The 243,950-nt window shown below is 44.1% G+C and overlaps 35 protein-coding genes, 2 long non-coding RNA genes, 1 other non-coding gene and 2 pseudogenes across 56 annotated transcripts; 17 read left to right on the forward strand and 23 right to left on the reverse strand.

Annotated features, from left to right (window-relative positions):
• Positions 8,959-9,453, forward strand: LOC8064007 (ethylene-responsive transcription factor ERF015). Its single transcript, XM_002444708.1, has one exon. It carries the CDS (start codon positions 8,959-8,961, stop codon positions 9,451-9,453), a length of 495 nt encoding a protein of 164 aa, XP_002444753.1.
• TRNAE-CUC lies at positions 11,018-11,090 on the forward strand. Its single transcript has one exon. It is a non-coding gene; the product is annotated as a tRNA-Glu (tRNA).
• LOC8064008 lies at positions 11,175-12,993 on the reverse strand. Its single transcript, XM_002445830.2, has 5 exons — positions 12,388-12,993; positions 12,219-12,264; positions 11,961-12,046; positions 11,793-11,851; positions 11,175-11,545 (listed from the first exon to the last, which is right to left on the reverse strand). The coding sequence occupies exons 1-5, from the start codon at positions 12,880-12,882 to the stop codon at positions 11,437-11,439; spliced, it is 795 nt and encodes a 264-aa protein (XP_002445875.1). The 5' UTR covers positions 12,883-12,993; the 3' UTR covers positions 11,175-11,436.
• Positions 13,443-16,855, reverse strand: LOC8081349 (putative L-ascorbate peroxidase 6). Its single transcript, XM_002445831.2, has 11 exons — positions 16,298-16,855; positions 16,096-16,208; positions 15,808-15,898; positions 15,423-15,550; positions 15,018-15,088; positions 14,834-14,876; positions 14,639-14,735; positions 14,428-14,511; positions 14,095-14,216; positions 13,869-13,935; positions 13,443-13,714 (listed from the first exon to the last, which is right to left on the reverse strand). Exons 1-11 carry the CDS (start codon positions 16,378-16,380, stop codon positions 13,612-13,614), a joined length of 1,002 nt encoding a protein of 333 aa, XP_002445876.1. The 5' UTR covers positions 16,381-16,855; the 3' UTR covers positions 13,443-13,611.
• On the reverse strand, positions 16,974-19,189 carry LOC8081350 (chitinase-like protein 1). Its single transcript, XM_002445832.2, has 3 exons — positions 18,645-19,189; positions 17,589-17,745; positions 16,974-17,499 (listed from the first exon to the last, which is right to left on the reverse strand). The coding sequence occupies exons 1-3, from the start codon at positions 18,988-18,990 to the stop codon at positions 17,094-17,096; spliced, it is 909 nt and encodes a 302-aa protein (XP_002445877.1). The 5' UTR covers positions 18,991-19,189; the 3' UTR covers positions 16,974-17,093.
• LOC110436985 (chaperone protein dnaJ 10-like) lies at positions 22,698-28,683 on the forward strand. Its single transcript, XM_021464893.1, has 10 exons — positions 22,698-23,005; positions 23,092-23,151; positions 24,481-24,563; positions 24,961-25,120; positions 25,291-25,420; positions 27,240-27,398; positions 27,556-27,734; positions 27,831-27,911; positions 27,989-28,129; positions 28,242-28,683. Exons 1-10 carry the CDS (start codon positions 22,919-22,921, stop codon positions 28,335-28,337), a joined length of 1,176 nt encoding a protein of 391 aa, XP_021320568.1. The 5' UTR covers positions 22,698-22,918; the 3' UTR covers positions 28,338-28,683.
• On the forward strand, positions 29,209-33,022 carry LOC8081351 (A-kinase anchor protein 9). The gene is made up of 3 exons (XM_002444709.2): positions 29,209-30,592; positions 31,220-31,906; positions 32,021-33,022. Exons 1-3 carry the CDS (start codon positions 29,513-29,515, stop codon positions 32,606-32,608), a joined length of 2,355 nt encoding a protein of 784 aa, XP_002444754.1. The 5' UTR covers positions 29,209-29,512; the 3' UTR covers positions 32,609-33,022.
• On the forward strand, positions 33,170-35,234 carry LOC8064009 (tetraketide alpha-pyrone reductase 1). Its single transcript, XM_002444710.2, has 5 exons — positions 33,170-33,530; positions 33,663-33,829; positions 33,950-34,144; positions 34,253-34,415; positions 34,716-35,234. The coding sequence occupies exons 1-5, from the start codon at positions 33,410-33,412 to the stop codon at positions 35,075-35,077; spliced, it is 1,008 nt and encodes a 335-aa protein (XP_002444755.1). The 5' UTR covers positions 33,170-33,409; the 3' UTR covers positions 35,078-35,234.
• LOC8064010 (transcription termination factor MTERF6, chloroplastic/mitochondrial) lies at positions 37,330-38,810 on the forward strand. Its single transcript, XM_002444711.2, has 2 exons — positions 37,330-37,486; positions 37,651-38,810. Exon 2 carries the CDS (start codon positions 37,669-37,671, stop codon positions 38,671-38,673), a length of 1,005 nt encoding a protein of 334 aa, XP_002444756.1. The 5' UTR covers positions 37,330-37,486; positions 37,651-37,668; the 3' UTR covers positions 38,674-38,810.
• On the reverse strand, positions 38,841-43,256 carry LOC8064011. Of its 9 annotated transcripts, none has more exons than XM_021464887.1 (13): positions 43,238-43,256; positions 42,713-42,786; positions 42,408-42,585; positions 41,774-41,834; positions 41,528-41,641; positions 40,993-41,124; positions 40,783-40,902; positions 40,226-40,629; positions 40,050-40,149; positions 39,886-39,945; positions 39,708-39,794; positions 39,483-39,605; positions 38,841-39,400 (listed from the first exon to the last, which is right to left on the reverse strand). In XM_021464887.1, exons 3-13 carry the CDS (start codon positions 42,530-42,532, stop codon positions 39,101-39,103), a joined length of 1,626 nt encoding a protein of 541 aa, XP_021320562.1. In that variant the 5' UTR covers positions 42,533-42,585; positions 42,713-42,786; positions 43,238-43,256; the 3' UTR covers positions 38,841-39,100. The 9 variants fall into 9 exon arrangements, with proteins under 9 accessions (XP_021320562.1, XP_021320565.1, XP_021320564.1 ...); XM_021464890.1 differs by lacking the exon at positions 43,238-43,256 and adding an exon at positions 42,885-43,082 and having other exon boundaries at positions 42,408-42,546; XM_021464889.1 differs by lacking the exon at positions 43,238-43,256 and adding an exon at positions 42,885-43,082 and having other exon boundaries at positions 42,408-42,588.
• Positions 46,425-49,620, reverse strand: LOC8081352 (30S ribosomal protein S17). Of its 2 annotated transcripts, XM_021464304.1 has the most exons (3): positions 49,207-49,620; positions 47,016-47,218; positions 46,425-46,807 (listed from the first exon to the last, which is right to left on the reverse strand). In XM_021464304.1, exons 1-2 carry the CDS (start codon positions 49,366-49,368, stop codon positions 47,057-47,059), a joined length of 324 nt encoding a protein of 107 aa, XP_021319979.1. In that variant the 5' UTR covers positions 49,369-49,620; the 3' UTR covers positions 46,425-46,807; positions 47,016-47,056. The 2 variants fall into 2 exon arrangements, with proteins under 2 accessions (XP_021319979.1, XP_002445879.1); XM_002445834.2 differs by lacking the exon at positions 46,425-46,807 and having other exon boundaries at positions 46,809-47,218.
• On the forward strand, positions 53,772-55,327 carry LOC8081353 (cytosolic sulfotransferase 5). The gene has a single exon (XM_002444712.2). The coding sequence runs from the start codon at positions 53,906-53,908 to the stop codon at positions 54,959-54,961; it is 1,056 nt and encodes a 351-aa protein (XP_002444757.1). The 5' UTR covers positions 53,772-53,905; the 3' UTR covers positions 54,962-55,327.
• On the reverse strand, positions 57,325-59,207 carry LOC110436784. Its single transcript, XR_002454628.1, has 2 exons — positions 58,935-59,207; positions 57,325-58,733 (listed from the first exon to the last, which is right to left on the reverse strand). It is a non-coding gene; the product is annotated as an uncharacterized LOC110436784 (long non-coding RNA).
• On the reverse strand, positions 61,093-64,424 carry LOC8055820 (probable L-type lectin-domain containing receptor kinase S.5). Its single transcript, XM_002445836.2, has 2 exons — positions 62,700-64,424; positions 61,093-62,401 (listed from the first exon to the last, which is right to left on the reverse strand). The coding sequence occupies exons 1-2, from the start codon at positions 64,054-64,056 to the stop codon at positions 61,542-61,544; spliced, it is 2,217 nt and encodes a 738-aa protein (XP_002445881.1). The 5' UTR covers positions 64,057-64,424; the 3' UTR covers positions 61,093-61,541.
• Positions 69,681-72,778, reverse strand: LOC8057898 (probable L-type lectin-domain containing receptor kinase S.5). The gene is made up of 2 exons (XM_002445837.2): positions 71,300-72,778; positions 69,681-70,847 (listed from the first exon to the last, which is right to left on the reverse strand). Exons 1-2 carry the CDS (start codon positions 72,663-72,665, stop codon positions 69,952-69,954), a joined length of 2,262 nt encoding a protein of 753 aa, XP_002445882.1. The 5' UTR covers positions 72,666-72,778; the 3' UTR covers positions 69,681-69,951.
• LOC8057899 (squamosa promoter-binding-like protein 15) lies at positions 81,753-87,267 on the reverse strand. The gene is made up of 11 exons (XM_021464491.1): positions 86,990-87,267; positions 86,156-86,889; positions 85,740-85,933; positions 84,789-85,648; positions 84,611-84,685; positions 84,404-84,511; positions 84,199-84,316; positions 83,910-84,045; positions 83,683-83,827; positions 82,974-83,594; positions 81,753-82,891 (listed from the first exon to the last, which is right to left on the reverse strand). The coding sequence occupies exons 2-11, from the start codon at positions 86,824-86,826 to the stop codon at positions 82,460-82,462; spliced, it is 3,360 nt and encodes a 1,119-aa protein (XP_021320166.1). The 5' UTR covers positions 86,827-86,889; positions 86,990-87,267; the 3' UTR covers positions 81,753-82,459.
• LOC110437323 (serine/arginine repetitive matrix protein 1-like) lies at positions 87,042-90,839 on the reverse strand. Its single transcript, XM_021465738.1, has 2 exons — positions 90,372-90,839; positions 87,042-87,881 (listed from the first exon to the last, which is right to left on the reverse strand). Exons 1-2 carry the CDS (start codon positions 90,837-90,839, stop codon positions 87,042-87,044), a joined length of 1,308 nt encoding a protein of 435 aa, XP_021321413.1.
• LOC8064013 (phenylalanine--tRNA ligase beta subunit, cytoplasmic) lies at positions 101,165-108,422 on the reverse strand. Its single transcript, XM_021464299.1, has 19 exons — positions 108,250-108,422; positions 108,099-108,154; positions 107,896-107,999; positions 107,655-107,784; positions 107,006-107,121; positions 106,829-106,895; positions 106,363-106,404; positions 106,181-106,222; positions 105,933-106,009; positions 105,474-105,600; positions 105,204-105,371; positions 105,003-105,128; positions 104,800-104,910; positions 104,545-104,679; positions 103,169-103,243; positions 102,401-102,508; positions 102,225-102,311; positions 102,066-102,152; positions 101,165-101,717 (listed from the first exon to the last, which is right to left on the reverse strand). The coding sequence occupies exons 1-19, from the start codon at positions 108,305-108,307 to the stop codon at positions 101,649-101,651; spliced, it is 1,785 nt and encodes a 594-aa protein (XP_021319974.1). The 5' UTR covers positions 108,308-108,422; the 3' UTR covers positions 101,165-101,648.
• Positions 109,055-109,909, reverse strand: LOC8057901 (calvin cycle protein CP12-3, chloroplastic). The gene has a single exon (XM_021464302.1). The coding sequence runs from the start codon at positions 109,707-109,709 to the stop codon at positions 109,296-109,298; it is 414 nt and encodes a 137-aa protein (XP_021319977.1). The 5' UTR covers positions 109,710-109,909; the 3' UTR covers positions 109,055-109,295.
• LOC110436798 (serine/threonine-protein phosphatase 7) lies at positions 110,079-115,016 on the reverse strand. 3 transcript variants are annotated; one of them, XM_021464301.1, is made up of 6 exons: positions 114,393-115,010; positions 113,329-113,832; positions 110,915-111,061; positions 110,618-110,725; positions 110,350-110,453; positions 110,079-110,258 (listed from the first exon to the last, which is right to left on the reverse strand). In XM_021464301.1, the coding sequence occupies exons 1-5, from the start codon at positions 114,852-114,854 to the stop codon at positions 110,361-110,363; spliced, it is 1,314 nt and encodes a 437-aa protein (XP_021319976.1). In that variant the 5' UTR covers positions 114,855-115,010; the 3' UTR covers positions 110,079-110,258; positions 110,350-110,360. The 3 variants fall into 3 exon arrangements, 2 of the variants coding, with proteins under 2 accessions (XP_021319976.1, XP_021319975.1); XM_021464300.1 differs by having other exon boundaries at positions 110,127-110,453; positions 114,393-115,009; XR_002454653.1 differs by lacking the exon at positions 110,079-110,258 and having other exon boundaries at positions 110,434-110,453; positions 110,915-111,050; positions 114,393-115,016.
• LOC8057902 lies at positions 116,745-119,610 on the reverse strand. Of its 2 annotated transcripts, none has more exons than XM_021465876.1 (3): positions 119,302-119,610; positions 118,229-118,303; positions 116,745-117,110 (listed from the first exon to the last, which is right to left on the reverse strand). In XM_021465876.1, the coding sequence occupies exons 1-3, from the start codon at positions 119,470-119,472 to the stop codon at positions 117,099-117,101; spliced, it is 258 nt and encodes an 85-aa protein (XP_021321551.1). In that variant the 5' UTR covers positions 119,473-119,610; the 3' UTR covers positions 116,745-117,098. The 2 variants fall into 2 exon arrangements, with proteins under 2 accessions (XP_021321551.1, XP_002445886.1); XM_002445841.2 differs by lacking the exon at positions 116,745-117,110 and adding an exon at positions 117,474-118,134 and having other exon boundaries at positions 119,302-119,606.
• Positions 121,600-126,411, reverse strand: LOC8057903 (3-hydroxy-3-methylglutaryl-coenzyme A reductase 3). Its single transcript, XM_002445842.2, has 4 exons — positions 125,200-126,411; positions 124,721-124,902; positions 123,255-123,601; positions 121,600-122,546 (listed from the first exon to the last, which is right to left on the reverse strand). The coding sequence occupies exons 1-4, from the start codon at positions 126,156-126,158 to the stop codon at positions 122,304-122,306; spliced, it is 1,731 nt and encodes a 576-aa protein (XP_002445887.1). The 5' UTR covers positions 126,159-126,411; the 3' UTR covers positions 121,600-122,303.
• Positions 133,502-135,490, reverse strand: LOC8055162 (cyclin-dependent kinase B2-1). Its single transcript, XM_002445843.2, has 6 exons — positions 134,913-135,490; positions 134,631-134,804; positions 134,445-134,538; positions 134,278-134,347; positions 134,020-134,158; positions 133,502-133,828 (listed from the first exon to the last, which is right to left on the reverse strand). Exons 1-6 carry the CDS (start codon positions 135,318-135,320, stop codon positions 133,736-133,738), a joined length of 978 nt encoding a protein of 325 aa, XP_002445888.1. The 5' UTR covers positions 135,321-135,490; the 3' UTR covers positions 133,502-133,735.
• LOC8055163 (psbP domain-containing protein 3, chloroplastic) lies at positions 137,038-139,283 on the reverse strand. Of its 4 annotated transcripts, none has more exons than XR_002455278.1 (9): positions 139,021-139,166; positions 138,746-138,855; positions 138,557-138,640; positions 138,334-138,417; positions 138,123-138,205; positions 137,946-138,021; positions 137,712-137,830; positions 137,544-137,594; positions 137,038-137,420 (listed from the first exon to the last, which is right to left on the reverse strand). XR_002455278.1 is itself a non-coding variant. In XM_002445844.2 (9 exons), the coding sequence occupies exons 1-9, from the start codon at positions 139,164-139,166 to the stop codon at positions 137,394-137,396; spliced, it is 762 nt and encodes a 253-aa protein (XP_002445889.1). In that variant the 5' UTR covers positions 139,167-139,282; the 3' UTR covers positions 137,038-137,393. The 4 variants fall into 4 exon arrangements, 3 of the variants coding, with proteins under 3 accessions (XP_002445889.1, XP_021321129.1, XP_021321130.1); XM_002445844.2 differs by having other exon boundaries at positions 138,557-138,622; positions 139,021-139,282; XM_021465454.1 differs by having other exon boundaries at positions 137,544-137,830; positions 138,557-138,622; positions 139,021-139,283.
• Positions 147,281-151,047, forward strand: LOC110436950 (AT-hook motif nuclear-localized protein 10). 2 transcript variants are annotated; one of them, XM_021464757.1, is made up of 6 exons: positions 147,281-147,516; positions 147,967-148,604; positions 149,068-149,120; positions 149,790-149,921; positions 150,121-150,282; positions 150,467-151,047. In XM_021464757.1, the coding sequence occupies exons 2-6, from the start codon at positions 148,073-148,075 to the stop codon at positions 150,707-150,709; spliced, it is 1,122 nt and encodes a 373-aa protein (XP_021320432.1). In that variant the 5' UTR covers positions 147,281-147,516; positions 147,967-148,072; the 3' UTR covers positions 150,710-151,047. The 2 variants fall into 2 exon arrangements, with proteins under 2 accessions (XP_021320432.1, XP_021320433.1); XM_021464758.1 differs by having other exon boundaries at positions 147,506-147,609.
• Positions 151,371-153,868, reverse strand: LOC8055164 (geranylgeranyl transferase type-2 subunit beta 1). 2 transcript variants are annotated; one of them, XM_002445845.2, is made up of 9 exons: positions 153,709-153,867; positions 153,457-153,610; positions 153,237-153,353; positions 153,007-153,073; positions 152,750-152,898; positions 152,230-152,363; positions 152,041-152,139; positions 151,860-151,935; positions 151,371-151,744 (listed from the first exon to the last, which is right to left on the reverse strand). In XM_002445845.2, the coding sequence occupies exons 1-9, from the start codon at positions 153,844-153,846 to the stop codon at positions 151,650-151,652; spliced, it is 1,029 nt and encodes a 342-aa protein (XP_002445890.1). In that variant the 5' UTR covers positions 153,847-153,867; the 3' UTR covers positions 151,371-151,649. The 2 variants fall into 2 exon arrangements, with proteins under 2 accessions (XP_002445890.1, XP_021320434.1); XM_021464759.1 differs by having other exon boundaries at positions 152,041-152,363; positions 153,709-153,868.
• Positions 154,916-157,683, forward strand: LOC110436904. The gene is made up of 3 exons (XR_002454811.1): positions 154,916-155,508; positions 155,712-155,819; positions 156,535-157,683. It is a non-coding gene; the product is annotated as an uncharacterized LOC110436904 (long non-coding RNA).
• Positions 157,814-160,848, reverse strand: LOC8055165 (heavy metal-associated isoprenylated plant protein 44). The gene is made up of 3 exons (XM_002445846.2): positions 160,015-160,848; positions 159,246-159,318; positions 157,814-158,905 (listed from the first exon to the last, which is right to left on the reverse strand). Exons 1-3 carry the CDS (start codon positions 160,018-160,020, stop codon positions 158,715-158,717), a joined length of 270 nt encoding a protein of 89 aa, XP_002445891.2. The 5' UTR covers positions 160,021-160,848; the 3' UTR covers positions 157,814-158,714.
• Positions 161,341-164,201, reverse strand: LOC8055166. Its single transcript, XM_002445847.2, has 2 exons — positions 163,417-164,201; positions 161,341-162,000 (listed from the first exon to the last, which is right to left on the reverse strand). The coding sequence occupies exons 1-2, from the start codon at positions 163,818-163,820 to the stop codon at positions 161,685-161,687; spliced, it is 720 nt and encodes a 239-aa protein (XP_002445892.1). The 5' UTR covers positions 163,821-164,201; the 3' UTR covers positions 161,341-161,684.
• On the forward strand, positions 167,009-171,208 carry LOC8055167 (aminoacylase-1). The gene is made up of 5 exons (XM_002444714.2): positions 167,009-167,504; positions 168,134-168,586; positions 169,354-169,491; positions 170,488-170,727; positions 170,839-171,208. The coding sequence occupies exons 1-5, from the start codon at positions 167,076-167,078 to the stop codon at positions 170,950-170,952; spliced, it is 1,374 nt and encodes a 457-aa protein (XP_002444759.1). The 5' UTR covers positions 167,009-167,075; the 3' UTR covers positions 170,953-171,208.
• LOC8064014 (pentatricopeptide repeat-containing protein At2g03880, mitochondrial) lies at positions 171,230-173,846 on the forward strand. The gene has a single exon (XM_002444715.2). It carries the CDS (start codon positions 171,454-171,456, stop codon positions 173,551-173,553), a length of 2,100 nt encoding a protein of 699 aa, XP_002444760.2. The 5' UTR covers positions 171,230-171,453; the 3' UTR covers positions 173,554-173,846.
• LOC8064015 lies at positions 173,573-177,441 on the forward strand. Its single transcript, XM_002444716.2, has 2 exons — positions 173,573-174,256; positions 176,895-177,441. Exons 1-2 carry the CDS (start codon positions 174,077-174,079, stop codon positions 177,066-177,068), a joined length of 354 nt encoding a protein of 117 aa, XP_002444761.1. The 5' UTR covers positions 173,573-174,076; the 3' UTR covers positions 177,069-177,441.
• LOC8064016 (plant intracellular Ras-group-related LRR protein 4) lies at positions 179,929-183,699 on the forward strand. Its single transcript, XM_002444717.2, has 3 exons — positions 179,929-181,487; positions 181,758-182,671; positions 182,775-183,699. Exons 1-3 carry the CDS (start codon positions 180,803-180,805, stop codon positions 182,910-182,912), a joined length of 1,737 nt encoding a protein of 578 aa, XP_002444762.1. The 5' UTR covers positions 179,929-180,802; the 3' UTR covers positions 182,913-183,699.
• LOC8055169 lies at positions 187,853-193,437 on the reverse strand (annotated as a pseudogene).
• LOC8055171 (wall-associated receptor kinase 2) lies at positions 195,518-200,951 on the reverse strand. Its single transcript, XM_021465739.1, has 4 exons — positions 200,484-200,951; positions 199,965-200,403; positions 197,045-197,188; positions 195,518-196,701 (listed from the first exon to the last, which is right to left on the reverse strand). The coding sequence occupies exons 1-4, from the start codon at positions 200,949-200,951 to the stop codon at positions 195,518-195,520; spliced, it is 2,235 nt and encodes a 744-aa protein (XP_021321414.1).
• Positions 206,588-210,125, forward strand: LOC8055172 (annotated as a pseudogene).
• On the forward strand, positions 213,172-213,954 carry LOC8064018. The gene has a single exon (XM_002444719.2). The coding sequence runs from the start codon at positions 213,295-213,297 to the stop codon at positions 213,778-213,780; it is 486 nt and encodes a 161-aa protein (XP_002444764.1). The 5' UTR covers positions 213,172-213,294; the 3' UTR covers positions 213,781-213,954.
• On the forward strand, positions 217,272-218,862 carry LOC8064019. Its single transcript, XM_021464521.1, has one exon. The coding sequence runs from the start codon at positions 217,870-217,872 to the stop codon at positions 218,395-218,397; it is 528 nt and encodes a 175-aa protein (XP_021320196.1). The 5' UTR covers positions 217,272-217,869; the 3' UTR covers positions 218,398-218,862.
• On the forward strand, positions 227,400-229,922 carry LOC8064020 (protein CUP-SHAPED COTYLEDON 3). The gene is made up of 2 exons (XM_002444721.2): positions 227,400-228,102; positions 229,270-229,922. The coding sequence occupies exons 1-2, from the start codon at positions 227,587-227,589 to the stop codon at positions 229,777-229,779; spliced, it is 1,026 nt and encodes a 341-aa protein (XP_002444766.1). The 5' UTR covers positions 227,400-227,586; the 3' UTR covers positions 229,780-229,922.
• On the reverse strand, positions 238,656-241,768 carry LOC8064021 (non-structural maintenance of chromosomes element 4 homolog B). Of its 2 annotated transcripts, none has more exons than XM_002445853.2 (7): positions 241,461-241,768; positions 241,282-241,362; positions 240,618-240,861; positions 240,411-240,501; positions 239,520-239,748; positions 239,353-239,444; positions 238,656-239,214 (listed from the first exon to the last, which is right to left on the reverse strand). In XM_002445853.2, exons 1-7 carry the CDS (start codon positions 241,615-241,617, stop codon positions 238,927-238,929), a joined length of 1,182 nt encoding a protein of 393 aa, XP_002445898.1. In that variant the 5' UTR covers positions 241,618-241,768; the 3' UTR covers positions 238,656-238,926. The 2 variants fall into 2 exon arrangements, with proteins under 2 accessions (XP_002445898.1, XP_021321209.1); XM_021465534.1 differs by having other exon boundaries at positions 239,078-239,214; positions 239,375-239,444.

Below are 243,950 nucleotides of genomic sequence, written 5' to 3' on the forward strand. Positions count from 1 at the left end.
ATGGTTTTGTGAACCTAATGGTGCTAAAGTTTTCTATCACCTTACCACTATTACAAATAAACATTCTGTTAGGAAACTCACTTGCAAACTTCATTTCTCTGTTGATCTATCCTTGATGGGATATACCTGTCAGATTTCTAACATAATTAATTTGCCTAATGTTTTCCTTATTTCCTTGACGGTTCCTGGCACATAGAAATACAGTTTCCAATAGTGATATAGTCAAGATATGGAACAATTTATCTGAAACACTTGAAAAATAAAAAGTGATAGTACTCCAAATAATAGACAAGATATGAAACATTTGTCACACATACTCCCTCTGTCTTAGAATAAATGAAGTGCATTATGACTTCTGAAATTTGTATGAAAATATAAGACATTCTATGTGGTGCCCATGTTCAGAGTTGGAAGAGTTTGTTGAAAGGGAAACCATAATTTGAATAGAAACTCCTTATTTGGTGTTCAATCCATGGGTATATGCCTCATTTGAGTACTCCCTTAAGTTGTCTTATCATTTTTACAATGCACAATATTACAGAACGGACGGAGTGACCATCTTCTTCACATGCCAATTTCACTATGTGCATATAAGATATAATCTGATATGAAAATATTTCATGGCCAGATAAAACGGCTACAAAATGTAGTATCAACTAGCTATTATTACTATAATGTATGTCTCATCAGTTTTTTTCAGCAGGTAAACTTAACACTCAATGCTCACAATGGGGAAATTCCTCATCTTTTCAAATACAATTCAGATGGATGCAGTGATTTGTATAGGAATAATGTTGTTACAATGCAAGTACTATTGATGAAATCATATTCTTTTCAAACACCGAAGAGACCATTGTTGTAAAGGCCCTTGTGCCTAACGACGAGAGTGCTAACAGATCGGAAGCTATGCGAACTGCGAATGATACATGGCTATTGCATACATATATAATTAATCAAATGTTCTATAGAGCTTATTTGCATACATATATAGTTAACTCATACGTGCATACACAAATGTGGTAGCTGGTCCTTCTGCCAGTGCAGGTGCATCTGTGCACGCTAGTAGCCTGAGGCTGAGGGTCATGGTCTCATGGATGACAACAACCTCGAGACAAGTGCTATTGATGATGACTCCTTTGACACCAAAAACTCTCTCTCTCTCTCACACACACACACTAACATATGGCATGGAAATATTTCACGGCTGGATAAAACAACTACAAAATGTAGTATGGACTAGTTGATACATACTACAATGTTATGTCACCATTATTTTTTCTCAGGCAAACTTGACATTTACATGCTCATTGTGGGGTCAATTCTCATCATTTTTACATGCTCATTGTAGGGTCAATTCTCATCTTTCTTTCATATAAATTCAGGTGGCGGGGAGACAATTTGACAAGATCTTGTTACAAGTGTTGTTGATGAAAGCCTATTCGTTTCTAAACATCTAAGGAGTCGCTATTGTGGTGGCCCTTGTGCCCGACGCGAGTACTAATAGATCAGTGGCAAGCTGTGTGAGCTGTGAATAATACACACATTTTGCATACGTATATAAATGACCTATGACCTAGATTTTTTTGCATGCATATATAATTAACTCATATGCACACACAAATGCGATGACTATACTCAGTACTAACCGCGCGTTGGTCCTACAAGATATATTAAGTGATATATACAGGGATCTGTGCATCTATATATATGGATCTCAATAAAATCTAGATTATTTGGTTAATTATATATGCATGCAATAAATCTAGACAAGTTGCGTCGGTGTGTAAGATATGTTATGTGTACAAAACCCACACTTCCATGTTTGTACATGTAATTCTAGAGCATCCACAATTGTTATTAGTACAAGCCATCTGAGAGCTAGTTACATCTCCCTATCTTTGGATGTAGAGATATAAGGGCAGTCCCATCCCATAGTTTCCATGGATACTTTATAGAGGAGAGAGAGAGAGAGAGAGAGAGAGAGAGAGCAACAAATAACCAGTGAAAACTATCACCTGTTTCAATCGTAGTTTCCGTGTGAAGAAGAATTTAATGACACCACACTTGACAGTCTGATTAACTGGTAAGCAACTAAGTATGCAACTTGATTATATATCTTTTCACCTCATGCAAATATGATCTCACACATATATGTTGATAGTGAACCCTGTATCAATCATGGTAGTCCATAAAAATAATAGGTAGCATAGTTGATAACATAATAAGCCAATTTCATAATCATTACAATAAAATATTAAATTAAGTAAAAATGCTATGAGAATCCATAGTAAAATAATAAGCCCATCAGTCGACAATTTCCTGGACAGCAACTGAGCTCTCAGCACCATATATCTCCATACGTGCTATATATGTCATGGTGACAACATTCAATTAATGTATCCAAAAATTAATAGGTTTCAGTAAAAGCTAACATATATATGATCAATGAAATTAACTGATACAGGTTAACCCATTTAGCTTCACTACAAGCTAACCCATTTAGCTAACATATGTAATCAGTACACTAGCATATATGATCAGTACACTAGCTAACATATAGTTCTATATCCTTTTTATGGATCATAAAATATTAAGTTGTGATCTAGAAAATATAAATTTTTACAGTCTAACCCCTCATAATATGAATAGAAGACAAAAGTTTAAATTTACAAGGTCCATCTTATGCGTACTTTAGAAATTGAGGCTTTGAGGCTCTATGAATTCAAATTTCTCAGTACAACTACAAATACTGAGGTATTTCTAAAATTAAAGAACCTAATAGTTTCTACACTGGAGATGGCAACATCATGCATGAGTGACATAATATTCAAGCTAATAAACACTTAGGCCAAATTGATCACAAGAATTTCCCCTACCTAAGCAATGGCAAGTAGACATAAACATTTAACAAGTGCCCTAGAACTTTACCGTTCATAGCTTCGAAACACTACAGGGAATCAGAATCGGGCGTGTGCGCGGTTGTGCATCAGAGTGGGAAAGGGAATGATGAGGAGCAGGCACGCACGTGAGCAATGAAACAGAGCAGAGAAAGGGCATGCGTAGGAGAAACTATACTTATAGTTAACTCTATAGAGTGTGTACACATGTACCCACAAACTCGCCATCATCAATGTTGTACACGGTATAGGTGAACACCACCCCACAAACCCAATTAACACCAGCTTGTCCACCAAGTTGTGAATGCATGGGCACTACAACATATGTATGGTGGGGCATGTCTATTGAGGTGGTAGGAGCAACCTCTTCCTCGGCCCATTATGCAATGGGCACAAGGTTCACTAGACCATGTGCCTATTCTCTCCAACAACATTGGTGGTACTTCGCACTAGTTTGTAAAATGGCCCCCTCCCATTTAGGGAAAGTGGTGTGCATGGATGAAAAGTTTCATGCTTATAACACCCCAACTCGTTAGTAGCCTATAGTGGTTGTGAAGTTGGCCCATGTGGCACATGAGGAGTTGTTAGTGGTAGGTTTAGGGCATGTTTGGTCGATGCCTCTACACACCATGCCACACCGCATGCGATCACGCCAAATGTTCAGCGGTTGATTTGTCCCCACGTGTTAGGCAGATTATGACATCAAAAATCAACTGAGTAGTTGTGGTGAGGGGTATGGAATACCATAAGTTCATCCATGCACCAAACACTCATAAAACTTTAGCATGAAAACTATGGAGTATGGAGCTATGTGGAAAACTGAGGAATGATCCAAACATGCCCTTAGTACTACCTTGGAAGTTTAGGAGGGTGAGATCAAGCTTATAATCCTTTTGTCATTCCAAAATAGCACCTTCAAGTTAACCCTTTTATATGAAGCAAGGAGGAAAGTGTAAGCGAGGTGCTATGCATATATGTAGTCTTGTACCACATGTGGAGCTAGACCATATAAGTAGATTTTGGACACGTGGTGTTACAGATGGTATTCACAGCATCAATCCTTGCTACATGTGCTTGTGGAGGGGTGTGCCAAGGGGTGTTTATAGTCATCTGTTGCATATGTGGTGAGCTATCAAGGTCGTTAGGTCTTAAGGGGTGAATGTAACACCCCAGCCCATTAGTAGCCTATAGTGGTTGTGAAGTTGACCCATGCAGCACATGAGGAGTTATTGTTAGTGGGTTTAGTACCATCTTTGGAAGTTTAGGAGGGTGAGGGCTACCTTATAATCATTGTCATTCTAAATGTAGCACCATTAGGTTTACCCTTTTACATGAAGCAAGGACAGAAATATAAGCGAGGTGCTATGCATATGCAAGCTTGGTGTATTTCTAATTGTATTTTTTGTTTTATTTTTCTATAGGAAAACTACAATGTGACATGTGTATGTAGAGGAGCTTTGCTTGAGCTGCTCGCTTGGACTTTGTCCAGACATTCACCTGTCAGCACCTCCATCCACCTCCAAACTAACTCCTTAGCTCTCGCTTCCATCAATGCCTATGAACTAAAGAGCCCAACACACCATCAAGTCTTTGTGATGGTTGTTTGGTTTTTTCTAAGTACATGCCTTAAATAAAATTGTGGCAACGCATGGGCACTATACTAGTATAAGAAGATTTTGAATGTGGGGTGTTATAATGTTCTAGGCATCAACCTACAACAATCATTAATCGGCTAGAGTGAGAACCTTGCACCAAAAATGTGCCTTGAGCACGAGACTCTAAAAAGAGCATTTTAGGCCTCTAAGTGTGTTTTGGTGACCTGGTGTATTGATGACCATGCAATTAAGTGTCTAATGATTTATATAAGATGATGATAAGTTATAAGTGATTTTGGGTGCATGACAACACAAAGAGAACCCCCCACAAAAAGATCAATTTGTTTACGGAAAAAAGGGAAATGAAGGTTTAATGACATTCTATTTGAAATTGTATGTAGGAAAAGACATACTATCAATAGGGAAATAAATTTTGTAGCTTAAGGTGATCAAGTGCTCCATCTTCCATCTGGAGGACCATATATCCACTTAAGCTAACCAAAAGCCACAACAATACTATTTCCCATTTCTCTGGCCTTCTATAGAATTTTCGTTGTTGAGCGTGGAACCTTTGGATAGTGGAACTTCTGCAATTAGACAATTGACTATTGGCCAAGAGGGTTTAAATGTTCTATATCTTTCTTCCCAACTATCATCTTCCACATTTACTCCTTCCATAAGCCCATGTGTAGCACTTGGTTTTAAGGACAAAACCAAATACACAACATATGTGAGCCTAGGAAGTCAAATGACACATATGGCTACAAATGGGGGTAAAATCAAAACACAATGCTTTATTACATAGTGTAGTATTACAAAGAATACAACCTTAGACAATAAATAGTAGATCAACAACTCTGATCTTCAGGCGCAAAGGCACATTAGAATGGTTACTATAAGAAGGAGCTACTCAAGGAAGTGAAGAAGATTTAAATGCAGAGTGTCCACATCTCTTTCATCACCATCTTCCAAATCTCGAGGACAAGATTCATCTTACGGGGGTAGAATTGTAACACCTAAAAATTTCTCCTTTTCAAAATATATATAAATTGATTTAATTTTGTATTTATATGCTTGTGAAAATATAGGGAATTAATATTTTTCTCACTAAGTCAAAATTCATCATAAGGTACCAACATGTTTGAGCATACATGCATGCCACTACATTGTATTTGATGTAATATGTGGTTTTGGCTCAAACGCAAACTGATTTGAAAAGCCCTTCAAAAATGGGTTGAAAATAGTTTGTAGAAAAAGAAAAGGAATTTTTCTCCCTCCCTCACTCTTTTTGGACTACTGGCCTGCTCTCCCAATCGGCCCAGCACGCCCTTCCCGAGTCATAGGTTGCGCGATGGATGACTTGGATTGTGTTTTCTAGGAAGCCCATTTTGGCTCATATTCATGTGATGGGCCCTGCAGGTTGTCTTCTAGTATATATGCATATGGCCTTTTGTTGCACATTTTAAACACAAATTATGTTATTATTGTTCTCAAATTTGTACTTTGTTGATGGTAAATTTTAGAATTTTCAGACCATCAACACAACTCCAACAAAGAGACAAAGAAACTTTACACAAGGAGAAAGGAAAAGAAGGTCACTATACAAAGGAGGAAAGTAATGGCATGAAAAATGGAGATGATGATGATGACACCTACTATGGTGGAAGGATCCCCAAGGGAAGACTCAATCCAAAGGGAAAAAAGTCATATGGGAGCCTATCCTTTGACTATAGCTCTATATCTAATGTTGCTCCTAACACCTTAATCTCGGTGCCCACAGGCAAGTTACACATGTTTGATGGAACTAACTTTTTCAAGTGGAAGCACTTGATGAACGTTCACCTTGTTGGTCTCCATCCGGAGCTTTGGGATCCTATGAGTGTAGGTATTGTGGACCCCAAAGATCCAATAAGGATCACACCACATGAAGTCTAGCAAATCCACCTCAATACTCAAGCCATCAGAGTGTTACTTAGAGCCTTGAGTTCGAAGGAGTACAACAAGGTTATTGGACTCAGGATGGCAAAAGAGATTTATGACACTCTTCACAAAGCACATGAAGGGGTGGACAAAGTAAGAAAGTCCAAGATTGGTCTCTTGGTGGTCCAAATAATTCAATTTGTGATCAAGAAATTAAGGTGAGGGCTCTCCAGAGACGTTTGATACGATGATGGTGCTTGTTGGAAAGATCCATAGTCTAGGTGGTGATGACATGGATGACCACACAGTGGTGAAGATCATATTGGAAGCATTTGCACCTAGAAACCGCACACCTTGTACTCTCATTCGTGAGGAGAAGAGGTTTTAAGAATTCACACCAGGTGATGTGATTGGTAAGATTCTTACACATGAGCTCATTGGTCTTGAAGCGGATCAATGTGAAGGTTAGGAGAGTTAAAGGAAAAGTTTGAGGGCATGGAAGTGAAGGATGTTGCTCTCAAGGCCAACAAATCAAGAAAAACTGTCTCAACATTATTCAAGCTGACTAAGAAAAGTCAAGAAAGAAGGTGGTTGAACAATCCACAAGTGAAGAAGGAGAAGAATGATGATGATGAGTTTGATTTGTTCATGACGAAGTTCAAGGCACACTTGAAAATAGAAGTTCTTCATATCAATAGTAGCAAGTTCAACAAAAGAAAGCCAATAAGAGCTTGTTGCCATTATGGAAAGTATGATCACTTCATTTCCAACTGCCCATATGAGATGAGAAGTGACAAGGATAAGGACAGACACAAGGACTAGACATACAAGAAGAAGCCTCTCAAGAAAGAGAGGTCCCAATATAAGAAGTATCCAAGTCGTGCTCATATTACACAAGAGTGGGACTCAAATCAAGAGAGCTCAAGAAGGTGGTGTTGGAGGCATAGCAATTGTCATATCTCCATCCGAGGTCATTTCAAAAACTTAAAAAAATTGAATCCCAAATTATGAAAACTTAAAATAGAATTTTTTTTGTGCCTTAAATGATTTCAAATGAAAATGCTACCAGCTACGAAGTTATAGATTTTCTTCGAGTAATACAGATTTTATATGCTTTATACTCGCTTAACTTAATTTGGAAAAGTCATGTCATGATTTTTACTATGTCACACCTATTTTTATAGGCGAACCAAATTGCCAACTATCTTGTCTACATAAATCTATTTGTAGCGACAGATAACATTTCTAATTGCCTCTAAAAATTCCTCCATTATTTCTAGAGATGGCTAGAAAGCCTATCCTCATCTAGAAATGTTATTCTTAAAGCGGATTAGTTTTTCAACCATCTCCAAAAATAGATGTCATTTCTAGAGTCGACTAGGCTTTCTAGCCACCTCTAAAAAGGGTTGGTTCATAAATCATTTGTAGAGTCCATTTTTGATAAAGTTGCCTTTATATTACACTATAACACTATACCGAAAATTTAATGAAGGCGGTTGTTTTTGTTAATGGAGGTGGGCCTATCCAACCGCCTCCTATAAAAAGCCTCAGATAATTGATGGATAACCAAAGCGGTTACACAGTACCTATCTCCATTAGTCGTATTAATGGAGGCAGACACTATATAGCGATTGCCTCCATTAATACGATTAATGGAGGCACAGCATTATAATTGTCTGCCTCCGATAATGTTTTAATGGAGGAGGTCACTTTATGACGCCTACCTCAGTTAATCTATTAGAAAAAAAAGAAAACAGCCCAACGAGCCCGGCCCACCGAGCCCATCCAGGCACTGATGGTCGGATCTACAACTTTATCAAAAGTGGCTTTTTATATCCATCTCCATTAATATTTAATCGAGATGGGCTATATAAGGGTTAGTTGTGGCTCCCTTGGGTGAGAACAATAGAGGCAGACAAAAAGTGTGTCCGCCTCCAATAAAAAAACCCCAACGCCACGCAAAAGAAATCATATACTAGTGTAAGGAAGTTGCCTCTAAAAAGTTGTTTATTAGTGAGATTGCTTTGGACTACATTCTATGCCCACGTAATCTCATTTCTATTGATGGTGGATGCATGCATGCAGCAACGTAAATGCAATAATATCTAGTTATAAAAAAACATCTTTGGTGACAAAGCCACATCCTCCATGCCGACCTACACGCGACGCATCAATATAGACACTGTAGAGTCTTTCTTAAAGATTTTTTAAACAAGAAAATAGAGTTCGAGCCTCTACTACCCAACGTTTCTTAAAGATATATATTAAAAATATAAAGAATCCATCAGCGGCGGTTGATTTATTACGACTGTTTTTATTCGGTGGCAAAAGTCGGCGTCAATGATACACTTGATCGGACTTTATTCACCCTCACGACTCACGTATATATTCTGGGTTTGTACGTGAGTCGTGAGGGTGAAGAGAGCCATACCCTAGTCGTCGTGAGCCGCGTGTCATTCTCATGGCGCCTATAAAAAGCCCGTCCTCACAAGTCACATACCGACCGTGCTCTTGGCTTGTGTGTTTAACTGCAGAGGTGACGTGCTATGACGACAAGCAGCAGCCGGGCGGCGCGGAGTGGGGCGGTGAGGAAAGTGCCGGCGCTGGCGCCGGCTGGGAGGCCGCAGAAGCCGTCGGTGTACACTGGCGTGAGGTTACGGCAGTGGGGCCGGTGGGCGGCGGAGATCCGTGTGCCGGGAACCCGCCAGAAGCTGTGGATCGGCACCTTCGAGACCGACAGGCAGGCGGCGCTCGCCTACGACGCCGCCGTCTTCTGCTTCTACGGCGTGCACCTGCCCAGGGGGCGCAACTTCAACTTCCCCGGCGCGCCGCGCCCCGACATCCCGGCGTGGGTGCGCGTCCAGCTCAACGTCACCAGCATCAAGGCCATCGCCGAGAGGCACGCCCGCGGCGTCGACGCCCGCCTTCCACCTCTGGTTGTGGCACCGGCAACAACGGCGACGGCGATGGCGGCTGGTCCTTCTGCCGGTGAAGGTGCATCTGCACTACCTGATGACGTACGCTCCACGCTCCACGGGTAGTTGGCAAGCTTTGTGAACTGCGAAGTGGGTCGTCGTCGGAGTAGATAGAGCAAATGTCTGTGTGTGTAGCGTGCAAGATGCAACATGCAAGTTCTATAAATGGCAACTGTCCTAGTATTTTACAGACTCACTATTTTAATTTATGTGTCTAACCGATGCATGCGACAGTAATATATATGGCAAGTAATTTTGGATGTTTGGATGCAATTTTGTTGGGATAATGTGAAAGGAAGGAATGAAGAGCAAATAATAAAATGAGTGAAAAACAAACATTGCCACAAAGTTTATGTGAAAAAACTTTTTTTAAAAAAAAAAAAGGGAAAAAAACGTGGCCCTGTTTTTTAGAGGCCCAAGCTGCAAGTCTGGCTGGGCCATCTGCGAGTTTGAGCCTTGTTGGATGCACCGTATGAACGTATCAGATGAACAGGTTGGCTTCACTTCTCCTAACAAAATCAACATATGCTGACTTGTCGTGATTAGAGATACTTGGCCACGTTCGGGTCCTTGTGTTGAGGTATCTTGGCATCTTGCTCCCTGCATGTATTAGGCAGTTGGGATGGATCAGGAGTCAAAATATATAGCTGGGACGCCAATGGTTTAATTATTTGTAGGTTGGATGAAATTGAAATCCTGTCAAGGTCCATATTCCGGTAATGGTTCAGGTGGGTTGATGTGTGAGATTGTAGAAAATTTAGCCCACGTAGCGATGACATTTGGTCTGGTTTAAATTTAAATTTGATCTTTGTTAAGCGTCCTATATGAGACTACGTGGGTTGATGTGTGAGATGTGAAAATACGACTATTCGTTGTGCAAGACTGCCGTCGCCCGTTGACTTATCTTATAAGCCGTATTTTTTCTATCACACGATAAATCAACGAATAGTATTTTCAGTCATGGCTTTTTAGACCAGCGAATTGGTTGGCTGGACTTGAAAAGTTAAGCACTTGAACTCTTCGGATAATCTATGTTCGTCAAATTTCACTAATTCATATCCTACCCTTTTTAGATAAAAGGCATTGACCGGCTTTACTGAAAGCTTAACGAGCCAAAGTTGCGATGCTGGGGATACCAGCTTACAGGATAAGGACAGGAAGTAGCAAAAAGAACTCACTTCACAGAAATAACCAACACCTCTAGCTGAGCAGTTCAAAGAAACACCCGTTTAACAGAAACAAGGAGAGCTGGCAAAGACTTAATGAGACGTAGCAACCAGCTGGATAAAAGAAAGGACTACACAGACTCAGCCCCAGCTGACATAGCAAGGATCATTTCTTCCGCAATAGGCTTCACTTTGGGCTTCAGAAGCGGGCTCCAGGCTTTAATCAGCATGATCATCTTGTGGATCAGACTCTCTGGCGTTGGCAGCACCTTCTTGTTGAAATTCATATCCTACCCTGCACGTACAACTGCACAAGAATATTAGAAAAACTATGTGTCTAGAAATTCAGATTTAGATCGGAGAATTATTTATGTTAGTTTTGCCGTTATTACTTGGTGGTACATGCTTTCTAGAATATTCTGTATATGAGACTACAGATTTTCTGTTTTGTACCTTCCAACATCTCCGTTGTAGTCTAGCTGGTTAGGATACTCGGCTCTCACCCGAGAGACCCGGGTTCGAGTCCCGGCAACGGAAATATTTTTATTGTGCTTTATTGTTTTTGTGCTGCTGACTCAGTTTGTTATTATTACTGTGCCTCTGTACTTTTTCACTTACGGATGAAGTAACGCTAGCAGAATTTTTATTTACTGGATGAAGTATAGGATACATTGGTGAAGCAAAAACAGCAGAATTTTTATTTACTGATGGCCAGTTGGTGCACCAAAATCAAGCATTTTGATTCACGAATTCTTTTATATCTGAATTTGCTAAATCATTCGACAGTTGTACTGTATACATGAGCAACCAATTTTGCAATGAACCATCCCTAACATGGATCCCCAGATCTCTGAAGGATGGCCGGTCGTCTGCCTCAATCTCATCAAGACGCTTCATGTTGCTGCTGCTGAAGCTGAACCCAGGAATGGTAGTCCCTCAGCAACTGCTCTCCCAGCATGGGAACAAGCCTGTCCAGCAGGCCTTGCATCAAACTGCAGCAGAATTCAGTGCAAATGCCAAATCGAAGTGTCATTATTACCAATTCTGAAAAACTGATCACACTACAATATGAGTCGGCATAATTTCATATGTTCTCAACTAGTCGGTTAAGTGTCTGTATGGGGGTCTTTCAGAGCTACTATTTTTTAAAAACAAGATTCAGGTGGTCACTGGTGTTCTCTTTCAGAGTTATCTCTGAAATAACTTATCGAAGTGTGAAGAATGTACAGGAATACATACAGGTTGCCCGGTTTCTCCACTGCTGACAGTGGAAGCATGCTGAATGGCTTAGTGTAGACCTGTATATTGTAATCAACGCACGATTAACTTCATATATTCTCTTATACTAACTTGGAAGAAAAAAGAATATAAGAAACCTTGCAGCCGAGTGGTGAATGCAAAGCATACCTCCAGAGTGACCTCCAAGGTGACATCGATGTCTAGGCAGGGCTCCTCGGCATCCTCGCTCCACGTTATATGGTTACTCATAAATGCTGCCAAAATTCAGTAGATTCAGAAAACTATCATAGATTTTGCAGATTAGCTAATTGATCGCATTGATTGTGGAAGAACACATGCTTTTGCAGAACACATTGGGTGGCATTGTTGCATTAGATACACATACACCTGAGTGAGAAGAACCGTTGAACAGGCGCCTAAACTTACCTGAAAAGAGTTCATTCTGCTGCTCAAGTGCTTCTGAACCCTCAAACTGAAAACAGCAGGTCAGAAGAAAAACAGAAGAACTCGAATCAGTGAAGGTGGAGCTTTGCATCTCAAGACCAAACCGCGCATCAGATCAGATTGAAATGAGAAGGCAGCCACGCGCACGTACCCTGCACGACAGCATCTCGATGGTGCAGTCGGTGCTGGTCGGGGCGACGCGCAGGTCGAGCACCGGGGCGACCTCGAATCCGAGGAGCCCGATGCGGCGAAGCCCGCAGGTGAACGTGCCGGGCCCGGTGCCCGCGGGCGCGAAGCTCTCGAGCGCGCCGGTGTTGAGGAGGGACTCCACGGCGTCCGGGTGGCGCAGGAACTCGCCGACACTGACGCCGGAGACGCCGTCGGGCAGCGGGACGCGCTCCCGCCGCCTCGCCGACAGCCGGGCCCGCCGCCCCGCTCGCGCCGTCGGTGCCTGGCCCGCGCCAGCGCTCGCCTCGGCACCGTCAGCCTCGGCGTCGGCGTCGCCGCTTGCCACTGCGACCCTCCATGCCAGCCGGTCGCTACGGCTCTTCTTGGCCACCGTGCAGCTGCAGCTGCATGTGGGGATGGGGATCGGCTGGCGCTCGGCGAGGGTGATGGCTGCAGGCTTGGCTGCGGTGAGCCTCATTCCATCGCCTGCCTGCTTCTCGGCTGCTACAGCTTGCCTTCAGCCGCGCATGAAACCAATTAACCAACCACTGGCTGTAGGAGCTTATCGTGTTCGAGACTTCGAGCGCAGTTGTACACATGGACAAAGATGTGTGGTTCCTCCTGGCATGTCCTGCTGTCCGAGCGAACTTTTTTTTTTCCTGAGCACTCCCTTCACCCCAAATTAAATAAATTTATATTGTTGTAATAAGTTAAACTATTTTAAGTTTGATCAAATTGTAGAAAAAGCACATCAGTATTTATGACCCTAAATTTGTATCACTAGATACATCATGAAATATTTTTTTATAAGATATTATATTATTACCATTTTCTATAAATTTTGTTAAACTTAAAATATTTTGACTTATGGTGATTCTAGAAGTTAATTTATTTTGAGACTAAGACAATAACAGTTTACAGCTCACTGGTAATCTTCATTTTCCGCTCTCAGTGGGTTCACCTGGTGTTGTTAACTCCTTTCTCACGAGTTTTGTGCAAGAAATTGTGGATTCATTGCTGGGGAGAATACAGGTTGGATGAATCTAAAATAGAGCCTTTTTTTCCAATTAACCTTCTGCAAACAAAATGCTTTGTGTTTTGATAAAATCTCAGTGCAACTCGTATGGTCCAAACGAGACACTGATACATAGGGCATAGGGGAAATTCATTATACATTGTACAGAAATAGTCAAATAGATAGTTCTAATTAAGCTGTTCTCCACGAGGCTCCACTGTCTACGAGCTTGATGTATGCATCCCTGAAGTCATCGAAAAATCTAGCTTGGTCCTCTGCATAGACCCTGATCCATCTGCAGATTTCAATTATGCAACATTTAGCATTTTGTTGGCCCATCTAATTCCGTGTAGCAACGTGCTAAGTACATTTTCTTACAGAACATAAGTACTCGAGGAAAAGAGATGTTATTGAGGAAAGCCGATGTAGTTCACATTTCATAAAACTACCTTAAGCACTCGTCATCTTCGGTGAGTGCCCAGTCCGTGCGCAGCCCAACCATTGCCGCCATGCCAGCTTCACAAAGGGACACGATAAGCTCATAAGCCCACACAGTAAGTTTTGTGTTTTGATAAGCACATAAACATCGAATGGGCTATGATGGACAAGTCGTCTTGAAAATCCAAGGGAGACAGAAAAACAGAATCGAAACAATTGGTAAGGACATGCACTTACTCGAAGATGTTTGCGGCTTCTCAAGGAGCACCTTGAAATAGGTGTTATCGAAAACAATTGGACTCCCGAATCCTTTACCTCCAATTGTGTGCGCTCCAGATAAAACAACCATCTCCTGCGCCCTGTTAAGTACCAAACATAACTTTAGACATAGGTCTAATTAACACAGCCTGCTTTATGGAGCAATGGCTAGAAGCCACAGGGATTAAACATAAAATCTGCTCAAATATTGCCAGGTCAGAGGAGGTGAGGTCCGCAAAATAGGAGTAGACCAAAATTAAGAACTGGAATTCACAAAATATATATAATAATTTCATAAAAAAGACAACTCACGAAAAGCCCTTCTTGTTGAATAATGTTTTTAAGGAAGTTGCATCCAATGTTTCTTCAGGAAGTTTACCAGTTGGATCAGCAGTGCTGCATAAAAGAATTGTGTTCTTCAGAAAACTACTGGTAGAAAGACAAAACACAATCTGGAATATATATATTTCTTAAAAAAATTTAGGTTAAAGTAGTAAAATAAAAACTCACTGTGATGTCTCACCTAGAATCTAATCTTCCTAGCCTTACTGGAATCTCAGGCCCACCACAGAGCGCAACAGCCTCAGCACCAGCCACGGCAATCAAATCCGCCCATGACACTGTCAGCACAAACAGCAGGAAATTAGACTTATGTGAATACACCCAAACTGGAGTTCATAAAGAAAGTGCAAGGCAGCAAACGGCATAATCTGCATACCTTTCTGAACGTTGTCAATTCCTTCTTTTGCTTTTGTTAGTATCTGTTCAATTATGAGGCAATTAAATAGACATCAACTGAAGGGAAGATATTATCAAGAAGGATATATGATATTATTCAGAAAAATAAGTAGATATAAAGCAATTTATTGCCCCAAATGCACTCAAGAGGGGAGGGGTGGAACCTTTATGGATCTATTTAGCCCAGTATTTTCAGGTCTGTCAACTTCATAAATTATAGAGCCATTCATGCCACCTGAAAGTTATCAATATTAGTAGTCTGAGGAAAGGCAAATATGTCTCTTTGCTGAACTAATATAGCAGTGAGGTAGCAATCAGTGTATGCACCACAAATGTTGTTATTTCTTTCCTTTTACAAAAAAAAAATTATATCTCCTTAACAATACCATTTTGCATCATTTACATAGACAAATGCTTTTGCTCTTGAACACACAGGAGAGCTGTGTATCATTATATTAAGAATTTTCCTTATACAAATGCTACTAAAAAACCTATCAGTTTTCTTAGTCCAAAGAATTTGATAGTGTACTACAGCAACCTGAAATCGACCATGGTATTAAGAGACTAACCTGATTTGCCACCAATTTCGAAAGTCCCTGCATCATGGAAAACCAATCGAAGCACACCAGCAGCCTTGGCCTTGGTTAAAATATTCCTAACACCACTTCGAATAATTGATGCATCATATATCTCAGCCCTGTGAAATCAACCAGATAACTTCTTTATAAATAACACTATTGTTTTAGGAGCAAGAAACAGCTTTAAGGATCTTTCCTTTACTAGATCATTGTTCCAAGTTTACTAGATTCAACTATGGCTCATTACATGCTTCTCCTTCTAAATCCATGTTCAAGCAGTATTTTCCATTTGAAACATCAAGAAGATGCTCTTTTGAATGTCGATTCATAATGTTAGGAGATGAACGGCTAAATTCAGTGATAATAATGCACTTACGCGATGGAGATGTTAACACGAGGAAGCAGAAAAGGGAGTAAAATGGCAGAAGCCAAGTCTCTCCTTCTTATATGCCAGGAAGATCTAGCAACTGCAGCCACCACAGAAGAGAAACTTTGAGTTGACCATACTAATTTCCATGGCCTGGCTCTGGCATCAGCCCAAGCAACAAAAGTTTCCCATTGTAATTCAAATAGTTACAGCTTCAGCGAAAATGATTTGGAACCAAGTGATATGAGGTTCTAAGTTTCTAACTGAAACACAAAGCATAAGAACTGCAATGTCTACCTGAAAGGGGATCTTCAGTTTCCTGCTCAAAAAGTTGTGAACATACTGAATCAGCAGCATGCTTACTACCAGCTATAGAAGCTTTTATTACCAGCTTCCCATCTCTTCTAACTCTGCAAGTAATGATTTCTCAGGTTATTTGTTTCCATTCAGACAAAGACTGCATCATTTGCATACGGGAATGAGAGTTCTCTAACATCACCTGCAGCCACAGCGACTGTAGCTGTAGTAGAAGCAGCTGGACGAGGAAGATGACGCAATATAGGGGATGTTGGTGAGCTCCATCCCCTTTCCCGGACTGCCTTCTCTGAGTTTTCAGTAACAGCTACCAACCTACCATTCTACACAGCTTTGAAATGAAAAAGAAAAAGAAAAGGACACAACCCACTAGTCAGGCTATCCATGCCTGGCTATCCATGTGTGGTTCCCAACTTCCGGTCCCCACGAAGTCACTTGGATAAGCTGTGTTCAAAGATATTTATCCCTCCTTTTTTTTTGTCCTGCAGCTATGCCTCCAAAGACCCTTGCTTATCTCTGTAATTCACAATGAAATTTCACTGTCTTTTTTCGCTGTGGCACAAACATGCCTTGTCTTTTTGTTTACGATTTTACAAGAATAAAGAGTTCTCCAAAATTGTGCCTCTCAAAATAGCCTTGCAAGTACAAAATGACCAAAAAAAAAACAAAAGCACGCACCGCCAATTGACTGAATTCATAAAACAAAGCAACCCACAACCCTAATTTGAAGCTCAACTAGAAGTGACGGATTAAACTATACTAGCTCAAAACAAAAGGGGTCAACCTACAAGGAAAAAGGTTATTGCTGAAACAATATACATGGCATCGGAAAAGAATAAGCAACGACGGAGACAACATAATTTACAGGCATTTGACACATAACTGGATTTTAATTTTCTGCTTCAATAGTATAGCCTGGGGAAGCCAGTTACTGGGCCCAGATATACAGGGTAGCATTCAAGGATTTTTGAAACATATTCTTAGAAGTCAGAACTCTCTGATGATGGATTGAAAGCCACCTGGTCACTACAATCCAAGTTATCTTCAGAGCGCTCACGGCCAACTCCCATCAAGCCAAGATAATGTTGGTAATGGGATATAATGAAGTTCATCTTATCGGTGGATCCTTTACCACAGATGGCATCACCATACAGGATGTTCATGGTAGCACCAAAGCCAGGATACCTCTTGGATAATGTGTCCTTCTTGGTGGGTTTCCAGTTACCAACAAACACATCATGAGCAGATGGCTGCTTCCTCTTCATTGGAGTCATCCACCTCCAAATGGCTGCTTCAAATGCAAGTGTGGCATTCTGTTCCAGTAGCTCTGGGTGGTTCAACAAATCCTGCTTGATACCCTTCCCGACGATACCATAGTTGTAGTTCCTGGGAAACATCAACAGCATAGCCAACTGTCAATCACTTAACTTCAACTCATGACCAACAGAAGTGAAGACAGGGCATATCAGCCTCACCAGTAAACAGGAAGAGCACCTCGACCATAGTACTCAACTCCTTCAACACAAGGGTATAATTCATTGCTATCGTCACAATAGCTCTGGCTTGGGCTCAATTCATGGTTGTAGCAAAGCCCCCAAGCTGTTTCACCATCAGGCGCTTCGTTGTATCCACCTGATGCAACACACCATTCCAGTATTTAGTGTATTATAATAACAATATCAGACGAAATTCAGATTAATCTACACAAAGATTTCCAATCAATCAAACGAACTACAGTGTAAACCCAACCTTGCTAACCTCATAAGTCACACCTACAAAGAGCAAACCAAAGTCCATTGTAGTGTCATTTTCCTGGATTAAAAACCAGATGGCAAATCTAAAATCCAGATACCAAAAGAACTATCAAGGCTTCAAGGGTATGTCATAGCATGCGACAGTTAGATATAACTGAAATGCTGCAAACTTAGTTTCTGTTTTTATCTTGCCACTTATGATGTAATAAGTTTGCACTGGTAGTTGATACTGTTGGACCGTGGGTGGCGTTGATCTCTGTTAGTGCACAGGCAGTGTGGGAAGTGGAAATGCTGGTGGTAGCCTTAGTATGCTATCTCTTAGATGTCTGGTTCTTCCTTCTGGTAGTGTCTAATCACTCTGTATGAATCTTTTGTATTTCCGTTCTAGTTAATGGAAATGGGCTAACCCCCAGTTCGAGACAGTTAGATATAACTGAAGTGGAACAAACAACATGTGTTTCCATTGTCTGTGCTTGTGATCCTAGTGCTGAAGGCATTCTGTGAAAGTCTTTGAAGAAGTCCAGATAATTGAGATCCTCAATTCAATATCAGGCAAATCATCATTTCCTGGAATCCTACACTCTACATAAATCTAGCTACAGATCTCAGCATACAAGAACATGAATAAATGCCTAGAGCGTGAATTCTACTACTGTGCATGCTTGCATCAAGCGATCAGTTCAAATACCAATCATCTGAATCTATCAGTCGATCCCAGGGCATCGGATTGCAAAATTATAGAGTAGTTAGCAAAGAGAAGAAGAGAGCGTAGCGTACAGGATGTCTTGGCGCCGACGTGGCCAAGGAAGGCGGCGACCTCCATCATGCCCATCTCCTTGCCTCCAGTGGTGCCGAACCCGCGGGGCTCAAAGAGCGCGGCGGCGGTGATGAAGGCCTTGTAATCCCAGAAGCCGGCGGCGTGGGCGAGATCGGAGTTGCGCTTGGGGAAGAGCTCCTCGAACTGGTACGCCTTGAAGAAGTCGCCGATGGTCTCGTTGCAGCAGAACCGGCTGCCGCTGCACTCCCACCCCTTGTCGCAGACCTTCTCGCCGCCCGCCATCACCGCCGCCGCCAAAGTGGCTAGCAGAAGCAGCAGCAATGCCGCCCCTCGCGTCCCCGACATCGTGGTCTTGGGTGGTCTCTCTCCTTACAGACGAAACAACTCAACACTGTGGCGCGGCGAGCTGAGTCGCTGGAATCGGGGAGCGAGAAAAAAGACGGTGGGGAGGAGGGAAATGGTAGCGACCGTCGACGCGGAGGGAGACGGTGAGCTGTCACTCCGTCACCGCACTGAGCGTCTGAGCCACTGACTCGCTGGCGCTGCTCAAGTCAGGTGTATTCTTGTCATTTTGTACCTTATGTTTTTCAAAACTTTGAAGAGCTCCACAATTATCGTTTAGTCAAAGTATTATGTGTTGCAATGAAATGCAATACGTTTTCAAATTAGATTTTATACTATTGTTAAATATGATTTGTTGTAACTCATGAGAACGGTCGTGATTTGGGATCTTCACGGAATGAAGAGCATTTTGATTAAAAAAGGTTCATGAAAAAAATCAATACTCCTTTAATTCTAAATTATAATTTACTTTGATTTTGTTAGTATATCTATTTTGCTATGTATCCCAAAGCATTGTGTATTCTTCTAGTTGCTCATGAAAGATAGATTAAGCAATAGAGGTCTACTCGGAAGAAGAAATATGGAGATGGAAGATTATAAGTGTCTTATGCAACGAACAGACAGAAGAGACAGTAGAACACCTCTTTATTAATTGTACCTTTTGCACAGGACTGTTGGAGGCTAATAAACTTGAGTGTGGACCCAACAGCTAATCCTTTTCTAAATTTAGAACGCCTCAAGAATCAGCTCAACCAATCTTTCTTCGTAGAAGTTATCATTCCGCTAAGCTGGGCTATCTGGATGACTAGAAACAATAAGATTTTCAAGCAAGTCAATGTCTCGACATAGGGCTGCAAGAATTTGTTTCTCTTGGAAATGGATGCTCTTTTGCTGCGTGCCAAGAAAGCCTATTCACCAAGATTAGAAGATTGGATAAGTGTTATTCCTTAATATTTTAGATCATTGGTGGTGTACAACTGGTTCAGAATTTGCGGCTTGCTAGCTCTGAACTCCTCTGTTCTTTCTTCTGACCTTATCTTTTTTTATCTGTAATTGTAATTGCTTTCTGCTTTTGCTTAATAAATTTCAGTAGGGGCCAATGCCCCTCCTATATTCTCAAAAAAATAATAGATTTAGATATATAACAAAATAAATGAACAAAAAAATTATAATAACTTGTAATTTAGAACAGATTAGCAAACATGCACGTGGACTACGATGAAGTCTAAGGCCAGTCTCAATGCATGTTTCATGAGAGTGTCATGCACATTAAATAGGGTGCCACATAAATAAAATTGCTAACTTGGCAGGGTCATTAAATGAAGGAGTTTCATCAGATGAGAGAGGAGTTTTATCTCCATGAAACTCTTGTGGCTCAGTTACCTAGTTTATAGTCTTGGTAACTATGTCATAAAACTATGCATTAAGACTGGCCTAATATGCCTTGAAGTTGGATATCGTGCCATTGTTGGACATGAACTGTTAGGTTGTGGGCCATATACGCGAGATGGAAAGTTTGAGAATAAGAAAAGGGTTAGGGCACTCACAATGCAGACTCTATCATAGAGTCCAAAGTTATTTATTACCTCGAACAATGTGGACTTGGAGTCTAAATAAGACTTGGAGTCTTATTTTTTCTACCTCTTTCTTCAATAAATATGCTGCCACATCAGTAAAATACCATAAATAATATGTAATTAATTGTCTTGGACTCTGTGATAGAGTCTTGCATTGTGAGTGCCCTAGGGCACTCACAATACAGACTCTATCATAGAGTCTAAAGTTATTTATTACCTCGAACAATGTGGACTTAGAGTCTAAATAAGACTTGGAGTCTTATTTTTCTACCTCTTTCTTCAATAAATATGCTGCCACATAAGCAAAATACTATAAATAATATGTAGTTAATTGTCTTGGACTCTGTAATAGGGTCTTGCATTGTGAGTGCCCTTAGAAGAGACCATTTGCTCTTTAGTGCTCTCTAAATTTCACGTCGACCATGCATTTATATTATACCCCTCTGTTCGAAACTTTTTTTTATTTTTATGGCACCTATTTTGTTATGCATCTAAATATAACATGTTTAGATACATAATAAATTTTATGTATCAGAAAAGTGAAAACAACTTAAAATTTATAATGAAGAAAGTATTATATTATTTATGGTTATAAAATTATGATTTTGGATTGTACATTTTACTATATATATAATATTATCAAGTTTGTATACAATAGTTAAGAGCTGTTAGCTAAATTTGTGAGCAAAGATTATAAAGTTTGATTCTTGACCCATATAAATATATAATACAATGTCGTGTACGAACTATAGTGGAGGGAGTATTAGGTAGAGATAGAGATTGAGATATAGATATAAATATAGATAGATATATATAGAGAGATAAAGATAAAAATAAAGACAAAATTGCAATATATGTTCAAGACTTGAATAAGGATGTTCGTACTGGTGGCGACGTTGTCGGCCCTTGTCCACGTGGACCACGGAAGAAGGAGAGTAGCAGTTCACTACTAATGAAGAAATTGTCAAACAACACGCATCTTGAGATCTTGAGAATTTGAAAGAAAAATATACGAGACCAGAGGATAAAAAAGAAGAGTTTTTTTATTTCTCTCATCCAGCTCGCCTAGTGTCGCCAAGGTCTTTTGAAGTGGCCTAAATCTATAACCTTGTAATAGCGCCTGCAGTGTGGAGGTATCAGATCGTTCCACTCGTGGGACTAAATTTGGACATGAGTCGAACTAGACTTGCTTGATTGCTAGACCCACACATGTACAAAACCCACCCCACAATGTTACGTACCCCGATTCTATAGCTACATCTAATGCAAATACCTAGGAGACGCACACTGTGGATACTCTAAGTCAATTGTTTTCCAACTAAAATAGACACCATTAACTTATTTGTTTAGCTAAAATAACTTTTTCTTAGTAGAATTTAACTAAAGTAACAATTAGATACGGATGTAAATTGGGTTGCTGTGATTTTTTTCTTTGGTGCTCCTCTTAGTTGGTTAAAGCCTATTGTAACTTTTATAAGTTACTAAAACTAGTGATAAGACACCGTATCAATTTGCTGAATTTTTTTGTAATATTAATTGAATCTTACTAGGTCTATCTATCCCAACTCTTAGCTCTTAAGTAATCAGCACAGGCAACAATCAACACTAAACTAATGTGTACATGTACTAATAAAAGATGAGACGTGTCAATCCCTATAAGTAGAGTTTTCAATAAATTTACCTTAGCCATGAATCAGGATCGAAATGGCGGGTTTAAAACCATTTTAGGTTTATTTTGAATATTTGTGAGATTTCTGTTAATCTAGAGTCTGAAGTCCTATCTCACCTGCGAAATGCTAGTTTTAGCTGCGAGAAGTCACTCGATCATGCTTTGTTACTGTAGTATATTAAGCACTAATTCCTATGTTAATGTTGACATGTTGTGTCCTAATAATATGATAAAGTACCTAACCTCGAATTGTTCCTTTTGAGCTGTAGGCTTGAATTATAGTTTCTTTTTGAGCTGTAATTTGGGATTATTTTGAATTTTTTTTAGCAAATGCAAATGGGGGAAGATATGGATTTCGTCGATGGACTACAGTCCACGGGCGGGGCCCGGTCCAACTTGGCAACTTGGGCAACGGCTTGTGCGTGTGGTAATTCACAAAATTCTCCCTGAAAACTTTAGAAAAAGTCTAGTCGACGCGCTGTGTGCGTGGCCGGACCACAAAAGCCGGCTTCTCCCCCGACCCCGGCGCCCCCACCACGGCCGCCGCCGCCGCCACCGGCTCCCACCGCCCAGCGCAACCCGTCAGCTCTCCACCAACCAGATACCCTCACGGATCCACTCCCACCTGGAGCCTGATCCGGGGGGAGTCGGAGGGGAGATCGAAGCTTGAGCAGAGGGAGCCAAAATGGTGAAGGATACGCGCTACTACGACGTGCTGGGCGTGGACCCGTCCGCCACCGAGTCCGAGATCAAGAAGGCGTACTACGTCAAGGTAAGCGGCCGGCTCCTTGGTCCCGCTTGTTCTGCCGCGGGCGTTTGATCTGATTCCTGTCGCTGCGGCTGGTTGTGGCTGTGCAGGCGAGGCTGGTCCACCCCGATAAGAACCCGAATGATCCTCAGGCAGCGGAGAAGTTCCAGGTATATGTGTTTTCGCCATTTCTCAGCTTGTGATACCTATGCTTTGCTCAGCTAACTGATGGCTCTGCGAGCTACTCTGCCTATAGCGTACAATCCTCGATTCAATTGCTCAGCTAACAGATACTGCTGTGAGCTGCAATGCCTGTAGTGTAGAATTCTCGATTCAAACAGATTAGGGACTTATTGCTCGACACCAATGCCCAAAAAAGTTTAGGCAGTGCTAACTGTCCGGTTTACTGGTTTAAATGGGTTTTGTTAGGTGGCTAGACGTGTACTTCGCTGTTGAACAACTGTTCACTTCAATGATACCTTAATATTGCTAACAGGATAGTCAAAACAACCTATTACAGGAAGTATGACTAATAGGATTCTAGTTCTTAAACAACAATTTGGACGAGTGAACAAAATCTAAATCAGACATATATGACGCATTCTGTTACTGAGTTGCTCCATATCATTTTGTAATGAATATTGAGGCCTTGTTTAGTTTGTAAAATTTTTTGGTTCAAGGCACTGTAGCATTTTCGTTTGTTTGTGGCAAATATTGTTCAATTATAGACTAACTAGGCTCAAAAGATTCATCTCGCGATTTACAGACAAACTGTATAATTAGTTTTTGTTTTTTATTATATTTAATGCTTCATGCATGTGCCGCAAGATTCGATATGACGGAGAATCTTGAAAAGTTTTTGGTTTTTTGGGTGAACTAAACAAGGCCTTAGATAGTCATTCTTCTTTGTAGCCTACAAAATATCTGGCTGCTGCTTTAAGAATGGAGACATTATGCATGTATCATAATGTCATTTTAAAAAGAAAGGTCACGTTGAGACTTGTCATTTGTGTCGTTTTTAGAAATAGGATTGCTCATACTTGAGACGTGAATTTCTCAATTCTGCAACAAACTCCTTTATCCAAAGATAACATCCTCAATGTAGGTTCAATGCTCTTTACTTGTTGCATTGAGCTAGGGCTATTTCACTAGTATGGTGTCTGTGACTGTGTGCAGGGACAATTATGATGACATTTTACTTGTGATTCTGGTGATATTATATACTGACATACTGTGATATGTGACTCTGTCTCCCTCTATCTGAATATGTGACATAGATGCATGCTTACAGTGAAAACACTTCTACATCACTAATGAACATGTTGCGCATTGCTACTGAATGTCTATATATACCTTATATGATTCTTCATGACCAGTCTTAAAATAAGATTTGATACCATTACGTGGCATTACTTTATGAGGAAAGATATGATGCTCTTTCCACAGTTTTGTTTGCAACTTTGCATACTATTTTGTTCTCAATAGAATTTTCATAACAGGAACTAGGAGAAGCATACCAAGTTCTCAGTGACCCCACACAACGCCAAGCCTATGACTCACATGGGAAAGACGGCATCTCAACGTATGTTCAATTACAGATAAATTACATGCTGCCGATTGTCAAAGGAACTAGGGCTTGTTGGAACGTGGGGAAATTTTCTTATTCCTATGTAAATCAAACTATTTCATGTTGTTCCAAACCAGTCCAAGGCCTTTTTTTGGCACTGCTTTGAAGTGCTACCAAATGGCATGATGCTGCATCTTTTGAGTAGGAAGCAGAGGCTGTACCAAAAGGGGAGGGTGTTAAGCTCATAGAGTCAGGATTCATGATTAACCATCATGGATATCGTTTTTTGGACTTTTTTTAGAGCAAATAATGTTCTCCCACCGAAGATGGGATTTTGTTGGGTTAACTGGTGATTTCAAATAATCTTATAAGAGAGCAAAATCCCTACTCACATGGTTTCGACATTTGACAGGGAAGGAATTATTGATCCAGCAGCGATTTTTGCAATGCTATTTGGTAGTGAGCTTTTTGAGGATTACATTGGTCAACTGGCAATGGCATCAATGGCTTCACTTGATAATTTTGGTGAAGATGAGCAGATTGATGCAAAAAAGCTGCAAGAGAGAATGCAGGTATGTTCCTTTAGCAGGATTGTTATATAAACTTCCAGATAGTTGGTTAATAACTTAATGTCATCATGATTGTTGGTTGGTCAATATCTCATCCATGTTTTTCTTTTTTCTTTTGCATTTCATACTCTTTCTGCAATAATATCATGCTGAATGGAAAACTAAAACTGCAGGCTGTTCAAAAGGAACGGGAAGAGAAACTTGCAGAGTCACTGAAAAACCGGCTACACATTTATGTTCAAGGAAATAGGGATGAATTCATCCAGCATGCTGAAGCAGAGGTGTCCAAACTTAGCAATGCAGGTTTTAGCCGTTACGAATCGTCCCTTCTGTCCCTCAATGCTAAATATGGTTTTCCTTTTAATCCCATGCCGTCTATGTTCTTAGTTGGCGTATGGTATTGAATAAGTTTTTCTTGCCCCTGTTATTTATCATATGGTTCAATAGATAGTTAAGTATCTTGACAAGTATTACTGCATTTGACATCACTCTTAAAACTGTTAACTTTAGTTGAACGTTGAAACATAACTGGATATCTTATTTCTTTTACAACCACTTATTGAGTTTATTCGCCTAAATGCTGCAGAAAATAGAAGCACAAGTAGGACATTCGTATTTCTTAATGCCCCCTAAACTATTATTCCCTCCATAATGGTAAAGAAAGTCGTTTAGGACAGCATTTAGCATACCAAGGAGTGATTAATTAGGATGTATTTTTCCCTATTTGCCCTTATTAAATATGGTTGCAGGTATCTCCCATACAACAAGCATTCATAGCTGGAGTGGTGAGCGCGCTGCGGCCAGGCAAGAGGTGTGTGGTTGAAACCACGCCTGAGAGGAATCAAACCGTGCACCTCCTTCCTCGGGCCGCAGCGCGCTCACCACACCAGCTACAAATGTTTGCTGTATGGGAGATACCCGCAACCACATTTAATAAGGGCAACAGGGGAAAATACACCCTAATTAATCACTCCTTGGTATGCTAAATGTTGTCCTAAAACGACTTCCTTTCCCAGTATGGAGCTATGCAGCACGGATACGATACGAGTATCAGTATCGGAAGGGTACGGATACGGCAATTTCGCATAAAACCTGATACATTTTACTATTTTTTAATAAAATAAATAGTAATGCAAACTAAAATTGTGATAGTGTAAAATTTGAGTAATCATTAATTATTAGTTTAGTACAACAATTGCAGAAGTAGACTACATCAAGAATGAAAAAGGAGTGTACTCGTGGGACATCGGCAGAAGCTAGCTTTGCTGCTGTGCTGAGTGCTGAATCGTCCTCTTCCCTGCATCGCAGGAGCAAGCCGCGTCCATAGTGGACTGGTGGGTGCTCCCTGGCGCAACGAGACAGGAGGATGAGAGGTCGATTGATGGCACAGAGGGGGTGGAGGCTCGTCGCCGGAGGCCGGCGAGCGGTGGCGCATCTCCTGCGCAGGAGGCGGCTCGAGGGGGCGGGGGTAACGACTAGAGAGCTCTGGCGAATCTCCTGCACGGAGGCAGCACAAGGGGGCTGGGGCTTGTCGCCGGCAGCGAGCGAGCGGTGGGGCATCTCTTGCGTGGGAGGCAGCGCGTGTGCAGCCATGCGAGGCATTGCTGCGTCGGGACATTGAGGCAGGGGAGCATTGGCTTCTTGTTGGGCTGGGCCGTATCCCACACGTCTGATACATATCAGGTCACATATTGAATATTTCCAAAAGTAAATAAAAATCGGATACTCGATGGGTACGTATCGAAGCCGTATCAGCGGCGGTATCCGTATCAGATATGTATCCGATACGCGATATGGCACCTCCTTCATGTATCCTTGCTACAGAGGTATGGAGGGAGTAACTGAAAATAAGGTTTGAAACCGACCTCTTATCTGAAGTAAAAGGTGTACATAAGCTCACAGCTAGCAGATATGCTATTCTTCCTTGTCCCTGAAGTTTATGATACTTGCATAATCCTATGGGAAGTATTTTTTTGGCCAAACCTGTTGTTTAGTGTTACCGTATGCACTCAATCTCTGTTCACTTCAGGCTATTCTTTTCATTTGTTCTTTCCAGGTAAGAAGTTGTGCTCTGTTAACTGAAGTTTTTCCCTCTTTTGGTTCTGTTTTGCTTATATGGCAGCATATGGAATTGTTATGTTGAACACTATTGGCTATGTATATTCAAGGCAAGCTGCAAAAGAACTTGGAAAGAAAGCAATGTTTTTGGGGGTTCCATTTATTGCTGAATGGTTTAGAGACAAAGGGCATTTTATCAAATCCCAAGTAACAGCTGCCACAGGTAACGTACAACTAATCATTGTTTAACTGCAGTTTTGTCTGAAAATTTTGGAAGCATATCATGCAGCTTTTTGCATCATCTACGTTGATGTGCTATTTTTTTTCATGAATTTTGTTTCCTTATTTTTTTGACACATTGTTGTCTCCTTATCTGGCAGGTGCAATAGCGCTTATGCAGTTGCAAGAGGACTTGAGGAAGTATATGAGTGCCGAGGGCCAGTACACAGAGGAGGAACTTGAAATGTACATGGAAAACCACAAGAAAATCATGGTTGATTCCTTGTGGAAGCTTAACGTTGCGGACATAGAAGCCACATTATCCCATGTCTGTCAAATGGTCTGTCCCAACAACTGCGCCTTTCCCTTTGCAGCCATTTAGTACTTTATTGACACGGCTAGTGTAGCTGTAGATTTCTAACACTACCAATTCCAGGTACTTCAAGACAGTAGTGCCAGGAAGGAGGAATTGCGCCTTCGTGCTAAAGGCTTAAAAACTTTAGGAAGAATTTTCCAGGTAACTCAGTTTCCGTTTATATAGCTTTAAAGCCGTTGACGTTTCCAGTGTCTGAGTTGTATTCTTGCTCCATTTAGCGGGTGGTTAAGCTCAACCCTAGCGAGGGAGAAACATCACAAGTGAAGAATATAGACAACATGGACGACAATGATGGCAGCTCCCCTGACTCATCCCCAAAGAGGGAGGCACAGTTCACTCCTAATCAGCCTCCTGTCCCGGTAACAGCTCCTCTTCTTTGCCATTGTAACAACATCAAGTTATTCATATCTTGGAAAAGCTTCCTGACTCTTTCTCATGCAAGCCACTGACTTGCTTTCTTCTGTTTTCTAGAGCCCATATGTGGAGGCACCTCATGTTAACGGAGTCTATTGTCCGTTCCCAATGCCAGCAGCTCCACCTGGTGCGCAGAGGGATCGAATCCCATGAGTCCAGATGAAATATGCTTGTTCTATTGGCTCTGTTTAACATTGCCTGTAATACTAGATCATTTGCATGATTCGCCGTTTGAACCTGAAGTAGAGGAAACACAGGAGTCTGTGAGGTGTCCTCTGCGGTCCCGTTATTTTGGTCGTGTATGCATGGACTGTTGATAGCAGCCGTGTCTTGTGTACAGGTGTGTTTTGCTATTTGTTGACCGATGCAGCTGTAGGTGTACATGTTATGATGTCCATTATTATTGTTCTGTTGTCGGCCTGTTCTATTTTAGCATAAACAGTGGTCACATTTGCATCCATGTGAAATGAAATGAAGTTCTAGTCATTGTTCTCCATCATTCAGGAGTCGGTGTTATTGGGGCTAGGGTTTTCATGAAACAAGTTTGTTCAGACTTTCGCACAAATGCGTGGAAATTATACAGCGGATTATTGCTATTCTTGTAAGATCCTTGGCTATATTGTAGCCAGGGCCTTGAAAATGAGGATTGCTTTCGGCATCTCACTGATTGAAGTTCCACTTGAAATACAAGCAAGTTTTTGTTTCTGCTAGAATTTGGAACTTCTTTAAAATTATTGTGAAACTCCTGTCATGTAAAGAGGCCTCTCTGTTTATGTGAAACACCATCGAGTTCTAATAACGTATGCTTGTGATACCTGATGATCCTACACACGAAGGAAAGAATGAAATTCCTGGCATGGACTTCCAAGCAAACAAGGACGATTCCCCCTGTTTGTACCTAAATTACAGCACAAAAACTAGTACTGTCTTTTTGTAACGCCGAAATTTCATATATAAATTTTTTAGAGGAATCAGTTTATTTTTACAGAAAAAAAAACACGGAAAACAGAGAAAAAAAAGTGAAGCAGTCGACGTAAGCCTTGCAACGCAAGCAGGCAAGTTCATCATCGTCCTCCTCATCCGAAGCAGTTCCGTGGTAGGAGTACGCGACAAAGGTAACACCGTGACAGGGTCGGAGGCCAGATCACGGCGATTACCACACGGGATTACTCCTCCTCCATGATCTAATCTAGCGACGCACGCAGCGGCGGCGGTGTCGCCCACGGCACATCCATTGCCTTGCTCAGTCCACTCCACCGTCCACCTTTGTAGTCGTCTTACTCCTCCCGATCCGTCAGCCACCGATTGGTCAGAAGGCGACGGCGGCGATGGCGTCCCAGGACGACGGGTGGGGTGGCGGCGAAGATGGCGGCTCGCTCTTTGAGGGCATGGTCCTCTTCGCGCCAGAACCCACCGCCGCCGAGGACTCGGTCCCCGCCCCCGCCCCCGCCCCTGTCCCTGAGCTGCCACCCGCCGCTCTCCCCGACGCCGACGCGGCTTCCTCCGCGCCGCCGCCGCTCGACGAGGACCTCTTCTCCGATCTCACCCTCCTCGCCCCGCAGGAGCCGCTCTCGCTGGAGCAGCAGCCGCCCCCGCCCCTACCCCCGCAAGGCGAGGATCGGAGCCACACGGCGGTTGTCCCCGCGGCGCCAGCCGCTGCTACGGCGCTTTCCCGGCAGCCGTCCTCCTCGTCGCTCCGCAAGAAGAAGCGGGCCGTGCGCATCGGGTACGGCCGCTCGCCGCAGCCAGCGCCGCCTTCCCCTCCTGCCACGGTTCGCGCCTCCGCAGCTGCTGCTGCGATCTCCGCTAGCAGTATTGCCTTCCTGGACGCTTCGCCGCATCCGGCCGCTACTCGTTCCCTCGATCAGGTCCCTGATCGGCAAGTCGATGGCTATGCCAACGGCTACGAGGCGCACGCGGAGGCGGTGGATGTGGATACCAATTCACCGCGTGTAGAGGAGGCGGCAAAGGATGAGGACGATGATGGTGAAGAGGATGGAGATACTGGAGTTGCAGCCTTGGGGATCGTGGAGAGGCTGGCTCTCCTCAGATCCCAAATCTCCGGCAAGCTCGACACCATCCAGCAGAGGGCTGCTGCCGTGGCTGCCAAGAGGAGGCTTCTGGCTGGCCGGCGGAGGAAGGTGGCGGAGGAGGCGGCCTCGGTGGCATCCAGTCACAAGGATATGGAGAGGGAGCTGGAGGAGGCCTGTGAGGCTGAGGACTTTGAGAAGGCAGAGAGGATCAGTGACTCCCTCGCTGCGCTCGAGAAGGAGAAGGATCGGCTGTTGACGGTCCTGCGTGATGCTGAGCTTGACTATGATTCAGTGGATTCGGAGCTGCAGGAGGTGCTTGAGTCTCGCATTGCTGCGGAGGAGGAAGCTGCTTCCCTTCTGGAGCAATTTGCAAAGGTAAATTAGCTTTGTCAGTGTTGTTTTAACTTCACATAGAATTGTAGCTCCAAACAACCATTGCTCAAACATGAAAGTAGGAAAACACATCTCAAGCTAATTATATGTCATGTTCACAATTTTTACCTTGTAATAGAATTTTGGCGTTATCTTTTCTTTGTTTGAAGAACATTTATAGGCATGATCTAGTGAAGGGCTAATTTTCAACACAAGATAGAACATATAAATTCTGGAATGTCCTATGGTATTATGTGTGTAGTACTGCATGCAATTTTTGTTGATGCTCCGAGGAATAGTCCATTGTGTTTACTATTTTATTATTGGCAAAAAGTTTCAAACAAGATAATATTTCCAACCTTTTGACTACAGGCAACAAAAGAGCTATCCTATATGATTGAAAAAGGATACATAGTACTATTTCACATGGGACTGGTTGTTGCTCAAGTTTCTGAATTAGGTCCTTGTGCTGCATCACATAGCTTTGTCCAATATATCTTTTCTTCCTGTTATGTAACTTGCTGCAACCATCTAGTGCCCAAAACCACAGTTTCGATGCAGCATACACTGATCTACAGTACAAACTAGAATTCTCTTTTATCTTAATTCGTGAAACTCTACCTTTCTTAGGATGCCACTGAACATGCTAATTCAGAGAGCAAGCAAGCAGAAGAACTATCCACAAAAGAAATAGAAGGGTGGCAAACATCAATGGAGTTACTAGAAACAAAGAAGTTAGAAATGGAGGTTGAAACACAGTTGGTTTTAGAAGCACGTTCTGGGTTGGAAGGATCGATAGAGCATTTGGTTGAAGAAGACAAACTAGAGAAAGATATTCTTAGTAAAAAAGGAGAAATCCTAACCAAAGAGTTAGCTGAGCTTTTAGAGTTTGTGAGGTTGAAAGAAGCAGAGATAGCTGAAAACAACGCCCGGATCCATCAAGTTCAAGAAAGAATCAGTGCAGTGGTCTCCAAATTTCATGGCTCTCAGTCAGATATTGACTTGAAACTCAATTCCTTGAAGGAAGCTCAAAGTAAAGTGGATCTAGAGACTGAAGCACTTGTGTTGAAAAAGAACGAAATTGATAAGTTCATTTCTTTATCAGAACAAAAAGATTCAGAGTTGAGGGAAATTATTGGTGCTTGTTCCTCTGAAGCAAAAACTTGCCAACAGTCAGTTGAAATAAGAAGAAAACTTGCATCATCGATTTTGAAGTCAAGAGAGGATAGAATTGGGTTGCTAAAAATGGAGGAGGAAATTTTGCAAGAGATTCAAATGCTTAGGCAAAAAATTACAGATGCAAGAACTACTCTTCAGGTACATCCTTCTTTTATTTTTTTAAATTCTTATATTATATAAATATTGAGATTCATGTTTTGTTTTGGATGTAAGCTATTCTAAATATTTTATACTGGATTTTATGTCTTGCAGGAGGTATCTTCAAGGAGAACAAGCATACAACAAGAAATGGATTCATTTAAGCAGAAGTTGAGCTTCATTGACAAAAGGGGCCCTGAACTAGAGGCTGAAAAGAAAGTTGCAGCTGCTGCAAGAAACTTTAAGGAAGCAGGAAGGATAGCTGCAGAGGCAAAAGCTCTTAATTCCGAAAAGGACGAACTGCATTGTAAGTTGGAGAAAGCTTCTACTGATTTGGAGATAATAGAAAAGGATATTGTAGCAACTACAGACAAGATACAGGAATGCGAAGGGCTTATTGTACTCAAAGAAAAAGACTCAGCATTGACAAGTTACAAAAGACTCCGGTTAGATTGTGCTGCTGCTAGAGCAGAATTGACTGCTGCAACTGAAACAGATGATAATGAAGAAGTTGAGATCCTACGTAAAGAAGCTGAAGCTGCAGAGTCTAAAGCAATTGAACTCAAAACATGCTATGATCTCCAGGTGGAGGATGATGAGTTCATGTTTCAGCCTGTAGTCCCTATAGCATTCATAACAAATTCAACAGGGCAGCACTTGTCAGAAATTGCTTCTTCATTCGGCCTATCTCCTCAGAAGTGAAATTGGACAGTGGATTTGCACACTACGAGGTCTGCCTGTTGCACTGTGATCCAAGTCCTACCTGTTCCTGCACATATTGAAGGGAAGATCTGTGCTAGTGTGAAACTCTCTCCTTCCAGGATACCCTCCTCAACGGCCCTTCTTTAACTCCAGCATTTGGAATCTACTCCGAACTAGAGTAGGGATCCTAGGGAAGATCAACTGTACAACATACATTTTGCATGCTCCGTAGGAATTTAGTTTCCCTATGCATTTTTTGTGTACATTAAGACTGTAATTCTTTTGATACGCCAGTTTTGATTGAATTGCAATGACATGCCATCATCAACCAGTATGTAATCAGATTTTTGTTTCAAGAAAAAAAGATGTAATCAGAACAAAATGTCCAGGAATGAAACTTCTTGTGCATTGCCTCGTTCTGTTAGTGACAGTTGCCATTGGAATAAACTAATCAGTAACTTGAACTGATGAAATTACACATGTTTAAGAAAGTTTTGATAAAGCAGCGTCTCAGTAGGAAGGAAGAAGGTTCCTGCAACGCAAGTAGGTTGGTAATTCATGCCTTTCTAAGCTGTGAACTTTTGTAGGATGGGAGTGGTTTAATCCAGTGGAGTGCAGAAGCTGTGAGCCTCCTAAGCTGTGGTGAATCTGCACATGACCAAGCCAACTCTCCACCTGCCCAGCTGAGTCACCAAAAAGGGGTGACACACTAGTCATACTGGGTACTTCAATGTGCATAATATAAATATAAACTACCTTGATCAAATCACAGGAGCACCTCTGCACCTGGAGTCTGAGAGAATGGCTAGCACTGGTAAGGGTAAAGTCTGTGTCACTGGGGCATCTGGTTTCATCGCCTCCTGGCTCATCAAGCGGCTTCTTGAGTCTGGGTACCATGTCCTCGGAACAGTCAGAGACCCAGGTCGGTTTCATCTTATCGTGATGGGGTGAATTAATCTGTTAGTAATACCTGGTAAAACGGGTTATGTCCATTTTTATTACTTGTCAAATGAATCGCTACTGAAAGCAAGTAACTCGTTTGATGTCTTGATAGGGAATCACAAGAAAGTAGGACACCTCTGGGTTTTGGAAGGCGCAAAGGAGAGGCTGCAGCTTGTGAGAGCTGACCTCTTGGAGGAAGGGAGCTTTGACGACGCTGTGATGGCTTGTGAGGGCGTCTTCCACACTGCATCTCCTGTCATCACTAAATCTGATTCCAAGGCATGCGAAACACCAATTCTGACCACTCCATTTTTGTTAGAAACTGAAGGTTTCTCATGTTTTCAGCTTCAGAAAATCTTGAACAAATAGCAACTAAAATATGACGATGCCACTTTGCAGGAGGAAATGCTTAATTCAGCAATAAACGGCACTCTGAACGTTCTACGTTCATGCAAGAAGAATCCATCCCTCAGGAGGGTTGTCCTGACGTCTTCGTCGGCGACCGTGAGGATCAAGGACGAAGCCGACCTGCCCCCTAACGTGTTGCTGGATGAAACATCATGGAGCTCCATTGAGTACTGCGAAAGTCTCCAGGTGAGCGTAAGGTTATCAAATCCAAACTCAAGCTATGATCTTGTACGGCGATTTTCTCATAAGAGTAATTTGGTATCGTGACAATGTGCTGCTCGCCTGCTCCCTTAGATATGGTATGCCGTTGCAAAGATCCTAGCCGAGAAGGCGGCCTGGGAGTTTGCCAAAGAGCACAGGATCGACCTTGTGACTGTTCTTCCGACCTTTGTTATCGGACCTAACCTGTCTCCTGAGCTCAGCCCCACTGCTTCTGATGTCCTCGGCTTATTCCAAGGTATGAAATTTTTCTGTCAGGACAGAACCCTCATCAGTCCTTTTTAGAGAAAAAAACTCTCATCAGTCTCATATATCCTTATCAGAATACCAATGAAACACTGTTTTCTTTAAGGGACACACTGGATAAATATAAATAGTATTTATAAATAGTTAAAGAAAGAGCATGAACAGGAACTGAAACACTGTTCTTTAAGAACAAGCGGCACGGGATTGCCGGGACTGAACTTTTGTAAGCAATATGCATGCAAGGTTTATGAAAGGGTGGCCAATGAGACGCACGCTGCTTCTGTGGTTGCAGGAGAGACGGTTAAGTTCACGGTGTACGGGAGGATGGGGTACGTCCACATCGACGACGTGGCGAGGTGCCACATCCTGGCGTACGAGTCCGCCGGCGCCCACGGGAGGTACATCTGCAACGCGGCGGTGCTGTGCTGCGGTGACCTCGTCGCCCTGCTCGCGCGGCGGTTCCCGGCGTATCCGATCCCGAGGAGCCTGCCCAGCGTGTACGGCGAGCAGACGTACGGCTTCGACACGTCCAAGGCCCGCGCATTGGGGCTGGTGGACCTCAAGGGCGTCGAGGAGATGTTCGACGACGCCGTCGACTCGCTCAGAGGCCATGGCCATCTCCCCGCCGCCGAGGACGTCGGCAAGCATGGATAGCCTCTTGATCTGAAAAGTTTCACCCCATCGCTGGTGGAAAGCTTTTGATTCCAAATAGCCTGCTCTGAAAAGTCTGTCTTGGACTGTCTGACTGCAAAAGGTCATTTAACCACTAGAAAATTTTAAATAAGAAAAGGGAGAGGTTCAATTCAGCTCACGTTTATTTATGTGATTACTACTTACTCTTGACGAATAAGGTTATCCTATATATTGTACGCTGTGCTTGTCGGTAGGATTAAGGTAGAAATAGTTTGAGATTATATAATGCTGGCCAACGACTTCGCTGCCGAAGCTAAACACTGCCCGGACTACACCAGGCACTTACGCCTGAACACGGAGATGCTCTATCCCTTTTATATAATTGTCAGTATTAATGTTCCCTTTTGTATGATTGACCGTATCAATGTTGTTGGAATGTCATTTCATAGATATAATTAACTTAAGCCGTATCACTGACCTTCATATACTGCTTTGTTGGATGGAATAACTCACATGTAATACATTTTTTGTATTTTATGTTTGTGCAAGTTTATAATAGCATTAAGATTTCACTCCTATGCATTTAAAACAAAATAATTCAAAACACTCCTGCAACAATGCGTGAGGAAATCAATTAGTTTAAAGATTGCAATGGTGTGGTGCTTTGTCAAACATACAGCTCAAGACATTATGATATGGATACAGTTTGTTTGTTTGCCCCCATCACATATTAGGTAGTATATGTTTGTTTCTGTGATTGATGAGTGTATATAGTTGTTACACTGTGCTGGATGGATAAGACTCGGCAAATTATCATATCAAGCTGCTAGATTCAAGTAGATTGAAACATTAAATGGTTAAAGCTTTTTAGTTGTCCAGGGCAATTAATCTCACTATTTCCCTTCTTGTTTTGAGAGTACGTACATTTCATATTTTTGGGAAGGAAAGCAACAAATCGTGAGGAGATGTTGGGTGGTCATAGACGCCATTCAGATTATCAGTTGCTATATCTTTGTTGGATGTCATACCAAACTTAACCAACTAAGCTATACTCACCATTAGACCCACATTATGACTTTGTTTAGATGCAAAAAGATTTTGGATTTCGCTACTGTAGCACTTTCGTTTGTTTGTGGCGGATATTGTCCAATCATGAACTAACTAGGATCAAAAGATTTGTCTTGCGATTTACAGATAAACTGTGCAATTAGTTTTTATTTTCGTCTATATTTAATGCTTCATGCATATGTCGAAACATTCGATGTGATGAGAAATCTTGAAAACTTTTTGGTTTTGGGGTGAACTAACACAGTTTTTGGAGTGACAGCAAACATCACTGTAGCACTGTAGCGCGTACTGTGCCACTTTGTGCGTGCTGCAACTCGCACATGGTCTGAACTCTCAAACATCCATGTGCAAACTTTCTCTATCTTATCTTGTTGGATCATACAGGCCTTGTTATGCAGACCTTGTTTAGTTTCTTCCTAAAGCAAAAACTTTTCAAGATTTTCTGTCACATCGAATCTTGCGATACATACATAAAACATTAAATATATATAAAAAATAATTAATTACACAGTTTATCTGTAATTTGCGATACAAATCTTTTAAACCTAGTTAGTCCATAATTGGACAATAATTACCACATACAAACAAAAGTGCTAGAGTAGTCCGAAAAGTTTTCACAACTTAACTAAGTTATATATATAATCTAATGAGTATAACATTTTTACTATAGTTGAAGCATACAGTAATTAGCCTACTATAAAAATTATATCACGATTGGATCATAGAAACTGCAACTATGAATTAATTAATTATATAAAATCATATATAAAGTTATACCAAAACATTTGTATTAAAGCGTACTATATTATATGTTCACTGTGTAGATCTATTCATGTGGAGTCCCACAAAATTAGATTTTTCCACTTTATGTTTTTCTATGATTTACTATGATTTTTTAAATATTCAGCCGAAATAAATAAAAAATACAAAGACAAAAGCGTCTTTAAAAACTTCTTATAACTGTTAGAGATGTGAAACAAACGGTTTTATAAAACTTTAGAGAGATGATTTACCCAGTTCGAGAAGGAAAAAAAGATTTTTGTAAAAGTTGAAAGAGGTAATATTTTTTTTCTTTTCCTAGTGTCTGCTTGACAAGTCTGTGTCCATGGGCTTGTGAGCCTGCGAAGCGATTCGGCACTTGGGCCTGCAGGTGTACGCGGGCCGCGCTTGCTTGCTCGGCCCTCTACTGCTCCCGTGATCCCGTCCTTGGCACCGGCATGCACGGCTCGCTCGCTTATCCCTCCCTCATCGTCTTCTCTTATCCTCACTCACTCACCCACCTCCTCCTCGTCTGCGCATCCGGCCGTCCGCATCCCTCCTCTCCTCTTCCGCGGCGCGGCCTGGTGCAAGACCAAGATCAAGGTGAATGATTACTGTTGTCACCTCGTCAAATTCCTGCTTCTAGGGTGTTGTTCGTTACCATTCCAATTCGCGCCCGTGTGGTGCTCGACGATTTGCCGCGCGCGTTCCGTGGCGGCGTTGTGTGGCGTCTGAATCTCAGGCAGCGTGTTTCGGTCTTTCGATAGGGGGAGGAGAAGGCCGCGATGGCGAGCGGCGTCAACGATGGCAGCGGGAAGAGCCTGACGCATTGGCTGCGGGAGAACGGGTTCGACGACGACGCCGTGGCGCGCATGTCCAGGCGGTGCAGGAACCTGCACAGCCTCGACGCCGGCGAGGCCTCGGGCGTCTGGGACTACCTCCTGACGGGCGTCAAGATGGAGCGGCGGAAGCTGCGGCACGTGGTGGCCAAGTGCCCCAAGGTGCTCACCCTGTCCGTGGACGGCAAGCTCGTGCCCACGGTGCAGTGCCTCGCCACGCTGCAGGCCAGGCCCGGCGAGGTGGCGCAGGCCATCGCCAAGTTCCCACAGATACTGTTCCACAGCGTCGAGGAGAAGCTCTGCCCGCTGCTCGCCTTCTTCCAGACGCTCGGCGTCTCCGAGAAGCAGCTCGCCAAGCTGCTCATGGTCAACCCGCGCCTCATCAGCTACAGCATCGAGGCCAAGTTCTCGCAGACCGTCGACTTCCTTGTCGGCCTTGGCATCGACAAGGAAGGCATGATCGGCAAGATCCTCACCAAGGAGCCGTACATCATGGGATACAGCGTCGACAAGCGGCTGCGTCCCACTGCCGAGTTCCTCAAGTCGGCAGTCGGGTTACAGGGGCAGGATCTCAAAAGGGTGATCATGAGCTTCCCGGACATACTGTCGCGAGATGTGGATAAGATTCTGCGGCCCAATTTAGCGTTCCTGCAGAGCTGTGGATTCAGCAGGAATCAGGTTACGGCTTTGGTAGCTGGATACCCTCCTGTTCTCATCAAGAGCATCAAACATTGCCTGGAGCCAAGGATGAAGTTCCTGGTCGAAGAAATGGGACGGGACATGGGCGAGGTGGTAGATTACCCCCAGTTCTTTCGCCATGGACTCAAGAGGAGCCTGGAGTACCGTCACAAGGTGCTCAAGCAGATGAACTCGAGTTGCAGTCTCAGCGAGATGCTAGACTGTAACCAGAAGAAGTTTGCCATGAAATTTGGTTTGGTTGCAGCAGTTTAGGTACTCATCTTTTCTCTAGTTCCAATGTAGTATGTTTTATTCTCAGGTGAATCTTTTGTTTGTACCATCAGGTTGTATTGTTCTTGAATATTTGGGCAATGATAATTGATAATGCAAGGTTCGCTTTCAAGTTTCAACTGGTATCCTTGAGACCTTGACCTTGAGTATATATAATCTCTAATTTTGTTTCAGAGCAAGCAAAATGCAAAGCATCTGGGTTTCTTTCTGTCTGTACACTCAACTGAAACCCACAAATTTGTAATAGTGTGGTAAAACACAAACATGATTTAAGATAAGCTATAATTTTCCTCTCTAAGAAAGAACTATCACATTACCTATTTACAGTTTTACACAAGCACCAACAGATTGTTCTTAGAATCTTGGCTCCTCACTTACATACAAGCACATATATAGAGGAAAAGAGTGCCTACTCAGCCAAACTCCCATGCACAGTGTATCTGAAAGAAGATTTGTAGGGCAACCACTCAATGCACTTGTCAATCCTCCTCCTAAGATATTGTCTTATCTCTTTTCGCTGTAGTTCAGGCATGCTCTCGCATACTATGTCAATTAGGTCAGCCAACTCTAGAGAAGCATCCTTTGCATAGAAGTGGAGAACTTTGGGTAGGAAGATGGTCTGCTTCCGGACCATCACATTTGCTTGAATGAACTCGGTTCTGGCTTGCTCCAGTTGATGGTATAATTTCTTGGCTGTGTACAGCCTTACCTGCATAGATCATTAACAGCAATTATAACTCAAGAAGATATGGTTGGAATGTTGGAAAATTAGCAAGAGCTGTGGTACTTACAGGTGGATCTGAAAATGCTCCGGTCGAAAGAGCAAAGTGAGCAATTGGCTCTGAATAACGAAGCGCATATGGATGTACGGAGCTCCCTGTTTTTTTCATTGGCGTAAATAGTGTGCGAACCCACTGTAATTTCATGCCCATTAATATGTTAGTGATTAGATGCGAAACTTTTTTTTCGTTTGTTTAAATGTTGATTGCTGGTTCCTATATAGACAAATGCTATACCAGTGAAGGGCGGTGGGATTGACATCCTAGAATTGAGTTCTGAATAATTTGGGAATTTACTGAATGTCCACCCACATTATATGCAGCCTGGAACAAATTGATCAACACTGTCAGAAATTCATACATGATTCCAGTGTGATTATTCAATGACTATTTGTTAAAAGTATGGTAACTATACCTTCAAAATCAAATCAGTGCTTTTCATTCGTTTTTCCTGTAATCCGTAGGCCATGAAAGCCTGCAAAATTTCAGAAGGAATGTTAGTTTACTTAGTTATGCATGATGCTGGGTCTAAAGTTGAATATTCTTTAAGTTGTCAGTTGTTAAAAATATTGAACTTACATGCATAACCAAAGCATTGTGTATGTTAATCCAAAAACAGAGTTGCTCTTCATGTGCCATCTTTGTAGGATCAATCTTCTCCAGCCGTTTTATCAGCGATCTGGGATACAAGATACCACCTATAAACAAGCATTTCCCCCTTCCTATGTTCTAATCTTTTTTGCATGGTTGCTTACCTGATAGTATCCAGCATTTTAGAGGCATAATCAAATTTGTCTTCATCTATATGTATCTTTGGGAAAATTATCATCCCACTGTACTGCCCATTATTCCCATCAGATGAAGCATATGTATCTGAGGTTGTATCGACATTGTAATAGCATCGAGGGCTCCAACCATCAACGGGATACTTGAGAGAAAACGAACTCGATGCCGATGAGAAAGAAGGTGTGGACGCTGTCTCAGAATTCACCTCTTGTAATGGCCTGCTTGCAAGTTTGCAGTAGACAGCAGAAATGCACCTTAGTATGTCCTCTGAAAGCTTGCACGAGATCTTGGGCACATATTCAGCAATTGAAGCGCTCAAGAAGTTGGCAAGGCTCGACCGTCCTGAAGACGATCTTGATAGCTCCTGCGTATGCTTCAGCAACATCAGAGTTGTGTCAGATGCTTTCTGTTGTGAAGAACCAGCTACTGAAAACAGAGCTAAATATCGGGTCTTGTTTGTGGGATATTTCTAAGCTGCTGGTAAATATTGGAAGGATGGGTCAAAGAGAAGAGTTGCTGTTCATACACGTTTAGAATCTGAGAGTGTTGGCAGGTTGTAGGATGCAGACTCTTTGATGTTTCTCAGGCGAAGGGTGCCTTCGTCAGTAGTCCTTTTGCTGTGTTGACGGTGAGATCCCTGCTCCACCTGATTTGATCATAACATAACTGTTTCGCTGGCATGCAGCATGACATCTGAACATTGATGTGTTCCATTTTCAGGTGACAAGTTTTGTACCTGAGCGGACGCACGAGGAGAAACGCCGAGATATTGATCAAATGCTGCTCTGTACAAGGACAGCAGGTGCAGTTCCTTACGAACAACTTGCTCCTCAAGGACAGCTATCTCCCAGGCCAAATCTGCAACAGACTGCATTCAAAACAAAATCAGGAATCAACAAATAAAAGGTGTAATAAATTCGTACTTGGATCTGTACTCTCTCTCTCTCTCTCTCTCTCTCTCTCTCTCTCTCTCTCTCAAATCCTGTTCAAAATTTGGAATTGAGACAGTAATCCTGACTGTAGCACGTACTAGTAGTACATCATTAAGAAAAAAAGAAGCATAATGATAACTCATGACTTTAGTCACTTCTCCCTAGATGTGACAAAGCATCATTCTGTTGGCATCAGGGATAATACTAAACTATTAAGAACAGGAACGTGATTTATAAAGTATGGACGGAAGACCTGCATTCTACCAGCTTTTATTCAGCTTTTGGAAACCACTAGGCCCTCGAGATCATGAACTAATTTGTCAAGTGTCCAGAACTAACCTTTGAAATACTTCTTTCAGCTCTGTCCGCAGTTGTGATGATGCGACGCTCGGGCAATTGTTCAGGGAGGTTAAGTGAATATCTTCTGTCGATCATCTTGCTGCGATTGACTGCCTGCACAATCATGAAATGGTGTGGAAAAGGCAAACTTCAGCAAGAATGTAGCAGCTGGAGAAATCTTTACATGTACTGTTTGACGAACAGGAGAAGTATGAGCAAGAACCAAAGACAAATTAGATTACCCACAGGTATGTGATCGGAGAGTCGTGGTGACAAGTCAGGAACATTTACAGACGTGATCATAGCACTGAAAATACAACGATTGACAGAGGTTAGAAAGATACTGAATCAGAGAATTGCAGTGTAATTGAAAGCTTGGGCAACCAGGCTCTACCCTCTACTGAAACTGAACAATTCTGCAGTCAAAGATGGATCCTTTCTTTTTCAGTCAAAAGAGTCAAGAAAATGATTTTTGGAAGTACAACTACCGTCTATATTGCTATTTTGTATTCTTATTCACTGACAGAAAAGGGAAGAGCATAGCCTAGAACAGAAACTTTGAACATTACTCGCAGTACATATCACCTGAAGTGAAGTGACCTGCTGAAGAAAATGACAGAGCACAGTAACACAAGGAAACACTTGAACTGGGTCCCAAAAAAAAACGTTTATTTTTAGAGTGGAAATAAAAAACCTCATGCTGCTCAGTTTTGTTCGAATCAAATAAGGATAAAACCGTAACACCAAGGGGGTGAAAAAAGGTTAATGGAAAGCACTAGAACTGCATTTTGTAGAAGGAATATATGATCACTTTTACTAAGAGGAGGGGGGGAAAACAGAATATATGCTGACGCTGCTTGAAGGAGTGCTTCATGCTAACCTTCTTGAGTGTCGGTGTTGCAGATAGGATGATGAGTGATCCTCATTCCCATTTGGTGTTTCTTCGTCGCCGCGGAAGCCTCTTTGCTTGAGCGCCTGTAGCCGTCCGGCGTTCGCCATCTCCATGGCTGATGGATGCTCTGTGCTTTCAGTTACCAAGTGTCAAGGCCAAGCATGCACTGCTGGAAGCAAGGTAAGTAAGCAACAGTAACTGTGCATGACCATCTTCAGATAAGGATAAAGTAAAGATCATGTATGTAATCGGTAATCCCTAAAGCTAATTAAGAGCTAATTCACTGGACTCACATATATATCATGAGCTCTTGCTGCGTGCCATGAGCTGTCAGAAGAAGAAGAATATTGTTGTTTGGATTGGATGTCTGCGAACGGTGAAATTTCAGTCAGCTAAGCAGAGCATGTATCGCTTGCCATGCAGATTGCAGAGGAGGAAGGCAAGGCGAGGTGCGTGCAAACGGACAAGAGGCCGCAGGTGGAGGGAGCTCAACGAGAACGATGAACAGGAGCTGTGCTAATGATGGTAGCTAGCTAGCGCTGGGCCGCCTAGCGTGGGTTGGATTGGAGGAGGATTAAGCTAGGGGGTGACTGATATTTGTGGAGGATTAGCTGGCTCGCCCGCTAGACGCTAGGCAGTGACTGCTGAGGTGGCCCACGCACGAGGCCAAATGCAAAAGAGAGGGGGGGGGGGGGGGGGTGAAATGAAACCTGCAGGAAGATACGCCCAACGCTCATCAGGGAAAAAGATTAAGCAAAAGGAGGAAGGCAATAAAGAAAGAAAATAAAGAGAAACGCAGGCAGGCACCCAGCCCGCACCTCCTCCGCCATCACGATGTCGTCGGCCGTCGGGTCCCTCTGCCGTGCCGTCGTCCTTGCCCCCTGCTAATTCCCTCCATCATTATATTGATAATTTAATTAATTAATTAATTAATTTCAAAAAAGGACAGGGAGAGGCGAACGGCCGGCTGAGTTGAGTCCGAACAGTGGCCGGACAGAAATGGCGAGGCGATGATGACGGCGAGGAGGAGGGGGAAATTAAAGAGGGCCGGGCTAGCCGTTAGCGATGGAATAGCGTGACCTGCAGGAGGGCGAGGGCTGGACGACGGCGACCCGTAGCGGATCTCAGTAATGTAATGACGCGCGTTTTTGCATTGCTCCCTGAAAGAAAACGACGAGGGGTTAGCGAGGAGTCGTCAGGGCTGGGATGAGGTCGTTTGGCATAAAAATCATGGTTGAAAATATTTAATAATTTATTGTGAGAAAAAAAAATACTATTAAATAGCTGATAAATTTGATGAATAATTAAACTTAAGCGAGTAGACTAGAAAGTAAAGGGCTCTATCTGCATGGTGGGTGTCATTAGGTGGCTGGCGATGGCGATTAGGTTGCGAGTTGCTACCAGTACCTGCAGCACCGGATCGGACCGGCGGCCAGCTAGGGGGCCACGCCCGCGGCCAGGCACCCACCATGCATGCATGCATGCCATCTCGGTCGGTCGTAAATTAAACAGCCTGTTGCGATTGCAATGTAACCACCACAACCACTGTGCCGTCGACGCTGCTCCGGATTGATACGATATATAGTCCACGCGCTGCTGCCTACGTGATAAGTGAATCCGTTGCGATTTGCAGGAGCGGTTTGGTGTTGGTATACCGAAAGTGCGTGGCGTGGTGCGGTTGAGTTGACACGCGACGAGTAGCTAAGCTAGTAAGCTACCGTACCGGCCGGCCGGGTTGATTTTTAGACGAAACTGGGATATAATATTATGATGACGATGAACACAAGAGGGACGGTGAGGAATGATTGGACAATGCAAGGAAGCGGGCCAGAGGTCGGTCTGTCGGGATGACACTGACGACGACAGGGATGGGACGATGGATGGACGCGGGCGGGCCAGGGCGAGCCGACGCCGACGCCGACGATGCCGTACCGGCCGGCTTCCCGGAGATCAGGGGCGAAAGCTGAGCTAGGCACCGGGTAGGGTGAAAGCCGAAAGCCAAAAGCTGTCGTGGCATGTGTCCGTGGCATCAGGAAAGCAGGGCCGCGGCGGGAGCGAGCAGAGAAAGAAAGCAGGCGCATGTGTCCTCGCCGCCGGCGCAAAATAAATCCCGCCCATCATCCCATTCCCGCCACGCCCGCGGAGAGCGTGTGTGCGTGGGGTCGGAGGTCGGAGCGGCGCGGCGAACGAAATGGGCCTGCCGCACGCGTGCAAGTGCAACAGGCAGGCCGCACGCAGGCAGCCACCTGCCGACGCGACGCGGCCGCGCACACGCTGGCAGGGCCAGTGCGGTGCCACACCACCCGCCGCGCTCGATCTGGACCTGCCGACGCGGGGGCGGCGGCGGCAGGCCGTTGTCTGGCGCGCGTGTGAGACGCTGGATGGGAGCTGGCCCGGCCGCATGCATGCAGCAACGACCACTGTTACTTACGTTGGACCAGCCAGCAGCGTCCGGGTGGTGGTGTGGCGGGATGAAAACGGTACGGACCACCAACCAAACCACGTACCGTACCGCTGCTGCATCATGCTTCCGCCCTCTGCCCGTGCCCGTGAGCAAGCCACAGTAGCCATGCATGGTACTCCCCCTACTATAGTAGTGCCTCATGCATGTGTGCAGTTGCACTGAGATACGCGTACGTACGATGCTCGATGCGACGGTCCGGCGCTGAACGAAAGACCGGAAGTGTACGTCGCCGTCGTGGAGTCACGGGAGCACTAAACGCCGAGACGGCCACACAGCAACCGACCCCCCTGACCCAGGACGGATCCTCAAAACGTCGATCGTCTGCCTCTGACCTGCCCTGGTTGTTGTCCATTCCACATCTCTCTCTCTCTCTCTCCTCTCTCTCTCTCAAAAAAGTTTACGCATAGGGGGGTTGGGCCTTGTTTAAAATCCAAAATTTTTCAAGATTCTCCATCACATCGAATCTTTAGACGCATGCATGTAGTATTAAATATAGACGAAAATAAAAACTAATTGCACAGTTTGGTCGGAATTGACGAGATGAATCTTGTAAGCCTAATTAGTATATAGTTAGACAATAATTATCACAAACAAACGAAAGTGCTACAGTGTCGCGAAATTTTTTCCTTTCGAAACTAAACAAGGCCTTAGTATATATTATATAATCAGCCACCCTCCCTATAGTAGAAATAGATCATGAGAGATTTAACTCGCTAATCATACTACCTAGCCAATATATCACCTAGTAATCCTAAATCCCACTACAATTTATCTCTATATGCAAGTTATTTACATTAACATCCTATCAGTGCATCTAATTATCATTCATGCAAGTTATCCATATCAACAAATTACGTCATTCACTAACATATATTTATTTATCTACGTCAACATAATACACATACACCAAAATTCATCCCTGCAGCAACGCATGCACGGGGTATATATGCTTCTAGTATTATGTCGACATCGTCGACTAACTACTGCTAATATCGTTCGCGGACGATATGGATCAACGGCCATGAATGCATGCATATGCACGTGAGGGCCCCAAAAGAAAGATGCTTCAACCACGCATGCATATCATATGAACAACAATCATTCAAGTAGTTCGTCTCAGAAAAAAAAAATCATCCAAGTGGTTGTGTGAGTGACGACCAATGCATTCTTGAATATATTCTTGGAGTCCTTTAACTAGGTCAAACCTGAACCGACGATATAACTTATGTCTCGATGGAGACGGTACGTACGCATCGACATATATATAAAGAACAAAAAAAAAAATGGTTGATACGTGTGCTAGCGGCGTGACGGCGAAACGGCATCATTTGCGAGTGATGGTGAAATGGCATCATTTTTAGAGAGTTTTCTTTATTGAAACGGCATCATTATTAGTGTGTGCATGTATGTGGTATGTGGTAGATACGTTTACGCATCAGTTTCGTCCCAAAAAAAGAACAAACTCGACGTTAATTTGTGTACGTTGGGCACTCGCCCGCGCGCGCGAGATTAATTATGGCCGTGTCATCATGCCGACGGAGTTCAAGTTAAAGGCTAGTAATAATAAGGTACAGTATCATCATCATCATCGACCACCATCATCAAAAACTAAAAGGTATATATAAGCATTGCATGCAAAAGGCTAACACGCCACAGCTAGCTAGCTAATCAGTGTGCACGTGTGGCTCATCATTAGCCATGCATCATGCCGATGCCATTGCCATATATATATACCGACGATTACGGACACGGAAGACGGCCGAGCAAGCACAGAGCAGGCTGCACGCGCGGTCTGTCGGTGGCCGGCCCGCTTCCGTTGGCCCCCTGCAGGCCCAACTGCCGAAGTGCTTCGCAGTTTGCCGGGCTGTGGCCTCGTGGACACAGCAGAGAGTAGCTATGCGGCAGAGCTCAACAGCACATGGGCCTAAGCAAGAAAAAATGCAACTGATTTTGGATACATAAATCAAAAGTGATTGAAACTCGAGTATTGGCCCTAAGAGAGAGCAAAGTTAATTCCTCTCTAAAGATTTCTTTAGCTACTTGAATAGACCTAAATCAGCAAAGCTGACTGGTGCGGTGTTATTTCTTCCATGGATTGAAATTGCATCCACAAGGGGGGCAAAAAAACATACAGCGAGTAAATGAGCAAATGCGCCTTTGCCTCTGACGAACTTCAGGTGGATGTTTTGGTACCAACGCCAGCCTGCTGACTCTTGATACCATGTTCACCGGAAGCTGTGACAGATGGTGGAACATACACCTTGGCTCTGCGCAGAACTTCAGCAACAACCCAGTGTTTATGTCTGCTCAAGGGTCTAGAAGGATCCAATCTAACCTGAATTGAAACAATCCAGCCATTGCTTAGCAAAAGACCTTCGAAGGAAATAAATGGACTTTATGTCATATTTTAATCACTAGCTAGAACAAAGGATCATTAAGTTTCATAAAAGGAGATAAAAAGCAGGGAACAAACATGATTACTTTTGGAAAATACTGTCAAAAGAAACTAGGCCCATAAAGTAGCACCCAAAGTTTTTTCTCATCCAACACTACCCAATGATTTAAATATTTCGGAATCTAGCATTCTGTCACGTTCTGTAAGAAACAATGTCGCTTTCATTTCTTTTGGGCTTAGAATCTTATGTGAAATCATGTATTGCCCCATGCTGGCAGTAGTTTGTTTCAGTATCATAGCCACGGTGGAGTTCCATGCTTGACACCAGTAGCGAGTTCAAGCTCCCGTGGATGGCCTTAGCCCTTAGGGTCAACAGACCTCGACCATCACAATTCCTCCCTGCACGGAATCAGGCTCCACGCTGCTTAGTCAAGCTCTTTAGCACCTGGATCAAGATTTCACTGCTACCGAGATGAATTCATGGTATGGCCACTGCCTCTCCGCTCCCACGATCATTTTCCCATGCCTCTTCACTTTTCAGGTGTACTCCACAGCATGAGTTAGCCACTGCATGCGCTCCTTGCCGATGGCTTTCTTCCCACAACATCTCTTCCTCACAGCTAGTCCTGTGTTTGAGGGAGAAAGCGGGCTTCGTCCCCTCACTTGCTAGATATGGCATGTTCCACATGCTATTAGCATAGGAGGAGAGGAAGAGGATCAGCCTGCCACCGAGGAGAGGAAAGGCAAGGCCCTAGAGGTTTGCGACTCCTCCAGCTAGATGCTGCAAGCCTGCAACTGAAGCAATTCATCCAGTTCAAATTTGTTATCTGGCTCTTCCCCAGATGGATGACACAGCACATGCTGGACGCGCATGAGCCTCTGCTTGCTGAAAAAGAGAGACGTGAAGCAGAGCAGAGTGTGTGGAAGCACGAGATGAAGAAGCGGAGCACTGCGGGAGCCAGAGGTGGAAGATGCAGGAGAAACGATAAGGCATTGGCGGTGTATTTTAGCAGCTCTTCAGAGCGATGAAGGGCATTTATATAGTCTAATTTACCTGTAGTGATCGCTCATTTATAACATAGTGCTAAATACCAAAACGAAGTGATCTTTGAGTTCTAATATAAAGGCCTAGGTTCTTTTGATGCTATTTTCCAAAAATCATCATCTTTTAGATGCTACAAAATACATTTTCTATAAAAAGAATGTCAAAAAGGAGCCAAGAAATTTTGTGCCACTGAGTTACTTTCTTCCCACAATTCTCAAACAGCATATTGTAAAGGAAAACAATTTTTTCAAGGATTTCAAAACAGTCAGACAAAGTTTCTTGAGATATACGTGGTGTTGTGGATAGTACATAAAGCAAAATGCACAAGCGTAAAGAACTAAAAAAAAGCCATGGATGAACCAGGTGTTAAAACACTTTGATCATCTAATTATCTATCAGACACTCAAACCACTCATCAATACTAAAAGATTTGAAGACCAATACCCATAATTCTAGAAAGTTCAGAGGAAAAAAGTATGCCATTATTCAAATATCCACCATCACAGTACAGAGTACACGTTCCCCTGTGGCTAAATTGTATAAATTTTATCAATGATAATTTGGTATTTTGTCTATCTAGATTCTAATAAAGTAATAAGCGCCTGCTCCGTTACTGAACCACCACAAACTAAAAGTGACGAACCTAAAAATAGCTCCATTATTGAATCACTACTAAACTAGACAGCAGAAATGACACAGTTGTCTGAAACTTACAACAGTAGAGTATATACATACACAGGAACGTTAACACCCATTCGGATTTATGCCTTTTTTGAGGTACGAACCATGGATTCGGTAAATCCAAGTACATGGATGCTGTACCGGGTCGTAACAACTGACAAGAGTGAGGGATCCGATCAAATGGGGGCGAGAGATCACTGACCCGGTCGCCGACGTTGCAGTCGTCGGCCTCGTCGTGTGCCATGAACTTGGAGGTGCGCTTGACGTAGCGGTTGTACACCTTGTGGTGGAAGAGGCGGTCTACCGCCACCACTACCGACTTCTGCATCTTGTTCGACACCACGATTCCCACCACCGGCTTCATCTCCGCCGGCGGAACTCGGGGTGGAAGTGGAACGCAACTGGAGGGTGGAGGCTGCAGCGGGCGGCGCACGAATTGGCGTCAAAACCCGACTCGAGAGAAGGCGGTGGCCACCGGGTCCCTCCCACGCAGCGTCGGCGGCGGAGTAAGGGAAGGCGACGGTGAGGGGAACGGCGGTCGGCGGCGGGTCGTGGACGGTGAGGGGAACTAGCATCGACTTGGGCAGGGCCCGTCCACTTGTTTCGGGCTGACGGGTCGTGGCCTTTTTATTTTTCGTTCGGAGCAAATTGCGGCCCACTAAAAAAACAAGGAGGCTTCTATCAGTGTATACCATTAAGAAAAATGATTACTTTCTTCGTACCACTAAAAAATTAGAGCAAATTTTTATGTCATGACATTTTTATTTTTTGCCTCTCAAATCATTTCGTCCATATTCACTGCTAATGGAGCTGCGAAATGACTTCAGTGCCCTCAGGCTAGAGAAGAGATAAAGTTTTGTGTTTCCCCTATGCCACTCTTTTGATGACTTGCTGAGTGTTTTGGCATAAAATTAATTGAGAGAATTACTTATGAGCCAACTAAAAAAGATGACCATTTTCTGTGAGCTATTGAAAAACTTCGGTGGACTTCAGCACCATTGCTATGATTTTTCTTACCCTCCATGCCATTATCATCAGATTAGGCTCTAACAGTATCAAACTGCAAGTGTGAAAAGTCGAAAAATACTCTTAGATCCAACTATGCCATTATTTTTAAGTATCTTAATGATTTCAAGTGGAAAAATGAAAGTTGTAGACCTCGTCGAGATCTAGAATTTTCATATAAAAATTATCTTCATTTACCAAAAAAAAGATACGATTTTTCTAAGATATATTAATCATATAAAATTAATTATATCTTTTTTAGGAATTAAATGAAGATAATTTTTATATAAAAATTATAGATCTCGATGAGATCTACAACTTTTTAATTTTAAGTTTTTCTTTTGAAGTCGTTAAGATGTTCAAAAAATTAAAGATGAATTTAGACCTAAGAATATTTTTGACTTTTCACACATACAGTTTGACATCGTTACAGTCTAATCTAACAGCAGTGGTGTGGAGGATAAAAAAATTTGGATCAGTGGCACTAAAGTCTGCTAAACTACTTTAGGCCTTGTTTGGATGTTGTCGGATTCACTTTAATCCATGTGTATGGGTGTGGATTGGGGTGGAATTTAGTTCAAGTTCCACACCAATCCACCTCAACAGTCAACACACGTGGATTGATGTGAATCCGACTACATCCAAACAAAGCCTTAGTGGTTTAAAAAAAATTATAATTTTTTATAATGGCTCACAAAGAGCAGTGGCACTGCATATTTTTGTTCACCATTCAGGCATCCATCAGGTTCGGCCCGGTTAAAAAGAGAGAGTAGCTAGCTCGCCCTGCTCCTCCTTGCATGCATGGTTCTTCCTCATTCCTCGATGCATGCATGCACCTAGCCGGGGGCACGAGTCCGACCGGCGGGACCGTAAACTTCTGATCATTTTTTCCCGCGCCATATCCTCCTTTCTCGCCCACCCGCAGCCAGCATGTGTATACCGCCCACCCACAATTAGCATGTGCATATGTCTGAAGTTTAGTTTGCCCGTGCATAAAGCCAACACAGGTGGAACAAATTAATTTTTTATTCTATCAAGTTGCATGTGGGAAGTTTTCTACAAACTAAAAAAAGTTATAACTACTAAACCGATTATCTAAATTAAATTCTGTTTCCACCATTATGTTTCTTATAATAAATCCTTCAAAACAAGATCTCACATAAATATATTTAGATAATTTTTTATTAATGAATATTTATTCTATAGAGACAGTTTTTTAACATGAGCATCGCTAAATACATCATAGAACACCATTAAATACAATATAGAACACCATTAAATACATTATAGAACATCGCATATATATTACGTGAATATCACTATAAAGTGAGCATCACTAAATGAACCATCGAACATCACCAAATGCAATATAGAACATCGCCAAATACAATATAGAATATTGCATTATCAGATATATATTACACGAACATCACAAAAAAATCGTAGAACATCAAAAAAATACCACGCGAACATCAAAAAAAAATCATAGAACATTACAAGTATAACACATGGACATCATAAAAAATCATAGGACATTACATATACTATATAAACATCATAAAAAACATCAAAGAACATGGCATTGTATACCACATGAACATTGCAAAAAAACATCATTTTTACATCACATCTCATGAAATATAGAAAAGAAAAAAGTAAATAAAAAAAATAATTAAGTAAGATAAAGTAGAAAAATAAAAAAATCTATAAAAACATAAAGAAAAAAAAGAAATAAAAATAAAAAAATAAAACTAATTAATGATAGTAAATAAAAAATAAAATTAAAAATAATATGAAAAATTGAATGAAACAGAACCAAAAAATAATATCACTCGCTTCCTATGATATTAGTCCACTAAAAAAATTAAACAGCCACCATTGGATCATATTGTAGCGTTTCAATCACATGCATGCATGTATGCCACAAAAAATAATCTAATTAACACCTTTGTAACCAGCACTAAATTAATGTGTTGCCAAATAAACAAAAAAAAGATGAATGAAATAAAAAATGAAAAAAGGGAAAAAATGAAGCACAAAAAGGAATAATAAAATAAAGAGGAAGATAAAAATATAAAATAACATAAAAGAAAAATAAAAATAAATTGAATCTATAAACATAAATTAGGGAAAAAGAAAAATAAAAAAAACGAAAATAAAAACAAAATAAAGAAAAGAAAAAATACCAAGAAAAAGGAAATAGGAAACAAAAAAGAAAACTAAACAACAACGGCAGGAGGGAAAATGAAAAGATAAATAAAAATAAAATAAAATAATAAAAAAGAAAAGGAAAGAAAATAAAAAAGGAAAGGAAATAAATAAAAAGATAAAGAAAAGAAAAAAACAACTTACGTACTTACCTGGGCATGGAAACAACCGTCGCGCATGCAAATGCGCCGCTGCTGCTTGCGTTCGAAAAGCATCATGCGGGGAGCAGAAGCAGCGGGAATCATCGGCCAGTTGCTTCCGTCCGAACGTCCGAACGTTCGGACGGGAAGAATCCCTCGTGGCCGGGGCCCGAGCGCGGTGACAGAGAGAGCCGAGAGGTGCCTGCGTGCTAGTAGATGACAAGATCTGCTCTATCTAGGCGTCGCATGCATGCACCTGGCGGGGCCCGGGGGCGGTGACACAGAGAGCCGAAAGGTGCCTGCGTGCTAGGCCTTGTTTAGTTCACCCTAAAAAGCAAAAAGTTTTCAAGATTCTCCGTCACATCGAATTTTGCGGCATATGCATGAAGCATTAAATATAGACGAAAGCAAAAACTAATTACACGGTTTAGCTGGAAATTGATTCTAGTTAGTCCATAATTGGATAATATTTGTCACAAACAAACGAAAGTGCTACAGTACTAAAATCCGAAATCTTTTCGGAACTAAACAAGGCCCTAGTAGCTGGTGGAGCGTCCGTAGCTGGCCCGATGACTAGGGGCGTGTTTAGATGTAAAAATTTTTTGGATTTTGATAGTGTAGTATTTTTGTTTTTATTTGACAAACATTATTCATTTATAGTATAACTAGGCTTAAAAGATTTGTCTCGCGATTTACAGACAAACTATGCAATTAGTTTTTGTTTTCATCCATATTTAATGTTTTATACATGTGTCACAAGATTTAATGTGACGCAGAATCTTAAAAAAGGTTTGGATTTTTAGGTGAACTAAAACAAGGCCCAGATCTGCTGGTGGTGTAGCTGTAGCTGGTGGAGCGTTCTGTAGCTGTAGCTGGTGGAGCGTCAACATCATCATCACGTGATACACCTGATCGAGAATATAAACAACAATTGTTTAGATCTAAAAAGCTTTTAGATTTTAACACCGTAATATTTTGTTTTTATTTGACAAATATTATCTAATTATAAAGTAATTAGACTTAAAAAATTCGTCTCATGATTTATAGACAAACTATGTAATTATTTTATATTTTTTATATTTAATGCTCTATATATGTGCCGCAAAATTCGATATGACGAAAAATTTTGAAAAGGTTTTTGTTTTTGGGTGAACCGTCGACTGAGCCTAGTTTGTATATATATATATATATATATATATATATATATATATATATATATATATATATATATATATATATATATAAAATGCTCCATAAAGCATTAAATATAAATAAAAAAATCTAATTGCATAGTTTGCCTGTAATTATAAGACAAATTTTTTGAACTTAGTTAGTATATAATTAGATAAAATTTGTCAAATACAAATAAAATGCTATAATAGCTAAAACCAAAATTTTTTAGTGGCCAAACAAGGCCATAATAATGTAATAATGACCCCTTCAACCTCAGCAGCTGCCGCCCTTCGTCAGAAAACATAACTGCTCCGCCCAGAGAGACCACATCATCCTCCACCAATCCTCCGGCCACCTCGCCCATTCTTCGCCGCCATGGCTAATCCAACACCTCAACTGTTCCAGACCCAACGAAGCGGCGGCGGCGGCGGCTCCGAGGAAGGAGACCACAACAGCAGCTCCACATCCACCCTTCCTATGAGGGAAGGGTGGTGGGCGGCGGCACCGCTCTTCCGTCTGCACGGCTGCTGGCTCACGGCGCGACTCGCTAGGAGCGTCGAACTCGTGCAAGCCGAGTTCAAGCCGCGCCCCGACGACGTCCTCCTCGCGACGTTCCCCAAGTCCGGCACCACCTGGCTCAAGGCTCTCGCCTTCGCGCTCATCAACCGCTCCCGCCATCCGGTCATCGTCACCGGCGACGTCGACGACGACCACCACCACCCGCTGCTCAGCAGCAACCCGCACGACCTCGTGCCGTTCCTCGAGCTGCCTGACCGGACCCTCCGCCCCGTGGCGGAGCTCGAGGCGCTGCCGTCTCCAAGGCTCCTGTGCACGCATCTCCCACCCGCGCTGCTGCCGCCGGGCATGTTGATGACGAGCTCCCGCGCCGTCTACCTGTGCCGATATCCCAAGGACGTGTTCGTGTCCTATTGGCACCACGTCGTCCAGACCCTGCGCCATGACTCCGGCCTCGTGGATTTCGACAAGGCCTTCGAGCTCTTCTGCGAGGGGGTCTCGGTCTGCGGGCCTGTCTGGGAGCACTACCTGGAGTACTGGAAGCTGAGCATGGGAAACCCTAGCAGTAGCAGGGTTCTCTTCCTCAAGTACGAGGAGATGATGGCGCAGCCTGCCAAGCATGTCAGGAAGCTCGCCGAGTTCCTGGGCGTTCCGTTCACCGAGGAAGAGGAGAGCGGCGGAGTCGTGGAGGAAGTGGTGAGGCTGTGCAGCTTCCAGAACCTGAAGGATCTAGCTGTGAACACGCATGGGGTGTCTGCTCAGATCGGTGCCGCCATGGCTAATCCCGTCAAGAACTCGTTGTGGTTTCGGAGTGGCAAGGTAGGAGACTGGAAGAACCACCTGACGCAGGAGATGGCACGCAGATTGGATTGCATCGTTGAGGAGAAACTCAAGGGGTCCGGCCTCACCTTTTGACAAGAAAATTTCCTGCGTTCCAAAGGAGACCTAAACTTTGTTAAAAAAAAATGTCATTGTCAAAAGTTGTCAATTTTATGTATCAACATATGTCACTACATCCTCTTTGGGTCTTGCAGGAGTGCCGAGTGTGCCCAGCTTCTTCGTGTGCTAGGCACCGGTAGATGTGAAGAAAAATGCAAATGGCATGTATTGGTGGTGGTTTGTCTTTTTTTTCCCCCTCTGCATATGTTGTGCGCCAAGCATCATTCTTTTTTTAAAAGCCATCGACAGGAGCATGTTGAGAGCATGTATTGATAGAGAAGGAGTACAATCAACACAAAAAGAAAAGAAAACCAAACAACAAAAGCAACCTTAATTAAGACATCTTGAAATTTTTTTGGTTTTTGGAATAAATTAAAGAAGACCTAAACCACCACCAGCAAAAGATCACCGAGGCATTGATGAGGTCACATGTATGCGTGACCTATCGCTGCCATTGGTAATACCATACTGATGCGCAAATATTTGGTAGAAAGAATGAAAGAGCAGGGGATAAATGTTCGAACATACAAGAGCTGGTATCATTATATAAGAAGAAGGGGGGAAAGGGCAAGAGTCCCTACAAACACCCATGCCATACACACCCTCACAAAATGATTACAATCAAGAACTCTAATTAATGTTCAGAATTTGACACAGTATATATGTTTTCTTCCTAAAGTCAGGTAAACCTGGCAGTTTTATAAACTATATCCTGTCAACTGACATACTTTTTCCTTTTGAACAGGGTCAGTCAACTTCCTTTGATTAGCATATATTAAGTTCTAGTGTAATTGTGAACTTGATTAACAAGAACTCTAATGTTCAGAATTTGGCACAGTACTGTTTTCTTCCTGAAGTTAGGTAAACCTGGCAGCTTTATAAACTAGCCTATCAACTAACACTTTTTTTCTTTTGAACAGGGTCATCAGTCAACTTCCTTGGATTAGCATACATATTAGGTTCTAGTGTAATTGTGAAAATGAAAATGAGGATAAGTCTAAAACTGCAGAATATCAAAACCATAAGCTCCCTGATAAATGTTCTCTCAATTAATCTTGCAGATTATGAATTTCACAAGAAGAATTAAATTTGTTCATATATGCATCCTTGCAAGAGATGTAAGAATTTTTTCAGAGACCAATTTTGAAGAAACATTTACTCTTTTAAAATATGGTTGTCAGTTGTCACGCAACTTGCAGACCTCTGATATATCGTAAGTGAAATCTTTTGAGGTTACAGTTTTCTGGTGGTTAAAGAGAAGTAGAGATGAACGATTTGGAGATTGGAATTTCGAACACAACTATTAGTCGAAAACCTTGTTTTCCACGACCATTAGCTTGACCGTATTAGTTGGTTGATATGCATATGTTTTATGGTCTCATACTAGGAGCTATGTTAGATATGAAAGACGAAACGACAAACTAAGGCTCAAATCCATGGACCATGTATATGATGCTAAATGGTAACATTTGGTGTTGTGAACAAGCATTCCGGTATTCGTAGCTGTAAGGCCTTGTTTATTTCCCAAAATTTGCAAAAATTTTAGATTCTCCATCACATCGAATCTTGCGGCGTATACATGAAGTATTGAATATAGATAAAAATAATAACTAATTGCACAGTTTGTCTGTATTTTGCGATACGAATATTTTGAGCCTAGTTAGTCCATGATTGAACAATATTTGTTAAATACAAATGAAAGTGCTATAGTGTCCATTTTGCAAAAAAAAAAAAGAAAAATGGAACCAAACAAGGCCTAACTGCCTAAGCAAACCATATTTCGTTCTGAATCATTTCTCTTTGAGAAAAACATGTTGATACTTCATTCTGATAGCATTGCCTTTTCAATTTAGATCAGGGCAGAGAATCAAGAGGCAGGGGAAGATCCTTTCTAGAACCAGATCGAGACCTTGATGGCTCAGGCACCGGTTGGTTTTCTTATCAATCTTTGTTCGGCAGTTTTGTTCTCCATTTTAGTAGAAATGGGGCCTGCCTTTTCACTTTGAACGTTGAATGATTTTTTTTTTAAAAAAAGGTAAATAAAATCCATGTCATCAACTTTTTTAACTCCCAGGGCAATGAATGTGCATAGACCTATATACAACAGAACAAGCATCTTACCAAACAAGTGGTGTATAATTTCAGTTATATGAAACCAGCAAGAGACGTATAGTATAGAATGGAGCATTGACTTGAACACGCCACAAACTAAGTCACCACAGTTTGCAGTTACCAAACGGAAGTCTGCAATGGTGCATAGTCGTGATGCAAAAGCCAAATACTTCGGTTCCAACAGGCTTGAAAAGACCAGACATTTACTCATTAGTTAAGACCAGACATTGCAGCAAAGTAAAACTGAACATCTCAAAAGCTTCAAGCATGACCAAATTCAGGACAGGACAGGACCCAAGACAATACAGAAACAAAAATAAAACTAGGCTACTAAGCGAACATAATCTCCTTAGCTTCACACCGGATTTGAACCATAGCTCCATAACTTTGAACCTGATCCGAGCGACAACATCCACCTCGCCACTATAGCCTTGGAGAGCTGAACCTGATAGTAAGTGACAATATCCTCCACATTGCCTCACATGGCAGCAAGTTCAATACTGAAAGAAGAAGATTTCAATGCCCCATTATGCTCGAAAATCTATAGAAACACTAGACCAAAATATCCAAACACCATATTCGGCTATCCTTGACCACTCCAATTATGTACACGGAGCCTTCTCACACAGTCATAACCCAATCCTCTGTCGTAGCTCATCAATAATTGAAGGGAACTCCTGACCCAACTGCACAAAACCCTTGGTCAACACAGCCTTCTTAAAATTCTTCTCTGATGCAAAGAAGTCAATGCACTTGTTCTTCAACTCTAGGCAGCTATACATTTCAGCACAAGCTAAGATTCCAGTAACCGTATCGACAGAAACCCCTTCTCATAATTTCTGCGCACACATAAGCTTAAGCCGGTCCAATGCAAACCGGTCAGCCGTAGCTAACAGATGCTGCACCATCTCAGAAGGAGAGTCCCCAAGCTTGTCAGCTCCTGGGAAGGCATCTGTGTAAACAAACCAAAGCATGGCTCTGAATGTTGTTGGGGCAATGTCGTGTAGGGTGATGGACGACATTGTGGACTCAACCATAGGACCAAGGAGACCAAGGAGCTCGGCTTTGAAAACCAGAGAACGGGCAGCAAGCACCGCTCGGTGTGCATGGAATGTCTCAGTTCCAATGACGGACGAGACATCTGTCCCATCCGAGCTATCCAATAGTGAGCCAAACTGTTTTCCAATGTCTGAAGCTGGCACAGGAATAGATTTATCACAAACAATCATGATGACACATATAAAGGTGAAATGTCCATTTGTCACGTACTCTCTCTCTCCAGATCACTCCGTAAAATGTTGTGCTTCCAGGGGATCCATTCAGGACAGTCACTTTTGAACAGACGAAGGCCAGTTAATGGACGAATGGAACATGTTCCTGAATTCACATGACGTGGCTGGCCATTCCTGTGCAGTAAGAATGTCTCAAACATGGCATAGACGTTTCCGGATTCACTCAGCCTTGCCAGACTCGTCTTCCCCACACTGAGAGAAGATGACCTGCCACATGTGGCCACCAGCGGAGATGACATCGGCGTTGAAGGAGTTGAAGATTGGCTCATAGTGTACTCTGAATTCGTGGACAGTGGAATCAATGGTCTGCCTCTACAGCCCAGCCAACCGACGTCACTTGCTCACTGCATAAACGGGAACTAAACTAAATCTAAACCAAAAGCAATGGCACTCAAATCTAGCAATCGAACATCACAAAATGTGAGGCTTTTAATCCTCCCACTTGCAGAGTTGCAGTCACACATCAGGTCAACGTAGCACCAAATAAGTCTGAAACGAAATCCGCAACCTGCAGAAACTGAAGCGCGCACGAGAAGGATACTCACTTATATGCTGCCGGAGGTGGCGGTGGCGATGGCTGGTGACAGCACCTGCACCTGCCTGCTGGTGGCAGCGACCCGAGAGATGAGTCACCGTGGCAGCTCCTCCGTCTTCCGCACTCTAGACTTAGGTCCTCCGGCTGACCGTGAACGTGGCCCCGTCACCACCACCGTCACCTACCCGGCTCCCGCATCGAACCTCCGCGGGACCTCGCCGTCTGTCGCCTCGCCCGCCGCTAGGGGGTTCGTCTCGCTTCTGCGGACTGTGGTTGCAGGCGCAAAAGCGGCCGAGTTGGGAATTGGGAATGGCCGAGTGTCGAGCGTCCGGGTGCGGGCCTAGGCCTGGGCCTGCATTGGATGGGCCAACGGCGCTGCCCAGCTTTTCCACGGCGAAGTCTGAAGCCCAGGAAGGAATGGCTTTGCAGCTCCAGGGCCAATAAAAGAAAAAGGTCTACTTTTTCTCCCTAACTTTTACGAAAGTTTGTTTTTCCTCTCTCAATACCAAAATCGGATAAATTATGTTCCTTAACTTTTCAAACCATGCATTTTACCTTCTTAGAGCGGTTTCAAAGATGGTTTTGCCACATTGAATAGTGGTTTTGCTACAATGACAGTGGTTTTGTCTTTTTTTTTAATTATTTTGGCTGCATCTTTGAAAAATCATAGTAAATCATAAAAAAATTATAAAATAGAAAATCTAATTTCGTTAGACTCCACATAAGCAGATCTACACAATTAACATATAATATGGTATGCTTTAGTACAAAGTTTTTGCTACAAAGGTTTTGTCTTTTTCTTTTTTATTTGTTTCGGCTAAATATTTGAAAAATTATAGTAAATTACACAAAATCTTAAAATATAAAACTTAATTTTGTTAGACTCCATGTGAGCATATCTACACAGTAAATATTTATTATGGTATGCTTTAGTATAATTTTTTGTTGTAGCTTTAGATATATGCTTTTGTGTAATTAATTGAAATAATTCATAGCTGTAGCTTCTATAGTTATTTTGTCAGACTAAAACATACAAATATTATATGTTCATTATGTATATATATTCATGTGGAGTCTAAGAAAATTAGATTTTATATTTTACTACTTCTCTATGATTTACTATGATCTTTTCAAAGATTCAACCAAATAAATAAAAAAATAAAAGGACAAAACCTTCATAGCAAAAAATTTGTACTAAAGCATACCATATTATATGTTTACTATGTAGATCTAGTTATGTAGAGTCCAAAAAATTGAATTTTCTATTTTATGATTTTTCTGTGATTTACTAGTATTTTTTAAAGATTCAGCCGAAATAATTAAAAATGAAAAAAAAAGACAAAACCACCGAAACCGTCTTCGAAACCGCTCCAGGGAGGTAAAATGCACGGTTTGAAAAGTTGATGGATGTGGTTTGTCTGGTTTTGGAGTTGACGGAGGGAAAGTGAACTTTCACGAAAATTGGGGGAGGAAAAGTCGACTTTTTCCCCGATAAAAACCTTAATGAATTGGGTTTGGTGACTAGGTCAATTACACTCAGTTCAGTTTGTTTCCACTAAAAAAACTCAGTTCAGGTTTTTTTAAGGAAAAATTATCTGATCTGGATGAAGGTCAGTTTAGAACTTTAGAATCAGTTTAAAGTTGGATATCCAACAGCACAAAAAACTATATATACAAATTAAATCAATTTTGAAAAATCTGAAAAAAAAATAGCTTGATATCTACTTCTAATAGGAAGTAGATACAAGAACATCTCCAATAGTTTGTTAAATAAACTTATAATTTTTTTTGCAGGATGAAAAAATTATTCCTCCAGCAACTTATATCATATTAAATTAACTTTGTGTCTGTGCACATTTAGAAAAAAGAGGCTTCTACACGTAAACATACGTGAATGATTGACATTTAGAAAGATTTTTTTTTTTGCGACAAAACATATAGAAAGATAGGCTTCAATATGCAGACATACATGGATAACCACTGCTCTCTATATCACTTCTTCGTATCGAATGGATGATCCTTTATTTATTTGTCTTAAACTTTAGTTATGAATCTATAATAATGTTTTTTAAAAAAACTAACCTATAATAAATTCTAATTATGGGTGTGCCGAAACCAAAAAAATTTCTATTTATCTAAAAAATATCATTGTGCACCCTCGATCTTTCTCAACATCACTTCCATAAGATCAAAAGTTATCTTTACCTAACGAAAGATTGGACAAATATGTTCCTATTGTAGTTTACAAGATACATGTGCTTTCCTACTTATTGCGTAAAAAAAGAGAAGTGGACGGCCAATTCTGGACCTTCATCGCCGAGTGACGACATAAAAAAATCTAAAAAAACATAATTACAATGGTATAAAATTTGAACAAAGGGAAAGAATGTAAAAGAAATCAAACAAAACACAAAAAAGGCATTTATGTTCAAACAAATCACTAGCTCATCATCTTCTTCGGTCTACAGTCTTTGATCGTCTTGCGATCGGGACGACGTGGAGGTCACTCTGGTTTGAACAATTAACCTCCACAGTGACCATGACGATGATTCCATCGTGTCGAACATGTTGAAGTTTTACGAGAACAAACGTTAAGAATGATAGTAGCTCAGTTATGTTACGCCAAGGAATCGGTGTTGCCTTCTTGCTCGAACGCATGCTTCAAGCTGCCTTTCACGAAGCTGCCGCTCCACGTGGACGCCGACGTCAAGCTGAGCTGGCTCGTCGTGGTGCCCGCCGTGGTCGACATGGTGTCGAGCCCCCCGTCGGTCGCCGGCCACACGAAGGACGGCTTGAACGGCGGCACCTCCGGCGGCGGCATGGACCCGAGCAGGATCTGCAGGATGGCCGGCGTCTTGGGCCGCTCGGCGGGGGTCGGGTGGCTGCACGCGAGCCCCAGCAGGATCAGCCGCTCCGCCTGGCCCACGTCGAACGCGCCGTCGAGCCTCGCGTCGACGGCCTCCAGCGCGCGGCCGTCGCGGTGAAGGCGCCACACCCAGTCGACGAGGAAGTGGAAGCCCTCGATGTCGCAGCGCGGGCGGCGGCCGCAGACCACCTCGAGGACGACGGCGCCGAACGCGTAGACGTCGGACTCCCTCGTCGCCTTCTCGGTGTGGAAGCACTCCGGCGCAATGTACCCGACGGTGCCGTGCACGCCGCCGCCGGCCTCCTCCATGTACGACGTCTTGTCGGTCTCGATGGCGCGCGCCAGGCCGAAGTCGCCGAGCCGCGCGCTGAAGGCGGCGTCCAGCATGATGTTGGAGGCCTTGAGGTCCCGGTGCACCACGCGCTGGTCGTACTCGTCGTGCAGGTAGTGCAGCGCCGACGCCACGCCCCTGACGATGTTGTACCGGAGCTCCCACCCCAGCAGCTGCCGGCCTGCCGCCGCCGCCGCCGGGCTGAACAGGTGCTGGTCCAGGCTCCCGTTCGGCATGAACTCGTACACCAGCAGCAACTCGCCATTGTCGTGGCTCCACCCTGCCCGTCAAAAGAGAGATAGCCATAAACATGTCGGCGGCAAAAGCTTAATTAGTTTGAACGCAAAGTGGAGAGTCAACAGAAAAAAATGTTGTGCGCACATGGATCGCCTAGAAAGACGAGCGAGGGCATTGCGTTCAAAGAGGCATTGTTAGTGGGGCATTCCATGTGCGAGATGGGATGAGAACCGAAGCGCGGTTGGATGAATAAAGAATGGAGAAATGGGCGGCGGCGCGCCGGCGGTCGGCGGCCGGCGGCCGGAGGCCAGCGAGAATGTGGGGCTAGCTAGCTTGCTTACCGACGAGGCGGACGAGGTGCTTGTGGCGGAGGCGGTTGATGATGCTGAGCTCGGAGAGGAAGTCGTTCTGTCCCTGCGTGCTGGCGCGGGAGAACTTCTTGACGGCCACCTCGACGGCGCTCCCGGCGCCGCCGGGGCTGGTATGGTCACCGACCACCACGCCCCGGTACACGACCCCGTACCCGCCCTGCCCCAGCTTCATCTTCTCGTCGAAGTTGTTTGTGGCCTTGCGGATCTCGCGGTACTCGAACTCGCGCGGCCCGCCGGCGAGGCTCCGGATCATGGTGCCGGTGATGGCGCTGCTGCTATTGCCGCCGTCGTCGCCGTGCACCTTCCGCCGCTTCACCACGCACACGTACGCCAGCACGGCGGCGCCGACCACCGCGACGACGCCCACGGGCACTCCGACGGCGAGCCCGAGCGTCCGCCTCCTGCCACTGCCATCGCCGCCGTCGTCGTCGCACGGGAGTTTCTCCAGCGTCATGTTCCACGCGAGGACGCAGTTGAGCTGGTACTTGCTCCCCGTGGACGCCGCGAACCCGAAGTAGGACCACTCGGCCACGGTCGCGCCGAGGTCCAGCGGCGCGGCGAGCACCGCGCGCCGTGGCTTCGGTTTGCCCGCCACCGCCATGCGCACCGCAATGCGGCGCGCGGCGCCGTCGTAGTCGACCCAGACGTTGTACTTGACAGGGTCGACGGGCGAGATCTCGATGCCGAGCGGGCGCAGCGAGGCGGTGGCGACGGAGACGACGCTGTTGACGTCGAGCCCGACGTGGTTGTCGTCCGGGTCGTACGCCTGCTTCTCGGTGTCGAGCTCCACGGCGACGATCCGGTTGGTGGCGTTGCCGTCGGTGGCCGCGTTGGTGAGGCCCAGGTACCCGCCGGAGCTCCCCACGGGCGGCTCGTCCGTGGACGGCGCGATGAGGAACGCGAACCCCTCCGCGGGCTCCGTGCCGTTGGGCCGGAACACGTTGACGGTGAAGACGGTGCTGAAGGACGCGACCGTCTTCTTGCCAGAGCTTGTCGCGTTGGCCTTGTCGCGGTGCCAGAGCTTGAACGGGGTGGCGTAGAGCACGCGGCCGGACTTGTGGGTGAGGTAGGTGGCGGCGTCGTTGAGCGAGTCCGGCGTGATCTGGAGCGCGCCCTGGTTGATGTTGGCGTCGCCCAGCACCGTCACGTTGACGACGCGGTTCGCGGAGACGAACCGGGAGAAGCTGAACCCGGTGACGTTCCCGCCGCTGACGCCGGGGGCCGCCGCGGTGGCATTGGTGGAGAGCGAGGTAGAAGCGGCGGCGACGGCGCTGGTGCTCGCGGCGGCCAAGAGGAGCAGGTGTACGAGGAAACGGGCGGCGGCCATCAACCGCGAGCAAGAGGGCGAGACGACCACTGTCTGCCGCCCGTGTGCAGTGCCAGCCAGTGCGGCCCGGCCCGGGCGCCCTCCTTATTTCCACCCGGTTTCTTGAGGCTGACAGATTAGATTCGCTTCGCTCGCACACCGGTAAAGATGACCACCCTATAAAATTTTGAAGCTTTTTTTCTTTCAGTAGCACAAAGCTGCGTCCACACCAGTGTGTGTCCGTGTCTGCTCTCCTGCCCTGTCCTCTTGCGTGAAGACGACGGAGAGAAGGAGAGATGAAGGTGCCGTGCAGTCTTTGTTACTGTATCATTTGGGTCCTGTCAACCTGGCACGGCTGGTGTATGCCCTTTTCGGATCAAAGACATTCCAAAAATGTAACCAGAAAATACAGTAGCATCCCGGTTCTGTTCTTGCTGAAACATTACACGATTCTCCAATCCTTTTGAAAGATACATGATCATGCATGAGCATGAAGCTGCTGGTGTGGATGTGGATGAGCCAATTGGGCAGATGATGAGAAGCAGCATGTGGTGTGGAGTGTGGTGATGATAGTGTGAGTAAGTGAGTGAATAAAATGACTGAACATGATGCCCTCATGCCCATGCTGCTATCATGCTTCGTCAGTTGAAGAAATGTGAAGGTATATGCTCCAGTTGGTACGGGAAGGTACGGTCTGCAATTGGAATGTAAGGCCTTGTTTATTTCCACCCAAAAGCGTCACATCAAATCTTTAGACGCATCACGCATGCATGGAGTATTAAATATAAACGAAAATAAAAACTAATTGTACAGTTTGGTCAAAATTTACGAGACAAATCTTTTTAGCCTAGTTAGTTCATGGTTGGACAATAATTACCACAAACAAACGAAAGTGATACATTATCGCGAAATTTTTCCCTTCACGAACTAAACATGGTCTAAGATTCAGTTCATTTCCCTGGATGAAACTTGAGCTTGCTCTTTGTCCTTTTGTTCGCAATCGTAGTGGTACTACTTCTGTATTTGCATACTGTAGACCGTAGTTCATTCGCCGTTTCTTGTTCAGTGATGACATCTTCACCTTCAAATGTTCAGCAAGACAGCTGTTGGCAATTAAATTGGACCCAAGCCAATTTAAATAGACCCATGATATTTTTGTCTAGTCTAAGAAAAACTTCATAAAGCACCATAATAATAGTACCACATTGGTTTTCCTATGGGATAAGACCACATCTACCCCTTATAAAATAAGGGGTACATAGCCAATTGAGTTCCCATCAATCCAATCGACAAAACACAAAATACATTTATTCTTTGTCCTAATTTCTTTATTTATCAACCTCTCTTGTTTGGCACGTCCTCGGTGAGATTTCCTAGGCGGTCTTGCTGGTTCTAGGAGATCCTCCACATGCTTCTCCCCGATGAGTCTTCCCGGGAGAAGTTCGGGAGGTTTTTTTCAGCCAGGAACGGGCTCTACATTGGCCTTATCGGTCTCTTGATTGGTTTGGTCAATTACGCTACGTTCTGCTGCGTTGCAGGTTGATCTACAACCTCTTTGGGCGAAGGCCCTCGTTGGTATGTTGGCTTGGAGCAATCTTCAGCGTCAACAACAACAACATTAGGATAAAGGAGAACTGCACAAGCACCGGAGAATCCGAGCTGCAGCGGCATTTCCTGACGATCTCCGTCCTCAGCTCAGACTCCACGCCGGGGCTCCGGCGACGTGCAGCAACTGCAGGCTGCAGCTAGTCGGCTAACAGTTTCCTGCAGCGAAGAAGGATGACCAACCTGCAGCTGCGAGCGACTCTGACGAAGTGACGAGAGATCGTCCCGTCCGTCCGTCCAGGTCAATCTCTGCTCTTCAACTGCTGCACTGCATGCATCATTCATCAGTTTTCACACCAAGAACTGTACGTGGCCCGCACATGGCGCAGCCGCCAGCTCCGTGCAGGCAGGCTCGAGCTGTTTTGTTCTGCCAATGGCACTTTCTCATCTTTCTTTCCCGGGAAAAAGCGATCAGATCGTCTCGCTTTGGGCTTTGGCTTTGGGCTTTGCCGTGTGAAACTGACGCGGCGAAGAGACTGAATCATCAGGTGGAAAAGAAGATGAGATGCAGTGCGAGCTGGTGCCGGCGACACCACTTTTGTTCAACAATCATAGGCCTGGCATGCAGCTAGCACCTATTATACCAAAGTACCAAACTCTATTTTTTTTTTCGCAAATGCTGCAGCGAATTGTGGCGAAGTTTACTGCGTCAAGGTAAAAGACTAAAATGGAGAGGAGGAGAATTACAGTGAGTTCAGAATGGGAGGGAGGAAATGGTACCAAAGAGTGTCTTCTTGCTGGCATCGTCGTCACACACAGCTCGCAATTGGTCCAGATTCGGAGTCATCACCATGACACCATCGTTGGTGGTGATGGAATGTACAATGTACCCAAGATCCCAAGTAGTACCCGCTGAATTGTCGCTTTTGTTTGCCCTCTTTCTAAGATCGGTCCAGTCGTCCAGACAGTTCTGCGATTCATAATCAGTTACCTATAATGGCAGGTGACGTGCCCACATGCTAATGCTATGCTACGCACACTCAGTGCATCAACAGAAAAGGAGTGGAAGTAACATTCGAGCATCACGAACGTTGGATCAGGATCCAACCATTCGACCCGTGCTAGGTACCAACGCTAGGGAGCGCTAGGGGCAAAAACACGTATAGGCGTCATGAGTCTGCCGTGGATTCACGGAGGGTTTTAATCAGGTTCAAGTCCTTGACTTGATATGGGTATTTGTATTTTTTATAAATTTATTTTAGAATTTAAGAGCGCTATACGTTGAGTAGTAGGCGACGTCCTCGTTAGCAGCGAGGCGTCTGTGGTGATTCGTGAATCTCGTAATCTGTCATCTCAGTCCTTCAGAGGTGCTTATAGGGTAAAGATTTGTGTATGTATATTCATAGGTGTAAGCGTACATGCGTTGTAAGTGATTACATTGTACGGTGTAATTTTTTTTTAAAAGAAAAAGCCTACGATGAACAGAGATAAAAGATTTAATATTAACTAGTGAGTACGTACCGTATTATTAGTTGATGTGAAGCTAAAATATTCTTCTCACTATATATCTTGCCAACCGTTGCATCTCCTCATTGTCAAGCCGGTCCCGTAGGGACTCGGTATACTTAAAAATATCGTTGTACTTTTTGTTTACTACCCCCAACAGTGACCTCTTGCGCTTTTCTTCTTGCACTTCAGCAAATGGAGGCACCTTCTCCTTCTTTTCTACCGGAGTAGAGGTTTTCGGTGGAATCCAAACTTGTCTTTTTTTTTTTGAATGAATCCTAACTTGTCTTGGTTCAGCTTATACCCTTAATAGTCACTCTTGGCTTCAATTGACACTAGGTGGCATAAGCAGTATCAATCAAGGTCTCCCTCTTCCTAGGAGGAAGGATAACTAGGGGCTTTTCACCCCTCTTGTTCCATAAAAAAAAAAGAATGTCAAGATCCTTGCTCACGATAATTGGCTAGGATTCAGCTGATCATCGAACCAGGGACGGATCCAGGATTTTGGATCAATGGTGTCACTATGAATTTGTGAACCGACAATCACAGCTTATAGTAAACAAATAATACACTAGAAAGTTGATATGGTTTAATAGATCAAAGTAACAGATCAATGTATACATATGCATAACATATGTTTACCTCTTATAAAAGCATTTTGCGGTTGCGATTTTCCATCTTTTGAAAGCGATCTATTATAACTTTGTCTGGGATTGTTGCTAGAAAGGCAGGCTCAACAAAACAAATGATGCAGTCATTCATAAACTTGTTGCCAATACAGTTGCGTGATAAAGTCTTCACTGTTTTCATTGCTGAGAAGCACCTCTCTACAGATGCTGTGGCTACAGGTAAAACAAGTACTAGCTTTAGAAGCCGATAGACCAAAGGAAAAGCCAGATGTTTCTTTGTATCCACTATAAGCTTGGCAAGTTCAGTAATGGTGCTCAGTCCAAAAAACCTTTCATCAGCTTTAGTATTGTCCATGTAAATAGGAAGATCATGAGCAAGATCCTTCAACTCATCAGAATTGAAATCATCAGGATACAGCTTAGCTAATTCTATCAAGCTCTCCAATTTGAAATCAACAAAAGAATCTTTGGGACTAAAAGCAGCCATGTAAGTAAGCAAATTAGAATTTGGGTAAAACCTTACCTGATGTTGATGTGTGCTCCCGCCGCCAGCCGCCGGCTGCTGTATGTCTTGCGAGTCTTCGTTCTGAAGGAAAGGAAGATGGAGGGACTCCTCGTCTCCTGCGTAGGATATTTTCTTTTAGCTGGACCTGTAGCTCGTGATTGGGCTTTGTAAATTTATATGATAAATGGGCCGGTGGACCAAACAAAAGCCTGCTCAATTGCTCTTGCCTCTAGAGTCTGGACTCCATACGAATACTGAGGTCACGTGGTGAGCTAAGCTGCTATCATCAATATAAAATGAGAAAGGTATACATGGCCCTAATGACAGGCACTGCTGTCCGGTGATAGCAATGACTCTATACTGGGTCCGTCACTGCATCGAACATACGCTTCTCTCCTCCAATCTTTTCATTGGAACGTGAGAAATTGGAGGCATAGACAATGGGCGAGAAGTGGTGGCTGCACCAGGAAAGGTGGCCTGCCCATAAAAGGTTTGGCTGACCCATTCCAACCATTAAGAGGTACTCCCTCCATTCTAAATTATAAGCCATTCTAAAAATTTTGGAGAGTCAAAACATCTTAAGTTTAACCAAAATTATAGAAAAAACTATAAAAATTTATGACATCAAATAGATATACTATGAAAATATAATTAATAAAGAACCTAATGATACTATAAGTCAATATCATAAATATTATTATTTTATCATATAAATTTGGTCAAACTTAAAATACTTTGACTTTTTAAAATTCTTGGAATTGACTTATAATTTGGGATGGAGGGAGTCTTGGAGGCAAAACATTGACCGCTAAGGCTTCATCTCGTCACTCAAAATTTCTTAGATCAGTCCCATATGGAACGATCTGCTTCCCCTTATTTCCAGCCATTTGCGGATGGAAGAGGAAGACTTAGATGAGGCTTTTGAGAAGAGATGGAAAGGCTTAGAATGCTAGTGTCAACTAGCAACGAAGGAGGATGAAGTGTCTCATATCGCAAAGGGCTTTAAGGTGGGCCCATCTAAGGACGAAATTGCTACCGTTTCAAGACACCATGTTAATGGAACAACCTACGGATTTGAGAGCAAAACATATAAGTGAGGATGATGTGTGGCCATATTGCCAGGGACAGGACCTCATGGAGGCCATATTCTCCTTGATCCAAATGCAAATTTTAATATTAGCACCTATTCATCAAATCTCTCCAAGCTGTTTATCCCATCAGTCTTCTCTGTAGAAATCGGATAACTCTCTACATCGCACACAACTTTATCCTTGTAGTGTTGCACGTTGGACTGTATGCTCAAGTTTTACTAAAGCTGCCTCCCTCCCCCTTTGATTCTACCTCACGCTCCAGCACTGCACATTTGCAGTTGGACTGCTAGCTGATTTGGCATTCAAGTGAGTTTATTTCAAACAAAAGTCCATTTCTTCCTAGAAATAGAAAAAAAAAATACTCCTTTGTTTCAATTGAATCAATCTGAAGATTTTCGTTAAAAAAAAATCAATTTTAAGATCTGGCTGTACAAAACTAAAAATTCTGACTAGCCAAAACACACCCTGTCCTGCTTCACTGAAACAACAGATGCAGGTCTCCTAATTAAAACTTCAAGTGCAGGTGCGGCTGTATTATGCCCTAATGCACGAACTAAACTTCTTAACGAATTCGATATCTACATGAATATATATTTACATTTCACATGTAAAAGTTCTTCGAAGCTACTGTAATCATGCATCAACGGCCGGAGGAGAGGGCGGGGAAGTAACCGTCGCTGCTGTTCGGCGCGGTTTGCGGCTGGAAGCTGTCATAAGAGGTGCTCATGCTCTGCGTGGCCCGTGTCAACACGCCATCGCCGCCAGTGCTGGTGCCGCCGGTGCCGCTCGTGGTCACCTCGATGTCGCTCAGCTGGAATTGCGCTCCTCCCTCCGGTGGCCAAACGAACTGCGGTTTGAACGGCGGCACCTCAGGCGGCGGCGCGGCCTTGGAGAGCACCTGCAGCACCTGCGGCATGGTGGGCCGGTCGCCCGGGTTGGGACTGCTGCACGCCAGCGCGAGCAGCAGCAGGCGTCCGGCCTCGTCGTGGTCGAACTCGTCGGCGTCGAGGCTCTGGTCCACGGCGCCGAGCAGCGCGCCGCGGCCGTGCATCTGCCACACCCAGTCCGACAGCAGCGGGCACCGGGTGTCGCCGGCGCGCAGCGCGAGCTGCCCCGTGACCACCTCCAGCACGAGCGCGCCGAACGCGAACACGTCCGTCTCCCGCGACGCCTTGTGGCCGACGGAGTACTCGGGCGCGATGAACCCGCGCGTGCCGGCGACGTGGAGGTCGGTGAAGGCCTCGCGGTCGTCGTCGAGCACGCGCGCCAGGCCGAAGTCGCCCAGCCGCGCGCGGAAGGACGCGTCCAGCAGCACGTTGCTGGCCTTGACGTCGCGGTGGAGCACCATGCGGGTGTACTCGTGGTGCACGTAGTGGAGCCCCGCCGCGACGTCGCCCACGATGGCGTACCGCCTCGCCCAGCTCAGCACGGGCCACCGCTGCTCGTGGACGCCGCGCCGGAACAGGTGCTGGTCCAGGCTGCCGTTGGGCATGAACTCGTACACCAGCAGCAGCTGCCCTTTCTTGTAGCACCAACCTGACAAAAATGCAATGCAAGTGACGCTGTCCTTGTCAGATCAGAATGGAAAAAAAGAACAAGACGCGTCTCATCGTCCAGTGGACATCACTGCACGTTCGCTCTAACAACTATAACCTACTCTGTAGGATTTGTTCAATGGAGATGCCGTGAACAACAGAATACTGAGTTTTTTTTCTTGGTATACGATTTCATCAACGCGTCAGAAATTTGGTACAAAATGTTGCCGTTTCTACTTGCCAATCACTAATAACTCGTCAACGCTACAAAATGAAGTTGCTGGTTGTTTAGCCTAAAGCTACTAACCACCTAAAGCCTTTATTAACTGATTCAAAAATGGTTAGGAAGTCTAAACTATTACTGCATCTAGTCAAGTTTCGGCTCATGATGAACAAAAACGATGATGATCATCAGCTACCCCTGATCATACATTGCAAAAATAAATCACATACCAATGAGCGGGACGATGTTCTTGTGGCGCAGCCGGTTGATGATGTCGACCTCCTGGAGGAAGTCGGTGACGTCCTTGCCGTCGTCCCGGATGAACCGCTTCACCGCCACGTCCATCGCCTCCGGCCGGGCCTCGTCGGCGGGGAGCACGCCTTTGTACACCATGCCGTACCCGCCTTTCCCCAGCCGGAGCCGCTCGTCGAAGTTCCTGGTGGCCTTCTTGAGCTTGTCGTACGCGAAGCCCCTGGGCATCCCGGGGAGGTTGCTGAGCTGCTGCTCCAGCCGCTCCTGCCGCCTCTCCATGGACCGCCTGGCCCGGAGCTTCCTGGCGAGGAAGAAGGCGGCGACGCCGACCGCGACGACGGTGACCGGCACTACGACGGCGACGATGACGACCCACGTCGTGCTCTTCTTCTCCGGGATGACCTCGATCGACAGCGTCCAGTCGAGGATGCAGTTGAGCTCGAAGTCGGTGCCGGTGGACGCCGTGAAGCCGACGTAGGCCTGCTCCGGGACGTGCTCGCTGAGGTCCAGCGGCGAGTCCAGCACCGGGGACGCCGGCTTCGGCTCGCCCCTGACGCCGATGTAGACCGACACGTGCCGCGCCTCGCCGTCGTACTCGACCCAGGCCGTGTAGTTCTTGGGGCTGCTGCTGTTGGTGGCGATGCGGAAGGCCGTCAGGTTCGCCGTCTTGACGGACACGACGGAGCCGACGTTGAGGCCGACGTGGTTGTCGCTGGGGTCGTAGTCCTGCTTGGTGGTGTCGAACTCGACGGCCACGAAGCGGTTCCTCGCCCTCGCCGCCGGGCTGGATTCCAGCGTGGCGTTGGTGAGGCCGAGGTAGCCGCCGTAGCTGCCCGGGGGAGGCTCGTCGCGAGACGGCGCGACGACGAAGGTGAGCCCCTCGCCGGGCCGCGGCGACGAGTCCGGGAGGTGGAACACGTTGATGGAGAAGGTGCTGTTGAACGACACGACCTGGACGCGCGAGGTAGCACTGCCATTGCCGCCGCCGCCGCCGTCGACGTCGACGTGGGACCACATGGTGAAGCGGCGCTGGAGGAGCACGGAGCCGGACTTGTTGACCATGATGTCCTGGTAGCTGCCGACGTTGGCAGTGTCCGGGGAGACCTGGATCGCGCCCTTGTAGATGCGAGCCTCCCTGCTGAACGCTAGCTCCCGTTGCTCCTTGGAGTTGCCCTCCTGGAACGACGTGTAGTTGTAGGTCGCCACCTCCAGCGGCTGCAGCTGCCCCGGCTCCTGCGCGCGGCATACCATGGCGCGGAGGCAGAGCAGCGAGACGACGACGAGGAGGCAGCCCAGCAGAGGAGAGCGACCACGTCCGCCGCCGCATGATGCAGAAGGCGCCATGGGCACGGGCAGAAAAAGTGCAGCGCAGTGCAGGAGAAAAAGGGCTGAAAAAGGCGAGTGCGAGAGCGATAGGAGGGGGAAATCCACCGTGGTGGTGCCGAGCGCTATTTGTATTGCCATGGCATGGCGGCGTTGAATGGTGCCTGGAGGCACCCAACGGGTCAACACCCAAGAGGGGGAGGGTGCCTGGGTTGGTGGCGGTGCGCGCGCACGACGCGAACTTGCCGGGCACTTGCGGCGGCCGTCTCGACGGCGAGGCACGAAACGTGAAGGGACCACGACGGCGTACGGACGGACGCTTGGACAGCGACGTGCTGCTGCTACTAGAAGAAGAACACACGTAGGGACGGGACCGGAGCGGAGCCAGACGGCCGGCAGAGAAACGATCCGGCCCGGGCCCGGCCGGCGAGCACATTGCATGCACCTTCCGTGCCATTTCTGCTGGAGCCGGCCGGCCGGAGCGGTCAATGCGAGCGTAGTTTCCTGCGCCCGCTGGACCGGAGGCCCGGCCGGGGAGCAATTCTCCCCGGCCGCCGGCGCGGGTCGCCGTCGTTGCCTGCGTGTTACGGCAGGCAGCAGGCACGTTGCGACGGTAGCCATCCAATCCAACACAAGCGACGTCGCGCTCGATCTCGATCGGACGCAGGGGCGCACCAGGCACCAGCTGTGCCTGTGGCTTTTGTTTTGGGGGCATCCTGATCCTACTCCTAGCTGACTTGAACAACCGCGCGGGAAGTCGCCGTTTTAAAATACTGCACCGCAGGTCAGCCGGACGCGTATAGATGACTTATTAGGCCTTGTTTAGTTCACCTCAAAACAAAAACTTTTCAAAATTCTCCATCGCATCGAATCTTGCGGCACATGCATAGAGCATTAAATATAGTTAAAAATAAAAACTAATTACATAGTTTGCTTGTAAATCGTGAGATAAATCTTTTGAATCTAGTTAGTCTATATTTAGACAATATTTACCACAAACAAACGAAAGTGTTACAGTGGTCGAAAACTTTTTATTTCGACAACTAAACAAGGCCTTAGATATAGGAGTATGTCGGTGCAAAACTAACGCCGCGAATTTTTTTAGCGCGGCTACTGTAGCACTTTCATTTATATTTGATAATTATCTAATTATAAACTAACTAGGCTTAAAAATTTATGTCGCAAATTATAAACAAATTATGCAATTAGTTTTTATTTTTATTTATATTTAATACTCTATATATAAGGATTTTGAAAATTTTTGGAAACTAAACAAACCGTAACTTGCTTGAAATGGCAAGAGATACGTAAATGCTAGCAGAGATATAGGTTTATCCTATGTGCTATTTTTAGTGCTATAGCTGCTGCTCATCTTCCAAGTTCTCAAAATAAGCTAAGGTTTATCCATGGTGAAGTTGCAAGTTTTTCTTTGTCACTAACTAACCTAAAAGGAAAAGTGAGGATAGAATCTTAATTAGAGTCCATTCAATTTTAGTTCATAGCAAATTTGGAAATATATATATATATATATATATATATATATATATATATATATATATATATATATATATATATATATATATGTGTGTGTGTGTGTGTGTGTGTGTGTGTGTGTGTGTGGACGTTGTATATTATACTCCATCCATACTTGAAATAGTTGACGTTCTAGGCAACCACCCAAACTTTGCAAAGCAGGGGAGGGAAATTTGACGCTACTGCCCCCCTGCTGTTGTGCCTGCATTCATTGCCTCTGCAGGCGTGCATGCCAGCGCCGCGCCATGGAGCCAACCACGCTCACTGCCCGCATTCATTTCCCGCATGCAAAAACGCGCTGGATGAAAAAAGTGTGCATGTGTGAGGCTTCGAACTGACGACCTCAAGCTCCACACCCCCACGAGCTCACCATATGAACTGGAAAGAGTGCACTCGTATCCTATTTAATAAGGGCAAAACAGGAAAATTACCCTCTAATTAATCACTCCTTGGTTACCACAATCATGTCCTAAACGTCAAGAATTTCGGGTATGGAGGGAGTAGTTATCAATGAGACATGCTATACCTCGCTTAAATGACTAAAAACAATGTGATTATTAGGCGGTTAAGCTTAGTCTGATGCCCCTCCATTGACTAACTGTCTTTTCTTCTCTATCTCCATTGTTCTTCTATGTGATAGTACATCTTGGCCTCTTTCCCCCATATACCGCCGCCGAGCCTTCGTTCTCAACGGTCTCCTAGCTGTCGCATCCATCCCTGCCAAGCTAACTCAAGCTATCCTCATGACTCCTCCAACCATGGCTGGCAATAGCCCAACCGCCCGACACACACCTATCTATCTAGTCAATCTGCCTCCATCCCTAGAGCCTCTAAGAGCAATTCTAGAATTTCTTTATATCCTTCTTTATTGATAGGAATAGACATTTCAGTAAAAAAATCCTCTAAAAACTTCTTTAATTTGATATTTGAATATTGTCATCATCTATTCTGACTTTTTCGCTAGCCAAAGATAAAAAACAAAGTTAGCTCTTTAGAGTGCATACTGTTAGAGGTTGAAAAATATAGAAAGTGAATTTTATTTAAATGATTTAGAGAGTAAGTTTAAGAAAAGCTCTTGGAGACAGCCACGGAGCGCAATAACAATAACTTCAACATGTTCAACATCATTGAAGTGTGCCAAGATTTCCAGGTGACTGAGATTGTGTATCGATATTCAAAGAATAAAGAACAGTTATCCTATTTTATACATCAATGTTCTTTTATTTTTATATATTGTGTTGACCGTGAGAGATAGAGAGAAAGATGTCCTAACTGTTTCTGAAGTGTGTTTTATAAAACATAAAAAACAATTAACTCTATTAGCATATCGGATTATATCTTCCATAAGCCAAAAACTAATTTTCAACACGCAAAAACCTTGACTATTTCCAGAAACGGACAGAACAGTATCCTGTGTTATCGTCGACTTTTTCTCTTTTGCTGCTTTGATGATTGATGTTTTCGTTCATGCTTCGCGACAAGCATGCATGACGTGGAAATTTCCAATCAGGATAACGGATAACTACTTCGTGTGAAGGTGGCAAGAGCATGCTGTTATTATATATATCATTACTAATAATGCCTAGCAATGTTTTCACTTCCTCACATGGGTTGGAAATGGACTATCCAACTCATGGGCCATGTATGGGTTCATAAACGATCAGCGCTTCTTGACAGGATCTAACTCATGTTTACAAATTTACTACAGCAAAGGGTTAGCAAGTAATCAGGCGTGTGAATATTTTCATGCAACAGATTGCCATTTTTACCACGACGCAGCTGACATCTTCAAAACACTACAGATAGAGAATTTCCGGTTTCAGTCCATGTATAGGCGCGTCGTCCGTAGCTCCAATTGTACAATCCTAGCATCAGCTTCTGCGTTCATATCTAAGAATAGTACTTCGGTTCAAGTCTTTTTTGAAGCCTACTTCCAGCCTTGTTCAGTTCAACTAAAAACCCAAATTTTTCAAGATTCTCCGTCACATCGAATCTTACGGCACATATATGAAGCATTAAATATAGATGAAAATAAAAATTAATTATACAGTTTGTCTGTAAACCACGAGATGAATCTTTTGAGTCTAGTTACTCCATGATTAGACAATGTTTGTCAAATAAAAATGAAAGTGCTACAGTATCTGAACCAAAAGTTTTTGCGAACTAAACAAGGCCGAATAGTGTGTAAACGCAGCTGTACCTGCTTATATACAGTTATCTATACTCCTGCACCTGCCCGGGACTTTCAGCAGCCCTGATTTCTTCTGAGATTGTCAACTTCCTTCATGGCAATCCTTTTTTTTACTCCTCCATGGCTAATTCAAGAGATCCCTTGTATACTTGTGGCCCCACATCTTAAAATAAAAACAAATCTGTTATGCAATCTGAATGAAGGTTCCACTGAAATACGAAGGAATGGATGTCGTGCTGTTTAAGTTGAACTACACAGTTTCTTGATTTCTTCTGAAGGGTGTCATTGACTCACTTGCTCGATCGGATGCAATGCATCCATCCATAGCAATAGTCAAACTGAAACCGGATGCATGCAGATTAAAATTTTCTCTTTAAAAAACAACACACATGTCCATTCTGGACGGCAAAGCATCTGTGGACAGTCAAGAAAGGCCAAGTGGCCGATCTGCGCAAACCCTGGCCTTGGAATAATCGCGCCAAGGCCCAAAAACAACATCTAGGGCTCATCTACGCCTTGTTTTGTTCTTTTTTTTTTGGTTAGAGTACTGTAGCATTTTCGTTTTTATTTGACAATTATTGTCCAATCATAGACTAACTAGATTTAAAAGATTCATCTCGCGATTTACAGATAAATTGTATATTAGTTTTTATTTTTGATTATATTTAATTCTCTATATATGTGCCGCAAAATTCGATGCGATGAAAAATCTTAAATTTTTTGTTTTTAAAGTCAACTGAACAAGGCCTTAATCGTCAGCAGATCACAGAGCACATGGTGGTCAATGGCCTAGCATCTCCGTCTCAAGGTGGAAAAAAGAAATGTCAACATCTCCGTACATTGTTTGGTAGAATTGCTAGTAACCATGTTATAATTTTTTGAAAAGAAATTGCTAGTAACCACATTGTTTGGTAGAATTGCTAGTAACTATAAAAGCATCTCTAAGAGTTAGCTAGCGAGGAAATTTCGTCAGAGATGAAATCAGAAGAGACAAATCGATGTCCTGATACGATACAGATATCGGAATGATATTGACAAATCTGACCTCTCATTAGCTTATATAGGGCCTGTTTGGTACAGCTCACAACAGCTTCATGAGCTGTTGTGAGCTATTTTTTTTTGCCAAACACTTATTTCCAAAACAGCTTCATGGTGAAGCTGTTTTTCATCTCCTCTCACAAAGATATAAGTTGGATAAAGCTGGAAAAAAGTAGTTTATTGCAGCTTCTCCCTCATTTCTCTCTCTCAACTATGCATGAAGTAGTTGGTGAAGCTATTTTGCCAAACACTTTTTCCAAAACAGCTCAGCTTCATCTAGAAAGTCACTCATGAAGCTATTTTCTAAAAAAACAGCTTTACTAGTGAAGTTGAGCTGTGCCAAACAAGCCCATAATTGTGCCAGCTGCTTTTAGCTACGGTCAACGGATCCCTTTCCATCGCCTTGTAAATTTAAGGCTTTGTTTTGTTCGTGGGTAAAAAGTTTTTGAGTGTATCGTATGTTTTATGGGATATTAGAGGGATATTCAGGTACTAATTAAAAACAAATTATATAACTCGTCTAGAACCACGATACAAATTTATTAGATTTAATTAATTTATCATTAGCACATATATGCTACTATAGCAATTATGATTAATCATGGTCTAATTAAACTTAAAAGATTCGTCTCTTGGTTTCTATACAAACTGTACAATTATTTAATATTTCATGGATGCGTCCAAATATTTGATAGAATAGAGCTTAAACTCTTTAGTGGATAAACAGGGCTTTAATGGGAGATTTCTGAATCATCGTCAGCTTAGCCTGCATCATAGACATGCGAGCGTCACAACTCACAAGGCTGAAACTTTCAGCAATCATCACTGACGCTGTCAGAGAGCGCGGCCGAGTGGGCTGACGGGAGCACGGCAGGCCGCGGCTGTGGCCGGACTGGATGTATGCCGATCCATTCGGGCTGGGTTTGGGCCTTAGGAAGGTTACGTGTCGAATCTATTTATCATTCAATAATATTTTTTTCTTATAAAAATTCAATGGATAATGTTTTATTATAGCTTTTCAGCTAAATGAGGCCATGTTTAGTTTTCAAAAAAATTTGTTTTAGGACACTGTAGTATTTTTCATTTTTATTTGATAAACATTATCCAATTATGGACTAACTATGCTCAAAAGATTCATCTCGCGATTTACAGACAAACCGTGCAATTAGTTTTTGTTTTCATCTATATTTAATGCTCCATGCATATGCTGCAAGATTTGATGTGACGAGAAATCTTAAAAAATTTTGGCTACTTTTTGGGAACTAAACAAGGACTGAATAGAAATTTCTGGGGTTTAATAAGACAACGTGTTTTCACAATATATAAGGCACAAACAAATCGAAATCCAAAACAAAACTATTTTAAACAAAAGATGCCAAAGAGCGCCACAGTTTGGAGCATCCCAGTCCTGTGCATTGGCAGCATTAAAGGCATGCTTTTGCCTCGGCTTTTGATGTGTCTTAGGCCTTGTTTAGTTTTCAAAAAATTTCAAGATTTTTTGTTACATAGAATTTTTAGACGCATTTATGGATCATTAAAAAAATAGATTAAAAATAGCTAATTGTACAGTTTAACTATAATTTGCGAGACGAATTTTTAAGCCTAGTTAGTCCGTAATTGAATAATAATTATAAAATACAAATGAAAGTGCTACAGTAAATACTCTTAGATTGTTGTTGTATTATTATTTAGACTATTTGGATATTTGACTCATTATAAATTATAAGATAAGAAACAAACAATTTTATAGGCCTATATATTCTTCTACTTGTACCCCTCAAATTAATAATTAGCATGTGTGCACACGATTAGATGAGGAGGCCGCGCGAGCTGGGCCTTGGGAGATGTTGGGCTGAGGCCGCGCTAGCTGGGCCTTGGGAGGCCTGTTTAGGTTGACCCATGAACCGTATCTGCTACCTTGATGGCCCTTTCCTTTTGGATGTGCGCCTGTGGGTTGCGTCGTTGCCGTGCAGGCCGTCCGGCAGTCATGTTCGGTTTGGAGTTTGGGCCACCGCAAAAACAAGCAGTCATGTCCGGCACACGCTTCTTCTTCTTCTTCTTCTTCTTCTCTCTCTCTCACGGCAACAACAGACAGATGCATGCATGGCCCCTTGACAATACTCCTAGTACGTACTGTACCAACAAACAGGTGTCCAGAGTCGAGTCCAGACTACTCACGCACAAGAATCTCCTCGCGCCGCGCCGAATCGTATCTTACCACATGGCAACAGCATGCATGCCGCACTGAAGAATCTCGCAGAACGGGCGTACCAGCTGCCGACTGCCGTGCTGGCAGGCTCACCTGCGCGCACCGGGCCCGGAGAGAGAGAGAGAGAGAGAGAGAGAGAGGCAGGCAGGGCACGCACCTCTCATGATTCCCATCTGCCGACCACGGCACCACCGCGCCCCCGCACGAGACGCCTCCTCCCATCCCATGAAACGCCCCCGGGGGCCGGACGGACCGGCTGTTCCATCGGCTGGGCTCCCTCCCCCGTCCCCGTACGTCCCGCGTCGTCTCCACGCATCGTGCACCGGCAGCCGGACGGCGCCAGGCCGAGGCACGGCGCCTCTGCCGATCGTGACAAGGAGTCCTCCTGGACCATCGCTGGTGCCTGCCTGTGCCTGTGCCTACCGGTGGTTGTCTGGTGGATGGTGACGTGCACTGACCCGACTGCGTCTCGCCTATCTTGTCTGCTTGCCTGTCTCACCACTGCACGAGTACAGTACGTAGTAGCGACGTTCTCGCCAGGACGCACTGTACTGTGTGTGCTGCGTCCGTACGTGTCCCGGGGCCGTCGTCCATCGTGATCGTGCCCATATTCATCCATCGTGTCGTGCCCATTCAAGTCAGGCTACCTGCCGGAGGGTTGGATTAGTGGCTAATCAACCCCGACCGTAGTACTAGTAGAGGTGTAATACGTGTCGAACAACGCGACGATGTGCCCTATCTAGATAGACCACCACCACGAAGCTGTCCGTGTCCTTTGACCCCGTGCAGTTGCTTCGCGCCATGCCCATCTTATCCGGCGCTGTACGTACGCTCGTCGCTCACGCCCCACGGACACGGGACTGGGCTGCCGCTGCACGTCTGCTCTGCAACTGCCTGCGACAGGGAGATGCGGTCGCTTGTGCTCATCCATCTATCGCCTCGCCTCGCCTCGCCTCACCTCGAGGTGGCCGCCGGGTCACGCTCGCGCCGCGCCGACGCACGCCGTTGCGTTTGCCTTGCCCTGCCTGCCGTGACGGGCGGTGGGCGTGTGGCCGGGGTCCGGGGGGAGACGGCCGCCCAAAAGCAGCACGTTAACCTCCTCGTGATGTCCTCGCCGTGCCCGTCTGCTGCCCGCGCACGCAACGTTGCCGTGGTCCATGTGACCATGCCCGTCCGTCCCGATCCCTCGCGAGGCGTGCCGTGACGGATCAGCATCAGCCGTGGCCGTGGGCACCAAGGACGCGCGCGCGCGGTGGCGCCGTGCGGTCCACCTGTCGCCGTCGGTCCGGTACACGGGAACGGCGAGGACGATGGTAGAGACGAGACGAGAAGAGACGGCGGGCTGCTAGCTGCTTTGCCCGTGCTACGCAAAGCAAGCCAAGGCGCACGGGGCCGTGCCATGGCGACCCCTTCCCGTCACTGTAGCGACGGGGGTTGGCACCGCACCGGCATCGGCATCATTCATGAACGTGGCCAGCGCGCGTCCAATCCGACAGCCATGTGGGGACGAGAAAGCAATCGGCCGTGCGATTCAGGCCGTGCGCGCGTGCATGCACCTCGCGAGTGCTCTCTTCTCTGCCTGCTGTGTGTGCCTGCCGCCCGGCCGGCTTGTGCAAGTGGCTGCCTCCGAGCTGTGCGTATCACGCATGGATGGATAGGTGCCTGGGCGCTGTGGTGGTGAGTGCGGGAGATGGAGCCCCCGCCGGCCTGCCACTCGCCAGAATCTCGCCGCCGTGTCCCCGGGGAGATCCACCCAAGGAAGGCATCGCATTCGCGTCACGCCGCCCCCGACCGGCCGGCCGGCCACCACCTCCACCTTCAACAGGGACAGCGCACGATGCCGCCAACGCTGTGTCCCGTCGGTTTTTTTTACGTGACACGAGGAACCACCGAATGCCACCAGGAAGTTCGTTGCCACACTGTTTTCACATAACAATAGCTACTTGAACAAAAAAAAAAAGAAAGAAAGAAACTCACAGATAGTATAGCGGCCCTGATACAAAGATCTTTGAAGAAAATGAATTTCAGACTCTACTTGAGAATTTTGATGAGTGACAATCCAGGCACAAACTTGATTCAGTGTGTGAATGAAGAAGATAATGATAGCAAACCGGCAGGTACCAAGAAAACAATATAGTAGAAAGGTGTAACTAAGCTTCTTCGGAATGGGAACTTATGGTCGATGTCCAATCAAACAAAAAGATCCAAGTACACTTCAGATCTGCCTCATTTCTATGTAGCTACAAGTCAAAATGATCGATACAGACATATGCAAGCCTCTTTTCATTTACCCCCGCTACTATCTAAAGTCGATATAGGATACATTCATGCTAGAGTACTGTATTTAATACACAAAAAATAAAAAATGTGAAACAGTGAGCAAGATAAATTAAACACCATCTTGTGATACATGAACCAAAAGACTCGCGCTTACACCAGCAAAAAAGGAAATCAAGATTACTTACTCATTATCCCCGAACTGCGATTGCATCCATATTTTGGATTACATCTCATCTTGTGGGTGCGCAGTTGTTACGTCCCTTTCCATGAGATGTGCCAACTGCTCAAGCTCCACCTTTGGCACCAGGTTTTGCCATTTTTTTCCCTTTAACTTGCCTGTAGTGCATCCAACATCTCCAGCACCTCACCTATTAACACTTCTATTTCACAGGAAGTAAAGGAAGTCTCCAACAATATTACATTCTGGCACTCAAACCATGGATAGAAGAGTTTCAAGGAAGCTTAAAACAATCTCCATACCCTCCAAGGCTCCAAAATAGCTTCAAACCCCAACTGCTTGTTAACTTAATAATACCACAAGGCTCAGGTGTCCCCATCATTATATTATATTGTACCAAAATCCAGCCTTTCCCACTTGAAGGATTTACCAGAATTAATCCGCAGCAAAGCTCGCATGAATACACAGACGCAGACGCAGACTGCTGCTATAGCAAGCATGGAATGGATATAAGGCCGAGCAAGCAATCCCCTTGATCGCACCGGCTGCCTTAGCACACCAGACTCCAAAATGGCACACTGGGAGCAAGATCTTATTTGCAACGCCTGAACCCCAGATTGTTTATGGTCACCAACATTCCCTAACTGATCCATACAAATTTCATCGCCATTAACTGTTATAGTAACCTGGTTGTTCTTCACGTCCACCAGCTTTTGTGCTACAAGCTCATTATAAGAATTATGATTCCTCAACTTGGCATATGTTTCAGGAGATTGGCCATCTTCGTCTAGAACTGACTGCCAACAGGTCAAACCAATCTGCAGCGATTTATGCAAAAATTAGGAGTATTGATGTGAAATAACTCAAAGCTAAACAGAAATTGAATTTCACCGAGCATACCTGTTGAGGATCATCTGTCAAGGCATCCACAATATCCTCTGCATTCTCAATGGATGCAGCAAGATGCAACGGAGTTAAACCACCAGGGCCAGGCAAATTTGGAAGGAAGGGGTAAACCTTGGAATTATCAGGGCAAATTACAACAAACTGTACAAGCAAATGCACCATGCTCCTACTCTTTCTTTTTACTGCTCTGTTCAGAAGATGAATCTCAGCCAGCATCTCCATTGTTTCCTTTGATAGTTCCTTGCTGACCAAGCTTCTCTTAGCAAGAATATCCAGAAGTGTTTTAGTAAGAGAGCACCAGTCACGCTCACTAGAGAACAGTAAAAGATATTTGAACCGTGCAGTTGAAAACTTAATCAAATCCAAATCAGACATATCAGATCTGGTGGACAATGTACAGGCAGAAGCCCTCTGAAAAAGCCAGCCAAGTTCATTAAGGAAGTGCAGAACTTGAACCCTTGTCTTTGACTGCCGAGAGTCATGAATCTGACCATCAGAAGGAACATCAAGAACCTGTGAATCCTCAAGCTCAACTTCTAGGTTTCTCAACTCCTGGCAAACACTTGAACTTGCAACAATCACAGGGAAGCTGTTACCCCTGAACCTGTTTTCCACCTGTAAATATCAAAAGTGACAGTGTTGATCATCTTCCAACACAAACAGCTAGTTTTCATAAAAGCATAGCATTTTAAATTTTACAAACCTCAATAAAGCAGCGTCCAAGAATAAGATCTGGTTGTCCTGGCAAGTCAAAGGTCTCAACACCTGAATCATCATATATGGTACCTGGATATGCTGAGCACAGAACTTCTTTGGATATGTACTTCCCTATACTTGTACAATGGATCCTGCATTGTCCAAAGTTCACAAGAAATCGTTAAGATGATGAAATCATTGTCATTCCAACAATAGTTACAACTCAAAACTTACTGTGTGCCAGGAATAGATAGATTGCGGCCTTTAAGAATGAGGGAAGTCTTCCGGCCACCAACAACAGCAATTGGTGACACAAAGGTCAATTCAGGGGTATTCCATGTTCTCCACGATTTCGATAAACGGGTCATTCCTGAATAAGACATAGCAAACATCAAAGAAAGCTCTCCAATGAGCTGGGGCACAAAATATATATATATATATATATATATATATATATATATATATATATATATATATATATATATATATATATATGGTGCCCAATTGACTAATTTGCACATACCCGCTTTATAAGATACCAACTGGGAGTCAGTTCGAACTAAAAACCTTCCTTTCCTCCAGAAATCCATATCAGAACTTTGAACTAATGAGTTTACTCTCTGGAGGAGATTTTCTTCAAGCTGCATTTACATCACAGAAAATTCAAAATGAGATATAGCAATTATAGTTGAGTTAATTATCTCATAATGTCCGGGTATCAGACTTACCTCATCCCATGCAATAGCCGCCATTGATAGGTACATGGATAGTACAATGCAACCAGGTCGAATGTATCCCTCCATTTCAGTAGGGCTGTGTTTGAGCCAATTTACTATCTGCTCAAGATAAGAAAGGGGTACATTTAAATCACAGTCATAGGAAACAGGGTAGAACATGTTGCAATGTATCTTGCTAAAATAAGCAAATGATCATACATCGTCACGAAGGTTCCCAGGTATTGTGCTAGGTTCCTTGCCAAACAGCTTGAAAATAATCCTACCAGTCCGATCCTGTAAAATGGCAAATCAAGATAATTTAGGTGCAAGGTTAATATGGTAACAGGTTTGGAAAGGTTGTGAAAAAATGGATTTGCAAGCTTCACATAAAGACTACCTGTCCATCTGAGTTCGAGGTTGAAGGTGAATGGTCTGAACAAGATGTTGAAGCATAGCAGGACTGGTAACCAGGATTTGGCGGCGATCCATTCTCGACGGGGCGTTCTGAATCCTTGAAGAGATCAAGTGGTGGTGCACACCATGCCTGGCTTGTGCTAACTTCACCCATTGTAGCATCTTCCCCATAATCTGTAATATGAGGGTGTCGAACCTCTTCATCAACCGAATGTATGGGGAAAAACTTGCGGGTTATTGGCGGAGAGGATGAAGGAGATCTCTCATCCAGAGGATTACTACTCTCAGAAGATAAGTACTTATTCACCGAGTCCATCTTAGGTGGGATATCCGCCTCAGTGCTGCCAAACAGCTGCAGTGACAAGTATGGTCTGGTTTCTTGTTCTATCTGCTTGTATATATGAGGTCGGCTCTCGTGAGTGCTGTTGCTTCTCATGAAACCAGCAGCAGGAAAATCTCGGGTTGGTTTATCATGTGAATTCACAACAGTTGCTGGCTCGGTTGAATGGCTCTTGCTCTTGTTATTACCACTGCTGTCACTGCTCCCTTGGGACTGAGATGTATTTGTCTCAGGTGTCGAAGTTGCAAGGCCAGTTGAAAAAACTCCTAGCAAGTCCATGGTTGATGGCACAGTTTGCTTGTCAATTCCGTTGGTCGTCTTCTCCACAGAATCCTGCCGTTGCTCTTGTTGCTCTTGCGAAGCATTCAAATCAACGACTTCTGATGGAGGAGACTTCGCCGCAGAGGTCGTGTTGTTCAATGAATTTATTTTGCTTATAATTTCAACCAGATTTTGTTTATCTGGTATGGGAGGGATGCTAGGCACTTTACCAACATTAGAACCTGTAATTGTAGAAAACAAATTCCACTATGCTGGTTAGAATAAAAAAGTCCTGAAACAATATATTGAGTATGGAGTGTTAGTAGTTAGTACCTTGCAAACGCGCAATCACTGTAATTAGATTGACAATATCTTGTGTCCTATTTGCTGCATTTTCTTGGTTCCCAGGTAGCAGCAACTGAGAAGCAACATCTGTTGGCTGGGTTTTTCTTCTTCGCCGGTTGTGGCCAGCAAGCCTACGCCGGCAGCTCCTCTTACCCTCATCAAACTCCGCGAGTGGGTGAAATCTAAACGATTGACCAGAAGAACCAACTTATTAGTAACTAAAACTCCCACAGCCTACACCAACACCGGCCGTGACCGCACCATGAATCCATGATAGGGAAACATCTCTCTGGCCCAGCAAGCACACACACGCCATATCAACCGATCAAATCACAAAAAAAATAGACTGCTAGCAGTAGCATCACAACAACAAATCTCAGTTTCCTGCAGTTACTATCATTTACCTACTACACTGCTGGCAGAAGCGCTGCGCCTGGTTGGCGACGACCGCCTTGGTGGTCTTGCTGTGGGTCTCGCAGACCTTGTGCCTCCGGTGATAATCCTTGGCGCTGGTCAGATCCGCTCGGCAGTCATCCACCTGGCACATCGGGTAGCCCGCGCCTCCGTTGGCAGCCCCACCGCCGCCCGATCCTCCCCCAGCGCTGCCCGGCGATCCGGACCGCACGCGCTTGCTCGGCCTAACCACCGGCTCCTGCCCCGCCGAAGCCGAAGCAGGAGGCGGGGACGGCGACGACGACGCCGCGGGAGCCGTCGGGCTGGCGTCCATCGGCGTCGCGGCGTCTTCTCGCAGACCGAGCTGCAGGTTCAGCGCGCCGTTTCCCCCGGCGGTCCCCTGGCGCTGCGCCTCAGCCGCCTTGGCTGATGGCTGGGGCTGCTGGCCACCGGCGAGGCGGAGCGCATCGGAGGACGGCCTGGCGGTGAGGGCGCGGCTGTCCCAGTCCCACAGCCTGGGGTTCCAGTTCCCGGCGGCGGCCTCCGCGGGCGCCACGGCGGCGCCGGCGGCGGCAGGCCACGGGTGGCCGCGCTTCTTCGCGGCGGCGGCGTGGGGAGGCATCGGCTGGATCTGGTGGAGGAAGAGCGGAGGGGCCACTTGCGGCCCCACCTCCCTCTGCATCGCTCCTCAAGGTCTCCGGGTCTCCCAACTCAGCCGCAACCACCGATCCACCTCTAGACGGATCTGCAGATGAGGTCAAACCGATGAGCGGCGCACCAGCAGGAGACACGAGAGGCGCCGGACGAGCAGCTGAGCAGCTGCGGAGAAAGATTCCAGTTACTACCTCCCGACGCGCAAGTCTTCGGTGCAAGTCGTCACGTCACCTCGCCGCCTCTTTACTCCTCCAAAAATAGGTCGAGAGCAGAAAATATCCCTTCCCTGCCCGCCCAGCTTGAGTAGTTCTGGAATCGAGCCCGGAGGTTAGGGGTGAAGTGGAGGAGGAAGAGGAATGGGCTGCCCGCGCCGCCTGATGGCGTGGTGCGGCGCTGGAAGGAAGGAAGGAAGGAAGTCGTGCGTGTGAGGGTGAGGGGAGGGGGAAGAAGCCGCGGGGAATCGAGCGGAGAGACGGCCAGCGCAAAGCGGGGCGAGGAAGAGGACCTCCCGCGTGGGTAGCGTCCTGGCGCGGCAAGAGGGGGGCGGCCGGGCGGGTGGCGTGCGCCGCGCGCGTGGACGGGCGAACGGACGGATGGCAGGTGCGCGTAATTAGCCACCGGGCGCGAGGGTGGGACGGGGAGGAGGAGCAAATCGGAGGGCGCGGTGGGTGGTGGTGCCGCCGGCCCCACCCCACGGCGGGGGACGACGGACGGGGAGGCCGGCCGTACGGGGGGGCGGGTGGTGGGGGCGGCCGGAGCGAGACGACTGCGAGCGAGAGCGATCGGCACCGGGCACGCGTACCCGTGGTACGAGCCCACCACCACCACTCGTGCTCGTACCGCTGCCCCCCGCGGCGTGCACCGTGCAGTGCAGCTCCCCTGGCTCTGGCACTCTGGCTGGCCTGACACCCACCCCCAGCGGTGCCGTGGCGATGCGTGCGCGCCTGCCTTGCTGCTTTGCCCTGCTTTTTTTTTAACCGTACGGCCTGGCCTGACCTGGCCTGGGCGTGTGGGGCGCTGCCGCGTCAAAATGGACTCGGGATCCTCTGTCGTCGTCGTACGACGGTGCCCCCCTCTGCGTGCCTGCCACATGCATTATTGTATAGGAGTACGTGTGCTGTAACCATATTTACCACATGCTCTCTCTTTTTCACTCCTATTATTATACCACCTCCGCAACGCTTTGGATCATCAGGAGAGTCGTCGAAATATGCACATAATAGCGTTGCAAAGAAGTCACATCCATTTCAGCCCAAACTTCCTCCGTCTTAAAAAAGAACATATAATTTTAGCGTTCAAATCTTATCTCAAAAAAACATTTAACTTTAGAGTTAAAGTTCACCTTTTTCAATGGGACCAACCAATTAAAAATATCCCTATATAACTAAAAACTACTACCATACATGAGAAGAACATTCTAAAAGATAACCAATTCTTGAATGATAGAGATGGGATAAATGTATAATTTTACACTATGCTAATCTAACCTTGAAAGGAGAGATTTACATGCTTTATGGAACGAAGGGAGCACAATTATTATTGCACATCAAGAACAGATATGTACTGTACGCAGCAACGAAAAAGTATGTACTCCTATTGTTTTTATTTGTAACATGAGATGTTTGAACAAAAGCAGATATTACACCTATAAATAAAGTCTGCCTCAAACATTTGTTAGAGCACAACTTTTTTAGGATTTCATACCTACTCATAAACTAAAGTTGATTCTTTTATAACAATATTATGATTGTATTTTTTCCCATGATGTAGAGAGAGTACTCGGTACATATGCCGGATGCCACTAAGAATTGAATTGACGAATCCATGAGTGTGGGGTTGGCTTCACTAATCACTACCACTACTACTAAGGATGTGGGGGAAGACATGTGTTCCCAAACTTCTAGTGTGAAGGAGTTTTAATGTACCACACTTGGTGAATCTATTTGTGGAGCCTCACAATGCCTTAAGTTTTGCGAGTTTACAAACAACCTTAAAAAATATAGCCTTTACGAGTTTGTGGACAAACTCGTATGACATCCTTGATAAGTGACTTAAAAGGGAGGGATACCACCCTTTTCGACAAAACTGAAGGATGGAGGAGTTGAGCTTCGGTATGTTAACCCTAGTTTGTTTAGAAGATTTTTGCATCAAAACTTCAGTGTGTATAGTTTTCTATTTCTTAGATATTATCCGTTGTTCTATTCTTTGCAATATTTTTTGTAATCACCTTTTTGGAAAGCATTTTCTAACTCCGTATACTAATCAAGGGTTTTTTTGGCATGCACGATGAAGTAAAATTTTGCATGTTGTGCTAATTTGTAAAATTATACGTTCAATAAGTATGTGTCTAATAACTACCAAGACGACTAAACCATAATATATATAATACCTTTCTCTTGTTACCAAAGACATATTGGAACAAAACAATAAGTTTTAAACGCAAGTTAAAAGAGGGAAAGGAAACTAAAAAGATTACATAATTGGTTCTACCTTCATGTAGATGGTGAAAGGACCTAATACCTTCTTCTTCTTATACACGTCTGCACTATTAGAAGATCTCTAACAGTTTGTTAAATCTACTCTTGATCTTTTTGCTCGACAATTGGCATGATGGAAAGAAATTCCACTCCAACCGTTAATTATTCTAACTTTCAATCAGTGAGTTATTTCGTTCGGTGTCAACTACTTTAGCAAATAATAAAAACGAACCATTGGTGTAATGTATTTTTTAGTACCTAATAACCTTTTGGAAAGGTTTACAAACCAGATTTTTAGATACTACTCTATCGTTTTCTAAATTATAATTTGTTTTGGATTTTTTAATATACATATATTGTTGCTTATGTACATATAACAAATAACTAGATGCATAGTACTTACATATTTTAAAAAAAACTAAAATAATTTATAATTAAAAATGGAGATGATATTAAAGATGCTCGTATATGGTCGTGGAGCATGTGCCCTCTCTCACTCTCCCACTTGTGTTGCCCTGTTGGGTGATCATCAACCTCACCACGGTTGTCCCATCCCTAACCTACATGTTTACCTCTTTGACCTAATCAGTCCACTCTTCGTGGAAGAGATTTCTTCCAGCAAAAATCCTTCAGCTACATATAATATATGCTTTATTATCGAGCATATGTTGTTGGTCTACACGACTAGACATGATATCGACATGGCAATACACGATGCTCGTTGCGTCACTACACCCCGACCCCGTAGCAAATAGCATCCTCCCAAGCTGCAACGGTGCCGTCGGAATAAATGGATGGAGCGGTACTGTTCACGAACATTAGTTGAATTTTTCACCTGGGAAAGCTGAGGCCTTGTTCAGTTCCGAAAAATTTTTAGATTTCGATACTGTAGCATTTTCGTTTTTATTTGACAAATATTATCCAATTATGGATTAACTAGGCTTACAAGATTCATCTCGTGATTTCCAGTTAAACTGTGTGATTAGTTTTTGTTTTTGTCTATATTTAATGTTTTATCAAGATTCGATGACATGGAATCTTGAAAACTTTTTAGATTTCGGGGTGTACTAAACAAGGCCTGAAATTTTTTTTTCACCTGGGGAAAAAAAATTTCGCTCAGGCAGAGCAGCTGACTGAGAAGGTCGTGGTGCTGGGCAGGGGCAGAACGGGTATACAGAAATGGAGGCCGTGGGTAGGAGGAGGAGCGACGGGGACGGTGGCGGGCCCCGCGTGAGGCCTCAATTATTTGTCCTCTCGGAGGAATCCTTTTCCCCGCGGCGGGCTCGCCGATGTCGCCACGGTGCGGCGTCCTCATCCCGTGCAGGAGCAGGTGCAGATGCAGGCGTCCGTCCACGACGACTGCCCCGCGGCGCCGGCCTCTCGTCCTCGTCCTCGTCCTCGCTTCGCTTTTCTCCGGTCCGCGTCCCGGCGCCCACGGGATCCCGGACGATCCAGCCCCCAGGGGTGGGCGTCCGGAGTCCGGACCCTGCCGCGTGTCACGGACGGAGTGGCCGTGGGGGCTCGCGTAGTGTGGAGGGAACTGGGAAGGATGGAGCGAGGACATGGTAGAGCAAGTGTAATAAATGACTAAAAGTTGCGCCTAATCTAGCCAATATTTGGTCAATGTGGTTGGTTTTACAATTCGGCCTTGTTTAGTCGTAATTTTTTTTTTGCAAAATAGATAGTGTAATACTTTCATTTATATTTGATAAATATTATTCAACTATAGACTAGCTAGGCTCAAAAGATTCGTCTCGCAAATTACGAGCAAACGGTATAGTTAGTTATTTTTTAATCTATATTTAATATTTTATGCATCTACCGCAAGATTTGATGGGATGAGAAATATTACAAAATTTCTCAAGAACTAAACAAGACAACTCTCTCTTTTGGATTTTTTTTATCAGTCTTGGTTATCTTAGCCTTACTACGCCCGTTAATAATACTAATACACGGGTTCACTAAAACATCTTAATCCAAGTCAGAGGATTTTGATTTAAATCACCAAAACTGCTTACAATTAGGAACCGATGGAGTATTATTATTATATTATATATATAATTAAAACCCTGGGGAAGTAGGCGATGTCTGGTTGGCCAAACAAAATGCATGGTATGCACATTTCTATTCCTGAAAATTTAAATTTAGTCTCTATCAGCGGTGGGACAATTATTGGCAAATTGTGCCATGTGCTAAGATGTCATGGTTAGCCTTGAAAGCTAACCCCGAGATCATCCCAAAGAGAGGAATGCGTAACGGAGCCAACACTCCCCAGCTAATACGTGTAGTTTGCCTATACGCCAAAAGGAACACTTTTGGCCACATACAGTATCGCCCATGCCCATCAATCCATCATTACGCCAGAACCAGCGCTCGTGTCTGAAAGTTTGGCATCAATATCAGGATTCGGCTTCCCCGTCTTGCCAGGATAGTAAATATTTTTCGATGATATTCATGTTTGACAGAGATTGTTAGGCCTTGTTTAGTTCAACTCGAAATTAAAAAACTTTTCAAGATTCCCCGTTACATCAAATCTTGTAGCACATGCATGAAACACTAAATATAGATGAAAATAAAAACTAATTGCACAGTTTGTCTGTAATTTATGAGACGAATCTTTTAAACCTAATTAGTCTATAGTTAGACAATAATTATCAAATACAAATGAAAATGTTACAATGTCAAAACCCAAAATCTTTTAACAACTAAACCAGGACTATACTTATTTTCCTACTGGCTAGCAGTAGCTCAGAACATGGTTTCCCATTTGTTTGTCACATGACACGTCCTAGACTCGTAGGAAGTAAAAGTTTGGATCCCGAAAATAGTATTTTATTACAGGGTTAAAGACAGCTTGAAAAATAGTTACGCATAATATATGGTACTTAATAAAAAAGAAAAAAAAGTACGTAGGTAGTTCTTCACAAATAACTATTATTCTTTTTTTTTTGCGCAGGATACTTTCCTATTATTCATACATTTATATTTAGGGGGTGTTTAGTTCCCATTTTTTCACAAAAAAATTTAGGTTTTGGTCCATCATTTTGCAAAATGGAACTAAACACCATGCAAAAATTTTGGCAAAAAGATAGTTATTCTTCATTTTGGATTTTGGCCTAAAGAGGCCAAAAAAACCCAAAATGAGCCTCAAGAGGCTTCATGACAACAATAAATTCTGTATTTTGGATGGAACTAAACATGATCCTGAAAATTTTGGCATTTTACATTTCATCACTCCAAAAATTTTGACAAAAAGGCAGTTATTCTTCATTTTGGATTTTGGCCTCAAAAGGCAAAAAAAAAAACCAAAAGAGCCTCAAGAGGCACTCATGAGTCATGAGGGGAATAAATTCTGCATTTTAGATGGAACTAAACATGACTCTGAAAATTTTGGCATTTTGCATTTCATCATTCCAAAGTAGTTAACATTTTGTATTTTGCATTCTATGGAAACTAAACACCCCCTTACACTTTTTATGTAAGCAGTTAAGCTGTTTTATTTTTTAATTTTGTATAAGCTAGCAAGTCAGACTAAGTACACTATTATGTCCTAATTGAATACTATCAATGATAATGTAAATAAAGATATAACAATGTTTCAATCAAGAAATAATTAAAGACACCCGTACGTGCGCGGACGCAGACGTATACCCTTAAAATTCACCAACTCAGGATGTGAGCAGTGAGCCCAAGCACGGAAAAGAACGAAGAAAACCGACCCGGCATACAGGTACGTTTTCGTCATTTTGCACCGATTCTTTTCTTCTCTCCCGGGCAGGGCAGGGCAGGACAGCCCCTGGCTTTTGTAAATTGAGAGAAATTGTGTAGGTGGATCGCATCTTGCAATTGGAGAGGCCGGCGGTGGATCGGAATGTGCTCCGCTGCCGAAGCCGGACGTGACAGATGCGATCGCGACGGGATTTTAATAACAAACCACCATTAGCGCCGGTTATTTACCACCAGTTTACCGCTGCCCTAGTGCCCTGTCAGTCTCAGCTGCCCCGAAGAAGAAGGTGAAAAATCGGATTTTTCCCAGTGACTCTGGAAGAGCTGTCCGGCATCACCTCATTCGCGCCTGGTGCTGTACAGATGGGGGAAGATGGCAACAGTAACCTGACAACAGCTCCTTACCGAAACTGATCGAGCACAGTTCAAGCAACAGCACACAAAAAAGTGGAAACAAAAAATTCTCCTGTTTTTCAGACAACTGAATTGACAATTCCTAGCAAAGCGCATGGTGTAACAATAGCTTTTAAAAAGTTGCAATAAAACTCTAATCTAACCAAAAAAAAATCATTTGGAGTAGTATCTACCTGCTATCGTGTTGTAAGCATAATAAAGCAGGGGCAAGTATATTGGTCTTGTCTCATAGGGTAATCTTATGTAATGCCACATAATTCTAAAACGATTTAATATACAACATATACAAGATTGTTTTTTTAAGTTCTCTCGCAATAACTCATAATTTCATAATTTATGCACAAAATAAAATAAAGGTGTGATCACACAATTGTAAATTTTAGCTCATAGGATGATTGTTTCGCAAAACAACAACTGCTTTTTCTCTCCTCTCTCTCCTCCATATTAAGTCCTACGTGACGCTGTATGAGACGATGCAAGAGACAACTGATGTGTAGCAAAACGTACCTGCCCATAGCTAGGGAGCTGGCTTGGCTTTTGCAGCGTTTAGTTAACGGCGTTTGGGACAACGACACCATCAGGCTGTCGCTCTGAGGTGTGCAGTGCCGTCGTGCGCGTAGCTATACTAGACAATAAAGAAAAAACATAGTACTGTGCTAAGGCTACATGGTTATCATCATCATCATTGATTCATTGTGAATGATATAATAAAGCAATGATAGAAGTCTTTGCAGACCAGCAGGGAATAGAAAAGTACACGGCCGATAGTGGTCCGTACGTATATTTTCTTTCACGTCTGTTTCTGTGGGTACACATCCATAGGCTCTATCCGGGTGAGGTGTTTACGGTTTACCGACTCACATGCGCATTAAAGAATAAAGAAAACCTTTAATATTAGTACTAATACTAAGTACTCCCTCTGCCTCTCCATACCTATGAAGTGGTTTAGAGTAACAACAGAGTCTTCAAAATCTAACTTTAACTTATTTATTTTTATTAAAAATATTTATTTAAAAGTGGTATATGTATATTTTTATGAAAATATTTTTGAAGACAAATCTATTTATATGATTTTTCACATTTCTAAGGCCTTGTTTAGTTGCTGGGGTGAAATTTTTTGGGTATTGTAGCACTTTCGTTTGTATTTGGCAATTATTGTTCAATTATGGAATAACTAGACTCAAAAATTTTGTCTCGCAAATTACAAACAAAACTGTACAATTAGTTTTTGTTTTAATCTATATTTAATGCTCCATGCATGTGACGCAAGATTCGATGTGATGGGGAACTAAACAAAACCTTAACCCAACAACTTAAAAGTTATTTATAATTTATATTCTTAATGTCTAATTCAAACTTTATCCAAAACGACTTTCTTTACAAGTAAAGAAAGAGTAGAGTAGAAAGTTATATAGACCGCTCATATGCTATACTCGGGTAAAAGTCTGTTGTAGCTAAGAGGCTAGTCAACTACAAGCAACTCGCTATTGATGAACATATCAAATACTTATCTAGGTGGATGATTAACCGTCTATGCAATGCTAAGTTCGCTATCACACGAAGCTAATAGATTTTTTTTGATAAATCATAGCCAACCGAGAGAAGATGAGAGAGAGGGTGGGGCCGTGGGGGTGCTACGCAGTGGCGGATCTAGCACCATGTCTGTCGGAACTCAATTGTACTCATCGAAATCTAGAAAATAAGGATAATACCCTAGTAATGTTTTTTGATCCGCTCGTTTAATATGGTCGTGTTGTTTGTTCCCCTTTTCACAATGGATAATATTATTATTAGGAAGTTTGGAGTCTAGTGGGTAGTATTTTTTCCTTAGGCATGGTTTAGTTCCTCGCTCAACGGATCAAAGGTACGCCGGGGATAACAAGCTGATGACTCCCAAGAGCTCTTATCGACGGAGTCATTTGGCACCTCGATGTCGACTCATCACATCCTGGGGTTGAAGAAGGTCCCAAGGGTTCGGTTGTTCGTCGATGAAAGTGGTACGTGAGTTGGGTCTTCCTTAACCGATTAGCTAGACTAATTGATTGAGGCTACCGATTCATCCAATTTCTCGGTAATATGGATTGGTCTTGTTGTGGGCACTTGCTTTACGGTCACACACAATTTTTTCATCACAGAATATTTCTAGGTCCCAATATACCCAATGCCAGATAGCTGCCAAGAAACACAAGCTATAAAACACAATATGCGCACCTGCCACACCTTCATAACTCCAAATACCCAGATTCGTTACAGTTTCTCCTGAAATACTCCAACCACCCTACGAATTCGTTATTCCTAAACGAGTCATGAAGGGGATGACGAACATACCTTGTCTCCACATTGGATCTAGAACAGGATCAGAGGGATCAAAAACCGCTAATTCGTATAAAGCCATCGAGCCAGCCCAACCAGATACTAGAGCTGTGTGCATTATATGCACCGAAAGCAATCGAGAAATCGATACAATCCACATCATAATCCATATTGGATTCCCCAATTTATTAAAGAAAAAGGGAGCAATCGAAGAATTAGAGAAAGATTTCCAAAAGGGAGTTAATTCTGTAAACCAAAGACTTAATATTGCTATTGAAAAGGTTAAAGAACCTTATAGACAACCTAATATTCTTGCGGAATATATAGCTTTCCAATTAAAAAATAGAGTTTCATTCCAAAAAGCAATGAAAAAAGCTATTGAATTAACTAAAAAAGCAGATATAAAGGGAATAAAAATCCAAATTGCGGGTTGTCTAGCATGAAAAGAAATTGCACGTGCCGAATGCATCAAAAAGGGTAGACTACCCCTCCAAACAATTCATGCTAAAATTGATTATTGCTGCTATCCAATTCGAACTATCTATGGAGTATTAGGTGTCAAAATTTGGATATTCGTAGAAGAAGAATAAATAACAATGTCTTCCCATTCCGCCCAGTGATAGAATAAAAAAGACAAGAACCTTGTTTTTCAAAAAATCCCTAAAAAAAGAAGAAAGTATCCCTCTTTCTATAAGATTTAATGAATGTAATTTTTTGAGCCTAGTTAGCCATGGTTAGACAATAACACAAGGCTTTACTTGTATTTTTCTTACCAGGGTACATACTAGGCGCTCTTTAGAAACGGGTAAGAACAATTTTGGACGTACATATAGCACTATCGAATACACGTACGTCATTTCCTGATTGTGTCACTGATGATGGATTAACGGTGCACATATATAAATAAATAAATGGTCGTTCAAGATCTGTACAAATTAAAGAAATAAACAAACCAAGGCGGTACCTAGAGTTTAATAGGTACAGCTTGCCATGTCTACGTAGATGCCATCAAGCTGCTGGTGTTTACTATATAAATAACATACTTTTACTCAAATACACTAGTACACGGTGGCACCGGAACCTATATATAACTAATAAAACCCAGCTAGTCCACTCCAAGGACGAAGCACGTACAATAGCAACCCTATTTGCAAGATTAATTATAAATTAACGATATATACACCTGGTCTCGTGCTACCTTCTTCGGAATACTTATGGATCGTGGGACATTTATATATGCCTTTCTGAGTTCTGAGCTTGTTTTCGCTGCAACTCGTAAGACTTCTCGTGGCTTGTTCGTTTCGCTGAAAAATTAGATTAAAAGATACTGTTCTTTAATTTATTAAAAAAAAATTATACCATAGCTGATAAATTCAAGTGAATATCCTATAAAAAAACATGCCATCATATCAAATATACTACTAGTGCCCACAGATACAAGAAGCTGGAAACCTTTTTAGTTCATCCTAAAATCTAAATTTTTTTAAGATTTCCTATTATATCGAATTCTTTGGCACATGTATGGAGCATTTAAAAAAACTAATTACAAAGTTTGTCTATAATTTGCGAGCTGAATCTTTTGAGCTTAGTTAATGTATAGTTGGACAATAACTATCAAATACAAACGAAAGTGCTACATTATCAAAATTTAAAAAAAAAATTCGAATCTAAACAAGACCTTTCTAGAACCACCGGTGGTCACGATGAGCTTATCACAAGATACTCCTGATACGGAGTACAGTGCAGCGCTCCAGATGCCCTTCCCTTCTTCTTTTTCTTTCTTTTACTATATTATTATTATTTAAAAAATACAACAAAAATGAATTCGTCGTCGTGTAGAGGGACCTGTACGTGTCCAATTGATCGGACCGATCCTCGAGTCCGCGACCACACACGTTCCGCCGCGTCGACGCGATCCCATCCCACGCACTGCCGACGGACGAGGTATCCCGTATCCATCCTGTTTCCTGCGCTGCGCAGCCGCGCCCGCGCGGCGTCGTCGTCCGTGCATCGGTGATCGGTGCGCGCCGCCTGCCGGCGGTCGCTGTCGTGGTCCGCCTCACCCTAGTACGGCGCCACCGCGCCCCCCCTTTTTCTTTCGCCACTGGCACACGTGAACGTCAACACCGCTGTAGGCAAATGAATAACGTAGGTATGTAAGGGTCGCCACGTGTACGGTGTACGGAGTCGCTGTCCGTCCGTCTAGCTCGGGCAGCGTATTTGTATATAGGATTGCTATGTATCTTTTGCTATCTTAAATGGAAAGAGAGAAAAAAAAAGAGGGTGGAATATCGTGGGCGTGAGAGGGTTTTCTGTGTGTGCGGCATGGCAATGGCATCGCGCGTTCCGCAGCCTCCACGTCCACGCCAACGCCGGCGGGCCGGACCGACCTGCCCCAACTGCCGAGCAAGCCGGGCGCGGCACGTGGGCTCGATCGGCGCCCCCCGTCCCCCCGTTCTGCTTGCTTCTGCCGTGCCGTGGTGAGAGAGAGCGAGCGAGCGATCGAGCACGAGCAGGAGCAGGCCGGCCAGCCGACCGAGGGAGCGCGACGCGGACGCCGTCTGGGCAGGGCAGGGTACTAGCGCAGATCATTTCGGCCGGCGCCGCGCCGTACGCTACGCGGCACTGTGCGTGCGCATCCGTTTCCGTTGTGCCCGTCCCGGTCCCGATGACCGGGCGGATATTTTTCTTTGGGGGTTTGCGTTGGTGCTGCGGGGCGTTGACGAGACGAGTACAGGCAGTAGCACCTCCGCCGCTACTGCAGCAGCAGCAGCGTGCGGATAAGGAAGGAGTCGGTCGTCGTTACAAGTTGACTTGAGCCCTTGTTTACTTCCAAAAAATTTTGCAAAATAGGAATAGTAGCACTTTCGTTTGTATTTGACAAATATTGTCCAATTATAGTCTAACTAGGTTTAAAAGATTCGTCTCGTCAATTCCGACCAAACTCTGCAATTAGTTTTTATTTTCATCTATATTTAATACTCCATGCATACGTCTAAAGATTCGATGTGACGAGGAATCTAAAACATTTTGCAAAATTTCTGGAGAACTAAACAAGGCCATGGGATTTCTTTTGCTTTTGTTTTCGGTTTCATTTTCACCTCCGTCCAGGGATGAAAACGGATCAGATACGAACGGATATCGCTGATATCACATTTGTTTTCATATTTTTGGTCAGATTTGGATTCGATACGAATAATGTCAACAATATCGGATAAGATACGATTGAATGTCGACATCATAAATATACGATTAAAGTATTCGAATACGGATACGGCATCGGATATTAAACATTCGGATTCGGTTACGGACAGATCTCAACCTCTCTAAACGAATTCGGTCTGAGTACGGTAGTCCGTCGACCCGTTCCGCTCAGCACCCCAACCACTCACGCACCTGCGAGACTGTTTTACCGAAAAAAAACAGTGCTCAATACCTCGTAGATTCGGTAACAGGATGGTTTTCCAAAAAAATTTTGTAATAAAATATAAATTTCTCATCATATCGAATCTTATGGTGCATGACTGTAGCATTAAATATAGATAAAAATATTAATTAATTATACAATTTATCTATAATTTATGAGACGAATCTTTTAAATTTAGTTAGTTATGATTAGATAATATTTATAAAATGCAAACGAAAGTGGTGTAATGTTTATGAACTAAACAAGGGTGCCTGCACGAAATTGAATAATGCGGCGTACTAGTACGTCTGGATATGGAGGCGATTCGGTCGTACTCGTACCCCCCCGGACCCGGGACCGGGACCCTCACGTCGGCGCTCACTCAGGGCCTAACAAACTGAACGTACTTGCGGGTCGGGTGTTACGTGTTACAGGCCTGATGATCTGGCTGGGATCCATCCACATCCCATGGAATACATACGACATGCATGCAGAGGCCGAGGACGAGCAGCAAAGCGTGGAGTATACTGCTACTGCTACCAATACAATACTCCTCCTCCTCCTCCTCCTCCTCCTATACCAAATCAGTGGCGGCGGTGATGTGCATACATATTGGCCATGGCTATGCTGCATGCTACGCCCACCGCGACTCTAGCCTGGTCAAGCTAGTACGCCCCCTCACATGCGCCTGGAATCTAGCTTAGCTAGAATCGGGTACTACAACTACACCTCGGCATGGTTCACGTACTACTCGATCGTTTTGTTCGGTGCCTTTGTGACGGACCGGCCTTAGCTAGAATCGGGTACTACTACGACTACTACTCGATCGTGTAGTTGATCCCGAAATAAAAAAAAAATTTCAATCTCTGTTACATCGAAACTTACGGCACATAAGTATTAAATATATATAAAAATAAAAACTAATCACACAGTTTCACTGTAAACCGCGAGACGAATATTTTGACCTTAATTAGTCTATGATTGAGAGGACTAGCTACGGAGTACTCCCTCAGTCTCACGATATAAGGCATGCACGTATTTCAAAATTCAAACTTTGTTATATTTGACCAATAATTAGTCTACTAATATAAAAAAATTATAGTATAATCATGGTAACATTAAATTTTCCTTTACAAATACTTTCTAATGATACTTTTGTTGTTTTCATAAATTATATATAATAGTATAAATTAACAGTTAAAGTATGATCTTGAAGACCGCACCAAGTCAAATCGCGCCTTATATCTTGAGACGGAGGGAGTACTAGGAGAGTACGTCAGGATTCCGGGAGCCACGCCGTGAGTCTCCTTGACCAATGCCATCGGCTGCAAGCACAAGCACACGAATCGATCGGGTGTGACCTGAGCTCTTGTGCTGTGACGACGGCCGGCCTGACAGGTGTATAGTCTAGCATGCATGGGCTTCTTCACCAAACAGCGACGGACGGGGAACATGCCACCATGCACACACACACACACAGTCTCAAGTCTCAACAGGCCACCGCGCGCCAAATGGAGCACTGGGCGAGTTGCCTATCGTGGTCGTGGTCTCAGCGATCACTGCACATTTCCTCCGATCTCTGTGCTGTGTGCCTGTGACGAGCTGACTGATTCAAAAGCGCGCGTAGCATTCGAGCTATCAATGCACATGGACAATATATGTCCTAATTATGGGGAGGGTACATAATGATGGCTTTAATTTGGGAAATGTGAGTGAGTGCTTCAAGCTGAAAACGATACCCAACAATCCCTATTGTTTCTGCAACTGCTTGCTGGTTTCTCTGAGTTGCTCTGCAGTCACAGTTTAGGATTCACGCGGTTCAGGGTCAGTGCCACAAGCAGAAATGCTCGTCACATTCTGACAGGCTTTGGTTCCAGAGTAAAGGGCAGTTAGATTTGCAGTTTCTGGTCGTTCAATACTTCTCGACTTTGGTACATTATTCTAGGAAACTGTCGTTCAATAGTTCTATGATAAATACCTGACAGACGTGTTCCATTTCTCACTCGACCGACTCAGGGGGCGACAATAAATGTAGCAAACACACATCAAATTTTAATTAATGTCAATCACGATCACAAGAGATGGTTTTCACGGGAACCTTGTCCAATGTGTTTCAACAAAGAGACATTACAAGTCTAATATTCTGAGGCTGCTTTACATCATGTTGATCTCATGTAGAGTAGAGGTGCAAAGAGTTGCAGAAATAACTTTTGGACACCCGATGGTTTACAAAAAGGATATAATGTATACCTTTCATAGAAAGTTGGATAGGAATGAGCTCTTACAATGGAAACATAGTGAAAATAGCCCTTAACTAATTTTTGGCAGGGTATGTGCCGTATCGTTGTAACTTACTTTCCCATGGCAAAATCACATGCAATTGAGAAGCACAATGAGACATTCCACAGCTTGGGTAATATGCACTTCATGCTGGTACCCCATGCATTTTCACTGAACAAAACCGATGTGGCAGGTATCAGCTTCAAGCATTCTTTTGTTTCAGGTTGACGGGCATTACAACAGTGCTTCAAGGTCCATCTCAACGAAAGTGCAGGGATCCGGAATGCCAAATTTCCTTAGCACCTGCAAGCAGAGTATGACTAGCACTCAAGGAATAGGTGCTATAAATTTGGCAAAATAAATCACGTGTATCCATGTTATGATTTTCTTACTCTCAGATAATTTCATTTGTGTTCCTAAGTAATTTCTGCCAGTACATCTCTTACTCTTAGTATAGATCAACTATGAAATTGGAGCAGCTCATAATTCAAGCGTATAAGAGTGTGCTACCTAACAAAAAGGAATATATAATATGGTGATAACTTTATTCATTTCATCCTCAGAAATCTTCATTCATATGGCAGCTAAACTACTGGTACTTAAGCAGCACACAGGTTATAACAGCATTCAAAAGCAAGGCAGAGTAAGTACCTCAGCATGGACAATTCCTAAGTAGCCAACTTGCTTGCCATCACTTGTAACAATTTTACATTGTCTTTTTGGGAAGAACTCAGGTTCCTAAAGAAATGAAATCAGTATATAAATGTTAACAACAGCAAAAGACAAGAAAATTTATTAAGTTACTCTTACATCTGTAGGTACATAATAATTCTTGCCAAAGTTGACATGCGGAGCTCTGACAACTTTGACAATACTATCCACCAATCCCATAATTTCCTGGACAATTTAATCAAGTTAGCATAGGCCTACATAGAAGCTATGTAAATACATGCCTATAAAGATATGTTTTTCCTTAAAGCTTATACCTCAAATCCAGAAACCCTATTGCAGTACAAAGCTGCAAGCCTGCGATTATTAGAGGCACCAACATCACGTGACGAGTCCAGCATCACGACATCACCAACTTCGAAAATCTACAATGGTAAATATTTGAAAGATCAAAATCATGGGAACATTTCCATTTAGAAGGAAGACCGTAACCATGGCAGCAGTATTGTAAAAAAAAAAAAAAAAAAAAAACCATGGCAGCAGTAACTGTTTGGTCATATCCAACACTAGAAGCTGTATTAAAGCTCTTCTTATGTATTGATAAATTAAAGTCAACATTGGTAAAAATGAAGGAGTAGATAGTTACTTTCTCTAATCCAAAAATCCATTAGAACATTGACACATGGTCTCCAATGACACTTTGACAGGTAATACTGTAAATAACATGTTACAAATAGAAAATATATTATAAAAAGTATTTTTTAACTAATCTAGCAACATAAAACTTATGTTACCAATCTACTTGACTTTTAGATATTCATTGTCAATGTTTAAGGTTTGATCAAGAAATCCTAAATGGGCTTATACTATGGTTCAAATGTAGTATTTGAAGGAGAGGATTATCATGCAATCACAATTAAGTTGGAAGGGAAAGGAAAACAACAGGAAAAATGACACTGCTAACAGCAAGAGAAATGTGAAGTTTCTTTTTCTGGCTTAATCTTTATTTAGTTGGCATTTTATGTGACACAATATTCCATACACTTATATAGCAAATATAAATATTGCTTCTTTTCAAAAAGTACCTTTATAGGTCTTGGATGATCTATATTATGTTTCAGTGTTTTCAATAAACACGACATCAGACTAGTTCTAACAACCTGCAAGGTAACAAGGAAAAAATGATTATAACAAACCAACAATATAACAAGTAAAAGAATGATTATAGCAAATGAATGACATTATAGAACAATGTGTATTTCCTTGGCAATCAAATATGGAGAGAAAACATGAGTTGTCAGTAGGTGGACATTCGGTCAGACCGAATCAATGGGTTCGGTTCATCGGTTTTCCTCAAATTTCAGGTATCAAAAACTGGGTACTGATTGGTTCCTAAAAATTATCAAGATGAAGCAAATTTGGTCTCAGCTAGTTTGGTTTGGTCTCGGCCATGCACTGAACTAACCAAGCTAGCAATACACATATCGAAAAATAAATCACAAAATCACCTATGTAATATAATGGTAGATTTTGTAAGTGAACACAAATCAACAAAGGATGAAGCATGACTCATCCTGCTGACAGCAGGGAGGAGCCATTGCCGTCAGCTAGGTTTGGCATCAGGTGGCTGCCATGATCGCTGGCTTGGTCCTCGGGGACTGGGGAGGATGTTGCCAACCGTCACTGCAGCTCAGAGGGCAACCTAATCTCCCTGGTCAGCCGCCTATCAACAGCTCTACATATGTGAGAGAAGGTGCAGGCCACAGGCAGGAGAAGGCAGACCTGCTGAGGCACTACCGATTGGTCGAGTCAGGAGGAGGAGGGGGGCGTAGCCGCAGGCACCTCTGACTCATCACTATGCCACGATACTAGAGAAGACAGGTGGGGTGTTGTGGGTGACCAGGAGGAAGTGGATGGATTGGGGGCAGGTGGTGAGGAATCAGAGTGAGATATCTCATATAGAGAGGGCTAGGCCAAATGTATTACTCAGCTTCTATGTGCAGTGCTGTTTTTTTCAGGTTCTTCAGTTAGCGGGTTAAGACCGAATAAACCAGGACTTAATTCATTTAGTTAGTTCTTGAGGCCCTAGTTGCCCTGTGTAGAACATGCAGAATTAAAACGAAAGATAAGGCTGAGAAGTCAGATAAGGAGAAACAGTCAAAAGTTAAATGATAGGATTACAAGAATGTACGGCTAATTACACCTAGAAGTCGTAGAATAACAGAAAACGCAGAATCATGACACACCAGCAAGATGCATCAGTAAATAAACACAGCAAAGATGATTATCCTGTAATTAGTTTATGAATTAACTTTTTTTTGTTTTGCAAGAAAGGCATCAATCAATTAAAAATTTACACTATTCTTTGCACTATATTCAATTGAGAGCACATAGGAGAGCTGATGACTGATGGCTACACCCAGCACTGGGGTGGGTGACGATAAAATCAGGGAAAATTTACCTCGAATTCAGAAGTGCGAGGGTTTGCGATAATGACTGCTTTACTTTTGTCGTCTGCTCTGTTTAACATGTCAAAGTTTTCTTCGTGTGAAGACAAGATAAATGTGAGCACCTCCATATAACCAGCTCTTGCAACCTGGCCACAACGGATTTTTCAGTAAAGGTCAACTAATGAACTAAAAACATAAGAAAAAGAAACACAAAGACATCAAATATCAGCAAGATGCCACAAAGACATATCGAATACCTAAAGTACCTCGGCACGAATTTTATCTGAGAACCTGTTTAATGGTTGCCTTCCTCCTATTGTCATACACTTCGGCTTTGATTTTGGCACATTGTTGAATCCATAAGCTATAGCAACATCCTTTGTAGAAGCCAAACAGAAATTATGCCAAACAATGACAGCAAACAAATACCTCAAAAACAGTTGAAACAGCTAGATAATAGCAGATATACCTCCGACAAATCACGGGCATGCAGAATATCACTTCTTGTTGGAGGAACAGACACTGAAATGCAAGGCTCCCCCTTCAATGAGCGACTTTCAGCTTGCAGTTGCATTTTATTCAAAAGACAGACAACCTACAGTTTCAGATGCACAGTTATTAATGCAGATTGGAAACATCCTTGCTAAATCTTTCAGGAACTTGCAGGCACCTGTTTCTCGTCCTGGGAGATACCAATAGGCCCAAGAATGTCAGATAGTGAAACATCCATTTTGTAACATGAAAGATCAGGGTAAACTGTTTTCCTGCCATCATGATGTACCACTTCAACAGGTTCCGCTTCAAATTTAGTCTCACAATACTCAGAGAACATGGTAACCTAGAAATGTAAGTAACAAGCGCATCAATACAATAAGTTTCAACTTCTTAAACTAGACTAGAAGACATGTTCCCATCTAAAATACAGCATAACATCACCCACCATTGTATTCAGCACTATATTTGCTTTGGTAAGGTCAGTAGCTGTACATTCAATAAAGACATTCCTTGTTGCAAGGGTGATAGCTGAATGTGCACCATTGATGATAGGAGGTAATGATAATACAGTCCTGCAAAGTATTGCAATGTCAGCTGTGCAGCGACACCAGTATTAACAGTTTTCTATATCATAAACGTTAAAGAAAGCATGGCACTCATGACAGAACATGGGCCACTTTATCAGCAAAATGAATATATTTAAGAGAACAGCTTTTCCTTGAAAAATGAACAATGTTTTTTGAAGCTTAACTAGATAGACAAAATTCCAGAGCTGTGCCAACAGAATCTTTCGATTTAATTATTGTTGTCCTCTCTAGTAATTATTAGTCTTTTTCGAAAAGATCACAGGCCTTGAAAGAAAGAGATCAACAAATGCAACAATAAGAGCATGTCATTATTTTACCTGTTGCTATCATAGATAACTGGGTACACTGGAGAATTTTCAATTATATGCAAGAACTTCTTCAGTTTCATGTCTGACTGCCACAAAGCAAGAGATGTCAGTAATAAAAGTAAACAAGGCACAGAACACCTAAAATAATAGTATTAAGATCTAACCTATGATATTAAGCATAAAACTTGAAAAATTAACAGTTTCCATCCTGATACATGGCCCAATTTAGTGCACAACACTCTGATGTAGCTACTTACTTTATAGAATTCCATCAGCTTATCAGCTCTGAAGCTTTTCTCCTGAATCATACAAAAGTTAGAACAGTGAGTCAAAAAATGTTGCCTTCTCAGCAACTTACTAAAAATTGTAATGGTAATCAGAAAAGAACGAGTAATATAACATAAAAATCATTTGATTGAACTAAATCGGTTACTTTTACCTGCTTTAATGGGACAAAGTTGATTTCATGTGGTGGTAGAGCCTAGGGAGAGGGAAAAAAAATCAAATGTCAGATATAAAGGATGAGAGAAACAACCATTGGTATTTATATAGCCACATGTCAGAAATGGTTATATCTTTGGTTATACACCTCAATGGAGAAAGAATAAAATCAACCAAACAAGCACCAACATGTCCTTGCATTTATCTTTCCATACGATGGTATAAAAGTAATCGCAGATAGTTCCCTTGATAGTGCAAGGCCGCAAGCACATATCATGAGACATAATCATTTGCCCCATCAAAAGGGAGAAAACTGGATGCACAAGAAAAACGTGGAACACATAATAAACATAGGAACAGTGTGCAAGTCCATGACAAGAGATTGCCATGAACGCAGGGCGAATAAGATAATACCCAAGATTGAGCTACAAAATTAGCTTATTGCAGCACTGTGATAATTTTACCTCATATGAGAAGGGTCCTTGCAGAGTGTCCAGATCATGGGTGCCAATAGCAACGAGAGTTCTCTTCCTGTTATCCATCATGGAGTAGTCTGAGTGAATTAATCATTGATTCATTGTATTGAGTACAATCCTGATATCAATACAATGAAAAGCAAAAAGCAATAAGATAAGCTATACCGGCAGATATTTTGGTGGAGTTTGTCTTGAAGATCAATGAAGCTGTTGTATCTTGCTTCATCAAAAGTTACCCCTCTTAGCACAGCACAAACTACGTATGGTCTAATTTTTGAAGTCTGAAAAAAGAACAGAAAATCAAGGCTTAGATTGGAAGAAAATGAGAACATAAATAATACCATTCTGGAGAATACGATCAGCATCAACATTAGCAAATACAACACTAATCCGTTATTACATAGCTTCTAGAATTAGTAATAACAGGCAAATATCAAAATCATGAATATGTTAATGTCTTAACATTTAGTGCCAGCTTCAAGCTATAATCATTTTCACAACAATAATAAAACATGACAAAGAGCATGCACCAAAAAAATATACATATTTAGTGGCATGGAAAATGTCAGTAGGGTATTGCTTCTTTTTTCCTTCAAAAAAGAGTTTCACACAACATTTCTCGATTACTCCGGAAACATAAAATTCCATCTCCAATCCAAAACCCCCAAAAGAATCAACTGGTTCAAGAGCATTGCCAGGTTATAACATACACCAATTTTCTCTACAACCTAGAGATGGAAAACTGAAGAAATGTAGCCTTTTCTTCTAGGAAATTATTCGAAATGCACTGCAAGTCCAAAGAACATGAAATTACCTCTGGTTTAACATGCATCTGAAGAATTGAACCACGAGGGATGGATGAAACTTGGAATACAGGACTCGCTTCAGTCCCCGTGAAAACACGGAGTGCTCTTGCTAATCCCTCAAGACATAGCAAATCATACCTGCACACATTGTTCCAAGTTTTCACCGGGTTTCCAAAATCCTGTACACCTACCCTACCTAGTATTATTCTAGTAACATCGATTCCATTGACGAAAACAAAATCCGCTGACCTGTTGGCGGCAACCTCTATCTTGTAGATGACCTCGTCATCGTCGTCCACCTCGCCGTCGTCCTCGAGGTGCTTCTCCTTCCTGATAATAGCCTTCTCCGTCGTCTGCACACGCACCCCCAAAACACTCAAAACTCAGACAACGCCACCCTCAGCACAGTGAGTGAATGGGAGGGGATACGGCCGGCGAAGAGAGATGCTCACCACGTCGTCGAGCTCGATGCCGAACTCGAAGCAGAGCGCCTCGAATTCCTCCTGTGCTGTTACCAAGAGGATGATGGGTTACGAGCTGTCGCGGAGGGGAGAGCTGGGGTTTTGGGGAGGGGAGGAACTGAGCAAAGGAAAACAAACTTACTGTAGGTCCGACCGAGGGCGGCGAAGAGACGGTCCCGGCCGACGCTCACCGTCGGCATCGCGGCTGCGGCGGAGGAGACGGCGGTCTGGGAGGCCTTCGATGGGAACGAAATCGTCACTTCGCCCGGGGTGACGTCAGCCTGCAGTCAGTCAGGGCATCCCACCGTCCGCTGCCATCCAACGGCGAGCACCTCCTAAAACTCAGTTAGTAGGCCGCATGATAGGCAGCCCATCTAAGCCCAACGACCCATCTAAAACTCAGAACTGTAATTTGTGCAGCAGCTTAGCAACTCTGCAGGAAATTACAGTAGATAAGAAAGGACAAGTGGTAGCCAAATCAAAGCCAATTGTATGTATTTCATTTCAATTGGTTCTGGAATCTAATGGTATTCCTAGAATAAAGAGAAGGCATTGCAATTTTGAAAGTTCAGACGTTGCAGAGCCAATATCAAGTGCATATGACATTTGAGGCTGCGCAAAATTGAAAACTGACTGAATTTCATTATTCAATCACCATACCAAAAGCTATGCTCCAAAACAAGCTCTTTTACGAGAAATCAGCATGAAGATCACCTGTCTCTGCTCTCTGCATAATAAAAGAACTCTGTACACATCATGACCAGAAAGATCGTCAGTCTGAAATTTTTACCATCGATAATTGAGAGTAAGAATTGAGGGCCATGTATGGTTCAGCCGGTCACCCACCACTATCGTTCAGGATTCAAGAACCACTGAACCAGGCCACACGTACATACAAACAAATGCTCGTCACGTTCAGGTTCAGATGCAGAGTAAATACAGCGCTGTTGAAACGAAAATGACAGATATTAACTCTTGCTTGCGCTCTCTAATGAACAGAAGAGACGCTAACGATGACTAATCGTGTCACTTTATTGCGTTCCAACGTGTCCGTGATAATTGAATTGAATGCAAAGCTGAAATCCTGTTCCATCTCGAATCTCTCTGATCGATCGATCGATCTGCAAGCAGTGAACAGACCCCTACTAGATCGTACAAGTACAGCCGCGACCTGCGGTTGGCGTGCAGTCACTCGTAGACGACGGCGCAGTCGTCGGCGGTGGGGTTGTGCGCGCAGAAGTGCTCGAGCGGGTCGCCGGGGGCCTCGGCGATGCGGCGCCGGAGGTCGGCCCTGGCCTGGCTCACCTCCTCCACCTCGTCCCACGCCACGCGGCACCCCTCGTCGTCGCGGTCCTGCCCGCGCTCCCCGCACGCCTCCATCGCCTCCGCCACTTTCCGCTCCACCAGCTCCGCCAGCGCCGCCTCCCTCCTCACCGTCCCCCTGTACCGCCGCCTCGCTGCCGCCATCACCACTCGCCTCGACCGATGCTGCTGGTGGCGGTGGCACAACAGGTGGACGCAGGACGGCGGTCGGCGCGCGCCGGCTCCCGCGGAGAGAGCAGTCGGGGCGGAGGAGGGGCAGCCGATGGATGGCGACGCCATTGCTGTTGATTACTGATTGTCTGATTGGCAGCAGTACGATTTGTCTCAAGAGCCACTTCTGAGCTCACAAAGCGCATTTTGACTTCTTTTAGAGTCATGCTTATCCTTTCGGACTGTAGTATTTTCTTTCACGTTTCGAGAAAAAAATCTGGAAATATTTTTCTTGGAAAACAATGGGAATGATTAAAAACGGAAAGCAATTCTTCTATCAGTGCATTAGGTTTTGGCCAAACGTGCGTATTTTATTTACAAGTATGTCACATGTATATGATGGAGAGGCAGATATACGCTTCTTCAGATAACAAGAGATGCATGGGCAAATCTTCCGAGATGCATGGGCAAATCTTCCTCTTATCGAATGCATCAGTATTTTCAGAAACAAGAAGATTTATAGATTAAGATTCTTGCGACAGCTGGTTTCCCACATTCAATCTTGATTCTTGATGATGCCATGTTTCAGGGTCACTTAAGTCTAGTTTTTCGATACAGATCAACTAAACTGAACTAACAAATCAGATTGACGTGAATGTCAGGAGGCCATACAGAAACCTGCAATGTTAGTAAGTTGGCATTAGCTACAACAAAAACCTTGATGTCACGTTTCCTTGGCAACAATCGGAGAGATAAATACAAAAGGTACATGAGAAGTCATCATGACAAGCCCGACGTGCCACTGTCCATGGCGTCCAAATTCAACTCTTCATCTGAGTCGATCACTTCTTCAAAATCATAGAATGGATGCGCCTGCATATATAGAAAACAAAACCAAAAAAAAAGATACGCCAAGTCAGTTGGTTTGTTTCCCCATCCCAGAGTGATTATTTCCACACTAAGAAATAATAATCCTAAGTCTCAAATCACAGAATCTAAGTACTCCTGAGTTTATTATCGAGGATTGAGTCACATACCGCAGGTCGAGGCTTTACAGCTTCAAAGCTGTGGAAAACAGGGGTCGCAAAATCAGGTGGATTAAGGACAATATATGCTCCACGATTGTTATGTCGCTCCTCTGAAGCCTATACCAGGTCCAGAAACAAAGAGTTAACACCTATATTATCACCATATATAATATGCAAAGGGTACAAAAAAGGCAGAACTTATATATTAGTCACAAAGTTTGAGAAGCTGAATAAATCTCTTACAGAACCTGCAACAAAAGGCCAATAAGAAATTCGATATCAAAGACAAACAACAAAAATTATCACCTGAAATTGTGGGTAGTCCGGTGCACTGAAGAGAGTGATTAGTTTTCCACATTCTACTTCATGATCAATTGTATATCCATTATCCATTTCTAAGAGATCATGTCGCTTGTCTCTTGCGTCAGGACCTTCATGTGACCTGATGATTAGCTTTGTTGAATGAAAAGATGAAGTAAGCATATGAACTTGAAACAAATATAGTTCTACCATGATGCTAACAATTGACCAAGTTCAAAGATGACCACTGATACTAAGTAAGCCATATCATTGAACACTAACACAGAAGAAATTAGAATCAGGTAACTCAATTCAAGTATGTTAATAAGTCATATCTCACATTCACTACATCCACATATTAGGCGACATCTATACCAATACAACAATTTTCAAAAAAATAAAAAATAAACACTGAGATGTTACTGCATGCATCACCTGAAGCTACTAAGGAGTTCTATATATTCTCAACTAACCAACCACAAAGTTCAATCAATTGGATATACTAAAAATAAGCAAGTATCACTTGCAGACTAGGCCACAAATCAGCCTATAACACCGTCGTTGGCAAACATCAGTTATGCCAAAGTTTACTAACTATAGCTCTGCAATCCAAACAAGCAAAACACTTTCTTAAAATAAAATTTAGAATAATTTTAAAATTCACACAGTAATATAAAGTGCAAGCATTTAGGTTCAACAGTAATATAAAGTGCAGCTCGCCGGCCTGGAATGGGGAAAGAGTGGCGACGAATGCATCTGAAGAACTAAAAGATGAGGCAGTGGAGAAGAATATTTTATATTGAATTTTCTATTTCTGCCATTCAGACACTTGCAAATTGCAATGGTGCTTCTGTCAGTCAAAATCACAATATCTACTAAAGCTGGTTGCATATCTCTTCTGCTATTGGTTTAAGTCAAAGGTGTAGTCAAATAAACTGTTATAACAAAAACTACATTGGCCTTCAGTGACTTCACCATACCTTCGTCAGAATAAAATGCTATTGGCTAGCACAGGGCTCAGGTTGATTTAACGCGACAAGGGAGTTGTCTGACTACCATTGCAAAAAATTGAACTGGAGCCTGGACGAGATCAAGGATTGGTGCTAGGATGGACCATATCAGAGCCGACATTGGGGTGCAACATTCTTAATTTTAAAAGATGGAAAATAATAATAATTACACTTCCAAGACAAGTATCCAAGACAAATACATCACATAATATCAGAGCCTGGACGAGATTTGTGCTATCATGATAAAAGGTGATTAATTTCTTGGTAGTTTGTAAGAATGCTTCTCCCTCAATCTTATTACTCAACATTGTACTATTGCAGGTTAGCGGCAGGAAACATCAAGCTCTTGCAAGGCTGCAGTAGTGCAAAGTGACACACGAGAAGTGATCATTGATAGACAATATGTTTGAGTTTAACACCATCGATGAATCTATTACAAACTTGTGATGATATGGATGGCAGTCACCTTTTTTTCAGTTTGTTGTTATGAGCTTGTGATGACACTGCAAGGTTGCAAATGCCTTTTATTTATGTTTTCCTTGCCTTATTATACCACTCTCTGAAATATTTGGAACTATACTTCAGTCAGCAACAGTATGTAATTAAGCAGTAAGCAACAGTTTGCCTTATATTGCCTTAGAATTATTTAGGGATTTCCCTTTTAGATCAAGACTTAGCACTGAATTATATTGCAATTAGCAGCAACTCAATTTTTCTTTTTCTTTTCTTTTGATTTCTTGTTCACAACTTGTAATTTAATGTAGTATGCTCTTGTTCAGCAGCAGCAGCAGCCAGCTCTGACTTTCAGAGCTTACGGCGAGGTAGTAACGGCAGCAATCAGCTTATGATTTTCCTCTACTGATAGATGCTAACTATGTTTTTATGATAGCTCATAAATGGTGAAAAATTGTAAAAAAATCAATCATATATCTCTAATAATACATAGTATTTTATGTTATTTACGTATATTTTTTAACTAATAAATGAATCACTAAAAAAATTATAGAGTAGTAACTAACAAAATGAACACATACGTATACAACCTATCACTATTCTTGTTTGCATGCAAGGCAGCGGGATTGCGGCCGCCGTGACAAAAGCAGTTTGCATGCAAGGCAGCTACAGCTGCGGGATTGCATCCCACGGTGACAAACGCTGTTTGCATGCAAGGCAGCTGCAGGATTGCGGGCGCCGTCACAAACGCCGCATGCACAGGCGACTGAAAACGGGCCGCCGCAGAAGCCCGTGAACGACGATGCGGCCTTTGCGGACGCGGGACGGGCTGTCCGCCGCCGCGCCGTTTGCATTTTTATTCATTATGACTAGGCATTAGTTGGCAAGAATGAAATAACTCCACTAATCAAAAAATTTCAATATAACAGGAAGAGTAATAAATAAAACAAAACTAACCTTCAAATGATTTGTCTGCAGAAACTGTTGAGTGATATCAGGACCCCAAAGCAAACCAATGCCTCGTTCTTTATTTGGAGAAAGACCCATCTGCAAGGAAGGGTCAGACCAGAGCACATCTCCAGGGATCAGATTTGTGCCTTCCCAGGGAGGGTCTAGAACAGTTCTCCTTGCTTTCAGTAACTCATCCAAGGATCCAAGTTTTATGGAATTCAGATCAACAGTAAAATCTGCCTTATATTTGCGGCCCTTCTTTCCCTTTTTTGATTTTTTTGATGGCACTACAATTGTTCCACGGAAGACACCTCCATGTGCAGTGTACACACATCCTGCTATTATTGTCGCTAGAGGAAGGTCCTCGAAACATCTTAAAAACTTCCTATAAACTTGAGGGCCCTGATCTTTGTATTTAGCCATTACCTCCTTCTCGAAACCATATACTGATGTGCAGTACTTGGATTCGTGGTTTCCCCGGAGAAGAAACACACAATTCGGGAGTAGCACCTGGAAGAAAACAAGAACAACTAATTAGCAACCATTTATGTTGTTACACTGTTTGGTTGTTGAGAAAGTTTTTATGCTTGTGCGAGTTAACAGCCAACTGTCTAAATATATAACATCATTGATATTTCAGTCGTTGAATGCTGAGAAAACAAGAACATGTACCCAAAAATAAATAATGTGTGGATCATGACCCATAATTCTATGTGGATTTCATTTAGTTGCATATTGTACAAAATGAGCAAACTTATAACTGTTATTAAGCCCAATCCAAACAAAGGGGAGATATCATTATTCTTTTGAGTTAGCAATAACATGAAAACAACTCAGCCAGATTACTTAATACCTATGGACAATCTATTAACTATCTTGCATCTATTGTTATATAAGTCCAATCCAAACAAAGGGGAGACATCATCATTAGTTAATTGAGTCAGTTTACAATACCATCGGAAAATCTATTAACTGTCTTGTTATTTATATATCAAAATCTACGCCCATAAATCTTGCAGATCCGACAAAATAAAATGTTATCGAGTTGGAAAATCCGCAGCAAAATTCACCTTCCAGGCGAGGAGGAGCAAGAAGGTTTCGACGCCCCAGGCGCCGCGGTCGACATAGTCGCCGTTGAAGACGAAGATGCGTTCCTCGGACGGGAACCCGGCGTCGCGGAGTAGGAAGATGACGTCGTGGAGCTGGCCGTGGACGTCCCCGACGACGACAACGGACTGGCCGGGGCGCGGGTCGACGCGGATGAGGTTGGGCTCGCGGTGCAGGATGGCGGCGGCGGCCAAGACCAGGCGCTGGACCAGCGCGGCCGGCAGCACCGACGGGAGCCGATCCGCGGGGAGGTGCCGCGAGCACCAGTCCAGCGTGGATTCCAGCCCCGCCACCCAGTCCGGCGTCAGCGCGCCGCCCTCGGGCCACTCGACCACCGGCGGTGCCGGGGCCGGGGCCGGGGAGGGATCCGTCGCCGCGGCGATGGCGATGGCGATGGCATCGGCGTCGGCGTCGGGCCCCGACATGGCATGCGCCAGGGTGGATGCGGTGGGGTACTGTGATTTTGGGTTTCCTTGGGGGGAAACGAGACGAAGGGTGAGTTGGACACGGTTCGCCGTCGTCCCAGTCGGCGGCGGCTTTTGCGCCCTCGAGGGCTCCCTATCCCTACCCGTGAGGCCGTGACGATGGCAACGGGTACACATTAGGCAGGTGCCCGCGGGTAAAAACCCGATAGGACGAGCATATGGCTATAGATTTTGATTTTCATACTTTAGTTCCAAAAAATTTGCAAAACAGGTACTGTTTCACTTTCGTTTGTATTTGACAAATATTGTCCAATCATAGACTAACTAGGCTCAAAAGATTCGTCTCGTCAATTCCGACCAAACTATGCAATTAGTTTTTATTTTCGTCTATATTTAATACTTCATGCATGCGTCTAAAGATTCGATGTGATGGGGAATCTGAAAAATTTTGCAAATTTTTTTTGAAACTAAACAAGGCGTTAAACTTCTTTCTATAATCTATGTATATATAATTTTTTTTTATTATTATGCAGGTTTATGGGTGTGCCTATGAGTATTTTGTGTGGTCTAGATGTTTATCTGTGACGGATTACGAGTGTGGATATGGGTTTTGGATTCAACCCGCGAGTGCGAGTACGGGTATGTCTCCCACCCACAGGTAATGTGCAGGGCTGCTGGTTCCAGTTGGCTTGCGGTGTTGCGGGTCTCCACGGCGTGGAGCTGACACGGCTGCGAAAGGGAAAAGCCAGCTTACAACAAAAAGAGGTCGGCCTGTGGCCACGGGGAACGTACGTGACCTTTAACGATCATAAGGATGGGATAGGATAGATAGGAGAGAAGAATCGATGGCGACAAAGTTATTTGTGATGAGCTGAGCCTCAACGGCAATGTTTTGAATTGAAGCAAAACCTTGTCGCGCTTAAGTTTAATTGATTGAATTTGACAGAGCCGTTTGGTTGCCACAAACTATGGCAGGGGTTCTTTTTCTACCAGCTCAGTCCCACGTATCCATGACAACAGAAGTATGGCAAGATTCTCCGAGACTAGCTAAAGTGTGGCAGCTAGTTTTACGAACTAACGTCGGTCGAATTTGAAAATAAATTATGACAAATGTTTGCTTTCTTATTATTTTACCAACCGATCAGGCCTTTAGTCCTGTGCTCCGTGTAAACCTGATTAGGCCAGTCTCAATGCATGTTTCATGAGAATGTCATGCACATTAAATATGATACCACATAAGTAAAATTACTGACTTGGCAGGGTCATTAAATGAAGGAGTTTCATCAGATGAGGGAGGAGTTTCATCCCCATGAAACTCCTGTGGCTCCGTTACCTAGTTTATAGTCTTGTTAACTGTGCCATGAAACTATACATTGAGACTGACCTTATTAGTACACCAACCAAACAGGACTTTAGCTCTGTCCTAACATAGAATAATGGTTCGATAGAACAACATGCTTATCTGTACAAGTAAGAATTGCCTGATTTGACAAAAGTTTTAACCGCTCGTTCTAGTGCAGTGACTCTCCCTATCTCAACTTGCAATCCTACTTGCAAAAATCAATCCAATCTCGTAGAAATATGCATTCGTGTATTGATCAACCAATCTGGAGGTGGATGGATGTGGCAAAGAATAAGAAGTAAGACATAGTTTTCAATAAAAATGTAAAAAAACAAAGAAAAAAAATAAAAGATCATTTGGAATGGGAGTATATATTTTAAGAGAGGGATTTTGAAAACTGTTGGAGGAACCCAAGAAATATGCTAGCTTTTTAGCCACTTGGAAAATTCATAGATTTATCAACCTTTTTTTTGGAACAATTGGAGATGCTCTTAGGATTAATAGGATGTAATATAGCATTTGGGAGACTTATTAAACAATAACACAAATTGTCGCAAAGGAAAAATAATAACACAAATTATATTCTCCATACGCATAGGTGGCTACACAAAGATTGATAAATATCAGCATAAAGTCAAAAACTAGCAGTGTCTCAAAAATCGATTCAAAAAGATGCAAACAAACTCAAACAAAACAAAAGTTTGACAAAGTTTTAAGCTCTTATATCAATTCTGGATTCTTAGTCGTGCCATTAGCAGCTATAGACCTGGAGCAGCTTGATCGATATGAGCTACCACGTGATATGCTTTGACTTTTCATGTTTCTTCTGCGCGCGTTTCAGATCGAATTCACAACTGATACCAACTAGACAAGAGATGCAAACAAAACTATATAGCCACGAGTCAGCATCCATTCTGCATAATAGAGGAAACACAAATGGTGAAACATATATATAAAATAAAAAGGTAAAAACAGTGGCTTTCATTTATTTTGAATTGCAAAACCAATAACATTAAATTATAGACTATCTACCAATGTAGTCAAAACCGATATCAAATGAATATTAAATTTTTCATGTTACATACAAGTCCGAATTGTATATAAGATGCATGCACATCATTCGACAAAGTAGTCCGGCTTAGGTTGGGAGACCTTTTTTTTTTTTGGTTCCTACACAAGGTTCAGACTTGGAAGCCCGTGCTCGTGAGGGAGTCGGCAGAGAGTGGAACCACCGAGTTACTCTCATACAAAGCTACAATTACTCAGCAGTAACAGTATGCAGAAGCAATGGTGTGTGTTGATAGAGGGTCTGTTTACATCCCAAATCTTTACATCCCAAAACTTTTGGCTGTAAACTTTACATTCAAATAGGTGCTTAGATGCTTCCCAAATTTTTTGGTCAGCAAGACACATGACATGGGTCCCTAAGCAAGTTTACACAGTTTTGGGGCTCCAAGGTCCCAAATTCCAAATCTTTACAGCCAAATTTTACAAGCCCCTGTTTAGATCCATTCTTTCAAAAAGTGCTCATTTCTCCAAAAGTTTTGGCTGTTTGGCTGCATCTAAACAGGCCCAGAGTTTTAGATAAACACGTCAACATGCTTAACTTGCTAGCAAAAAGGTACAGAAATTATTCTCTCTCTTTTCTATTCTGAAAGCATCTACTACATCTCTCATAGAGTCATAGGTGCTAGTGAACACTTCCTCCCTGGGCTCAATTACCCAGACTGCAAACACTCCATTTACAGCTGCTATTTGATCGCATAAAGCAACAACAGTTTAATGAAACGTTTATCATGTAGCCAGCAGATATGCAGAAACCATTCCTTGTATTGTTGCACATAAATGGGTGGCACGCTTTGGTACAAAGATGTGCCCCGGGAGCTAATCTTCAGATTTCGTTGGCTCCCTTTTCTTCCCATAAGTAAGGCCAGTGTCCTAACCATCACATGCATAATTAGCACACAGAAATAGCTCATACACCTATTTGTCAAACTTGTTATCTGGCATCTAACACAGTGGATGTAGCTACCTGAGGATCAGGAATTGGTTTCCGCTTCTCAACATAACGATAAGGATCTGATGCAGCAGCCAAAGCGGCTCTCTCCTGGGGAAGAAGGAATATAATTTGTAGTGAATGAACAGACAATGCGATAATAGTGCAGCTCTCTTAAGTAATTTTTGCCATATATGTGCAGTTATATGTTTTATGAGGACGTGTAACCAACAGCATGGCACTACTATATGATAAATAACTTATGAATACATGATCTCAACACTAAGATAAAGAAAAAGAACACTAACTGACAAACTATCAAGTGCAATGAGAGACTGCGAATAAGGGCCCATTTCGTTTATCACAAACTTTAACATAGCTAAAGCTGCCAACCATTCAGCAGTGTTTTTCTCTCACAATAAATCAGCGAGCATTACTTTCAGCCATGGCTTTTCAGGCAAGCGTGCTGAAGTGCAAAAACTATTCAAGCAAATTTGAGAACAAATGTTTAGAGTTTGAAGAATTCATATTGTCATCATCGACTGCAGTTTTACTGTCTTTTTAAGTGTTGTGGATACAAGAGCTGCATGAAATTGCTAGGTTTAAGCTGTGTTGTGTGCACTTGAGCAATGCCACTACTTGCCCCAAATGAGGTATCGCTCTAATTCTCCTGATAACATAAGCAACAGGCAAAGATATAGCCCGATTATGAGCATTAGTACATAGCTCCCTACAGCCGCAGGTACTCGAACAATATCATCGGTATAGAGCTCAAGAATCCGTGCTTCCTCATGACTAGATATGGCTGAGAGATAGGCGAACAATTCGCACAAAAACCCAACCAAACCAGGGGCAACAATTTTGCATCAATCCAATGCGTAATTAACAGTGCACCAAAACCTCTAAGCGCCTAGAGCTAACGCGCCAGCTAACAACCTGCTGACTAACAATTCCACGGGCCTAAAACTCTGCACGCACAAATAGATCGATCCCAGACGAGACGACAACAGCTACCCTCGCTCGTGATCTGAGGGCAACAATCCGATAACGACCCAATTAAAACCTCAAATAGTGCTGGAATAAGAGCGGGGGAGGGTGGTAGCCGTCACCTCCTGCTCCTTCTGGAGCTGGCGCGCGGGCTTGACCCAGAGGTAGTAGGCGAGGGTTCCGGCGACGGTCCAGGAGGCGAGGTTGCTCCACCCGCGGAGGCCGCCCAGCGCGTTGCCCACGAACGACCGCGTGTTCCCCACCGCCCGGCCCCACCCGCTCGCCGGCGCCATCTCTCTCCCTCTCTCTCCTCTCCGGTAGCCTCTTCTCCGCTCCCACAAACGCCGCGACCGAGCAGAGCTGCCGCCGACGCCTTCCCGACTCCGACCGCCCTTCGCCTCCGTGTCTCGTATTGGTCCGCAACAAAGAAAAGGCAGAGCGCGATGCAGGTGGGCCGGCGCGTGTGAATGTATTGCATGGGCCTGTATTTGGGCTAAAATTTGAGTGCCCAGATGAGCTGAGTGCTAGAGGCCCATTATTAGTCCCCATTTGGAACATGTCGTTGCAAAAGAAAAAAAAGGATATAAAAAGCATATGCAAAACAGGATTGAAAAACATAGTATTTATAGTGATTGTAATTCTTGTTCTGCTATGAATTTCACTTACTTCGCTGTTTTGAATTATAAATGGTTTGCTTTCCTAAGTACTCAAAACTATTGTTATCAAAAGATTCATCAACCCTTTGTCAACCCTTCAAGCAAACTTAAAAATAGAGAGGATAGCTTATAGCTCAGTCTATGCGGGTGGAGAGAGAGAGAGAGAGAGAGAGAGAGAGAGAGAGAGCGCGCCATGCACGTTGGATGGCCGAGCACAACGACATATCAGAGGTCGCAAATCGTCGACAAGGATATGGCAGCCATAGCTTTTGTAGGTCATTTTTGCACCCAAGTTAAGCGGTGATTTCTAACGCCTCGCCTTCGGCGACCCCGCAGCAGAGACGTGCCTATGGCCGAGAGCCAAACGGCCTGTTGATATGTGTATACCCAAAGTAAGGAAACCACGCGACAGGACAATGGTAGGGGCAAATTGTAAGTAGTTGTAGACATGGCAAAGGGAGAGGATTATAACTGCCTACCTGGGGGCTACACAAACAAGTACTTCATGCATGTGCCACAAGATTCGATGTGACGAGGAATGTAAAAAATTTTGTAAAATATTTTTGGAAACTCAAGAAGACCTTAAGCGGTTCGATGTCGGGTCCCGTCCTAATAAGGTCTTGTTTAGTTCCTTCCCGAAATTTTTTTCGCGACACTGTAGCACTTTTCGTTTGTTTGTGGTAATTATTGTCCAATTATGGACTAACTGGCTCAAAAGATTCGTCTCGTAAATTTCGACCAAACTGTGCAATTAGTTTTTATTTTCGTTTATATTTAATACTCCATGCATGAGTCCAAAGATTCGATGTGACAGAAAATCTTGAAAAGTTTTTGGATTTTGGATGAAAGTAAACAAGGCCTAACTATGGCCACAGTACTTCACGCACTCGGTGGTCGGTTCTCATACCGTAGCGTCACTGCGCGGGGGCAGGCGTCACATGAGAGGCCGAGAATCTTTCCGAGTGCGGTGCTAGCATGCCGTCTGCAGAATCCGCTTGTGATTCCTGCTGCTTTGGCACTTGGCGGACAAGTGGACTGCATGCGAGGTCGCGGCACAGAACTGGGGCTGACTGGCAATGGCAATTGGCAACCCCAGAGGCCAGAGGCCAGCTCCACTGCTCCAGGTCATGTGGCATGCCGGATCCAATCTGCCTGCCCAACATGCAGCTCACATGTCCAGGTCCACTTCGATCGCCCAACCCATCACCCTCATGACCGCCGCCCCCACGGACAAAGAATCTCGATTACTTTACACGGACGAGCGATGATAGTGCCGACGACGACGAACGATGCTGCCTGCGTCTGGCTCTGCTAGATTAATCGCTCGAGCCCAGAGGGATCAAAACGGTACGGACCGTATTCGAGATCGAATTCGTTTAGAGAGGTTCAGATTTGTCCGTATCGGAGTCTCAATATTCAACATCCGATACCGTATCCGTATCCGAATACTTAAATTGTATATTTATGATGTCGACATCTAATCGTATTTATCCGACATGATTGACATTATCCATATTCGAATCCGAATTCGACCAGAAATATGAAAACAAATATGATATCGATAATATCCGATCCGTTTTCATCCCCAAGGTGGCAAAATAAGAGGTTGCAGAGACGCCTGCCTCTCCGGGACTCCGAATGAGATATCTCCAGCTTGTTCATCCCCATCTGGCCATCTGCATACATCTCCATAACTCCATCCAACCAAACAGCCAGTTGGTGCACTACTGGTACTGCTGCAAACGGAGGCCAGGAACACAAAAATTATACGCATCGCTTTACAGCGTCACAACACCACAAGTATAGACAGACACTCAACACACATTTACAGAGTTTGTTTGGTTTAACGAGGAGAAGATGATCGAGCAAACAAAGCTGAGAAAAGAAATAATTACAGTGCTGCAACACAGAGACCAGGTTCGCAAGCTGCTTCCTGAAGCAAAGCTTCAGAGGGGGAGAGACCTACCAGGCATTACCAAGCAAAAAAAAAAGAAAATGAAGGAAAAAAAAACGAGATATCTATCTACCACGACCTACAACAACACTTTATGCACCAAGGCGACTGCAAAGCTCTTATCAACATGAAAAGGAAAAAAAATACAACGGTTAGCTCGCTTCTCCAGCGTCAGTGCGCAGAGGACGACAGGTTTGATGACGACACCTGGACCGGCCAGCAACGAGAATCCAACAGGTCAAGCTCCTGAACAAGGAAGGACTCTCCCTGTTTCCACCACAAACTGTTGACGCCTTCTCTCCATGTTGAAGGATTCTTTGCCTCTCGAGAGAGTGATGACCAGGACTGATGAACCTTTGCCCTGCTGCCCATACCTAGTGCCTCACCGGCCGGCCACCTCTGCGCTTCCACTTCCACACTTCCACGGGGCACAAGAATTATTCCACGGCGTTGTTTTTCACTGTCTGGACCTGTCCATTTCCGCTGCGACGATCGATCCAAGTCACGGCTCGGATCAAGGTAGCGCCTTGGACATGTCCTTGCTCGACCTGTTGTATTTCATATGGCTCTTCACGAGCTGCCCGGCGGCCAGTGCAGACAGGAGGGAGAGCTCCCCGGCGAGGACACCGCCGGCCACCACGGTGGCCAGCAGCCTCGCGTTCGATCCCGGCGAGTCCTGGTTCGCGCCTTTCACGCCCAGGAGGTCGAGGCAGGCAGACTGGGAAGCCAGCTGAGTCCCGCCGCCAACTGTACCCACCTGCATTTTCAGAAGTAATCGTCAGGGCTTGGTCTGGAATCATCGTTTTGTAAATTATTGCAGGGTGTTGATGATTTCATGGAACAATTGGTTATGAGACCCATTCAATCAAAAGGTATTAAACAAATAATCTTAGGGAGCTCCGTAGTGGTATATGCCATCATGGTTAACAAAGACAAATCAATAGAATTATTATGTGCCTCATCAATCATAATAGAGGCCAAAAGCCTACTCATCAAGCCAGCAAATAGACGAGTTGAATAGGGAAACAACAAGAAGAAAAGATTCCTTTCTGTTGGGGATGGAAGAAAATATTCCATTGGAATCAACAGCTGCTGCGGTAACAAAGAAATGCAGCCCAATTCAATGGGCTCATCATGTCATATTTGCAGAATAGACGAGTGAGTCTACGGAACCAAAATACAAAGGCTCTAGTTTTGCGGAAGACCAGCATTCATTATGTCAACTTTTCTTTATTAATAAAGGAAGTTAGTAGTGGAATGATCAAAAGGATTGAAAGGTCAATCGTTCATGGAAAAGGACGTGAAAGTTAAGTCCTAGCCCATTTGGGACCATGAGATACGCCCAGAGCATTTGCTGCAAAACAAAATCAAAGTGGGGCCAACCGCATTGTAGGCAAAACATATCACCAGCACCAAAACATGGATTCGTTGGCGCTTGAATACAAAAATGGGCATTGTTGCGTACCTCAATAGAAGGCATCGTGACAGATATGTGAAGATCTTTTCCGTCATTTATGGGTTCCAGCATTGTGATGCAGTGGGAGCTTTCGACGTTCTGTGCAGGATCCTGGCCAGTGGCGATGAAGATGGCCGTTACAATATTGCTCGCATGAGCATTGAAACCCCCAAGAGCTCCAGCGATAGCCGAGCCAGCAAGATTCTTGATTGTGTTCAGCTCGACCAGTGACTGCACATTTGTTTTTAGAACCTTTTTCACCACGTCCTCCTTGATTACAGCCTCACAAACCACAGACTTTCCGCGCCCTTCAATCCAATTCACAGCAGCTGGCTTCTTGTCAGAACAGAAGTTACCTGATTTAAAGAGTGAAAGATATTGGTTAGCCTGGGAACATTACAGGAGTATACAAACTATGTTGTAGGATCTTGCATCTACAATTATACAATCATTTGACGCACAAAATTATGCTGATGGAATCAATTATGACGAGGTTCAGAAGAATCATATATGACTGAAGAAATTAATGGTACACGAAAGCTACTAACTTGAGTAAACAAATTAGTAGGCTAGTGGCAGCAATTCGCCATCTTGAAATGTTGTTTCTTGTGATCTAACAAGAATATGCTGATGGAATCAATTATGACCAGGTTCAGAAGAATCAGATATGACTGAAGATATTAATGGTACACGAAAGCTACTAACTTGAGTAAACAAAGTAGTGGGCTAGTGGCAGCAATTCTCCATCAGCCACTACTTTTTAGCCACGGAAAAGTGTTTTTCTCTCAGAACAAATCAGCATTAGCATCAATCAGCCAAACAGAGCCCGATGCTGATGTTTCTGCTTGAAATTTTCTTTCTTATATACGTAACTTTTTGTAGTTTGTGTGCCTTCTCCTGATCATTTTAGTAGTATGGATGATGTCCAAGAAAACTTACTTGTAACTACTCACAGTAAGTATTAGTCGAAGTCATTACTGTTTATGTGCAGTATCTTTGTATTATAAATACTATATGTGGTATCTTGTCCGGAAAAAAAATAGCCATTTCCAAAGCCATGTTTTTCGCATCCCGAAATCCTAATGCATAGCAAAATGGTTCACTGACCAACTAAATTTAGAGGTGCAATTAGATTTAACGATCCTATGTTCAGCACCTTTTTGTCCTCAAGCTTCCCTCAACGATTCAATAGAACAAATAGTACTAGGTATTTATACTGCCAGGTCTTTCATATTTATTGTTCAAATTGAAGACTCCTTAGTATGGTCAGGATTAAAATAAGATAACACTTAACCGATGAATTATTTTAGGGGGGCGGCTATGTACCCTTTACCTTAAATGTGGAAAGGAATTTAAGTTGTTTTTTTTTTACGATAGAAGAATGCGCTGAAAGTTCAGTACACTAAGCAGCCACTTTGTGACTCAGTAAGGTGAGGAGATTCAACTTATCCCAAAAGCGAGAGAGAAAGGCAAACCTGATATGCTAATGACATCCATGTCAGGGAAGTCGTCCTGAAGGAAATCCAGCACATTCTGCACGCCCTTTGAGACCATGTTCATGCCCATGGCGTCCCCTGTGCTGCAGCTGAATCTCATGTACAGGTTCCTCCCGGCCATAGCGCACTGCACACCCTGCAGTCTCGCAAACCTGCTCGACCTGCTCACATTTGATGGTGTTCCCAAACAAGTCAGCAACCGTGTCATGCTTAATCATCCCACACAACGATTTCAAAACCACGCAGGAGAAGTAATGGACCAAGGGGGGAAATGGGTTTGATTGCTTAATGATTTGATCAAGACAGGCGTCTTGTACTACTATGGAAACGTATCGTGGAATTTGTGCCGCATGGTGCCATTTGTCTTGTCTCACTCTAGAGTCTAGACGTGCACGAGTCAGATTGAACAAAAAGCAGCTACGGAATGCTATCAAGATTCTTGACGCAATTCAATTCACCTGTTGAAGACCAAGGAGAGCGTGTCAAAATTAGCAGGGTCCTCAAGGAATGCCTTGAGCTCGGCTGCGCGGCGCGCGGTGGGGAGCCGAGCGACGGGGGCGCGCGTCATCCCGTCCCGCAGCACGACGCTGGTGGCGCCGCCTGACTCGGCGATGGCCTTGCAGCCTCGGTTGGTGCTGGCGACGAGGCAGCCCTCGGTGGTGGCCATGGGCACGTAGAACCTCTGGCCGTCGAGCAGGAGCGGGCCCGCGATGCCCACGGGCACCTGCACGTACCCGACCGGCAGCTCGCAGCACTGACCGAGGATAGAGGCGTAGTCGAAGCCGTCGAGCGGGAGGCCGTCGATCTCCCTCCCAGTGATCCGCCGAACGGCCTCGCGCCGGATGCCGGCGGCGCGGCGGCAGTCGCCGAGCCTGGTCTCGAGCACGTAGGACGGGATCTTCCCGGCGACGACCGCGGCGACGATCTCCTCGTCCTCCTCCGGCATTTTCTCGTGCGCCGCGGCGGCGGCGGGGCTCCCGAGCAGCGCGCACGGGGCCGGCGCCTGCTGCTGCCGGGAGCGGGAGGGCGCCGCGGCGGTCGCGGGAGCTCCGGAGGACCCGACGAGGAAGTCCTCGTCGTCGTCGCTGGACGAGACGATGGACTGGACGAAGGCGATGCCGAAGAAGCTGAGGAGGTAGATGAGCGAGGCGATGAGGCCGAATATGGCGAGCATCTCGGCGAGCCCGACGACGTGGAGCGGCGTGGAGGAGCGGATCTTCTCGCGCCACCGGCGCATGAGGTACGCCAGCGACGCGGCGAAGAGCGCCGAGAAGATGAGGTTGGTGTGCCGTATCGGCAGCGGCAGCGCGTCCCCGGCCTGCACCCTCGGCGCCGCCGCAGGCGGAGGGTGCCGGTGCCGGTGCTGGGCCGCCGCCGAACCCTGCCCCTGTACCACTCCACGGCCGCGCACTTCCATGGCCGGCTCCGGCTCCGGCTCCGGCGCACGGTCACTCCGCGGTCAACGAGTCAAAGACAGACGGCGTGACGGGCAGTGAGTGGTCGCGGAGCTCTGTCGCCCCACCCCACCAAAGGTAGAGTAGTGCCTATGGCCGGCCGCGCCGCGAGCCGCGAGGAGGTGGGGAGGAGACCGGCGGTGGAGCGGCTGTCTCGGGGATGACCCTCCTCCACTCCTCGGGACGCGGGCGGCCACGGGGAGGCCGGCAGCGGCCGGCGCGGGCCTTTAATAGCGGCGGAGCGGAGCGGAGCGGACTGGCAGGCAAGGCAGCCCAGCACGTCCCGGGGCGCTTACCGCACGCACACGGGCCCACGAGGCCGGGAGCGCACGAGCTGGAGGGCCCACGGTGCGGAGAAGTCTCGAGCGAGCCGGCGTGGCCGCGTGGGCCGCTTCGGCCTTTTGCTGCGTTCTCTTTTTCCCTTGTCGGGGGCTCTGGAATCGTGTGGAGGCCCTGCGAGATCGCATCGTCGTGTAAGGCCCTGTTACATTGGAGATGAAAAATTTTTAGATGTCATATCGAATGTGTCGGAATGATGTCGGAAGGGGTTTTTAGAAACTAATAAAAAAATAAATTACATATCTCATCAGAAAACCGCAAGACAAATCTATTAAGTATAATTAATTTGTCATTAGCACATATGAGTTACTGTAGCACTTAAGGCTAATCATGGAGTAACTAGGCTTAAAAGATTCGTCTCGCGATTTTCAACCAAACTGTGTAATTAGTTTATTTTTTTTATGTACATTTAATGTTACATATATGTGTCCAAAAATTCGATGGGATGGATGAAAAAATTTTGGGTAAGAAACTAAACAGGGCCTAAACGCATTCGTTTGTTTATTTATTTGGAAAAACATCAGCTTATGCCACGACATGATTACAGATCAGAGTGCTTTACTACCATTTTTTTACTGTACTGTACAGCACCGCTGTTCGGAGAAGTCGCCTCCTTGCTCTCAGGCATTTTTTTTACTGTACTGTACAGCACCGCTGTTGGGAGAAGTCGTCTCCTTGCTCTCACGTCTTGTTTAGTTCACCCAAATAAAAATCAAAAACTTTTAAAAATTTTACATCACATCAATCAAATTTTAGAGTACATATACTATATCACAGAGCGAAACGACAACAAGCAAAACGACGGGAGGAAAAAAAAAAAAAAAGCTGTGCGCACATGGAAACCAAACAGCGGACAAAGTCGTTGAGCTAGCTTTTGGTGTGGCGAGAGTTGCGCCAAACACTATTGACTATTCGACATTACAGTCGCAAATGGTTTTTGCTTTTGCATCTCATATGTGTGATGTGTCGCTCATAAGGATGGTGGTTGGCAAGTTAAAAACACAATATGCACAAATACGCTTATCTTGATAACACAAGTGGTGCAAACAATACACTGCAGGTAGCTAGTGAGAACAACTTATTTCTCTGTTAGCTAGCTATAGGAACGGCATATAGGGTGGAACCACGGTGGACGACAGCATGGGCCGCGCTGATGCACAGTTGCAACGTGATCTTGCGAAACTGCCTTGTTCTTCGTCTGAAAAATCTTCCTGCTATTTATTTCTGGTTTGCTCTCTGATCTTAAATGTTTGACTCGATTTTATTGCATTTGTGATTGAAGAAAATACAAAGCCTTTTTGGCACTTTTCTTCCAAGAATCCTATTTTAGTTGATCCGCTCTGATCTTCTTGATCTATTCCCCTGCTGCGTTATTATATCGGATCTTTAGGATGTTTTATATATACTCTGCCGTCGGCTCAGCACACGTGCGTGTGGTAGCACGTCTCTTTTTCCTTTTTTTTTAAAAAAACTTCGCAGCAAGATCGAGTGCAGCATAAGAATTCATGGTGGATCACGTTACTCACGGGATTAGTTATGGGAATTAGCTAGGTTTTATATTGATTTATTACATGACAAAAAGAGGTCGTCGAAGCCCAACTAAATATGTCTAAATCCATCGTTAGCAGTTGAGCTATTATTCGTGTGTGTGTGTACGTACACCATTATGACGTGGTGGAATCACTGGAAGTACTGTGCGTGGACGCTTCAAAATCGCACCATTATTACACTGTACATTTCGTGGTCAAGGATGTCGATCGCATCGCATGCATGGCGTCATGGCGTGCTTGTGTGGGTGTTGGCACTGCTAGGAACACGTGGCGTATGTCTGGTACGTGCGTGTCCATTTCCGTCACATGCACGCATGTTTTCTGCATGCTCCATTGACATCCATCCGATCAGTACTGTATATATTTATGCGCTTAATTAGCCTCTTTATTTCTAGTGAGATGGTTTGAAGAATTCATGCTAAAATGTACGTACGGTTTGAATAATTCATGCTAAAATGTACGTACGGTTTGAAGAATATTCATGCTAAAATGTGCCATGTGCGTACGGTTTGAAGAATTCATGCTAAAGTGTACTTACGTGGATTTTGTTTTGCTGTTCATACTTGAATAATATTTCGTCGGCAAGCGCACCAAATAGCTCCTTTTGAGCCTTAGTTGGTAGTTTGTGACTCGGATGAATCACGCCTTTGCATACTAAAAAAACAATTTTAGAATACGAATGGTTTTATTTTTAAAGAGAATACGAATGATTTTATTTTTAGAGTTGATACTTTTATCTAACTCATATGTAAATGATTTTGAGAGATAAAAGATTACAGGAGTCACTCGAATGATATATCGGCCTCATAAAATGAATTTTTAGATTCGCGCCTCTCAATAAATCCACTTTAAGAGAAGGATCGTCTTAAAGTCTATAGAAAAACTAGCCACCACATGTAACTGCAAGGCTTAAACTGTCACACTATATCTCTGTCACTCATTTAGCAGGCATCTCTCTTATGTGTCTACCATCTATAGCCACTCGTCCCTCCCTCTCTCGCTGACTCTCTCCCTAAACCCCTCCTTCCCTCTACGGCCGCCCCTCCCTCCCACTTTAGCTTGGGCAACCCTTCATACAACGTTGCCCCTAGGGTTCAGGCCAAAAATCCCCAACTCAAGATGCAATAGTGGTGGAGCACCAACAAGTGGTGGAGTGTCGAAAATAGAGGTGTTATATATATGGTAGAGCTATCATGATGGAGAGGAGATAGGAGGTTCGATGAGCATGACTAGATCTAACGGGGACTCGAGGAGAGGTAAGCACGACTGAATCTAACAATGCGTGAAGCTGTCAACCTCCCGCATCTCCTCTACTGCAGATCCAATGAGAGGGATGGGAGACTAGGTGGTGAAAAATTTGTGGAAGGGTTGAGCACCGTTTGGGTTCTCGCAGTAGGAGATGTGGAGACCGGGGAAGCACATGCTGGTCTTGGAACATGATCAGCTAGATTACATCCACCCTGATTTGACTGGACACTCACAAACAACGATCAATTTGGTTCGATACGCGTTCAGTTTCAACGCTTCCAAAGCACATGTCATCAGCACACCGCTTTATGTTGCAAGCCCCTTCTACTACGCCCACACGCTCTGAGCGTGCCACATGACATAATGCCTTTTCAACGACCTTTGTCAAGGTATATATGCTTATACATCTCCCATGTTTAGTGTATCTCGCGTGCATGCAGTGGGAGTAGATGGACCTATCGAGCTTATTGGATAAAGGAGGCATGAAGAAGATACGTTTTTGCACCTCCATGAAAATGCAAGGTGATCAACGATGCATTTTTTTTTTTGAGGCAGGTTGATATTTTATTTTTCTCATAACAAGGACCATTTTTCAGAGTCAGGGAGCCCTCTGTCAGTATCGAATAACCGTCTGGATATGGTCCTAGAGTTACATAATTTGTAAAAGCTTATATAGGGTACCGATTTTCAGTATCGATTGACCGTGTACCGTATGGTGCTGGATCGTGACGGGACCGTCAGGTCCCTCTCCCAGAGTTAATTTGATTTGTAGTAAAAGCTTACATATGAGGTCATTAGGTGGTTCCACTGCAAGTGACAGCCGCGGGCTGAAACGAATCCAAGACGCATCACCTCGATCGCGACGATGGAGGATGGATGATCCGTCCGTCCGGCCGGCCGTCCGCGTCATCGTTTTTCGCGTGGCCGTGGCCGTGTGGCGGGCTAGCTGGCGGCCATACATATGCATCCACTGACGACGTCCCTACATATATACGCGCTGCTTGCCAGAGAGCAACAGTCATTCTGTTTTAATTTGTGCATCTCATATATATATATATATATATATATATATATATATATATATATATATATATATATATATATATATATATATATATATATATATATATATATATATATTATGTTGATGTGCATGAAAAAACTAAGGCCTTGTTTAGTTCTAAAAATTTTTGCAAAATAGAAATAGTAGCACTTTCGTTTGTATTTGACAAATATTGTCCAATCATAAACTAATTAGGCTCAAAAGATTCGTCTCGTCAATTCCGACCAAACTGTGCAATTAGTTTTTATTTTATGTATATTTAATACCCAATGCATACGTCTAAAGATTTGATGTGACGAGGAATCTAAAAAATTTTGTAAATTTTTTTTTGAACTAAACAAGGCCTAACTGCCGGCCCAAGGGACGAATTCAAGTGCGTGTGTACGATTCAAATCGATCGGGCTGACACGCGCGCGATTGTACATATACTTGGCACCGTACCGAATCAGCCAGACACAGAGCGACACAGCACTGGGACCGCGTACATACATGAGATGTGTACCGTCCACCGTATCGAATTACTAGTAGATTTGTGCACGACTATTGCATGCAGGAGTAACAAGTTTACTGATGATTATTCGTTTGATGCAGGTATATACGCACCCGAAAGCGTTTCTCTCAAGTTCCTTCCTCCCTTGTAGGTTCTCGTAGTGCATGCGTGTAACGCTGTGCTGTGCAAGTGTGTCTCAACTTAATTTTGGCATCAGAATGAGCACGTCTCGCCTGATCCCACTTTCGGTACTGATGACTGATGCCACGAGATGATCTCGAATCAGCCTGACTCACGCCACGCACAACGTTATACGACGTCGATCAGGTTGTCCTTACTCTCGATCGATGGGTCTTGGTCCATCATCCCTGGCACGTGTTTGGCGCGGCTCCTTGCATCTTTACACGGAGCTGCCAACAATTAAGGCGGCCTAGGTAGTAGGTAGCCCGTCTCTCAGTCTCATTTTCAATCCCTTTTCCGGCTCTTTTCAATCACCTTCTTTCCATATAATTCCATCCAGGGGTAGTAGTACATATCCAAAACGTAGCAGTCATAAGGCTAGTTTCAATGCATAATTAATTTTATAGTATAGTTACTAAAACTGTAAACTAAGTAACCGAGCCACATGAGTTTTATAGGATGAAACTCCTCTCTCATCTGATAAAACTCTTTCATTTAATGACCCTGTCAAGTCCGTAATTTTGCTTATATGGCACCCTATTTAATGTGCATAACACTCCCATGAAACATGCATTGAGGCTGGCCTAATACACCACACCTCCTCGGCCTAGATCCCCTCGCCGTATTTTTTCTATCAGTCAACAATATTTTTCTCTCACAATAAATCAACGAATAATATTTTCAACCATAACTTTTCATATCAACAAATAGGCTCAACCTCTAGGGCCTTGTTTACTTTCAACCTAAAACCCAAATTTTTTCAAGATTCCCCGTCATATCGAATCTTTAGACACATGCATGGAGTATTAAATATAGACGAAAATAAAAACTAATTGCACAATTTGGTCAAAATTTACGAGACAAAACTTTTAAACCTAATTAGTTCATAGTTGGACAATAATTATCATAAGAAAACGAAAAGTGCTACGGTTGCGTAAAATTTTTTTCTTCACCGGCTAAACACGGCCTAGGCAGAGGCAACAAACTACACACGGCCGGCCATGAGATCGAGAAGATGACCAACCAGACTGCTTGAGACTTTCCAGCCTAAACATCATTTCACTCGCCCCCAGCAAGACTTGACTGACTGACTCATGTTCGACATCTCATCATCACCAGAGTTTTTATCCATCCATCCTAGACTTATCTTATTATTATACAACTATCACAGTGTAACAAGTTATACAAGACATTCAGTAGACTCATCTTCTTATGTCCACACTACTACACTACACATACTATGCTGCTTGCGAGAACATATATAGTAACAGTTATTTGCTCGTTTTGTGCATTCAATACGGGCCGCCATTGATTCACTGAGGTCGATCCATCCAAGCTCGTGGATGAGATGAAAAAGCTAGCTAGCGGTACCAATGGATCCCGAGCTGTCATGACACGATGCACGCGGTTGGTACAGCGCAGACGACCCAAAGAGCTAGCCCCAATGCTTGGTTGCTGGGCCGTGACCCACCGGATCACGTCGCCTTCCTACCTACGGTTGTTTCTACAGACGTGGTGGGGGACTGGATTGAGGGTGGCGGCGTGGTGCGCGCGGTGGCCGTGCAGTCCACCGGGTCCGGCTCACAGTACCAAAAGTAAGGTCTCTTTTTAGTTCGTAAAGATTTTCAAGATTTTTTATCACATCGAATATTTGTTCACATGTATGAGTATTAAATATAGATAAAAATAAAAACTAATTGCACAGTTTTTTACCTGTAATTTGTGAGATGAATTTTTTAAGCCTAGTTACTCTGTGGTTAGATAATGTTTATTAAATAAAAACGAAAGTGCTACGGCAGCCAAAAATCAAAATCTTTGAAACTAAACAAGGCCTAAGTTTATGTACGAGGAACACGATACATGAGACATATAATATGCTTATTGAGAAATAATTTTTCACTAACGTGACAAAACGTGACACCGTACCACGTTCCCGGTGACTATCGTCTGGCCTGGCACGAGGCCTATTGGCTTGGTTCTCTCCGGTCGGTAGGTCTGACCTCGAGTGTTTGGCTCCTCTCCTGGTTAGCGTCGTAATCGTCTCAGTGCGTGTTTCGTCATTTCTCCCGCTCTCTTTCCATCTACCTTTAAATTTGATTGATATCAGGATGACCTTCTTTTAAATTTGATTGATATCACGCCCTCCTTGGAGCCCGAACCTCGTTTTCGTTCCTTTACCCGGGTCCCTTTTAAATTTCAGTGCCCCTTCTTTCCATGGAAGATGACTCACATCGCCTCACATCGTTATTATGTATAACCAAAACGATGACGATGTGAGGCAGGGATGAATAACCAAAACTTGACACATCGCCTACCCGCTACTGTACTGGACAGCTGCCGATGGCCACCAAGCTACAACGAATGATCACCCTGCATAATCCGGCCACGAGAAGATGACTCGAGAGCCAGGCTTTCCTCGATCAGCCACAGGATGCATGCAAAGAAACATCATTTCACTCGCAAACACGATTTTGCTGGCTTATGTTCAACTTACTTTATCCCTAGTGTTTTAATCCATCACAACCAAAGCGAACGGTTCACAGCACACAGGAAAAATCATCTAGTCTAGTAGAAAACAGAAATTAATTAAAGTAGGCCCTGGTAGCAAAAGAACTGCTTCAGGGCAATCATGCTCAACACACCCCTCGGTGGATTATTGAATCGCTTCAGTCAGTGCATCTCTTTCCTCACGTCGTTGAAGTAGGGGTGCTCCAGGGCCTTCTTCGCAGGGATCCGCTTCCCCGGCTCGAACACCAGCATTTTCTGCAGCACACCAACACAAGTATAAGAAAAATGAAATCTGTAATCCTCACACAGATACAACACCAGTTTTTTTCTCAGCCACACCACTGCCATTTTTCTCTTAGAGGCTAGTACTAGTAGATGCATACATTGTACTACAATGTTAAGAGAACTGCAGCCTCTGCAAGATTCACTACTGACAGAGTACTGACCTCAAGGAGATCGTAGCCATCAGCGTCAAGACCGGGCACAAGAGTGGACAGCTTCGTCGGCTTCCACTGGGGGTACACGTGCCAATTGGGCAGCTTGTCAACGCCTGGCCACACCTCCTCATTCGGGGTGCCCAGCAACCTGGCATTCGAGGAAACAGGATGGATCAGTCAGTATCAGACAGTCACCACTCACCAAGGTCTTCAGTATCAGACAGTATCAAAATATCAAACAATGAACTATGGCACTGGCAACATTACTTGAAGATGTGGAGCAGCTGCTGCAACTCGGAGTCACCAGGGAAAAGTGGCTGGTTAGTGACCAACTCAGCTGCAATTTACACCAGGTTAGAATATCTAGATGTGTCGGTGTAAATTCTGAAGCAGCTTGCATTGAAAAGTGATATCTGATCTCATCAAAATCGTACCAAAAATGCAGCCAACAGACCATATGTCAACAGGCGTGGAGTAGTGCGTGGCGCCTAGGAGAATCTCGGGAGCCCTGTACCAGAGAGTAAGGATCTGCAGAAACGTTTCAAGTTAATTCCAATGTTAATCAGATCCAATAACAGGGACCAAGAGGAAACATTCATGCACGGCTGATGGAAACCGACCTCGTGGGTGTACTTCTTGATAGGGACGGTGATGGCGCGGCTGAGGCCGAGGTCGGCGATCTTAAGCGCCATGGTCTTGCGGTCCATCAGCAGATTGTGCGGCTTGAGATCACGGTGCAGCACCCCACGGCCGTGGACGAAGGCCACGCCCTTGCACAGCTGGTACATGAGGATCTGCGAGTACAAACATGAAACATGGGTAACACATTCGCACAAACACCTTGCGCGCACGGGGCATTGGGGTTGGAGAAGGAGGAAGAGGGGGAGCAGGAAACAACGAACCTTCACGGTGGCCTCGGGGATCTTCTCGCGGTTGTTGCGGTGTCCGCGGATGAACTTCTTGAGGTCGGTGTCCATGTACTCGAAGACGAGGTAGAGGATGGTCTGCCCCTCCTTGTTGACGCCCTGCTTGAGGTCCAGCAGGCGCACCACGTGCGGGTCCTGCGACAGCATCCGCAGCAGGGAGACCTCCCGCATCGCGGTGGGAGGCACGCCCTCGTCGTCCTCGGGGAGCCGCGTCTTCTTCAGCGCCACGATCCGCCCCGTCGCCTTCTCTCGCGCCCTGTACACCTTCCCGTACGTCCCCTCCCCAACCTTCTCCAGCTTCTCGTACAGGTCCATCGCGCGCTGCCCGCCGCCAGTCGTCGTGCTCGGCGGCGCCGCAGCGGCCTGGTGCTGCATCGTCGCCATCGGTCGGATCCGGCCCTCGCCCTCTCTCGCGCGCGCGGCGGATTTGGGTAGATCGTCGGAGATGGCGTCGGAGGATGGGTGGGTGCGTGGTGGATGCGGATGGAGTAGGGTTTGGGATTTGGGGGAGGATTTGTATGCGGGAGGGAGGGGATGAGGGGGGAGAAGAGCCGTTTGAGGGGAGGCGCAGGCGCTCCAACGGATCCTTTTGGAAATTACGAATTTGGATGGAATCGCCCACGATTTCGGTGGAGGGACTGACACGCGTGGGCTGGGCCGTGGCTTTGCTTTCATACGAGTTCTGGGCCGTTGCTTGCTTTCGTACGAGTTAGTTAGAAGCAGCGTTTTTTTCCCTGATAAAAAAAAAGGGTTAGAAGCAGCGTTCTTCTCAAAAAAAAAAAAAGTTAGAAGCAGCGTTTTCGATAGAATGTAAGCTACCAGCAATGAAAAAAAAAGAATTGATTATATGAATCTCATTTTGACTATTTACTAATTTTTTCAATTGCCAAAAATAAATAGGATCGAGTCTGCCCTGCAAGCTGCCAACTCGCTAGTAGAAATCATGTAGCAACACCAATGTTATGGGGAAATGCCATTTTGTGTGGCCTTTATCAAAGTATGCCTGCTCACAAAGTGAAGCAATCTAGTTCATTTTCAACTTGAGAAGCATAAGCTTTGATCCTTTACAAGCCGAAAGCACATAGCATGTGAGGGGACTTTGGAATTTGGATCCATGGCATTCCAGACCAAACAAATTAGCTATTTGATATTGAGACCTTTTAAAATGGTCGGAACCGCTTTCCATTGTCTCCACTAAAAAAACTTTTTTCTTAATTTAATTCATGTTAGGAGATGTTGTATGGACTCATCTTCTTGATCACAAAGAGGACACTTATCTTGATGAGGGAGTCTCCTCTTAGCAAGTTTGTCTGCTGTCTAACATCTATTGTAGATTGTTAACCAAAGAAATTTTTTGCATTTTGTCGGGGCCCAAGACTTCCACAACCGGTGCCAAGGTTCAAAGGTCACTCATCCATAGAAACTAGCTTTGTACGCAGACTTGGAAGAAAAAACCAAAAAGCATCAAATCTCCATACATGACGATCATCTTGATCATTCAATGGAAACTCTCAAAGACATTCCCATGGCCAGAGAAATTCCATTAAGCCATTTCTGGACAGGCCACCCCGAATATCCTGTAGCCATCTAAGGTTGTCAAGCACCTTGGCCACTGTTCTTTTCTTGCGAATACTAGAAGGTACACATACAAAAATCGATGGTGCCAAGTTTTCAATAGAGCAACCATGTAATCATCGATCAGACTAAAAATGTGTGTTGTTCTCGTTACCCACTTCTGTGATAATCGCGATGGCGAAGAACACTAAAGAATTCGGGTGAGACGGGAGCTCTAAATCAGTCCAAGGACGATCAGCTCTAGTCTTTCTTAACCATTGCCACCTCAACTGCAATGCCCAGGCCATGACCTCCGAGTTAGGAATGCCAAGGCCACCAAGATCTAATGGTCTGGTTACCTTCGCTAGGGCTACTAGGCAACATCTCTCATTAGCTTGAGCTTGTCTTTTCCAAAGAAATCCCTTTATGAACTTATCTATTGTCTTGATGAACCATTTGAGGACGTTTAGAGCAATCGATAGATACACAGGTATGGCAGAAAGGACAAAGTGGACCATGGTGGCACGCCCTGAATCTGTCGTCGACAGAGGGAATACTAACTTTGCTTGTTATTCCAGCTCAAGAAACAAAACCATTTGCTTGTTTTGAAAAGAAGTGACACGAACTTTGCCTTAAAAAGAGAATAAAGGTCACATAGTTGCTCCTTCAGCCCGACCCTCTAAACATTACATATACACAACCAAAAAAACACCGCAGCAACGTTACACAAGAGTTACAAAAAACATATTTATATCCACCTCAAAAAGGAGAAAATATATTCGCATACTTGCAGTGTTACAGTGCTCAAGAATTGGCATACATGTCTTGTCTTGTCTCATCTCATGGAAATGGCAAGGTGTCAATTTTCAGGCACAAGACCTCTGCTGAATGACATGGCATCTTTCATGTCAGCCTGAACGATCGAACAGCCTGCAAAAAGGGTAGTGGGGAGAAGAAGAACAGTAGAAACCAACCCATCCTTCAGCGCTCATCCTTATAAGAAAAGAAGAACAGAGGGTAGAATGCCAGGATCGACACACCAGTTCGTCTCACCTTCTCTATCTGAGGCCTGTACTTTTCGGAATCGTCATCGTCGTCGATGTACTGCATGCAACGAGACAGACGACAGCATTTGCTCGAGATGTTAATTAATCCAGCTGAGGAAGCAGCAGCGTTGTTAGGACTTGGCCGGAGCTTTGTAGCAGGAGCGCGGCGGCTCACCTGGCCTGTCACCGTGTAGAGGCGGTTGTACCAGCCGTTGAACGCCATCCCGATGGCCGAGACGATGTGCCGCCGCCGCTCGCCGGGGTTCTGCAGCGTGTACTCCAGGTAGTACAAACCTGCAGCGCGCAGTCAGTATCCATGTATATGGTCAGGTCAGGTCAGGTTCAGAAGGCGCGCGCTGCGTTCCTTCCGTCAGTTGTGCTGTGACTGTGAGCTAGTAGTAGGTAGTACCGTTTGCCGCCCTGGAGTCGATGAGCTTGGCGGCGAGCCCCGGCGGCCTCTGCCAGCTCCTGTCCAGGCCGTTCACCTGCTCTCAGAGGATGATGGCCATCAGAATTCAGAGCACGACTTGCATTGGTTGGTGCAAAATCAGTCAGCAATGTTGAGACAGAGAGAGAGAGCAAGTACAAGGCCCTCGGCGAAGGAGTCGACGTCGCCGAAGGACTTGAGGCTGGTGAAGTCCGGCCCGATCCCGGTGATGGCGACGCTGACTGATCAGAGTGGAACGAGATGCACAGTCCCCGTCAACGTGAGTTCATTCATTCCCCTAATGAAACCGAGACTGGCGGTGTCGCCGAGGCGGAAGAAGAAGAAACAGCAGCAGCAGCAGCAGGCGTACCGTTGGAATCGGCGGCTGCCTGCTCCGGGTAGAACGCCGTGACCGACTTGATGCCGCTGGCCTCGCCGGCGCCGACCAGCCAGCCTGCGCACACACACACAGAACTACGGTCAGTGAACCAAAACTGCTTGCTTGCCAGTTACCGCTGCCACCAAATTCTGCCAACGGGCTACCAAATCAAACATGCTCCTATACGACTGATCGAAGGAAAAGAATTGCGTACCCTGTGGAACTTGAATGCTGAACTTGTTGGCCTCATCTTCGTACGTAGTGAAGCCCTCCTGCGACTCTTACCCGCCGACCAAAACTGAAGCAATAAGCATATATGTATATATACACATCTGGAACACCATGAACACGGTAGCGACAAAGAACTGAATGTCTCAAGGCGAGAGCGTAGGCGCTGCTGTACCGGTGGTGGGCTCGTCCGCTAGAGCACCGGCAGGGGCGAGCAGCGGCGCCACCGCGGCGGAGAGGACGATGCCGAGCAAGGCGTCCCTCCGGTCCAGCCCCTCTACTACCCTGACAACCATATATATATATATATATACATCATGGCGCGCGTACGCCGGCCATGCATCCGTCATGAGCTGATCTCGTCAGGCTGCGGTGGTGGCGCTGAATTGTGCCGGCCGACGAGCCAGGTGCGCGCGAAACTAGTGTAGGAGACTGAGGTGTAGTGTGTACCGAGCAGGGCGGCAGTGGCAGGCCGTGGACGCTGCCTGCAGCCTCCTGCTGCTGCTGGGCTTGCGCGTGAACGGCGACGACGACGAGGCAGAGAGGCCGCCGGCTGCGGCCGGGCAGAGGGAGGCGGTGCTGGTCACGGCAGCCATGGGCGCAGCTAGCGCAGGACGCACGCGCGGGATGAAAGCCGGTGGCGGTGGTTGGCTGGCAGGCTCGCGCTCGCCGTTGTTTTCGTGGGATATTTTTGTTGCAGCCGTATGTATGTGTGGCAACGGGGACACCGTTCGCCGGGGACTCGCTTGTGGTCGCCGCTGCAGCTCCAAGGAGTGGTGGTGGGTAGACCAGAGGCGCGAGCGCGACCTGCGGTCTGGGACGTCCGATCTTGATCAGACGATTAATTGGAACATGCCCTCGCCAGTCGCGCCGTCACGACAACCGTAGTTTTTGTCCAGTGAGGCTGAAGGGCACTGCGCATGGGCTATACACTATTGGATCGGAATTCAAATCCAAATCAGCGTAGTGTGAGACAATTCAAGATTGCAACCGACAATTCTTCTTCGTGTTTTTTGAGCAAAAAAAAAAAAAGAACTACGTGAACATCTTATGGTAATAGTCAAAAGTCGTGCTATGAGCGATTAACTTCTTTTCTGAATATTCGCAAAATAAATCTTGTCTGCAAGGAGTTTGTTGCTCAAACGGTCAATCCTTTCATAATACTAGCTTTGCATTTGCATGGTTCCCAGCATCTCCAAGGGTTATGTATTTAGACTTTGCATTTACTAATTTGTAAAAAAAAAACTTAAAATATGCTATCTAATGGTTTTACATTTAGACTTTACAATTTGCATAACTTGACATTTAGAGGTCTAGACTTGACATATATGCCAAGCCCTCCAGACTTTGCAAATCGTGATCGTCCCCACGCCCGCGCGACTCGGGCTGCATTCCGTCCACCCGCGTGACTCCTCCACGCGCGAGCCTCGCCAAGTTTTGCCGCGAAACTTTGCCACAGAGGTTCAGGACGGGGCGAGGTTCCAGGACGGGCGAGGTTCAGGACGGGGCAAGGTTCATGATGGGTGAGGACCAAACGACACGGCGCGAGAACCTGAACGGGGCGACGACGGCTGAGCGAGGAATGTCGCGATACGAAGGCGCGCGACGCGCGAAAAATTACCGACGACGAAGAAAATCGCGCACCAAGAGAAAAACCTTCCGGGGAAAAAGTGTGGGCTCAAAATTCCCTCAAAATGCCAAGTGAAAATGCAAAATCGTTGGAGATCACGTCTTTTTATCCTTGCCATTTTTATTTGGAACTTTACAAACTCTATCAAATGCAAAACTAAAAATGCATAACCCTTGGAGATGCTTAGACCATCTCCAAAGGCTTTGGCAAATTGACTTGACATTTGTTGCTATTTGCAAACTCCCATAACAAAATGCAAAGAATAAAAATAGACCATCTGCAAGGGAATTGACATTTGGACTTGGAAAAGGATAAAAATAGAAGATCTCCAGGCGCGCGCGCTTTCCTCGCGCGTGACTTTGCTCGCGCGATCGGGTTTGCAAAGTCGTCCACGGCTTGGCATTTTTTGCCAAATTGCCTAAATTGCAAACTCCAAATGCAAAACTGTTGGATATCTCTTTTGGAGTTTTTTTTGGCAAATTACTCAAATGCAAACCTCAAATACAAAACTCTTGGAGATGCTGAGCATCCCCAACCGTTTTGCATAATTGGTTTGTCAAATGAGGGAGTTTGCCAAGTCTCAAAAAAATATGGCAAAGGTGAAAAGAGGCAATCTCCAATGGTTTGACATTAATCACTTCGCGTCAATTTCCCAATGCCAAGTGTGAACAGGTTTGGCATATATGTCAATCCTTCATCTCTTTTTGCCAAGTTAACAAAATTGCAAAGTCTAAATGCCAAACCGTTGGATAAATGTTTTTAAGACTTTTTTACAAATACATGAATGCAAAGCTTATTTGCAAAACGGTTTGGGATGCTTACTCCATGTTAAATTTGATCGAGCTGGTTCCCACAAGTACTGAGTAGACACCTAACGATAACTAGTGGTGCTATAAATTGTAGAGCATCTTCAATGGTTCTCGGTAACATTACTCATCCTCGACAAATTATTATCCGTGATGATATGATTCCAGTGACTACAGAAAGTCGGTAGGAGTTGTCCATCAGTGCCACCTTGACTAGTGTCGCATCAGCAGTGGTTTTTTCTCATAACAAAACAGTCAATATTACTTTTTGTCTGAATCATAACTACTATTCCGGTTGATGTGGAAAATTTTGGGAGAGTTTTAGACTTTTAGTTTCAATTGGAAGTAGGTATTCACATTATGGATCTGGCTTACCAACTAACTCTTAGTATTTTTGTTCACTATATATTCATCCTTACTGAAATTTCTCCTTTCTCCTTGAAAAATTGCTGAAATCACTGATTTTTAAACTGAATAAATAGAGAAGCCATGATACAAAAAAAATTTGTTTGTATCTGCTGGGCTAAAGTTCTTGAACTCCTGCTTGGGTTTGTATCAACTGTTTATATTTTAATTTTGGTGAGATCATAAATCTGAAGTCTAGGTATTATCAATGTTTCAAAATAAAAACTTTGGGTGGTGTTTGGTTTGCCATACGCTAGATTTGGAGTTAGATAGAAGCATTCAATTCGGAACTTCTTTTTGGTTCAATTGGAGGTTTACGCCGTGTTTATGCACACCTCCGGTCAATTAATCTGGACGCTTTTTCAGATTAAAAATTTTAGCTTATGTTTAAAGGTCGTTTTTGTTGTCCCAAACGTCACCTTCGACTAGCTTGAGGGAGGAGCAGTATATTTAGGTAGAGAATCGATTGTTCGACGTTAAAAACGCCAAAATGTTTCTTTCTAGAAACTCTAGAGTTGTCACTATAGCATGACCATAAGTACTGTCTACAACTAGTTCGATCAAATTAGGAAGTGAGTCTAGCTCAACTGGTTAAGTGAGTGGTGTGGTCATGCACCCAACCATCTAGGTTCAAGTCCTCTCTTGGTCTGAATTTGGGTGTCTAAACCACCTAATTCCTCATAGGTTGGATCTTTTTTTTAGTTCGACCAAATTTGACATATAGTGACTATGGAAGTCTTGACCGTTTGAGCAACAAACTCATTTTAGAAAAAAAAAGAATGATCCGAATAGAAAAGAACTAAAGAAGGCAATCGCTCTTAGCACCATAAGACTGAACTACAGGCGCTGTAGATTGTTTTTGAGCTAATGGCCTCTTGAACACTCTATTTATGTTTCTTAGGGCACTCACAATGCAAGACTCTATTACAGAGTCCAAGACAATTAATTACATATTATTTATAGTATTTTGTTCATGTGGCAGCATATTTATTGAAGAAAGAGGTAGAAAAAATAAGATTTCAAGTCTTATTCAGACTCTAAGTTCATATTGTTCGAGGTAATAAATAACTTTAGACTCTATGATAGAGTCTGTATTGTGAGTGCCCTTGTTGCGAGTCATACAACCTGGGACCGTTAGAGATAGAGTACATGATTTACCAAGGAAAGAGCAATGGAACTAATTGAGTAATTGGAAAGCAAAAAAGCTAGTCCCAACAACACAAATGATGAGCTAGTGGTATCCATTATTATCCGAGAAAAACAACTATTTGAAATGTACATCTAGCTGGTTAAATCCAAACACATCTCCATAACATAACTTGGTTCACCGTTCTCTGACTTGCTGACTTTGAACTACCCGACCACCTTATCATTTGATTTGGCCCTTTTTTACATAACTCCAAATATTAGCGCCAAACATGGGCTTTAGGATTTCTTAGTTTAATTTAAAATAAATAGATTAAGCCCAGTTATCAGCAAGACTCAGGAGAGCCGAGGCGGCGGCCCATAACCGAACGGCCCTTGAGGATAGAAATGGAGCTCTCTTTCTTTTTTTTGGAGAAAGAAAAAAGAAAATATTTCCTTTACAGCCAAGGATAGGTGAAGTACTCCCTCTATCCCAAATTATAAGTCATTCCAAGAATTTTGGAAAATCAAAGCATTCCAAGTTTTAACAAAATTATAGAAACAATTAGAAAGACTTATGACATCAAATAGTTATGTTATGAAAATATATTTAATGAAAAATCTAATGATACTTAGTTGGTGTCGTAAATATCATTATCTTATCATATAAATTTGGTCAAACTTAAGATACTTTGACTCACCAAAATTTTTAAAATAACTTATAATTTAGGATGAAGAGAGTAGTACTACTATTACTATACTACTAGTCTACTAACCATTTGAAGAAACGGTTGGGGTGTCTTTCGTAAGATGACCTATCGATCTTAGCCGAAATGACCATATCTTGCTGCACTGGACTTTGTGATTTGTGAGGAGATGGGCTATGGCAACGCCAGAGAGATATATGCATGTATTGTTATAGGTAGGTCACAAGGGTCCAAAGGCAGCTATGATATTAGAATGGCTTTGTGTGAAAGGTGAAGCCGATTTGATCATTCCGAGGGGCACATGGGAGGCTCTCTCTCTCTCTCTCTCTCTCTCTCTCTCTCTCCCTCCTCCCATTTGTTTTCATTTTGTTTAGTCAGCATCATCCTTTTATTTCCTTCCCTTCACAATTACTACTACTTGTGATATACTCGAGTAGACACTTATGACGGTTTGAATTACATGTCTTGCTCTTTATTCCTCTTTTTATTTAATTTAGTCTCCTGACACAGATTGCTGCTGGTTCTCTTTGAAAAAGGAGATGAGATGATATATCCACACACAGTCAACAATCACACGCATCACTTGCAAACTTTTCGCACTAATTTGTCTCTGATCCCATCATTTAACTCGGTTGGAAAATTGGCGCGGCCTGTTTAACGTACGCTCTGCCGATTTATATATATGCATCTCCCATCTCGAGCAATCATTCGGCAAAGGACGTGTTTTTCTCCCTGCCTAGTGCCTACCATGGGAAAACGGCCCCACGCAGACTTTTGCATTCATCCCGTATATCTATCCTCCCACTCCCAGGAATTTATGTCATTCATTCATGTTCATATGACAGAATACGCTGATCTTCCTTGAGTTAAGCCCATGGACTCCGAATTTATTGCACTTGCTACAAATCTTTATTTATCATGTGTGATCGATCATGTCTGAACTCGTGAAGAAAATGTACAGGTATATGCTCTGTAGTCTGTACCTTCCCCCACTAGCAGTGCAGCCCAATTCTGAATTCTCTGAAGATTGAAGAAGCAGCAGTCCAGAGTTCTGACGCCGTGCGTCAATGAGATGAGCGAGAGCGGCTGCCCGGCAACAGCGAAAGATTCCAAAACAGAGAGCGATGTGGCGCGAAGTCGCTGGCCGCCGTTTCTACCCGCCAACAACTCTCCAGTTGCTTTTTTTTTTCTTCTTCATTTCTTTTAAGCTTTTCTCTTTTCTTTTGTTTTCAGTTTGTGTCATTTAGGATAAGCTCGCTCGATGGACAGACAGGCAGGCATGCTGTTTGGCACCACTTGGGATTAGTGCATAGAATAGTGTCATGCTGAAAAAGTCACGGCGACAGGATATGCATATAGAATAAAAAATGGCGGACGTACGTGTGCCCATCTGCAAAATTTGGAGGCATGCAGGAGATAACAAATCGTTTTTGTGATACACCTGTTCCGGCTGTGTCGTCAGCTGCATGTTGTACACTCGCGTCGTCGTGATGAGCTAGCAAAACAGGGCGCATGTTCCCGGACAGCGACGTGTTAAGTTCGTGTTCGGACTTGCTCATGCTGTCTCTTTGAGATCATGGGTCTCTTTGTGGTGAATGCGTTCAGGCAGCATCGAGGAAGGAATATGTATCAATAGTTGTTTAAATTTAACTAGCCCTAACTTTTTTATTATTTTTTTTGTTTTATTATTTATGTCTTTTGAGTTTGACTGGTGCTACTCTCGAGTCCACCAAACTCAAGTTTGACAATGTGATTTGGGAAAAAAAATAGTATATTAGGACCTAATCGCCTTTAATGGTAATCTAGCAAAAAGAAAGGGCCTTCAAATTGGCCCCTAGTTGATCTTGAGATGGCATAAAGTGAAGAGCCCTCTCTCCCTCCAAGGAGGAAGCCCTACATATCAATGATGTAGCGTCTCTGGGGAATGAGCCCTAGAAGACAAGGAGAGATCGGGACAAGACTTCGATTTTGATCTTTGTGGTTGAATCGGAGGAGACCTTCGGTGTCCACTTGCTTCAGGAGAGAGAGCACGAAAGGGAGCAAGAAGCCTATAACAAGAGCACTCTGTCGACTAGGACATAAAAAGACGACCATGAATCCATGATACCAAAGAGAGAAACGAAGATTGCCGATGACATAAAAAGTCAACAATTCCCACAAAAGATCAACCACAAAGCTTTGGACCATGAGATGACAATATTGCCAAAATACTTATTATTTGTTTTTTCATAGTTTCACCTTACTCTAGCCCCTTACTACGATGTTGGTTAGGAAGAGTTGAAGCCGATGAAGCAACAAACAATAATTTTACAGACTTCAAATTTATTTGAGAACAATGATAAAAAATAGCTCATTGCTATAATGTATCTATATCATAGAGGGAAGTAGAAGCCTATGGGATTTCACCAAACGAGGCTTTACTTCCGTCATAACCTATTTTTGACGTAATATCATAGCAATTTCTTAATAAGAGTATTTTTAGTTTGTGATACCCAAATCTTAGCACGAAGTATATGCAAACTTACAAGCTTTCAAGAGGACTCATGTCAGTTTTCACGAGAAAACTTATAAAGCGTAAGTTGCTTGGTTTGTAGCAGTGCATCAAACAATCTTTTCCAAAAAGCTAATGGGATGCCTTATTAGGAGAAAAGGTATGAACTCCTCCTATTGCTAGGCCTTAGTACTCAAAACTTAACACACTAATTACAAAACTTAATGTGCTAGTTTTTATGGTAAAAAGGTGTTAGAAACATAAACCACCAAGTTCTACACATCATAATCAATATCTATAAAGTGTTCTTAAGGCAAAGAAGCTCATGTTTCTTTCGATGATCGTCTTGCATTTCAAATTTTTTAGGGTGTGTTTGGTTCAAGGAGAACCATAGCATGCCACAATGTCGACTACTCTAAAAGCGCGTCAAGCATATAACAAGTGCCATACTTTTCATAAGAAATGGCATCACCTCAAGATAGTATACATTGTCGCACATTTGGCTACCCGAAGCTATGGCTAAACCAAACTCTGACCAACTCCACTGTAACCGTGGCATGGCTAGCTCTCTCATGGACTAAATAGGGCCTTAGCTTTTTACTTGGTAATGATCAACCAAATAGATGTTGCTTAGGTCAATCAACTACAACCTCTTGTGCAAACCAAACAAAGAAAACAACATATAAATCTTTTAGATAGGTTTTGTTTGCTTTCTACTAAGACAATTTTGCCAAACATGTGAAGCAACCTAGGCATTCGATTTTAGACACTTAGGGCACTCACAATGCAAGACTCTATCACAGAGTCCAAGACAATTAATTACATATTATTTATGGTATTTTGCTGATGTGGCAGCATATTTATTGAAGAAAGAGGTTAAAAAAATAAGACTCCAAGTCTTATTTAGACTCCAAGTCCACATTGTTCGAGGTAATAAATAACTTTAGACTCTATGATAAAGTCTGCATTGTGAGTGCCCTTAGGAAGCATATGAGCTAGCACTAGCTCTAAGCTAATAAATATAAAGGAAAAAGATAATGCAATAAGTAGTCTTGAATATCGCGCTATGAGAGAGATGTATCGTGAAATGTGTAGGATCTATCTCTCAAGTCTAAATTAATCTCTTATTTTCATATTATTTCGTGATTACAAAATTGATTCAGCTAGCTCTAAGTTTGATTAATAGAGGTGGCCTTTGGACCATATTGTTGCCTCGGCGATAGGGAGACTTAGGTCTTGTTAGTTGGCAAAAATTTTGGATTTTAGGTACTGTAGCACTTTCGTTTGTTTGTGATAAATATTGTCCAATTATAGACTAATTAGAGTCAAAAGATTCATCTCACGATTTACAGGCAAACTGTATAATTAGTTTGTTTCGTCTAAATTTAATACTCCATACATGTGACGCAAGATTCGATGTGACGGGAATCTTAAAATTTTTTAGAAACTAAACAAGACCTTACTAGAGCCAAACAGGCCCATAAAGGCCAATAGGCAGAGGGGGATCTCAAAGTAAATAACACAAGTGCTGGGGTCAAATGAGGTAGACCGCCGCATCCGTGATCCATCTACTCCTCTTCCCTTCTTATCTGCTACAGCAATAAATCTCCCGAGGCAATTTTGGCGTGCTTTACTTACCTGCTTCCTATTTTTCCTTTTCCGCGACAAAATCCTTTTTGTTAATTGCGAAAACGAAAGAGCCCGTGTGAACTGTATGGGTGAGGAAAAGAGGAAAAAAGAGAGATAAATTGGAGGCCATTAGCAAGAAACCATGAGTTCTAGGTTAGCTGAAATCTCCCTTATCTTAATCTGTTCATCTCCTTGCGTGAGTCTGTGGTGCTAGTGTGATGCCTTCTCCTAGCTCATGAGCTTCCGGTCTGGAACTTGCTTATACTTTTGAACTCATACTTTTTTTCTTCATTCTCCAACTGCTGGGTCAGAAATTCTGGTGATTTGTTGGGTACCCCCCCTGCAAAATCCGGGCAAAAGTGGGGATCTACAGCTTCTGTGCTTTGTTGGCTTTAAACCTACCTTTTTTCTTGGACCTTTTACCATTTCCTTTGCCATTTTTTTTTAATCTCCCATTTCCGCCAGTAATTTACTTTTCTTTTCATTTCTACTTATTTCCGTCTTCCATTTCTTCGAGAAATTTGCCTGTGCCGTAAAACTTTGTGTTTGTCGCGTGAAAGATCTCGTACTTGAGCGGTGAGGGGTTTTATGGGTTTTTTGCAGGTTCGCAATCCCTAGTCCTGACCTCACTTGAGCGCTCGTGAGCTCTCTCCAGTGGCTAAAGATTGCAGATTTGAGTTCTAGTCCAAGAAAAGGGTGGTGGTCCGCCATGGAGGTGAGGTCCGAGCAAGGGCTGATGGCAGGGAGGGATCTATTCGGCATGCCGAAGAGCCCGCCGGCGCCGGTGCCTGGGCCGCCGGCGTCCGCGGCCATGCAGAGCGTGCGCATGGCGTACACTGCGGACGGCACCGCTGTGTACGCTCCGGTGAGCTCCTCGGCCGCGACGCCGTCTTACCAGCCGCAGGGCCCAGCCCACGGCACTAGCATGTCTGCGGCGACGGTCGTTGGTGGCAATGGCGCGTCAGCTGTGCCTGGCATGGGGGAGCCGGTGGCCAAGAAGAAGCGCGGGCGACCAAGAAAGTACGGGCCCGACGGGTCCATGGCGCTGGCATTGGTGCCTGCGTCGGCGGCTACGGGATCACCGGCTACAGGGTCACCAGCGACAGGGCAGGGTTCTTCCGGGCCGTTCTCACCGGCTGGGTTAAATCCGGCGAGCTCTCTGCTAGTGGTGTCGCCAGATGGATTTAAGAAGCGGGGCCGGCCTAAGGGTTCTACCAACAAGCCGCGCGTGGATGCTGCTGGTAAAATTTCTACTCCTATCATTTACACTGATTTTAAGGTTTTGGTATGGTTTCTAGACTCAGAATTAGTAGGAACTGGAGAAGTACTTGTGGATAGTTTCAGCATGATATATCAGGATAAAGTTATTATTGAGATTGAACTGGCTCAAGTGCCGCCGTCCTTTTAGAATTTGAATCTGTTTCATGGTGAGCTGAAGGATGTACTGGTTAGACTACCCTTCTAGCTTTAATTAGTTAACTGTGCAAAACTATAAATTGTAGATGGACTTATTTGTCCTCAGTTATTTCAGTGTACAATTTATCACATGTTCGTTTTGAGAGTGCTGACATGTGGGTTATTTCTCTGCTGAATTACGAAACATGCTGCTAATTGTTCCAAGTCCTGCAAAGCTGATGTACATTGACTCATTTTTCTGTTGATGATTTTTAGCATAACTAGCCCTAACATGAAATCATCTTGCAGGGTCATCAGGAGCTGGATTTACACCTCATGTTATTACAGTTCAAGCTGGGGAGGTATAACACGCTATCTTGCATTTGAACATGTTGGTTGTTGTTTTATTGTCAGAATATGTTCTTGCTTTTATTCTTCCTGGATTCTTTGCACGTGTTTACATTCTTTTGGACTTTCTCTTTTTGCTCTACTTTTCTATATATAATGTTCCCACTATGCAACCTCTTTTACAAAAACAAAAAAGGTATGGTTTGTCATTCCGTCAATAAGTTGAATTGCCAAATTGTTCATTCAGACATTTAATTTGAAGCATTATGCAATTCCAACTGAGCATAACACATTATGCTTAGATGTCTTCCATCATGTGGTGCTGATGGGAGCATAAAGTAAATTCTTGACATTTTGTACTGTGGTAACTGATTATTCTTCTCTTGATTGTTTGGCACATTTCAAGTTTTGCCCTCCCAGTTTTGGCTTGTGCATATGATTGCCACTTCATAGCATTACTGTTTAACCTTCATGTTTGTATCTTTCATTATATGATGTTTGATGTCAAATAATTTCAGTTGCTGTAGCTTTGCTAATTAGTGGTACTTGCATAGCATTTCTTTTTATTTCAGTGTTAAGGTGTTGAGTTCTGGATCTGTGACTGTTAATGAAAGCAATTTTTAGGGTTCAGTCTTATTTATTAGTAGTGTTTTCTGAAATATAACAAAACACACTCTTTTCAGGATGTGTCATCAAAGATTATGTCATTTTCTCAGCATGGAACGCGTGCAATTTGTGTTCTTTCAGCAAATGGTGCCATATCAAATGTGACGCTTCGTCAGACTGCTACATCAGGTGGAACTGTAACATACGAGGTTTGTGCCTATGGCCAGTGGAAGCTAATAAACACACTTATCTGTGAAATAGAAAGTCTCAAGCTTTTAATTGTAAAGGTTCTAGATATTATGATTTAATCATGAGAGGTGGAAACTTCTGGTCTAGTTGCAGACGCAATCACTGTACAATGTAGATATCTGTATTACAAATGATTATAATTTCATTTTTTCCCTGTAGGGTCGATTTGAGATACTATCACTGTCAGGCTCATTCCTCCTGGTGGAGAATGGTGGTCAGCGTAGTCGAACTGGAGGACTCAGTGTGTCCCTGGCTGGTCCTGATGGTCGTCTGTTGGGTGGTGGAGTTGCGGGACTTCTCATAGCAGCTTCACCAGTTCAGGTATTATGTTTCTCCACTGCAATTTCCCTGCATTCCCTCGTTTTCTAAATGTAGTGCTCCAAAATGGGTTTCATATCATTAAAGTTTGAAATCACTGTGTAATCTCTACTGCCTTAATTTATTGGTCCGTTGTACATGTGTACTCAAGAAAATGATGCTGATTATCTGCATATATTCTCTGCAGATAGTACTGGGAAGCTTCAATTCTGGAGGCAAAAAAGAGTCAAAAAAGCATGCTCCTTCAGAACCCACATCAGTGCCACTGAAGGTCGCTCCGACCACCGGGATGGGACCCAACAGCCCTCCTTCAAGAGGTACATTGAGCGAGTTATCTGGTGGCACTGGAAGCCCACCACCACTGCATCAAGGCATGGCTGCTAGCAATAATAACCAACCGCCGTTCCTGTCTAGCATGCCTTGGAAATGAGTTTGCATCCTCTTGACCAATTCCAGGCATATACCATTATGAGCGAACTGCCTCCCGGTCAGGAATGCAGGATGTAGCAATTTGCGGTTCAGTAGCGCTCGTTCTCTGAGTAGCTCTTATGTAGTATAAATCAGAAGCTTGGGTAGGAAGAGAATTGCATCTGGTAAATTTGTAGCTCCTATTGTAGGTTTCACCCTGAATTCCTGTGCTAGGTGTATTGAGCTGTAACCATGTGATCCTTTGAGCGTTATCAAATGTTATTTAGTTAAATGTTCTACCAAGGCATGTGGATTTGAATCAGAAGTTTCTTATATGAATTTGTTGTTTGCGCCTGACCATTTTTTGCTCTCGAGAACGTGTGGAGCCAAAGGCTTTGTGCAAATATTTTTGGTTCTCACTGAAAATTTGAGCCTTTTGCCTTGAATACATTTGGCTTCCTTGATGGTATGCCGAGCCCTTATGGTTCTGTTCTGTGTCAAACTATGCCCACTTCGGTGGCTAGCCTTGTTTTTTTCATTTTAAAACAAAAGAAGTGATCTGTTTTTTACATAGTTCATGACTAGTGCGTCATCAAACACACAATGTTGGTAATTGAACAAGAGAATCAGATCATCTAGCAAAACAAAACATACATGAAACATTCAACAGGGCAAGTGGCAGATGCTAGAAAAACATTATCTAAGCACAAATTGAGGATAGGTCACAGCCAATGTTTGCGACTGAGTTAAGCGTAGACTTCAGTACCAATGTATGGTCGATGCTCAAAAAGTCCACGATGTGCTATTATGATATTCCAACATGTTCATGTTTCCAACGTAAAACTGATTGTACACCTCAGCTATTTCTCTGTCAAAGCTAACTATTGTGATTATGTGAAGTAGCACCCACATTTGACAGCATCGTCTCAGCAGATCTCAGCAATCAGCATATATGGAATGTTCTATTTTTTCATGAAAACCCTATTGACAACATCCAACGGCAGTGCATAGGCAGGATCCAAAGGCTTCACCCCAGGGTACTCCATTAATGAAAGTCCTGCTTGCAAGAGAGGTTAACTGATTCAGCAAAGTGTTCATAATTCTAATCCATTTTCGTGTCACACAAAGATTCTTATGATAAAAGTACCACAGTATGGGAAGGAAAGCAGCACCTGCAATTCCAAAGTATGTGTGATAGATATCGACTGCATTGTCTGGCCTATCTGAAATGCCACCACTCTCTTTGTCCTTCCGATCAACATGAATGAGAAGAGTTGGAATTGGAACCAATATTTATAAGTCAAGGGACATACGGTTACCCAAATGGCAGTAGAGGGACTAATAAACAGTTACCTGACAGTTTAGTATGAATTTTGTTAGCTTTTCCTTGTCAATCCAATGCACTCTATCAATCATTACTAAGCTTGATAACACCCACCATGAGTAGCAAACCTTGAGAATTTGTAACGGTTCAATCAAATCCATAGTGGCAACATGTATTGAAGGCAAAGCATACATGACTAATAACAAAGTAAACCTCACATCTGCTAATTTCTCAGGCCGCCCATTAAGTCCTCCATCTTTACACTGACGCTCACAGAGCCACCATCCGAGGAGATCTCTATCAATGTGATGCAGGGACCCAGTGATTGCAAGTGCGCCGACACAACAAAATACTGCATGCACATGTATATGGTGTTCAGGTTACCTGAACCACTGTTAAAGCAATAGCTTGCAGAAAATACCTGAGTCTGGAACTAATCACATCCAGCAAAGCTAATCTCAAGCTACTAGGCAGCTAGTCTTATGGTGACACTAGAATAGGTCAAATCTAAATGTCATCAATAATCAAAGGAAGTTGTGGTGCTACAAGTCTACAATAGTATAAGTCAGATTACATGTAAAATAATGTAGTAATATTCCTGTGAAAAATAGTCTACTGCATTCCATGATCAGTTTGCCCATTCTTACTCTCTGATAAAGCATCCTCTAGAAACAATCGATTAAATTCCAGTTGCACTCAGAAAAGCAGATTTTCAGGTGAAGTCAAGGTAAGACATACTTTGTCCAGCATGAGACTCCCCTCCTGGCATAGCACCAAATCCACCATCCAAGTTCTTACAGCTAACAACGAAGTCTACAGCTTTTTGCACATCTATTTTATGCAGACGGTGCAGTAATGATAAGGTACATAGGGCAATATACGAGAACCTACATATACAGAAAAAAAGAGCAACAAGTTCAAAACTTTGAATTACTAGCTCACATGGATTGTTATGCTAGGAGCTCGAAAGTGGCAACACATAAAAGGTTTTTTACCTAGTGTCAACTTCACCCCAAGTATCGCCAGAAAATGATCCATCCTTGTTTTGCAGTCCCGCAACATCTGACATGATTTAGATAAGGAAGAGGAACTAGAATTCAAGTTCAGTGAGCTTAATAATAAAACCAAGGTTGCAGAATTGGCTTTGCTCACTGGGACATTGGTAATCTCAAGCTTAAATACACCAACAGCATGAACCCAATTCAAAATCTGGGAAAAAGGATACAATCAGCAACCTTGTCGACGTCAAGGACATCGAGCCGGTCGAAGAGGCAGAGGACCTGCACGGCGCTAAGCGTGTAGAGGACATGCGGGTCGTGCCCAACGTTCCCTCCAAATCCGCCTGCGCAGACCACACATACGAATCGACAACCTAATTCTCCACAGTCCAATTGACCGGGGGAGAAAAAAAAAACAGAGCGAGGGTTGGGCGAGGGGCGAGCTACCAGATTCGGGGTGGTAGCAGGACATGATCCAGTCGACGACCTCGGCGGCGTCGACGGCGTGGAGCTTGTGGAGGAGGTCGAGCGTGGTGAGGCCCCAGTAGGCGCCGTTGAGGCGGATGTGCTCCATCACCAGCGACTCGAACGAGTCCTTCTTCTGCGCCGACGACAAGAGCGGGCGTTGGGAAGCGGGGGGGGGGGGGAGGATTCGAGGGGGATGCGGGGCGGGAAGGGCGGCGTGGCCGCGCTCGTTACCTTCTCCACGGTGACGATGTAGCGGACGTGCTGGTCCGCGGCGAGCTCCGCCTCGTCCGCCATGGCCGCCTTCTGCTCCGCCTTCCTGAGTCGAGTCCTTCCACCGAGACTGGGAGGCAGTTTGGGGAGGAGGCGCATGGGAACTGCAACTGCCGGAGCGCAGGCAGTGGGTTAGCTGGGCCAAGGCCCAAGGCCCAGGTGCCGATGTGGGACTCGCCAAGGCCCAAGGTGGAGAGGTGGGACTCGTCAGATGCTGCAGATTGCTGGAAGTATTAAAAGCCCTTTTGCACTAAGAATTGGCTTCCGTCACTTTTACAGCTAGTATCTGCTAAGCTGTTTAGGTCATTGTCAAAGATGATTTAGTTAAAATTGTGCCTCTTGTGTTTTGGAACCTCACGGGTGTTTTTTTCCCACCAGGCACTAATTGTGGTGCTCACATCGGCAAGCACAGGTAACTTAACGCTGAGATACTCCCAAGTCAAATATGGTTCCAGACCGCATGGGCAAAGGGGCACTAGAAGCAAAGGTGTCTTTCCCAGTCTCAAGGTGGAAGAGAGGCATTACATTAAAAAAACATCATTGTGAGGCTAACCCTTAATACCAAGTTGTCTGGGATTAGGGTTTTATCTTGCAATAAAATTCAAGTGAAGACACCGTACTCGTTTTCTGCATGTGCTTTCCTTTATTAAGTTTTTTTAGCATCTCCTTATTAAGTTTGGTTTGTGCCTAGAGTAGGAGCCTTGAATTGCACCTTGTGTGCCAACGAGTGGAATATTAGGCATAAGTCGTCCATCTCTAGGTGACCAAATCTCGCACTCTAGATTGTAGATGCACCTCTTGCAATCGAATTCCCGAAGCAACAAATTATTCAATTTGAATAGTGGTTACTATTTTATTGTGTAGTGTAGGTATCCATGCATTGTTCTCTAATTCTTGCTCCACTGAACCCTAAGCTAAGATTATAATTTTGAAAAGATGGGACAATTTTTTTTTCGATTATGGATGGGACAAGTACAGAGAAACAGGACGGAGCCGGATTTGTCATGTCCTTTTTCATCCCAACAAATTAGGGAGCAATTGGACCATATTAACGGTCATTTTGTAAACTACAGAGCCCTTTTCAGCGTAATCTTTAAAAACTGAAACCGCGTCGCGGTCTTTGCAAAATAGCCCTCCACGTCATCTATCTCTTGATATCCGTCGGATCTCCCGATAGAGAGTCGAAAGCCGTCGGATTGGCTCGTGGCGACGTTTCTGTCTAGATCCTTCGAGAAAATTTCAATCGCAAATCTTTCCAACACAGTCCTTTTTCCAATTTGTTTCCAGTCCTCTTCCCCGTACCTCTGATGCCCCTGCTGGCCGCCGCCCTCCGAACGCACACCACCACCCAGTCCGCGGCAACGGCATCGCCCGCGCCGAGGAGGCCATCAGCTCCTCCTCTTCCTCGAGGGCCCCACCTACACACGGCGCTTTTCTCTTCCTCGACGCGGACACGACGGACAACGTCTCGGACCTGTCCCTCGGCCAGTTGGCCTCCGCCTCCACATCTCCGTTGGCGCCTCCTGCTTCCCCTACAGGCATCTGCGCCTTGCTCTCCTCGGCCCTCCATGTACCGTGCATCGCTAAGGAGCTCCCATCCCTACCGCCGCCGGTGCGAGTGCCGCCAGCGCAGACCACGCTGGGTCATTCCCAGGCCATCACCAAAGATGAAAGACCTCGCGTCCTCTCCTACCCACCAGGCCACCAGTGCCATCAGGCTTCAAATTTTACAACAGCACCAAGCTGATGGAGAATGACAATGTAAGGCTCCACACCTCAATTCATGTGTAATTAAGAATGCAATAGATACTCCGTATTATTAACACTGCTCATATAAGTATTGCTTCTAAAAATCAGTTCAATCTTATCCGCTGTATATATAAATGATAAAATCATAGTAGTGCTCAGTTTGTGCTAATTCTATAGGATATATGCTTGATTACAAATTTATAACATGATTGCAGGCAAAGCTACTGATCCGCTCAATTGGAGTTCCTCAACAAGGAAGGAAAGCAACTTGAGCTATCAGCATTGTCAAAGATTTTCCTCTGTACGCTTGTGCAACTGAAAAGGTAGGTCTGGATACAAGGTTGTTTCAGCAATAGATATGGCTTTTCATTTCTTTAGCAGTTGGAAAAATATAGGTCTGGGTACTTGCATATTGGTCATGATTTCCCAGTTTTAAAATTACTAATTTACTTAAGATTGACCTGTCCCATGATGATATGAAATAGTTGTGAGATACCTGTAAGCTTAACTTCAGAACGAATATTTGATTGTCCTATTTGGTCACATATGAGCAATTTGGTATACAATACAACTGCTTTCTTGCTTACAGACGACACAACCAATCTTTGAGATAATGCACAACTAACCCAAATTGCCCGATAGTAAGATACAAAATATAATGACAATTGGAAAAATGTGTCTGACAAAATTAGCTCTAATAGATAATTTTAGTTTTAGTTTTCTATTCATCATTTAAAGGATAAATTTTTGTATTAACACAAGTGAGCTGCATGTTGCAGCTATGAGATACCCGCCGGTTTAATTTGAAAACAGCAAACGTTGGATTATAGTGTAGATGAAGCAATATCATGGTGACATATAGGCATTTGAAACACAAACTTATATTTATCTGCCAGAGACAAACCTTACTTGTCAGTAGAATTACATTCTTTCTTATACATCCTAATCAAACTTATAGTTTGTAAAAGTTGTTATTTGAATTTACAATATGCATTTCTTCTATTTTTGCTTCATACATATTTTTTATTTTACCTTCAGGTCAAATAGCTTGACAAACAAGAGGTAATATAACTCCTTTGGTTCCTTCTGAAGACTTTATAGGGCAACAAGGAACTTAGAATGAAGTCGCTTCCATGTTAAGAAACAGATAGATCTGCTGACCAATTATCGACCACCAGGGATATTCTCATTTAAGTTTTGCAGTCTCTCCGTTTGGACTCTACCACTGAAAATAAAAAGGTTGCCAGGTGTTAATTTCACAGTTACATGTTCTTCTAAAACCTGTGTCCAGGTATTTGAATTCAGAGTTTTAAGAAAGAGCAGATTGCAATGAACATTTTAGCTCCTTATTAAATGGCAAACTGAGGCCACCCCATGTTGCTATCCCATTTGAGGAAGTTAGTAGCAATCCAACAATTTCTGGAAGCAGCGACTGCGATGCTCACTTTCTTTTACCATTCATATAGATTAATCAATTAATGCTAAACATAGATATACATCACATTTACCCATAACTGCATATTTTTCTGTTAATGTTTCTTCATTATGCAAACAATACACACCATGCTAAAGTATTTCTGGCAGTGTACCCAATAGGTTTCACTGCTAAAGTTATTACATATTAACTGACAAATGTACTAATGAATCTGTTAAGTAGTGCTTCCCCTCCCTGCCATCCTTTTGTTTCAAGTATCTGGCAGGGAGGGGAAGCACTACTTAACAGTCAAGAGATGGCAGGGAGGAGAAGCACTACTTAACAGAAGGTGAGCAGCCGAGAGATAGTGGACGGTTGGCATGTTTGATCGTTTCCTCTGCAGCAGAGTGGTCGACACTCAAGCAGTCCAAGGAAGTGGATGTTCAGTCGAAACCCAGAAAAATTTGGACACCACCTTTGGTGAATACCGTTAACATCAACTGCGATGGAGCCTTCTCTTCAAGCACGTGATCAGGTGGATGGGGGTTTGCTAAGAAGTAATTTCATTTCGTATAGTGTAGCTCATAGCCGGCATTCTTGTAATATGGCTGCTGATGGCCTTGCTCCCCTTTGGGCGAGTTTGAGTCTGGGTACTGATCCGACCTTCAAGGCGCTATGGCACCCTAAACAATCATTTCACAAATACCCCTACATATATAGATAGCATGACATAAGCTATTACAACAATTTATGATTGCTCCACAAATTCTCAATTTTTGTACCATTCAGCTTTAGTGTATTTTCAACTATGACAGAACTTTATATATGCATGTGTACCATATATCTTATGTACATAACATCCAGAATTATGACTATTCATATCTGGAGGGCCATTTGGCGCGGCAACGCCGCGCAATGTTCTAGTATTCTTTGATCGCGATCCGAAACAAGGCACTCGCCGGCGACCACCGCGGGCGGCGCCACCGAGCACCCCGCAATCTCCGATTGCCATGGCGCTCGGTCAACAGCTCAGGCACGTTGCTTTGACCGCGGGATCCCTTGAGGGCAGAAGGGAAAACAGGCCTGATGGGCTGGTTCTTTTGGGCCTTAACCGGTGTGCGCCGCCCCCAGCCCACCTGGACTGGACTCTAGCTGATCGTGGCCCCTGGCCCGGCAACAACGCTGCAATTGTGCAATGCAGAGTTTCTTGCCAAGATTCAAGCATGGTGGTTCTCATATCGAAACTGACCGACGAACCATGCATGCATCATGGCACCGGCCGGCTCAATTCTTGCCAAGATTCACAACGTTTTACACCTGCTTGGTTGCAGCCTCGACATATGTGTGGATGCTAGTATACTGCACTGCACACGCACAGCCACACATTACATCTGAGTAGCGTTAGTTTGCTGCCCCAAGAGAAAGAGAAATTAAAATGCCGTCTTTGTGTACATACACGCGGAACGTACGTACGTCTTGATGCACGTTCCCAACAAACCCAAGCAAGCCAAGCACGCAAAGAGAGAGAAAAAAAGAAGCTACTACTCTAGCTAGCTAGCTAGAAGGATCCAACTACAGCTAGTCCCCATCTGCTTTGTGCAGGTTCGTCGTCCTCCATCTGTACTGCAGACCACCGGCCTGGCGATCGAGATCTCGATATATATATATATATATATATATATATATATATATATATATATATATATATATATATGTGGAGGTACGGTGGTGGTGAGAGTGAGACTGGCGATCGATCGAGAGATGCGTATGATGGATCAGCAGAGATACGACTGGAATTGATGTTTCAGAAGAAGGCGTAGGAGTTGTTGAACATGAGGGTGGTGGTGGCGTAGGCGCTGAGCAGCTCGTTGTGCGGCGACCATGGCTCGGCGCGGAGCCCCACCCGGCGGAGCGCCTTGAGGATCTTGCTCCGGTTCACGCACCCCGTCACCACCACCTTCTGCAGGCTCGCCTCCACCTCCACCCGCTCGATCCCTGCATATATGAACAATGCCGGCCATGACCATGATCCACGTCAGGGTCAGGAAAATAAAAACAACGGCGCGAACGCCAGACAGGCCGGCTTTGGGTAAAGAAGAAGAGGGAGCTGAATTATTTAAAGGACGTTCAGAATTCAGATCTAGCAGCTGCATGGACATATGGACGACGACGGCAGCAGCAGCAGCTGCTGCTGCATGCATGTCGATCGTACTGGAAGTGATCTGCCAGCTGCCTGTATATGCCGGCCGGCCGGCCCCCCTGGTGCTGGCTGGGCGGGATGGACGGCGGAATGGGCTTTATTAGCTGAAGAAGGAGCTCATCAGGTACTACGTACCTTTCACTTTGGACAGGCATTTGCGTACCCGCTTCTCATGCAATGCCACCATCTCCACTTTCAGCTCCGTGCTCTGAGAACGCCAGCAATCAGGAAATGCACACAGGATTATTGTTATCACCATGCATGCCTTTCGTACATGCATGACATGTGCATGTGCTAGCTAGCTTGCATTGCTTGCTTGCGACTTTGCGAGTTAGTTCATCATGCAAAGGAAAAAAAAGCAACACTGCAGATTAAAGTGTGCTAGTATATATTTTCATGATTATTATCATACTGCTGGTTCACTGTTTCAGCAGAAGCTTTGCACCTTTTGCTACCTATAGTAGGAGTACGTCCAACACCTCTTGTTGCAATGCACTGCAGGTGGGTAAACATGATCATGCATGCGCGTACTATATGTTGCTGCATTATTTACAGTTTCTGATAGGATTAACTGTAATAACTGATGAACGACAGAAAGCTTAATGTTGAGACCAGAGGCAAAAACCAAAGAAAGAAAGAAAAGTGCCCATCAGAAACACTAATTGGAGTTCTTTACATGTTTCAGCATTAAGATCTGAACAAATTCCCCCCCCCCCCCCCCCCGGAGGTGTTCGTCAACAACGGAACCCATAAAACATCATGAATTAATCATCACAACAACTTTACACGAACAACCAACCTATGACATGTCAACACATATGCACATTGATATATCAGACCACCACATTTATATATCAGACCACCATGAATTCCAATGAGATAGAATGGAAACAATCCCCCATACCTCCATGGAAGAAACTGGCGGTTGTTCTGTCTGGTTGATGATGCTATACTATAGCTATGCCGTCGTCGGCCGGCTTTCGATCCAGGATCGATATGGGAGGAAGAAGAAGAAGGGAATAAGACGAGAGCAGGAGCAGTCTTCTTATAGAGGCAAGCAACAACCCTAACAAAAAGCGTAAAGATCGAGCAGGGGGCAGGATGTGATGAAGGGAAAAGGTTAAAGACGGTGCTCAAGAGAGATTCGTTCCTGCTGCTGTTGTTGCAATCTAAATAAGCTAAGCTATAAGACCTCTACGACCCTACCTAGTTATGTGCATGACACAGTGACCTCCTCTGCTTTCTCAAAGGCAACCCCTAGGTCTTCATGGAGAAGAGCGACCGGTGGTCTCACCCATCGAGGCCCTGGGTCTCACTCTTATTGCTCATCCTTCTGATCCGGCCACTAGTTTACTTGCCGAGCTCCATTCTCAATGGTCCATGGCTCATGCATGGCACGAAAGGAGAGGTTGATCTCCAGCCCAGCCTCTGATCGACTGCGGTCACCTTCTGCGAGGTGCCGCACATGTGTGTGTCAGCATCAAGACCATGGTTAAGAGTGATTTAGCCGTAGAGGATCCTCGTATGGCCTACGATCGATGACATGGACATGAACGGACGGACGCCATTGACGAGTCCAAGCAGCTCGCTTTTCGCGGTGTCGGGCAGAGGCTGGTGCAGACGTACAGTTTGGAATGTCTGGAGATCTGCAGGAGCTGAGTGATGACCTAGCTAGCTAGCTAAATGTGGTTACAGCTTACAAAAAGAGCAAAAGCGCAAAAGGTTAAAGCGAGCCACGACGATGAGGAGGGTGATGACTGAATGGGGAAGAAAAAGAGCTCGCTAGGGCGACGAGACAGCAATATGGACCGTGACGCAAGTTTGGTATTCTTGCGTGCCCCCCATGCTGGCTGCTGCTGCCTGTGCCTGTCTGTCTCCACACGGAAGCACACGCATGAACAGAGCACAGGGGGCAGATGAATCTTGCCTTCATTCCCTTCCAGAAAACACCATGACGCAACTTATTTTGTATGTATGCTGTTGCAGTCTAACTGCTAGTACCTGTTTAACTTCTTCTAGTTTGCTTTTCAGTTGACTCAATCACTCAAGAGTCATCAAGAAAAAAAAACATAATATATATATACAAACACTATATGTAACGTGGATACATATATATGAAAATGGTGTGCTACTACTGGCAAAAAGAAAAGAAAAGAAATGTGAGCTACTGGAGCTGGTGTATTGCATTGCATCACAGTTATCACACATTCACATTCGCATGCAAATGCAATGACACCAAGGTATAGTATATAACAACCAGATTAAGCAACTTGTCACTAGCAGCTACACGGTTCCATATATTCATATCACTAAATATAATAATCATCCTCTAGATTAAACCCAGCTATGTAGAGATACCTTTCCAAAACTTTATGCTCTGCCGACAAAACTCACTCAACATTGCATACACGCAACTCTCAGACAGATTATACACTTGTTGGAGAGACAGAAAGAAAGGAACAGCCTGCTGACAGGCCAACTAATTAATATAACGCCTATGGCGATGCATTCCTCGCCGCTAATTCAGCTGTAATTCTGCAAATTCTCTTGACCATGAAGGCTGCACTGCTAATCTCAATAGCTGGGGAAGAGATCCTTGAGCTGGACGGCGAAGAAGTCGGGGCCATTGGCGCTGCGACGGCAACCCTCCTCGTGGCAGTTGCCGTCCACCTTGCGGAGGCAGCCGAGGTCGCTGCAGCTGATCCCCGGGATGACGTGGACGCCGAAGTCGTCCCCGGTGGCGGCGTGGTGGCTGCACGTCTCCACGGTGAGGTCGTCCAGGGTGCCCTCCCGGTACACGATGAGCCCGTCCTCTTCCGGGCTGCAGTTCCGCATCGGCCGGAACACCTTGTCGAACGCCCGGTCGTGCGGGCTCGTCACCGGCATCAACCTGACCACGGAAACAAGACGACGACGAGGATTAGTACGTGCCACGTAAGCAACAATGGTGAAACGAAAATAAATAAATCAATTGTCCTCGCAGGAAAAAAAAAAGAGAGAGGACGAAGACCATGCATGCCGAACGCGAACAGGGCTCTGATCTCAGGCCCAACTGCAAAGTGTCAGCCTGCGTAACTTTCATTGCCATGATTGGACTGGGCTATCTTTCTAAAGGGCTGGGCTGATCGGGCCTGAAAAAAAAGCCCAACGCGAGGATGCCAGGTGTCTCTAAAGTGTAAACGAGAAATCTTGCCTATAAAAATTATTTTTTTCCAAAAAAAAAGATTTGCCAATAAAACACTCGTAATTCGTTTCCACACACACAAAAAATCGACCTCTTTTTGGACGATTTCACCAACTGTATTTTTGGACGATTTCACCAACTGTAAAATACTCGAAAACTCAGAATCCGGTAGCCTGTTTCTTCTTGTACATTGCATAGTCGCATCGCATGGCTGCATCGCTGAGAACTGGTAAAACAGGGCAGTACGTACGTACAACGAACAACGGACCAATTCCAATTTCCATCGCAGATGAAAGGTGAAAAAAAAACACGACAGCGACATTTTCAGTGCTCATGCAAATCCCATCCATCCTCGATGATACCAAAGGGCTGGGTGAGCTGAGAGCTAGCCGTGAGACACCGGACTCGATCTCCGTCGTTGGCGGCTAGAATAAGAACGAACAAGCAGCAAGTTTGATGTGACAAACCAAACTTTACTATTTACCGCGATCAGATCATGCATCTTAATCACATCACGCTAATGGACTGAACGACCTTCACCTTTCATGTCAAAAATAAATAACAATTACTACTTGCTTAAAAACCCTCCTCCTGCCATGTTGAGTTGATCCAGTCATCAGTTTCGCAAACGCAAAAGCGTGAGCACCAAACCTAACTCGATTAGCGTGATAGTGTCCCACCTAATATCCTTTCAAATGCCAATCAACTCTAAAAAAACAAGCAATTTCCTCCCCTTTTAGGTTGCTCGAGGATTCCCCGCGGGATTTCCTAGCGGGCGCTATCAGTAAAATTCGTCTGCGATTGAGAAGAAATCGTATCTCTAGAGACCGTGGAGCACGACGACGAAAGGATGGCCCGGCGGCGGCGGCGGCGGCACGCCGGCGATGTGTGTGTGTGTGTGTGCACTGTGCAGTGCAAGCGAGAGGCGTACGTGCAACAAAAGCTAGGCGCCGAGCGGTCGTAACAAAGCGGAGGAGGCTACGCGTGTTCCTATCCGGACAGCGAGTAGGCAACAAAGCACGGGAGCAGAGGCGGCGGCGGCGGCGAGAAAAGTCAAACGCAGCCAGGGTGAGGGGTGGTGGGTGGGGCCGGGGAGGCAGCGAGACGTGGCGACGCACGCACCTGACGTGGAAGAGGTTGGAGACGCGGTGGGCGCCGAGGTAGGCCTCGACGGCGCCGAGGAAGGCCTGGTACGTCTTGAGGTGGAGGCCGTCGACGCGCGGGTAAGGGAGGCGCGGGCGCGGGCCCAGCCACCGCCGCGGGACCACCGCCGCCGGGCTCGCATTGCCGCCGCCCAGGAACGCGTACTCTCGCCACGCCACCCCGGGCCGCTCGTCCTGCTGCTTGGCGGGAGCGGGCGCCGGCGGTACCGCCACGAAGCCCGCCGCGCACAGGATGGGCTCCAGCTCGTCGTGGGTCAGGATGGGCCGGAACGTGGCCGTGTGCCACAGCGACAGCTTCTTCGCCACCTCCTCGATGGACACCCGCCGCTCCCGGCCCTTGCCGGCCGGCTGCGCCTGCGCCATGGCCGCCACCCGCCGCGCGTGCGGGGGGGTTTTTCTCGGGGTTTATGGTGGTCCTGGTGGGTGGGTGGGTGGGTGGATGAAGGAGACGGGGACAGGGCGACGACTCCTCTCGCGTTTGTTTATGCGCGGCGCAGAGATTGTCTTCTCAACGAATCAAATCAACGGCGAGAGAGAGAGAGAGAGAGAATCACAAGGTTTAAAAGGGGAGGAGGAGGCCACCGCACAGGGGGGGCGCCGGGCGGTGAGGTGGAGAAGATGGAGATGGAAACGGGGACGGAGACGGAGCCGGGGGCCTTGGGATTCTCTCTGCGGCGCAATTTCTTTTTTTTTTCTTCATCATCAAGCAGTCGGGGTCGGGGCCGGCAGAAACGCTTGCCGTACCAGGACGCCGTGGAGAAACGCCCCGCGTGGCCGCTCAGGCGTGTCTCTGACAGGTAGGGCCGGGCTCACGCGCGCTGTGATGAATCATGAATGCGTGTGATCTGTGGAGATTTTTGCCCCCCCCCCCCCCCACTCGTACGTGATCTGTAACAGGGGGATGAACTGTGTGCCCTCGCTTGAGTTGTCTTGATTCTTGATGAATTGAATCATAGGGGGGTTTTAGTTTGAGGATTCCGAGCATGATGGACTCTATATGTGTTATCGTGTTTGTCGATGGACGATAAGTGTTATCATATCAGTGATGTTTACCGTTATGGTGTCATCGGTACAGAATACGTTACATCTTTTAAAATCTATTGTCGCTTACCTAACAAACATGTATAGAGCCTATTGGACCCTCCCTCCACGAGGAATTCTAGTCGGAACGACACAACTCTTACTCTATGCAGAGGGGGGGGGGGGGGGGGGGTTCTGTATGAAACGGCATTGGTGTCCAACTTAATTAGATTCTCAAGCAGCTCCTTTGTCGTTTTATTGAACACGTCATACCATGTCCTTTGTCGCTCATCATGAAACATGGGAGCTTGAGCTTAGTGAATCGTGAGAAGAGTTCATTATAGTGCTAGCAGCGAACTCGACTCTACGTGTTATCTTGTTTGTATATGTACGACAAATGTTACTATGTCGGTGTTCGCTGTTATAGCGCCATCTGTATAGAATGTATTATAACTTTACAATATGTTGTCGCTTATCAAATAAGCATACACAGCTGCTCTCGATCCCTCCGTCCGCAAGGGGGTCATTATCGGAACAACACAACTCTTATTCTCTCTAGAGGGGTTTCTGTTCGAAATGACACGTGCTTCCAACTTAATTAGATTTCTCATCAATGGCTGCTTTTATCGTTTATTAAACATTAAATACAGAGAAACACCATATAGCATGTGCCTTAATAATGTACCATGGTCTTTGCAATTCGGCGTGAAATGCGAAAGCTCGAGCTTACAGAATGCTGAGAAGAGTCAATACAGTTTTAGTGGTAAATCATATTCTTTTTGCATGAAAGGTTACACACATAATGTTGGGTGTTTGGATCTATAGACAGTCTTATTTACTTGTCGTTACACATTTCATACTTTGAACTACTAAGATCCAACATGCCTTACTCGTAGCGGACAACTCTATCTACGTAAAGGTAGTTTGGAGATGCATGTCTCGAAATCTTTGCTTGACCCAGAAAACCTTGCCGCAGGTTGTCTCAAAACAAGCCTGTCCCAAAAACAGGCGGAGCCCACAAAGTCAGTGGGCGGTGCACACTAAAATATGGCACACAAACGTGTGCTTCCTAGCCACAGCCGTGTGTTCCGGGCGGCCCTTCTTCGGCGTGGGGATGGATGGAAATGGAACGCAGGCAGGCTGCAGGCACGACGCAGGGCACGCAAAGCCAACCAAACACATGCCGCTGAACCGGATCAGTTTGGCTTCAGTTTTGTTTATTACTGCGTGCTGCCCCTGCCCCTGCCCCTGCCCCTGCCCCTGCCCGGCAGCGCCAATGATCCCTCTTCCAGTCATGGCCTGCGCGCAGCACGCTCCACCGCTCTAGCGTGTCTGCGTGTGGTGTGCTCTGCGCTGCTGCTTCTGGCTGACGCTGACGCTCGTGCTCCCCATCCCCGGCCAACCACACGTCTCCGCGGCAGTTCTCATTCCTCCCCGATTTTTCGGGGCCCTCCACTCCACCTGAACCGACGACGCGCTGCCTGCCTGCTGCCTGCTGCGGCGGTCCCGTGCGTGCACCGTGTGGTGGTCTTGTGGATGTGGCCGGTGTCGTTGCGTGTTCCGGTGGTGCGCGCGGTGTTCCGTGTAGTGCAGGCCTGCAGGGAGAGAGAGAGAGAGAGAGAGAGCGCGCGCGAGAGCAGAGAGCAGAGAAACTGCCCACGGCGGACGACGGCACGAGGTGCCCGGGAGTCCCGGTGGCTACCGGAGGCGAAACGGCCAGTGCTGCTGTGAAGCGTGCACCTGCTGCTGGATTTGCATTCGCGTTCTGTAGCCTCGTGAGTCGTTTCGCCGCAGAATTGAGCCCCGCCGGTGGCTACCGGAGGCGAAACGACCAGCCCGATTGCCGTTCACGACGCCCATAGCCTTGTTCTCTCACTTGAACTTACTTTGGTAGTCCTTGAACTTGCTAACCTACTAGCGAGCTAGTCACCAATTTATCTTCTTTCTAAGGCCTTGTTTAGTTCCAAAATATTTTGCAAAATCGACACTGTAGCTTTTTCGTTTGTATTTGACAAATATTGTCCAATTATGGACTAACTAGGCTCAAAAGATTTGTCTCGTCAATTTCGACCAAACTGTGTAGTTAGTTTTTATTTTTATCTATATTTAACACTTCATGCTTATGTCTAAAGATTCGATGTGACGGGAAATCTGAAAAATTTTGCAAAAATTTTTGGGAACTAAACAAGGCCTAAGCTTGCAATATATTGATCCATGTACGTATGTTGCTAAGCCATCTTTGGCCATCTTTTATAAAAGCATATTTGATGACACCCCTATTGCAGTGTTAATTATTAGTTGCCATTGCCACTGTAAATATGATTACCATATAAGGCGAGTGCTCTTACCACATCATTATAAAGGAAGAGGTTGTAGTAGTGGAATACAAATCTGTTCGTCGTAGATTTCTACAGCAGCAGCTGTTGCAGCCATACACCCGCCGCTGCACCGATCAGTTAAAAAATCACGCACGAATCTCAATTTTCACAAAAACAAAAGAGAAAAGATGTTGGGCCACGTCACTTCACCATCACCCTGCATCCCCAGCCGTCGCCACTCGCTGCCAGTGACCCAGCCACCACAACCCCTCTCATCGCCATGGGAACCAAGAATCTTACACGGAACCGCCCCGCTTCCATGGCGACGGCGTCCACCACGCTGCTCCTCTCCCTCGCCCTCCTCGCCTTCGCCTGGGCGGCATCGCCGTCGCCGGATGCGGAGGCGATCTCCCGGTTCCAGGAGTACCTCCGCATCGACACGGCGCAGCCGGCGCCCGACTACGCCGCGGCCGTGGCCTTCCTCCGGAACCAGGCCTCCGAGGCCGGGCTCGAGGCGCGCACGCTCGAGCTCGTCGCCGGGAAGCCCCTGCTTCTGCTGCGGTGGCCCGGGCGGCGGCCGTCGCTCCCCTCCGTACTCCTCAACTCCCACACTGACGTCGTGCCGTCGGAGCCGAGCAAGTGGGACCACCCGCCCTTTTCCGCCGCCCTCGATGAGGCGTCCGGTCGCATCTATGCGCGAGGCTCCCAGGTGACATAACTTCCTTACCGACACTTTTACTTAAAGCCACAAATTTTGCTTGTTCAGTGTTGAACTGTATACATGTCCCATGCAGCATATACAATCATCAAGAGTACCAAAAGTCCATTTTTTAGCTACTAATCTACCAGTTGGCTTAGATTCCTTAATTGATAGTTGGCTTTGTATACATGTGCCCTGCATGAATTGATCTTTATAATTGAATTTGCTCATGCTGCTTGCTTTTGTGTCTGGAATTGCTTATAAATGATAACTGTAAATACCAAATTTTAGCTGTACTAACTAGAATGCTAGAGATGTTTAGTTTAATAATACCGCGTGTATCTTTATCTCCAGGACTCCAGTTCAGTTAACGCGTGAAGCTGAATACATTAGATTTTTACCATGAATTCACTTAGAATTAGAAGTTATCTTTCTTCATCCGAAAATTTATTATCTTAAGCTGTTTGTTAAAATCAACTGATTATTTTAGTGCCATATGCATGCTCCCTTAGAATATATATTTTTTCTCCCAATCACGCTTTTAATCAAAAGGTTGAAAGCTACAAAGCTGTAAAATCCACTAGGTTTATGTGTTTATCAAGTCTAATATTTCCTTGGACTTCCTGTGTCTAATGCAGGACATGAAGTGCGTGGGGATGCAGTACCTTGAAGCCATCCGCCGACTCCGTTCTTCAGGATTTATTCCAGATCGAACTATTCATGTAATATTTGTTCCTGATGAGGAGATTGGTGGGCATGATGGTGTTGAGCTGTTTGTTTCATCTAAGGAGTTCAAAGATATGAATGTGGGGTTAGTGCTTGACGAAGGGCTTCCATCTCCTGGGGAGGAGTATCGGGTGTTCTATGCAGAGCGTAGCCCCTGGTGGCTTACCATAAAAGCAAAGGGTGCACCAGGGCATGGTGCAAAGTTGTATGATGGCAGTGCAATGGAGAATTTAATGAAAAGCGTGGAGGCTATCAGGAGATTCAGAACATCGCAGTTTGATTTAGTGAAGTCTGGGCAGAAGGCTGAAGGGGATGTTGTGTCAGTGAATTTTGCATACCTGAAGGCTGGCACACCGACACCAACGGTTAGTAGATTTGTTTTCCTGTTATTATGTGTTAATTTGCTGTTTCAGTCTTCTAGTAATTGTACCTTGCTCTTAGTAGATCCATTGAACAAATAGTGGTACCTTAATAATTCAATCCATAGGGTTTGCTGATGTGATTTTGCGTCCCAGCTTTTCCTATCACATTAATTGGAAATGAGAGGATACATTTGTTTCTTATATGGTACTTAGAAGAATCGACCCACTAAAAATTTTGGGATTCTTATTGTGTGCTTAAGATCTGTTGTACACATAGATTTTGTTCATGTTTAAGAAACTTCCATGTACTGTGAGTTCAGTTTCAACCTATATACTCAATAATCTATAAATGAATTATATATCTGTTTTAAAAGGAGGACTTTATGCCTGGGTTATATACTCTTCTTGTCTTCTAGGAATGTTGTAATTCATCCACCATAACTTGTTTTGTTCCTCTTTCCTACCTAATTTTTCATGAGTAGCTTCATTCTCAGAATTCTTTTTTTAGATACACATTGGTATTTCAAATTACACTCATTTAGAATATGGTATACATTAGTGCCATTCTTAAAGCTCCTATTGTTTAGAAATGCACTTTTGAGATGACAATCATGCTTGATGTTTTACATGTACCTTTTGTTCTTGGGTCCATAAAACTGTTAGCTATTTACACATTTCCTTTTGCAGAAATTGGGAATAGTTCCTCATCAGGTTCACTCAAAGTGAACACATGTTATATATCAAACTAATCGGTTCATCTCTTCTCTCAGGGTTTTGTCATGAATCTCCAACCATCTGAAGCACAGGTAGGTCTTGACATCCGGATGCCTCCTGATGTTCATACTGAAGCACTGGAGAGGCGCCTTATTGAAGAATGGGCACCTTCCTCACGCAACATGACCTTCGAGGTATGATTTTGTTTTGTTTCAGTTTCTGATGCCATGTAGTTACTTTTGACTTCTTTTTGGAGACTTCGAGTTTGAGTTGTATTATACTACCTCTGTCCAAAATGTAAGGGACACTAGGATTTTAGTACAATTTAAGGGAGATAGAAAAAGTCGCATGTACCACTCATCAGTGCAGGTAGGCTTTGTTGGTCTGCAGGTGGGGAAAGAAGAATGTGGGGCAAATTACTGAAAGGAGTTTTAATTTACCCTCAATGCCTTATATTTAGGGACAATTTTCAAATGCTCGGATCCCTTATATTTCAGGATGGAGTGAGTAGTTGAGATACACAGATATGTAAATGTTACTGAATTAAGTCAACAACTTTTTAGAATGCTTGAAGATGAGTTTTGAAGCATCCTGCTGCTCTTTTTTCATATTACAGTTCCATCAAACCTTTGTATGCCAGGTTCCAGGATCCTTTTTCTTGTATTTTGTAGTATAAAAATCAGTTCATCTAGATAATCTGTTTTAGTTTTGGTTTTCTCTGACTTGCTGCATCAAAAACGATAAAACCGATCTGTTCTAGCTGTGTAAGGGGCCATTTGAGGATTTATTTCTTGATACCATGACCAAAATGAACTCCCGCTTCTATCATCCTTTGAAATTGATGTCCTATACTTCCCATTCAGTAAATGGAGTGGGCTAATCATTGAGATGCGTTGTGTCAGAATTTATGATTTTTTTAATATGTCCTTTAGTTAGACGTTTATCTTTTGAATTAGTTTGTTAACATATGAGATCTATGGACATTTAATTTGTGAACCCTAAAAAACTTTCTTGGTGAAAAATGATTCTAGTTTAATTCACATGAATTGCAGCAAGGATCAATTGCATTTTGCTGGCCGAAACAGATGTTTAACTTAGATTCTGCAAGTGGTATTGCATTCTCAGCAAAACCTGTGAAAATTCAGCAGAAAAAAGCCAATTATGTATCTTCCGGACAATTGTTTTGACAGTTTAAACAGAGGGGTTCTGTCCTGGACAACTTTGGGAAGCCAGCCTTCACACCTGCTGACAGCTCGAACCCATGGTGGCCAGTGCTTGGAGAAGCTGTTAAGAAAGCTGGCGGTAAACTCGGTAAACCGGAGGTATTTCCTGCCTCTACAGATGCTCGCTACTTCCGGAAGATTGGTTTACCAGCATTCGGTTTCTCTCCTATGGCAAACACACCAGTATTGCTCCACGATCACAACGAGGTCTGTGTCATTTTATCACTTTTTGAAAGATTAATGTCTGTTCTACATTTTCCCCTCCCATAAATGCTATCTGTACCTCTGCGCTTAACTCATAAGTTTCACGTGTTGCAGTTCCTAAGCAAAGACGAGTATATCAAAGGAATTGGGGTATACGAGTCGATCATCAGGGAGCTGGCCACTCACAACGATGAAGCCAGAGACGAAGAATCGAGGGCAGAGCTATGAGATGACCTTACCCTCGATGCAATTCTTGAAGCTCAAATGGAGCACTGAAATCATGTTTGGGCAAAGCTGCTGATTACGTGTCTGCTCCAACGGCAAAACTGAAACAGTGAACACGATTACATGAACCTTGTACATTTTCAGTAAAATTAAACACTCTGAATAATCCATACTGCAGCTGCGGTTTCGCCGTTGCATAAACCTAGCACTATGCACTGAACTTTTTCTGCTAATATCCTGTTCTGTTTTATGCTTGTGATATTTGTGTCCCCTGCATTGCTTCCATTCTTTTTCAGCTGTTGAGTGCCTGTACAGTCGCCAATGCACGGATTTTTTTTTTCTTCGTGAACCTCTAATACTGATGGATTATTTAGGGTTTGTGGTTTCGTAAATGGAATCAAATCCTCAGTTTAAATTTGGAGAAAATAATAAGAACGGGTTAGTGCTCTTCTTTGAAAAGGGACTTAAATTAAGTGCATTGTACATTTATATGCCCCAACTAGAATGTCAAAGTTTTACATGTTTCAAATTCAAGTAGCATGGTTGCTCATGAAAAAGAAAAAAAAGGTTATTTTACATGATTCAAATTCAACTCGCATGGTTTCTCATGAAAGGAAAAAAGTTATTTTACATGATTCAAATTCAAGCGGCATGTCACATCCCATTCGAGTTCTAATGAAGTCTCTGTTCAAACGTCCCCCTCGCAACCGTCTCGCCGCCACTCGCCGGAGCAGTCGCCCCGTCCACACACAGCCGCCCCCGCACCCTTCCCTCGCCATCTTCTCCCGCCTCTGCGTCGAGGGGCCGTTCCCCGCCGCGCTCGCGCTGCTCCCTGACCTCGCCGCGGCAGGCCTCCGTGCGGACCCCGTCTCCCTCACCCGCCTCGTCAAGCTCTGCGTGCGCCACGGCACGGCAGGCGACGGCCGGCTCATCCACCGCCACGTCGAGGCCCACGGACAGCTGTCTCACTACAGCGGTGGCGCCGGCGGCGGCATCTTCGTCTCCAACTCGCTCGTCTCGATGTACGCCAAGTTCGGCCTGCTCGACGACGCGCTCAGGCTGTTCGACAGAATGCCGGAGAGGAACGTCGTCACCTGGACGACTGTCGTCGCGGCGCTGGCAAACGCAGACGGGAGGAAGGAGGAGGCACTCAGGTTCCTGGTGGCCATGTGGAGGGACGGGGTGGCGCCCAACGCTTACACGTTCTCGAGTGTCCTGGGTGCGTGTGGCACGCCGGGGGTGCTTGCGGCCTTGCACGCGAGCACGGTCAAGGTAGGGTTGGACTCGGATGTGTTCGTGCGGAGCTCATTGATCGACGCGTACATGAAGCTTGGGGATTTGGACGGTGGGCGGCGTGTGTTTGACGAGATGGTGACCAGAGATTTGGTCGTTTGGAATTCAATAATTGCGGGTTTCGCACAGAGTGGAGATGGGGTTGGGGCGATAGAGCTGTTCATGAGGATGAAGGATGCTGGGTTCTCAGCTAACCAGGGTACCTTGACGAGCGTCCTGCGGGCGTGTACCGGGATGGTCATGCTTGAAGCGGGGAGGCAGGTTCATGCTCATGTGCTCAAGTATGAGAGGGACTTGATCCTTCACAATGCGCTTCTAGACATGTACTGCAAGTGCGGGAGCTTGGAGGATGCAGAGGCCTTGTTCCACAGGATGCCACAGAGGGATGTAATCTCATGGAGCACCATGATATCTGGTTTGGCGCAGAACGGGAAAAGCGCTGAGGCATTGAGGGTTTTTGATTTGATGAAATCTGAAGGAGTGGCACCAAACCGCATAACGATGGTTGGAGTACTCTTTGCCTGCAGCCATGCTGGTCTAGTGGAAGATGGCTGGTACTACTTTAGGTCCATGAAGAAGCTCTTTGGCATTCAACCTGAGAGAGAACACCACAACTGCATGGTTGATCTCCTTGGTCGAGCCGGGAAGCTCGATGAGGCTGTGGAATTCATCCGTGATATGAACCTTGAGCCAGATGCAGTCATTTGGAGAACTCTCCTAGGTGCTTGCAGGATGCATAAAAGTGGCAATCTCGCAGCATATGCAGCCAGAGAAATACTTAAACTGGAGCCTGACGACCAAGGTGCTCGTGTACTGTTGTCAAACACATATGCGGATCTGAGGCAATGGACAGATGCTGAGAAGTCATGGAAAGCGATGAGGGACCGAGGTATGAAGAAAGAACCAGGGCGAAGCTGGATTGAGCTGGAAAAACATGTCCATGTGTTCATTGCTGGGGACTTATCACACCCATGCTCTGACACCATAGTTCAGGAGCTGAACCGGTTGATCGGAAGGATCAGCGCTCTTGGTTATGTTCCACAGACAGAATTTGTGCTGCAGGACCTCGCAATCGAGCAGAAGGAAGATCTGCTGAAATATCACAGTGAGAAGATGGCAATCGCATTTGGAACAATGCATGCGGTAGGTGGGAAGCCTATCAGAATCATGAAGAACCTGAGGATCTGTGGTGACTGCCACGCATTTGCGAAGCTTGTCTCCAAGAGCGAAGGCAGGATGATCATCATCAGGGACCCTGTTCGGTTCCACCATTTCCAGGATGGAGCTTGCTCCTGTGGTGACTACTGGTAGCCAGGTACTGTATGTTGTATTGTTGTTCTGTTCCAGATTGGCCTCATGTGATGAGGTTGTGGTTATTGGTGACACAAGACAACCACATCTTTGCAAGCATTCTTTGATCCTTATTATGGAAGTAGATACAGAAATGTCCTCTCTGTTCACTAATGGCCAGAATTATCTAGATGCTGTTTATTGAAAGAAGAGCTAGAAAAGAATGTTGTCTTCTAGTCAAAAAGAACAAAGGAAAAAGAAGATTAATTAGTAAAAAAAAAGGTAAGTAAAGGGAGCAAACAGAAGTCATGGCCCATGAAAGGCCCATTGGGCCACCTCTTCTCCCTGGTCCACCTCATCTGCGCTGCATCGCAACAGGCGCAAACGACCCGAAACAAACGACACTAAGGTTTCCGGCGGCATCCACCCACGGCCACGGGAGGTGCGTGGAAGCTGCCGCCTGCCGGTGACACGGCGCCGATAGCAAGAGTGCAAGGGAGGAGCGGCGTTGCTGGTTGTAGCGGTGCCCGTGAGGCGAAGCGAGATGTCTGTGCGGATAAAGGCAGTGGTGGACAAGTTCGTGATGGAGCTCAAGGAGGCACTGGACGCGGACATCCAGGACCGCATCATGAAGGAGCGGGAGATGCAGAGCTACATCGCGGAGCGCGAGCGCGAGGTCGCCGAGCGGGAGGCCGCGTGGAAGGCCGAGCTCTCCCGCCGAGAGGTACCCTGACTCCCGCCCCCCCTAACCTTCAGTTCTCCGTTCCATCCATTCCGCATCTCGTCTTGGCCAGCATCTTTTACTGTCAGCTGTTCCATGATCACGAACACGGAACCACTTCGATTTGTTTTTTGTGATATATGAATCGTATTGATGATCTGATCGCTGATGCATTTTCAATTCTCGCTGGAAATATGATTGAGATGACACTGAGCTTGCATGTGCACTGTCCTTCAGTTTCTTGTGATGCCAAACAAGTACACTGTAAGAGATTATTCCTTGCTTTTCACTCTAGTTGTCACCGAAGGCAGCAAGGGGAATAAAGCTGGTGTGTTTCAGTTCCGTAGAGAGTATAGAAACCAGAAAGAGGTGATAGGTCGGGTGAAGATAAGAATATAAGAGTTGCCTGCAAAGCACATGTACTGATTCTTTTGAGTAGTGCTAACCCATACTACACAGATTAGAAAATAAAATGTTGCATTAGATATCCATTGGCTTATATTTCAAAATTTGAATATCCATTTTGACTTCTTAAGTAGAAGTCATTGTTTCCTCTAAAACTGTGCTGCACAGTGGCGAAGCCAGAAATTTCATAGAGCCTGGGCAAGACAAAAAGGCGTACTAATAGTAACATCACCCCAACATAGAAATCATATGGTTTGTAACTAGTAAAAAGATGATGTGACACTAAAGAGAAATATGACGACCTCGGACTATCTTTGTTTTTTAGCATTTGTTAGTGTATAACAAAGCTATGTAATTATATAATACACAAGCAAAATTAGACAAAAAAATAGTTTTAAGTTTTAAACTAAAATAATCACTAAAATCCTAGGCAGTGACTGCTCCGTACCTCATCTTTGCACTTCCTCATCAATGTATGTACTTTTCTTTTTGAGATTTGTTTAGAAACATCTTTTCTTTTGAGCAGAATGTCTGTACATAGCTTTTTGTTTTGTTCGAGAAAAGTCAGGTAGCTAATGGTGTTTGCAGCAGCCAGGAGAGGAGCCCGGCCACTGGCCCAGGGTGGCCGGGCCTTGGCTCCGCCCATGACTGTGCAACATATATGTTAAGATGGAAACTTAAGTTGGCGTCTGCTTTGTATTATCTGACAATGTAATTGTTGTACCGAGCTATAGTGGGCTAGTCAGTTATAGAAAGGTGATAGGTGAGGTGTCGCCAAATAAATTCTTCTAAGGAAAAGCAATGAATTGGGAGTACATTAACACTGTTGATTTATGTTATATAAGACACAAATTATCAGCACAGGTCAAGGTAACGTAATAGAGATATTCTATTAAAGAAAAAGATGCACCAAACATGGTCCTGGTTCCAATATACTTTGGAACAAGGGGAAATTTGAACTCTAGAGTTGAAATCCGGTTCTCATTTCTCAACACATGAACAATATGAATATGTAACTTCTTCCGTAACTTCTTAGGATTCCTTTGAGGTAAGAAGCAAATTTGACTGGAAGACTCAACCTTTGAGCGTAGATGGAAGTCAGTCTTAATCATCTGATGGTCGATGATGCCCATCAAAAGTGATTAGTGAGGCCACAGAGGAGTGATGAGAGCGGTATCTTTCCCACCAAGGGTCTACATCAATGGTGGAAACAGGGTTGTAGGTTGTCCTAACAGTTGAGCTGCTCATCCATTAATGTGAATGAAACAACACAAGGCAGGAAAGTGTCCCTGTATTGTGCAATAGATGAAACAATTCCTACACGGGTAACAGTAGGAGTGGGCTGGCACTAGGAAGACTTTCTTCCATTCTTGGATAGACCAGGTCGGCAGATGGGGTAAGAAAGTATATAGAGATGAGTGTTTGGGCCCTGCTAGGTAGGGATACACCAATCTTGTTTTGCGTAGAGAGTCCCCATACCCATATTGATTCGATGCTCTGTTTCCAGCTTATAAGGATGTTGCTGTGTAGTGTGTTCTGGTTGCTTGGAGACCTCAGCATTGAAGGACTTAATAGGTCTCAATTTTCATCACCTCAGGCTATATAATTAAAAATACCTTTTAGGTTTATGTCCAGCATCACAAGAGACCTTTCTGGTGTGACCACAATGAAACTGCTCATGCAATCTGATTGCAAGCTGGATATGCTGTCAAACTCTGGTGAGCAAACTATATTAGTCTATAAATTGGATAAACAGCAATCAAATGAGCAAGATGGATGTCATAATCATCAACAGATCAGATTTACGCCTGGAAGATAAACCTAATCTACTACACTCATGATGACACTGAGTTAATCCTATCATGCAAAAGAAGAGATAACTACACTCATGACGAAAAGACCATGATTGACAGTGAGGTGTTCACTTAGGCTATGGAGATTGTCCTAGACTTCAATTAAATTGCCCACTTCTCCGACACAACAACATCCTTACCTGAATTCATCTTTTAGGTAAAGTGAAGACTAAGAAATAAAGACAATTGATCCAAGTAGTGGGTTGTGAAGAAATAAACATTTTGTGATACCATTTTTCATAGGTGAACTAGAGGATCTGCTGAACTCGCACGTCCAACTCTTTTTTCTTTTGGTCTTTTTCCTTGTACCTCTTCTTCATCATTGACACAACCTTTGAGACCCATGATTTGACATGGCACGCTTTTGTTTTTGTTTTCGGCAGGCTGAGATCGCGAGACAAGAGGCGAGGCTGAAGGTCGAGAGGGAGAACCTGGAGAAAGAGAAGAGCGTCCTCATGGGCACGGCTTCGAATCAGGATAACCAGGACGGAGCCCTGGAGATCACCGTCAGCGGCGAGAAGTACAGGTGCCTCCGGTTCTCCAAGGCGAAGAAGTGAGAGGTGACCTAGGATGACAGGACGACACTGATGAATTAACCACGGGTAGTACTACACTGAAATCTTCAGTTTGAAGGCTGCGGTTGTACGAGTTGGTTTGTTAGTTTGGTACTCACTGCATCGTGCATCCTCATTGATATGGGCATTGAACCAGCGCACGACCTGAGCATATGATTCAGCTGTCATGGGGTCACTGCTCGTAGCATGAACTTCAGAATTGATGGCCTCTGTTTTGTTCATCTGATAAGAAGGTAAAATCCTGCTGTCTCTCAGTGTTTTACCCCTGAAACTTGCTTGTTCGAAAGGGGAGTTGGTCTCTTCTTCCAGATTGGATGTGAAAGCATAACAAGATATGAGATCCTCTTTGACACGATTTCTTCACTGAACTGATAACACAATTTAAAACCTTGCCACAAAGAGGACTTAAAACTCTCGTCGTCTTTTGGCACGGTAGGCTGTAGGTTTCCCCGTTTGGGGGACTGGGACGTTTGCGATGGCGACATTGTTATCTTGAATGACGACGGGGGCCCCCCAGCTCCTATCCTATCCTGACAAGGACCGTTACCTGAAAAGCCAGAGGTGTTTTGTCGAAGCGTGTGGATGTGCTGCGCCTCAACCGCCTGCCTGCCCTACCAATCCCGTTCGCCTCAACTCCACCACAGAGTAGTATTCAACAACAGGTAGTACATTTTTTTTTTTTTAAAAAAAAGAAATGCGATGCAATGCAATGCAATGCAACCGGCCAAATCATGCAAGAGCATCAGACACGTCACACTGTTTTGGCAAAGTGATTAGGCGAATCGAAGCGATGGGTACGTGCTCGTGCAGATCCATGCGGCGCTGGCTGGCTCCTGCTCCTGCATGTCAACTCGTGCTGGTGAGAATGGAGACTGCAGCGTCTGCGTCAGCACCATAGGAGTAGGAGTAGGAGGGCTGGTGCTCTGCACGAACTGCGCGCGCAGCCAGAGATCTCTCTATATATCTGAAACTCCTGCAGTGGATGCCCGCAGCCATGTGCAGGCCACGACAGTGCGAGTCCTCACATCCATCCACGGAGAGAAATACTAGTATAGTATGCTACATCTTCCACCGCACCATGGTCGTGTGGCTGCCATGTGGGCCGGACGCATCGGCGGTCCCATGCGCCAGTGGGAGGGAGGAGGACACCAGCACGGGCGCCTTTCGCGTGGAGTGACGTGGCAAGTGGTTTGCATGCATGCATGATTCGGTGATCGATTCCAGGCCAGCGAACGCTGTTGGTAGCCGTGGCGATGGATCCAGGGCCACGACACGAGACGGACGAGCTAGGGAGATAAGACAGCTGCGAGTTCGGCGAGCGGACCGGGCGCGCGCGCGTGTCCCCCCTCGCCGACGTGCTGCGTGGCGTGGGAGTGGTGGAATGGTGGTGGGGGGCAGTGGCTGGCTGGCTTTCCTGGCCCATGCGCGCCTGCCGGCGGCGAGGCAAGCAAAGCTCCCCGTCCCCCACAGGCCACGACGGGGGCCACAGGGGCAGGCAGGCAGGCAGGGAGGACGCACCGCACCGGCAACCTCACTAAACGGTTAAAACCGCGTTTTTTTGGGTTTGGTTTTACTTCTGGGCCATATTGGTTTGGATTGAAACACACTGAAAATACTGTTGGGCCAGTTTGTTTTGGGCTCTATTAAAGTGGGCTGAACTGGTTTGACTGTAAATAATAGAATTTACAATGATTTTTTATTCTATCTATTTATTTTTTGCTTTTGTTTATAGCTAAATATAAACAATAGCATGAGGTGCCAGTGAAATGGTGGGTTAGAAATGTATTTTAATGGATCTAGCGCATAAGTGGTATGGTTTGGTGTGGATGATTAAAATCATGGTATAATTTGGTTTGGATTTGACTTTCATATATATATATATATATATGTATAATTTGGTTTGGATTTGACTTTCATATATATATATATATATATATATATATATATATATATATATATATATATATATATATATATATATATATATATATATATATATATATATATATATATATATATATATATATATATATATATATATATATATATATATATATATATATATATATATATATATATATATATATATATATATATATATATATATATATATATATATATATGTATGTATGTTTTGGATTGGTATGAGTTTACTTTGGATCTCTACCCGACCCGACCCACTTGAGTACCGGACGCAGGCCCTGCCCAGACGCCGTCGCTGCGTGCAGCGGTTCGAGGAGGCTTCCGCCCGCACGTGGCCCCGCCGCCCCACCCGATGCTTGCGCTACTGCCGGCTGGGGACTGACTGATTGCTTGCCCATCATTCATTCGCCTTTTCCAGGCCACGAGCCGGCCCAGAGTTTTACCACTGCTGCTGCCGTGCTGGATCATGGACTCATGGTTATGGCAGCAGCAGAGAATCATCGATCCATGAAACTCCAATCTAGCTGGGAATGTGAGGCGGCCGAGAGATTCCTCCCTCTCCGGACACTGGATGGAGGTAGTGTCGGTAAATGGTCATTAATAATTAACTAATCGCCCACTCCAGTTTACTACCTTGACAGTGGATGGGAGAATTAATTAATTAATTAATTAACCACTGGGCACCGCAAAGAAACCTGCACCATGATCAAGGTGGTGGCATCTTGTTCCTCGGACACCGTTAAACAACGTGCGAGAGCGGGCGATTAATGTAATGTAAGTACATACTCCAAGCAAAGAGACGCCAAAATTGCCACCAAAATCTACACACCAACCTTACCAACGATTTTTCATCCATCCATTCTCTTCTTCCTTGCGAAGCAAACAAGGATACAAGACCCACCCGGCGGCATCCCCGTCCCTCCCAAGGCGGTAGCCGATCCGATACTGACGTCACGGGACAAGGACAGCACAGCACCCTCTCACCCTCTCCCATGCGGCCATGCCCGGGCAGGGCTCCCGGCTCCATTTCTACGTGACCCCCCCGCGCCGAGCCCGCTCCCCTGGCTGCCAACGCGAGCTGTACCCAATTCCCCTCATCCCGAGAAACGCCCCCAGAAACCAGGGGCAGCCACGCACCAAGAACCACCCACGGCGACCACCGCCCACCGCCCCCGCGCTCCGTCCGCCCCCCTGCGCATTGCACAGACCGTGACCTACCTCGGTGAGCCGTGAACGAGTTCCCCAATTCCCTAATCCCACCACCTCCCCACCGGACCGGCAATTCTTCCGCGAGTGTGAGTTCCTCGTTCCGGATTTTCGTTCCCCTTGCGAGCCGTCCACGTCCACCTCGCGCTGTTGGATTGGATCGGGTCACCGCCGCCGCGGAAAAAGCTGACTTTTTTCTTTTTCGGCCGAGCGGGGACGCCGAGCTGTGCTGTGATCCGGCGTCGCACACCTGGGCTCTGGTGGTTCCGGTTCTTATCCGGAAAGGGGGGCGGGGGCGGCATCCGAGGCGGGAGGGAGAGTGGTGGGGCGGGCCACGCCCACGAGCGCCACGTGACGAGCGGTTGGCGATGGCGACGATGGGCGCGGGAAAGCGCAGCGGCGAGGGCGCCGCGTCGAGGCTTACATAAGGAGGAGGAGGGCGGGGATCCCGTTGCGTGCCGTACCGTGGGAAGGGACCGACCGAGGGACAGGAGAGGAGAGGAGCGGAGAGATCTGGGCTGTTCCGTTCCTGAGCTGCTGCGAGTGGGGAGGGAGGGAGGGGGGTCGTCGTCGTCGTCGGTCGAGGAATGGGGACCGCGCTGGATGCCGCGGCCTTCGGGTCGGTGGACGGCGTGGTCGGGGAGATCATGCGGCTGCACCGCTCCCTGCCGGCGCGCCCGGCGCTTGAGGAGGTGGAGGCCGCCGAGGCGCTGGCGCACGCCGCCGACCGGGAGGAGCGGGCGCGCCTCGACGCAGTCGCGCGCCTGCGCAGGCCGCCCGCCGTCCCCGACGAGCTCTTCGGCGTCGCCCTCGAGATGCACCGCGCGCTCGCCGCCTTCCACTGCCGGGAGCAGAAGCGCGACGCCACGAGGCTCCTCGAGCTCGACGCGCTCCACGGCCTCTTCGACGACCTCATCCAGCGCGCGTCGCAGTGCGTGCCGTCCAGCTCCAGCTCCAGCTCCACCCGCGCCGCGCCGCGCGTCACTGCCTCCAAGGCCGCTGTGACCACCGCTGCCGCTTCGTCTTCCTCCTCCGCCGCGTCGTCGTCAGCGGTGGCTGCGGATAGCAGCACTGACCGCTACTCGTCGATGGGAGCTAATGGGTACAGCGCGCAGAGGATGGTGACCGGCGTGGGGCGTGTCTCCATGGACGACAGCTACGTCAAGAAGGCCAAGGCTGCAGTGTGGGACGACGGCGGTGCGGCAGGGAGCTCTCATATGCCGCGAGGAGCTGTTGCAGCAAACTCTGTGGCGACTCGTGCGGATGGTTATGGTGAGCCCATTCTACCTTGAACTGCTTTGTTTCCAAATTTGTGATCCAGTGGAGTGCTTAGATGTATTTTCATGTAAATTGTTGCTAGCATTTAGAGCTTTAGTGAGTTAAAATTGGAAGCATATGCATTGTTCTGTTGTATGAGACAAAGTGGAATTTCCTTAGCTACCAACTAGTCCATGATTTGTGATAATTGGGTGGCTGTTGGAAGTATGTAGTACAAGTTTGTACGTATTTATTGATTCTTTGCTTCATGATTGGCTTTTGCAGGTGATGGCAACGAGAAATTGACTCTCATTAAGCTAGCTAGTATGATTGAAGTGGCTGCAAAGAAGGGCGCTCGCGATCTCAACCTGCAAGGCAAACTCATGAACCAGATCGAGTGGCTCCCTGATTCAATTGGAAAACTCACTGGACTTGTCACCCTTGATATTTCGGAGAATCGGATATTGACCTTGCCAGAAGCAATTGGGAGGCTTTCTTCTTTGGCCAAGCTTGATGCTCATTCTAATAGAATTTCTCACCTTCCTGATTCGATTGGGGATCTTTCTAACCTGATATATCTCGACCTGAGGGGTAATCAGCTTGCATCATTGCCGCCAAGTCTTGGTAGGTTGGTGAAGCTTGAGGAGCTTGATGTGAGTGCAAACCATCTTACCTCACTCCCTGACGCAATTGGAAGCCTCAAACATCTGAAGAAGTTAATTGTCGAGACAAACAACCTTGATGAGTTGCCGTACACTATTGGCAATTGTGTGTCACTGGTGGAGTTGCGGGCAGGCTACAATCACCTCAAGGCCCTCCCAGAGGCCGTCGGGAAGCTAGAGTCTCTGGAGGTCCTCTCTGTGCGATACAACAGTATTAGGGGGCTTCCAACAACAATGGCATCTCTCACAAAGCTGAAGGAGGTTGATGCAAGTTTTAATGAGCTTGAGTCTATTCCTGAGAACTTCTGCTTCGTTACTTCTCTTGTTAAACTGAACGTCGGGAACAATTTTGCTGACCTGCAATCCCTGCCTCGTTCTATTGGGAACCTTGAGATGCTGGAAGAGTTGGATATAAGCAATAACCAGATTAGGGTGCTTCCTGATTCTTTTGGAAACCTGCAGCATCTCCGTGTGCTCCGTGCCGAAGAGAATCCTCTGCAAGTGCCACCAAGAGATGTAGCTTTAAAGGGAGCTCAGGTGATTTTCTTTACTTGCTTTTTTTGAAATACTATATATGTTAGCGGCCATTTGTGGCAAGGTTTTTGTTCATTATTGTTTTTCCCTTTCTCTTGTTTCGTAGGCTGCTGTTCAATACATGAGTGAATATGTTACCAAGAAAGCCACAAGATCACAACCAACGAAGACAAAGAAGACTTGGGTTCAGTTATGCTTTTTCTCCCGGCCTAACAAAAGAAAGCACGACCGGATAGCGTCGTGATTTATTGTGAGATTGATGGCATGAAACTGCTGTTTTTTCAACCCTTTGCTTCTGAAAAGAACTAATGGGTGCATCATCATCAATGGCTACTGTTGTATGGGTCAACAAGATGTGATGCCCAGAGCTTTCCCTTGGACGATGCTGCAGCTTTCACCTCTAGAGCCAAGATGCTCAGGTTTCATGGAACCTACTCACTCTTCGTTCCACCACACCAGCTCAACTTTGAATAACCCCTGGAAGAGTTTTGCTTCAGCTAAAGAATCTGGAAGTTGTGTAATCTCTCAGCCTTTTCCTATGATCGAGGGCAGCTGTGTAAAGAGACCTAGAAGACTGCTGAAGACTTGTCAATATGCATAATATACATGCATCCGGTGAAACGAAGACCTTTGGTTATTTATAAGATTTGTTTTCAGAGATCATCTTTTTTCTTTATTTGACCATATATGTTCTTTTAAAGTTCTAAAGTTAGGACTAGAATTCTGCAAGATACCAGATGGCTGGGTTTGCTGCAGTCAAATCTTAAGGAACGACGGTCAAACTTTATTGGCCCCCCCTTTTTTGTATTCCTTAATATTTATTTAGTGCATTCTGAGAAGTGTCTGTTATAATCAGTGTGCTACAATCTTTCTGTAGAGATTCATAAAACAAAAGTTTTTTTATTTATTTTTATTTTTTATAGATTTTACATGTTTCTATCTGATACGATTCTTCTCTCTTGTAATCTGGGGCCTTATAAGCAGCATTCTCAGCACAAGGGTCTGGAATGTAGTTTTTTCTGTAAAAAAAACTGATTTATGTGAAATTCCTCAGCAATTCTTGCGCTCGAAAGGGGTCATAATTGTTGATTTCAGATGGTTCGATGTTGATGCACCCGGTGTTTGTGCAATATGACATATCTGAATGAACACATCACATGGCAATGGCATCGTTAAAGTATTTGAGTAACTTTCGATGCAGGAACCAGACACTGACATCAGCGAAGGGGGTTAGAGGGCTCAATTCCTCAACTGATCCGAAGGGATCTTGGGTCTTAATCCGGATCCAATCAAGTTTGCAACATCAGTGAGCAGTGACGCGGCCCCACCCGCGCACGAAGCCGGCGAACCGGCCACCTGACGATGCTTTCTTCCAGGATGCAGAAGCTAGTGCTCATCCCTGTCCACGACGGCGACGTCTCCGTGGAGACGAGAGGACATGGAAGCTTGCAAGCCTTGCCTTGGCATGCATGCACGCCAGCTGCTTCTCACACACAGATCCAAGCACCGTTTCCTTGATTGGTCCTGACTTCAGCGCCATGGATCTGGATGGCTGGAAGTGGGCCCCGCTCTTGTTTGCTGGCGGACTCATGAAATTCTGGCAGGACTTGCAATCTAAGCAATGTCCAATAATCCTGAAAATCACCTTGCAAATGTCATGCGCAAATTCATGCTTGAAAGCAGTGGGATCGTACGATTTGTTTCAGCTTGAGCTTTAGCATGTCGGAGTCTCAGAGAGAAGGTAGGCGTGCTAACCAGATGAGTTTTAAAGGGAGTGTGCTATACAGAAGTCAGGTGGTAAATAGTAAACACTCATTGCTACCTTCATCTTATTTGCTAACCCGAGAGGAAGATGGACAGGTGGTCGTCATGGCGAGCTGTATTTCATTGACTGATTGCAGATTGTTTTCTTACTTCTTAGCTGTCAACATTTCAGTCTCCAAAATGTCTACGTAGTTCTCAATATGCCTCGCACCATTGCCAGCATAAATAGGCCTAGAGAGAACGCTTTAGCTGCATTCTCCAACTAATACATTTGTCCATTACACTGCTTTTAAATACTAGGATCTTACAAGCTTACAGCACACAAGAACATTCAACGTTCAACTAACAAAAAAAGTAAGCACACCACTACTATCTTTAGGGTACATGTAAGGAACCACGCATCTACATTGCAACAAATGTATTTGCTCAAAGATTTTATCGAATAATTCTTAAAACACAACCGAGGGAGTTAATCATTGTTCATAAGTCATTAGTCATGACAACAAAGTTCATCGAGGGTAGCTTGCAGATAACAGTATTTTTGTCTCACACAAGTTCATATACTACTGTTGTTGTGCCTTGTCTGCAGGTAAACAACAATTCGACGCCATCTTTAGAATAAATAACACTTAGACGCACTGTCAACCTCACGTACCTATCCACACTGCCAGCACTGCTGACAAATGTCTCCCATCTGGATTCTAGTGGCTATAAAAGGTTCTCTCGTGGACTCAAATGTCAAAACAGTTGAAATATTCTCATTCTTATTTGTCTTTTTTGTTACTGAATTTATAACATCCATTCTAACTCCCCTGTTTTGTGTAACGCTTCAAAGCCGTATGTACTCTATGGCTTCAAAACAGACGACGGGGACTCATCTGTTTTGTATAATATTCAAACCATGACACAGGAATTGTTCAAAGCCCACAAGAAACACAAAGAGAAAAAAATAGGGAAGAAATAATCAAGCTCACACCAGTCTTTAGGTGGAGGAACTTGTTCTTCCATGTCATCAGGATTCGCCGCATGTACCCTACGGCTTTAGCACCATTTTCAGTAACGCTTAAGCTGGCCTGCCTGAAAACCTACTCCAAGAAATCTCGTCTTCAATGGACCCATTCATTTTATTTCGCCTCTTGTACTGTCATTGCCATCTTGGATTGGATCTGCTGAACGAGGAATGCAAGAATTTCAGGTTGACCATCCATGACACTCCCATTTAGTTTATTCTTTCTAAATGCCCAAATATAACTCATGTTCTCCACCGTGTAATCCTATACAGCACCTGGATCGCAGCGGCCTGGCGTCAGGAATAATCCCCCCCCCCCCCCCCACCCCCTTGATGAAAATCCCAAAGCGCGCTGAAGGTAGTGAGCACTGAGGTCTCCCTCAAAGTCGAAGGTGCTTAATTACTCTATGTTTCTATACTCACTCTGTCAGTTTAGCTTGCGCCTGCGCTCTTCTCTGCCGTGCCTAGAATGGTGTACTCGGCTTCATCGGCATACAAAGCTCTGTTGCTGGGATCTTGCACGCTGTTGGGGGCCAAGGAACTATGGAAATCAAGTGTGCTGCCAAGGGTCAGATTCTTCTTCTAGTTGGTGCTCCACAAACGCTGTTGGATGGGGGCACGGCGGAAACGGCATGGCCTGCAGGATTCTGATATGAATACGCTCTTTGCTCTCAGCTGCCTGAAACTATCGAGCACTTGACTTGCTTGTAGGATGTGTGTTTAGCAGGGAAGTCTGGCGCAGGGTTCTGGGAGCATTCGGTCTCGCCTATCTGATGACTTGTCAGCAGCCGCACTCCTCCTTATGGTGGTTGGCCTCCAAAAAGCAAGTGCCAAAGCTTAGGGTTGCAGTTCCCATGGCAATTTTTCCAAGGTATGTCGGATATTATTCTTTGCAGCTTGAGCACCATTCTGAATGTTATTTTCAATCCGAAGGAAGATGGGCCGGTAGTCGTCATCAGTGCCGGCCCTGAGTTTTTGGAGGCCTGGGGCGGAAAAAAATCGGGGGCCTTTATACATATACGTAGATCTTGTTTAGTTCACCTTAAAAACTATTTTTTTTAAAATTTTTCATCGTATCGAATCTTACGGGACATGCATAAAGCACTAAATATAGTCAAAATCAAAACTAATTATACAGTTTGCCTATAAATCGCGAGATGAATTTTTTGAGCCTAGTTAGTCCATGCTTGGACAATAATTGTCAAATTAAAATGAAAGTGTTTCAGTACCTAAAACCAAAAAATTTTGGAAACTAAACAAGGTCTAAGGGAAATTTTTCGGTTTTGGCTACTGAAGCACTTTCGTTTGTATTTAGCAATTATTGCCCAATTATAGACTAACTAGTCTTAAAAGATTCATCTCGTAAATTACAGGTAAACTGTGTAATTAATTATTTCTTTTTATCTATATTTAATGCTCCATGCATGCGTCTAAACATTCGATGTGACGAGAAATCTTAAAAAAATTAGAAACTAACAAGGTTGTAGTTGTTGTTATTCTATAATAAGGGTCTGATTGGTTCCCCTTGCTAAATTTTAGTCACTTTAGTAGCTAAAATCCAAACACACTGACAAAAAGAGCTAAAATAGTTTAGTTACACTAGTCACCTAAGAGTAGCTAAAATAGTTCTAGCTGACTAAAATTTAGCACGAGGAACCAAATAGGGCCTAAATATTCTACATCGTAAGCCAAGACTAAGCAGAAAAAATGTTTAATAATATTGAACAACGTTAAATATCATTCAGTACTACACCCAGGACTAAAAAAAACTGAACAACATTGACACGCAAAATAAATTTTGTTCAGTATAACAGTTTGGAGATGTAGAATAGTACTTATATATATAAACTCATAAATACTTAACTCTATATGCAAAAGCAATATTCATATGTAACAATTTATATAAATGTACAACTACATTAAAAATCATTGCATGGTTTGTATACTTGAGGGTGGGGCTCTGTCTATTTTGGGGGCCAGGGCGGCCGCCCCGTTTGCCCGCCTTCAGGGCCGGGCCTGGTCGTCATGGTGAACTGTATTTTATTGACTGATTGCAGATTGTGTTTCCACATTTCAGTGTCCAAAATGGCTTCGCAGCTCTCGATCACATCATTGCAAGCATACATAGGCCTAGATAGAACACTTTAGCTGCTTTCTCCCACTAATACAGTTGTTCGTACTCTGCTTTTAAATACTAGGATCTTACAAGCTTACAACACGTTAGAAAACATATCAAGAACATTTGACGTTCAGTAAAAAAAGGCAAGCACATCACTACTATCTTTAGTGTTCATGTAAAGAACCATGCAAAATCTACATTACAACATGCATTTTCTCTAAGGTTTCGTTGAATAATTTTCAAGACAACTAAGGAAGTTAATAATCATCATAAGTCATGACTACACAAGTGTTCATCGAGGATAACTTGCCGATAAAAGCATTTCCTCTTCCATAGTGTATTGTCTACTTGTGTCGTTAGTTACCGGTTCAATTGGCACGTACTGAAACTGTGTCTCATCCTCATTATTTCTCCTTGCTATTGTAATACATGTGACAAGCTTTTTCTTCAATAACAAGTTTTCAAGTCGCAGCTCCACTTCCCTCATTGTAGGTCGATCTTCTCCCCTTAATTTAGTACACATCACTGCAAGGGTGGCTACTTCTTGGAGGTCTCCGTTTTCCTCCTCCATGACTTGAGGATCTACTATACTGGCTAGGTTCCTTGTTGTGAGCATTTTCTCAAAATGTGAAACAAGATAGTCTCCATCGTTGGACCTATACTTGGATGGTTTCTTTCTAGTAAGCAATTCTATAAGAAGAACACCAAAGCTAAAGACATCGCTCTTGTCCGTTAATCGACCTGTGTAATGATACATAGGATCTAAGTATCCTAATGTTCCTTGAACAATAGTTGTCACTCCTGTTTGATCAATTGGAATGTACCTTGAAGCTCCAAAGTCCGATACTTTTGCTGTTAAACTATCATCAAGAAGTATATTGGATGACTTAATATCTCTATGATATATCGGCATAGAACAACCTAAATGTAGATAGGACAAAGCTCTAGTAACTTCAAGTGCAATCCTTATTCTGTCAGCCCACAATAGTGATATTGGTCCTTCAACATGAAGATGGTTATAAAGAGTTCCATTCGAAATGAACTCATAAACTAGCAGCGGGACTTCAGTCTCAAGGCAACATCCTAAGAGCTTCACCACATTTCTGTGGTTTACTTGAGAAAGAACTACAACTTCATTTATGAATTCCTTGATTTCTCTTTGCACTACTATTTTTTATTTCTTGATTTCCACAACATGCAAATCTAGAATTCCTTTAAACACAACTCCATGCCCTCCACCGCCAACCACACGAGAGCAATCAAAACTGTCTGTGGCCTTCTCTAGATCCCTTAGGGAAATTATCATTCTTTCACCAATACATGTGTTGCTTGATACTAATTCTTTCAATAATAACCCATGATTTTGGTTGAAAATTTTTTGTTTCATCTTTTGCAGCCTTCGTAGTTTGACTTTACGTACTATGAGGGGCCCACCAAGTGCTATAAGCAGAAGTGTTGTACTACCACCCACTCCTAACCCAATGCTTAAACCTGAAAAGAAGTACTCAACTCAGATTCATGACCTTGGAGTTAAGACATATTACAGGGCAAATATTTAGTCTGTGAATAATTACAACTAATGCACATGTGAGGCCATGAACTTTTATGGTGAAACTAATACTTTTTAAAAAAAATAACAGGGCATATAGCGGAACGGTTCCTCTGAAGTTTTTTCTTGATTTTAATGAACCCTCCCTTTGCAATGTGATCTTCATATATAGATTCCATAAACACATTAATAATTAAAACTTCCAAAAGAGTTTTGGTACACTCCATAACATTGATATGTTCTAGGGTTGCTATGTGTGTAGTCATATATCAATGCAATTATGCTATAATAGTTGATTAAAATAATTAGTTTATATAAAATATCAACTTATATATTTTTTACTGTTAACTGTTAATATAATTTAGCATGGTTTACTGTTGTCATTGGCATATGACTCATTAAGAAAACATTTGTCATGATTGATGACCTAGGCTAAGAACGGTTGTTCTGCCACAGGCGAAAGACCCATTTAAGTTTTTGTAATTGATGAAAAGATTTGAAAGAAAAAGAGCTTGGTTGTGTGGTCTTGGAACCCTTAATTGATATCCACACACACTAGAACTCAAGTTAATTAGTCTCCACTCTCATTTGATTTCTAGTGATTATATCTTTGGAGAGATTAGAGGGATCTTAGTGCATTTTTTGAGAGATTTCATTAAGGGCAATATAGATTATATTGGCAGTAGAAAATAAATGCAGTATAAAATATATTGTAGTGTGAATGCAATAGATGCATCATAAAATATATTGTAGTGTGAATGTAACAGAACTAATTTTACATTATAATGTTAGTGTATTTTTCTATAAATTTTATTAAAATATGATAAACTTAGAAAAAACTAAAGAGACCTATGTTTTGAAATGTAAAGAGTAAATACAACAAGTGCACACACAGTGTCATGTACCTGTGGATAAGTCCTTGATTGATGTACATCCCCCTTTTGTCCAAGGGCTTCCGTAGGTCCCACGTGGACATTGGCATTGGAAACTCCCAGGGGAGTTTAGGCAGATTCCATAGCATGAGTTGGCTTCTTGGTTCTCACACTCATCTATGTCTGGAAAAATAAATGTACTTCAAAGACTATTGATATGAAAATTGCAAATGTTGAGAAACAAATGTAAACTAGCAATGCACTAGTCCATCAACCGAGGTGCTCTCATATGGGCTAGAATATTTGAAGACACAAATATTCAAAGTTTGTGGGTAAGTTTATTTTTTATTGAACTATGGATAAGTTTATTACTTATTGCTGTCCACATTTCTTATCTGTTTTTACCTCTCATTTGAGTGGTAAACTTCAATTATCAATTACACTATATATTTTCCACAGATATTCTTAGTTTTTTCTACCATGAATCACACCTGAATGTGTCTTTACTCTATGTTTAGTTAAACCACATAAGTTATGCTAGCTCTTGTTGTAGTCCATATGTCATGACTCCATGAATTTAGATTTTGGATTTGCAATTCAATTTTGATATTATTAGCCATAGGTTTTTTTATCTATTTGTTAAGTTAAAACTTATGATGTGTTTGGTTTGTGGAATCACCTCATGTTTCATAAGATGGTGCACCATGAGTTCATCTCATGAATTTTGGTGGAATCAACCCATTCCTCATGCATATACTATTATTACATTGTGAGCAATGAAGTGGTGAACCAACCAAGCAAAGAAGATAGACCAACTCATTCCTCAAACCAAACACACCCATCTATTGTACATTTATACAAGATTCTATTATTTCATTAAAAATATGAATTCTAGTTCCTAAATTATACCCTTATTTACCACATTGGCATAAACTATTATTTAAGCCCACACCTAGTGCTCATGATGTTGAATCCGTTCTACTACACTAGGAAGTAGAAAGGTTTTTAATGTTTCCTTAAAATTTATAGTTTTGAATATGAGCATGAGTATTAATATAATTTAAAGTTAGTATCATATATATATGTTGTGCATTTAGGAAATATTTTCATGATGGCTAATCTGCCAACATATGTATTTTGGACCATGCACGTACATAACTTGGTTTCCATGGTGGTAAGCAACATGTATATATTTTAGAATCATATTAGTGGTACTTTATGGTTTTTGTAATATCATATGTCGGTAATTTTGATGTAGAAAATTTTGGTTATTTTGAGTAATGGCTTGTAGGAGTAATTTAGACAAAAAATTAGGGGCTTGTTGTAAACTATGTTTCATCATGACAAATGGGTAGTTTAAATGCAAATTTAGGTAGTTACTTACATCATATTTCAAAATCATGAGGTTGTTAAGTTAGATATTTATTTAGTGGTTAATTTAGAATATTTTTTTAATGCAAATTGTGGTATTTTAAAATATAATCTTACAATTATAAATTGGGAAGTCCTTTTAAATCCTCCATATTAATCCTCGTGAGATGCAATTGAAAAATGATAACCCCTAATTTCTTTTAAACCCCTAATTTCTTTTAAAACCAAAAGGTTTTAAAAGAAATTAGGGGTTATCATTTTTCAATTGCATCTCATGAGGATTAATATGGAGGATTTAAAAGGACTTCCCTGATAACCCCTAATTTCTTTTAAAACCAAAAGGTTTCACCACAAAACTAGTAGATTCTAATCATGATTGACAGTAATAGCCATTGTATCTACTGTATCTTTTAGTGTATTACCCACCCCTATCTTAACAAAAATAGTATACATAGCCCTCTAAAAGTATATATATGTAAATTACGAGGCATTGCCGTTATAAAGGAACCCCCTAAGTTTATATCTAAATTATCAATTATATTAATATACAAATATCTAAATTACTCACCTACAACATCTAAATAATAGCTTAGTTCTCCAATTAATCTTTTTCTATGCTACCCACTTATGAAAATATGAAAAACAACCTAGGATAACCCATAAGTATGCATCTACATTAATAGCCATCATCGATTATTAGAACTAACTACAAGCAGTAAGGAATGAAAAATAATTGCCGGTAACCCTCTAAGTTTGCATCTAAATTGTTAACTCAACCACTATTAACTATAACATATACTAACAACCTTAAAATTGCATCTAAATTACTCATAAATATGCCTATAAATCATACACTTTTGTTACTGGTAATATATAAAAATTAACTCAAGGTTACCTGCATGATTGGTGTCACCATTTGGATCACATATACATGTATGCAGGAAGCAATGATTTATATTAATTTTCATGTCAAATAAACATGGAATTGCAACTCAAATTATAGAGGAAAACTATGAATATGGAGGAGAATCATGCATGGTCATTAATCCAGCATTTGAAATGAAAAGCAACAAGAAAATATCTGAGACCAAGATTAACCTGTGCATCCGTTGACCAGGTAAGGATTGCCTTTGTATCCACTAGAGCAGTTACAGGCGTAGCCCGCGTCATTGTGGACGCATTTGCTATTGTTGGCAACACAAGCATAGGGCACATTCTTGTCATTTTCTGCAGTTTTGTTACATTTCATCTTTGCAATCCCCCATTCCATCACGACAGGCACCGTTGCGTTGTCAGTGTCATAGAATGCCGTCGAGGTGAGATAAGTGGTGCTGAATTTGAAGGCTTTGGTCTCCACCATAGTAACATAATTGCAAGGGTACTCCCCCCATATAGGATCAGTGGTGTTTCGCAACATGTGAAAAGAGCCTTGAGTGACATGCGTGAACCTCGGGAGGTTCACCTGGCAGCACCCAGCAGTAGAGGAGCATGAGCCATTCTTGGGAGCTTCCTCGCATGTTGATGAGCAGCCAATGGTGAACTGCGAATGTTGTGCAGACGACACTGGATTTCATATATCAGCTAGCTACGAGCTGATAATATACATGTTTATTTAGAGTGTTATGGAGCATTAATAAGATTACTTACAGTGCAGGTTTTTATGTAGGAAAAACTTGTGCACCCAAGGACGATGAGTTTGTTATCAGAGCGCGATAGCACATAGGGTGTGCTGGTAATGTTCATCCGCTCTTCGTTGGACACCATCGCCTTGGTGGATTGGTCGTAGCACTAGCGAGAGATATGAGTCTTGACCCAGACCTTGTTATGCTGCACGGAGATCTTGATCACCTCCAAGGTATTATTCAGAAGCAGCTTGGAGGTGCCGTCCACAGTCTTGGTGCAGCTGAGATGAAAGCCGCTGTGGATTGCGCAATGTGCTTCCAAGCCAAACGGGTATGGAACGTCGATGTGGCCGCACCTCGTTGCGCCGTCAGGACTCCGTGCCATCGGGACGTCGGCAGCGGCGAGCCCCGGCACGGCCATCATCACCAGAAGGTAGACGAGAAAGAGGCGAGAGAACCCCATGCATGGGCGTAGTAGGTGCAATATAATGCTTGGAATCTGGTGGTTCACAATTCTTTGTAGGCAATATAAAGACCTGACTACATGAGCTAAGAGTGGACTGTTGACTGACCTTTTCTTTTCTTTTTTTTTGAATTTTCTTTTCATGACCCTTCAGCGGAACTGGTATGCGTGCTGGTGGTGCCGGCCCGGCCGGCAATTTTGCAACACATCAAGATTCGCGCCAGATTAGCCTAAATGTATGCAGGGAGAGTTAATTTTAACCTGAGACATAAGCTTGTGTTCATTTGTCTAAAAAGCTATGGCTAAAAATACTATTTGCTAATTTGTTATGAGAAAATTATGGCTTATAAGCATCGCTTGCCTAGAATCTTGTCTCAGCCAAGTTCATATGTTGTTGACTTCTCGATCTGCCTTTGCCAGATGGCGAGCACTTTGACGCCACCACCTTTAGAAAAACACTCTGACGCCCTCGCCCTCACCCACTCTGCTAGCATCGCTGACAAATGTCCCTCGTCTGAATTCGTTACAAAAAGGTTCTCTCATAGACTGAAAGAGTGAAGATATTCGTATTGGTCTTTTTGTTACAAATTTATAAAAGACAAACTCCTGTACTATTGAGATTTTGTAGCATTTGATCTTTCCAGCTATGTTCCTAAAATATTTATATTCTGTATTGCCAAATCATATCAACCACTCCTAAAATTTGTATTATTACATAGCTGTAGTTGACTAGTACAAAAACCCTCGAGATAACACTTGTCTTCCAGCTCTGAGTCTAAATTTCCAGGATCTTCAAAATCCAGTTGCTACACCTTTACTTCACCAACGATTTTGCTAGCCACGGCAGTCACGGACTACTTCAGCTAGTTGTTGGTGCCATCACAAAGTTCCGTCACAGCTGGGGCCAACAGAGGCATGATTGAACACATACATAACCATGAAAATAATTTATCAAATCTCACAAAAGTAGAAGAAAAGAAATAGGGAAGAGATCAAGATCACCAATCAGTCGGTGAAGTAACTAGTTCTTCCATGTCACCAGGATCTAGTAGCAGGTTCCCTATGGCTTGTGTTCGGTACCATCGAGACTAATATACACTCACAAAATAGGAAAAACATAGCAGATATTATTCAAGCCATGTTATTTCGGGAGAAATTTTGATATTCGACTCTTTATTCGCATGCCTCTCAAGATTTGTACCCTAATTCACAGGACTTTTGAAATTTAACCTTGTGACTATGAATTGCTTTGAAATTTAGGCTTTTGAGAATTGCTTTGAATTTATTCACAGTCATAGGGTTATATTTCAAAAGACGTGGGAATTAGGGTACAGATCTCGAGAGGCATGCAAATAACGAGTTAAATATCAAAATTTCTCGTTATTTTGGAACCAGAACATTTCTTTCAAATACCGTTTCTTGAAGTTTGCATCCCAAGGCGAATTGGAAGACTTGAACTAACTGAATCAGAGAAAGAATCTAGTACAACACCATCACATTCATAAATAATAATTCAACGAGTGTTCGAGTTCAGATATTGTTGCTGCAGCAAACATAATCAACACCATAAGTTTTGTAAAATTATCCCATAGTTCAATTAGCTACAGAACATGATGTGCTCCCAACTAATTTCTACACTGTCACCATAGGCGGACCCAGGGCCCGGCGACCCTGGGCGCCTGCCCGGGCTCCTACGCTGTGCTTGGGTGGATACGCTATCATGCTGAGCTTGTACGAATACTAGCCAGGCAAAAAAATACACAGGTTTGCATAGCAACAGCAGATCATCAGGTACACGAGGCAGCCCAACTCATAAATGAGCAGCCATTGCACTGAGGGGTCTGTGCTATTTTTTTTTGTTTGTAGAAATATGTTTATATAAACTTGTTATCACTTATCAATGGTCATATTTCGCCCGGGCTCTAGAAAGTCTCTAGGTCCGCCAATGACTGTCACCATATAACTACATTTTTGGATAACAAAAAAATCTAGCTTCATCATTACAACAGAGAAATCAAGCTACACTAACTACAAGAAGATTTCCACATTCCAACATTCAAATAAACATACACTCAAAAGTTCATCTAGGGTACGCTGCCGACAACAGGATTTCCATTTCCATAGTGTATTGCCTGCTTGCCTCATTGGAAACTGATTCAATCGAGTTGTTGTGATCCTTGGTTGGATTAGGACCATATATACTCCAAGATGTTTTAATGGAAGGAACTTGCCTCTTCCTAAAAAATAAATTTTCCAATTTCATCTCCACTTCTCTTATTGGAGGCCGGTCTTCTGCCCTCAATTTGGTACACCATGTCGCCAATCTAGCTACTTCTAGGATTTCTCCATCATCCTCTTCCATAACCTGAGGATCTATTATTTCATCTGGTCTGCCTTCTATGAGCAATGAAGTGAAATGTGAAACAAGGTCATCACCATTGTCAGACTGATAGAAAAATGGCTTTTTTCTAGTTAGCAATTCAACAAGAACTACACCAAAACTAAAAACGTCACTCTTATCAGTTAACCGACTTGTTTTGTAGTACATGGGATCTAAGTAACCAATTGTTCCTTGAATGGCTGTAGTCACTCCAGTTTGATCAATTCTGATGTACCTTGAAGCACCAAAATCAGATACCTTTGCAGTTAAATTATCATCAAGAAGTACGTTGGTGGTTTTAATATCTCTATGAAATATTGGCACTGAAGCAGCCGAATGTAGGTAGGATAGTGCTCTAGCAACTTCAAGTGCAATTCTCAATCGATCAGCCCATGATAATCCTCCAACATGAAGATGATGATAAAGGGTCCCATTTGAAATGAACTCATAAATCAGAAGTGGAACTTCTGTCTCGAGGCAACATCCTAAGAGCTTAACCACATTTCTATGGTTCACTTGAGAAAGAACGACGACTTCATTTATGAATTCATTGATTTCTCTTTGTACTACAATCTTCGATTTCTTGATTGCCACAACATTTGGACCTAGATTCCCTTTAAACACGATACCATGCCCTCCACCACCAATCACACGCTCTTTGTCAAAATTGTTTGTAGCTTTCTCTAGCTCCCTTAAGGTAATAATCATCCTCTCGCTGATGTTTGCATTTCGTGATATCAGTTGTTGCAACAATAAACCGTGATTTTGCTTGAAAAACTTTTGTTTATGTTTTCTTGTCTTGATCTTACGCATTATGGAGGGGCTGATGAGTGCTAGAACCAAGAAACATGTGCCACTACCTACTCCAAGCCCGATGCTTAAACCTAAAGTGTAAAATGATGTGTCAAAATTCTTGAAGTTGGATTAGAAAAATATTATTCATTCCATTCCAAGGTATTGGTTGTTTTAGTTTTATCCAAATAAAAGTTCTCTAACTTTGACCAAATTTATATAAAAATATACAAAAATCTAAAATGTCAGATACATTGACTAGCAAGACATATTTATTTGTTGATTTAATGAAACTATAATTTTACATTATAGTGTTGGTGTATTTTTTTCTACAAAACTGATTAAAATCTGAATAAATTTTACTTAGGATAAAACCAAAACAACCATTACTTTGTAACTAAAGGAGTAAATACGGTGGACACAGTGGCTTGTTACCTGTGGATGAACCCTTGACACATCCCCCATCCGTCAAATGGCTTCCATATGTACCATGTGGACACCAGCACTGGTGACTCCCGGGTAAGTTTCGGCAGACACCATAGCATGAGTAGTGTACTGGGTTCTCACACTCATTTATATCTACAAAATGAATGTACATTGAAGATTATTAAGAAGAAAATTATGTATGTTAGGAAGCAGATATAAACCGACAATACACTAGCCCATCAACCCGTACTCTTGCACGAGCAAGAACCTTATAAGACATAAATATTCAAAGTCTAGGGATAACTTAAGGACCAACAGACAATATAATGGTACTATGTAATCTCTATTTAAATGATAGCCTTCAATTATCAATTATTCTACATGGCTTCTAGACATATTTTTAGTTTTCTCTTATTTGATTCACTCCTTAGTGTATCGTTGCTTCGTGTTAGTTAAACCATAGAAGTTTATGCTAGCTCTTGTATCACAGTCCATATGTCATGACTATGTGAATGCTGGGGAATGAAGCCTTGCACCCGAAGGTTCACTAACCATGTCTAATGATGACTTGAAGAATCTTTGACTACAAGCAAAAAGTCCATAGGGGAGACAACTTGTCCACGCGAAGGCTTTCGGAGAACCAACCAATGGATCAGCTTCGAAGGCTAGGCAAATCTTTGACAAGAGTCATCGAGTTGGCCTTCGTGTGAAGCCCCAGAAGGCTTTATTAGAACACCTCTAGGACAGAACGATGACATAGGCCATCACGTGGCCCGTGAGGGCCTCTAGGGAGAAGACTACTATAAGCGTCTGGTGATCAACTTCGAGAAAGGTGCTCGAAGGTCCAAGCGTGTTGTTCCGCTTGCTATTGGAGAGGATGTCTTGGACAGCAAGGGCCCTCGGACCGGGTCAAATAGCCTCGTTGGGCTAAAGCCTAGGCTCATCAAGGGCCAATTTAATTAGAAAGTTGCTTCTATATGTAAAGGTCATCTCGGCCCCTGAAGATGATGATATGCATGTACATGTACTTGGTCTACATGGTGGACCGGTGACAAGCAGCATGTATGTTTACTTTGAGTTAGTTTTTAAGACTAATAGTGGTAAAAGTGGTGTAGAATCATATTAGGGGTACTTCAAGGCATTTTTTTAATAATATCATACCTTGGTAATTTGGATGTAGAGTCTATTTTAATATACTTTGAGTAAAGAGTAGTTTAGATGTAAATTAAAGGTTTTATTTAGATCATCTATTATAAATGATGTAGATGTCTAATTTAAATAGAAATTTTAGGTACTTCCTTTACTTTGTTTTTCAAAATAGCAGAAGTGGTTAATATAAATAAATATTTATAGGGTAGAATATTATTCATAATTGCAATGGTGAGCTTGTTGTAGAAAATAGAATGTTACTATTATTAATTAATCGGATAGTTCTTTAGAAGCCTCCACATTAATCCTCATGTAGTAGAAGCAAATGATAAACAAAATAAATTATAAGAAAATAAAAAATATCCCACCACCAATCTGCTAGACTCTAATCTATATTGACAATAATAGCCATTTGATCAACTTGATTTTTCTAAAATATTACCCCCTACCATGAAAAAAATATTCTAAAACAAAACTCCAAAACTGTGGCCCTCTACCATTATATATTACTTAAAAATAACCAAAGTTTATATCTAAATTACCTACCTTGCCACTGCCCAAATAGTCTAAGAAAACTCTGTGATACAATATTTGAATTGCCTACCTTGTCATTAAAAACAGGTTAACTCCTGAATCACCATAAATATGAAAAAAAATCTAAGTAGCCAATAAATATGCATCTACATATTTACACCGTTGTTAGAAATAACCGAAAGCAAGCACCCACATATGCCATTATGAAAAATGATTGTAGGTAACCCCCTAGAGTTGCATGTAAATTGCTTACCCCCACAATTATTAACTATAACGTAAAGTAACCCCTTAAATTTGCACCTAAATTATCTTATAAAATTACCCTAAGAGCTTTCTAAGAGCAACTCCAAAATATTCTTTATATCCTTCATAATTTATAGAAATAGAGATTTTGGTGAAAAAAAACCTCCAACAACCTATTTAATTGGATATCCAAATATAGACATGCTCTATATTGTGGATTTCTTGCTAGGCAAGGATATACAGGAAGGATGGTTATCTAGAGTGTGCACAAGATATAGAAAAGTTATTGAAGGGTATAGAGATATAGAAAACAACTTTACTTAAATGACTCTCCAAATGATGATTTAGGGAGTAAATTTTAGAAAGACTCTTGGAGATTCTCTAATAATTTGATAAACCTACTCCTAGGCTTGTTTTTTAACCTGATAAAAACACTCTAATAACTCCTTATCCTAACTCCCAATCTATCCCCACTTGAAAAAATGGGGGCACCCATGCGCAAAACTACATGGATGTGGATGGTAAATAAAGTATATACAATAATTCATAACTAAAATCAATCTAGATAAAGTTTAGAAAATATCTAAGGAGAACTGTAGTAGATTATGAAAACGTTAGAAATAAAAGATAAGAAATTTTGATTAGCTAAAAGTTAAAAATTATCAATGAATTTGTAACAGTTATGTCTCTTAATAAAATAGTAGTTTGTGCAAGGGATCAGGTTGATTGACAAGTAGATCAAATGGTTATTGCTGTTAGTGATAATTAGGATCATCTGCTTTATTATATTGAAGGTGGACATTATTTTTTTAGAATTTCTAGGACTTATCTCTTTTCTATCATATTACATGAGGACTAATGTAGAGGTTTTAAGTGAAGTCTCTAATTAGTAATACAAAGAGTGTTTGTCTTATCGATCTTCTAATAGGAATGGGTACTTCTATGAAATCAAAGAGTCTTTGCATAGAAAAAATATAGAAAAATATGGGACATGAAGATGAACCTTTGCATCCGTTGATGAGGTAAGGATTGCCTTCGTATCCCTCGGAGCACTTACAGGCATAGCCAGCATCAGTTTCGGTGCATTCGCTATTCTTGCTAACACAGGCAGACCCATTCTTGAGAATTTTTGGATCTTTACATTTCTTATTATTTGTGATCCCCCATTCCATCACAACAGGCACCCCTGCATTATTTGCGTCATAGAACGCCGTCGAGGTGAGATAAGTGGTGCTGAATTCAAAGGCTTCCTTGTCCATCACAGTAACATAATTCCATGGGTACTCCCTCCATGTCTGACTATTGTTGTTGTTCAACTGGACGAACAAGGCTTCAGTAGACTTCACGTCCTTGGGGAGGTCCAACTGGCAGCACCCTGCATTAGGATGGCATGTGCCCTTCACGGGATTTTCCACGCATGTCGGCAGGCAGCCGACCCTGTACTGCGAATATGTTTCATATCGATCTCAGTTTGCTGTTTAGAGAGCTGTGGATAGAATATCAACAGACTAATTTTACTTACATAGCTGCTGATGATGTAGCTAACAATCCTATTGCAGCCGAGAACGATGATTTTGTTATCTTGGCGCGAAAGCACGTAGGGCGTGCCGATAATGTTCATCCTCTCCCCCTTGGTTGTCAACCCCTTAATCGCGGATTCGTTGTAGCGTTGCCGAGATATACGAGTCTTGATCCAGGCCTTGTTATCCTGCACGGAGATATTGATCACCTCCAACTTACCATTAAACAGCTTGGTGCCGCCCACTGTCTCCGTGCAGTTGAGATGAAAGCGCTTGTCGTTGTTGATTGCGCACCGTCGTTCCAACGCGAACGGGAACGGGACGTCGATGTCGCCGCACCTCGCGGTCGTTGGGCAGTTGGGCCTCGGTGACACCGGGACGTCGTCTATGGCGGCGGCGGCGGCGGCGGAGCCGAGCACCCACACGACCACCGGAAGGCAGAGAAGAAGAAGACGACGTGAGAACTCCATGGGATGGTATATAGGTGATTTGCCTGGGATCTGGTTCGTCTTCACGTTGCTGTTACTAGGTTATAACTAACTACCACGCGCTGCAGTGAACTATTTATTATATTGTGAACGCCAGTGTGGTGGACAGCTCGCTGGCCTTAGTTTTTAGTTTTGGACTTTTTCATCGTCAGAATTCAGAGCTTCCAATGACAGGCTTCCGAGGAAATGCATGGAATGCCGGCAGTACAACAGCCCCTGGCCGGCAATTTGATGCGTGATTGGCCAACAATAATGTGCACACAGGTGAATTTTAATCTCCGGTTGGGACTCACCAAATCCATAAGAGTAATGTTGTTGTGTCTTGCCTGGTAAACATGGAGATGTGGAGTCCTTGACGCCACCTTTAACAAATCAACACTTTGACGCACTGATTCACCCTCACCCACATCTCCACCACGTACTGCTGACAAATGTCGTCTTATCTGGATTCGAGTAGTTACAAAAAGGTTCTCTCTCGTGGACTGAAATGTCAAGCGTTTGAAATATTCGTATTTGTCTTTTGTTACAGATTTTGTAACAAATATTCAAACTTCTGTTTCTACAGGTTTAATACCATTTGATCTTTCCAGCTATGCAATATGCATGTGTTCTTTAAATATTTGCGCTATCTGAAACCTAATCTATTCAATCATCTCTCCTAAAATAATGTATTGCATCTAGCTGTAGTTCACTATTATTACACAAACCCTGCTGAACCGCACCTGGCCTGCGTCTTCTGATTCCAGATTTGAAGGGTCTGCAGAATCTAGTTGCTGCACCTGGACTTCGATCACTATTAACAATGTCGTCGATCGCTGGCCATGGAAGATTGTCACGCAACATTTCAGCTATCAAGTCGGTAGCCATCACAAAGCTCCACTGCGACAGGGGCCATCAGAGGATCGATCAAGTAAATATAAAAACATGACAATAGTGGTTAAAAAGATAGTTTTTAACTTGACATAGGTGTTCGTATTTTCCTAGATTTATATTAAAATTTATCGGCGTTATGCTTTCAGTGGTAAATGACATCTCCGTCGATAGTAAGACGTTTGTTGTACCTTCGTGAATCTCAAAATCTACCAGCTCAGCCCTTCAAAGATGCATGAACATATATAGGGTAGGACTAGCAAATATGCCCGTGCGTTGCAACGGGAGAAAAACATTAAAATGCCATAGAAAGTGATGACATAATGTTACATATCTATTTATACTTATTCTTTTTATAAAATTTAAATTTCACTATTTTGTTGATAACCATGACATCTATAGTATTAGATAGTTATTATTTACAATAATATGTAGCTTAGAGACATATTTATTTAATAATAAAAATAGAAATTAGTCAAACCTTATCTTACTCTAATATTACCTCTTAATATACTTTAGTATTATATTAAAACATAAGAAGATTATTGCTATTTTTTTATTTAGATTAGATTTCTATGAAATATGATATATCAGTTAAATGTATGTAGATTATGAATACATGCACTTATGAAGTGTTCATATGACATAACAACACATCGTGCAAAGGTAGTGTAAGCATCCTCAAACATAAATTTAGGTAAATTAATAAATTAGTGAGATATGCAGAAATGGTGCTAAAACTTTTATCACAAACCAAGCATCACATTAAATAGACTACCATAAAATTTTTATAATAATTGGAGCAAGATAAGTACAATTTCAATTGTACACTAAAAAACATAGGCAAGCATCTTCAACAAAAAAAATATATACTAAAATTTGTGATATTTTTTATTTACTGCATGGATCTATATATGTGGAGCTGAACAAAATTTGTTTTGTAATTTTTAGATTTTTCTTCAAATTACTACACATTTATCAATTTCAGCCGATCAATTTTACACTAAAAAGTATAAGCAAACATCTTTAGCAAAAAAATATAATAAAATTTATGATATTTTTTGTTTACTGCATGGACCTATATATGTAGAGCTGAACAAATTTGTTTTGTAATTTTTAGATTTTTCTATGAATTACTATGTGTTTATCAATTTTCAGCCGATTTAAATAATAAAAGAAAAACAAATTAATAAGATAAACATTTTGTATTTAAGCCTCTATATTTTCTTTATTTTCAATATGTTGTAATATATAAAGGAGATTTTATATTGGGAACCTAGAAAAACTTTTATTCTTTTTTCCTATATGCCAGCGGAAGCCACGGTTTCAATGTTTCATCCATCCGGACTGACGCGCGTGGGCGGACCGACTTGGGATCGACGAGCGGAAAAATTTGGCAGATTGAAATTTTTGCAATTTAGTAGTAGGGATAGATTAGCGTACGTGTGTTCGTGTATGCATGATGTGGACCTCTAAATTGTACTATATAATTCTAAAAAAACATGACAAAGCCTACAAAAAATAGTAGAATACAAGAAACACATGAGGTAATTATGTTCGCCAAAACGTAGGTGAAGGAGGTATTTTTTTTCTTTTTTAACCTGTTTTTAAAACTTATTTTAAGAATAACCTTTAGCTAACTTTTATTTTTATTTCTAGCCCTTTTGCCATGCCAACATCCTTGACATGGTAGAAAAACGTTGCCCATATGTATTGGCATGGCAAGATGTACATACTAGAACGTAAAAATCCGACGTGAAAATTTTATCGGGCCACTCCGTTGGCACAATAACATTATTTTGCCACCCCCATCGTCCGAATTAGTGTGGCAACACTTATGCTAAAACACACAATCATTGCCAGAACATCACAATCGATTACGCTAGACCCAGCAATAACTATTTAACACTGCCAGACCGTAAGGCTAGGACCTAGAAAATTAGCAACAAGCTAATCACTCTATAACATCATTGATTCTTCACCATTGATCTCACCTACCAATGTTGCTTACTTGCTTCTAGTTATAAAAGCAGCATCTAGACGTCTCCACGGCTAAGGATGCACTACCAAAAGGGTGAAATTCTCCTAATATTTTTATATAGTAATAAAATACTATCACTCCCTTGCTCCATTGGTCCTTGTTCTTTTGTCTCTGATTTCTGAATTTTGGATCTTGAGTCCTATGATATCGTAGTTGGGATGGGTCGGCTCTCTTCATTCAGTCCGATGCACATACACCGGGAAAACAAATGGATTGCTCTCTTCATTCTTTTGGCCTTGTTTAGTTCCTAAAATATTTTGTAAAATTTCTTAAATTTTCTATCACATCGAATCTTGCCGCACATGCATAGAGCACTGAATATAGATAAAATAAATAACTAATTACACGGTTTATCTGTAATTTGCGAGACGAATCTTTTAAGCCTAGTTAATCTATAATCGAACAATATCTGTCAAATACAAACAAAAGTGTTACTATTTCTATTTTACAAAAAGTTTTGGAACTAAACAAAGCCGAACGTTGTAAAGTCATACCAGCTGACAGCTGTTCGATCAGAGTTCACGGAGACCGCTCCTGTGCATATGGTGCAGCAGTTCCGTACTTCCATCCAGATTTTGATATTGTAGCATTTTTGTTTTTATTTAACAAGTATTGTTCAATCATGAAATAATTAGACTTAAAAGATTCGTTTTGTATGGAAGCGGAGGAAATCGCCCGAGGCCGCCTGGGCGCAGTTGCCGGCCAAGCCAGAGGCCAAGGTAGCAGGGATGTTCAACGCTTCCACTTCTTTTGTCATTGGCAACGGGAACTGGCGCGCTTCTGGACGGACATATGGCTTTCATAGGGACGTATCTCCCAGCTCGTGCCGGTTGTATTTAGCGCGGTGCCGCGTTGCCTACGTCAGTGCTCCGTCAAGGAGGCTTTGGAGGACAACCAGTGGGCTTGGGATGCGGTGGCCGCCTCGACGTCCACGTTCATGTCTCAGTTCATGCGCCTTTGGACTTTACTCCTAAAAGTGCAGCTTGATCCACAAACCCCAGACAGGATGGTCTGAAAATGGACTCCCGACGGCGCATACTCTACCTCCTCAGCCTACCAAGCCTTTTCGTTAGCCGTGTCCACCTCGCTGGGGTTGTCGAGCTTTGGAAGGCTTCTTCACCCCCTAGGTGAAGTTCTTCTTCTGGGAGGCCATGCATGGTAGGCTTTGGACCGTAGAACGGCGACGAAGGCACGGACTGCAGCAGAACGACTGCGCCCTCTGCGATCAGGAGCCTGAACATTCCGACCACCTGCTCATTTCTTGCTCTTTTGCTCGAGAGGTTTGGATGCGTCTTCTCAGCCGCGTTGGGCTCGCTAACCTATGCCTACGGTGTGATGATACTTAGCAGACTGGTGGCTACGATCGTGGAGCAGGGTACCTTCGCCGCTACGCGCCGGTCCTCTTGGTCTCCTGGATGCTTTGGAAGGAGCGCAAGAAGAGGACATTCGACAACGTCAGCGCAACTACGTCGACAGTTCTGCTCAGGATCAGGGAGGTGGGCGACGAATGGATCGCCGCCGGTTACAGGGCTCTGGCGAGAGTGTTACTGCCTTAGGACGTCACGTAGTCATTCCCCAGTAGCGAAATTAGTTGCCAGCTTAGTACAGCCTCGACGCTTCGCCGTTAGAGCCGGCGCCGTGTGTGAAAGTGTATTTCCAGCGTTTCTTTGGCATCTCGCTATAGGGAACGCCGGGTTGTAACTGTCCTTTTCCTCTTCTCTTAATGAGGTACGTGCGGTGCATGTTTTCGAAAAAAAGATTCGTCTCACGATTTACAGACAAACTGTGCAATTAGTTTTTGTTTTTATCTACTATTTAGGCCTGTTTGGTTCCCCTTGTTAAATTTTAGCTAGCTAAACTTTAGTCACTTTAGTAGTTAAAGTTCTAAACACATGACTAAAAAGAGCTAAAATAGTTAGTTCTATTAGTCACCTAAGAGTAGCTAAAATAATTTTAGTAAGAGAAACCAAACAGACTCTTAATGTTCATTGCATGTACTATAAAATTCGATGTAACAATAAATCTTGAAAAAATTTTGGTTTTTGGGTGAACTATTCTGCTTCTCTGCACCGCGCACGCCCTAGTGAGGTGGCAGCCATAGTGAGTGGGACCCGCCATAGTGAGCTGGCAGCCCAGGATTGGTCCGTCGACGTCACAGGCAGTCTTCCTTTTGGCACTCTCCCGTTTGCACTTAGGCCTTGTTTACTTCTATTCCAAAACCTAAAAATTTTTAAGATTTTCCATCACATTAAATCTTTAGACGTATGCATAAAGTATTAAATATAAACGAAAATAAAAATTAATTACACAGTTTAGTCGAGACGAATCTTTTAAGTCTAGTTAATTCATGATTGGACAATAATTACTATAAACAAACGAAAGTGCTACAGTGTCGCGAAATTTTTCACCTCAGAAACTAAACACGGCCTTTGGATTTTAGTTTCCAAAAATTTTCAAAGTTTTTCGTTAGATCTTTGAACGTATTAAATATAGATAAAAAATAATTAATTTGTATTGTTTGTCTGTAATTTGCGAGACAAATCTTTTAAGACTAATTAGTTTATGATCGAATAATAATTGCTAATACAAACAAAAGTGCTACAACAGCCAAAGCTAAAAAAAAATTCCCAATTAAACAAGGCCTTATTTCTTTGTTCCGGCACTATATGGTGGATGTTGGCATAGTGCGGGGAGCATCTCACACCACACCAGAAACCTACTCCAAAGAGTGGTTGACGTTGACCACATAGCTACTCCAGCGAAAACAGCACGCTTTTGCAGCTAGTCCTTTATCACTTGATTGAGCATGCCTTGCTAGATCGAGAGCAATCTCAGTCAAGGAAATGGCTATGGTGAGTGCATCCCATGGCGCCATGGACTCTCTTCTTAGGAAGCTGGGTGATTTGCTCACCGACAAGTACAAGCTACTCAAAGAAGCCAAGACGGAGATCAGATCCCTTCAATCTGAGCTCAACAACATGTACGCGTTCCTCAAGGATATGTCAGATACGCCCAATCCCAACGAACAAGCAAAGTGCTGGATGCATGAGGTACGCGAGCTGTCATATGACATCGACGACAGCGTTGATGAATTCATGATTCGTGTGGAGCAGGAATCCAGCAGCAAGCCACAAGGCTTTAGGGGATTCATCGACAGGTGCCTGAGCCTGTTGGCGACGATCAAGGCTCACCATCAGATCGCAAGGAAGTTCCGAGGACTCAAGAGACTTGCTGAGGAGGTGAGCGAGCGCCGCAAGAGGTACAGGATTGATGACTCCATCTCCAAGCAACAAGAAACGGCTATAGACCCTCGCATGCTGGCGCTCTATACAGAGACAGCGCGCCTTGTAGGTATCGACGGGCCGAGGGATGAGCTCATTCAGTTGATGATGGGTGAAGATGATGATCAGCTTAAGGTGATCTCTATTGTGGGATTTGGAGGTCTTGGTAAAACTACCCTTGCAAGCGAGATATTTCACAAGTTGGAGGGGCAGTACCAGTGTCAAAGCTTTGTTCCTGTGTCCCAGAAACCAAATTTATGGAATGTTTTGAGGAAGGTGCTCTTTCAAGTCGGCTATGCAGCACCAGAGAACACCAACATGGAAATATGGGATGTGGATGAACTCATCAGCACTTTGCACAAATTCCTTACAGGCAAGAGGTAAGCTAATCTTTAAATGACTTTGCTCCGATCCAGAGTAATTCTCTACTGCTACTCCTCATATTTCTTAGCGTACTATGATATTTATAGTCAAAATTCTAGCATGCTGATGTAGTTAGCTTGTCCTTCGATTTCCTTATATCATTCTGTTTCTGCAATAGAACCTTGGCCTTTATTGATTAATTAAGCCTTTCCAAATGCTGTCCGCATGTTACTTAGGAGTTAAGGTTTGATCGAGGTCTTTATTTTTAACAGTCTTTGCATTTTAAAATCCACTTCAGAAAGTGAATTGCCTTTTTTTATGTATATAATCTTTTTTTTTGCCTAATTCTTGTTATTCTGTGAATGGAACCATTCGGCAGATTCTTCATTGTAATTGATGATATATGGGATGCAACAGCATGGAGTGCTATTAGATGCGCTCTTCCAGAAAACAAGAATGGTAGCAGAGTGATAGCAACTACAAGAATTGAGGCTGTCGCTGCAGCATGCTGCTCCAATGACTATGAATATGTTTATAAGATGAAGGCACTTGGCACCGAGGACTCGAGGAGATTATTTTTTAAAAGGATATTTGGTTCAGAGGATACTTGTCCTTCATATTTGGAAGAAGTGTCAACTGGTATCCTAAAAAGATGTGGTGGCTTGCCCCTTGCAATTATCACTCTATCTAGCCATTTGGCTACTCAACGGGACAAACTGGACAGGGAGCTATGGGAGCACACACTAAATTGTTTGGGTTCCAGCCTTGAACTGAACCCTACCTTGGAAGGAATGCGACAGATACTGAGCCTGAGCTACACAAATCTTCCTCATTGTTTGAAGGCATGTGTGCTATATTTGGGCATGTATCCAGAGGATCACGAAATCAGCAAGAATGATTTGGTCAGACAATGGGTAGCTCAAGGTTTTATCAGCAAAGCAGGTGGGCAAGACGCAGAGGATATTGCAGTCGAGTATTTCAATGAGATTGTCAATAGGAGCATTATTCAACCAGCACATACAGATAGTAACAACGATGTTCTGTCCTGTAGGGTGCACGATATGATGCTTGATCTCATTATACACAAATGCAGAGAAGAGAATTTTGCCACTGCAAGTGATGACATAGAAGACATCAGTGGAACGCGCAGCACTGTTCGTCGACTGTCCCTTTACTTGAATGGTGGTGCTACAGATGGCAAATCTCTTGGAACCATTCAACTCTCACATGTAAGAGCATTAACCAGATTTGGCACATCAACATACATACCTCCTTTAGCGGAGTTCAAGCATCTGCGGGTTTTGAATCTGGAACTTCGAGTTAGTGTCGAGCACATGACAGCGGACCTCACTGGATTGTGTTATTTGTTCCAACTAAGGTGTCTGAGAATTATGATTTTTGGTTATGGTTATAGAGCTACCAAGCAAAATCTCCGGATTGCAGCAGTTGGAGACATTGGAAATGGATGTGCGCAAGGTCCAGATTCCATCAGATGTTGTTCATTTGCGCCGGTTGCGGCACCTGATCGTTAGTGGCGGGTTCAGTTTGCCCGGAGGCATTGGTAACATGAAATCCATACACACACTACGGTTCAGACAACTGCTGTTGAGCTTGAGCTCAGCAGACACCATCAAAGAAATTGGGGAGCTCACCAATTTGAGGGATCTTCAACTACGGTTCAGCCATCAAAGGCGATGGACAGGCTACGAGTACGAGGCAGCAGCAAGAGAGACCTTGGAAGCTCTGCACTCTTCCCTCGGGAAGCTTCTCGATCTCCGAGACCTAGATATCCAGCATGATGGTTGCCTGGATGATGGATTCAGTTCACTCTCTGGTACTCCCCTCCTCCTCCGGAGATTCGTGACGTTGTTGGGCTGGCATTCCAGGCTTCCCAGGTGGATTGGACAACTCCAGAACCTCCACGACCTGCAGCTTTCGGTCAAGGAGGTGCTTGGAGCTGACATCAGAATCCTTGCACAGCTACCCTCCCTCACCAATCTCCACGTGAAAATTCAGGCAACTCCTAGAGAGAACATGGTCATCTGCAGGACTGGATTCCAGGCTTTGAAGCATTTTGAGATTGGATGTAGCAGGATGTCATATATACCTGATCTTCGAGGCAGGGGCAATGCCCAGGCTCCAGATGCTGGAGGTATACTTCAACGCTTCAGGATGGGACAAGCACGGCGGTGCACCCACTGGCATCGAGCATCTGTCGGGCCTCAAGGAGATCACGGTGCGAATTTCGGGCCGAGGTGCCAGGGAATCCAATCGAAGAGCTGCATTGTCCGCGCTAAGAAACGCTGTTGATGCGCACCCAGGTTGTCCTACAGCTGACATCAGGTGTTTCGATGACAGGTGTACAAATTTTGACGACTACGTGATGGAGGAGGCGCAGGAGCCTGTGGACCTCAGTCCCTAACTAGTTGGTCACATAGGGTTTAGTCATTCCCATGCAACCGAACCGAGTGAGGCCTTATATTAGTCATTTGAGGGAAAGTTGTGTCTTATTACTAGTTGTACTTTATCGCACCCTCCTTCTCTTGTAAATTGCATTTGGTGAATTTCTTTTCTAATGAAACTAGGGCGAAACTCTGGTCATTCTTTCGGGTAAAAACATAATCCTAAAAGATTAATTAACATAGTACTTTTAAGTGAAATTTTACTATGCTTGAAAATAATGAGAGCCCTCTGTTTTGTTTCTAAAAATAGAAGGAATTAGATGGAAAGAACTTAAGTTGTGGACTGGAACTGAAATATATGTGGACCCAGAACTGGTTGCTAATTAAAATTAGAGAGTATAACAGTATTTTGACGTCTCAGGAGCTGCTTGCGTGCAATTGGTCTAGGAGTTAGAGATTAGGTCAGTCTCAATGAGATTTTATTAGAGTTTCATAAATATTAAATATACTGATGTGGTACTATATTAATAAAGAGAGATTATAAGAGTTTTATGAGAATAGAGAGAGTTTTATGGAGATGAAACTCTTCTACACACTACCGGAGAGCCGGCCTTTGTCGTGTGTCCGCCTGTTTACCATGAGCAACACATGGCAAAGGCTGGGTTTGTCGTGTGTCCAGCTCACGCACACGGCAAACGCCAGGCACACGGTATACCTGGTCTTTGCCGTGTGTTGCACACGGCAAACACCAAGCACACGGCGAACTCAAATTTTTGCCGTGAGCAACACACGGCAAAAAACAGGGCACATGGCAAAAGCTACCCACGCTAACGCCCACCCTCAGACGTCAATGTTTGTCGTGTGTGGCCGTTAGGCACACGGCAAAGCTGAACGTGCGTCGGTACTTTTTAAAAATTCTAATAAATGCTATTTTATTCCATAAATTTTAAAACTTGTACATATGTCATGTTATCATAAGTTTAGAAAAATTTCGAACAAGTTGTCTCTTTAAAATCTTTTTTATTGCTTGGTGCTTGGTTTTTCCAACTAAACTTTAGTCCATATTACATCGAGATATTTGAACATATTCATAAAATATTAAATATAAATTATCTATGAAACTAAACATAGGTTGAGACTAATTTGTGAAACGATTTTTTGAGCCTAATTAGTCCATAATTGATGACATATTAATCCCTAACTACTAGTAACATGTGGTAAGGATGGATTAATTAGGTTTAATAAATTCGCCTCATAGGTTACTGGTGAATATGTAATTTATTTTTTTATTAGTATCTAAATAGTCTATAACCACCACATGTGATATCTGATGTGACATATATTAAACTTTGGTCTCTACATCCAAACATAAGAGGGGAAGGGGCTTTGAGATCTCAACTCCCACCATTTCAAGGGCCTGGTTGGATCCATGTGATTAACAACTAGTTGACTTTGACTAATTTTTAGTCTATAAAAATTCAAAACGACTAGGCTAAGAGCAACTCCAGCAGTAACCCCAAAAACTAGACCCCTACTTTTAATTTGGGTGCTCCCCCTACTTTTTGGGGCTCAACTTTTTTGCTTCAACTCCAACAGTAGCACCCAAATTAAAACAGTAGCACCCAAAGAAGAACACTAGTAAAACACTCGAGTGTTGTATAGAGACCTCCTTAATTCGTGCAAACTGACACGTACTACAAACTCAATGAACGCAGCCGTATGGCATTATTATTGTGAAATTTGCATAAACCAGAAGGCCGGTGTGTGAGCTGAATGAATTAAATGGCTAATATTCTGTCTGATAGTACGTTGATACCTCGGGGTGTCAGAAGCCGGGATATAAATCCAAACAGCTTTCTCTACCAATCTGAAGGGACTGCTGGGTCTAATCCTGAATCCATGCAATTTTGCCACATCAGTGATGACACGGCCCGACCCCACACGAGCATGCAATGCAACAACCGGCGGCAAGCATGCAAACCGATCAGCTGCCCATGCTTTCTTCCAGGGAGCAGCAGGCACTGTTCGTCACTGTCCTGATGGCTACGTCTGCATGGGAGAAGACGACATGGAAGCTTGCTTACAAGACTTGCCTTTGCATGCCAGCTACTGCTAACCCTAACCGATCCATGCATGAATGAATCATGATAGCTCCGCTAGCTGTCTCCATGGAGAAAAAGAGATGAGCTAGGAAGCCTCGCCCTCGCATGGCGAGGCTACAGCATGATGTGTGATGTTCAGTTGCAGCATTATTGATGCAGTGATGCTGACTTCGCCGGCCGGCCGGCCTCACGCATCGTCACGGTCAGAATAATTTCCAGATTCGATCGATCGCGTTGCAGCCTTGCAGGATCCAATAACCAAATCTCATGCCATGCCAGTGCCATCGAGGTGTGCTGGCAGTGGTCCCAGCCCCGCTCTTGAGTTGCAGACTTACGAATGCAATCAGATGATTCCTGACAGAGCTTCTAATACAAGCAAAGTCTCATCCTGACGAATGAGAACAACATCCTGGATGTGTTTTATGTATAATGTCGTCGAATTCATGCTTGAAAGTAGTCAGATCGTTCGTCATCTCCATCTGAGGCATGGTTGCGACTTCAGCCTACTCACTCCGAAAGAAGGGGAAGAGGTGCAGCAGCTGACGAGATGAAAGACCCCTTTTTTTCCCGCAAACCATGGATCGGAGGCTTGGAACCAAACGTTTACATACACCGATACACGCATACACAAAAAGAACACAATTCTAACAAAATGATGAGTTAAACCATTTTAATTTTGATAAAAACTGCATAAAATAATATTTATGATACCAAATAATTACTTGTCGCTGCATTGGTCATAAAACATATGATCTTTTTTAGAAAGTTTATAAAGACATAGCTAAAGTTACATTCTTTTCTCAATGGATGTAGTATATCTGAACCCTATCTCTGTGATGAAATAAGGTACTGTATATCTTTTGAGATGAAAACGGGATAACATTTTTTATAAGAAAATTGAAGTGGGCCAGGGAGAAATGATAGTTGGAGACAATCAGTGGTGGTGACGTGGGCCCTGAGCCTCCAATGTGCATCTGTTGATGGACGGACGGACCTGCAGCCGGGGGCCCATCGCGCACCCGCCCGGCCCAAACCGTCGTGCGGTGCGCGGCGCGGTCCACCACCCAACCTCGCGGAAACCCCCAAACTACCCCCCCTGCTCTGCACGCGCGCGGCGCGCGCAAACAAAAGGTCTTGTGACTGGCCACCCTCGCCCGCCGTTACGATACGAGGTGGCGCGCCCGCATCTCCCATCTCGCGCGCCGGGACAACTTCGCGCTAGCTAGCTGCAGCACACGGCGCCGCGCGTCGTGCAAAGCTCTCGTGATGGGCGGAGTAACGTACCAGCGGCTGCTCTCGCACTCGCAGGGGAGCCAGAGCCAGCGACCGCGTGGCGGCGACGGCGGCGGAGGCGGAGGAGGCGTGCGGGCGAGGGCGTGGGTGCTGCTGCGGTGGGCGGCCGTGCGGCTGAGCTGCGCGGCGAGGCGGCGGTACTGGTGCGGCGCCGGCCGCGCGCGGAGGCTGGCGTGGCCGGGGCTCTGCGCAAGAGGCGCCACGGCGGCGGCCGTGGCCGCGCCGGAGAGGAAGGGCGGTGGCGGCAGGAGGAGCGCGGCGGCGGGCGCCGGAGCTGGGGCCGCGGTGGTGGGGTACGACTCCGCCAGCTACGCGCGCAACTTCGACGACGGCGCGTGGAAGGCCGACGAGGGCGTGTCCTGGGCCGGCCCCAGCGGCGCGTTCTTCCCCCGCGCCAGCATCGGCGCCACCGCCGTGAACACCGCCGGCGGTGACTCCGTTCCGAGCTCCATTCACTAGCTAACTGATCACTGTTGCTATGTTAGCAGTGGATGGATCGTGGATGCGTTGCTCAGGATTTTCTATTCTGTGTGTCATCTGGATTGTTCGACATTTGCTTTCTTCGATCGACAATGAAAATATTCCGGTCGTGCTTGTTCAGGGTTGGGGAAAAAAACGATTTTTTGAAGAAAACAGCAGTTTCATTCACTGCTCGCTGCTCGGTTCACACCGCTACTTTTCAGTTATATAATAGTATTTTTTTATAATAAATTAGCATGAGTAGTAGCTTTTTTTTTTTTAAATCCAACAGAACACAAATTCTATGCTGTCATGCGAATGGAAACTATATACTCAAAACATAGCAGAACCACTGAAAACTTTTTTATGCCTCGTGCATCTCCACCTGGCTGTAGTCCTGCTGCATTGCCTGCGGCCTACCTCGACACATGTTGATCGATCTCGAGACAGAGTGATGACTTTTGCATCGTATAGTATGTACTCGTCAGTGGCGGGTTACCAAAGGTAGGTATGCCACATTATAAATAGTTGTACATTAATTTTGCAACGCAATTCAGTATTCAGAGCAATAATTGAAAATCTAAGTCCTCAATTCAAATACTAAGTATACCAATAAAGTTGCATAAACTGTAATGGAATAGTTCAAACACCATACTAATTAGTAGTAGTAATTTTTTTTACACTGTAAATGCTAGTTTTGAAAAAGTTGTTTGCGCATTAGCACAATTATGCTTGGAGAAAGTGTAGCTCCGGAACTATGAGGACTATCCAGTTCATACGCACCGATAAGACACTCGCAATTGGATGGAAGTGGACCTTGGCATATTCCAAAGTTTGGATATCTAGATTATTAGGCTTTTCTGTTGTGGGAGTGCTGGTTTTTCAGCTAACTATCCATGGCACAACCCACAATATTTGATTTTTGGAGCCTCATTGTCAAGGGGCTCTTGGAGTTAGTGAGTTACCCTATACTACTAATTAGTATACTTTTTCTCTGGTAAAATATGCTTATCATGTCTTGACAGAGATGTATTATAAGTCACATTGTTCCATCACTCGAATCCCCTACATCAATTTGAATATTGGGTGGCCATACCTCAATGAAACTATCTTTTTAAGAAATGGATTTTCTAAGAAACAAAAAATGAAGAAAAAACTAGCTACCATACTATGTACGCAACCCATGTTGCTGAATCAAATTGTTTGGAACAGAAGTTGGGGGGAAATTTTCTGGAATTCGGATACTAGCATATGAATGAGAAGGAAGAATGCAAGGGATTAGAATAACAGGGCCGCAGCCCATTAGCCAGCCCAATATATATATGGCCCGTGAGTTTTTCGCTTCGTCAGTCCAAGCAAGTCAGGTGGTTGGTCCTCCTCCTCTACTCAAAAGATCGCAGCCAGGCCCAAAACGTCAAAGACGTCTTCCTCCATTCTACGTTATATTGTCTTCGTTTAGTCAGGGCCTCTTTAGTACAACATTGAATAGTGAAGTTGTTCTTTTTTCGCTTTGGTTCCATACTATTTATTTAGAAAAAAAATAAGTTTGGTAAAATACCCTAAAAAGTTAAGAGAGAGAGAGAGAGAGACTTTCAAAAAAAAAAAAAATAGAGAGACGTTTCACTAAAACTTATGTAGATGTTGATGTTGAATGTTGCGAAAGAAAAAACATTGTTCTTTCACCAAAAAGTATTACTAAAGTAATTTAAACAAACAGGACCAAGTATTTTTCAGTTTCACAGAGCCTCACCTAGTCACCTGGAAAACTGTCTGTGAGAGTACTTCTAAGAAGAAACTTGAATACAGGCCCTACCGCTCGTGTTTCCTCGGTGAAACTGAAACAGTGACGTATACTGTAGGTACACTCTTGGTAAAACACTTTTGTTCTGTTGCGAGAAGGTATATGTACGCCTAGGAGGCTAGGGCCTTGTTTAGATAAAAAAAAATAGATTTTGACAATATAGCACTTTCGTTTTTATTTGACAAACGTTATCGAATCATAGAGTAACTAGGCTTAAAAGATTCGTTTCGCGATTTACAGGTAAACTGTACAATTTGTTATTCTTTTTATTTATATTTAATGCTCCATATATGTGCCCCAAGATTCGATGTGATGGGAAATCTTGTAAAGTTTTGGGGTTTTTGGGTGCATCTAAACAAGGCCTAGGACGGACGTGGCTACACCACGGGATAGGGCCTTGTTTAGTTCACACCGAAAACCAAAAAGTTTTCAAGATTCTGTGTCACATCGAATATTGCGGCACATGCATGAAGCATTAAATATAGACGAAAACAAAACTAATTACACAGTTTGCATGTAAATCATTAGACGAATCTCTTAAATCTAGTTAGTTTATGATCGGACAATATTTGCCATAAACAAATAAAATTGCTACGTTAACAAAATCTAAAAAAAAATTCTCATCCAAACAAGGCATAGGCGTGACTGAATATTCTCGGTCCTTGTCCCGTTCCAGCGTCGGCGCACCCGGTCCGACCGGGACCGGGGGGCACATCACATGGACCGCGTGGGCGCGTGGGCGCGCGGCCCGTCCGGCTGGACACGCACGGGCACGGGCGCGGCTCCCCACGAGACAACAACGACCCACCAACGGCCCGGCGGCCGCCCCTCCTCGGTATTCTGCGTCAGGCGCCGACAGGCCCTGCCGCCCCGCATGAAGACATCATGCCATTGCCAATTTGCCATGCCATGCGTCGATGCGATGCGATGCGATGCGAGAGCGAGACTGGAGCTCGTGAGCTTGTTCGCCTTGCTTCTTCAGAAGCTAACGACGAACGGCGTTGTTTTTCTATTCAGAAACTCTGCTTTGTTTAGCTCGCAAAAATTTTTAAGATTCATCGTTACATCGAATCTTTAATCACATGTATAAAGTATTAAATATAGACGAAAATAAAACCTAATTACACAGTGTATCTGTAATTTGTGAGATGAATCTTTTAAATCTAGTTAATTTATGATTGGACAATGTTTATCAAATAAAAACGAAAGTGCTACATTAGCCAAAAACTAAAATTTTTACTAAACAAGGCTGTCGGAAGTTTGGCGTAGTTTATAGCCTTGCCCTCGGCTCTTTTCTTTAAATATTCTCCCCGTTACGCACGCTGCAACACAAACTTTACGCATGTAGATGTAGTAGTAGGAATTCCTTGTTGTTTTGGAGTGGAGACCACGTAATGACGCTGAATCCACCAGTCTGGTTTTTGCTGTAATTTATAAATCTGGCTGCGTATGAATAATATAATAGCACTTACTTATACATAATAAATATCAGTATTATTTTTTAAAGGATCTGTCCATACAACACCGTTTTACTAGCCCGAGCACTAGATTTTTTTTTTCACTACATTTTCTTTCTCCTCAAAACGTGCTGCGCTGCCGTCCATCGCCCAGCACCGCTATGGCGCAGTAGGGTCTTGAGGAGCTTCAGTGAGACCCTATCGCATCTGCAGCAACCTCTATATTCCTCTCCCCTCATCACGGCCATGGTAACCTCTGCCCTGGCTTAGTTCAACCGCCTCCGCCGCCGTTTTCGCCTCCCCGCCATCTCTCCCGACCCTACCATCTAGCCTGCCTCCCCAAAAAATTTTCTAAGCCCATCGAAGATGGGGAAGAAGAGAGAGAGAAGACGACAAGAAGGAAAAAAATTGAGTGTTCTAACATTTGAGCGTTGTACAATATTTCTCTTTTTTATGAACTTTGCTTAAACTTCAGACCATTTGACACTATTCTAGAATTTCATAATTTTTTTTGGGACCAAAGACGGTCCATTTTCCCATGTTTTCTAAAGACTAAGTTCATTTTTCTTACTAGGAAAATATCTACACACGTGGAGTAGCATCAGTTTACTATAGTACTAAGCACGCATGGTTTGGTGGAGTAACTAATATCCAGTAGTAGGCACGATAGGAACGCAGCTGCTCCAGCTGCATTCAGCAGAGCTGGCTGAGGAGCCAGGTGTTCACCCCTTTCGCCACTTCGCTTCGCCTACCAACCAGAGAGCCAACCTCCGCGTCCAAGATCTCTCCCCCTGCCCCCCTGATCCACGCCGCGGTGGTCGTCGAGGCGCAATGGCGACCGACGCGATCCTGGAGACGATCAAGCCGCGGCGGAGCGAGGACGAGCAGCTCCCGGTGACCACGCCCGGCGCCGCGGGAACCAAGGCGGGCGGCGGCGGCGGGATCGGTCTGCGCCGACGCATGTCGTCGTTCTCGGTGCACGTGAGGCCGCCGCCGTCGCTGTCGCTGTCGTCGTCGGTGGCGGCGTTCCGTCGCGCGCGGTCGATGCCGTCCGTGAAGGCGCTGGCGGCGGCGGGCGCGCTGCGGCGGTGGTGGGAGTGGGGGCTCGGCTGGGTGACTGCGCCGTTCGCGCCCCGCGGGCTGGACCACCTCGACGACGAGGCGCGGCCGCTGGGCGGCGGGTGCAGCTGCGCCGGCGGGGCCGCGGGCGGTGGGTGGCGGCACGTCCTGTTCAAGCTCCGCGCCGGGGCCCGACGCCTGCTGGGCCGCGATGGGCGGCCGCTCAAGGCCGCCGCGCCGCAGGACTTCGGGTACGACTCCGTTAGCTACAAGCAGAACTTCGACGACGGCGAGGCGTGAGCGTGATCTTGTCGAGCCATCGAGGAGGTGGGAGGTGGGAGAGCCATGGGGAGCGGGCGGATCCGCCTCCCACGGCATTGTTGCTTATTTGCTTGCCGTGATCGATCGATCGAGCTGCCGCAATAAAGCAATTGATGATTTTGTGGTGGTGTATATGGCATCCTATATATATACATATAGCATGGTAATTTGTGTGTGTATGATGGCATTTGACATCGATCGATCTTGGAAGAAAGATGATCGATCGATCGATCGTTGCCGCAAGTTGGAGACCACGAACATGTAACTAGTGTTGTTTCCTTGTTTTTGGCCGTCGTTGCCGTTTAGCACTTTAGCTTCAGTCTTGCTCCATGAATGAAGAACACGCCATGGATTCGGTCGGATCCTGGACAGGGCAAGCAGATGTAATAATTCAATTCAAAGCGGTGTCCTCCAAAGCAATGGAATCGCAGCAAGCATTTGTGATTTCTGAAGCACCGACGCGATCGAGAAGATCAGATCAAAGCAGAGCAGAGAAGATTCTTCTTCCTCCTCTCATCCGTGCTCTCGTGAGGTGCAGGTGCAGGTGCATGTTCAGATTCAGATCTGCTTCGGGTTCAGTGTCCCTTTCGCTGCAGCGGCGGGAGCGCGACATGGCAGCTACAGGGGCAGGCTACAGCTACCACCGGCCCCCGTCTCGGTCCGGCCAGATCGGTGCCAAGACAGCAACCGGGCGCCCGCCCGCCCGACTGTGCAGAGGCCGCGGACCATGGGAAGACCACGGAAGGAAGGTGGTGGCAGTGGCATGCGACCTCGCCGACGAGGCCACGCACGTGGAATGGAGGCCTGCAAGGGGCCCAGCCGTGGACACGGGCCATTCAACCGGTTGAGAGAGGCCACAGTTGAGAATCCAGAGGCCCAGTTGTGGGGAGATTGGCCCACTACTGTAATTTACCCAGGCCCAACTGACAGTCCAAAACCGTTAAGTCTCGAAAACATACTTTTTTTTTTTACCTCCGTGCCCCCTTGTCAAACTCTAAAACCTCTGAAGTCTTAAGCTGTGCTGGCCTATCTGGTATTGGTGAAGGACGTATAATGTTTTGCGATTGTGTAGTTCCCTCAAAAAAATGTTTGCGATCTATTGTTTTCGGCATGGTCTTTTCTACACTGCTTCTTTTTTTTCTTATATTTAATATAAATCAAGTATAAAATGCCCTAAGGCTGTCTTCTGCAAAATAAACATCAGGATTCTATCACGCCACCTGCAGGAAACAAAAGATGAATTTCACCATATTTCATTTTTTTAAAAGATGGGAAAATAGGTGTTTCAGTGCTTGAGTTTATATACCAAATTCATCAGTCATATTTTTCTTTCATAACAAATTAATAAACAGTATTTTTAGTCATGCGAAGAGTTTTTTTTTTTGAGCTCGCCCATCTAGCTGAATTTGAGTGGCACACAGCAGTAGGCAGTACGGAGTAGTCCATTGTCCATTCAGCAAGATGCACGAGGGACTTGTTTACTTGTAAAAAATTTTACAAAATATGAACAGTAACAGTTTCATTTGTATTTGACAAATATTGTAGGCTAACTAGGTCCAAAAAATTCGTCTCGCAAATTACATACAAACTGTGTAATTAACTATCTTTTTACCTATATTTAATGCTTAATGCATGTGCCGCAAGATTCGATGTGATGAGGAATCTAGTAAACAAGGCCCAGCTACTTCCCATACTCTCGATGACATTCACAAGATGATTTGGGCCTTGTTTAGTTCCCAAAAAATTTTACAAATTTTTTTCAAATTTCCCGTCACATCGAATCTTTAGACACATGCATGCAGTATTAAATATAGACGAAAATAAAAACTAATTGTATAGTTTGGTCGAAATTGACGAGATGAATTTTTTGAGTCTAGTTAGTCCATGATTGGATAGTTTTTGTCAAATACAAACGAAAGTGCTACAATGTGTATTTTCCAAAAACTTTTGAAACTAAACATTGCCAGGAAACTGCAGGCAGCCCGAAGCTTATAAGGCCTTATTTATTTCGTGAAATTTTTTTGCTTTTGGCTAATGTAGAATTTTTATTTGTATTTAATAATTATTATCAAATTACGGACAAACTAGGCTCAAAAGTTTTATCGTTCAAATTATAGAAAAAATTATGTAATTAGTTTTTATTTTTATTTATATTTAATGCTCCGTACGTTCCAAAGATTTGATATAATGGAGAATATTTAAAAAATTTTAGAAATTAAAGGGCCTAAAATGAGAGGTATCCTAGCACTCCTAATCTCCCACAGTACTAACCTCGTACAGTAATAATTATATTAAATAAAGTCTTGAGCGCACGTCTTGCCTGACGCATGCATGCATGCGAGAAGAAACTTCAAACATGCAGTTTCTGACAAGCGTAGCATGCAGGGGCAGGTCTCCCTTCCAGCAGCTCGCTCTCTCCCACCTGAACGGCCAGACACAGAGGCACAGACACGGCGGCCCCTCCCTCCATCCCGGCTCCAAAAGCTTCCAGCCTTGAATGCCAACATGACAGGACCTCCGCGCAGACACCTCGTCTCTCTGCCTGGCTTTGGATGATCTGCTGCGTGTGCATCCCGTTCCCCTCTTCCTGCCATTGTTTGGCGATCGATCGGTCTCGCAGTCGCAGTCGGAGTCGGAGTCTCTCATGAATGCTGGGAGCAGGATGATCACTTCACTTGATCAGGCAATAAATCTCCTACTTGCTCTAGCAATGGCATACAAACCTGTTGTTGTTAAGCGACGGACTCGAACGGAGATCGGAGAAGACGAAGATTTGGCGTCCTACCCGTTCTGCGATTCCGTCAGCCCATGAAAGGCGTGTATTTAAATTCATAATAACGAAAAAGATAAATAAAGAAAAGAAAACAGATACTAGAAGAGCTCAAGGACAGAATGGCAGGGTTTGCTTGCTGGGCAGTGGCCACTGGTGGCCGGCCGGCCGGGGTTCGGCGCTTTCAGAGGCTGGCTGGGCTGCACGCACGGCGCGGCCGGCCTGCGTTTGGGCGGCGGCCGGGGCCAGGAAGACAGGAAACCGGCCGGCAGTGACCTGAGCCGCTGAGCGGTGCCACACGGACACGGAACTGCCCCGCGCGCGCTACAGGTTAAGGACGGCAGGTACTGTGACGGGGTGACTCGCAGTCGGAGATCTTGCTTGCTTGCCGTCCAACCCCTGGGCCTGGCCTGCCCAGGCGGCAGGCAGGCTCGCTCGAGCAAGTGTGCGTGGACGTGGATGCAGAGGAAACACGAGGCGCTGCTGCAGCTAGAGGACGGACGGACGGAGCACGGAGCACTGGTGCGGTGCGGGGGAGACGAGGGGGATGGCCCGTGGCCGGATGGGATGGGCCGCGGCACTGCGCAGCGGCGCATGGCGAGAAAGCTGGAGCGGCAGCAGTAGAGCAGCAGGGTGGATTGGACGATCGATCGCGTGCGCGCGGGCAAGCGCGCACGAGCGTCCGTCCCCGTCGGCCACCGAGTCGTCACCTCCGCCCGCCGCTCTCGCACGTGGCCATGCCTGCTGCCCATCAGCTGCGACTGCGAGGACCTGGGACATGGGACCTCACGCAGCACGCACAGCACAGAGGGCAGCTAGCTGCTAGGGGCTGCCGCCGCCCATGGGCCATGCCATGGTGGGCGTACGTGGTGGCGCCTGCGACGCCGCGGCGGATTAAAGGCAGCACCGCAGTGCACTCCGCGGCCTCGCGCCCCCCCCCCCCCCCCCATGGCATGGCCATTTCTCGTTCCTGGATCTCTCGATCGTCCTCCTCCGCGGGGCCAGCAGCGCCAACACAGTGCGCGCCTGATTTGCACTGGTGACACGCTCTGCATCCTCCTGCAGCTGGGAGAGCTGTCGTCGTCTGCCTCTGGCCTCTGGCCAAGCCGCCTGCGATCTCTCTTGCATGCTCGTGCAGTCGTGCTCACCCGTGTGCCCCCCCATGGTTTTCTTCGCGCACCACTGTTCCTGTTCCTGTTTCTATTCCGACGCTGCTTTGCTTTGCTCGGTCGGCGGTACAGGAACAAGCCAGCCGGTTTCTCTCTGGAACAACACGATACTTCCTCCATTTTTCCTCGATCCCGTCAACCAAAGGGGGCCTAAAAGCCAGGTCACCATTTTAATTAGTTCAAAACTAGTGTCCGTTTGGCTGGCTTGCTGGATTTTCTTAGCAAGGCAAGATTAGCCTTGTTAGCATAGCCTCAAGCTGAATTGGGGCACTGATTCACCTTGCCAATCAAGGGTGTTTGAGTGAGCATGGGTGTTTCGTTCTGCCCAGAGCACCTCAGAGTCCATGCAAATGGATTTTTGGCTTACTCGTGAGAGAGTGAAATCGGCTCTCTGGCCTAGGCAAGATCCTTGTTATCCATGTAACCAGTAGGCGAGCGCGAGGCGTGGCAAAGAACCAAACGTGCCAAATCTCCCAAGCTAGCAAGAAAAAACCTTGCTTTTGCATTGTTGTATGTTTCGGTTTCTTGCCTGGCGAGCTCAAGCAAGTGATTCAAACATGCATTTCCCAGGTTTAATTGGCCTGATTTCAGCATTTTTCATTAGGTAACATGTCAATTGTCAAACCATCAGAGCATCATCTTCGAATTTTCTAGTATATAAGCTAGCTAGCATCACCCATCCTTCGATCCACACATGAAGCCCCTCCTCTCCTTAACATCTTTAGGTTCTGTTCGTTTCATTACTAAACCAAGGGAGTCAGATAGCCCTCTTGTTGATTTAGGGATGAAATGAAGAGGGCCTTAGCGTGTTGGCAACATCTGAGTTCTCAAGAGCTTGAAACAACATGATGTACGTGTAGTACAAGACTTGTGGTTAGAAATGACGATTGGATGAAATGGTTCAGGACATGTTTATTGGTTGAACCAACATGCTAGCTATGGCGCTAGTCAGGGGCATGCCACACCGAGCCTTTAGACATTTCCTACAGTTGTGGCCTAAAAAGGCAAAAACATCATACAACCATTTACTACGAGCCAGGTTTTACCACAAGTATATATAGCAAGTTTTTTTATACCTAAAAATAAAAAAAGGTACTGCATGCATGCATGCCAATGTAAACTTGTGTCACGCAAGTTTAGCACCTGTGGATGGCTTTCGTATTAATTTGTTGCCACGCAGGAGTGACTACACTGACTAGAGAGGAATGCCACGCACAGTTGGACACTGAACTTGTTTATGCTACGGAGTAAGGAGGTCATGGCCTAGCAGTTGCTATAGGGCCTTGTTTAGTTACAAAATATTTTGCAAAATCGACAATGTAGCTCTTTCGTTTGTATTTGACAAATATTATCCAATCATAGACTAACTAGGCTCAAAAGATTCGTCTCGTCAATTTTGACCAAACTGTGCAATTAGTTTTTATTTTTGTCTATATTTAATACTTCATGTATGTGTCTAAAGATTCGATGTGACGAGGAATCTGAAAAATTTTGCAAAATTTTTTAGAACTAAACAAGGCCTAGGTATCGTTGCTACTAGCTCCATTCACCATGAGCACTCCTACTCCAGTTTGTGACATGCAACGACCAATGGCAATACACCAATGATTGGGGCAGCATTAGCAAATTATTGCCTCCTACTCGCTCCTGCACAGTACTAGGTCATTTGTTTTCTCACCTAGCTTAGCTAGCTAAAGCCCTTACAATATTGTATTTTCACCATTCAGGAACGAACGCACACACACGCACGCACGCATGTCGTCCTACTCTCTCGGTCTCGGAAGTAGCGCCGGGCCGGGCGGCCGCGGGCAGGCACGGTACCGGCCCTGAATGAGGCCAAAGAATTGAATCACATCGTCGGCCGATCGATCTCTGATGGCTGGCTGCCTGCCCACCTTTCTTTTCCCCTCTGCTTCTTCCAACCTCGCTCAGATATCAGGTCGTCGGCGTCGTCGTCTTCTTCCTCGGGGGCGCCAAACTTTTGTGGACTGGCACACGGCCCGCGCCCGGCCGCCCGGCACAGAGTTGCAGTGCCTCCTCCGTCCCATGGGAACCTGGCCTTCGCCTCGCATGCAAAACCGGCCATGCATCTCATGATCCTGACTTTTCCTAATATACTAGCATCAAGTGTCGTCGTCGTCGTCCAATGGGTCTACTCCTATATAGAAGCAAAATGTAGTAGTACTACTATATATGTACTATATGGAGTATAGTAGTAAGCATGAAGACTAGCTAAGAGCAAGGTCAATAATAGAGCCAAGTGCTTGGCTATAAGCCAAATAATTAGAGCCAAGATATATAATAAGTTGTCTCCTACTTGTCTCTAAAACACATTCTCTTTCTTCTCACAACATTTGCTTTTTGGGCCCACTACTACCTATGCATCCGTGCCCAGCTTGGTGCATAACTAAGAGCCAAGCTATCATCTCTCTCCTCTTTTCTCTCCTCCACATCAGCATTAGCTTGGCTATAAGCTCATTATTATACCTGCTCTAATACGCTATTGTAGGGCGCATAGGCCTTTTTGTCACCATTCCAATGCAAGTCGCTCTCTCTTGTCATTCATTCATGCAGTAGCCTAGTATGGCCCAGTTTGGTTCCGAAAAGTGAAAACTTTTCGGTACCGTAGCACTTTCGTTTGTTTGTGACAAATATTATCTAATTATGGACTAATTAGGATTAAAAGATTCGTCTCGTGATTTCCAGCTAAACTGTGTAATTAGTTTTTATTTTTGTTTATATTTAATGTTTCATGCATGTGCCACAAGATTCGATGTGACGAGGAATCTTGAAAACTTTTTGGTTTTCAGGTGAACTAAACAAGGCCTATGTATGTAAACAGGGGCATGATTCGATCAAAAAGAATAACAACATGTCAACATGTACCGCCATGATTCCATGAACACTCCGATCCGCGGCCGCCGACCTCAAAACATTCTTGGAGAGATTGTAAAGTATATGCAAGAGCTGCTTATTTTTGAACATTGTCATAGATTTTTTTTCTTCAAAAAAACATTGTCATAGATTAATACATCAGATGGATGGATCGATCATTGATGCATGCGTCTATTCCATCAGCTAGCTAGAGAGTGGTACTGTAAAATGGAGGAGCATGGAGCCATGAGTTTTGACAGCTAGAGAGAGTTCCGGGGCTCCCTGCCCTGATCGAACCAAAGGGATTCCACGGCCGGCGTACGGCAGCAGGAGAAATTTACTGCCGCCCTCGTGCAACCTCACGTCCACAGCACCACCGTCCTCCCCCAAACCCCGATGCTTTGCAGCAGCAGCAGCAGCAGCACCTGCCATTCCTTCTTCTGGTAGTCCAAAATAAATGCGCAACCAGACAAACGCACCAAGACACATCGTACACGAACGTGTGCATGTGAGTGGAATGGGCATGGGCCGGGTGTGGTTTCAGAAAAAAAATCATGGTGCAAACAAAAAGGTGGTGCATGCAACTTGCCAATGGCAGCAGTGCTTTTATAGGCCGCATATTGTACTCTAACATGCCATGTTAATCAGTTAAGGCCTTGTTTAGATGCAACCAAAAACTCAAAACTTTACAAGATTCCTTATCACATCGAATCTTGCGCCACTTTTATGAAACATTAAATATAAATATAAAATATAACTAATTACACAGTTTACCTGTAAATCACGATACAAATCTTTTAAGCTTAGTTACTCCATGATTGAACAATGTTTGTTAAATAAAAACGAAAAAGCTACAGTGTCAAAAACTAAAAAGTTTTTGAATCTAAACAAGGTAATAGAACACTTAGGAATAAGAGACGCTCTATGCAGTGACGGAGCCAACGGTGGGGCTGGTGGGGCTCCAGCCCCCCTACGGCCGTAGAATCCACGTAGCCCCCCTTAGCTTCTAATACAAATTTTTATCATTGATGCTCTCTAAGAATGAGCTGAAGATAACAGAAGTCTCTCCTAAATATTTTTCTAGATTTGTCTCTGCTCTACATACTAAACAGGGCATACAGGAGTACACATATGCATACCCAATCGAGCCCGAAGGATTAGTGTGTCGACATGGCAAGCTGTGTATGTAGACACTTACATATATAGTACCCTGAAGGAAGTACACGGTAGTACACGGAAACAGTTTGCGTACATGCATGTTCATCGCCCTACTGTCTGCATCCCTCAATATCCGGAACATATATACGTCGCTGTCTGCCTATACGAATGGATGCATGCACACGTGTACATGTACGTGCGCAGGTACATGCCGGTACACGCTCCCCGTACAAAAGCTCCCCGTTCAAGCACGACGGATGCAAAGCATACTTTGTACGTACACACTGCACGGCGATGAATGAACGTGCATGCACGTGTACGTAGTCGTCGTCCTTGTTTTTTTTCTCACGGCGGCTTCAAAAGTTGTGTTGCGTCAATGCATGCATGTATGTTCATGTATGCACGCACAACGTACGTATTACATGCTGTGTGCACACTGGGCGTGTAGTTGAGACTTTACAGCAGCAGCAGCTAGAGCTAGCTACTCGTAGGTAGTATAGCCTGGAACTAGCCGTGGTGTACGTTGCTACGACGTGCAACAGTTTCCCGTTAAGCTCCATCAAGTTTCCTCATTGGGCCCATGCCAGGTGCCACCATGTCCGTCGCCCTGCTTTAACCTTTCCATTCCACGTAGGAGTATCTCTCTCTGTGTCGTCGTTGTTTAGTTCTCAGTCACAAAATTTATAAAATTTTTCAGATTCATGGCATCAAATTTTATAGGACATGTATAAAGCATTAAATATAGATTAAAAATAACTAATTATACAATTTGTCTGTAGTTTATAAGACGAATCTTTTAAGCTTACTTAATCCATGATTGGACAATATTTGTTAAATTCAAATAAAATTACTATGGTGTCCATTTTACTTTTTTTTTTTTGCAACTTTGTGATGTGTGTGTGTGAGAGAGAGCGCAGTCATGGTCCTCAACCTCATGGTGGTACCTAGCAAGCTCCCCACTATAAAGAGCCCCCCTTGCATTGGCTCCATCTTCATCCCTCACACCACACCACACCACACCACAGCTCAGAGTCAGAGCTTCTCCTCATCATCTTGTAGAAAGAGTGAGAGTGAGGTTGGCAAAGGGTATATAGGGGTCGTTCTTGGCCAAATCTCTTCTCCCGCTTGGATCCTTCTTCTCTCCCTGCTTCGTTATCAGCAGATCGATCGTGGCTAGCTAGCTGCGTAGCACCGTGTATGCAGCACCAGGTCCAGGATCACCACCAGGCCATGGGCGACACGCTGTGGGACCTGCTCGGGGAGGAGATGGCGGCGGCGGGCGGCGAGCACGGGCTTCCCCCAGGGTTCCGGTTCCACCCCACCGACGAGGAGCTGGTGACCTTCTACCTGGCGGCCAAGGTGTTCAACGGCGCCTGCTGCGGCATCGACATCGCCGAGGTGGACCTCAACCGGTGCGAGCCGTGGGAGCTCCCCGACGCGGCGCGCATGGGGGAGCGCGAGTGGTACTTCTTCAGCCTCCGCGACCGCAAGTACCCCACGGGCCTCCGCACCAACCGCGCCACCGGCGCCGGCTACTGGAAGGCCACCGGCAAGGACCGCGAGGTGCTCAACGCCGCCACCGGCGCGCTCCTCGGCATGAAGAAGACGCTCGTCTTCTACAAGGGCCGCGCGCCGCGCGGGGAGAAGACCAAGTGGGTCCTCCACGAGTACCGCCTCGACGGCGACTTCGCCGCCGCTCGCCGCCCATGCAAGGTATGTGTACCAGTACTATAGGTGATAGCTGCATCTAGGAGTACTCCATGAAATGAACCGATTTGTTCAGGGCACATTCCTTTCTCGTGTTTCTGAAACTAAAACGACGCAATAGAATACTATGCAATAGAATACTATGCATGAATGCCGTGAAACGCAACAGCGTGAGATGTGATATCATTGACAAGAAGTAGGAGTTGCAATGAATGGCATGCATGATAATGCATCATAGCAGGTACAAGGAGAGGGCTTGGGGGCGCGATATATGCATGCATGCAGATTGATAGATGTGTGCTTTATGTAGGGAGTACTCCTTCTGTGCATTCATCAATGGCACTCTACTAGCTGGTGTAACGCATGATAATGCACTGGTACAACAACCACAGTGCTTGTGCACATCTTCAGCGGTTCAGCCGCAGCAGCATGCATGCATGGCCAGGAGTAGTTCCATCTATCTTCTGCTCGAAATCTATTTGCACTGACACACAGGATCCATGCCCTGCCAGCAACCGATGCTTCTGTGTGTTTGTTTTTTGTGGTTGTGTTGTGCCTATCTCCAAACACTGACATACCTCCCGTCCAAATCTCTGCCGTACAATACGCGAGCATCCAATGTGCTTGTGGGTTTTCTTTTATTAAGGCCTTGTTTAGTTCCGAAAAATTTTGGGAAATGGACACTGTAGCACTTTCGTTTGTATTTGACAAATATTGTCCAATCATGAACTAACTAGACTCAAAAGATTCGTCTCGTCAATTTCGACCAAACTGTGCAATTAGTTTTTATTTTCGTCTATATTTAATACTCCATGCATGCGTCTAAAGATTCGATGTGACGGGGAATGTGAAAAATTTTGCAAAATTTTCTGGGAAGTAAACAAGGCCTAAAATTTGTAAAACAAGTGTGCCATCTGCAGAAGTTGTTCATTCAGGAGGACATTCATATACACTAAAATTTCAGAAAAATATATATACTATATGCACTGATGTACTACCTCTATGTGCTGCATGCCTAGAGAGATCACCTTCTCAGATACTATTAAATATTGATGACTCTTCTGCCCAGGATATGGATCACAATCGACAGAAAAGAATCCATAAATATAGTATGTCTATACTCCTGACTGATGATTTGCTGAATCTTTTCATACACATTTTTTATACATGCAGGAGGAATGGGTGATCTGCAGGATACTGCACAAGGCAGGCGACCTGTACAGCAAGCTGATGATGGTGAAGAACCCCTACTACCTCCCCATGGCAATGGAACCCTCCAGCTTCTGCTTCCAGCAGGAGCCCACCGCGCATCCCCTCACAAACCCTAGCGGCGGCTGCACAATACCCCTCGGCCTCCCCTTCCACCACGGCCACCCCGGCATGCAGCCGCCGTCGCCGAGCAACCATGGCAACAAGCAGGTCGTCTTCGCCGGGGCAGCGGGCTGCTGCATGCAGCAAGAGCCGCCAAACGGCAGCAACAGCGCCGTGCTGCCCATGCCGCCGTTCCCTCCCTTCACTCCCATCGTCGCTGGCAAGCCGGCGGCCCCGGCGCCACCGCCCCAGGTCGGGGTCAACGCCGGTCCACAGGAGCCACCGCCACCAACCTGGCTGGAGGCCTACCTGCAGCACAGTGATGGGATCCTTTATGAGATGGGCCCAGCTGCAGCGCCCAGGGGCGCATGATCCGGACCGTTGGTTCCTTAGGGTTACCCTACTGAACACTGATGATCCATCGATTTACCTGGCCTGGAGTACTGCCCAGCTAGCTAGTTTCTAAGTGTCATATTTCGACAAGCACTTGTAGTTATTAGACAGACTATCTTATATTCGCTACGTAGCATCATTAGTCGTTGTTATTATGAAATCATGTGTGCTTGCATGCATGCATTTGGATCATCATGGCAGTCCTTTGCTTGTACTACTAGGCACTGTAGTGTTGATCCATCCACATGCAAAGTGTGCATGGTACTAGCTAAGATGTATCGAGATGTCTGTTTGTTTAGCATGCAATGATAGATCCGGGCTCCAGTTTCATCTCGTTAATCATATTTCTTTTCAAGATCGAGGTAACAGAGCTTCGCCGTAATTTTTATTAGAAGACAGATAAAAACGAACAGCAACAATAACAACAAACCACTTACATCCTGCCCACTCAGCCTAATCCTACAATGAGAGAAGGGAGAAAGAAGGAAAACGAGATCACACATTTTAAGAAAAAACCAACTTGGCTCAATAAAATTATTGCTTCACTACCACTTTGATTAAGTAGGCAATGTCATCCGGATTTTTTATAATTTGCTGAAAACTATGTCTTCGTTTCAGATGTTCTGCTAGAAACAAATTACCAACCCATCAAAATCCCTTTTCAAACGTTTATCCATCTCTGCTCAACTCCTCCACCAAGTGTAGATGGAACCATCTGGTCTGGTATGTCGTAAGAAGACCATAATCTACTGCAGGAAAGCGTTTTTCAGACGGTTGTCAAAGCCTCTTAGAGACGGCTAGGACATACGCCTGAAGATTTGTGCCAGACCCAGCGACGGGTCAATAACCATCTCAGAAATATTTCTTCAAATTTAGTCAAATTTGAAATGCTTCAATAGGAACTTTAGGGATTGGTTGGGGGTGGAAGGGAGGGACTGGGGGCGGTCTTCCTTGCCACTGATCGAGTCCATATTCCCCTAGAACAGAATTTTCCTGCATACATTGTGCTGTGAATAATGGACAATCTTTGCACGGATGATATATTGCAAAGCTGTCCATCGTTAGGATATTTCTGGCTGATCTCCAAATGCTTTCTGTTTACGTCAACGGTGAACTTCGGAAGTTCTCTGTAGGCTACAAACTGTATAGAATGCACTCGTTGGTTATTGTTGCTGCTCTCTCTAGCTATGTGCACTCTTGTCATGCGCGTATGCTTTAAACATTTATTGGCTCTAGCCAACCCATCATCATGTGTACATACTCCGTCCAAAATCAAAATGCATGTATAGTCCACTGTGTATTTGTTTCTTGAGTCATTCACTAGTACAGTAGCAAGGAGCGCTCGAGTACATGCCATGAACTGTGCATGTACCAAGGCTACTGTTGGCACAGTGCGGTGAGGATTTGGTCTCTGGCGCGAGATCTCTCAAGGCCTGCGCGTGTGCGTGCACACGCAGTGCTGTGTGCATGCTCCGGCGCCCGCAGCGCGGCCAGCCTGATCGATCTGCGTATACATCTGCTATGGAGTACTCCATGGACATGCATGCAGAAACCCATTACATTATTCGTTCTTTCATGCATGCAGTTGGGGCCAGCCTGGGGTCGTGGATGGAAGAGCTAAACAAAAGAAGGAAAGCTAAGGTTAACAAGCAGCTAGTAGTGTGTGACGATGAGTGATGGATGGATGGAGACGACGTGATTTGGGTCAGGTCAGGCCGATCAGAGAGAGCGAGCAGACGACGAGACGGAGAGCATGCAGGTGCAGCGGCGCCGCTGCGTTGCATGGCTGGCCTGGCATTTGGCCGGCCATGGCCGGGGTGGCCGCGCCGGGGCCGGCTCGTCGTTGGACGACGGACGCCGGGACGCGTCCATATGCCAGGGCAGGAGAGGATGATTTGACGGGCCGCAGTAGATTGCATGGGAGGGGATCCGGCTGGTGGAGATGCTGCGAGAGCGAGGTGCTGGAGCAACACTGCCATGGACGCATGCATCATGACGTGGTGCTCTGCTCCGTGCTCAGGCTCAGGCGATGGATGGGACGGCCCCGACGTGACCCCTAATCGGGCATCCCGGGGATTGATTACTCCTTTCTGAAGCATTGGGCAGCGGCAGCATCTCCGCTAGCTGCTCCTTCTTCTTCTGCGTCCGCCGCGCGCTTTGCCACCAAAGTCAAGCCGCTCCGGTTGCTGCTGCTAGCTTGTGTGGTGCTGTCAGTCGCCTGCCTACCAGGCTTGTCGCAATAGCCCGGCCCGGGAAACCCGACCAAGCCCGAAAAAACCAAACCCAACGGCCCGTGCATTTTTTTTGGACTTTGGACCGGGCCGGGCTGAGCTGAAAAAGTCCAGTTGTTTTGGACCCAGAAAGATTCCTGCCCATGATCATCCCATGCACGGATGAAGTTGGTAAGGCTAAGATTGCCACGCATTTTCTAGTGGAAAAAAAATATATAATGGAACTTTTCAAGTTGATTTTTTTTTCAAAGTAGTGAAACCTGTGTCCAGGCCCTATCCACTAGCTCCATCGACCGGCCCTAGTTAGACTTGCTCCGGTCTTTGAGCAACCAATCATAGGTGACTTGTCGGGACAGGATCGGGCTTTAACAAGCATGATGAGATCGAATATGGACACGAAGCTATTGCACGATGGTTGTTAGGTAGGATGGTTCTAAATGGTTCTTAGCATAATTGAAGACCAAACCGTTAAGGACTGGTTTAGGCAGGTTGGATCATTGGCGGACTCAAGGGGGGGGGGGGGGGGGCTGGGGTGGCTGCAGCCCCCCTCTTGGACTCAAAAATGTTTTAACAGATTTTCTTTTTAGCAAAAGACTCCATGTATTTGGTATTTTTCTATATTTATTTTATGAATATTTGCTTTTGAGCACTTTGAATCAATATTGAATTATCAATCTTAGCTATATATATATTAGTGTACTGGATTGAGCGAGCAAAATTTTTTTTACCTATGTTATTTAGCCCCCCCTCTTGATCTGTTTCTGGGTCCACCACTGGGTTGGATTGAGTAGTCCAAATGGGTTTAAATCATTTTGATTATCACTAGCCCAAGATCAACAACGACACCACCACATAGGTCTTGTCCCTGCATGTGTTCACCTAGATTCGTGATTGAGTCGTCGTGCAAGCACCGATGCTGGTGAGGTCGTGGTCATCGTCGTGCATGCTAGATAGGGGGCGGCGAAAATAGAGGCGAGAAGAAGCACCCATTCTAGTTACCCAACTCTGGCGGTGTCACAATGGAGTATATGAGAGCTTGGAAGGCCCAGTCCATGAGGGGGTATTCTTGAGCCTGTCAATGATGTAGATGCACGGTTTGTCAATGACTGAGGGAAAGGATGAGGTACTTGAGCACGATGTGGGTAGGTAAGGAGCGGATGGCATGGATGTTGAGGGTCTTTACATGGATGTGGGAGCCACACCGGGGTCTGTGAACCAAACGGGGCCTAAATAAAACAGTAAAAGTTATGTACAGGTATGAGCAGAGTTAGAGAGTAAATCAGAGGAGATAAGCTTATTTTGTAGGTGTATAAATTTTTAGAAGACAATGTACATTGTGACTTTGTGGGAAAATTTAACATAATCATTTTTTTTGTTCGTTTGGCTGATAAACCATAACAGAAAGAATTGTTGACTGATTTATTGTAAGAGAAAAAATACTGTTGCATAACTGATAGGTTCAAGCGAACAATACGAACGTATTCTAGTTGGTTGAACCGTTGAAGTGGCATGTGATGTCCTTCGTTCGAAAACATGAAGTGAGGCTGTGCACGTTGAAAGTGAAACTACGGAGATTAACATCACTGTGCTAGCTCGCAGCTTAATTACCCCTAGCAACCAGTACCATCTACAGTGCAGGAGTGGATATACTGTGGCGACGAACGAACGAAGGCGGCCGGCGATAATTTTGCAAAACAGGTACTGTAGCACTTTCGTTTGTTTGTGACAAATATTGTCCAATTATGGATTAATTAGGCTCAAAAGATTCATCTCATCAATTCCGACCAAACTATGCAATTAGTTTTTATTTTTATCTATATTTAATACTCCATGCATGCGTCTAAAGATTCGATGTGACGGGAAATCTGAAAAATTTTGCAAAATTTTTTGGGAAGTAAACAAGGCCGAATTGAATGCGATGGTTGCGTCGCGATCGGCGATCCCTCGCCTTCTTGTCAAATTGCTGTCGGCGGCCGGCCGGCAGTGGCGCCAACGCTTTGCATGTGGTGTGGGTGGCGTGGCCGGGCCCCGGCCCCGGCCCTCCGGCTTGTTACCAACTGTCGGTGCTGTCCATCAACCCCGGCCACTGACCTGTCGCTCCATCGAACGCCACCGCCGGCCAGCACCGTCCACTGTGCAGACTCGGTTGCATTTGGATCGTTCAACTGTCGCATGGTACCGCTTCTTCAAGAAAATGAAGCCATGTCAAAGTCAAAACACCTGTAGTAAAAGAAAAATCGCAGTGTTAAGTTTTACCGTTCGTCCGCAGTTTTTCGTCTGCGTCGCCCCGGCATCAAGAGACCAAGGCCTTAATTTTCTTTTTTAAAAAATAGCATCGAATTTTACGATATATATATAGAGCATTAAATATAGACTAAACAATAATTATAATTAGTTATATAGTTTGAAAGACGAATCTCTTAAGTCTAGTTAGTTTATGATTGAATAAAATTTATCAAATACAAACAAAAATACTACAGTATCTATTTTGTAACTAAACAGACCTAACTATAAAATACGTGTTTGATTGTTGGTTTGATACTTTGTCACGGAGTAGGTGTCTGGGACGACGCCCCCACGAATTCCCTAGTAGTAGTAAAATTCAATAACAAGAGAGTAAAAACCATAGCCCGAATATGCTTTGCTTCCGCAGGTCAAGACAGTGCATTGAGGTCTACTTTACCTTTTTCCAAGTTTTAACCCCCCACAGGTTAATTTACAGCATGTATACCACGACTAGTAAATATTGGCTGTTAGAATATGTCAGAGCCGCAGACGCCACGAGAAACTCAACAAACCAACACAAAGAGATTGGTGCAGATTTTAATGCTTCCAACTCAGGCCTTGTTTAGTTCACTCAAAAACCAAAATCTTTTCAAGATTTCCCGTCACATCGAATCTTACGACACATGCATGGAGTATTAAACATAGACGAAAATAAAAACTAATTATACAATTTAACTGTAAATCACGAGATGAATCTTTTAAGCCTAGTTACTCTATAATTAGATAATGTTTGTCAAATAAAAACGAAAGTGCTACAGTTCCGAAAACTTTTCAGTTTTCGGAACTAAACAAGGCCTCAGAAGGTGTTGGATGAATTGGCGCCTGGGCCTGAGCTAGGTATATAGCATAAATGAGTCATGCGGTGTGAATAAGGCATTGTTCAGTTCCTAATTTTTTTTTGTTTTAAGTACTATAACACTTTTATTTTATTTGATTATTATTATCTAATCATATACTAATTAGACTCAAAAGATTTATCTAGCGATTTACAGATAAACTATGCAATTAATTTTTTATTTTTGTATATTTAATGCTTTATATATTTGTCGTAAGATTTGATATGACTGAAAATCTTGAAAATTTGTTGGCTTTTGGAGTGAACTAAACAAGACCTAAGTGAGTTAAAAGTTAAAACGAGCGATAAAATTCGAATGGGAGGTGGGTGCCACAAATCCATTTCTGCGAGCATTCGCTCCTTTCCGTTTGAGCGAACGATTCCGAGACGGACGTGTGCTGTTGTAGGTGCGTCATATTTATTCCTCCACCGAACATGCGCTACCACAAGTGCATTCATCTTTACCTTTTTTATTATTTTCTTTTTTTTCTTTATATTTTATTCTTTTATATGTTAACTAATTTAATTTTATTTGCACTATTTTGATCCCTTCTTTCACCTTTTCTTCTTCCTATTTTACTTAATCTTATGACCATAAATTGTATAAAGTTATATATATAACCTGTTTTTTCATATGTATGCTACCTAATTTAGTTAATTAACTTATTATACAAAGTTATATATCTAACTTGTGTTTTTATGTGTATGCTATCAAACTATTTGATTAACTTATTATACAGAGTTATATGTATCTAACTTTTGTTGTGTGTGTATGCTATATAACTTAGTTGATTAACTTATATTATACAGAGTTATGTATGTAATCTGTCTTTTTCATATGTATGCTATCTAAGTTATTTGATTAACCTATTATACAGAATTATATATCTAACTTGTGTTTTCATTTGTATACTGTCTACTTATTTGATTAACTTATTGTATATAGTTATGTATGTGACCTATTTTTTCATATGTATGCTATGTAACTTATTTGGTTAACTTATTGTTTGAGTTATATGTACTTTTATGTGTATGTATCCTAACTTATTTGATGAACTTATTGTATAGAGTTATGTATGATTAACTTAGTTTATTAACATAATGTATAGAGTTATGAATGATTAGTTTCTCAAATGAAAAGAAAATGATAATGAAATCTAAACATAATGTTCTATAACTTAGCACGCTTAACTTATTCTTTTGAATATGTTGTGTAACTTAGTTTGTGTAAGTTAGGTTTGTGTAACGCACGTGAAAAGAAAACGAGATCAATATGCCTGCACGCGCAACAAATAAAAAAAATGTTTGCTTACCGAATAGGGAAAGTGGTGGGATTTGTTTATTCCTAAAATAGAAATTGCACCCGCTGTCGGATCGTTCGCTTAATTCGAATCAAATGAACGTTCGCGATTTAGTCAGGTCGGGTGGGTGCTCAGCTGGCTGCACCTTCAGGGCAGGATTGGTGAAGGACAAATAGGAATATATACATGCAATCTTTTTTTTTAAAAAAAATCTGGATTATCGTCTCCACTGTGAAAAAATAACCCGGATTATCAACTCATCGTGAGTGCGTTTTTATAGTTCTGAGGGTATGCCGGGCCTGTCTGACCGGCAACTAACCAATACATATACGTAATATCCATATATTTGTATTAGAAAAGAAAAAAAAAGCCACCTGGATCTTCGATCACACCGTCCTTCACGGAAGTGGGAAGTCAGAAAGCCCAGCACGCGGCCCACGCCGCAAGACTGTCCTCGGACCTCTATATGTACACACATTTTCTTTTGGCCTTTAGTATTAGGGCACTCCCAAATTATATATAGTTTCTATGGCCTTATTTACTTCAAAATATTTTACAAAATAGGAATAGTAGCACTTTCGTTTGTATTTGATAAATATTGTCCAATTATGGACTAACTAGTCTTAAAAGATTCGTCTCGTCAATTCCGACCAAACTGTGCAATTAGTTTTTATTTTTATCTATATTTAATACTCTATGCATACGTCTAAAGATTCGATGCGACAGGGAATCTGAAAAATTTTGCAAAATTTTTGAGGAACTAAACAAGGCCTATATTTATTAATTTTGATAAACACTGTGTATAGAAACTACATAGAAACTATGGTTTTAATGAATAGTTTTTATATAATAATTTTATATCTAATTACATTCATTCTCTCTCCATTCTTAACCAATCGTATCATTTCATGTCTTGGATTGCAACAATTCTATCCGTCGATCAGAGCTGAAGGCATGGAAACACGCCGCTGCCATGCCACCGCCGCCCGACGCGGTGAGGCGTGACACGGTGACAGTGACGCCCTGGTCCTGGTGGCCAGCGTCCTCTGGCCTGTCCTGCTGCCCTCCGATCAATTACTCGTGTACAGTTTCAGTTTGCACGTAGTGGCGGAGGTTCGTCGATTCACTATTTCTCTTAGATGAAAATTTAATCCTCTGGTCGATCTTCACCTTTCTATAGAAAATTATTGTTTGCTTTTGTAACTATCGTGGATGGTTCAACTCAATCCAAAGTTTGTCGTGTTACCTAGTGCATATATAACGAATCACATTGTCAGTTTTATAACTATTACTGAATTGCTAAAATCGATTTACCAATACATATATGAAATTTTTTAAACGGCATACCTTAAGCCAAAATCCTAGATTCACTGAGGGTGGGAGCCATGTTGAAGGAGCGAAACCAAGGCTTGCACGCAGAGTAAAAGAAAGGAGAGCAAAACCAAGTTGGTGTCGAATAACAATGTAGAATTTTCTACAACAAGATAATTTTATATTAGTACATACATCACGTAGCATCAAGCATATATTAGTACTCCCTGTATTTTTGCTATTTTTTAATATATAACATTAAGGACAAGTAAACGGATTCATGCGAACTAATTCGGTTGCCAGAAATATCACATATTTAAAAACCGAGAAAGCAGTGTTCAACTTACTTGCCATGGTTGTTGATAGTATATACTAGTAATAGTCCAATGACATATACGTACACGAGTGTGGATCACTTTCCATCAATAGCTTTGAACAGATGATCAGGAGCTCATGAGAATCTATGACCATAATACCTCATCATGTATGTAGAAACGAAAACACCAACCCCAACCCAGCCATAAATTTGTGACTGTGGGAGGTTGATCCACCGTACAGATTGTCAGAAAATGAATCAAATGCTCATCCTGACCATTCATTTCAACCTAATGAACTCAAGAATGCAGTAGTGTACAGTGCACTGGTGCATCACTTCATTGCATTGGTGCCACTAGTACTTCAGTCCATAGAGAAGATGCTTCCCAATCTCAGTTTCAGTACAAGCAGAAACAGCCATGCATCGCACATCAGAATTTATTTTTTTATCTGGATTCTCATCTCCACCGTGAGACGTGAGTGTGTTTAGTTCTGAAAAGAAATAGGGAGCCACTGCTTAAGGAGGGAAACCAAGTTTCCAAACAGAGATTAAAAAAAAACCGGAGCGAAACCAAGTTAATATCGAATAAAAGGGCCTTTAGCACAGATGTTCAAAGGTCCTTACATTAGAACTACTTACAGCCACACGTTCTTCAGTCTGAACTCTGAAACGTCGTGTACCCCTCCTTGCAGGAACGCAAGTGCAAACAAAAGCTCCCTAATCATGCTTTGCTAGAGCTTTTCGTTCGTCAAGCTTTTCCAAAATGGTGTTAATTTGCTACTGAACCTACTGCTAAAATGGTGTTAACTTGCTGTTGTGCCTACTTCGTCTTGCATTTACTAGCCACTAAGTCAGAACAACCTCCGAGCAACATGTTGCCTTTTCCTCCTCTTTAAGACCGCCATCTCTAGAGCAGCACTTGACCAAGTCTAGCTTCATTGCTTCTTCGTCTTCTGTGAACTCTTCTGGGTCTTCTTTCACAAACCCACCTTCTTCTGGGTGCTCGAAATGTGAAGCCAGCTTAGAACAATCAGGAGCAGAACAAGATTGCGTGGTCGTCTTGTATTCACCTCCATGATAGCTACTCCTATGAGGCATTAGTTCCTCCCCTGGATTGACCATGCCTTTCATTATCTGTGAATGTGCAGAACAACAGAAACACACAGAAACACTCAATGAAATAGGAACACAAAAGGTAATCAACCACATCGCGCGAGATAGCATAATAAAGTGGATAATGTGTAGCCTAATCCTGGTGACCAACTAAATTACCCGCCAGTCCTCCGTATCAAACCTGAAGACAAACTGGCTGTTGACCACTTCCCTCGAGGCTATGGATCCAGCTGAAGGAGCATTCCTTGGTGCTACAATAAGAAAGCAGCTCCATCAAACAGTATACACAGTTGGTGCGTGGATGGAGGATCGGGGACAGCACTTACCAACAAAGTGATCTCCATTGTCAGCCACATATATCTCTGCTCTTCCGTCCTTCACGAGAAATGAAAGTGCAAATATGTTCTCGACGGTTTGTGCAAAAGACTGCCGGTTTAAGATGAGATGTTCCAGCTTTACATTTCTGTTGCTGTGACTCCTTAAGAGGTTGAACATGACAGCGATGCTCTTGTCGGTGTCATTCCTTTCATCTCGGTCTGGTGCCAATTCATCAGGCTAGAAAAAAATAATTACATTATCATATCTTGACAGAGGCAACAAAATTAAACAAGATGAACCCCTTGGACAAATAAGTACTTAAACAATAAGAAAATGGAACCCCATGGGTAACAGACAGACAGTCAGCGTGTGAATGTCAGAGTTTAATGAGAACTTAGGAAATAAATTAACGCATCAGCACAAATAATTTATAAAGAGCCTGTGTAGTAATTCCTAGCTAGTTATATAAAGAGCATAAATTGATGCATCAGTCAAGGATGTATCTTTTAGGTGGTGGCACGACCGATTTAGACAGTGCAAAATTGTGCACATCAAAATTCAGAAATTTATCTTGCACAGAAATTTTGTGCAAGACACAAGTACCTCAGCAATAAAGAAAATGAAATATGAGTCCTGTGGTCAATAGATAGCCATTGAGTGGGGTGAGTATCAGATTTTAATGAGAATTTTCAGCCAATTAAGAAACTCAATGGCATGAGGCACATAAATAAAAATCTGTGTAATGGTTCATAGTTCAGAAATAAATAAACTATTTTTTTGATGAAACTGGAGAGGGAAATAAACAAACTCTTGTTAAGGCGAGTTAAAAAGTTAAAGGGTACGGCTCAGTTCTCCCTGATCACCATGACTTCAGAAGAAGACGAATGGATGGAACTCACCACTGCAGGCTCACTACCCAAGTGTCGAGATTGTCTTCTAACATTCTGCCTTCGTTCCTTGACTGCGAGGCCGAGACCCATAGGACCATTCCTATCATCAAACAGGAGCATTACACTAACAGCTCAGACATCTGAAACTGCAGCCTGTGAACAAACAAACAAACAAACACGTGTAACAAAATTTTGTAGTTGGGAGGAAGATTTTACATTGTTTGGCACCCCGCAGCTGGCATGAACAGTCCTGATACCGCGCAACCAAGGCTTGACCAGGAGAACGATCCATTAGAATCAACAGTCGGTGAGGCTTTAGCACCAAATTTGCTGATTAGAGCTGTGATAAATTCTGATGGAGTCGGACCATCACTGTTTTCCAACTTGGTAGAAGAAACCAGAGCATTGCCGAGGTCCAGCAGAGCCTCAGCATCAGCAAGTTGCTCCATTGGCCTTTGCACTGAAAAGCGACGATTCATCAGGAAGCAATTCAGTACGTTTAGGTATGCTTATTTGACAAATTATTACGAGTATGAAAAGAAATGTTGTTTGATACTACATTGTAGTAGTAATTCCCTTGTGCAGTGGCGTTAGAAATGCCGACATGGAAATAGATATATGACGAAAAAAATATTTTTTTTGCAGTGCTGCATTTTCAATACACCATTCTCGGCAACCAAGTAATATAAAGCGAGGCATCCATATGACCATACTACATAATAGAAAGCATTCAATTGAACCATCCGTATATATGACAAGCATACAATTTAACCAAGCTATGAACACGAGGTATAGTAACGAGGGAAATAGTTTTATAAAAAAAAAATATAACGAGGGAAATGAGAATGAGAGAGGAAGCGGCGGCGGAAAAAGCAACCACCTTTTTCATGGAGCTTTTCAATCTTGTTCAAGGCGGCGTCGAAGTGGCCGAGGGTAGGGTCGCCCTTCACCTCTGCACTGTCTGCAGTCAGCCAGTCACACGCGAGCGCGCATAAGAAATCGCGTAGCCGACCTCGGCCAGGTCGCAGAAAACAATAGAGAAGCGCGGCGCGCATGTACCTTCGCGGATCATGGCCCTGACGCCGGCATACTCCGACCGGAGCGCCCTCCTCTCCTCGATGCTCTGACTCGACAGCGGGGCGAGCCCCTTCCACAGCGCATCCTCACGGTCCCTCCCGCCCTCGCCGCTGCCGGCGGCCGCCGCACGATCCTCCATTTCCTCGCGAGCGCGCCGGCGGCGTGACGCAAGCTTTTCTTCGGCGGACTCGGTCGGCTTTGGCGGCCCGGGGGGTCGGCGACGTCTGTTGCTGTTGCCTGTTGGAGTGAGCGCAACGCAAGCAACCGAAGGAAGAGATGCGACGGAGGGAGAGATGGGAACTACTGTGTGTTGGGGGTTGCACTTGCACCTTGTCCAAGCTCTCTCGGTTTTTGTAGGCAGACTGTTCATACTACTCCATAGCTTGAGTACTTACAGTGTAATTATTACTACGTGTGTGTGAAACTAATCAGACTGGATTAGACCTCTATTGAAAGCCTGACCACGTCCTTCATTGCAAAAAGTTCCCATTACCTTACCTGTGACAGTAACCGTGTGTTTGGTTAGGGGTTGGATGGGTTAGGTTGGATCCAACCCAGTTTTTTAGGACGGAGCCAACCCAAAAGAATGTTTGGTTGCACTTCGATTTTGGTCAGTCTGGGCAATCGGTTTAAACCGACAAATCGGTTCGGTGTAATCGGTTTTGAAAAACTTCGGTTCCTGAACATCGGCAACCGATCGGTTGTCCAGAAAAACAGAAACCGGCGAATTCGGTGTCGGTTATTTGCGTTCGGTTTTCGGTTTCCACCGAACAAACCGAAGACTACATCAGCATGGTAAAACAGGAAGTGTTTCAGATCCAATTCTTAAGAGACAAGAAGATTTTTCTTCAGATCCAAATATTCAAAATCTCATATTGCAAATAACGAAGAAACGAAGAATAGAAAAAAAAACGATGGACATATGCTAAGATGCAAATGGCGGACGCAAGCCATCATCCACTCGGTTCGTAGATGTGCTGCCTCTCCGCCAGCCTCAGCCCTCCAGACGCCGCCGTAGTCTGCACAGCCTGATACGCCACCGCTCTACACTCCGAGCGTGGCTCGCGACGGCTTTGCCCCGCCCATGGTCGGCCCCGTTGTTGCCTTGTAGAGCTGCGTGAACTGAGCGGCGAGCAGGATGTACGCCGCCGCCGTCGCGTTGTTGACTTGTGGAGCCGTGGAGAACTCTTTCCTGGAGATAGGTTAAGAAGAGGGCTGTGTGGTTTATATACGAGGTGATGTTTGGGCCTTTGCTATGCTATTGGGCCGCAGTCAGCTGGCTGCGCCTCGCTCATCCCTGTACAAATCGGTTTGCACGGTTGTTCGGTTCCTGGGGCTAGAAAACCGAAGCCGACACCGAGACCCGAACTTCTATGTTTTGAAAACCGAAACCGAAAACCGAAAAAACCGACATTTCGGCTCGGTTCGGTGCGGTTTTCGGTTTCCGGTTAAAATGTGCCCAGGCTGAGATTTTGGAAACATACCCAACCCGTTTCAGTGTTTGGTTGAAGGATTGGGGACGGAGCGGCTCCGTTCAGTGTTTGGTTGAAGGAATTCAGTGTTTGGTGAACATCAACCCGGCTGGAGCGGCTCCGTCCGCCAGATTTTGACAGACGGGTCCAACCCGTATCCGAGAGGAATATTCCATTCTGGAGCCAATCCAACCCTCCCATCCTCTAACCAAACAGCCATGGCCATGGTAATGGGTTCGCTCCGACCCGGCTCGTCCCACTCTCCAACTAACACACGGTAAGAAATTGATACGCTGCACCGATTGTCAGAAAATGAATCATGTGCGATCCTGACTATTCATTTCAACCTGATGGTTGATGAAATTCAGAAGCATGCAGTAGAGAACATCACTTCAATTGACGCCAGTGTACTTGATATTTGATATTTTATATTTTATATTAAATGGGTGTGTTAGTTTTCCCATTGAATATAGAATATAAAATATCAAGTACTTTTGAAATGGTAAAATATAAAATGCTAACTTTTTTATGAGTGCGTTTAGTTTCATTCAAAATGTCAAAATTTGTAGGGTTAAAATACATGAAGCTGCTCTTTTAGACTTTTTTTGGTCTTGAGGCCAACATCCATAGTGCAAAATTTTGAATAGTGTTTAATTTTATTTTACAAAATGATGAACCAAAATTCAAAATTTTTTAACCTAAATGAGAAACTAAACAGGCCCTCAGTTTGCTGAGGAGAAAGCTTCAATCTCAGTCTCAGCGCGACCATGGTCGAAACTTGTCTACTTCCAAAATACTTAATCTTATTTGAGCACGGGAATTTTTAAGCAGTGAAAAAGATATTGTGCACAACAAACAAGAAGAACGGAGAGATGAAGAAAGATAGATAGAGAGATATCAGTTTTGGCAAAGGTTACATAAAGTTAAACATCTTTTCAAATGGGGCTACTTTCACTATTGGAAATGGTAAGAATTGTCTCTTGCAAGATTGCTGGATACA

Source organism: Sorghum bicolor, chromosome 7 (assembly GCF_000003195.3).
Source record: "Sorghum bicolor cultivar BTx623 chromosome 7, Sorghum_bicolor_NCBIv3, whole genome shotgun sequence".
NCBI classification, from domain to species: domain Eukaryota; kingdom Viridiplantae; phylum Streptophyta; class Magnoliopsida; order Poales; family Poaceae; genus Sorghum; species Sorghum bicolor.

Excerpts from the sequence above, each read along its gene's own strand:
- LOC8064007 (XM_002444708.1), top strand. The coding sequence starts at position 8,959 with ATGACGACAAGCAGCAGCCGGGCGGCGCGGAGTGGGGCGGTGAGGAAA.
- LOC8064008 (XM_002445830.2), bottom strand. The coding sequence starts at position 12,882 with ATGAGGCTCACCGCAGCCAAGCCTGCAGCCATCACCCTCGCCGAGCGC. Across the intron at positions 12,047-12,218 it reads GCAGAATGAACTCTTTTCAG|CATTTATGAGTAACCATATA; the intron begins GTAAGTTTAGGC and ends GAATTTTGGCAG. Across the intron at positions 11,546-11,792 it reads GTGGAGAAACCGGGCAACCT|TTTGATGCAAGGCCTGCTGG; the intron begins GTATGTATTCCT and ends ATTCTGCTGCAG.
- LOC8081349 (XM_002445831.2), bottom strand. The coding sequence starts at position 16,380 with ATGGAGCTCACCAACATCCCCTATATTGCGTCATCTTCCTCGTCCAGC. Across the intron at positions 14,877-15,017 it reads GGCTAAATAGATCCATAAAG|ATACTAACAAAAGCAAAAGA; the intron begins GTTCCACCCCTC and ends ATAATTGAACAG. Across the intron at positions 13,715-13,868 it reads GAAGATGACGAGTGCTTAAG|ATGGATCAGGGTCTATGCAG; the intron begins GTAGTTTTATGA and ends TGAAATCTGCAG.
- LOC8081350 (XM_002445832.2), bottom strand. The coding sequence starts at position 18,990 with ATGTCGGGGACGCGAGGGGCGGCATTGCTGCTGCTTCTGCTAGCCACT. Across the intron at positions 17,746-18,644 it reads CGTCGGCGCCAAGACATCCT|GTGGATACAACGAAGCGCCT; the intron begins GTACGCTACGCT and ends GTGTTGCATCAG. Across the intron at positions 17,500-17,588 it reads GGTGCTCTTCCTGTTTACTG|GAACTACAACTATGGTATCG; the intron begins GTGAGGCTGATA and ends GATGTTTCCCAG.
- LOC110436985 (XM_021464893.1), top strand. The coding sequence starts at position 22,919 with ATGGTGAAGGATACGCGCTACTACGACGTGCTGGGCGTGGACCCGTCC. Across the intron at positions 24,564-24,960 it reads GGGAAAGACGGCATCTCAAC|GGAAGGAATTATTGATCCAG; the intron begins GTATGTTCAATT and ends GACATTTGACAG. Across the intron at positions 28,130-28,241 it reads CTAATCAGCCTCCTGTCCCG|AGCCCATATGTGGAGGCACC; the intron begins GTAACAGCTCCT and ends TCTGTTTTCTAG.
- LOC8081351 (XM_002444709.2), top strand. The coding sequence starts at position 29,513 with ATGGCGTCCCAGGACGACGGGTGGGGTGGCGGCGAAGATGGCGGCTCG. Across the intron at positions 30,593-31,219 it reads TTCTGGAGCAATTTGCAAAG|GATGCCACTGAACATGCTAA; the intron begins GTAAATTAGCTT and ends TACCTTTCTTAG. Across the intron at positions 31,907-32,020 it reads ATGCAAGAACTACTCTTCAG|GAGGTATCTTCAAGGAGAAC; the intron begins GTACATCCTTCT and ends TATGTCTTGCAG.
- LOC8064009 (XM_002444710.2), top strand. The coding sequence starts at position 33,410 with ATGGCTAGCACTGGTAAGGGTAAAGTCTGTGTCACTGGGGCATCTGGT. Across the intron at positions 34,145-34,252 it reads AGTACTGCGAAAGTCTCCAG|ATATGGTATGCCGTTGCAAA; the intron begins GTGAGCGTAAGG and ends CTGCTCCCTTAG. Across the intron at positions 34,416-34,715 it reads TGTCCTCGGCTTATTCCAAG|GAGAGACGGTTAAGTTCACG; the intron begins GTATGAAATTTT and ends CTGTGGTTGCAG.
- LOC8064010 (XM_002444711.2), top strand. The coding sequence starts at position 37,669 with ATGGCGAGCGGCGTCAACGATGGCAGCGGGAAGAGCCTGACGCATTGG.
- LOC8064011 (XM_021464887.1), bottom strand. The coding sequence starts at position 42,532 with ATGGAGATGGCGAACGCCGGACGGCTACAGGCGCTCAAGCAAAGAGGC. Across the intron at positions 41,125-41,527 it reads CTGAAAGAAGTATTTCAAAG|TCTGTTGCAGATTTGGCCTG; the intron begins GTTAGTTCTGGA and ends TTTTGAATGCAG. Across the intron at positions 39,606-39,707 it reads AATCCCACCGCCCTTCACTG|TGGGTTCGCACACTATTTAC; the intron begins GTATAGCATTTG and ends ATGAAATTACAG.
- LOC8081352 (XM_021464304.1), bottom strand. The coding sequence starts at position 49,368 with ATGAAGCCGGTGGTGGGAATCGTGGTGTCGAACAAGATGCAGAAGTCG. Across the intron at positions 47,219-49,206 it reads ACTGCAACGTCGGCGACCGG|GTTAGATTGGATCCTTCTAG; the intron begins GTCAGTGATCTC and ends GTTTCAATTCAG.
- LOC8081353 (XM_002444712.2), top strand. The coding sequence starts at position 53,906 with ATGGCTAATCCAACACCTCAACTGTTCCAGACCCAACGAAGCGGCGGC.
- LOC8055820 (XM_002445836.2), bottom strand. The coding sequence starts at position 64,056 with ATGGCCGCCGCCCGTTTCCTCGTACACCTGCTCCTCTTGGCCGCCGCG. Across the intron at positions 62,402-62,699 it reads GCACCTCGTCCGCCTCGTCG|GGTGGAGCCACGACAATGGC; the intron begins GTAAGCAAGCTA and ends TTTGACGGGCAG.
- LOC8057898 (XM_002445837.2), bottom strand. The coding sequence starts at position 72,665 with ATGGCGCCTTCTGCATCATGCGGCGGCGGACGTGGTCGCTCTCCTCTG. Across the intron at positions 70,848-71,299 it reads GAACATCGTCCCGCTCATTG|GTTGGTGCTACAAGAAAGGG; the intron begins GTATGTGATTTA and ends CATTTTTGTCAG.
- LOC8057899 (XM_021464491.1), bottom strand. The coding sequence starts at position 86,826 with ATGCAGAGGGAGGTGGGGCCGCAAGTGGCCCCTCCGCTCTTCCTCCAC. Across the intron at positions 84,317-84,403 it reads CGGCTATTGCATGGGATGAG|CTTGAAGAAAATCTCCTCCA; the intron begins GTAAGTCTGATA and ends ATGTAAATGCAG. Across the intron at positions 83,828-83,909 it reads CTATCTATTCCTGGCACACA|GATCCATTGTACAAGTATAG; the intron begins GTAAGTTTTGAG and ends TGGACAATGCAG.
- LOC110437323 (XM_021465738.1), bottom strand. The coding sequence starts at position 90,839 with ATGTCCTCGCTCCATCCTTCCCAGTTCCCTCCACACTACGCGAGCCCC. Across the intron at positions 87,882-90,371 it reads GCGAAATTTTTTTTCCCCAG|GCACGCAGAGGGGGGCACCG; the intron begins GTGAAAAAAAAA and ends TGCATGTGGCAG.
- LOC8064013 (XM_021464299.1), bottom strand. The coding sequence starts at position 108,307 with ATGCCGACGGTGAGCGTCGGCCGGGACCGTCTCTTCGCCGCCCTCGGT. Across the intron at positions 107,785-107,895 it reads ATAGAGGTTGCCGCCAACAG|GTATGATTTGCTATGTCTTG; the intron begins GTCAGCGGATTT and ends CAATGTGTGCAG. Across the intron at positions 106,405-106,828 it reads AAGGACCCTTCTCATATGAG|GCTCTACCACCACATGAAAT; the intron begins GTAAAATTATCA and ends CCCTCTCCCTAG.
- LOC8057901 (XM_021464302.1), bottom strand. The coding sequence starts at position 109,709 with ATGGCGTCGCCATCCATCGGCTGCCCCTCCTCCGCCCCGACTGCTCTC.
- LOC110436798 (XM_021464301.1), bottom strand. The coding sequence starts at position 114,854 with ATGTCGGGGCCCGACGCCGACGCCGATGCCATCGCCATCGCCATCGCC. Across the intron at positions 113,833-114,392 it reads TGCTCCTCCTCGCCTGGAAG|GTGCTACTCCCGAATTGTGT; the intron begins GTGAATTTTGCT and ends GTTTTCTTCCAG. Across the intron at positions 110,454-110,617 it reads CTGTAAAGCCTCGACCTGCG|GCGCATCCATTCTATGATTT; the intron begins GTATGTGACTCA and ends CTATATATGCAG.
- LOC8057902 (XM_002445841.2), bottom strand. The coding sequence starts at position 119,472 with ATGGCGCCGGCGAGCGGGTGGGGCCGGGCGGTGGGGAACACGCGGTCG. Across the intron at positions 118,304-119,301 it reads AGCTCCAGAAGGAGCAGGAG|GAGAGAGCCGCTTTGGCTGC; the intron begins GTGACGGCTACC and ends CTTCTTCCCCAG. Across the intron at positions 118,135-118,228 it reads AACCAATTCCTGATCCTCAG|GACACTGGCCTTACTTATGG; the intron begins GTAGCTACATCC and ends TGTGATGGTTAG.
- LOC8057903 (XM_002445842.2), bottom strand. The coding sequence starts at position 126,158 with ATGGAAGTGCGCGGCCGTGGAGTGGTACAGGGGCAGGGTTCGGCGGCG. Across the intron at positions 123,602-124,720 it reads GGATGTCATTAGCATATCAG|GTAACTTCTGTTCTGACAAG; the intron begins GTTTGCCTTTCT and ends TCTTTAAATCAG. Across the intron at positions 122,547-123,254 it reads TCACGATGCCTTCTATTGAG|GTGGGTACAGTTGGCGGCGG; the intron begins GTACGCAACAAT and ends CTGAAAATGCAG.
- LOC8055162 (XM_002445843.2), bottom strand. The coding sequence starts at position 135,320 with ATGGCGACGATGCAGCACCAGGCCGCTGCGGCGCCGCCGAGCACGACG. Across the intron at positions 134,159-134,277 it reads CAGCTGCTCCACATCTTCAA|GTTGCTGGGCACCCCGAATG; the intron begins GTAATGTTGCCA and ends CTCGAATGCCAG. Across the intron at positions 133,829-134,019 it reads ATGGCTACGATCTCCTTGAG|AAAATGCTGGTGTTCGAGCC; the intron begins GTCAGTACTCTG and ends GGTGTGCTGCAG.
- LOC8055163 (XM_021465454.1), bottom strand. The coding sequence starts at position 139,166 with ATGGCTGCCGTGACCAGCACCGCCTCCCTCTGCCCGGCCGCAGCCGGC. Across the intron at positions 138,856-139,020 it reads TGCCACTGCCGCCCTGCTCG|GGTAGTAGAGGGGCTGGACC; the intron begins GTACACACTACA and ends TATGGTTGTCAG. Across the intron at positions 138,022-138,122 it reads ACTCCTTCGCCGAGGGCCTT|GTGAACGGCCTGGACAGGAG; the intron begins GTACTTGCTCTC and ends CTCTGAGAGCAG.
- LOC110436950 (XM_021464757.1), top strand. The coding sequence starts at position 148,073 with ATGGAGGTGAGGTCCGAGCAAGGGCTGATGGCAGGGAGGGATCTATTC. Across the intron at positions 149,121-149,789 it reads TTACAGTTCAAGCTGGGGAG|GATGTGTCATCAAAGATTAT; the intron begins GTATAACACGCT and ends CACTCTTTTCAG. Across the intron at positions 150,283-150,466 it reads TAGCAGCTTCACCAGTTCAG|ATAGTACTGGGAAGCTTCAA; the intron begins GTATTATGTTTC and ends TATTCTCTGCAG.
- LOC8055164 (XM_021464759.1), bottom strand. The coding sequence starts at position 153,846 with ATGCGCCTCCTCCCCAAACTGCCTCCCAGTCTCGGTGGAAGGACTCGA. Across the intron at positions 153,611-153,708 it reads ACATCGTCACCGTGGAGAAG|AAGAAGGACTCGTTCGAGTC; the intron begins GTAACGAGCGCG and ends TCGTCGGCGCAG. Across the intron at positions 153,354-153,456 it reads CTGCTACCACCCCGAATCTG|GCGGATTTGGAGGGAACGTT; the intron begins GTAGCTCGCCCC and ends TGGTCTGCGCAG.
- LOC8055165 (XM_002445846.2), bottom strand. Across the intron at positions 158,906-159,245 it reads ATGCCTGTCCAAAGTGAAAG|GGATCGAGCGGGTGGAGGTG; the intron begins GTACGTAGTACC and ends TCATATATGCAG.
- LOC8055166 (XM_002445847.2), bottom strand. The coding sequence starts at position 163,820 with ATGGCGCAGGCGCAGCCGGCCGGCAAGGGCCGGGAGCGGCGGGTGTCC. Across the intron at positions 162,001-163,416 it reads TCCAACCTCTTCCACGTCAG|GTTGATGCCGGTGACGAGCC; the intron begins GTGCGTGCGTCG and ends TTCCGTGGTCAG.
- LOC8055167 (XM_002444714.2), top strand. The coding sequence starts at position 167,076 with ATGGGAACCAAGAATCTTACACGGAACCGCCCCGCTTCCATGGCGACG. Across the intron at positions 167,505-168,133 it reads TCTATGCGCGAGGCTCCCAG|GACATGAAGTGCGTGGGGAT; the intron begins GTGACATAACTT and ends TGTCTAATGCAG. Across the intron at positions 169,492-170,487 it reads CACGCAACATGACCTTCGAG|TTTAAACAGAGGGGTTCTGT; the intron begins GTATGATTTTGT and ends TTGTTTTGACAG.
- LOC8064014 (XM_002444715.2), top strand. The coding sequence starts at position 171,454 with ATGTCAAAGTTTTACATGTTTCAAATTCAAGTAGCATGGTTGCTCATG.
- LOC8064015 (XM_002444716.2), top strand. The coding sequence starts at position 174,077 with ATGTCTGTGCGGATAAAGGCAGTGGTGGACAAGTTCGTGATGGAGCTC. Across the intron at positions 174,257-176,894 it reads CCGAGCTCTCCCGCCGAGAG|GCTGAGATCGCGAGACAAGA; the intron begins GTACCCTGACTC and ends TGTTTTCGGCAG.
- LOC8064016 (XM_002444717.2), top strand. The coding sequence starts at position 180,803 with ATGGGGACCGCGCTGGATGCCGCGGCCTTCGGGTCGGTGGACGGCGTG. Across the intron at positions 181,488-181,757 it reads GACTCGTGCGGATGGTTATG|GTGATGGCAACGAGAAATTG; the intron begins GTGAGCCCATTC and ends TGGCTTTTGCAG. Across the intron at positions 182,672-182,774 it reads TAGCTTTAAAGGGAGCTCAG|GCTGCTGTTCAATACATGAG; the intron begins GTGATTTTCTTT and ends CTTGTTTCGTAG.
- LOC8055171 (XM_021465739.1), bottom strand. The coding sequence starts at position 200,951 with ATGGAGTTCTCACGTCGTCTTCTTCTTCTCTGCCTTCCGGTGGTCGTG. Across the intron at positions 200,404-200,483 it reads GCTACATCATCAGCAGCTAT|TACAGGGTCGGCTGCCTGCC; the intron begins GTAAGTAAAATT and ends ACATATTCGCAG. Across the intron at positions 197,189-199,964 it reads CCTCATCAACGGATGCAAAG|ATATAAATGAGTGTGAGAAC; the intron begins GTTCATCTTCAT and ends TTCATTTTGTAG.
- LOC8064018 (XM_002444719.2), top strand. The coding sequence starts at position 213,295 with ATGGGCGGAGTAACGTACCAGCGGCTGCTCTCGCACTCGCAGGGGAGC.
- LOC8064019 (XM_021464521.1), top strand. The coding sequence starts at position 217,870 with ATGGCGACCGACGCGATCCTGGAGACGATCAAGCCGCGGCGGAGCGAG.
- LOC8064020 (XM_002444721.2), top strand. The coding sequence starts at position 227,587 with ATGCAGCACCAGGTCCAGGATCACCACCAGGCCATGGGCGACACGCTG. Across the intron at positions 228,103-229,269 it reads CCGCTCGCCGCCCATGCAAG|GAGGAATGGGTGATCTGCAG; the intron begins GTATGTGTACCA and ends TTATACATGCAG.
- LOC8064021 (XM_002445853.2), bottom strand. The coding sequence starts at position 241,617 with ATGGAGGATCGTGCGGCGGCCGCCGGCAGCGGCGAGGGCGGGAGGGAC. Across the intron at positions 241,363-241,460 it reads CAGGGCCATGATCCGCGAAG|ACAGTGCAGAGGTGAAGGGC; the intron begins GTACATGCGCGC and ends GGCTGACTGCAG. Across the intron at positions 239,445-239,519 it reads CAATGGAGATCACTTTGTTG|CACCAAGGAATGCTCCTTCA; the intron begins GTAAGTGCTGTC and ends TTCTTATTGTAG.